At 37.2% G+C, this 288358-nt stretch overlaps 14 protein-coding genes and 1 non-coding gene across 24 annotated transcripts in view; 6 read left to right on the top strand and 9 right to left on the bottom strand.

Moving 5' to 3' along the window:
* LOC139977412 (uncharacterized) overlaps positions 1 to 5345 on the top strand; it is a 15783-nt gene extending 10438 nt beyond the window's left edge. For both annotated transcript variants that reach the window (XM_071986763.1, XM_071986835.1), the window contains exons 6-8: positions 654 to 860; positions 1256 to 1454; positions 2258 to 5345. In XM_071986763.1, the coding sequence (XP_071842864.1) occupies positions 654 to 860; positions 1256 to 1454; positions 2258 to 2417 (566 nt within the window). In that variant the 3' untranslated portion in view covers positions 2418 to 5345. The remainder of the gene's footprint in view (positions 1 to 653; positions 861 to 1255; positions 1455 to 2257) is intronic.
* A 3114-nt stretch (positions 5346 to 8459) lies between these two features.
* On the top strand, positions 8460 to 48890 carry LOC139976956 (carnitine O-palmitoyltransferase 1, liver isoform-like). 2 transcript variants are annotated; one of them, XM_071985912.1, is made up of 19 exons: positions 8460 to 8615; positions 11996 to 12203; positions 14751 to 14890; positions 26306 to 26474; positions 27816 to 27917; positions 28641 to 28856; positions 29163 to 29359; positions 30032 to 30142; positions 30564 to 30644; positions 31564 to 31687; positions 34819 to 34887; positions 38059 to 38189; positions 39139 to 39286; positions 40158 to 40322; positions 41063 to 41197; positions 41695 to 41847; positions 42491 to 42604; positions 43290 to 43382; positions 44593 to 48890. In XM_071985912.1, exons 2-19 carry the CDS (start codon positions 12060 to 12062, stop codon positions 44656 to 44658), a joined length of 2358 nt encoding a protein of 785 aa, XP_071842013.1. In that variant the 5' UTR covers positions 8460 to 8615; positions 11996 to 12059; the 3' UTR covers positions 44659 to 48890. The 2 variants fall into 2 exon arrangements, with proteins under 2 accessions (XP_071842013.1, XP_071842084.1); XM_071985983.1 differs by lacking the exon at positions 34819 to 34887.
* A 500-nt stretch (positions 48891 to 49390) lies between these two features.
* Positions 49391 to 61055, bottom strand: LOC139977166 (bcl-2 homologous antagonist/killer-like). Its single transcript, XM_071986420.1, has 5 exons — positions 60821 to 61055; positions 59278 to 59609; positions 58253 to 58396; positions 54502 to 54679; positions 49391 to 53374 (listed from the first exon to the last, which is right to left on the bottom strand). The coding sequence occupies exons 2-5, from the start codon at positions 59475 to 59477 to the stop codon at positions 53267 to 53269; spliced, it is 630 nt and encodes a 209-aa protein (XP_071842521.1). The 5' UTR covers positions 59478 to 59609; positions 60821 to 61055; the 3' UTR covers positions 49391 to 53266.
* A 1240-nt stretch (positions 61056 to 62295) lies between these two features.
* On the bottom strand, positions 62296 to 75396 carry LOC139977061 (splicing factor YJU2-like). Of its 3 annotated transcripts, none has more exons than XM_071986277.1 (8): positions 75178 to 75396; positions 74261 to 74300; positions 74013 to 74113; positions 67649 to 67793; positions 67020 to 67151; positions 65177 to 65358; positions 64936 to 65038; positions 62296 to 63616 (listed from the first exon to the last, which is right to left on the bottom strand). In XM_071986277.1, exons 2-8 carry the CDS (start codon positions 74282 to 74284, stop codon positions 63101 to 63103), a joined length of 1203 nt encoding a protein of 400 aa, XP_071842378.1. In that variant the 5' UTR covers positions 74285 to 74300; positions 75178 to 75396; the 3' UTR covers positions 62296 to 63100. The 3 variants fall into 3 exon arrangements, with proteins under 3 accessions (XP_071842378.1, XP_071842208.1, XP_071842294.1); XM_071986107.1 differs by having other exon boundaries at positions 64915 to 65038; positions 75178 to 75394; XM_071986193.1 differs by lacking the exon at positions 75178 to 75396 and adding an exon at positions 74810 to 74926 and having other exon boundaries at positions 64915 to 65038.
* Positions 75397 to 75897: 501 nt separating this feature from the next.
* LOC139976752 (kinetochore protein spc24-like) lies at positions 75898 to 80746 on the bottom strand. Of its 3 annotated transcripts, none has more exons than XM_071985595.1 (6): positions 80608 to 80746; positions 79441 to 79667; positions 78562 to 78703; positions 77707 to 77811; positions 77372 to 77448; positions 75898 to 76731 (listed from the first exon to the last, which is right to left on the bottom strand). In XM_071985595.1, the coding sequence occupies exons 2-6, from the start codon at positions 79628 to 79630 to the stop codon at positions 76616 to 76618; spliced, it is 630 nt and encodes a 209-aa protein (XP_071841696.1). In that variant the 5' UTR covers positions 79631 to 79667; positions 80608 to 80746; the 3' UTR covers positions 75898 to 76615. The 3 variants fall into 3 exon arrangements, with proteins under 3 accessions (XP_071841696.1, XP_071841617.1, XP_071841777.1); XM_071985516.1 differs by having other exon boundaries at positions 80591 to 80742; XM_071985676.1 differs by lacking the exon at positions 80608 to 80746 and adding an exon at positions 80222 to 80394.
* A 221-nt stretch (positions 80747 to 80967) lies between these two features.
* LOC139976888 (small nuclear ribonucleoprotein E-like) lies at positions 80968 to 84058 on the top strand. Its single transcript, XM_071985798.1, has 5 exons — positions 80968 to 81138; positions 81489 to 81515; positions 81975 to 82037; positions 82335 to 82413; positions 82808 to 84058. The coding sequence occupies exons 1-5, from the start codon at positions 81091 to 81093 to the stop codon at positions 82864 to 82866; spliced, it is 276 nt and encodes a 91-aa protein (XP_071841899.1). The 5' UTR covers positions 80968 to 81090; the 3' UTR covers positions 82867 to 84058.
* Positions 84059 to 87325: 3267 nt separating this feature from the next.
* On the bottom strand, positions 87326 to 108266 carry LOC139976468 (src substrate cortactin-like). Of its 4 annotated transcripts, none has more exons than XM_071985365.1 (13): positions 107982 to 108266; positions 106284 to 106398; positions 104688 to 104761; positions 104250 to 104379; positions 102721 to 103275; positions 102240 to 102294; positions 100572 to 100697; positions 99595 to 99656; positions 97827 to 97913; positions 91895 to 92180; positions 90210 to 90296; positions 89351 to 89406; positions 87326 to 88521 (listed from the first exon to the last, which is right to left on the bottom strand). In XM_071985365.1, exons 2-13 carry the CDS (start codon positions 106359 to 106361, stop codon positions 88441 to 88443), a joined length of 1677 nt encoding a protein of 558 aa, XP_071841466.1. In that variant the 5' UTR covers positions 106362 to 106398; positions 107982 to 108266; the 3' UTR covers positions 87326 to 88440. The 4 variants fall into 4 exon arrangements, with proteins under 4 accessions (XP_071841466.1, XP_071841459.1, XP_071841369.1 ...); XM_071985358.1 differs by having other exon boundaries at positions 91838 to 92180; positions 106284 to 106374; positions 107982 to 108261; XM_071985268.1 differs by having other exon boundaries at positions 91838 to 92180; positions 107982 to 108258.
* A 1416-nt stretch (positions 108267 to 109682) lies between these two features.
* On the top strand, positions 109683 to 115172 carry LOC139976414 (toll-interacting protein-like). Its single transcript, XM_071985158.1, has 6 exons — positions 109683 to 109840; positions 110949 to 111128; positions 111440 to 111622; positions 112368 to 112520; positions 113553 to 113661; positions 114244 to 115172. The coding sequence occupies exons 1-6, from the start codon at positions 109805 to 109807 to the stop codon at positions 114489 to 114491; spliced, it is 909 nt and encodes a 302-aa protein (XP_071841259.1). The 5' UTR covers positions 109683 to 109804; the 3' UTR covers positions 114492 to 115172.
* A 3790-nt stretch (positions 115173 to 118962) lies between these two features.
* On the bottom strand, positions 118963 to 129500 carry LOC139976339 (hsp90 co-chaperone Cdc37-like). The gene is made up of 10 exons (XM_071985061.1): positions 129343 to 129500; positions 128344 to 128477; positions 126073 to 126139; positions 125400 to 125495; positions 125076 to 125192; positions 123896 to 124054; positions 122883 to 122998; positions 122205 to 122337; positions 121622 to 121696; positions 118963 to 120495 (listed from the first exon to the last, which is right to left on the bottom strand). The coding sequence occupies exons 1-10, from the start codon at positions 129379 to 129381 to the stop codon at positions 120271 to 120273; spliced, it is 1161 nt and encodes a 386-aa protein (XP_071841162.1). The 5' UTR covers positions 129382 to 129500; the 3' UTR covers positions 118963 to 120270.
* A 4993-nt stretch (positions 129501 to 134493) lies between these two features.
* On the bottom strand, positions 134494 to 214683 carry LOC139976270 (DENN domain-containing protein 5B-like). The gene is made up of 20 exons (XM_071984949.1): positions 214384 to 214683; positions 181239 to 181351; positions 175161 to 175947; positions 172591 to 172775; positions 155690 to 156334; positions 153699 to 153915; positions 152731 to 152881; positions 150681 to 150774; positions 149137 to 149250; positions 144216 to 144368; positions 143288 to 143387; positions 142301 to 142397; positions 140833 to 140961; positions 140106 to 140227; positions 139683 to 139825; positions 138994 to 139112; positions 138385 to 138646; positions 137900 to 138026; positions 137488 to 137662; positions 134494 to 136541 (listed from the first exon to the last, which is right to left on the bottom strand). The coding sequence occupies exons 1-20, from the start codon at positions 214481 to 214483 to the stop codon at positions 136349 to 136351; spliced, it is 4026 nt and encodes a 1341-aa protein (XP_071841050.1). The 5' UTR covers positions 214484 to 214683; the 3' UTR covers positions 134494 to 136348.
* A 5055-nt stretch (positions 214684 to 219738) lies between these two features.
* On the top strand, positions 219739 to 225471 carry LOC139976237 (uncharacterized). Its single transcript, XM_071984822.1, has 4 exons — positions 219739 to 219900; positions 222407 to 222490; positions 222950 to 223675; positions 224644 to 225471. The coding sequence occupies exons 2-4, from the start codon at positions 222415 to 222417 to the stop codon at positions 224790 to 224792; spliced, it is 951 nt and encodes a 316-aa protein (XP_071840923.1). The 5' UTR covers positions 219739 to 219900; positions 222407 to 222414; the 3' UTR covers positions 224793 to 225471.
* A 908-nt stretch (positions 225472 to 226379) lies between these two features.
* On the bottom strand, positions 226380 to 248242 carry LOC139976181 (L-lactate dehydrogenase B chain-like). Its single transcript, XM_071984727.1, has 9 exons — positions 248024 to 248242; positions 240239 to 240370; positions 236460 to 236577; positions 234887 to 234997; positions 234047 to 234283; positions 232872 to 232989; positions 230560 to 230646; positions 229204 to 229327; positions 226380 to 228064 (listed from the first exon to the last, which is right to left on the bottom strand). The coding sequence occupies exons 2-9, from the start codon at positions 240353 to 240355 to the stop codon at positions 227900 to 227902; spliced, it is 1077 nt and encodes a 358-aa protein (XP_071840828.1). The 5' UTR covers positions 240356 to 240370; positions 248024 to 248242; the 3' UTR covers positions 226380 to 227899.
* Positions 248243 to 248665: 423 nt separating this feature from the next.
* Trnav-aac (transfer RNA valine (anticodon AAC)) lies at positions 248666 to 248738 on the bottom strand. Its single transcript has one exon. It is a non-coding gene; the product is annotated as a tRNA-Val (tRNA).
* Positions 248739 to 251923: 3185 nt separating this feature from the next.
* LOC139976125 (sulfotransferase 1C2-like) lies at positions 251924 to 265643 on the top strand. The gene is made up of 7 exons (XM_071984602.1): positions 251924 to 252017; positions 254831 to 254992; positions 257306 to 257427; positions 259067 to 259307; positions 259660 to 259760; positions 260783 to 260969; positions 262570 to 265643. The coding sequence occupies exons 1-7, from the start codon at positions 252002 to 252004 to the stop codon at positions 262683 to 262685; spliced, it is 945 nt and encodes a 314-aa protein (XP_071840703.1). The 5' UTR covers positions 251924 to 252001; the 3' UTR covers positions 262686 to 265643.
* LOC139976056 (aldo-keto reductase 1B-like) lies at positions 263847 to 284307 on the bottom strand. Its single transcript, XM_071984503.1, has 10 exons — positions 284166 to 284307; positions 283040 to 283135; positions 282251 to 282418; positions 270868 to 270984; positions 270545 to 270625; positions 267581 to 267697; positions 267175 to 267284; positions 266296 to 266461; positions 266079 to 266161; positions 263847 to 265541 (listed from the first exon to the last, which is right to left on the bottom strand). Exons 2-10 carry the CDS (start codon positions 283112 to 283114, stop codon positions 265511 to 265513), a joined length of 948 nt encoding a protein of 315 aa, XP_071840604.1. The 5' UTR covers positions 283115 to 283135; positions 284166 to 284307; the 3' UTR covers positions 263847 to 265510.
* Positions 284308 to 288358: the final 4051 nt, after the last annotated feature.

Genomic DNA, 288358 nt, shown 5'->3' with positions numbered 1-288358 from the left:
GTTGGCCATTTATGGCACCTTCAAGTTTCCGTACGATGACCCTCTGTGTAGACGTTTTGCTATATATGGGAGCCCAAAGTTTCTGTGACTTTTAATAGCCTCATCAATGACAATTTTCGTTTGCCGATCTTGGAGGACCTACAGTGGTCTAAACTTGCCTCATTTGTTACACTTTTCGCAAAACATGTGTTCGATGTGTGTAACGCTGACATCGCAGCCACACACAAAAAAAACCTTTTTCGATGAAAATATCGATACAAGATGTTCCCCGTATGCTTTTCGACACTTCCCCGGATGCTGTTCGACACTTTTTCCTGGAGGAGGGCTAGCGCGGTTATATATAGACTCGATGTGAATATGCTACCGCAAGGGAGGAAGACAATGCGAACACACGTGGAAATAGAGTGGGCAATCTATATATACAGAGGATGATATTTGTACAAGATATATTCCGCCATCATCACTTTATGTGTTTTTTTTTCGGTGGAGTGCATCCTACAATTCACATGCAGCGTCCCGTATACAATTGTGTAGTGTTGTTACATAATTCCGAACCAGATATACCAAGATTAAAGTACTCAAATTAATTTATACTTTTCATTTTTTTTTATTATTTTTTTTTTATTATTTTTTTATTATTATTAATATTTCAGGAATAGTTTGCATGTATTTACCGGTATCTACGGCTGGTTATTTCGTCTATGGAGACAAAAACGAAGACAACATTTTAGGTGTACTGTCGGCGTCTTGGTTGACCACCACAGCTACGTGTCTGATTACCGTGCATCTTATCATGGGCTTTATAATAGTTATTAACCCCCTCAGCCAAGAAGTCGAAGATTTCTTAGGAATTGATAAAGGTAATCGAATTTTTCCAAATTTTCTTATTCGATTTCTGGGTAACTGTTCTCTTCTTATACAGTATGTTCATCAGTTCATACATGGGACCGATCCATTATTCCTAAAGGGAGAGTGCTTGATTATCAATGGGAAGTGAAAGAGATGCAGATAGAGAAAGGGGGGAGGGGCAGGCGCTGGGGTAGATAAAATTATTCCTTCCGTGTTCTCTCCTTTCCCCACATATATACATGTAAGCAAGCCCATTACCCTTCGCCTTCCCCCTCCCCTTACTCTTCGCCTTCCCTTACCCCCTTCCCTTTCCCTCCCCTCCCCATTCCCTCCCCTCCCCATTGCCTCCCCTTCCCTCCCCCTTCCCGGTAATTACTTCAGTGGTTTCTTGTTCTTTCACCTGCAGCGTTTAATTGGAAGCGAGTCATAAATCGGACGGTTATAATGGGACTTATCCTATTTGTGGCGGAGACGATACCACAGTTCGGCGCCATTTTGTCTCTTGTTGGTGGATCAACAGTGACTCTCCTTACATTTGTATTTCCATCTCTGTTTTATTTGAAACTTTGTTCCACCAGCTGTCCGAATCAAACTTATTCCAGAATGTAAGTTCAGTGGTTTTCTTTTGCGACCGTACCTTTTTTTTTGTCTTAAAAGAAAATCGAACCCAATCACCATCTTTAGTTTAATTTAGAGAGATTTTGTGATGAATAACTCGCCCAGAACTCTAGAAAAAAAGGCTCTCTCATCGTTTGGAAGATATTCTAGTTTAAAAGTCAATGTCTGGGGCTGCCATCAAATGTGTGATTTCATATAGTTAAATCAAGTAAGTAAAACCCTTTAGTTTTCCTTGGGTTTTCTTTTCATATTTCAAAAGAAAATATAACGAGCAGCATTTCACTGAGATTACACCCATTTTGATACTTTCTTTAGTTTTTTTCTTAATCAGTTTCTATGGGTCTGTTAGTTTAAAATGACACGTTATTTATAGTCATTTTTTTAAAGCTTGAATAGGACATTCTCAACTAAATAGATTTATAAACATATTTGAACCCAAATATTGGCAATTGACAGAAAACGTAGCAATCTTTTACTGACAAGGCATTTGAAATGGGTGTAGAGTGGGTGGAAGGGTGTAAACTAGGCGAGGACGTCGTGGTCGAGGTAGTAGCTATTTAATTTATTTTCTTTCTTTGCTATTTACCAAGTCTGCTAGTCTCAATACCAACAGTCTGTGTTTTGTAAAAGGCGGGGAGAGAAGATATCAAATTCATTTTATTGCAGGATGAGCATAAATGAGAAGATAAATGGGGTGGGGTGAACGAGGGGGGGGGGTAGGCGGGCGTCAGTTTGATAATTTAACCATTCATCTCTATTCCTTTTTGCTAATTTTATCTTTTTTTTACAGACCCTTGCCTCTCTACCAGTGGATTATACATTATGAGATCATATTTGTGGGTATCGTTGGTGGGATATCATCATCTTACTCCGCTATCAATGCAATAGCTACAGGAGACGCACAGTTTACTGTACCGTGTTATGTGAATGCAACTGCTGCCCACGGGTGAACGACGAAACCAGAGAAAAGAGACTCAGTCGCTAAAGAACTGCAGTTGACAGTCCAGAAAAGCCCTCTTACAGACGTCAATTATTTTCTTTATACCGTTAGATCAAAGTTTTATGTTAAATACCAATCAAATTATTCTTCATACATTCCTTTTGTTTAGTTTTATACTTAATGCTGCGGTTAGCGATTATGCTGCCAAGTTGCTGTTCGTATCATAAGTCTCATAATGTATAAAGCTATTGAATTTGTTCCCTATGGCGCCCCATACTTCTTCCACTACAGGTGGCATACGATAATAACAGTATACGTCCGCTCGAAGGAATAACCATTGTCGGGTAAAATGCCAAAGAAAACCAAATGCAGTTATTTTTTACTCATATTTTTAGAAATCTTAAATGCCTTTTTTTCCCTGATTGCTTAGGAGCATAAACCAAAGTACAGATTGTATGAAATTAACGAGGATTGATATTGAAATTAATCATTTTAGAAATTCTTTGATGTGATGTGGATATTACTCCTAGGCGAGAAATTCAATATTCTAAACTTGCCTCTCGTCTGTTTAGCACCAACTCTAAGAGGTAACCAGCTATCCTGTGTTTGGTAGAATATACCACTCGAAAAGTTGGAAAAGAGATTTATGCATGGGGGAAGAAAATTATCTTGTATTATAAACATGTCTTTACTTACATTTTATTAAAGATGTTTTATTTGTAAATAGAAACGAAATTATGCATATATGGTCTATTATATATTCAGTTGTTTTTATTAACTTGATATGTTAATCAATTGCAAGTGTAGAAGTCTTTCATTGACCGCACAATATGCATATTATTGGAAGTACTTGCTCAAAGTCTTGATATTTTACCAATGTATTTCGTAACAGATAATATTGGTAGTATGTATGTTTATATTATATATAGAGAGATACCTGTATTATTATAGCGCTAAACACTACACAACTGTCATTACGTGGGAAATCATGGATAGTCGGGTGGTGTGAGTGCATGGGTTTAAAACCATGATTTGGTATTGCCAGTTTAAAGTTTCGTAAAAAGGCTTCAGTCGCGAAAACTGAAGATGTATCGTTTATATCGAGTGGCGATCTGTGTGCTGTGGTTCACAGCTAAACTGTACAGCTTGAACAAAGCTTGAAATTACTAGCGATATCATAACACATACAAACAAATTATGCTCAAGGGGGGGGGGGGGGCGGTCGTTATAGTCGTTGTGTGCACTGATCAGTAGGTCAGTCGTACGTAGCACTAACAGTCTTAACGACGTAGTATTTCCACTTAACGACGGTCTGAATTGAGACTGGTCGGGATGAGTCGTACAGTGTTCGCCGGGCTTTAAAAGAATATAGAGCAGGTCCAAATTTCGTTTTCATATGTTAAAGAGGAACAAAATCTAAGCATTCTGGTGAAGTTTTCATGCAATTCCTATTAACAGTTTTTTGAGATATTGACAGTTGAAGTTGTCGCCTTTAGTACCAAAAGTGAATTTGGAGCACACAGGTGTGAAGTCATTGTTGCACACTGATAAATAATGTTTTGTTTTCCTTTAAAATGTACCTCTAATTTTATACTCCACAATTGGATGCATCCATAATGTGAATGTACCATAGGTATTGGTATTTTATAAACTTCACATTTCCTTTAGACAAAGTAGTAATCCAATCCAAGGTCAATTCAATAGACTGAAAAATAAAGAAAAAAAAACATTATTTGTCAGTGTGTAACTATGACGTCACACCTGTTTGCTCCAAGTTCACTCATGGTACGGAAGGTGCATAGGCGTACGGGACCATTTCAGTTTGGGGGGGGGGGCAGAAAGTTTTGTGCCCGAAAGTTCCCGTGACACTATCTAAACGGAGCGCCACCATCGGTTGGCGCGTAGCGTACAAGAATTTTTGTTGGCAAAAACTGCCTCTCAGATTGCCGGAAATGGCACTTCTGAGGCCTTACAAGTTGCATCTAAACATTCTTTATTTTATAATCTCACGTTTTAGAAATGGACACTTCCCCAAAAATTTGGTAAATTAGAAGAAGAAAAAATGGTAACATCACTTTGAAGGGGAAAAATAGGACAGTATATTTTTTAAGCTCCTATTTAGTTACCATATTTATTATTTTAACACAGTACTCAGCTACCTCCAGAAAAACATACATTGTTCAACGACACGTAGGCGGGATAATGTCGCTGTGTCGGGTGAGACTGCAATTTGTCTCACAAAAAAGTATGAAAAATAACAAAGAATATGATAAACCTGTAAACCCACCATCCATGAACAAGATAACGTTTCTTATATACACTCATGTCGGGGATGTCCAGGTATACAGTTGACCGTACTAGTTAGAAATTTTTTGATAGTGCAAAAAGCGTGGTAGCCCAGATGAGCTGCGCTTACGGTGGTGTTACACGGAAATATTCGGGCAACATGATGCTAAATAAAGAAAATCATTAGGCCTATATGAATATTAATGTCGCAAAACAAATAACATAAAACGCTCTCCACAGAATTGTCGGGCAAAAATTTGAAAAAGATTCGGGCAAGCTACGGCATATATATATATATATATATATATATATTTTTCTTCTCCTCTTCTCGACTTTTGCCCGAATTTATTGTCCTCTAGAAATTTGGTCCCCCCCCCCCCCCGCCTCGTACGCCTATGGGAAGGTGTTAACTTCAATTGTCAGTATCTCAAAAAGGGTACATAGGAATTAAATGCAAATTTCACTAAAATGCTTAGATTATGTTCCTATTTAACATATCAAAACGAAATTTTGACCTGGACTATTCTATATAGCTTACTGTTCATTGTATACTCTCTTGTTGAAAGTCTTACAGTGTAGAGCTGAATTCGTAATACGTTTTACTATAACATTTCGTACGGTCATGTACTGATGCAATAAATATACACATGGACATTGTAGTTACATTTTATTTGCTGCTGGATGTCTTATATCAGGAGAAGACCTTTCAACGGTTCCCCATCCCATGGTTACGGATAACTTTTTTAAATTAGTATTGTCAAAATCATTGTAATATACTTTACAGTCCATTCACTTTAAGCGCAGCTGTTTACATGGTTATTTCTAGAACTATACCACACTATATATATAAAGAATATTCCTTGATTCAAGGTTAATTTCTGCGCATATGGTATGGTTTCGGATGAGCGCCATCTATTTTATGCGTACTCCTCATAGGGTACCACAGCCATATTATTGCTCCATTGACTAACACATGAAATCGTCAAAGTAACGTTGGTATGTAAGTCCTTGTAGAAGTTCTCAATAGCTGGATAGCTAACACGTTGGTCACTCATGGCACTTTCAAATTTCAGTATTGTGACTAGGAAGATTGTTTGTATGTGGGAGCCTGAAGGTCTCGTCACTTGTAAACAAACCTCTTTATTCAGTAGTAAACATGTTTCGTATGCTGCCTAATTAATTACCTCAATTGACCTACCAAGTTTTGCATCACATTTACCTCCATTTGTGCACTCTGACATCCAAGCCCCAAGAAGAAGTTCATAACGTATCAAACCAGATGTTCTCCTGATGTTTTTCTGCACTTTTCCTGAACACTCGGGCGGACTGACTATATAGACTCCATATGGCGTATGCCACCATAGATTAATTAAAGACGTTAAACCTGTAGTACTACTGCCCGGCTACGGCCGTATGCCTGACAGAACAGACGTATGGGCCTACTACTCGTTTACTGATGTTCAGCTTAAAGGAAGCTAGAACAATAACCGCTAATTAATTCATAATGTGGTGGCAATCAACAAAAGTAGACATTTAAGAGGGCTATACATTCATTGTATCGGAACGATGAATGGCGGATGTAATTACAAGGATAGCATCACATAGATCCAACACATTTTTGTGGCTAGCATGCCCTGATGATTCCAAATGTGTACGGGCATCTAATTGGTGATTGAAACACAACAATGGATATATACAAAAGTTTAAAGGACGATAACGTGGAATTTTTTTTTCGTTTTTTGCTTTATATAGCAGTATCGAATTAATAACCGCCTGATTATTATTATTATTGTTGTTGTTATTTTTATTAATCAAGATTTCCTTAATTAGTAACATTTTTAATTAGTAGTATATATATATATTTGCTTTCACCACGGATGCCAGATACGGTCACCGTACGTAGTACTCAGACATGCATGTTATCAATATTCTATCTTAAATTCAAGAAAGAGAAACAGTTAACAAATTGCTCATCTACTGCAAAGGGCCTGTTTTAGGTAACATATACTTTTGAGGGCCTGACGAATCGTCTTCAAAAGCAAACAGTTTTCGTTATTTGCCGGAAGAAGCCGTCCTGCTATAAGACCAAAACGCCGAGCCCTCTAAATATTTCATCTTTAGTAAACGAAAATTGTATCATAATGTTTCTAACATCACTTATATAGTGGAAGCCCATTGTGTTCGGAGGGCACCGGCCCCATCGGAGACCTGGAGGAAAGTCCCGGAAGCTATATGTTTTAATCCACTTTAATCTGACAAAACCAGTCCGGATAAACTGTGTGGTACTTCCCATGATAAAAAACTCTGCGTAAACGCTAATACAGTGGCGTAGCCAGGGTGTGGGCTAGGACCCAAATACCTGTCAGCTTCCCCACCCCCCTTCCCAAGAAAAATAATTGTCAGAATTGTTTTTTTTTACAGAAATAGGTCATGCATGCCTAACCCCTGTTATAATTATAGAGCATCGAGGCCCTAAATACAGAAGTCTATCTACGCTCTGGGTATTGAGAAAGCATACACCCGTCACTGTATACATATCTGACTCTATACTAAATAGGTATATTAGCTGACTTCAATACTATACAGAGCAGCACGTAAACCCAACCATTCATACTACTACTAACATAGTAAAACAACAAAGTTAGCTCAAGCATTGGTTTTGCTCACCACTTGAACAAGTTTTAATTGTGACATCATAAAGAGCCATTAACAGTTTACTAATCCTGGTAGTTAACCCCAGTCATACTCGTAGCCAGGAAGTTTGAAATGATGGTGCAATATTCGTGTCCTGTAAGGTGTGAAATTGATTGTGAAACAGAAATGAGGGGGGGGGGGACACAGCAGTCTGCAGCACGGGAAGAGGGATAGTGGCACGGCCTGGCTACCGATCGCCTATAGCTGTCACCTGCCCCAGCGTTCAACCTCTTTGATCATTTTCTATACTACCTTTGTATTTGTTTATACCCCCGTATTAATTTACTACCCGTTAATTAACACTACGTAGTCAATTTTCCTTCTCGGTGGCTTCAAAAGTAAGTTCCCCTCCACTCACCACCGCACCACTCTGTCGGGTCCCGGAGGCTGATTTAAAACTTGGTTTCTTCACAATAGTCCTCACCCTCCCCTCAATCGTACCGAGAATGTTTGGTACCGTCATTAGCATATGTGAAAAGATCGAGGTCGCATTGATATTTTACTCTATGAAGAAAATCACTGAATGTTGTTTCACTAAAAATTCTGCGGAAGCTGACTATAGGTACGTTTAGTAACTGACTATTCATTAAGGTCATAGGAAGAGAATTTATTCTTGATATGAACAGTTTCCGGCTGAGTATTACTCGGACTTGTAAACGTAACACATAACCCGAGTGCCAAGGTGACTTTCAAGTTGAAAATCCGTAGAGTAGTTTTGTTGCATTATAGTTATACAGTGAAGAGAATGTGAAAGTCATCTGTAGGTCACTTATAGTAAACAAACCATGCAGCTCGCGCTAGATACGCCCATTATCGTCCTCGACCAAGCCTCCAAAACGGGAAGTGAAAATATAGGTAATAGTTTGATAATATATATTTATATTATTCATAAAACTTAACAATTAGTAATTTAGAAAATTTAAAATATTATTAAAGTTCTTAACAATGAAAATTCAAGTATCAAAATTACTGATATAAAGAAGCAATAGGACAAAATAATTGTAATACTATATTTTTCCCCTCTCAAAATACAATAATGGAATGGCTCAATAGTGACGTAGTTATTCGAGGAACTAACAAATACATAACGCCGGGAACTTACACATACAACAAGAAAACCATGTGTATGTAAGTTGACTGCAAATTTAACATTAAAAAACATTGTATCGCATATAGGAAACAAACGCACTTTCATCTGGAACTGATTGGTATATTACGAAGACAATCGGTAAGTAAGGGTGGCGATAAAATGTTTGTCTTCGGGGAAGTAATTTTGTATCAATGAAAAGGCGTTAGCCAGTATAATCCTCGTTGTAATTCACAAACTAGGTTAAGTTAACTTAGGCCTGTATTGAGTTTGGCCTATGGCCAAGGCTAGCCACTATTTTCTATATTTTCTATGTATGACGAAGGCCTAAAATCACCCAATATATATGTGTAATCTGTTGTGATAGGTCATTCTAATTAATACATGTGATTGCAAGCTGATTACACATTGACCGAAATAAGTTAAGAACTGCAAACACACCTTTGTCAAAACTGGAGAATTACCAAGTCACGAAGAGGACATTTTTTGTCAGATTCTATTGGAAACATCGTTTACTGATCATGAATGATATTTTACCTTTGTGTTTCTTGACACACAACCCTACAAACCATTGCACTGTCACTCTACAGTGTCTGTAGATCAAACCAAATTTCATCACTGTGAACCCACCATCAAAGCCTGGCAACCCATTTTGGGAAGCAACCTCATAGTTAGAGATCGTGGCATGAACACAGTAATTTGTCTCACCACATTCCACACACTGAATATCTATGTATGTATCTAATATGCTGTATTGTGCTTGAATTATGTAACAGTACCTTCTGTAGTATACTGTAATGCAGCAGTCTGCTAATTCTTAGACCCACAACCCAGGATCGTTCACGAGTACTGAGTCATGATCGATCACCGTTCCCCCCCCACCCCCTAAGGAAAACGATCCTCTGAATGCATGAACATTAGCTATGGACTATGAAACTGAATATTTATGTTTATAAATAACTTAAGAGATCTCTGTTGACAGACTGAATGCTGTAGATAAATTTTTTTGATGTCTGGAAATATCCTGTCCCACTGTATTTCTTCCGTGGCTCACTTACCCTTAGTTTGGGGACCAACACTGAAATGTCTCTCATCACTTTTGTTGATCTTCAAGGTTCAGCATGTTAAATGGGTCATATTAACCCACAATGTTAATTATGAATCTAAGAGACTGACTTCGGTCAGCTTGCGGCTTTGATAAGCCAATGATGGCTTCTTCGCAAGTTCCTGCTTGCAGGAGGATCTAAATTACATACATACGTACATTGAAAGCCACCTGGAGTTACCCATTCATGTAGACTAAGCAGGAAGTTTTGTTCAGTCAATGGAAGGGTCTTCTGGTTGTAACAGGAAATAGTTGCACAAATACCAAAATAGATGTATGGCACAGGTCTGCTGTTTCATGTATACACAGTAAACCCATATCACAGTCAGGAAGACGCAATTTTACCAAGCAATACAAGTTTGCTGTAACTTCCTTGTTGTGTTCTAAAACTGGATAGAATTTTTGGAAATTTATATTCAAAACCACTGTGAGGCATATCTTTTGTAGTAATGTCAGATGTATATCAAGTTCCAGTTGTGATAAATAAACTGAAAAACAAAACAAAGACGGCCTTTCTGTGTTGGCCATGTATGTGATGTCACTGGTTACTGTGCAAGGCACTTCTATCGAAATAAACTAAATTATGAATAATTTCAGTGTTCAATGTCTCTGCAACTGGAACAAATTTGGCCCAATAAGTACCCCCCCCCCCCCTTTTTATCTGCACTGCACAATCACAGATATTTGCCTTTTTGCTGTTAAACTTGCCATATAACATTACTGTATCTCCTTTATTCAGTGCCATGGATTTCATTGAGGCTTGAACAAAATGATTTTCCAGCTCAGTTTCATGTATGTTATTATAATGCGTGGTCATACATATTATGCAAAAGATTGACAGTACCATTTGAAAATTGAATCCCAATCCCCATGGTACCTCTCTTCACCCCCCCCCCCCCTCCGCCCCCACTCTCTTGCCCCCAATAGTCAATATGAAGTGATCTCTCTGAAGATGAATGGAAATATCTAGGTATAAAAACATAGTTTTAAACATCTGGTCTGCACGGGGCAGTTTAATCGGCAATGTGTACACAATTGCAACTTGAGCAGACGGCAAAGAGACCGGACGGCAACAGAAGAGAGAGAAAATGCTGGTAGGTTCGGGAAGAGCTCATGTGACTTGTGACTCAATTGTTTGTTTGGTGGTGTGCTATACCTGGAATTAACCAAATGCATTTAAAGATAACATATTTACTCACTCAGAGGCCGTGTCAGTTACATGTTCATTGTTCATAGTGCTCTTGAGAAATTTCAATGAAATTAATTACTTTCTTACCCTTGAAAATAAACTAACAAATTGTATGCATACATGTGCAGGTTACAGGATTCATACATACATGTGCAGGTTACAGGGTTCATAGCAAGTAGTGAAGTTAAGACCATTGAACGTTGGTCCATGGGACCAGTTTCCTAATAGACCTATGTCTGATATGCTGTACCTTTTGTGTAATCTACAGCATCCGTTGCAGGGAATAATTAGTGCTTGAGTTTTGTATAGTTCAGTTTTCAAACCTCTGAATGTTCCCAGGTTACAAAATACTCTGTTTCTTGTGTACAATAAAATTGGTATAGATCTTGCCCATTATGCATAGCATACCGGACAAATTATGCCCTGCGCCTTTGATATTAAAGCTGTGACTCTTTGCATCCATATAAACAAAGCTGAACTATCATGCTGTAGAAGTCGTAGCTGTAGCCACATGTATATATAGTCCGTTGTTTACTTGCCAGCAGACAGCAGACAGACAGACAGACATGTCCACATAACATGATAACAGCAAGCCAAAAATAATCACAAATGTGATACAGTCACTGTGATTCATATCAAAATACTTAGTGAACTTTGGACCAAAGCCCAGTTCTTTATCTATTCTTGTTGATTGTCTGAAATTTGTTGTATGTTTTTGCACAATTCATGAAACACAGCCAGAGCATGTCTTGCTGTATATAGGTCATAAAGCTGTGCACAACACTCCATTTAATACAAAATATAAGTACATACTGTTTGTACGCAATGCATTATAAGTGTGTACATTAGAACAGCAAGTCACTGGATGAAAACATGATACATGTGACAAGACCAGGAAAATAGGGATTCGTAAGTGACATTAGTATCACAGGTGCAATGTTTTCTTTGTTTTTTCCCCTTTAAATTGTCTGCTGTTCACTTGTTCAGTATATATTTAAGTAACTTTTGCACTCTGTAGTTGACTGTATGCAGTGATAAGCCATGCCCATAAACACATTAAAATCCACACAAACTACACAGACATCGCCATAGACAGTTTGATATGACTGTACATTATAAGCTTCGTCTTCTTTGTTTAATGGTCTATTGTTACTCTAAGTATATAAATAACTCCGTAAATTTAATGTTTTTCATTTCATCATTTGTAACCTTTGCCACCCCACACAGTCGATCGATCGGTAGGAGGGCCTTAAATATAGCAAGTGCCATAGCTGACGGAAGCCGGTAGAGAATGGCGGAGGCCCACCAGGCGGTGGCCCTAAAGTTCACCATCACCCATGAGGGTAAGATTGATCTCGATGTCAATCATGAAATGCTCAAGGAAATCTACCAGACAGGAAGGCGAACCTGGATCAAGAAGCTGAAAAGATTGCAGGTGAATCATTATTTTGACTGTACAGTATTTTAAACATTTTTGTTGTATGTAGTAGTTACCACACCTCAGTTTGGACTGTACATAACTCATTGTGCTCAACATTGGTTCAGTAGGTATCTGCATGGGCTCACTTGGTAATAGACAAGGATTGTGGAGCCCCAGGGGATGGGGTGGGGGTGGGTAGTATCATTTTATAATCTAGCATTTTGAGGTAAATTGGTGGTTGTCCCCTCAAAGCAAAGTCACATGTCTGTTTAAAGTTTGTTCACACTACCTCTTCCCCCCTCCACCCCTCTCCCTCCCAACCCCAGAATGAATCCTCTGGTGCTACCTCTAGAACTTAGTAAAAATGAAAGAGGTGGGGGAAGGGGTGGGGGGAGGGAGGTGAAGTGCTGAAGAAAGGGAGTGCAAGTCCATGTATGGTTCAATTAAAATATACCAGGATCCTGTACTGGCTATATATAAAACGAGTAGAACAGTTTCATCGTCATGAAATTCTTGTGTTTATTTCATATTTTCAATCACAGTGTGTTATGGATGAATAATTTCTAGCATGACACTGGATATGTATATATTATGAACCTAAAAGTTCTACTTTATGGTGTTGTCACTGTTGTGACCTCTCTGTGCTCAAGTGTGAATGAACGATGCTTGAGATATTGTGAGGCTTTGTGGGAATTTTGTGGTATTGTCTAGACTATAAATAAATTAGATCTAAATGAAAGATTGTGTGAATAACAAATTTTGTATGGATTTAAGACAAAAAAGTGGGGATGTAAATCCCCCCTCCATATCCCCCTTTAAATACTTTACACCTGTTCACAGGGATACTGAAGAAGCAGTGCAGCGTGTTAATTGAAAAAAAAAAGTGTGCTTTGTTATTTGCGATTATTAGAACACCAAGTTTGAATGGTTGAATTTGATTCAGATCCAGATTATACCTAGGATGTAGTTTACAAAAGTTCAGAATAAAGTAGGTTGAGTCAATAACAGTTTGAAAGTTTGTTTTAGAGTGATGAAAGGGGAACATTTTCTAACCATTCCTGGTATTAACAACTTGTGAATTTGAATCGTACAGAATGTTATTTCATATTAAGTCACCCCCCCCACTATCCTTTTGTTTGGTAACAAGTGATTTATTTGGTTTCAACACAGGAATGGAAACCACAGCAAACGGGTAATAGGTTTCCTAAAGTCTCAGTCAACAGTATCACAGTTTACAATGTTTATGCAACAGCTCCCATTCTGAATTGTAAAAGGATATGTGTAGAGTAGAAATCAGTGAATAATTTATCCTGAATTCAGGGGCAGCCCCAAGATTTTATAAAACCGACTCTTTGTGTATTGGATTTTGGAATCATCCTCCCCAAGAGACAAAGAAAAATTAATTAAGCACTGTTAATGTTTGATGTCAAGTCACATTTATGTGGAGTAGAAAATGTTGGGGGGGGGGGTGGGGGGATGGAGTAGGGAGAAGGGAGAAGAATATTGCCCTCTGTAGTCAGTACACACACACTCACAATATAATCAACAACGACAAGCAATAAACTTTGTTATGTATTTTGCAAAATCCCTGATATGACACATGATTAATTGATGTTGTTAATAGATCAAGTCTCAAGTAGGTTTCTTTTATCCCATAAATCTAATCAATTTCAACATTTTTATGTTGTTTTTATATCTGTTAGACTGTATAGTATCCGTTTTGGCATCAGTCCAAAGATCTCCAAGCCATGTGACTATATACTGTACTGTAGTAGTGTCTAGTAGTGTAGACTGTATCAGTAACACTTTACTTTTTGTTTGTTTTCTTGTTATGCAAATCTCGGATAAAGTCCAGTAGGTTATGATAGATCTGAATGGCGGGGTGTACAAAGGTCAGAAACACTGCAAATGATTGCATAACTAGTGAGGAATCTATTTTAAGTAGTGAGTCACAATGTAGTAATCCCTTGATATAATCTTTCCTGTAAATAGACCTCGTGCCAATGTAAATTTTGTCTGACTTTGAAAGGTAAACAGTGCATGTCCTTCTCAAAGGCTTGGGTTCACCAACCTTTATAAATACAGTAGCAAAAAAACATTACGGAAAGAGATATGTGGAGGAAAATATCAGAGGAACGACCATTGCTTATGGAAGTAATGGAAATGTTAGTCTCCTCCACACAATTTGTATTTTAGTCCAATTTTCTGCAAATTTACTTCACTCCTCCCTGTCCCCCCACAACATTTACACTCTTGTTCTATTGTAAGTTCTACAGTAAGTTTTGGAATATTTATTTACTTAGTTTACAGCCAACTCTGAAGCTTCTAGTAATTATTGTTTCCACTTTTTACTGTTGTTTTATTAATATTTTAGTCCAGTATTCTGCAAATTTACTTCCCTCCTCCCTTACCTGTATCCCCACAACCTTAGCAGTCAATTGGTCTACCATAAATTCTACAGTAAGTTTGAATATATTTATATACTTAGTGTACAGCCATCTCTGAAACTGCTAGTAATTATTGTTTCCACTTTTCACCGTTGTTTTATTTATTTTTATTCAGAATCGTATGCATCGGAATACGTACCCAGTGAGTCCGGCTACGTGGTTAGCGGTTCTAACCGCTGTGCTTGCATGTGTTTATGCCCAGATGGATCCTTCGATGGGGCTCATAGAAATAATCAGATCCAACCTGTTACCTTCGTGAGTATTCCTCCAGGAGGATCCATAAATTAAAGAGGCAGGGCCATCCTTCCGTTCGTCTGACTGTCTGAACTAATACATGCAGGCATGAGCTTTTTCCGCGAATTCGCGGAATATTTTCTACCTCCGAGATTTACACCTCTCAATTCAATGAATTTCTAACAACAGCGTTGTATCAATTGATCCGTCGTTCGCATGTTTTTCATTACCTATGGATATCCAAACTCCAAGGGACAAAAACTATATCCTAACACACTGTAGTATATATGCAAACTGGAGCCCATACCGCTATTTTTGCAAAGTTCTGCAATTTTTTTTTTACCCCAGGCTCATCCCTGTACATGTAATGTAACATCAGACTGATTGTTTAAGTAAGGGAAGGATCCAGTATGAGTTTATCTTTATCACAAAAAAAATATTTGCATCTAATTTTGCATAGAAAGATTGACAAACACAACATAACTACAAAACTTTGAAAATGGTACAGTACAGCACTTACAGGGTAAGTTACTTGGAAAACAAAAATGACTGTAGACCTGATTTTTCTGTGATGATATTTTGCCTAATTTGAAAGTTCTGGCAAAATATGCTGTTAATGGTCACTGCATGGGAAAAGTATTTCATTGAAACTAGTGTTGCGCCGATAATCGTTTTCAATATCGGTATCGGCCGATATTTGCAATATCGGCAGCATATCGGTATCGGTAAAATTTTGCCTAATTGCCGATAACAGCAAGCCGATATTGAACTTTTTTTTCACAGCAGAGCTACTTATTTATACTTGCAATGATTTGTTAATCTGCCCAAGACGATCCATTTCTTTAGCGTCAGTTAAACTCTTATTCATTTTCGATTAATATCCATGGAAACCTGACCCTCCGTAACCTCTAAAACACGTCTACGGCGCGCGAATATAACCAATGACCTTCGTGAACCTTGGCCTACACATAGCATTAGTGCAGCATGTATACACTGTACTGTACTAACCATTCATTTTCTCCAAGGCCTCCGTGAAAACCTTGAACATGATGCATAACTGCACTTTTAATTTTCCGCGAACACACTGCCGATTTCCCGCCGGTGTTCGCCCAGCGAACACGCCGAGCACGCGAGCATAAAAGGCGTAGTGTCCAGGGGCCCGCCTTAGGGCCTTGGTGGGGTCATGGGGTAGAACCCCTTGTGGGGATCCTGGGGGATAAAGCCCCGAAAAATTGGCTTTTTTTTGCGTGTCTGGCGATAAAAAAAAAATCGCAGTTGAGTATGCAAAATAATTTTCTTATTTAAATTGTCACGAAACAGACGAAAATTTTAAAATGACAAGTTAGAGTAGCTATATTATGTTATAAAATGAAAAGAGATTTAATCTGTCTTTCAATCTTTAAAAAGTGCAACTTACAAAACTTCCGATATTATGAAACAAACAACGTTCAGCAAAGCCCTGTCTCTAGACTGCCTAACAATGAATAGCGTGCACAATGCGTACATTTTTACAACTGCGGTGTTTAACCCTATACCCAACTACCGCCGTACATGTGCTGCGAATTTTCCCAGGTACCTTCCCAAACACACTGTAAGCTCATCCCCTGTGTAACACCTGTTTGTTAACATTTTTTGGCAAGTTGCCAGGGAACTTTTCAGTTACGTGAGATCCGTAACCGCCGAGGTGGTTAGGCTATTTGCTATACAATTAACTATGGTAGGATATTATTTTTTCCGTATTTTTGGAAATTCTAGAAAATACTTTCTTTTTTCCCCCGCTTAAAAACAGATGTGGTCTTACGGTATATTCATAAATGGATGCACTAGAGCCTTGTTTACATGACATTAGTTGCATTTAGTACGATATGCCAGTTTTGCGTGAATTTTTCGAAAGTGTTTTGTTCGATCTTTCGTAATATTTGAAAGGTGTACCACCTTACTTTCCGTACACAATTGGTCATTTCTCTACTGATTTTCAGTTTTTTTCTTCTCTATACGGTCAAGTGAATAAGTTGTACATTGAGTATAAACTCAATAAATTATCATTTTTACATTGTGATCGACAGTTCGTAACCTAATTAAGATGCAATTTTGCAAGCATACGTTAACACTATAGCTACTTGTAAGTCTTTACGATGTTAAGGCTCACATTTACTGCGTCCATTTTATTATCGCGTGCAGCGCTGCAGTGAAAAAGATTCTGGCTGGATTTCAATTATAATTCTCTTTTTCAAAATCAGGAAAAAAGTCATTCTTTTCAACTTAGGACAAAAGGAACACAAAACACCATATTTTGTTGTTTACTTGAAGATTTATTTGTGAATGTATGCATGACTAAAAGTACGATTTTGCCTTTATTTTGTCTGTTAAAAAATATCGGTATCGGTATCGGTATCGGACCGATATTGGGATGATAATATCGGATATCGGCCAAAACCGATATTGGTAATATCGGCGCAACACTAATTGAAACCCTAGCTACACAGTAGGAAGTACGTTCATAACGTTGTGGCTCTTTTTGGCAACTTTGATCGAAATGTCACCATTTAGACCAATTTACATTTTAAGTAACCTCTTAAAAGTTTAATAGTGTTTGTCCCGACAGTTAAATATACAGTATATATCCTACAGGACTCAAAGTCAAGGTGAAAATTAAATGGTATACTGGCCATATCGTACAGTAGGATGGACTCAAACAAGGACTTTGGTACAGTACAGATATTTACTGTAAGTCCTTGGGTAACATTCTGCTGTACCAATTGTAATTATTTTTGTACGTCTGTCTGTCTGTCTGTATGTTTGTGTCTGTGTATGTGTGCAGGGAATAACTTATTCATTATCACATTGCAAAGTAATTGAAAGTATTATAGATGCGAAATGGTCAAATAACTGCACTGTACAGTACCATACTAAAAAGTGCAAAGATTCATGAAGTACAGTTAGTCTTATCTACAATCTTGAAAATTCAAGACTTGGAACAAAATTTCTACAAAATTTGGAACATATTACATTTCTCACTGCTGTGTGTATGTTGGAAAGGGGTGGGTTGGGTGAGGGGGGGGGGGTTGGGGGAGAGAAGTTAGTATGGTAAACTTGAAAGTGAAAAAGGAACTACAACTGTTTTGATTACTGCCCAATTGGCCTCCCACAGCCACTCCTAATCGGTTGGATCATACATTAGATATGTATGGCATGTGACTATTTAGGAGATGGAATATTCCATATGTATATACATAAGAAATAACCCAGTACATCTACTAAGGTTTGTCTTTATTACCTGTTTATTGTGTATTTAGTGGTAATTCAAGGACTAAAGTACACAGCCCAGATGGTGTAAAGCAGGTTTCATCTTGAGAAGGTCACTTTGTATAAAATACGGTATATACAGAACAAAGCTAACCCTCATCCTCAGTGACGGGAAATTATTTATTATTGTGCAAATATATTTATAGGGGTCTGTTTGATGTTGGAGGTTACACAGCTTGTAGTTAATCACCAACTGCTCATTTATTGACCTGTTAAAAATTACCTACAGTAAATCTGCAATATACTGTATCTCGTACAGCAATGTAAGGCTTTTACTTGGAAAGGCTAGCTCTTTTATCGTGTTAAATATTCATGGGCATAGGAGCCCAATTTGACGTTGAGTGGGAGGCGGGGGGGTGAAGGGGGACTAACGATTTGCCTGAAAAGTGTAACCAATATAGAAGGGCATACTGGTGAGATCCCCCTCACCTTTGAGCATTTTTTACCAAATTAAAGGTACTCAATTGCATAATGGTGATACCATTGGAAGTAAATTTAGATCCAAGATATTTTCACTTTCTATGTTAGCCTACCATAAAAACATAAAAACAGTCTTTCGTCTATCTCCAGTAGTGAGAACTCTTTTTAATAATTGGTTACCATTTCTCAGTATTTTCCCAGCTAACTCCTGTATCCATAAATCTGTAAATGTACAGTAATTATATTGAGAAACCCATATACAACTCTACGATCAATATTAAAGCAAACAACTGTGAAAACTAATCTGTAATATCTCTGATTCTACCAGCAGTTTTTCTCCTTGGATGGAGCTAAAAACAGGTCAAGGAAAGTGAGGGTTAACATTGCCTTACAGTAGCCATTTACCCCAGAGTTTCGTTCTAAACTGTTGTACAGTATAAATGGGTCATACTAGTGGTGTTCCATTGTCCCTCTCGTCAGCAAGGTGTAAAGTTAATTTACAACCCTTCGAGTCTTTCAAACTACAGTTAATTAAACAATATTCTTTATTTCTGATTTTAGGTCAGTATGACTGTAAAAAGAATTAAATCTATTTTATATTTACGTAATAGTCACTGCTACATATATTTGACTGTTTTGCAATATTTAATGTGCATCTTGGGCATTGTACCGATCATAGGTGAACAAACTGTAGTCAGAGGATGCCATGAGGCATGACGTTAATGTTGGTATGCTCTGGACCGTTGGAAAACATTGTTTGTCAGTCACGGTCGTATTTCCGTAGATCCCTTTTAGTTTTTGAGAAATGCTCCTTTGAACATCTGAGGCTTATCATTTATTAAATTGATAGGTGACCTAGTCTAACACAACGCAAAATGTCAATAGCAACACGTTTATTACTTTTATGGCCATCTATAAAATGCATTTAAAATTTGTAAACTTGGGCAAAGGGTGTTGCAAGTCATCCAAGAGTACACTGTTGTTCTTACGTCTTAAATGACGATTTTGATTGACTTACCCCACAGAACAAATTTGTAAAGCAATTGCTAAAAAAATTTAGGTCTGCACTGAGGAGCCAGTGTCTTCATCAATTGAGCCTTAAAGGAGCATACCAGACATTTTTAATTTGAAAGCTGAATATCTTGAAAAACTGCATTAGCTATAGAAACGGTATTAGCATTCAAGTTTGTTCTTTTCCTCGTACTATATAATCATTTCAAGGCTAAAACTTGGCCTGAAGTCATCTTTTCCACCAGGAAAGAGCTTAATTCTGGTTAACCAGATAAAAAATCTCACCCCATTGAAGATTACAAGAAAGGCAGAGAGAGGTGCGGCCAAGTTAACTACTAAATTAAGGATGGGTTTGCTAGAAATGTTGACGGTTTTTGGTGTTTGGAGGGCGGGGGGGGGGGGTCAAGGGGATAACAGATCTCAAAGTCTTGTCGGTTGTCCCTTTAAGAGCAAACTGAAGGTCTCTTTCTACAGTACGTTGTGACACCACAAGTGCGATGAATTCATCCATTTGGTGTGTCTGTACAGTAGATATTGCTTTGTTGTAATAAGATATTTTATCACTTTTCTTGGATCAAAGCCCATCTGTACATGTATGTCTACTTCTACTGTACATATGTTAATTTGACATGTATACATACATAGAAGCTGGGCTAAATGCTTTTTATTTATCTATCTTTCTTAAATTATTTTGCCTGTCACTTTATATTGCTTTATGTGTACAGTACTTGCTATGTTCTTATTGCTGGTAGTGGTTGCAGAACATGAACTGGCATTAACGAATACATTTTATAACATACAGTCGCAGCGTACCATGCAATGTTTCATATCAATAAATGTACAAATAGACCTGTAGTACTATAACTACAGTGTGCAGGCATTAACAAACACTGTCATTTGAAAAGGCTTAGTAACTGCCAGAACGTTCTGTTTCATGGTAGTAAGGATTTTAAATTTAGTTTACTGTACATACCGTAACCGAGTTGTACTGTACTAAGGTGTCAACAACACATGCAAGTACAACTAGCAGTAGACTTCCCCTGGTTATGAGTACACATATTAGTACTTACTCTCATTGTAGTACTGAGTATCTAGATACTACTGTAACATTCCAAAATGCTACCAGTGTGAGTACAAGTCCATTTAAATGTGAGTTTAATACACAAGTACTTTTACAAGTTTGGACTTGCTACAAGTCTGCTGAATAGAGTCAGTCAAAAGTCTGACATGATATAGTAGCGATAGCTGTGTGTTCTGCCTTAGACTTGCCATTTATTTGCATCGTCCATTCGTCCAGCTGGATGGAACAATTTCCTCCTTCCACACGTTGTCACGCCAGTTGATATACAGTACATATAGATACACTTAATGTAATCACTGACCAGTTTGACCTGAGACTTTTACCAAGCAGATCATAATTAACTGAAGACTGGTTCACTTATCAGCGTGCCAGTCTCGCTAACTACGCTTACTACATACTGTATATCTATGGTGAATGTCACACACAGAGAATAATTAAGTTTCTCAATCTTTGTGTAGCAGCTATTGAAGGCTATGAACTTTTGTCTCAGGACTATAAAATACTATATGATTCCTGTACATGCACAAAAACTGCTATTAACTACATCTTGGCACTTGTTCATATAGAAACTTGCACATTTTGCATGACATTTTGATACAGTATGTAAATACTTATAAATATGTCCCTGACACAATACTGCCTGTTATGCCTACTTTCAACCGCACTGTATCATGTTAAGGTATCTAGACCTTTGTGACTTCAGAACTTTGTATAAGGAAATCTGCTGTTGTAGAAAACTGGGTAATTGTTTAAAAACACATTGTTGTAAATTACTATGAACATCTAAATAGGTTAACCAAACAGGAAAGTACTCGTTTCCATGGTAATAATTGGAACAAGTACAGTAGCATGTTTTCCTACAGGTCAGAACATCATCTTCTTTTTTACTTTAAAAAAAGAAAGAAAAAAGAATGGGACGGTAGAGTTTGGGGGACAAATTGATGGCAGCCCTAGCTTTAGAAACTTCAAGTACATACTGTTGTTGAGCGTTATGGTTGCTAGGGAGTCACTCAATGAGTACAGATGTAAAGAAAGAAAGCAATAAGTTGTTTGCAAATAAAGTAATCTGCATTTATAGATTTGCTTTAGAATGTAAACAAACAGTGTGACTTGTTTTTTTCAAAAGATAAGTGTTGAGTGTTTCAAAGTGACCTCATATAATATTACAGCATAACCTGACTGTTAAGTTACTGTGAAGGTGAGATCTCCATCCTCTAGCACTGAAAAATTCTTTCAAATGACCTTATTTTATATTAAAGATGAACGATAGTGATTTTTCACCATCGAAGAAAAAATACGATTCTATTCAAGAGTATTGTAGTTGGTTTCCATTTTACACATGTGAAAATTCAAGTCAATCCGATGTTGGGAAAGGCTTAAAAAAAATTCCTAAACTCGTTGATTTTTAAACAAAAATTGGGCTTTTCGCGAAAAGCGATATGATGATCACGTGATCTACAGTGACATGTGACGTCATTATGATGATAACAACGTGAGCTCGGCGTAGTGTACTTCAGCAGTGTGCACTTAGTGTGTAAGTTTAGTTGCAACCTACTCTATATTAGACTCGACAAACAACGTAAACCACTAGCAAAATCCAAGAAATTGCGTTGTAAGGGGATGCAACAGAATGAATGTGGACTCTACAATAAGTTTTCTCAATTTTCCAAGCGGAAAAAGTAGTGAGAGATATCGGAAACTCTGGATACGATTTGTGAGGAGAACCAGGAAAGACTTCATCGCACCAGGAGTTTCTCATGGCAAGAATGTGAAAGTTTGTTCTGCCCACTTCACAGAAGATGCTTCTCGGGCCCAATTGAAATTTGCGTGTGGCAAGGTCACTAAAGTAATAAAAGTTTGAAAGATTGATGCTTTTATGCCGCATTATTTATATATATCCCGATAAATGCAACAGTAAGTGTTAGAACTGGAAGACATGTCAGACGTGAACAACCTAATGACTACGGTATGTGAGGAGAGAATCAACGTGCAAATTTCAATTGGGGCATGGACGTCGCTTAGGCAGAGTTTTTTTGGGGCAGAGATGTGTTCATACCCTCCAAACCACTTTAAATGTAATACGAATAGGAAATGTGTGTATGCTCGAGCGAAACAAAACATCGTGTAAGTATTACTTACGGTAGAGCACACTGTCACTTATGTTTGCACAGTGTGAAAGTACCGTTTGCGGACCTACGTGAAGTTGGGCTAGAATACGATTCCTCCTGAAGCCCAAACCACGAGGCATGCATGTGAATAAACGCAATAGGCATTGCATGTAGTGAGAAAATTGTTCGAGCTAGACTAACAACTCGATTGAGTTCAAATGCAGTTGTATTTCAAGCTCAATGAAACCTTTCTGTTGGATTTCATGACGCACGGAACAAGGAACGTTTATGTTTTACAGTAGGCCTAGTGCATACAAGCGAATCTACTTTGTTTAGAACTTTGGATTTTCTTTCGGATGTTATACTAATCTACGTTTGAGACTATCATCACTATTGTTATTGTGCCAGTTTGACTGGTAAGAGAGCACATTCATACATCACTCTGTATAAAACCCGCCAAAAACGTGATCTTGAGATTTACGTTACTTTGGGTCAGCTTGCGAGTTACCTCTTCAGATATTGGGAAATCGTTGCGAAATCGCCGCAAATTTCGTAAAAAAAACCTTCTAAACACGTGGTGAAGAAATCAAGAAACACTATGATATTCATTATCTATTTATGTCTTGAACATTACGCCGGAAAATAACAGTTATGCTGACACGAAATGCACGCACAGCTCCGTACTGAACAGTTCACAACAGAAAAAGATCATCACAGTGACGTCATTCACTGACCTGAGGGCTGTTCAAGGTCGTTGCAGTGTTTGCAAATTCCCAAATTACGGAGGCGAAAAAACGATGTTTTAATACCCTTTTTTATAACTTTCTGGTGTGCTATTTGGAAAATTAAAAAAATATGTTGCTTGGTAACTTACAAACTACATTATATATGAAAATGAGAGATTTTTTTTCTGTCACTATCGTTCTTCTTTAATTTTGCATTGTGATTATATTTTAAAAAAATGTAAAAATATATACAGTATTGTATATTCACAACTGCACAATTGCTTTTCTTGTGTATTAGTTGAATACACAGAGAATGTCATAACAATTTAACCATATAGCAATACATGCTGTATTTACATTTTTTTTTTTAAACTTTGTCCTTCTTATTACAAAATCCAACTTTGACAAAGTGATCTTCAGAAATGGTATTGCACCACCGAATTTGTTTTTGTCCTTATGAAGGTGATATTCATTGGTAAGCTCAAAAATTCCACAAGATATTCTTTGGCAATGATGACGTATCTTTCAAAATATAACCTATTGGAAGAAATATAAGCCTCACTGCTCAAATTGAATGCCAAGGATTTGTGTTGATCAATACAGGTTTCAACCAGCACTGTTGACAGAAAGCCCAAGAATTTGTATAGAATTTGTGCAGAATTTGTTGGCATATATATACTAGCAACCAATGTGGCAATCAATTAACTGTAACTCTTGCATGCTGTAAATTATGCATGACAAATGTTGCCATAATATTCTGAATATTATTATATACTGTACTTTTTTAACAAGAGGCATCCAAGAGAGAGTCTGGGCATGAAACCCATTGAGTCTCTAATTGTGTGATAATGATGCTGTTACACATGGTGTGATGATGATGCTGTTACATGGTGTGATGATGATGGTATTACATGGTGCGATGATGATGATGTTACACATGGTGTGATGATGATGGTGTTACATGGTGTAATGATGATGGTGTTGCATGGTGCGATGATGATGGTGTTACACATGGTGTGAAGATGATGGTGTTGCACATGGTGTGATGATGATGGTGTTACATGGTGTGATGATGGTGTTACATGGTGTGATGATGATGGTGTTACATGGTGTGATGATGATGGTGTTGCATGGTGCGATGATGATGGTGTTACATGGTGTGATGATGATGGTGTTACATGGTGTGATGATGGTGTTACATGGTGTGATGATGGTGTTACACATGGTGTGATGATGATGACCAGTTACATGGTGGGATGATGATGGTGTACATGGTGTGATGATGATGGTGTTACACATGGTGTGATGGTGATGGTGTTACACTTGGTGTGATGATGATGGTGTTACACTTGGTGTGATGATGATGGTGTTACATGATGTGATGATGATGGTGTTGCATGGTGCGATGATAATGGTGTTACATGATGTGATGATGGTGTTACATGGTGTGATGATGGTGTTGCACATGGTGTGATGATGATGGTGTTACATGGTGTGATGATGGTGTTACATGGTGTGATGATGATGGTGTTACATGGTGTGATGATGATGGTGTTGCATGGTGCGATGATAATGGTGTTACATGGTGTGATGATGATGGTGTTACATGGTGTGATGATGGTGTTACATGGTGTGATGATGGTGTTACACATGGTGTGATGATGATGACCAGTTACATGGTGGGATGATGATGGTGTACATGGTGTGATGATGATGGTGTTACACATGGTGTGATGGTGATGGTGTTACACTTGGTGTGATGATGATGGTGTTGTACTGTATGGTGTGATGATGATGGTGTACATGGTGTGATGATGGTGTTACACTTGGTGTGATGATGATGGTGTTACATGATGTGATGATGATGGTGTTGCATGGTGCGATGATAATGGTGTTACATGATGTGATGATGGTGTTACATGGTGTGATGATGGTGTTACATGATGTGATGATGGTGTTACACATGGTGTGATGATGATGACCAGTTACATGGTGGGATGATGATGGTGTACATGGTGTGATGATGATGGTGTTACACATGGTGTGATGATGATGGTGTACATGGTGGGATGATGATGGTGTTACATGGTGTGATGAGGATGGTGTTACATGGAGTGAGGTATCACATTTTAGTCCCTTAGAAATGGAATAGACCTGTATGCCATTGTACATTTAATAATGTTGAAAGTACGTGAGTGGTCCCCCCTGTACATACTGTGTTTCCGAAATGAACAGATAAACTCTAAATAGGTTCCTCCATTCTTGTACCAAAAGAAACTGCTATTTTCTCTTTGAATTTTTGTAGCAACCTGGCCATTTTTCATAGTATGTTGCTATAGCTACACCTATGTACAGTAGTGTAGTGTAACAACATATTGTAGAGTAGGTCTTTTAATTACACTTGGCTGTAAAAATTGAATAAATTAACACAGTTTAAAAAAAATGTCTCGGCTCTGCGTATGCAGCTCGATGCGAAAGAAATTTCAAGAAGTTTTATCCCTCCTGCCTCCAAGAATATGATCTCAATGACACAGTTACAGTAGTTCCATAACTAAGGAAATAGTTTCAATGGTCAGGTATCTGTAGGAAATGATTCTTTGGAAAACTTTGGAAAACTCACAAATTCTAATTTTGTAAAAATCTTATAGGCCAATTTAGTTTTCATCAAATTTGGGAACACAAAATACTTAAATACAGTATGACCTTTAAGAGAGACGTGAAGTTACATTAAGCTGTCGTCAATCAGCTCTTTCTCTGAATTTTTGTTGTGCTCTTTCTCCCTCAGGTCGTTTAATAAACTTACCGGCACCTTCATCTCTAGTTTTCTATTTGCCTCGTTTCTCTGGTTGGGAATCATCATCTTCTTGAGGTACTCCTTGAAGGCTCTCCTATACTACAAAGGTTACATGTATGAACCAAGAGGGAGAACATCCTGGAGCACTACAATATGGATGGTATGAATTGACTTTGCTTCTTCACATTACCTGTCTCTGCACAACCATTCCAGCTCTGCCATGCCTTACAGTGAATTGGAAACATTTTTAGCATTGCACGCCCTTAACGACCTGTTACCATTGGTGCCTAGAAGTGCCTAGTCCCCCCTTTTCCATCTTTTGGAATCTACTTGCCTGGTTGCATTATGGGTGATACGATTCCAAGTTTACTGTCGTAGGAAGGAGCCAAATTTTTTTTTTTTTTTTTTTTTTAAGATGTTGATAGATTTGGCTTAAGGAGGACATAAAATGCTTCAGGACAGATTACTTGTTGGTAAAATTTCCATTAAACAACTTTTTGTGTTTGTTTCCCAAATTTATCAATGGTACCAAAGTTTGTTCAACAAAGGAATAGGCCAAACAGTTCAAATTAAGACAGCTTGCTAGTGTTTTTTTTCTTCTTCAGTCAAACATTTACAAGCTGTTATTATGTTCAACTTAATTTTCAACATTATCTTCACATTTTAATACTCAAACTTAACTAGTTAAAGGCAACTTGTCAAAAAGAAAAGCTGCAGCAGCTGCAAGCTCCTCAGCTAGGCTGAATCAATACAAAATGATAGGGATTATCTCCTAACACCAGCAGTGTCTATTGTGTGAAACTGCACAGCACATAATATTATGTACTAGGTCAGCCTGGCTGCAGGAAGCTGCATCCCCCTCAGCATCCTATTTTTGACAAGGTACCTAAGCTAACATACTGCTTCCGTATGGGTTACAGCATCACTTACCAAAGTGACCCCTAAAAGGAATGCTTAGTTCTCAACATATGTATACTCTTTAATTTACATTGCTCCTCGCTTACCTGTCTCCTCACAAACTAAGCACCTCGTTCTACCGTGCCTATTAAGTCCTGGTAAAATAGTAACACTGTGCGCCCTCTATGACCGGACCCCCCCCCCCGGTCTCTGCCCTTCCTTCTCATTCTACCAATAAAAGTGTCATTACACAGATTTCTTGTGGAAAAATTTCCCTTGGATTTCGTCTTGGTTTTTTTTGCGATCGTTGGAAGTTTTCTTTCCTTGGATTCTTAGGAGTATTACAGTAGCAGTCTTTTCCAGCCCGATAAGTATCCTTTTTGTTGAAAGGGAGGGTTTTGGGGACTGTTTTTCCTAGTGCGTTTCCGCCCTTAGGTTTTATTTGCGGGGATAGCAGTTCCGCGAACTGCCTACGTTTTCCCGCCATTTTCCTTCCCCAGCCTACAGGCGTGTCGTTGTATTTTCATGTTAATAGTGTTCATGTATTTTCATGTATTTTCATGTATTTCATCTTTATAACATTCTGTCCTCAAAACTATTTCAGGCTGTAATGAAGACTTTCTGTGCCAAGAAACCAGGCTTATACAGCTACCAAGGATCTTTACCTAATATGCCCGTACCAGCACTGAAAGATACCACAGCAAGGGTAAGATCTTGACCTTTGACCCGAGTACTGCAATATGTTTTACAAAACCAGTAGGTACTTTTTAAGCATACAATTTGTAGTATGTGTAAGTCTGGACAAAGTTAAACTAAAAAATCTTTTAGACTTTCACCAGAATACTACTAATTTTGAAGTTTCATTTAAATCGTCAAAAGAGAGAGATGGCTGAAATTTTTTTAGACTGCAGTATCTACAAGAAATTGACTGAGTACAAAAGCATGAATGAGTACAACAGCATGAGTACGAGTACAACAGAATGAGATGAGTAAAACAACATGAGTATTGAGTACAATAGCATGAATACAACAGCCTGAGTATGAGTACAACAGCATGAGTACGAGTACAACAGCACGTGTATGAGTACAACAGCATTAGTACAATGACAACGCAGGAGTTAGAGTACAACAGCATGAGTACGAGTACAACAGCATGAGTTCAAGTACAACAGCATGATTTCAAGTACAACAGCAGGAGTACGAGGACAACAGCATGAGAACGAGTTCAACAACATAGTTATGAGTGCAACAGCATGAATACGAGTGCAACAGCATGATTACGAGTTCAACAGCATGAGTATGAGTACAACAGCATGAGAACGAATAACAACATAATCTTGCATCAGCATCTATTTACAAAATGAAATAATTTTGTTTGTTTATCTTTTGTAAAACTTCTTTCTTTGTCGTCCTTTTCTTTGGTGTGCAGTATTTAAAGTCAGTGAGAGGCCTCCTGGAGGACGATGAGTATGACCGTATTTCAAAACTTGCCAAAGAATTTGAAGACACCGTAGGACCAAGATTTCAAAGATACCTTTACCTCAAATGGCTCTGGTCGACAAACTACGTCAGCGATTGGTGGGAGGAGTATGTGTACCTCAGAGGGCGCTCTCCAATCATGGTCAACAGTAACTACTACGGAATGGTATGTTCCTTACAGACCCCACTCATTTCGTGAAGGACTATTTTGTATGAAACTGGTAGAGAGAGGAAGGTCAGGGGTCATTTAAAAATGGAAACAGGGTTAGCCTTAAACTTCAAAGCTGCATTTTTTCATTGAATTTACTTATTTTCAATGGTACTGTTCCTGATCAGAAAGCGTTGGTATCCTACCTGTGAACATAAATCTGTTACTTTACACCATCAACTTATCACTAAAAATGATATAAATTAGGCATGGGCTTTTCAATAAATCTTGTTTCATCACTTTTCTCTCTGCTTTCTACGTCAGGATACAATCACTTGCCAACTATCATATATTCAAGCAGCCCGGGCTGCTAACTGCGTTGTAGCATTACTTCAGTTCCGTAAGCTTCTGGACAGGGAGGATGTTAAACCCATTATGGGAGCTGGTACTGTACCTCTATGCTCCTGGCAGTATGAGAGGGTCTTTAACACTACCAGATTACCCGGCATTGAGACAGATAGGTAAGGATCCCACCTGAGACATCGTAAAGCATTGTCTGTTAGGGCTGCAGCATTCTGCAGCCAGGATGCAAAACTAAGACAATCTTTGTGCTCTGCATTTCACACAATAGAACTCGTCAGGTCTGCAGAGATAGTAACTATTGTTTGATATTAATTCATTCTAGCCCGAGCGTGTGTTCTTAAACCTACTGCAGCTTTCCTCTTTGATGCGTTTTCTTGGACTTTTCCGCTAATTTGCACCTCTGAGACATTGAACAGGACTTCTAAGTCAGAAAAATAACTTGCAATGACTCGACTCTAACTCGGGAAAATGATTGGACTCTAAGTCAGGAAAAAAACTAGCAATGACTCTAACTCAGGAAAATGACTGGACTCTAACTCAGGAAAATAACTGGCAATGACACAACTCTAACTCGGGAAAATAACTCGCCATCACTCAACATTAAAAATGAACTGACTTCTTACAAAACTGTTATCAAGACTTGCTGTTATCGATTGATGCATTTTCCCGGCCACTCTTTATGCCTTTTGTTTGTGATGAGTCGTTATTCCTTATGTAAGTGTTGGTTTTGTTGATTTTTTGACAGAAAGAAGTGTTTCATTTTCATTGTTATGCATTTTGCCTTGATTGCCTGTCGCAATGTAATGTTTCACATCTTTTTCGTTTTGAAGAAATGTCCACTTGAACGACAGTCGTCATATAGCCGTTCTAAACCGAGGTCGCTTTTACAAGGTACCCCTCCAGCTAAACGGATCCACCTTGGAGCCCTGTGATCTAGAAAAGTGAGTAGCTTCTGTGTCACATTTCATCTTGAAGTTGCTTCTAATGTCTGTGTTCTGTCAATAAGATGGATTTCATATTAATGTGATGACACCTCTGTGTGTTTACGGTGGTTCCATTTTTGCAACAAATTTTATGTGCACAAACAGCAATGTAAATAATAATACTATAATAATAACATTAATGTATTATCAGGCGTGGGACTCTGTTGGGTAGTCTTGACAACATCGTCATAGCGATTATTTCCCTATACATTTTTTGATTTGATCAAACTTGTTGTTAAACTGAACAAAAAAGTCTATCTTTTGAACTATATGCAAATAACTACCAAATGTGACTTATTTAGGTAATATTCGTCTTTTGATACATATTTTCAAAGTTGTCGGAGCAATCCATATTATTCTTTCTTTCTTTAATCTTCAGGATTTTTACAAGCATTCTTGAAGACACTTATGAACCCACAGAGGCTGAGCTCCATTTGCCTGCTCTGACTGCAGGAGAGAGGTAGGTCTGGTTTACTCACTCAAAACAAAAGAGAAATTCAGAAATAGCTTCAAGTGATGTGTAGAATATATGCCAATGACATTATATGTAAAATTTGGTTGCTTTACAGTTCAGCATTTCATAGCATGTTCTTATCTAGGCCTAGCCAAATGTTCATACATTTGCATTTGAAATGTAACACTTATTATTCGATCGTCGGGTGATTAGGTAAATCGTCAGCTTATTATAGAGAATGCCACGTTTACAACACAAGTGAGAATGGTGTCCATTGGTATTAACAACGGTTTATTGAAGAAAGGCACCACCATCCTGTCATTCATTTGAATCAGCTGAAGGAAACTCATGGTTTACTTCACTTACAGATAAAAGTAATAAAATAAACGTCTGTGTCTATCACTCCTGAATTGTGAATTATCATTGATATGAATAAAGTCTTTGATGGCACATCTCATAACTACTGCTAGGTTTGAACGTTATTTGTTATGTCTGAAGGAAAACGCATTTTTAGGAACGAGAGAGTGTATCCTTTTACGAATATATCCATCACAAACAACAACCTTTACTAAGTGTATGATTATACATGAATATTCATCGACATGAATATTCATTGACATGTAAATTCATCTACATGAATATTCATTTACAATGTAAAGCTTAATAAGTTTTGCTATCAAATTCACCTAAGTCTGTTACCATGACATGAGCATTGATCTTCCTGGAACAATTTGATTAAAGCTTCAAAAATGTTTCGTTTTGTTGTTGTCCCCTTTGTTTTTTGGTGTCCTGCATGGCTGGCTTGCTAGATCTAGGTAAAAAGAAAAGGAAGGACGAGGTTCTACGGAACCTGTGACTAAGAATCCTAAAAAAAAGTGACCCTGATATCTGAAGAAAAGTGCATTTGTTGTGAATTCCTTTACAGGACACCTTGGGCATCTGCTCGTAAGAGGTTCTTCTCAAGCGGTTGTAATAAGACCTCTCTGGATGTCATAGAGGGCGCTGCATTCGTTCTCGTTCTTGACACGGAGGAGTATGATTACAACGAGGTAAGATGTTGTTTGCTAATTATGTATATCTAAACATCATTGCAGAATAATTGATCCAAAGACGAATTGCGTATTAGTTATCAAAACGGCTCAAATTCATTCCAAAAATTTGTAGTTTTAGATAAAAAAGGAAAGCATCAAAATGTACTTCTTTGAGATATAAAGTAGAATTTTGTATCATTTACATTTTTTATCATTGCGGACGTGAAAACATTACATAAAATTTCACAAAATATTTTCTGCTCATTACCCTGACCAATATTGCCATCAAAAAATGCTATTGATTTATTTTGCAAATTTTATGTTCGTATTTTGGCTTTGAACTGTTAACTTTTTGATAGTCATTCATAGTCAAAGGAAGAAAAACATTTTCACAAACAGAGTAGTAAGTATTTGTTGTGTGACCTAGTCTTTTTCATTTTGTCGATGGTCGTTATTTGCAACATACAGTCATTGTTTAAGCCTTCCCTTTACAGTCGATCTGTAGAAGATTGTCTTCAGTTGTGTTTTTATTTGTGGTTGAATGTTAAGGATGTTGCTGCATTCCGCTGGTCTCAGGTATTACTAACTCCCTCCATTCATCTGTACCGAAGAATGAATTTGAAAAGTTATAACTCATGATCTCATGCAAGACTACCCATTATTTCATGAGCTCTTTGCTGTTGATCAAGGTCCCCCTCCCCCCCCCCCCCCTTAAGATAAGTTTATCAAGTCTCGGGAGAAAAATTGAAATTGTTTTAAATAATAGACCCAGGTTAATTCACCGTCCTCTCACACCTCATCAAAGGAACGTCAATTAGGAAATGCTCATCATTTCCTATCAATTTTAAAAGCTCTAATTGGTCTATACACATTATTGGAATTAGTAGTATTCACATGCAAACAAAAATAACAATAGCAGCAGGAGTCAGAAATTTGCCAAATTTTTCACCTAGTTTTTGGCATATGACTGAAAATAAAACTTGGTTATCAACTTAATGAGCTGCATTTCTTACAGGATTTTAAGGTTTCCAACCTCGAAGCAAAATAAGCTGTTTGCAAGAGTTTAAGAGGCTGTTCCAAAACCCAGACAAATCTTGATCTGTTCAGCAGTGTCTTGCATGGACACTTTTATTTCTAATTTTAAGAAATGAGAATCCCCCCCCCCCCTCTTTCAAGAGTGTGAAAACAACTCTTTTCTCCAACACATCTCCATCTCATAGTTAATTGTACAGGGTGCAGACACCTCCCTTTCAAGAGTGTGAAACACCTCTTTTCTCCAACACACCTCCATCTCATAGTTAATTGTACAGGGTGAAGACACCTCCCGTAGCATTTTGAAATGTAATCCGAGACCAGTGTAATGTAGTTTGACATATAAAATGCTCTTCATTCATATTTGTAAGAATCATTCTTCCTCGTAGATCCTTAAGAAATGGTTGCCTGTGCATCAGTCTAAATAACCTCTTCCCTGTGTGTGTTTGCAGTGCATGTTGCCATAGAAACCATTATTAATTTCAACCAATTAGGTTATGGTATTAGAGACATATGTAGTCACACCATATACTTCTTTACACCTTACCATTAAAAAATAGGGACTCAAAAAAATTGTACCAAATATCATTTCCCGGTTCAAAATAGTTGGTGTGTGTTTTGGTCTTCTTTTTTGGTCGTTCTAGCACCTTTTATTTATTATGTTATTCCATTCCAGAATTAATAACGAATCACTCTAAATGACTACCTGTAGTAATAGATGTATGTTTCGTGTTTATCATAGGCATTCATGTGAGAACCTGTATATATATGTATATAGCACAACCTTTAATAGGTGGTAAAAAGGGTAAAGGGGATTCCATCTTTTAATGACTTTAATCACCCACACTGTATATAAATATATATATATACGTACACATAACATTCCAATCCTAATACTGCACCATAATTACTCCCAATATATATCTTATTAATAACAACCCAATCAAAGATAAATTGCATGACTGCAGAACATTTTGTGGTTCCATCTTCTCTGGGGGAAAAGAGTCTCTCCAAATTCAGCTGGTTGAATTAACGATGCAAAGCTTTCTGCCATGCAGACATTGTCAACAAATGGTGGTTGGCCCATTCATATTAGAGTTTTTTTGTCACTTTTTTTGTATGTCTGTAAAATTAAGTTTCTTTGAATTAGACCAAACCTTTAATATTGGAAAAAGAGAAGTCAACCAAAGCAAAAAAAAAACCAGCTTGGGTGCTAAGGGCTGCTATGTTGTGAAAGCTGTATGCTATATGGTTCAGGCACAATTGTATTGTGGTGAAAATATGTACTTGCACGACGGAAAACCTCTCCATCTTCATCGTGGCAGTGATTTCTCAATCCTTGGATAGTGGACACTTTACTATACAGCACCATATCAACTAGAAACATCAACCTTTCTCATTTATCAGACGCAGTTGAAAACCGGAAAGTCAGTTTCTTTGGAGAAACCACACAATTAGAGCAAAGTCAACATCTAACAGTACGGGGTGTTAGGTTACATAAATAACATGTGTAAATTAGTTAAATAGAAAGTCACTGTTTTTATGAAAGAATTTAGATTGAAATCCTTTGTTGTTCCTGCTAGCAGTAAACATTCATTATTCATTTGGCAAAGTTGCCTTGCAGTTTCTTGTCAGCGACGGTAAAACTTTTCCCGTTTAAGACAACTCAGAGGAACCATTGCTGTAACAGAGAAAGCGTTGTACTGGGTTAGTCGTGTGTCAGTTTAGGATCAGTGTCAAAGTGACGGTGTTATATTACATTTACTTAAAAAGTGTAAAGGGACAAATGACTGAAGGAATCACCCTGTCGCTGTACATGCTGATAATTTGATTTAGATTGGTTTGGTACCCCCCCCTCCCCCCCGTCTGTTCTAAGGCAAAGAACACGTGCCTAGGTTCATGCATCTCATAATGTACAGTGAGAGGTATGTGTGTGTGTGTCATGAGTCTAGCACCTTAGTCTAGCACAATGAGTCTAGCACCTGTTGTACATGTCACTGGTATATTCTGATGTTAACATTTCCACTTTTTCTCTCGCCCTCTCTCTCTCTCTCTCTCATCTTATATTTTTACTCATCATCTGATATCCCTATCATCACATCGTGATGCTCTTCTAGGATACCATTTGTGAGATGGTGAAGGACCAGCCGCTTCCTAAATGGTTTGACAGCATTAAATTGCGCAAGGTAGAGTACCTTATGATGCTTTGGAGTCCCCTCCCTCCCTGCCTCCCCCCCACTCTTTCACCCCAATTTTTTTTTAAAAATGCCACTTTTTACACTACAAGAAGCTCTTTTTTCTTCACATGATGTGGATAGGTTATCTTCACATTGAAGCCTAATCTATTTATAAACATCTCTGTTCACATCAAAATAATGCTTGATAGCTTAGTAAGTGATTACAGGTAAATTACCTTAGCAACCCTTACAATGTGACCAGGATGGGTATGAATCTTTCTGCTAAAAGGCAGGATTTACTTTAAGTCATCGTGACTTAAAAAAAAAACTGCAGTGAGCATTTTAGTAAGAAGTCATAAGAAATCAGGTTTTTGCTTTTCACTTTTAATCAAACTTACTGCTCAGTCATTTCCATGAAGCTTGCTATGTTCCTGCTGATTACTACTTTAAGCAATAATTCTTTTCTTAAATTGCTTCAGGAAGTTGTTAAAATAACAGTGTGATGTGTGTTTGTGTGATAATTCAATTTAGCACACAGTGCACAGCACCATCACCACTTCTATGTCCTTGATGGGGACTTGAGTGTCCCTCCCTCCTGTTCCTTTTTTTCTACTAAACTAAGCTAATATATGACATCATGTGCAACTGGTAATTATTTGATTTATTATTTGTAAACCTGCCCTCTGTAACCCATCCGAGCTTTCCCAAACATGCTCTCCTGTCACCCAAACAAAGTCATTGAGTTTTCAAAATTTTACAATTTCAGTCCTGATAATACATACAGGATTGAAAAGAATGTTTGAAATGGTCGATGCAAAAACTTCCATCAATTTAAGACAGTAATGTCACTTCTATATTTTGAGTCTGTGGGGCAGCTTCTCGGCCTCCTCTGAGTAGATCTCTACGAGGCCTGACGGCAAACTTAAGGGAAGTAGTAAGATTTCACTGTCGGTGCACTTTATTGTTCAAGCCTAGTGCTGGGTAGCTCTGACCAAGCATACAAGTGTTGCCAAGGCAGGGCTACTTGTCAAGGCAGGGCTGGAGCTCAGCAGAAAGGCAGTCGTATTCCTGCATATCTTAGGAAGAGCATCGATCATTATTTCACACAAAAAATTAAACAGGACAGCTAGACTTATGTTCGGAGTCAGTGATGGTTACTTTGTCTGGAGTGCAATGTAAATTATTTTGAGTAATCCTTTAGTTCTGCTAGACACCGACGAGAGAAAAGCAAGCAGGCGGGAAGAGAGGAGGGATTAGGGTAGGTGGTATCAGGGAAGGCATGAGGAGGGGAGAAAAATTGGCAATCTTTGAGAATTATACTCTTTTTGGACTGAAATTAATTCTACTCTGATATGAAACACACAAAAATTGCCTTTATGCACAAATTTAATAGGCCAAAAATATAAATAATAAAGAAATAAAACAGTAAACAAAGAACATAAAAAGACAAGCAAAACAAAAACATATTTTGAGATTAAAAACTGAAAAAAAAAATATTATTAAGAATGCCGAAGAGATACATGTATTTCTTTCTGTAAAGTCAGAAAATGGAGATGGAGAAAATTGAAAAATTATCATTTATTTATGTAATTCATAACAAATCAGCTGACCTTTTTTTGCATCTGGCAAATGTCTGCTTCTTTGTTTTTGTTGTCAAGCATCTACTTACATCATATATATCAGCACTAGCACTATTCATTATCAAACATATTGCTTGCTGCCAACTTTTCTATTCAATATTCTTTCCTGACTCATCTTGATTTTAACATACTCTCTTGCAAAGCCTTTGGTTCTCATTTGTTTTGTTTTTTGTTGAAGATTTTACATTTTTGTTTTATTCTCATTTTGTAATTTTTTTTCAAATGGACTTTTCATGAAAATTCTTATTGCTGTATGACACAAAAGGCAGTCAAGAGTCAAGATCAATGTTTTCTTGACTCCTAATGTGAGGAAGATTATTTTATCAAAGGGAGGTAAGTTTGAAAACCAGAAGAGAAACAGGACGTGCTCTGGAAGAATTTGGAATCGGAAGGAATTTTGTTGCAGTTTTAATTTCAAAATAATTTGGGTTTTTTTTTTGTGTGTGTGCTCCATTTACCTTACACAATTGATTTGATTCTTCTACACCTCTTCCTGCCAGCCCCCTCCTGTAACCCCTCATCCTACCAGCCCCCCCCTGTAACCCCTCATCTTGCCCTCAACCTTTCTAGTAGCCCCTCTGCATGTCATTATTTCCAAGAAAACAATACTTCAGTACCCACTGATGTAGAATAAATGAGAGGAATTGTGTCAAATAAATAGATGCGGCCTTTAGTTCATTTGCTATGGAGGGAGGCTCAATGTTTTCCACATTCCTTCCAATTTTTGTTTTGTCGTCTCCCTTCCCATAATGCCTTGAGATGATACTCACCTTGGGTTCGAGAAATAAAGACACTATTCCCTATGTGGGGTGTGAGGGGGTGGGGTGGTGAGGGGAAACAATGACAGATTCTTGAGAAATATTCATACATTTTCTCCAACATTTTTCAAATTTGAGAACAAACTCACTTCAATCAGAGGGAGGGGTTGGGGAAAGGTAGTGGTCAAAATCCTAATACATTTCATGAAGATACATTTTGTGAACCTATTTGCTTTGTTTAGGATGACAAAAGCTTTAGATAACTTACATGGTTCTTTACTCCAATTTGGCAGTTTTGCCCTATAGTATTCTGGCTTCACCATATTAATTGTTTAAATCGTTTTCTTCTGCTGTAAATTTCTCTATCATCCGGTGCAAAATTTTATCTATCGACATTACATTTCCTGAAATATTATTATTTTTGATTTTTTAAGTCTTAAACATGATATCTGGATATTAGTTGACATTTTGAGGAGTTAAGGAAATGTTTTTGTAGAGTAGTAGAGTCCTTTTCAACTTGTTAAATTCTCTATAATGAACCAATAAAATAAAACTTTTGTTTAGGATTACACGACAACACAAGCAAGTCATTTTGGAACTTTTGGAACCCCACACTCTCTTCCCTACCCTGCCCCTTCCCCCCACCCATGTCCTAACGCCTACATATTGTTGCAGATCCCTGTAGTGATAAATCATGGTAACATCCTCCAGGCAATGCAGTTATCTGTGAATCTTTACAGTATAATATTTTGACCTTTCCATCTTTTTTTCTTATTTTACAGAAAAATTTCAATCTCGACGACTACGGAAAAGCTTTGCTTCACGGCAAATGTTACGACCGCTGGTTTGACAAGTCTTTCAATCTTGTAGTGTTCACAAACGGACGTATTGGATGTAATGCAGAACACAGCTAGTGAGTTGTTAACTTTTTAGAGAAAGGTCACCAAAGATAGAGCCTGGACACGACAAAAGATAAGATAAGATTCACTTTAATAAACCCATTTCGGGTAATTAAATGCTTGTTGTACAGAATAAGATGGATATAACATTAAAATACAGCACATGGAAATTGACTCACATAAAACAATAAGACAATAAAATTACAAAGTCCAACAATGGCAAGACTAAGTATGACAAAAACAGTGAAGGTGTTACCAACCTGTCAGGTTAAAAACCTGACAGGTTGATCCCACTCTAGACCCCAAAACATTGAAACTGCATTGATGTGATTGTGACAGTGTTAGGTCAAGTGAAGTATCACAAGTTCCTTTACGAGGGCAAAGATACTTTATACAAGTTATTAACTTGTTTACCAATAAAGTAAACTCACTTTCCTGAACTCTTGGCAAGCTGATAATGATGTCAGATAAATAAACAGGATTGAGGAAATAATATTTGTATTTTGTTACTCAGAGGATCTGAACATGAATACAAGCAGACCTATAGAGTACAATAATGCTGGTCACATGACAAGCCTGATTGTATTTAACCTTCCTCACTGCGAGCAGTTAGGTTGTAGTACATGCAAAAGGGTGTGAATTTCATTTGGTTGTAGTAACACAAGGTTAAATTCAAGTTGAAGCTAGCTGTCTTCTTCATTACAATATAGAAAATTGTGTGTCAGTCAGTAATAATGTAATGTTTTTTGGTCTTTCTGTTTGCAAAGAAGTGAAGGTTTTTGCTTATTTCATTGTTTCTGGTATATTTTGGTGGACACAATTGTTTTCAAATAAAATAACCTTTCTCTTGAATGGTCAAGTATGTGAAATTGGGAATCAAATAATAAACCAAAGACATAATAAATTGATTCAGACCCTGAAGTTGCCATGGTAACCATGCCTATGGTTTTTGTTTATCTTCAGTGCTGATGCACCAATTGTAGCGCACCTGTATGAAGAAGCCATGTCCAACGACAAGAGCATGGGCTACAATGACGATGGCCACTGTAAGGGCGTTTCCACCAAGAACTTACCACAGCTAAACAGGCTAAAGTGGGACATACCCGAAGAGGTAAGGCTGAGCAATTTTTAGGACACCACTATTTTTAGGACCCCACCTTAAAGGGTTGCATCATCATCATCATCATCCACCCCCCATCCAACCCCCACCCCCCAAATAAAATAAATGATTCACTATGCCACACCTTTCTCTGGATCCTCAAATGTGTTTCATGTTATGTTCTGTATGATATCTCAGAAGTGATTCTTATCCCAAACACAGTTCTAATAGTACAGTAGCTCTACCATGCGTGTCTTCTATCAACTAACCGAGATAGCAAGTTACTTTATTGTCCGTTATGGCAAGGGACTAGTGCGTCTTCCACAACCTATCATCACATCAAACAGCTGGGCACATGACTTTAGACTCAATTTCACAAAATCTTTTACTTTTCTTTAATTCATGAAACCGGGACTGACAGATGTTAAGTGATGGAGCCTTCCATTTCTGAAAGGAAATTTAAAAATAAAATTTAAAAATGTAAATTTGAGAGGTAATATGGGAAAAGGGAGAATACCTTCATTGAATGACAATAAATAATTATCAGTAATGGAAATATGTTCCTCTGAAATAGGGGCCGGAGAGAGGTTGGGGGGGCAGGGTGTGGGGGAGGGGGGAATTTTTTGATGCCTGCATTATCAGGAATGGAGTTAACAGTATGTTATTGTTGAGTAGTATGGAATGTAGGACTGTTTTACTGTTTGCTTACAATTGTGCCAGTTTGGGATTCTTGTATCTCAAACTTGTTTACAGTTTGGAACAATTTCAGTAACACAGAGGAGTTTTGTTACCCCTCCCCCCTTTTAACCCCCCTCTCCCCCATCCCCCCTCCATGTCAGTTACAGTTTCTTACGATGTTGACTGAATTACCTTAATTTGGCAGCTTCATGGCATCATTGAAGAGAGTTATTCCGTTGCTAAGAAGATCGCCGACGACCTTGATCTCCATATTCTGATTCACAACAACTTTGGCAAGGGTGCCATGAAGAAGTGTAAAGTTAGCCCCGACGCTTTCATCCAGAATTCAATGCAATTAGCTTTCAGGAGGGTAAGCTGCATTTTTATTAAACATCAAATGAATCTTTTCTTAACAGTTCTCTTATAAGTATTGTCCAAAAAAAAAAAATGACTTTAGAAGATGGATACAAGTGAAGGAGAATTTAGCATCGTTTTTAATTTTTCAACACATTTTAAAATTAAAATTGAACAAATAGAAAATGAAGGAAAAGAACTTTTGAAAATTTGTATAATTGTCTCATTTCCTTCTCATTTATTTCCTTTCGGAGTTTTGTAAATCTTCAAGCTTTATTGCATGTATCCCTCCTCCCCTCCCCTCCCCTCCCTTCTGCTCTGTTGTCCACCCCCATCCCTTTTCTCCCAACCTAGCCCCAATTGTAATGTCCCTATCTCACCTACTTTTTTCTTCCATAAGAGATTTTTGTAAAGCTTAAATCTTTTTTCCTTCTTTCATCCATGTTCCGTTTGCTCCGCCCTCCTCTCCCCTCCCTTTCAATTCCCATGTCCCCCTCTCCCTTCCCTTCCCTCCCTTCCCCATCCTCTTCTCTCTTGCCCTCCCTCCCTCTTTCTCCCTTTTCTCTCACTCCCTTTCCCTCTTTCCCTCCCCTCCCTCTTTGCTCTTTCCCTACCTCCCTCCCTTTACTCTCACCCCTTCCCCTCCCTCCTTCCTCCATTCCTCCTTCCACTTCCTCCATTCCCCTCTCCAGACCAAGTCCCAGTTCATGCCAGTCATAAGTAATGTCACTCTATCACTTTGCCCCCCCCTGTTAGGAAGCTGGCAAGAACTGCCTTACCTATGAATCTTGTATGACACGTCTGTTCAGAGAAGGTCGCACAGAGACCGTCCGTCCATGCACTGTCGAGTCAGTCAACTTTTGCAAAGCAATGGATGACCCTAACGTTTCGGTGAGTGACCCCAAGTTACCCTTTGATGCACCATTCTAACAACCCTCTGTCTTTCCAATGTCCTTCATATGTAACACATAATTTGTTGTCTTATCTATGGGGACATTGACATTATCCAGTTACAAATTTGTAACTTTTGTATTAAATTTTTGTGTACTTTAACAAATAAAAAATATTTCCAATTTGAAAACTAAATTTTTCCATATCAGGCAGGTATGTCAAGGAAGCAGGGGTGGATTCAGGAGTTTTAAAAGGAGGAGTGGCTGTGGACTTGTCAAAACCAACTCCCCTGTAGGGGGTTTGTCCCCCGCCCCCCCTCCCAAAAAAATTGTTTACATGAAATGGTGCATTTTAAGGCATATTTAGGTTTAAGAGTTAGTCTATATGCAAGGTTGTGCTGACAACTACCTTCCATTTTGTTCTCTGGGGTTCTCTGACTTTCCATGCAAAGTTGAAGTCTACTCTATATTGCTACGTTCTGTTTTCTGTTCCTTTAGGTGGAGGAAAAGATTGCACTATTCAAAGCCGCTACAGATGTTCATGTCAAGAGCTACTGCGATGCTATGTGTGGTAAGGGTGTCGACAGGCATCTGTTCACCCTCTACGTTGTATCAAGATACCTGGAGGTTGATTCCCCGTTCCTCAAGGAGGTAAACCTAAATAATATTGCTAAAGTGGTTGGCTGCATGCTAATACCGTTGCATCTGATGTCACTGTTTTATTATTTTCAAATGAATATTTTATAAGTTTGGAAATAAATATGATCATGATGTGAGCAGTGGTGAAACCAGCAGGCACGACCGGAAGAATCGCCCCTTTCCCTCTTTGCCCCTTCCCTTCCCCTCCCCTAACTTCTTCCTCTCATCCCTTGCCCTCTCCTCACTTCTCCCGTTACCTCTCCCGTCCCATGGGAGAACACACTTGAGAAAGTAATGTGGATGCTCAACAATAGTGAGTGAGAAGTGTAAACCTTACTAAAGAAACCTATCACCATAGAAACAGTTACTATCACTGTAAAATTAAACAATGGGAGGGTAGCAACAGGGGTAGGATGGGGGGGGGGAGTGTCAGGGGTGATGCATCATGACATTGGTAATGAAGGAGCTTCAAGTGGAACACTTGAAAACTGTATATGAAGCATATTTGATAGACAATGAAGACAAACATATTTACGCACTTCAAATAGGACGTGTATTCATAAGTTATCTCTCTGGCAGTTAAATTCATCGAATGGATAAAAAAAAAAGAGAGAGGAAAGAATTAAAGTCATTGAGTTGGTGCTTTATCTTGCAGGTTTTAAGTCAGCCATGGCAATTATCAACCAGTCAGACACCAGCCACACAAACAAACAGAGTTGACCTCAAGAAATACCCTTACTATAGTTCAGCTGGAGGTGGCTTTGGACCTGTAAGTTTTGGTCTTTCATATATTTTCATTACGATCGATACGTTATGGATGTCAATCATCAATCAATCTTTTTCGATTATCATGTCTGTCGTCTGGCCCGGACAGGGTACGGTGGGGGCATACATTGGTACTGGTTCTGCCATCCAATTGGCGATGCCGGGATTTTGAAACAAGCGAAGGATTTGCCACCTTGGACGAAACAAGCCAATTATGGCTCTGCGATAGTTTAAAGTCTGTAGACTGTTAGGCCAATCTGTTGCCGAGCCTGGGGTTCTGTCTTATTTTTAGGCCTGGATATTTGCTTTTCTTAATAGGACAACACGAACGGAGTATCTTGAAATTGTTCATTTATGTAGCGTTATGGTGGGACCCTGTACTGTTAATCTTCTTGGGGCTATCAATTTAAGTTTTCACCAATAATTTCTCTGAAATGAAATGGAAGTGAAGTACACAGATGTTGTTTGTTTTAGGAGAACTTGCCAAGATTGCAGTAAAAATACTGATGCCTGCTAGAAAAGCAAACCTCTAAAGCTAGCTTTGATCAGAAGGAAAGCTGAGCAAGGCTGAATCAACAATTTTCAAGCAATAGAGGGCAGCAGTGCCTGTTGTGTGAAATCAAACCCAGGTTCCTGTTATAAATAAACAATTTGTGGTTTTCATGTATCTTACTTCCTGTCTCCTCCAGGTGGCTGATAACGGTTACGGAGTATCTTACATCATTACCGGAGAAGATAATATATTTTTCCACGTTTCCTGCAAGAAATCCTGTCCAACGACGGTAAGTCATTTATTTCCCGCTGAAGTATTGCGTAATCCAGTATACTGTTTGGTGTTATTTGTTTGTGAGATAGGATACAAAATCCGATACATGTTATTTATAAGAATGACAGTAGATAAAAAGTTAAGGCATTATGTCTACAGTAGGATGTTGTGTGGGGGGGTGTGAGGTGGGGGTGGGGGGCCTGCTTCATCCTGCAGCCAGGCTGTGCAGGATTAAATCTGTTGTGCCGTACAGGTTCGCACAAAAGGCACAACATTTTCACATTGTAGGCACTGCTGGCGTACTGAGGTTATCTCCATTCTTTGATGTTGGTTCAGCTTTGCTGCAGGGATCTTGCAGCTGCTGCAGCTTTTTCCTTTTCGATGTGCTCCCCGAGAGGGTTGTGACTTATTTAAAAGATCAAGCTTAGAAAAACAATGTGTCTGACTGTGCTGTGCTGTTGTGTTGTTAGTTTGATGTCTAGGCAACATATTGATTTTTTTTACAATATGAGAATCAAAAATAATAGCTTTTATTAGTGTTGACAATAATAGTTTTATCATTGTTGACAATATGAGAATCAAAAACAATAGTTTTTGTCCCTTCTGTTACTGTTACTTGTCATTTAGTCTTTGAAGAAGATCCTGCTAGGATCGAAACGTCAGGCCAGCTTACTTTTACACACAATATGAGAATGATAGTTTCATTACTGGCACTTAAAGAGGACTGTTAGTAATCAAAGAAGTCAACCCCAGTTGTCTCTCATAAAGGCATTGTTCATAGTGTACAATGTTCATTGAAGCGGTGGTGTTCATTATAAACACCTGTTGTATTTCATCTTTAAATAATAATAATTTCATCTTTAAATGTATTTCATCTTTAAATAAATCATCCAGTAGAACATATAGAAAATGTTATATTAAAGAAATAATTGCATCATATTAATTGAAATATCATATAATTGATTTATTGTCGAAACGTTTAATTTGGTACATATTTTTTCTTCTCTTTTCTTTCTTCAGGGAGTCTTCTACATTGTTAAGCTATTGTAGGCTTTATAGAAGACTTCCTTTCACTTTGTATTTGCACGTGAAAAAAAAAAAAATTCAAGTCAATTCAAATGAATACATATTTACTAATAAGATCTCTTTTTCCTGATGTTCATATTGTGTTCTTTGTAAGTTGCTTCATTTTTTTTTTTTGGGGGTTCTCTCTTTGCTTTCTACAGGATGCAGCCCGGTTTGCAGACAATATTAAGAAAGCACTCGCAGATGTTTTGGCTTTATTTAATTGAGAGACAATTCTGGTAGTTTAAATCCCTCACTGGGCAAAAAAGGAAGAAGAAGAAGAAATATCTTGTTTGACTAAAATAACAAATGGCTGTAATATCGAAATAAAATATATGTCTGTGGTCTCGGCAATTACTGTACAATACGTTGTGAACAGAGGACTCGCTCTTGTGAAAGGCTGAATGTGTTGCATTGACATACTTTGATACATCACTGTTACCATGGCGATCATGGCTGAGTGGTTTTTGTAATTTTGCTGTCATAGTTTGATATGTCAGTTAGTCATTGTACTTTTTTAGTCTTTGTATTTTATGGTTTTTAAATACAAAGCAAAACATTATTGAGTACAAAGGTAAAGGTACAATACATAAGTCATGTGTACTCACTGTGGAGTACAATGTTCTGCTATTATGACATACCCATCAAGGACTCTAGAAGAATTCTGATTCCAGCATACTTGAGAAGACAGCATCTTATGGTCTTGTTTTATTTTGGCCAGCAACCAGCAGCAATTTGGATTCAAAGGGCAACACTCCCTTCCATAGTTTTGCCATTACATGGAAAGTTGTTCTGAAGTTAAGGTTATGTTTAACACACCAGTGACTGTGAATTTATCATTTAGCAAGGATTTTATCATTTAGCAAGAGCTGTGTTGGTGTTTCCCTTTTACTTTCTCTTTTTGTGCATTAAAAGGTATTAAATTATTGCACACACTCGTGTGGTGTGGATGTCTCTCTGAACAAGAGAGATGTTTTCTATTGTTATGAATATTCATAAATACCTATTGCAATATTGCAAACACTGGACTGTGATATGAATAGCTTCTATAGAGGTCTGTAGTTTTATCTTGCTATGAATATTCATAATTAGCTATTAAATTATTTTGCACACTCTTGTGATATGAATATATCTGAGCAAGAGATCTGCACATTTCTCTGATATGAATATTTATTAATAGCTATCAAATCATTGTGCACAATCTAGTGATATGAATATATCTGAGCAAGAGATCTGCACATTTCTCTTGATATGAATATTCATTAAGTAGCTATTAACTTGTGCAGACTCCTGTGATATGACAGCCGATTACGCAGAGATTACCTCAACTACTGTAAATCTTAAAACTTTGTACCACAGTAAAAACTGGATCCTGCTAATAAATATGATAAATCGTTAGCATGTGCTGTTAAGATTACAGTAAGATTTGAGGATATGTGTAATCCCAACAATTTGGATTTGCTGGGATTACATGTATCCTCAGTTCTTACTGTAATCCCAGTAGCACATGCTACCAATTAATAGCACGATCCAATTTTACTTTGGTACAAAACTTTATCAGGTGTATCAGGTGGATATGAATATCTCTGAGCAAGAGCGCTGCACATTTCTCTTGATATAAGTATTCACAAATAGTTATTAAATTATTGTGGTCCAACTATGTACAAACCCAGTTTTTTTTTGTATAAAGTACATGCATCAATTATTCTGGTAGTATGATTATAATGTTGCCATTAAATGAATCTTTACATGTACAGTTTGATATCTTTAATGTGCGACATGAAAATAGAGTTTAGAGTGATGCTAGCATTTAGAAGATTATCTCAACTGGTTGGTATATACACTTCTTCTATGATATGAATATCTCTTTGAGCAAGAGGTCTGCAGTTTTCTCTTCATATGAATATTCAAAGAATCCATTGATGAATCAATTTGCTGTTTATTGTGGTAACAATGGTGTTTTTCTTTTACTTTCTTTTTGCTTCTACTTTCAATTTTTTTTCTTTTAACTTTCCTCACAGGATGATAATGTCAATGTGTTTTAAGGAGCAGAAATAAACTATTAAATGAAATCAGGTATAAACTAAACATGAAAGTCAATTAGTGTGTCTTTTAGTGAAGGGTACCATCTTCTTCGAAGGGACAAAAGTGTCCACACAAATGACACAGTCAAAGACCCAGATGAAAAGATTTTCAACCAGGAGAGTGACTTGTCGAGGCCATTTTGACAAAGATTTAAATAGAGTTCTCCAACAAAAGGACAAGTAAGAATTCAGAGTCAAAGAGAATTCTCCAGAAATGTTTATTTTGGGAATAATGTGCTACAGAGTTTAGACATATTGTAAGAGGATGTGTTAATGTCATCCATTATCTCGTTATGTTTTATCTATGGTATGATGTCAAGTTTTGTCAATGAATGAACGAGGGCATTGGGACTTGTATAGTCAAGCTTTCCTCGTTTATCTGTACAAAACATTCATTTCCTCAGGGATATGTAAAAATATTCTCCCTATATTAGACCATCAACTTACGATTAGTACTGTATGCTTCTGTTTAATTCATAATAGCTCACAAATTTATAGTTAAAACTGTGGACGGAAGGTTTCTTGTTTCTGCACGCAGAGCTATGTTATTCAAACAAATAACATTTTGTGTCCTGCAAAATATTTCCTAAATGAAAGTGACAAATTTGTTGCCCGTGCTGAATTATAGCCAACGTGACATGGTTGTCATTGAAAATATCTTCTGTTTCTGTAACTTGGACACTCCAAAAGAGAAAGGAACTTATGTTTACTATTGGGAATGTGTTTCATTTAAAATCCTGTAACAGTGGATTTTTCTTTGGAATACCTTAGACATGATTAATCATGAAAAGTAATAAATCTCAAATAAAAAAAGTTACAATTGTGAAGTTAACAACTCATTGAGATATGGAGAGAAATTGCAAAGTTCTGTGATAAATCGCAAACTTCTGCGGTAAATTCTGACTGCTCGAGGTAAGCCAGCCAGGAGATTGCAAGGGATGTTGCATCAGGGAGTTCCGTAACAACTCCCTGATTGCACCATCTCGTTTGACAACAATTCAAAATAAGCACAAAAATAATTGGAAAGCAATATTCAAACTTTGAAGTTTTAGTTGGCTGGTCCAACACTTTTGAGCTCTATTTGATAATTCTTGCATTATATTGAGATACTATGAAGTGCAAGTTCAGTATTCCATGAACCTTCAGTCCAAAACTACTTTGAGAAACTTGGGAGTCTCACTTTCAGTGTAACAACTGTATTAACTTAATGGCTAAGTTACTCAAAGTGATTATGAATTATGTAAGTCAATCAAACAACAGGGTGTAACATATTATTTCTAGATTACTGTTAACTTAATTATTCTTTTATCATTCTTTCTGCTTTATTTAAATTTTGGTGAAGACTGGGGAGTTTCAATATTCTCCTGTCATTTATTTATCTTGTTTTCAAATCTTTTTATCAACTCCCCCCCTCCTCTCTTTAGAATTTTTTTTTCTCCAATCCATGGGTAGTTGCTGTGATGTTTGCAGGTTGCTGCTGTTGTACTTTTCGACCAAAGCACTAAAATGTTTTGATTTGTTTGTGGTTGTATATAGGGTAATGTTGTGGACTCTTTAGAAATAATATAAATCTGTTCTGGTAGAGAATAGGAAATAGGAGTTTGAGGGAATAGGAGTTTGAGGGTAGGGAAGGAAAATGGGAGGTGGTGATGTCTTGAGAAGTCTTGTGTCAGCCTGTGCGATTCCTTGTCCCAGCAAAATACGTTTATAACATTGTGTTATTTTGATGCCAGCTACCTCAGTTCCACCTAGCTAATTGTTACCGCTCAAATTATATTAAAATTGTAAAAATGGTGATGAAAAACTTTCATTTTGGGTGGCTATGGTCTGCCTTTATGAACTTTGTTTCCTTGAAGAAAAAAAAAAATGCAAAGTGAAAATGCACTCTGGTTAGTGGACCAAATGGTTACTTGGAATGCGTATTTGCAATAGAGAAGGCTTGGAGTGGGGTTTGTGGAAGCAGAATGTGGGGGGAGGGGAGGGGAGGAGGAGCTTACCATATCATGGTAAAGTTAGACAGCCACTCTGCTTGAAATCATTTAGTGGCCAGGGATCAAAACTGATTTTAAGATTAATAACAGAGTGGTTTATACAAATTTAAAAGTGAAAAGAAAAATGGATTTATGCTAGATCTGGCTGATTTATTTGACTTTAAAAGTGGTCACATAGCATAAGGATTCCCTAATAAGTTAATATGCTTATGCACACAACCTTATGCACAATGGATTGCAGAAAAATTGGGAAGGTTGTCAAGAAAACATTTTTCTTCTTTTTCAGTGAGAAGTGTTTATTGCCTGCTTATCATATTTCCTTTCATGTTTTTCTGTTGGTATGTCTTTGAGGAGAGGTTTGAATAAAACGCAATGAATACCAAACTTCTCTTGTGTTACGTTTTTGTTCCGGTGTAAAGAAGGTAAATTATCTTTGCAAGTGCACAAAGTGTTAGAAATGGTCTTTTCAAGCAGCCTATAGCATTTGGCCCACAAAAGATGGTGACTGATTAAACAAAGACACTCCTAGATTTGTTCGTAACATGAATGTAAATTATGGATTTCGAACTTATGCAATATTGCAATGTAAACATGTGGTTGTGGTATTGGTCAACAGAAGCATCTACCAAACAGAGGCTGGAATTGTTTAAAGGTTTTTTAAGTACCCCCTCCCCCACATTAAAAACGGACATAAAAAATGTGAAGATGTTGGTCAACAACAAATGACAGATTAAACCTGATCCAAACGCAAAGCATTGTCTCAAGTTTTTCAAATCGAGGTTAATTATATTTGAGGAATATTAGGTAGGTCATTACCATAAATGATACATTCATATACAGATGAGACATTCATTTAAACATTTTTTATTTCTCATTCTTTACTCACTTACACTTTACTTCTGACTCTCTGAAATTCATAATAACAGACACAAATATTCATAATTTAAGATATATAAATATTCATAAGGCAAACATTACCATCCCTAATTATGTCACAGTTGATAGCACTCCCATGTACAATGTACTCGGGCATAATATGCCAGCCAGTGTTGCAACAAGTCACTTGACTAGCAAGTTCTAATTAACACACTGTGGCAGTGGTCTCCCATTTTAACCACAAGATCAGAAATCTTGTGAGAATCTTGAACTTGTGCATTTTACAGCCAAGCCTCAGATGTCTTGAACTAAATGAGGGAGAGGTGTGAGGATCTTTCAACACTACTACTACCCTAGCATGGATGAAGCCACAGTATAGTCAATCTAAACTCAGGGAATGGTGCAGTGACATCCATACATATATATGTCTTCTGCATGAACCAACAAGACGAACTTCAGAATTTCAAATATCAGTCCTAAACAGTGCTGTAAATACAGCTTTGAGTCCTAATATATAAATAATATCTATACTGTTTACAGATGTCCAAGATTTTGTCTAGCACTGATAACATATCACAACATATCTAGGTGCTAGTTGTGAAAATATATCTTCTTCAATAATTAAGAGAAGAATCCCAAAAGTCCAGCATATTCCAATTCAGAGACTTGGATACAATATTATAGATGCTCAAAGCTTGAACTCAGTTCAGGGGACGTCACTGATAATACCTCAATGAAGTTTTCTGATAGGATGAATAGTGGGCAACATTTCATTGCTAAAATGTGCTAGTTTTATAAGTGGTAAGAAATCTTCAGGCTATGTGTATATGGAATGTGCGGGTAGTTTGTCCAGAGGGTTCAGTCAGAGATTACTCGACAGGAATTCTCAGTGAATTTCAGAGATTGTAGTTTGTCCCTCTATTGATTTAGGGCATGGCTGGAGATCCCCCATTGTAGTATAGAGCAATAGATACATCTTTATGTGTAGCTAATATAGATTATAATATACGCAGTTTGGAGATCAAAATTCAATGTTTTACTTAAGACATCCCAGTGTGGAATAGAAGGCCCCTCACCCCTACGCTCCATTCCCACCCCCTCTCTCATTCCACCCTTTCCTCCTAGCATCTTGTTTACTACGATGACTTCCTTAAATAAAATCACTGTTCAGTTGGCTACCTCACAATGCCTAGCAGATCACCTTCAAATGCTGTATGTTTTTACACAATTAACAGAAATAACACTTTCTCTCTCTATTTCTTACTGTTGCTTATCACAGCTTGGCAGTGCAGAAGAGTTAAACTTATCTGAGAACATGTACAACCTTATTAACTACTCAATGTAAAACAGTCTCATAACAAGAGACAGCAACATCGTATTTACACCATTCATAGTCAAATTAACTGCACTTCTCGTCTATGCCTTATAATGACCTTTCACACCATCAGTACACCAATGGCATTAATTTCAACCATTTTCAGAATCCTTAACATCACAAATATTGATTTTTGATATCAGTAGTTAATAAATTACTAAAAACCAAATCTATGTTGGTCAAACACATAAAATTATTTAATACTGAGAGAGCAATGGCAGCTTAATTACAACAGCTTAATTACTTAATTACAAATGCCCAATTAATTATTCGCCATACAGCACGGTCAGCTGCATATCTCAGACAGCTGGATTTACTGTCAGTCACAATATTTAATCTTAAGCTGAACAGTATTAAAATGACTGTTCACAAGAGCAGATCAATGATCACTACTGTACATTGTTATAATAGAAACTGAAAGTCTGAAACATTAGCTGAATTCGAAACAGTAAGCCTAAACAAATTGAAACGCTAGCTGAGTTCCAAACAGTCAGTTTGCACAAATTTGAAACATTGACTGACTGAATTCCAAACAGTGAGTCTGCAGAAACTGAAACACTAGCTGAATTCGAAACAGTCAGTCTGTAGAAACTGAAACACTGACTGAATTCCAAACAGTGTCTGCAGAAACTGAAACACTGACTGAATTCCAAACAGTCAGTCTGCAGAAAATACAACTGTAGCAAGGCCATTAATATACCAATGCCATCACTATGTTAAGAGCTTTGATATGTTAGATTCAGCACTAGCAGAACCCACCTTCATGAGAGAAAATAAACATCATAAATAAATAAAGAAAATATCAAAGAGTGTGTGGTTCATGATGCCATCTTTAGACTTACTAAAGTCTTAGCGAAATGACAAGAGACTTAGTTTGGGCGAGGAAGTTGTGAACCGCAGTGATCTTTTTTACATAGACCAACTATGATAGTCGACTTTGTGTCTCTTTAAAATATATAGTCCTACCTTTTTTATGTTGTGAAATGCAATATTATTTAAGGTGTCGGATATGCCGGCCACCCACTGCTCGAATAAACGGTAGATATTGAAAATTTTGATTTAGGCAAAGAAACACCGACCCTACTGTCACTTTTCAATGTCATATTAGTGCTATTTTTGTGCAAGGAACTTTTTCTATGTATTTGTGCAACCAGTTGCATTCTACTATGTCTGTGAATAAAGAATAAAATTCACTTTCAAACAATGTTTTCCTCAATTTTTCAATGTTTTCCACTCTAGTCCCATGCTCCACAAGATTCACTTAGGTTAAACAATTAATGGAAATTAGCATATCCTGTTGCACAGTTCCAAAATTTCCTTTAAATCAATTACACCAATATTATTAATCTTGCCATTAACTGCTGCAACCAGGCAGAAAATAGCATAATTCACTTGATTTATAAAAAAAAAAAAAAAACACCTTAACTTTTATTTGCACATGGAATGTGCTATAAACAACTATATTTAATATGGTAACACACTTTGCCACTAAATTTGACATCGACATCTTTTTCTTCAAAATTTGTTTATAAATTTCGAGTTAGTTTCCTGTCCTTGATTTAGTCATGTATGAACATCATAATTTAAACTCTTCCATCTAGGTTAATTAAAAAGCTTGATCAACAACAATGAGATGTAAATCTTTACCTCACTTTGATAACTCTGATAAAGAAAATCCCACAAAGGTGTCTTTATAAACAAGTGAGAGTTGTCCAACAATTACTTAGCACTAATTTGTCATGATATACTTCTACATCCGCTGAGAATTTTGACCTGATTATGTAAAGCAATAACAAACCTGTATATGTTACATTACCGTAAAGAGATATATATCAAGTCAGAAATACTTGTTTCACAACAGACTTTAAAATTATGAGAACTGGCATGTTTTCCACAAGTTTTTAGAGTTTCATCTCTGGTGTATCAGGCAACAACATCCTTTTTTATCAAGAACACCGCTAACAGAACACAAAAAATTTGCAACTCCCCACTAATATTTCTGATCATGATAGTTTATCTGGGTATATATATATGCATATATATATATATACATATATATATATATACACAGTATAGTTCAAGAATGGAATACACTACATACGTTTGATAAAACAAAAATGACTTACTTTCCCTTAAAATGATCAAGACAGAATTGCTCTTTATGATGGGGTACAGAAATAATACATTGATAATAACATAACGATTAAGTAGTTTCAAGTACCGGGCGCTTGACAACTTCACAGCTTGGATGCCAGCTAGAGTAAAGACGAGGCATTTACCCAGCGAGCCTGTTCCTCCTACCCCCGGTCCTCCCCTCCTCCAAGGTATCTGAGAAAGCAGAGACCCGGGGAACATCCTTCTGGCGTCCCTCCTTTATAGCGCGTCGTTCTCCTCCTCCTCCTCCTAAATCGCAAGTCGAGGTTTTGACTCCTGTGGCCCTCGGACTTCAACAAAAACCATGAGTACACTTGCACAGTCAGAAGCCCCAGCCTTACGGTAGTATTTGATCTCATCTATGAGTCATCCAGACTGCGAACACTGTGAATGCAGCCAGGGCCGTGATGGCTACGATGGCCTTGACATTGTTGTTGTCAAATCTGAACGTTAACGCTGAATACTGAAAAGAAGAAGAAGATAAAGATATATATATATATACAGGGAGCATGATATTGAGTTGTGATAATAATTATGTTTGCTACACTGATATTCCATGAAATCACTGTTTCATAGTTGAAAAGAGGGGAAAGGAGAACAGAGATTATATATATTCAGGAATCATGATATTGAGTTGTGATTCTGATTATGTAACTTGCTAACTGCTATTCTATGAAATCACTGTTTCATAGTTGAAAAGAGAGAGGCACACAGGACAGAGACTATATATACAGGGAGCATGACATTGATTTGTGATTCGGATTATTACATTTTAGCTAGCTGCTATTCCATAAAATTGCTGTTCCATGTTTGAAAAGAGAGGAATGGAGAACAGAGATTATATATCGACAGGAAGCATGATATTGAGTTGTGATTCTGATTATTATATTTTAGCTAGCTGCTATTCCATAAAATCGCTGTTCCATAGTCAAATTTACTTTCCGTGATCAGCCATTGATAAAAATTGATTTACATCGACAGCACTGCCAGCCAACCAATTTTCAATATCTTTACCACGACCAATCCCGCCATATGCCCTGCAAAGGATATTTATTTGTGTAACAAATTCGTTTAGAAGTTGCATCAGTTACAAGATACAAAGGAAGGTGCAAATTTGTAGTGCATACTGGGTAACCGAAATGCCTGTTCATCATTATTATGAAGAATATTTGAAAGAGTTCTGAATAGATTCCTTGACTTGCAGATTTCATGGGCATCCGCTTACATTCTATTCCCTTCAATCCTCCCCCACGGCCCACCCCCTCATCACTACTACTCCCCTTCCCCACCCGATGCCCACAAAATACTGTATCATTATATCAACTTATAATTACACTGTAAAACTTTCATACATTTCTGCTAAATCTGTTGGAGTGGGAAGTCTGGAATATTGCTGTAGAAATGCTGCATAGAATAACAAGGTCAGTACCAAGACAGCTCTATGTATTAATGGCTGTCATATATATCTACAATTCAACATTCAAGTAACAATTTTTTTTTTAAATTGTATGAATTTCAGATAAAAACATATTAAATAATGTATTGGTGTGATCTCCTTTCGGAGCAGGATCATAATATTGAGCATCTTACCCATCCACCTTGAGAAGCAATCCATGATGATATTTTCTCAGTAATAATGAATTTCACAAGGTTTTGAATGATCCTGTTTATGAACTGTCCGAAGCTTCTTTGGACTTCCATGCCGATGCGATAACCAAACATCAGCAGAGCTGCAATCCTCCCCCAGTTGATCCCTTGAGTGAATAACCTGTAATTAATTAAATCAAATCAAAAAGTTACACGTCGAATAAAAAAATACCAACTGACACTTCAAACGTTGTGTAACATCTGTAACGAACATTGAAAATACAAAACAATATGCTTAGTAATGATAACAGTACTTGATACTACTGGACCTAAAACATAATGGATTCCAATTGAATTTGAAATCAGAAACAGGATACCTTTCATACAATTTCTTTGAAATGTGACATGGTACAACACCATTCATAAACTCTTGTAACCAACTGTGCGAGACTACATGGACGCAAAAGCCATTTACTGTACGAAACCTTTTATCCAAATTCTGCCATATACATAAATAAACATAATTATAATAAAGGGTCATAAAGAATAACATAAAAAAGATAATTTTTTGCAGATGTCAAGAAAGCTTCAATGTGTCACTGCAGAGATGGTAATTTTACTAACTTGCAAGGCAAAGATATCTTAGCAGAACTTTATAAAAAGGATACCACAGTTCTGACTGTAAGACTAAAAACAATAGTTTACCCCAGATCTGCTCAGTATATTTTTGGGAAAAAGTCTTGTTTTGTACTAAATTGTTTGGAAGAAAGTTGTTACATCTTTGCTACAAATTCAATTCCCTATAAATTTTGCTCACATTCATAATGAGATACAGGGCATATCCATTCTTTGACAAAAAATCATATCAAAGTTTTGAATTCATTTTAACCACACAAACCTAGAACTGAAATATTTTTTTTTTCTAAAACTGAAACACTAGAAAAGTTTGTCAAGAAACATGCTAGTTTGTAAGTCCTTGATATTATGAAATGTCTTCAAAGATGTAGTTTACATTGGGGTTTCCTATAGTTTCCATTGGTTTTCCTTTTCACAGCCTTAGACTATTACATAATTATATTCATATATTATTGTAATATATTATTATAATTATATTCAAACATAAATTGGACAGCTATCAGAAATAACTTAAAGATCTAAGTGGTGATTTTAATCAATGGAATTTCGCTACTTAGCAAATTAGTAACCTCACAAGCTTAATAAATCCCAGGGCAACTTTTTTAACAGTCCGAGACAACCAAATTTTGATTATGCTTGCTAAATCTTCTCTTTACAACCTTCACAACGTTACCTCCACTGTGCAGCAAATCAAAAGCAAATATTATAGAGTTTAACTTTCACGCTTGATTGCACACGTGTATCACCAAAATTGATATTTTGGACCCACTTTTGGTATTTTTCACACTCAGTTGCTCACTAATATTGACAAAATGGCTCCTTTTGAAATATTTCTTTTATGCCTTTTGGCCTTACCTCTTGACTTATCATATACTTGCATACAAGTACCACCCACATACAGTACTGTGTATACTGTAATACCAGGGACTAATTTAGTGCTCAAATTTTGTGAACGTCCAGTACAGACTTTACAGTTTTGATGATTCTGAAAGTTGTCTCCTATAAAATACTATATAGTTCCCCTAACGCTGTAAACAAAAACTGCTAGAAATACATCTTTGCACTTGAATTAGCAACTTGCCCATTTTGAAATAGCATTTTGCGATGCATTCATAACGGTAACATTATTCCGGGCTACAATAATCTGTGTAAGTAAATGCCAATGATACTTTGGAATCTAAATCACATGCAGTACTTCCTGAATATATATGTACACTGGTCTTCTCTTCCTTATATAAGTCACACAATATTTGACACAGTTCCAGTATATAGTATATACATCTCCAGATAGAAAACTAACAAATATTTTTTGAATTTTTTTACTATCACCCACTTGAAAATTCAAAGCAGCTTATTGAGTTGACTTTGATAAACTGTGCAAGCTGCGATATTGTTTAGGTATCAACTTTGCAAATTCTAAAGTGTTTGTTTAGTTCTTCCCAGAAGGTCATGTGAAGAACTTCTGGGAAAAACAATTTAATAAGTATGCAACAAAGGTACAATAAGTACCTAGATAACAGTAGATATGTTATATTGCGCAAAACGTATTTGTACTATATACACACAGTACTTTGTGTAAAATAATTCCGTGAAATTTTGTAATTTGCTGGGAATGTAACACTGGAAATGAGTGAATGAACACAACAACATTTCCGGCCATTACATTGGAGAATTAAGTTGTCAGTCACAAAGTTAAACAGTCACATATATTGTCAGATTTGCCACTTTGTGTCTCAATTTGAGTTTAATTTAATGTATATACTTAAACCTCAAACAGTGTCTGGGCGATGAAATGTTGGAAGATCAACTAACACTCATCATACATAAGCATACATTGTTATCACATGGTGGTTTATATCTCATCTCCCTACAATGTAATATATCTAGGGAGATAAGATATTGTGCGTGGGTGTGTGTGAGCAAATCGGTGTGTCATAAACTCCTCCTAGACCATAACTCTGATGAACTTCAAACTTGGTGGGTAGGTGCCTGACCATGAAAACATATGCCTGCTTGATTGATGATATCATAGGTCAAAGGTCAAGAAACTTTAAAAAGTACAATTTTAGCCATTTTCTGTTTGTCAACATGTAGGAAAATGGTATTAAATCACAATATGTAGAGAATGAGACAAATTTGAAAAAGATCAGTTGAGGTCAAATTGGCCTACATTGTGCGAAACAGCGTGTTGCGAACTACCCCTACAATGTAAGTTCGATCACGTTCAAAGTTGGTGGGTAGGTGTCTGACTATGAAAACTGCTTGTGTGATTGATGTAATAGGTCAAAGGTAATTATACCTCAACATATGTAGAGAATAATGGGACAAATTTTAAAATAGTACCTATTGTGGTTGTTAAAGATGGAGGTCAAAGATCAATCTAGGTCAGAGGTCAAATAAGCCTAAATATTGAATATGAGATGAGGGCTGCAACTGCATGGATTGCCCTCTTGTTTACTTTGGTGTTAATGATAATAGATGGAAACTGTTCTTATAGCATCAAGCTGCTTGTAATGCATACAGTCTACCATACGTGTGCCAACTACCTTTAATGGGATATTCTGATAGCTCAGTAGTCTGTTTACACTGAAGGATTTATCAACTTATCCAATTGTTTCAAAAATTAAACTCATTGCCCAAAAAGAGGGCTGCTATAAAGATTAAATTATGTTGTAAGCCAAACATTGTGCAAATTCCATTTGACAGACTGTAATTCCATTGGAAAGCACTTGATTAATTTTCCATCTCATTCAAGTCTGAAAAGTAGGACATTTTGACATACTTGCCTCCAAATCTATCATCCAATTGATGTTTTTTTTACATATTGTTCACAATTAAAAATTAACTTAATGATGCTGGTAAATGAGTTGCTAGGAACTGCAAGTAATAAATAACAAAATATATAACAAAATATAAAAAAAAACACCTGCATATTATTACCTGGAATTGATACCATCATCTGCTTGAACCAATAATGAAAATATCACAGCTGGGAATCACAGGCACATGTTTACCAATGCTTCACCCAAAATTCTTGACATCATAAACTAATATTTAGTCATATCATTGCAATGCTACTCCAGGAATAAAAAAAAAACACAAATAGTAGAGCTCTCACCTCCTGGCAACACCAGCGAACGCACTGTAAGCTGTGGATGGAGTGATGTGTAAAGATGTTATCATGGAACGGAATTCTCCTTCGTACTGGTCGTTGATTTGGTCACCGATCTCTGCCAATCTCCTGCCTATCTGTGTCGAAGGACTGTAAACAAGATAAACCATAAAAATATATATCACAAGTTCAGGGGGCCTATTACATATTGTTTACGTTCTGCAAAAGGACTTTGTTGATTATTATTGCTTCTGTACACGACCAAAAATATTTTATGAGCATACAAAAAATTCTTTTCAACTGTGTAGCAATTGAACAAGTTTACATGGCAAATTGCTGCTTATATTCATTTTGCATACACTGTACACTGTTTGCTGCAGGTTAAATGGTTACCTGTGTAAACCTTTGTAAACATGTGTAAACATACATACATGTGTAAAGGTGAAAACACAGAACTTAAGAAAATTATCTTCAGTTTTAAAGTCAGAACGTACAGATTATTCCCAGCTATATACAGGAGTGTGAAACTAAACAACATGTCTCACAGTCTTGCAGGCAAGAATTCTTTGGAGTGTGGCAGAAATTTCTTAAATGTAGATTTGAGTGACTTTGATTCCCTAGCATATTTTAGGGCAATAATGAGGAATGAGACAGTAGTGTAGTACATACCCACAAGGTTGACAATATACTTTCAAAGTAAACACTATAGATCTATGTCGATAATATTCTCTAAATTTGGATGATAATTAAGGTCACTGGTCTTACTGACCAGTGATTAATTTCTGAATACCGTTCAAATGACTTCGTTTATAACTGCTGTTGTTGCTGCATCGGTAACTGTTCTTATATATCTCTAACTTTGTGTATACAATAATTAGTTCACTGTATGGTAAATGCCATTTGAAATTCCAGCTCGGTAATAATTAATTTTGCTCAGATTTCAAACTTAATTCGCCATTTTTTTTCGAGCCAGCTATTCCATTCTTATAAATTTGCTTCAGTACAAGTACGTATAGAACTTTAAAACTCACCTCAAAGGATTCATTTGATACTGGGAAAACTCTGGAACACTTGGAGTTGACACACATAATTCACTCTCTGAACTTTGCATGTCCATTTGAAATCGCTGGTAAAAGAAACTTTGGACTATCCCTTCCGTTTGCTCGTTAACATTCTCCTCTAAGTCAGGAGAGACTGTTGTTGTTGTTTGCACCGTGCTCTGTTTAGCCATTTTGTCAAATGTTAGTTGTTGTGTTTTCCCCGTAAAAAATTAATAAAAACCATCAACAGCTTTTTAATAACAGGATACTGGTCTTGTGAGACTCTTCAAGTTGTACTTCCTTGGCTGTTATCATTTATAAACCTGCATGAGAAGTAAAAAATAAAAAAAGATGAAGAAATATATTGACTAGTAAGATTTTATTAAGGATCTTTGTTAAATAAAGATCTACTTGAAATATGTAGTAAAAATATGATACGGGATATAACTTCCCAATTGATTTGTCTTGTACATTTATTAAAGATCAAAGCAATTGCTTAGGCAAAATTCTAACACAGCAATAGGTCATAAGCCATTGTAGCCTAATGATCTACTGCTTTCAAAACGTTTTGTTGTAACCTGTCTCAGGACAAATGGTTAAAATGTTTTCACTAGAAGAAAGCCAGCCAGTTACGAACACATGGAAATCCTGTTTCACCTACAGATATTAATAGGGTGAAAGGACAGTGAATAATGCAGAGCTACGTATCTGCAACAGTGGTTTGGCCTCATGAATTTTATTTGGAGATACACTAACATAACAAGGTACAGTAGGACAGTCATTAACATGGAAAGTTTATGATATTTTTTGTCATGTCAGATCAACAATATAGCAAAAGGCGGCCAAAATTTGCATGATCGATTGGGGAGTTGGAGAGAAGGGAAAGGCTTTCAACATATCATTGGCTGAACTTTGCACAGTGTGCCAATTCTGAGGACATTTGAAATAGCCTAACTTTTGGCATATGTTTGCTCTATTTGGTTTGATATGTGATTCTTACAAAGAATTTTGATATTCTTAATTGAAGGTCAGCTAGGTCTACCTTTCAGTAACAGTTGCTTTAACATGCTGTTTTTGAATTCCAAAAAGATAAGCTTGATCTAAGAACATTCCATGTGGATTGTTTTTACTTACAAAGTTACATTGCACAGATGGCAAAGTGAGCCAAATTTTGAAATAAAAAGTCAGGACAACAAAGTGACCAACTTAGGCCGTAGTACTTGTCTTATCCAGCGAAGGCTTTGGATAAATAAGTTCTGCTTTTCATCACTCGCAACAACTGAAATCATGCATATTTTCGCTAGCCACAGCGTTAGGCCTAACATTCGTATTCACGCTGTGTATTAACTACAATGACGGCCTTCCATTAAGTTACGTAGGCTGGGCCCTAACTTAGGACTAGGCTGGTAACTTTGGTATCCCACTATCTGTTAGGCTAAGTTAAGTAAATGTACTTTTACTTTTTAGGCCTACTTTGAAATTCGACTTAACACGGTGTTTTAAACAAAAAAGATAAACAACTGAAGAATACTACCTTCTTGATATATTCAAAGCAGTGAATTTTATTGACTATCAGCGTAGTCCAAAGCAGACTTTCTTTACTTGGCTGTGGTAAAGCAGTTTTGTATTAGTATTAGTATCCAGTGCGTAACGAAGACGCGACGACAGTTGGATTTTTTTCTAACGATTAATGACTAAGCATGTAGCGTAAGTTTGACTCGCCTATACATTACATTGGTACGTGCGTGTATGTTGTAATTATATGCGGCACAAGTTCTAAAAGTGTAATCATTACCTCAAACAAAGTGACTAACACTAGGGAAGACCATAAGGAAATCACCAACAACTCTATCCAGGAGGATGAGTCAGACTTAAGATGATAAACCGCCCCACCCAATGTCTTCTTGTTTACTATATCAATTTATTGTATGCAAAGTGGGATAAAGATGGCGGTAAATTTCCCCTCACCAATGAATTTATTAATAAATTAATGTTTCAACAAACAAACATGTCCCAACATGCCTTACGCATCGAATGTAGTTTTTTTCTCACACCATTTGTAATGAAAATGTCTTGAATGGAAACAAAATTAGAAATGGCATATCAGCAGAAGCAAACATATCGTTAAAAAGGGTGTGAAGACTCGCGCACAAAGAAATGCCGGTGATCTGACCTAGTTTCGAATGAGGTGTAACAGAAGTGTTAGACACCACCATCGATCCCAGAAAATACACAAACAGCTTGCTACCGTCGGTAATTAGATACTAGTGTAACAGTCAATACCCACAACACAGTGTACATAGCAGCGTGGACATCTCAGGTCTAGATAAAAGACAACAAGGTATCACGTTTCATTACTGTCTGCATTTTGTAGCAACAAGAAGAAAACTTCATTTGCAACAACAGAAAGTTTACTTTTTCAGAGCGCGGCACGCGGTTTGGGACAAGTCTTCTATGCCTTTTATGGGGTAGGGGAGTGGGAAGTGGGAATAAAGGGGACAGGGGAAACGAAGGAGATTGAAGGAAAGTATAGGGGGAAGCATAGTGACAAGAAGGAGAAGGGAAGGGGACAGAGAAAGGAATGAGAGAGGCAGAGGGGAAGAATAGGGGGAGGGAAATGAGGTGGAGGGGATGAGAGGGGAATTGAGAGGGAGACGGGGAATGTGAAGGAGGCAGAGGCCTGGAGATGTGATGGAAGGAAAAAGAGAAGGAAATGAGGGTCAAGGGGTAGTGACGGGAGAGAAGGGAATGAGAAGGAGAAGGGGAAGTTCAGGGAGGCAGATGGAGATGAGAAGGGGATGGGAGGAGAGGGAGATGTGAGGGGAAAGGAGAGGAGTATAGAAAGATGAGGGAGGGGAGGAGAAAGAGAGGAAATTAATGGTTGAGGATGTTATAAATGTGCAGTTTTAATTCCATAAATTTAATCACTGAAACAACACCACAAACCCAGCCTTTATGGAATACTTTTAGAGTGGTGAGAGTTGAAAGGAGAGACACAAACAATAAATCTACAAAAGAAAACAATTTACTTTGACTATTAAAAAACTTTGAATATATTAAATTGAAACATATTTGGAGAACTAGACATCAAATCCACTATACTTATATACTATAAATTTTCCACAACACGCGAGGAAGAATTATATCATATATTACTGTCGCATTCAATTCAGCAGCCATTTACTTTTAGATGAAAGGAAGGCAACAAATATGACATATTTTAATGAAGATATGACTTTCTACCCCAACTTAGGCTTGAAAGAAGCACTGATAAACTGTTGTCTTGCTTCACTTATTTTATTGCTCCATTAATTTGTACAAATTAAAAAAAAAAAAAAAAATCAGGATTTGATTTAGTTCAGGGGATTTAATTTGGAAGAGATGTCTGGGGAAGTGTGTACCAGGAACTGAACTTCTTCCATAATTTGCCCAATCTTTTACGTTCATAATACAGACTTTCCATATTTACAGCTTTTAACAGTGTTGACGGTAAACATTGTATTACTTTCTGTTCATGAAAGTCTTTAGCAGACACTGAACGTCTTTCTCGAGTATCTCTATTACAAACAGAATATCTACAGTTATAAATATCTCTCTCTCCTTCAGTTTGAATTGTGTTCCACAGCACACCTTCATTGTGATCAGTTTCCATGGCAACGCCGAAAATCTCCAAAATGCTGTTGGGATCATCACAGGGTGATACCTTTATATGAACTCCAGAATGGGTGTATGAGACATTCATGTTGTCATTTCAATTATCATGAATTCCCCGAGAAGGTTCACCTTACACACCCCACTTATGCAAATCATGAAATCATTCTCCGTCACTGCTGGAAGAGCCACTTCCGTCATAATCGACTAACAAACCGAAACCGAAAGAACTCCCTTTAATTTCTTCTTCTTTCTTATTTAATTTAGCTCTGCTCTTTGTCAATCCTTCTTTGATACTGTCAAATATCTTTGCAGATTCATTTTCAGTTCCATCCTCATCATCATCATCTTCGTCGCCATCTCCTTTTTCCACCTCTCCATTGGCATTGCTGTCCACCAATTTACCCTGTGGTGTGGCAGATGCAGGCGGTGTGGCAGACGCAGACGGTGTGTCCATGTCTCCAGGAGGCACCTGCCTCCTGCCACTGTCTTTTGTAGTATGAACAGGTACTGCATTCGATGTGGTTGGAATTTGCTCTGTCCAGCTGGTCGATGCACTGTTTGAGTCTCCTTCCAGACTAGATGAATCTGAATCAACTGGCTGTTTTCTTTTGATTAAGCTTAAAATCTTTTGCCTGTTGGTTGCTGGGCTCTTACCTTTGCTCTGTGCGGTGTCCCCCTGATAAAAGAAAAGCAAACAAAATCAGACTGGGGAAATGTAGAATACTATTAATTTCATTTTCCACTTTAAATACTGCTGACATGTTTACCAAATAACACCTATACAAGAAGATAAAGATTAAGGGGGAAAATACAAAAATGTTGCCTACCTACTTCTTAGCCAATGTTTTTTAAAATCTAATTACCTGTTTTGTCATGAATTTTCACTAAAAATTTATATGATGTGTCAGCTTAAGTCTTCTCTATCAGTACAGATTAGGACTATATAATGATTAAAACCTGTTTTACTTTATTTTGGATCTTTCACAAAGATTGAGCAAATTATAAAAAAATTCCAAAAGTGATTAACTCACAGGATGTAGTCCTACAATTATATTTGTCTATAGGATCAATCCCGGTCTTCTCCTCATTCATATAAAATTTAAAAGATGAAGGGAACCATGGCAACGGTTCCAATAAGAATGAGAGCATAGTACTAAATTCTATCTTTTCTTATTATTATTATTAATTTTATTATTATTTGCCAAATTTATATAGCGCTCTTTTCATGCTTAAGCACGTTCAAGAGCGCTTTACAATGACAACAAAATGACAAGACCCTTAAAATATGAATATGAAGAATAAAATTGACACAGCTTAAATATTAATATAAAATATATATATATATATATAAATATATATATATATATATATATATATATATATATATATACGAAGGAATAATTTAAAAAATAATATAGATTTAGAGAGAAATTCCTAAAAAGAAAAAAGTAAATTTTAAGTAGAAAATTTCAGTAGTGTAGTGTTTTAAGTAGAAAATACTTATATATTACATAACTATGCTATTATGTAACTTGTACTTATTAAAGAGAAAAAGATGCTATCATTTTTGTTCAAACACAAAAGATTATTCATGTCTTTTACCAATTTCATAAAAACTGTTATCTGCGACAGAAACCATGGCAACTGCTTTATTAAGAAAAGAGAGGATAATCTGCACCGATTTGATTTCTGCTCTAGAAATATGGAAATAGCATAACTATACTCATAGGTACTGTTAATAAAAAGGAAGAAAAATTTTACTGTTTAATATTTTGCACCACTGCAATGAAATAAATAAAAATATGTAGTAAGGAGGTGAAACCATCTGTTCTGTTGACTCTCCCTTTGCTATATATCGGTTTGGACTTTGAGGCATCAATTCTTTTGTGAAATGTTTTTTCCAAAGTATGTCCATATTTAGTGTTCTTGTCATCGGTTTTTCTTCGTTTCTCATTATTTTGTGCGGATACTTACCGATATCAAGTAGTCACTTGCTTTTGATTGTTTCTTGAGAGGCGGTGAACTCTCCTCTTCATCTGACTCCAGGTCATCTTGGATTCTCTTTAAGCTTCCTTCGCTAGTTCTTCCAAATATACGTCTGCAAATGAAACAACATTAAGACTTTAAAAAAAAAATTTTCCATGAAAACTTTTCAGTCTCAGTGCTAACTAACTAAATATGAAACAACCACATCTAACAGTTATTTTGTGTATCAACACAGCTCAGAAATTCTCACTTGATCTCATCTTCATCTTCTTGTTCTTGTCTCACTAGCCTCTCCTGTTCCTCCTCAGCCTTTTTCTTCAATATCACTGTGTAATCTACTTCTTCCTTACGAGTATTGATCTCTCTTAGATCCTCGAGGTTCTCCATAATGTCCATCTCCAGCTTGGAGTCTTTTGTCCTTGTCTCCAACATCTGGAATTTTGAAATTCAAACAGAAACTTTTAGCACCATATTGTTTTGACAATTTTTGACCCTCAACTTGAGAGAATAATAATGTTGCTTGGAGTAAAGGGCCACACAGAATCAAAATCCAACTAGCCTATACCTGGACTGAGTAATAAGCATGGCAGACAGGGAGGGTGTTCAAGCCTAATGCCTTAAGAGGTTGTGCATACTGGATTAGTACATAAGTACTGGATTAGTACTGGATTAGGATTAGTTCTGGATTAATACATTAAAAGGGTGTGCATACTGGATCAGTGCAAGATTATCGGCTGATACTTTTTGTGGGATAGTGATTCATTTTCACAGGACAGATTGGGTAAATTTATGAGACAGATTTGGTCAGTTTATGAGATACTGCAGTAGAGCTTACAAGGATGTGATCCACAGGAATTATATCTATTAGAGTCAATTTCTTCAAAGTTTTTGCAATTATCAAAATGTAACTAATGATCAGTCAGATGATAGCATCCTCTAAATAGTTACTCACTTTCATAGGATTAGTAGCATCCTCTAAATAGTTACTCACTTTCATAGGATTAGTAGCATCCTTTAAATAGTTACTCACTTTCATAGGATTAGTAGCATCCTTTAAATAGTTACTCACTTTCATAGGATTAGTAGCATCCTTTAAATAGTTACTCACTTTCATAGGATTAGTAGCATCCTTTAAATAGTTACTCACTTTCATAGGATTAGTAGCATCCTCTAAATAGTTACTCACTTTCATAGGATTAGTAGCATCCTCTAAATAGTTACTCACCTTCATAGGATTGGTAGCATCCTTTAAATAATTACTCACTTTCATAGGATTAGTAGCATCCTTTAAATAGTTACTCACTTTCATAGGATTAGTAGCATCCTCTAAATAGTTACTCACTTTCATAGGATCAGTAGCATCCTCTAAATAGTTACTCACCTTCATAGGATTGGTAGCATCCTTTAAATAATTACTCACTTTCATAGGATTAGTAGCATCCTTTAAATAGTTACTCACTTTCATAGGATTAGTAGCTCATCCTTTAAATAGTTACTCACCTTCATAGGATTAATAGCATCCCCTAAATAGTTACTCACTTTCATAGGATTAGTAGCTCATCCTTTAAATAGTTACTCACCTTCATAGGATTGGTAGCATCCTTTAAATAGTTACTCACCTTCATAGGATTGGTAGCATCCTTTAAATAGTTACTCACTTTCATAGGATTAGTAGCATCCTCTAAATAGTTACTCACTTTTATAGGATTAGTAGCATCCTCTAAATAGTTACTCACCTTCATAGGATTGGTAGCATCCTTTAAATAGTTACTCACTTTCATAGGATTAGTAGCATCCTTTAAATAATTACTCACTTTCATAGGATTAGTAGCTCATCCTTTAAATAGTTACTCACCTTCATAGGATTAGTAGCATCCTCTAAATAGTTACTCACTTTCATAGGATTAGTAGCTCATCCTTTAAATAGTTACTCACCTTCATAGGATTGGTAGCATCCTTTAAATAGTTACTCACCTTCATAGGATTGGTAGCATCCTTTAAATAGTTACTCACCTTCATAGGATTGGTAGCATCCTTTAAATAGTTACTCACCTTCATAGGATTAGTAGCTCATCCTTTAAATAGTTACTCACCTTCATAGGATTAGTAGCATCCTCATCACGTTGCAGCTGATCTCGTTTCTCTGCTTCCTCGATCAGTTTTGCTGCTTCAAAGAGTCGAGTGGCACCAACTTCTAGAGTGTAGTCGGTGTTTTCAGGATCGGTCTGAACACAAAACAGATGACAAAGAGATATTATTTCTTGTCACATAGCAGCAATACCTCTTGCATATCTAGGATAAAAATTTGCCATTTTATCCTCTAGGTTTGGCAACTGGACCATTTCTTTACTTCCTGGTGAATTATGTTCCATTTGTGAATGAAGATACCACTCATTGCAAAAATTAAAATATTAAAACCAGACAAAAAGTGTGCTAGTAACAAACGGCACCCAATAGGGATGTTATGACATCACACATTTTTGGGATAATGATACTTTAGACTAGTGACATGAATTTTATCCTCCTTTACATTATCCCTCCATAGCTTGTTTGAAGACTGGTTTAAGCTATCCACATCAAACAAAGTTAGGAAGAATCTTGGACTTTGCTGCTTATAGTAATATCATAACACGTCTCTTTTGAAACGGGCAGTTTGGAAACAGGGACCGATAGTAGAGTAGATATTTTATGCCTTAAGTCACAAACCTCAATGTCACATTACCTTGAACATAATTTCTGTGATGCATTTTGGACATCGAATATAAAATCTGTAAATCCTCAGTCCCAAGAAATTTTCACCCTCTGCGACTTCACATTTGGCATTGAACTTCCGACCTTTGTAGATATAGTCTGCACATGTGTTGCATCTGAAACGGATAAAGATAGGCTCTTCATATCATTCACACTTTCTTAACATAGACTTATTATTTTGCAACTTGACATCACCCGTAACAGAAATATATTAGCCTTGCCCAAAATATGACTTGTTACATTTATTGTCTGAAGATATTGTTATGAAATAGTGATACCATCTCTTTGATGTTACCGAAACACTCCATCGAGACACCTTACAGGCCTCTTATGTATTTATCTAGGTCATGGATTCAGTTTTCCCACGAGAAGTTTTTAACTATCTTATTGAATCTTGGTACAGGGCCTTTTCCCAAAATAGATTCCATTATGTCTGTGGAACATTCGAGAAGGTTCTCTCACGTGGTATGGAAGTTTCCATAGAAAGGGGATGGACTTCCAAACTCCCAACCAATCAGGGCAGATCAGTGCCAGCGCACTTATTTCTATATCGTTAAGTAAATACAGGATGGTCAGGTTATTGGCTGCCTACTGATTATGCGCAGTGGGATTTTATAGAAATAGGGTATAAAAGTAAAAGGGGGCCGAAAGTTTACGCACTCTGTCAGCAAATTTATGACTTGGTCAGCAAATTTATCACTCCGCCGAAAGTTCATCACTCCTAATTGTTTAATTGACGGAGTCAAGTCAAGTCAAATCATTGTAATTTAGTTTTATTTGTTAAGAGAATCGACAGAGAAGAAATTATACCGAATCATTAAATCAAATCCTATCTCGTCAACTTGTTTTTTGTGTGAACTCATTGTTTTCTTCCGTTCGAGACATCTCCTGAAGAAGCATAAAAACGGCATCAAGATATCCCAGTACCTTTCTATCGCGAGTCCCGATATAGTTTTACTATCGGAGGAGCGGGCTCGTCACAATATTACATGGTGGAGGAGCGGGGCAAATTCAACAACAAACTTGTCCTTACTACAAACCAATTTATGATTTTCTTGCACATGACATTATTCCAAGTAATGTTAAGCATGCTAGAACTGTTCGTTCTCAAGCAGAGGATTATTTGTTATGTAATAGTTTGTTATTCAGGATATTTTTGCATGAGACTAATGATGCTAAGATGACTCTTCAGTTAGTCGTACCTGAGACTATGGTAGAACAGATAATATCTCGATATCATGATGACTTGTTAAGTAATCATCAGGGTGTAATGCGTACATATTTGACCATTAGACAGCATTTCTATCTGCGCAATATGTTTCAACGCATCAGTAATTATATTCAGGCATGTCTCCGTTGTCAAGAATTCCGTAAGAAACCGGACAAATTGAGACAATATCATGCTCGCATTCCTGATTCTTATCGTCCTTTTGACAGACTTAGTCTGGATTTCAAGACTATGCCCACAACGGCTACAGGATTTAAACATTTGATGGTTGTTTGTGATGAGATCACTAGATTTGTTGTATGTGTTTCTCTTAAGACTCTTGATGCTGAAACAATATGTGAAGCATTATTGCAGAGGGTAGTCACAACCTTTGGTCCACCGTCTTGTATCATAAGTGATGCGGCAGCTTCTCTTACAGGAAAATTAGTGGAGCTCTTAAGTAAAGCTTTAGGCATTGAACAAAAGTTCATCAGTGTAAGCAATCATGGAAGCTTACAGGTTGAAAGACACATTCAGACTCTTTCAAATTTCCTCAAAGTGAACTTAAATCAGTTTGGTACGGATTGGGTACGATTTGTCCCAACATCAGCCTATGCATATAACACATTTTCCTCTCCTCAGTTAGGTAGCTATAGCCCATTTGAACTTGCATTTGGACGTAAGCCACCAAATCTTACAAATTTATCATTCAATCCAATGGCAGGATTATCACAATCTCATGGAGAATATGCTGCATTGTTAAAGAAACGATTTGATCATTTGTCAAGGGTAATGTTAGTCTTACAAAAGAAGCAACAAGATGCTCAAAATGTTAAGATAAGTGCAAAACTAGACAAAGGTGCAATTTATTCAACGGGTCAATTAGTGTATCTATATAAGCCAACGTCTTCCTCCTTGACTGCGAACTCTCGCAAAATTGCTGCAGAATGGTGTGGACCACTAGTAATCCATCAAGTTTTGGATAGGACTCATTATTTGTTGGCCACTCTCAAAGGAGAAATTCTTAGTGATGTATTCAATTATAACAGGCTTAAACCATGTTTTGTAAGAGCATCTTCTGAAACTAAGAATATCACCAACATTCAGAAATTGCGGAATGTCTTGAAAACAAAGGGTTCATCAAGTGAAAAGGTTGCACGAATGCGAAATGTTTTGAGTAGTAACACTTCTAATGCAGAAAATGTTAATGTCATGCAAGATGCACATATTGAGTTTCATGATGAGTTTGGTAACATTTTGCCAGGGGTAACTTCAGATCACATCATGTGTCTTGTGACCACTAAGCCAATGAATGTTGCATCCTTTTTAGAGAATAGAGCACATAATGAAGGATTAGCAATTCCATATCCTTCCATCAGAGATAGCATATTAAGGCAAAAGAAAGTTTTTGCAAATGCTCCACAAGGAGACATGAAAGTCCAACGTGCTCGATACAAATTGGGTGAATTACAGGTTCTGGTCACCTATCAGACACCATGTTTTCCAACAGGCTTTAAGAGTCATGATTTTTGGTGGAATGTAGGAAAATATTCCAACACAGAGGAAATAATGAATTTTCTCCATGAAAAGGGATTGAACATTACAGGCAATCCAGGCAGGATGTTGCAAACATTATATGGTTAGAATGTATAACTGCATATTGCTTTAAGTTCAGATGAACAGGTGTTTTACCCACAATTGTATGAATGGAATGTGTCATTGCAATTACCTGCATACCTATTAAGTGGAAGTCATTGTACTATATGGTGTAACAATATAAGCTTTATTGTTAAAACACCACTAAGTGACCTAGTTTCATCTTTTATAACAAATGTGTAATGAGTATACCTTTTTCTCCTTATGAATTCGTTCAAACGTTTACCCGGCAATTAGAACATATCCGGAATATTAGCAACATGGGTTTTCATATATTTGAGAAATATTTTAAGGATATTTACATTGCATCATTGATGGTTATATATTGAAGGCTATTTAGAGACAGCATTGGTGATGTGCAACTTTTGCTTACGGCAACGGTTATCGAAGCAAGTGAAAGTATAGATCTTTCGAGGAATTTATGTATATATTTTCTTTTCCTCAATTATTCATGCAAATGTTAATTTCTTGATGAAGCAAGAAGTTGAAAAGACAAGATGTTAAGTATTATTTAATTTGAAGAAAGATTTATTGATGTCATAGTCTATGGGGTCTCTTTTATGGTATTGAATATCTAGTACTTTGGTACTTTACTAGATCATTTCGGAGTGCATACCTAGGGTCACCATGCTATCGAGTCACATTTTGTTGATTTTCTTGAAGTGGATGTATATGATTCACAGGGTTTCAAAGCAGTTTTGAAACTATGCCTTCATTAAAGAGGAGTTTTGTAAATGAGTTTGTAATATTTTAAGGTTCCTTTTTTTAGTGTACGAAAATTTATGGAATGCTACAGTAAGGTGTTCTGTTCAGTTAAAAGGTAACTAAGTCTAGTATTCTCTGATCTCTCCCCAATTCACGGCATGATTTCACTTTTGATATAAATGTATTATTGATGTATGAAATGCATAAATGTATTTTGTAAGAGATACTGCATATTTTGCTGTGTCATGTAACTTTAAGATAACTTAATGATTTTTTTTTTTAGATTACATCATATGATGTCATCAATATTGAAGAGGTACACTTCAATTTCATGGAGATAGTGTCAATGTATATACCATATGATCATTTTAATAATTCGTAACCAAGATGTTAACCTTTGAGATATATGAAGACCATTTATTGAAGTCAATGAATATTAGTGAATGTGCTTACAGTACTCTACCTTCTTGAGATTATGATAAGTTAAAGCAGTATGATGTTAAAATTTTGGAGTATCCAAAAATTTTAAAAGATTGAGGGGGATGTTATGAAATAGTGATACCATCTCTTTGATGTTACCGAAACACTCCATCGAGACACCTTACAGGCCTCTTATGTATTTATCTAGGTCATGGATTCAGTTTTCCCACGAGAAGTTTTTAACTATCTTATTGAATCTTGGTACAGGGCCTTTTCCCAAAATAGATTCCATTATGTCTGTGGAACATTCGAGAAGGTTCTCTCACGTGGTATGGAAGTTTCCATAGAAAGGGGATGGACTTCCAAACTCCCAACCAATCAGGGCAGATCAGTGCCAGCGCACTTATTTCTATATCGTTAAGTAAATACAGGATGGTCAGGTTATTGGCTGCCTACTGATTATGCGCAGTGGGATTTTATAGAAATAGGGTATAAAAGTAAAAGGGGGCCGAAAGTTTACGCACTCTGTCAGCAAATTTATGACTTGGTCAGCAAATTTATCACTCCGCCGAAAGTTCATCACTCCTAATTGTTTAATTGACGGAGTCAAGTCAAGTCAAATCATTGTAATTTAGTTTTATTTGTTAAGAGAATCGACAGAGAAGAAATTATACCGAATCATTAAATCAAATCCTATCTCGTCAACTTGTTTTTTGTGTGAACTCATTGTTTTCTTCCGTTCGAGACATCTCCTGAAGAAGCATAAAAACGGCATCAAGATATCCCAGTACCTTTCTATCGCGAGTCCCGATATAGTTTTACTATCGGAGGAGCGGGCTCGTCACAATATTACAATATATTTCATGTCTAGGCTGAGAAATGGTGTCATGTTTTCACAACAGAATTTCATAAATTGCAAGTGCTTAGAATCTACTGGCTATAGTCAAGTTCTAACTGGCATTTTCCTGAATCACAACACACATCATTTACTCTACTCCCTCTTTAGAGCACCACAATAATTTGCTGATAATAAGCAGTGACACACAAACAGTATGCGTAGGAGCCCAATTTGATTTGGAAGGGCTGTAACGACTTGTCCCAAAATATAACCGAAATGCGCGGAGTTCAACATCTTAATGTGCATATCATATAGGCAGGCATTGGCTATTACATCGCATGCCAATAACATACAATCTTTTGCCGTGTTATTTATTACCCTTCCATATTGGTTATAATTAATTGGGTAAGCTGTTACAATAATAATAAGTTTTAACATTGAAAAAAAACATTGCAAATGATTTTTCTTTCAGTAGCTGCCCGAAACATTCTTAGCATATTGCCGGAATTTTCAAAAGCCAGATTTGCATATTGGGTATATCAATAATTATACACTGACACATGACACCCCCCCCCCCCCCCCGTGTCATTCAACAATATGCAATGGCATATGCCGATGTAATTTCTTTACTGCTCGAAATCACCCCTCCTCGACTTCAGTGGCGACGGAACCGGTGGACTTGAGGGGCTTATCCCCCATGAAAAAAAGTGGGGGGGGAGGTAAAGGTATGTTCAGCCCCAATATTTGCCAAGTGCTCCAAGACGTGGGGACCGCGGGGAGAATTTCGAAGTGGGTGCTGAACATATTCTTGATCGGTCCAGATGTACAATATACTAATAATTTTAGGGGGAAAGAACTGTCTAGATGCAGTTTATTGTTACCAGAGGTGTCATTTTTGCTGATCTAGGATTTCCTTTTTGCTTAAATTTTGACGCGCCGCGCCAACTGATGGTGGTGCACCGCCTAAATAGTGACGTATAAGCTTCAGTTGTACATCACCATATAAGTTCTTCTATCCGCCATCCCTAAATTTACACACGTTCATTAATTGTTTAGATGCAATTTAAAGCCTATATGGGTGTTAATTTTACCGATCTAAGGGTACCTTTCATCGAAAATTTCGACGCTCCTTGCCAACCGATGATGGCGCTCCGCTTAGATAGTGACGTATAACAAAAGTTGTACATCACCATTTGACCATAATTCTACTATCAATCCTCTTCAAAGTTTTAAACAATAATTAACTATCTAGATACAAATTGCAGACATGAGATCCATATTTCAAGGAGGGGTACATGCAGCTTAGAGCACTCGGGAAGTGCCATTTCCGGCCATTTGGAGGGTTTGTAAAGCCAAAAAATTTCTTGTACGCTCCGCGCCAACCGATGGTGGCGCTCCGCTTAGATAGTCTTGCTGGCAGGTTTGCCCCCCCACTTTCACAACTCAAATCCGGCCCCTGCTTGAGGTTGTGACCCTCCAAGTGTTTCATCAAGACAACACTTTCATTACCTCATATTAAATGGTGCCATGGTTCTGATAGTATACTGCTTGTTCCTTTGCTGCTTCAACTTTGGTATTTTGGAAGGATCAAAATCTGGTGGATAGTATTTCTGGAGAAAAAAAGAGATTTTGAATGGCAATCAAATGCAATGCAAACATTACCTCAGAAATATTCAAATGGCCAAAAAATGTTGCAAAAGACCAGCTTTCTGCTTTTAAGTGTAAAATGCAAATGATGATAATAAAAAATTACTCACATTTAAAACCTTTCTCTCAGACATGGTGCTTCAAAAGTTTCTGTGTATGGCAAACAAAAAGAATATTTGATCAAATTCTTACTTGTTGTAACAGTTGTTGTACCTGTTGAATGTCATCATTAAATACTTCAATCTGGTATACTATCTGATATTTCATAGAAGTATTTCAAAGTTTATTTTATCAAGTTCATTCCATTTGGATAAAAATGAAACTCATAATATTTCTTTAATCCAGGATTCACTTCAAGGCAAATTTACCATCACATGTGTCAATTCTGCACTTGATCACTTATGCTCATAATTCGTTACATAATTTATAGTACAATATCTAAAAGTGATCATCAACATGACCTGAATAATGGACAAAAAATGAGAGAATTCATGTTTTGTACTAGCTAATATGAGGAATCTTTGAAAAGTAACTTTCTTTGATAATGGCAACAATAAACGCCTGTGATTAACATGTAACATAAAGAGTACACAGCCTAATGCTAATTCTAACAGCCCTTGATTTGTGTGACTGTTGTGAGCCTAAGTTGTAGTACTCACAAACTCTGGTATGACTCTGAGCATCATCAACTAGATGCAGGTTATTCACACAAGTAGGCTGCTAAGTTTCAAAAAATTGCCACAAGTTTTAGAAATGCCAGACATAGGCCCCTAGGCCTACTTGTCTTGAGTCCAGCAATAGGTCAAGGTCATGTTGATGGAGGCCAGTGAACTGAATTGCCTAGAAGAGTAAAGTGACATACGTCTGGCCATCCTAGCCTATGCATGTCTTGAGTCAAGGGGAGAAGTTAGTTAACGAAGTGCTTCTGTTCTACAATGGGTGCTATCCGCAATATCAGATTTTCTAGGCCTAGTTCATGTTCATTTGCCGACTAGTCTTTAATACTATATTCTTGCCATGTACTTACTGTTTGTACTAGTTTCACGAAATTTTAGTATGGGCAAATTCCCAGCTTACGGAATTCCGTCTTAATACTCGTCAGGGAACTTAGGCTATTCACGTCTCCCTTTATTTCGAGTAGAGCTATTTCTGATACGATAATGGTTGCTTCTTATTATAAATAAACAGGAAAACTCCGCCCCGACTTATGAAGTTCGCACTGCACAGAATCGACTCCAGTATACAATTAAAAGTACTAAGCTAACATGGAACGCCGTCATATTATTAGTCGCTATATTAGTCAGTTTTCACTACGGGGGCTGTTGCATAAAATTACATGCTGGTCTCGAATTTAGTCTGGGAGAAATGCTTAGTTCCATAAGTATTTTCTTACAAGTGCCGACTCACCAAATCATTCCAGACACTAAGTTTGGTTTCTTCAAGATTTTTAAAGTGGGGAGGGGAAGTGTTTGGCCCTGGGGATATGAAACTGACTCCCATCTATGGGGAATGGTGTTCCCCAGAAAACACCCTGGAGAAAATGCTGCATTGCAAAGCATTTAGGCTATAATTAGTTGTACATGCAATGTTATCCATAATCCTAATAACTACTTTTTAAGTGGGATTGAATAGGGTTGGCATACACCACCTGGATCTGTGCCTGGTCTAAATTCAGGCATGCCAAGATTAAGTTGTTAGTGAGTCACATGAGTACAAAAGATTGGAAAACTGCAAAATATTCACCTTTAACTTTATTATTTGAAATGAAAGGTTGACAACTCATGCTTAAGGACTACATTGTTATGGGATTTCAATATGAAAAACAGAAGCAATTTATCTTTGTCAAGCCAAATAGCCACTCCTAAGTGATATTTAGATTGATGTGATACTTTTGTTTCGTGCTAATGGGTATTGTTGAAAAATCTTTTGTTGCAAATAATACAAAACGTCCCAAAGAACACTGCTTTAAAATGAGAGCAACTGCAGTAAAACGACATTAATGAACAAACATTTTTTGTTTACTTTACAAATGTACAAAACTTTACAACACATAACAACTTATTTTAACACATGACATATTCAGTTCATATTCATTATCAAGTTAAACAAAACATTCATTAATTCATAGCAATAAGTGTTTCAGTAGTGGTAAATAATTAAGGTTACAAAGTTATGTCAGTGGGTAATATTTTACAATATTTACATCCAAGGTAAACAAACAGTACAAGAAACTCTCAAAAGTGATTATGACATTTGAAAATCCCAAATCGGCAGAAGATACTGCTCACTGCCACAGCACAGATAGTATCGCAATGCCTTCCTGGTATGCTGATGCCCCGAAACCACCTATCATTTATGCCATACTCATGACAGATTTGGGGTACTGATCCTGGTTATCTAATGTAAACAGGTTGAAGAAATCTACCAGTTGTACAACCTGTCCCTTAAGGGTGAGAGTTTCCTTTTCACTTGGTTTGATAAGCAGAACCTACAAGATCCCACAGATAATTGGTGATGAAATATTTAGAATTCTGCTGGCTATTGAGAGAGAATGGCCTGACATCTGTGGTAGTGCTGATGTCTAAAAAACAAAGAGAAATGTGTCAAGGAAAGATATTAGAAATTTATTTAAAAAATAGTCTTTTCAATAATTTCAAAAACCACAAAGAATGTAATATTCCTGCAAAATGTGTCTTGATGTTTATCATGATAGTCATAATAATTATATCTCTGCATTTTAACATGAGGAAAACTTACTATAGAAGTAATGAATAGGCCTGATGAGAGAGGGGGAGGGGGGGGGGGCTGAAGAGGAAGTACTGATATCAAGGGAGCCCAGAAAAAAATACTTTTATTATTTTCATTAAGAAAGAGTGAAGAGTACAGAATGGCAATAGTCCCCAAGGCCTGTTCTGGCTCTTCATGCTTCTAGTAAATGATCGTTACAATAAAATATTTTGTTTTGCCTGAACTTTATTCCACTACTTATAAATATTAACCTAGTTCCCTTCCCAATGGCTCAAATGATCTTTCTCACAAGAACATGTTAAATGTGTACTCATTTTCTAAACCAATGAGCAAATTTTTGTAAAGTTTTCAGTATTAACTACAGTGATATATGTGAATAAGATAACTTAGGTCAATTAATTACAACTTTTGCAAAGATGTGATGAACTCAATCAGGCAATTTAAAAGAGGTTCTGTAAATTTGGTAAGGATACATCCTTTGATCTGTTCCGGTGGACACTCGTAGTCCCATTTGATACCAGTGATACAGGTGTAGAGACTGATGTTGTACCTAAAACACAAAAGGGGAAAATAGCAATAGCGTCATTATTGTTATTTTGATTTTCTCCTTAACATGAAAGACACCTTTTGATATTTTGTATTGTAATTAATTTCTCTACAGAAAGATATTCCTTGCCATATCGCAGACTCCATCCCTTCAGACTGGACTTAGAATCCAGTCACATTGAAGCACTAACAGAGAACAGGATAAAAGTTTTTGCATTACTTTGAGAAAGTTTCCGAGGTGAAACATTTCCAACTCACTTACCTTGTCTTCGGGAGGATCTGAGTGGTTTCCTCTTTCACAATTTCTCTCTGTTCTACAAGTCGAGATTCTTTCTCTTCCAGTTCGTACAGCTGTCTTTGAGAATCTGTGATTTCTTTGTAAAGGACTCTAAAAAAGACTAAAATATAACCCAACTAGATGTACTTGCCTGTTTGCATTGTCAGATGCTAGTAAAATATGTAATTAAATTGCAAAACACTTTAAATTAAATTGAAGCATCAAAGAGGATGGTGCCTACTGCCTTGTGGTGGAATGCGCATGCTCTGTCTGTTAAACGTAGCTGCCTAGAAGGAAACACACAGCTTAACATAAATCGGGAACTGATGTTGCACATCTGCTTGCTGTTTACTAGTTTCAAATAGAAATGACAATCCTATGGCAATGATTATTGCAACAGTTCTGACTACAAACATGATAAAGTTCCATCCAAACTGAAATTTGGAATGTTACATATTATTATAAACTACTTCCATTTATCCAGTTTATTCAATACAAAATCTGTCGCAATTTTCTGTTTTTTTTCTCCATTTCATTTTAATATTAGTTTGTTTTGTTTTGTTGTTTTGTTTTGGCAATAGTTTTAGACCTGGGTCATACAAATGTGTAAGCAGTGAGCACTAATTTATTAGGGTGACAGATTATTGCTTTTTAAAGGAAGTCTGATTTGCAAAACGAAATATCAAACATTACGCCATGGCATACAATACCTTAATGGTTGAGGTACGGAGTTCTAGCTCAATGTTTGATTATGAGAAAATCTGCACTAATGTAGTTACCAAGATATTACACAGAACACAACAACACAAATCTCCTTTTATCTTGGGTTCTAAAGGATATTGTACTCCATTCTGGACTTTTTCAACTTCTTGACAGGCATCAGACAACAACCTCTCTGCTTCCTTGTTCTGTTCTTCGTGCGTCGTTGACGACTTCAGTGCCTCTGCAGCGGCACCTTCTTCGTCTTTCAGTGTGAGGAGGCCTTTTGAAGAACCACAGAGGATGAATATTACATGTAATAAATGTATTAACATATTGCATATACAGAATGCAATATTCATGAAATAATTATTATGAAGTATTATGAAAGTGCTGTATGTAAGTAATGTTTATCCAAATACATGAAACTCTCTCAATCTCTGAGAATGCACATGTTTAATTCACCACATTCTAAGAAAGACAGAATTTCTTAAAGATAATTTTGGATTGTCATGATCATCATCAACATGTCTCAATTAATTTGGGCTTAATGAACCCTTCTTAGTTCTCACCTTATCTTTTACTCTTATTTGTTTACCCCCCCCCCCCTTATAGAGCTGATATTGTAAATATTTCATGACAAATTTCACTTTAATAACTTTGTGGTTATGTCTTCAAAGCAGGTTTTGTTTCCTTGATCAATTTGGTGAAGTTGTTGATTCTTTTATTGATACATAGCAATGCAGTTGATTAGCTTGCCAATAAAATGTTACTTCATATCGTGTTACTATAAAGTCCAAAATTTGACTTAAATTCCTATACAAAAGAGTTGGGTGATGAAAATATTCAGCATGCAAAATGGTATCATCACTTTTTAATTAATATTCATATTGCAATGGGCTATGCAACAAGAAGGATGTCTTCGTTTATGTCGAAGTATTTTCAAAAATACTGCAAAAGAGATTTGGTAAAACTGTCATAAGTTGGCCACCAATTATAAGAATCACCCTCAAGACAAACCTTTTATTATGTCTTGAACTTGGCTCTGTTGCTTCTGCTGCTCAGCTTGAACTGATCTCATGGTATCGCCGAATTCACGAATCTTTTCAACTTCCTCAGGATTAGTCAACATGTTAATGATGTTGGTCACTGCATCTTCAGCATTCCCCTGCTCAATATTATCCAAGACAGTTCCAATACTAGACGACATCTCTTGATTTTTATATATCTGGGAGTAAAGATGGTATCTGCAAAGTGCAAGGGTAAACAAAAAGGGTAAACAAAAAAAAGTTCGGATTCACTCTTAATTTCAAATGCAGTATTTCTTTTGTTCACTCAGTATTTCTTAGTTCTTCTTTTATTAAATTCAACAAAATATGAACTTGCAGCTTGCATCACTTCACTCTACCTAGGCCCACAAAATCGGTAATTTAAATCCACAATCAGAATCAAACTTTTCTAATAAAAAACAATGAGCCTAATGTAATTTGATTTATTCAACCAACTATTATATATTTGAAGACAGTGTATCGAATTTTACGAACTTACAATTAAAACTATTAAATCAATCTGTACATTAAAGACTGTGTATCAATTCCCTTATCTTGTCTTAACTACAATTCAAACTATCCATTTGATCATATTTGAAGATGGTGAACCTATCCTTCACTGATACATTCCTGTACACCATGGTTAAATCCAATCCTTAAATGTACCTTTCGGCCAAAGGTTTCGAGCCTTTCCGCCATGGCGGAAAGGATCCAAACCTATGGCGGAAAGGTATGGTGATATGTATACATACCTAAGCTATACTAGCAGAATGGCATTAGGCTAGGCTAGATCCATAGTTTTACAAAAGTCTATGCACATTTCAGTGATGGCATGCAATCTGTGTATATGAAGCCTAGAGCTACTGTCTGTCTATGCTGCTGAAATACTGTCAACTTTGGTTATCATTCCTTTTTCAGTGTACGCTTGCACTACAGGCCTAGGCTATATAGGGTTGTGTAAAGATGAGACTTAACTTTAGCCTAGGCCTAGCATAGGCCTGTTACAGTGTTACTTAGACCTAACCTTCCTAATGCTATGAAAGGTATGATTGACTGCGACTGATTTACGACGGTAGCAAGCACCAGTTAGGACTTTATATTAAGCTAAGAAATAATCAAACCTAAAATTATTGGAAACCTTGTGTAATGTTTAGTAGTCGATGTCAGTTGTAACTTGTAAACTTCCAGTTTTCGAAAATACCGCTGTATATTTTCCCACTTTTAATATATACGACGCCCTCATGTTATAATTGTACGGTAACTTTGAATGGATTTTTTATTTAATTTTATTCACGTTAAATAGATACTATCTATAAAAATTAAATGAAAAAATGCTAATTCACAACTACTATCGAAAAAGGAATTGAACATTGGGAATGAATAAAATAGATGAACGAACTAATAAAGTATTATTCCAAATGTGATATACGTTTGGGTAGCAACTATAAAGCTTCTGTACGAAGCGGATTCTCAGTGGTAAAATGTTATATGGAATCGGAAAACGGCTGATTAACAAAGCCTGAAGAACGCCGCTCACAACGATTCACGTGCGATTTCCGTGGAAACTTTTGTCCATTTCCTGGTTAATTTGATAGTTAGCTGTTCCGAATTAAAGATAGTCATGGCTTACAAAGGGCAAAAAGTCCAGAAAGTGATGGTCCAGCCTATTGTATCCTTTAAAAAACAGGACTTGGAATATTGAATGTTCGAATTGGTAGAGCTAGCCTAATGGTAACATTAACACGTAGCCTAGCCTTAAGTTAGTGCTACTGCGTGTAGGTCTAGCATCAGCAGGAAGGATGCCTTAAAATGACTAAAAGTAACTTGAGTTTTGCCATATTTCGATCTGGTTTTGGTTAACTTCAACATCCTTCGTTGCCGTGGTTTTTAAGAATTGTGATCACACAGCATAGAATTATTACTATCGTTATAAAATGGTTTTGAGTGTATTTTCGTTTTGTAACAGATATACTGTTTTCTGTGGTTTTAAAGAATTTGCTCCTTGACATACATCATCAGAACTTGATTTTCAGGTACCTTCAAACGGTGAGATCAGCTTGCTTTTCTATCTTAATATTTCATATTTTTTAAGGTGCTATTTGATCTCTTGTTGAATCTGCATTCCTTTCACATCTCTTTCAATCAAGGGATAAAAGAATTAAACAATTTATTGCATATTTTTCACAAGTTCGAAGACATTTTTAAAATCATGTTAAGTGTTTCCATTAAGAAGACAGATCTGTGATTGAATGCCCATCTTGAACATTCACATAAGCCTTGACTGTCAGTATTGATAGGAAACAAGTAAGTTTTCAATGATACTGTTGAACAACTGAATCATATAAAGTAAAACTTCCATAATAATTTAAACTAAAGTTCTATTATTAAATTATTAGCCTGGAAGAATTCTTTTAGTTTATACCATTGAGTTGAGTAATGGATGCATAAGTGTTTAGATGACAAGCATTACTATTATTATTACTATTATTAATTTTTTTTTTGCAGAGATCCAGAATTCAAGTATGGTTATATGATCAGATAAACATTAGAATAGAAGGTCACATTATTGTAAGTATCCATCCTTTTAAATTCAATTCAAATCATTTATTCAGCCAATGTGTAAAAATATTACACATTGAAAATCAGAACGTTCCTCCTGCTCCGTAAGAAATATGAGTAAGAAATTTATAAAAATATGTGAAGATATACATGTAAAAAAATATGTAAGAAGATAAAAATGTAAGAAGTATGTAAAAGCTAATTTATTAACACCAGTAGTACAAGCATGCCATTACAGTTGTTCATGGTTGTTGTCATTAAATAATTAAGCGGTAATATAATATCACTTTTTGGTTTCTTTTCCAGGGTTTTGACGAATACATGAATCTTGTATTAGATGATGCTGAGGAATACCACATGAAACTTCAGACAAGAAAACCACTAGGTAGGATATCAATTAAGGAAATATCAACTTTTGCTATCAACTCAGATGTGCTAGATGTTTGAAAGTCCTTTTCAATTCACAAAATTCACAATAACATAAATTCTCATCATATAAAGTGACTGAACTACCTAGTCTAGCACGGAAGCCATCAGACCCCACACAAAGTGGAGAAGAAAGACATGGATCATGATTCGTTCTCAAATAATATATTTGTAATGCATAAGAGGATTGTCAGAGTCAGACGGTGTGAAATTTCATCCTTTCATTCTGCTGTTAACATGAAACCAAACATTAGTACTCTGTGTAAGTTCAAAAATACTTTCTGGTATTCTCTGCTTTTATTTCATTTATTTATTTATTTAATTCATTTATTTATTTATGTTCTTGTCTACAGGTAGAATATTACTGAAAGGAGATAACATAACGCTGATACAGAACGTACAACAGGAATGACACCGGCAGAAACCCTCCGTGACTTCCTTTGTAAATGTTTGTTATACATAAAACTGTACAGTTTGCCTTGTTTTTTGTAAGTCATGTACAGCCAAAAGACAGACAAGGATTCAGCTGAGAAGATCGACTTCATGCCTCCCAACTGATTTCATTGACACTTTGAATCCTTCCTTGCAATTTCTTCAGCTCAGGTCATGATATGGAGGAAAAGATGTACAAAGTTGTAAACAGAATCATAGCTGGGTAGTTGGCAGATGGAACAGTAGCAGATATGACCGTTGATTTCCATGTAGTTCAAATCATTATATAGACATTGGATAGTCTGTATAAAGGTCACACATGAAAGCAGGCCTTGAAAATGAACCTGCTTACAACAACAAAAAAGAATCAGGAAAGCAATTTTATTTGGGAGGGGGGGGATGAGTGGTCATTGCAAGATGGCACAGGACTTCATTGGAAAGACATTCAACTATATTGCATTACTTGCATTATCAAGTAGAGTTTTGGTAGGGGTAGGGGTATGCCCGATTGCATGTTGTGATTACAGCAATATAGCATCCGTCTGTTCGGTTAATCAAGCTCACAATGCTCTAATGGAGCAAGGCTGATAGAGGCATGCACTTCCCATTGCAGACAAGACATGATGCTCTGTACTTCACAATGTGATACATGTTAAAAAAGACTGCCCAGGTTTGTGGAAGATTCATTTCGTAGTATTTTGTTTGATAGCATTCTGTTGATTGTTGAATTGCAGATAAGACAGAGTAGTTAACTTCAGTCTTCTTGTGGGTGTGGAAAGGTAGGGGGGTGGGGTCAGTAGGGGGGTATGAGTGTAATGTATGTAGGATTTGATGATCATGAAAAGTCCTCTGAACATTTTTTTTTTTTTTACTCTGTTGCTGTAACCAAGGATCATATCAGCAATGAAGGCAGTTAATTAGATATGAACATTATTAACGTCACAAAATATTCTTATGGTTTGTCATTTAATCTTTAAGATGGTAGCTGTTAAGAAACTTTCTAATGTAGAGTTGCCCTTTTGTTTTCTTTTTTAATTGAATTTCAGTAGTGTTTCTATTGTCTTGCTGTTGTAGCATGAACAGATACCAAAATTCTGAAGAGATGGGGTATGGGGTATGGTTTGGGCAAGTGGCTTGTCACATTAAAATAAAGTTTGGTTTTTTAATACAAATTGAGTTGAGTTCTCTGTGTTTCTTTTGACAAATTTTCAGCAGTTATGGTTTCACATGAAATAAAAGAATAAGTAAGTATAAGTAAGTATAAGTACTAGGAATCATGGGAAACAAATTACTGAAACAGTATTACTACAAATTTTTACAAGTTAGCAAAAACTGGGATTCACCAAGGAAATTGCTAACATAAATATCACACTCCACTTGGAAAATATGAGTAAGATTTGTCAAAATAAGGAAATATCATGATGTCCCAGGTCATCAGTTCTGACCTCGAGTATAGCCTCACCAGGTGCAGATCTAGGGCTTGGGTTGGGGAGGGTTATGTATCCCCAACATTTCACTTTTTGTTTAAAGGTTGTGAAGACTTGTGCAAGAAGAAATGTCTAATGCTGGTAATTTGACCTAGTTTCGAATGAGGTGTAACAGAAGTGTTAAACACCATCGATCCCAGAAAATACACACACAGCTTGCTACCGTAGGTAATTAGACACTAGTGTACAGTCAGTACATACAGCTGCGGTCAATACCCACAGCACAGTATACAAACGATACAGCGATGGACATCTCAGGTCCAGCTAAAGATAACAATTAAGCAAGGTATCACATTTCATTACTGTCTGCATATTGTAGCGACACAAACAAAACGTAACTTGCAAGCACGCGGTTTGGGGCGAGTCTTCAATGCCTTTAATAGCTGGGGGTTTCAATGACCCCAAGTCGACACTGCCTCTTTAAACTCCTGGATCTGCTACTGCTCTTAACTGAAGGGTATCTGGGGAATTTAAGATTTTCAAAGCTATTTACTGACCTTGATATATCACTGGTGTTGAACAATGACGGTTGATCTTCATTTCAGTGACATGTGTCCACTTTTTCAGGGAAGGAAATTGCTGTGCCTTAAATGGTGTATCCGTGGAGGAGGTGGGTGGGGAAAGAGAAATGCCGCTCACTGATGATCCCCCTCTACACCCCTAATAAACATGTTTAGCACACTAAATAAATTACAAAGATGACTATTAATATTTTCTTTTCTATTACAAAATTCCAACTATTGTAATCAACGACTGGAAACTACATGATTTAAATCATGAAATGTACGTTTACTATATAATTACTTAAGTCTAGAACATTGCCTTATTCTGAGAAGAGTAAATACCCCCGTTCATAGCGGTTAGCTTAACTATTTTTAAAAGATTTTAAAAAGAATTTATAAAGTGCAACAGTTAAATGAAAAAGGCACTGCACTTCCAAGTCACACTATCATCGATGTGCTGTGTTTACCGATTCGTTAACCATCAGAGGAATTAATGTTTAAATTGTTATCTATCCTCTATTGATATAAAGTTTCTTAATCTCTGGTGACCTACTTCTTACAAGCAGAATACAGCTCTCCAATGTCTCTTTTTGTTGTTGTATTTTAACCTCTTTTGATACTGTCCAAATTCAAAGAGATTTTCACAGACAATGGTTCTGTCTTCCTTACAAATTTACCTGGATAAAAGTTCATGCTAAGTAACAAGTTGATGTTTTCAAACATCTGAGTAAAATTATCATACGAAGGATCACACGCAAGTTCAAAGATTGCAGTTTATAATAGGTGATCCTGGTGGGCATTACATTTCATGATAATTGATAAACAATACCATTTGAGAACCCAGTACTAACTTCTAACTAAATTAATCTGTGTCCAGGTGTACTCTATATGAAAATGGTGACCATTAATGCCCCTAAATATGAAAATGATACAATGGTCACTCATCAATCAAACTTGAACAAAAAATTTGTTATTCAGATGTACACTAAATTTTATCACTTTGGGCCACATTCGAGATATTAAATTCTCTGATATTTATTTCAATTGGCTTCATATTGATGAAAAATTAGAAATTGATTTTAATGTTTTTCCATTCAGCTTGACAGATATCAACATGAGTATACAATGAATAATTTCAAAATTCTAGGGAAACAAAAGGATTAAGTAACAAAATTTTAAATTTGTATTGGAAAAAAGACCCATTAGTTGTCCTATACTATCGTCCATAGTTTCTTATGATCTTTAAAAATTTAATAGTAAATTCTAATGAATTTAATTTGACCATTCCGTCTCATCTTCAAACCCTGTTCCTTTGTCATAGTTCTGTCATTTTCTTACAACCTCTGTACCATAATATTTTCATTTTTTAACACTTCTCTACTATGAAGAAAAAGAAGACTACTGTAAGAAGAAACAAATTCCCCCCAAAAAATAAACGTAAAATTGTTGGCACTAATTATACAAAAGGGTTTGATTTAATATAAAATATCTACAAGCCTTGCTTGTGTATTTAAATTGATTTTTGCAGCAAAAATCAAAACATGAAGACAGAAAAATTTAACCAATAAGAAAAAATAAAAAAAGTTGTACTTGTCAGTTATGATTAGAACAGCACCCCTGCCCCCTCCCCTCCCCTTTCGACAAACAAAACTGTAAAAAAGAAAAAACTACATATGTAATGACAAGTCAATTCCTTGCAAACATTTGGGATGGCTGTTATCCTTTCTGCAATTTTTTCTTCCACATTTTCTCTGAAAATATTTTGCAATCACAGAAAAGATAACCACTTAACATATTTAATATAATGCGTGAAACTAACAAAAAAGATGAAAATAAGACTACATGATAGAATTGTGCAGGCAAGTTATAAATAAATGAGAAGAAAATCATCCAGAGACTTGTGTCAAATGATAATTTTTCAAACAAATTTCTGGAACTTAAAGATACAGGAAGCACAGATATATAAATGGATTTAATTATTTCTTGTGTTTTTCCTTTTACAATGCTAGCCTATTTTCAATGTATGAAAGAAATTTGTCATTTGAGACAGAAAGATTGGCCTTTTCGAAAAATGAAAGACCAAGGATACAACAAATTTTCACATCAATTTTTGAAGAATTTATCAATATACACCTGCTGAAATTTTGTTGTAGTTTCTAAGTAAAATCAAATAATAATTGTGATCCATATTCCACCAGCTTGAATAATTACAGGATGACTTCAAGAGTTGAATGGCAACATTACCTAAATAGCATCCATCAAATCAACTCTGTTTATTTTAACAGAATGTGTAAAAGGTAACAGGGCATGACATTTCGATCCTAGCAGGATCTTTTTCTTGTACAGTTACAGTAACAAGTTACAGTTACAGTAGTTACTGTAGTTACTGCGTTACTGTAGTTACTACAGTAGTTACTGCGACAAGTTACAGTAACAGTTTGCTAACAGTTTTGTTTTATTTTGACTTTAACAAAACAGATGACTATTACGCTGAACCTGTGGAAGGTGAAGTTCTGTAAGGGATGGATGGGTGGGGAGTAATGAGGCACACATTCTACCCATGTTAAGAGAATGTCATTTTGATTTGGTGCACAAGTTTATTTGAGTTCGTCTAAATTTCTTTGGACATATCCTCTATTTTCTATCATAAGTCAGAGTCTGTGTTTAATATTGCAAAATTATAAAAATGGGAGTGAAACCCCTGAACTTAGATCTCTCCCCCAGACCACAACAACTTGTCTTCCTTTTTCAGATTAATTAATTAATTAAGATTAATTATGGTAAAACCCTATTTGAGTGTGATGTAATCTAATTACTTAATGCAAGATGCTGTGTGTACATTCCTTTCAAGTCACACAGTTAATTGTGGAAGCTGGAACATCAAAATATTCTCTTAATGATATGCTGTATTGGCCCCAAATATGCTAAATATTCAAATTTGGTCACCTTTGGTCTAAATTCTTATAACTGTTTTTATTACAACCTTCAAGGAAACTTTCCTTCCTGGGACATTCAGTCATCTTGTGTGTTCCTTAAAAATGTCTGAGAACAATTTGGAGAGTAAAGACCTCCAGGAAAGTACTTTTTCTAACAATTATAGCATGCTATAATTTGGGCCTATACTGACTACCTTTAACACCTTGCACCTAACACCCAGCGTTAACCCACAGGGAGTCACGGATGTATATATTTGGCTCTGTATAATATTAACAAGAACCAACTTCAATAAAAAAAAATGTTAGCAACATTTTGAACTGCTTGACACTCCACACTACAGTATTACAATTAGTATCAATATACAAAAAGTTCTTGCAAATGATTACCAATCTTTCCTACAACCTTTCAAGTTACTATTTTAAATGATTCCAAAACTTATCCTGATGTTGTCATAAAAATTGATGTTTCTTACATCCTGCTCGGATGTACAGTAAAGACAATACTCTGCCAGATAAGATGTACATTGCTTTGTCAGGAGTTAGTCCCACAGTGCACACAGTTATGAGAACATCATTCCATTAGGTATGAGTTTCTTATCTGGTATGAACTTCCTTTTCTGGTCCCCATCTATTGTCTGAGTTCCACATAATTAGCTGGAAACAGACCAGACTTCCCTCTGCATGTGCCTCTCCACCAGCCTTCGTCGACCTAAGTATTCGGTAGAGGGAAAGTGGAAATATAATGAACAGCACCCTACAGTCTGCAGTAATATATTGATACCACCTCAACGAGCATACGAGTACCTAGACACAGGAACATCCATACAAGCAGCAGTCCAGACAAAAGGGTGGGTCAGGTGGGGGCTTCAGCCTCGAGGCCCAGGGTCAGGAGGGGGCCTGGGTTCAGTGTAACAATGATTCATGCTTCTTTCCACCAGAAATAACAATGTGCCAAATTTGGTGGAAGCATAAATTTTATCACCCAAGAGAACACCATCAATATATTCTGATACAGTAGCTTGACCAGTCACAAAACTTGCAGACTACATTTAAATGAATATTCAGTGAATACTCATTCATATACATAACTTGCTCACCCTTCCTCCAAGTACTATACTTGACACGTAAACACATAAAACAAAACAAGCTTTTTGCTAGAATAGTTGATGTTAACTGCTTCTCATTTTAATATCGAATCACTCAATTTCAATTACATTTCATTTGTTCTCACAAATTTCCCTCCAATATTGAAAACTGAGGAAATGCTGCATGAACGAATTGCCTATCATCTCCAAGGACTACTGTATATACAAATGTGCTTATACCTTTAAAAGATAACCCGAAATTAAGATCCTAACAGGTTGAGCCTTTTGATCAGTTTGGATAGAATTAATACAACAGGCCTAACCATCTTACATTTAGGCATATATAAACCAATATAGTTGGACCAGTCAGTGGTGTTGACATTGCCACCTGTTGTGGCAAACTGTCCTAGTGAAAAAATGAAGCTGTTTATTTTTAGCTTCTTTATTTCTTACCTGCTCAATATTTGTGATAATTTCTTCAGGGTCAAAGGTCAGCTCATCTTCATCATCTAAAATTAAAACAGACAGAAAAATATTCTAAGATAATGCTATATCAGACTTTTGTTTCGTTTTTTTACTATTAACAATAGTTATTCTACTATAATCTATAGTTATTTCAATAAAAATAAAATCAAGATTTTCTTGTAAATCAAAAGAATCCTTCCTATTTTTTCTTTCATCAACTGAATTAAGAGATAAAATTCACTTAAAAGATCTTGAGGGCGGTCTTTACCGCCCTTAAACATGATCAAAAGACCAAAACGATTGTCAGAACAACTAATTTCCCTCTAGGCTTATCGACTTCTTCAGTGCATCTTGTCTCACAGAGTCACTTTACCGTCGAAATCAAATTAGTCTCGGAAAAAAGTTTGGGGGGTTTAACTGAAAGGAAAATTTTGAAAGGGGAGGCTGGGTGTTTTTTTTTTGTCGGGGGGGTGGGGGGTTGTTATTGTTTTGTTATGGTCTTATTGTCCTATTTTATGAAATTGTGTATTTTGCTTTGTTGTACTTTGATTGCTCTCTTTCTCTGTATTTTAAGGGAGCGAAGCATCCCGTCAAGCCCGCAAGGGTTTTTTGTTCCGCCTCTTCACTTCATGTATTATTCACTACTACTTCATGTTATTTGTTATTTGTAAACGTTTAAATGCATGTTGTGAAAAACAAATGAATGAAATAAAAAATTATCATAAAAACATTAAAAATCTTTGTCATAACCATAAATATGTCAGAGTTGCTCTTGCTGCACTTATAAAGGTGACAACAACAAGCAAAAGTCGTGAAAACAGGGTTCTGTTTTTCTTTCCCTTCTTACCTGCTTGATAGTCATAAAGTGCTATGGCTGTAGGACCCTCATCGGTTCGTTCTGGTAAATCTTCGTACGTGCTCGGCTCTTCGGGAGCTGTGAAATGCAGACAAAAACACAAAAAGTAATCATCTTTTATCCGTATTGTTACTTCTTTTACCACTAAGTTTAATGGCAGAACTAAATTACTTACCACAAAGTGGTTGAAACTTTTCTGCATTGAAACAGAACACAGGTAATCCAGCTCAACTCGTTTATTTCCACTAAACTTCCAATTCGAACCTTAAATTTAATTTCTGCATGATCTTGGTTCAACTTTAAATTTCTTGATAAATAAGACTCTATATGGAGATGTCTATTGCATCCTAGCATATATTATTTGATAAGCTTTATTAATAACAACAACAAAAACCTTCACCAGTGAGTAGGGCTATGGAAGCATTAATTTATTTTTCATATTTTCGATTCTTTTTGGAGTTTCCATGGCAACCAACATATCGCTCCCAAAGCAAAACTATTACAATAAAAGCAATTTTAGCAAGCAGCAATATTATAGAGAGCAACACCACCATTAAGGTTATAAAGTCTTTCCCAATTAACAGTCAATGAAAAGCAGATAAAAAGAGTCATATCTTCACTATTTGTTTTGGTTTGCACTGCCCATTAGGATTTGATAGAAGGAATAGAAGGTTGTAACAAAAACAGTTTATGAATTGTACCAAAGGTGACCATATTTGAATATTTAGCATATTTTGGGCCAATACAGCATACCTTTAAGAGAATATTTTGATGCTCTAGCTTCCACAATCCGAGGTATTTGAGGGGAATAAGTGCAAAATAATTTTGGACACAGGATGTTCTGTGTGTTTTGTGTTAAATATTTGTGCTTGGACTATTGTAGCTCACACTATAGGTCCAGTGGAGGGCAAGAGCTGGTTTATTCAGGGAACTACAGACCCATGATCCCCTCTATATTTATAGCAAAGCAATCATTTAGAAAGAAAAGCAGATAGCTATACCACAGGCTGTGAGTTGTACTAGATCAATCACTGGAATTAACAGAACTTCCAACATTTTGAATAATGTTTGTAACTTAGGCCCCAATTTCCAATACAGTTAATGTGCTAGGCTTCCAAAGTTGCCTATATCAAATGTTGGAACATGAAGCCATCTGTTGAGTGATTTCTTATGTATTTCTGTCTAAACTTTCCATACAAACGACAGATCTCAAATTGTGAAATTTGTTGATTTTAACAGATCAGTGACCTTTGACCTCTATCAAAAAATGACAATATCTTTTCACTAAACAACGTGGACCTAACCATATAGAAAGAAGTTCCTAAATGTATTGTGATTTTATATAACCTTCAAATATTTGACCACTGACTTTCACCTACACCAAAATGAGGGATTACCTATAACCACTTATGGGAACCTTGAACAACAACAGACAAATTCATCACCTTTCATGACCTAAATAGAATTCAAACAGGGAAGACCAAGTTACTGTTACAGAGAAACAATTGGTATCTCTTTGCCATGTTTGCCTTATAATCTAGCAACTCATGAATATTCAACACATATCCTGCACTGATTGATAGAGTACAACCATCACCAAGCCCAGTTAGCCCATGTACCTCCACCAGCTGCCTCCTCAAAGTAATCTCCACCTCCAGCCTCTTCATAAATATCACCTGCCGCTTCCTCTACTACCGTACCACCTCCAGCCTCCTGGTACTCGCTCTCCTCCTCCGTGGGCCGGTAACCACCACCGGCTTCCTGGTACGCCTCTTCACCATCATCTCCGCCTCCTGCGTCGTGGTACAGACTTTCATCTTCTTGGGGCTGTTCAAATTCTCCTTTGGGTACAGCGGGTAACACCCTCCTAGCCTGGGGTGGGGCCCTCTCTTCCTCCTCTGGCTCTGGTTCTTCCTCTTCCTCATCGTCTGGTTGTTGTCTCGCAAGTTCTTCTTGTCTTTCCTGTTTGATGAAGGACCACATAGACACAAACATTACAATTTCTGTACATGGAGGCCTACGCTTGCTCACTAACCTGTCACTTAGTTAAGCTACGTTAGGTACGTCGACCCACCTATCAACTCTTAAGTAATGCTCAAACCAACAGTTCAACCCTCCTCTCAATGAATCAGTACGGCAGCTTGGCTAAAGCAAGCTTGCATAAATCAAACATTTCAAGAAGCGTATGGAAGAATGTATACCCAATTGTACAGAGTAGCTATGAATTATGAATTATAAGCCAAATCCCTGCTCCCAAAAGCTTGTTTTTCTGCATCCTCCTTTGCCCTCCCCTCTCTGCCCCCCCCCCTTCCTCTCCCATCATAAATCATTAATATTTCTGGTACAGACAAAACACTATTGGAACCTTACCAACTTGTATCTCATTCCATCTAGCTTAACATAAATTGCAAACTTTTTTTTTATTCGCCAAAGTCTCCTCCCCCTCCCCCCCCCCCTACCACCCTCATTTCCCCCTTTAATTCACCCATTTTACTGGGCCATTTAAATAATCTTAGTATATATGAGAAGTAGTAGTATTTTGGCTGCTGACCAAAACAAAGAAAGAAAAGGAAGATTGCAAGACAGGAAGCACAACACATAATTAAACTCTCTTCACCAGAAATACTGCAAAAGCTTAAAGAATATGGAGAGGTCATATTAGCGTGCAGAAGAGCATCAACACTTCCACAAGAAAACCATTGTTACATTGCAGATAGAAGAATAAACATGAAAAAATCATGAAAAATGCTGACAGAGGAAATGGAGGATATAAGTCAAGCAGGGTTAAGAAAAATGTGATAAATATCGTTGAGACAGAAAGGCACAGGTGATGACCCTATGATGACCTTTGTCCTGGTGATGACCTTTATAGAAAACATCAAATGTTTGAATATTTAGTCTCTTTACAGATAAAAGATGGAGCTCTTTATAGGCACAATTTTTTGAAGTTGTAAGCATTATTATGTGACAGTTTGTGAATTGCAATTTAAATATACCGTAAAACACTGACTGAAAGATCTGGATTATCCATTTGGTAGATTGATAAAAATGGACAATGAGAGCAAAGAATTATTGTTTAGAACTTTACGTGAGCTTTTAATACCAAGCGGACTTTACCTATGGTAACAGGTATAAAACAAGTCTAGAAGTCAAAATGGCTCTAGTCTCGCTAGTTCTAGGCCTAGACAAGCTTGTTGCATACAATTGTAAGGATGACAAAAGGATGTCAAAAAGTCATTGATAGGAGAACTTATCACCTGACCAACCCCCTCTATCCCACCACACCCTCAACACCACACCTGAACCCCCTCTCCCACACCCTTCCCCTAAATTACATATGCAAATGCACATAACTAAAATCAAGAAAGCCATCTCTAATCTATAGATCAAAGAACACCCGGAAAGGGAAGGCTACACTGCCATTAATAATTTTCAATACTGTCTAACAGTTCAGGATTTGCATAATTGCTTCCTTAATTCTTTTTTTTTAATCACTTCCTTAATTAGTTACTAAAGAGGATTTGTTGATGTCCTTAAAGCAGCTTATCAAGCCTTTGATAGTTTTAACAAATATGCACAAACACACACAGCAATGACTTTTTGAAACAACTAAATATTCTAAGCTTTCCGTTACAGCAGCGTTCAGCTTACCATCACCATTTTGATAAATAATTTAACATTCAATTTCAAATCTGTATGGTATATAGTTCCTTGTGTGTAAGCTATATATGCCTACGTACAATGTGATACCTGCTAGCTAGTGTAGAGACTAATAGCAAGGCGGTAATATTGAAGTACTAACATCCTGGAATGGACTTCTCTAACAGTGGTAGTAGTATGAAATATCTGGCAATGTGCCGGGGTATCGACTCAATCGTAGAAACAAACAGGTACCTGCATCACACTTTTCAATATCCGTAACATGATAGTCTCCCAAACATTTATGGTGTTTTCGGTAACATCAGAAAGCTGTAACTTAGGTTACAGCTCCCTGGTATTATTATTTTATTATTTAATCTAAATATGACAGAGACCATCAGATCAGCTCCTCAAAGGAGAAATGTGGAGTAATTCTACCAGACCTTGCCAGCAACACCTTACATCACATCACCAAGGTGACAGATTTTCCAAAATGGAATAATCACTTCAAAATTTAAAAGGAAAAAAAAAAAAGTTTTTGGTGCAGTCCAGGTAACATCTCAGATTATGGCATAAGATACATATTTTAATATATATATAAATATTTTAATCATATCATACCAATAGTAAAACAATAAGATATGAAACTGGAAGTCCTCTATATCTCAGCCTTCGTATAGATACTCTTTTTCAGGAATCAATTTTTTTTATGAAGTAGAGTTTTTTTGTCTAATCTCTCACACAGCCACTGTGACAATTCAACAAATGCAAATATTTTATATATTGTTAGGAAAATATTATAAATTACTATTCATTTTATTGGAAAACGATAACTCAACAATTGGATGCTGCTTTAAGCAGTCATATTCACTATTGTGTCCACCCAATACTTAATTACAATATCAATAACAATCAAATGGTTTGTTTTCTTTGAAAGGAACAATAAACAGTGCAGTTAGCATTAACATAATGAGATGAATATGATATGAATAAACATTGATTCCCTATCTTCAAGGCATTTTAATTTGTGTCTATGCTTGCGTCATCTTCTGGTCATTTTTTGTTTTTTAATTGAAAAATGCAATAAAAAGTGATAAAGGCTGGATAATTGAACAGAAGCACATCAGACCACAATAGCTGGTGTTATTAGCAACAATTTGAAGGTTATGAGTAGTACGAAGAATCAAGGCAAGAACCAAAGACAAAAAATCACATTAGTTATGAAAATTTCTTGCAGCATCCCAGTCTCCATAAACACATGTATATTATACACCAAACACCAACTATGATACTTAAGTGGTGCAATATTCATCAAGAACATTGATTGCATTTATACACTCCTGGATCAAGTTTAGAGTGGAGAAGCAGCCATTTCTACAAGTATCTGTCCGTTATTATTTTTGTTTTCTTTTTACCAGTGTTAGCATCATGAGAAGGCATCGTAGCTGTGGTAGGTCTGAGCAGTTTAATAGCAGTGATATGCAATGATGGAGTAGGAGGGGGTGGGGAGCAGATGGCAAAGGGGAGGGGGAGAGCTGAGTGACTAGTGATGGCTGCAAGGAGGATACTAAGGATGTGGTGACGAGGATGATTTCTGCCTTATTTAGAGGTTCATTAGAATTCAAGTTTGAAAAGTTGATAGAACCTACTGTCCCAGACATCACATGAAGAACTTCACTTTGTGCCCTATCCTAAGAAAAACTAAGCAAACCAGGCATCAAATTTTGTTTCCACTTTTCAGATCATGAAGTATGAATTATAACATGTGTGTCTGTTGTGTGATGTGTATTGCCCCCAAAAATACAAAATTAAAATTATATTAATTCCTGGTTCTGTGGTTCATACTCTTGATCAACCCACATTAGGTGTGGATGAGGCATCAGAAAAATCAGAAAAAAAACCTCACACTTTTATCACATACCTGCATAGTTGGAAATCATCAAAATAGCTTCATCTTTCTCTTAAACAACAAGTTTCTTTAACCTTACTTTCAACTTTGAAAGACAAAGCGTAGCTACTTTGTAAAATACCCCTAAAAAAATTACCTGTTTTGGTACAAACTTGCCGTAGCAAATTTCAATTTGTTACATCAAAATAGAGTCATAACAGTAAAGCAACCCCCCCCCCTCCCCCATCGATAAACTTTTGTACTTGAACAAAGCATGCGATTAACACCATGCACATATCATTACCAGTACACATTGTAAGACAGTATTATAAATTTGACAAAATGGTACAGATGCATTTGTAGAGATTTGAAAAAGCAGTATCAAGGATCATGAAATGAAGAACCATTAACAAGATCCCTTAAATTCCCCTAAAGAAGAAAATTATGATTTGCTAAAGAGCAAAATGATGCAAAATTCTTTGGTCCGTCGTTGGTATTTGGAGAAGTGAGCATCAGCATCTTGTTTCTTCTTCCCATTTTTTTTCTTAATGTTTTTCTGATATCATCATATTTTTCCATCATTACAACTTTATAAACTGTTGTTGTTCAAGTTATGTTTAATTTCTATTGTTTTCCCTAAATATTGCAGGTTTAATTTTTTTCTTAATTTTTTCTGATATCATCATATTTTTCCTTCCGTTACAACTTTGTTGACTCTAGTTTAGTTTTATATTTCATTTTCTTTTCTATCGGTTTTCCCTAAATAACTGCAATTTTTGACACTTGACCAGATCATGGAAGCTTAAAGCATTATCGTGACATCACTTATCCACATTTAACAAAATGACAGCTTTCTGATTCCACATTTAGAGCATCGAGGTCTCTTAAATGGAGCAAACTGTTTTTTTTTTGGGGGGGGGGGTGTGGAGCTGTATTTCACAACATCTTTTCTATGGATCACTCTAATTAGATGAAGATGATAGTAAGGGCCTATGCCTCCTGCCAAAACTTTTACTCTTAGAAATAGCATATTGGTAGCAAAAAGGCATCCGTGGCCCTGCCTTTTTTCTTTTTTGCTTTAAGCAGCTGATTGTCATTTACTTTAACAGTGTTCCACTTGACATGTAAAGTTAGTGCAAACGCTCCCTTTGATTGCTACCAAAGTACAAAGTATTTTCTTGATGTCTTCTTGGCATGAAAGGTGCTTGTTTCCTGGTAACCAGTGTAACCAATTAACGGCTTAGCAATGTATGCCCCAATTTTAATATGCAAGGAAGTGTAGGCAAGGAATACATATTATATGAAATTGCTATTGACCAAGCCTAGCAGTGGTATTTGTTTTAAGAAAGAACAGACTGCTTGGATAGTTGTTAATGACTCTCGTGGCACTATGGTAATACACTGCTTAGAGGCTTTTTCACTTTATAAATTCCTACTATTATTATTATTTATTATGTAGGATGGTTGTAACTGTCTGATGCTATGTGCACAAAGTGTTCTTTTATAGGATAACGATTCGGTCTCTCTGATTATGCTTAAAGGTTTAGTTTCATCCTTCAACTACGTGAAAACATTGACACTAGATCAGATTTTACCATGATGAGATTTATACTTGAGAAGGTCTCTGGTAAAAACTCGAAAAAGCAAGGGAAACATATCCCTGTTAAAATTTACATTATAAATTCAATAAATGGGTGGAGTCAGAATAATTCATGAAAGTGTATCAATTTTCGGGATTTTCTATCTAGGCTCTTTTGATAAAAGTGATTTCTGAAATGTCATTACAATTTGACATACTTTCAAACAAGGCAACTACAGCGTGTCTATCAGTCTTGAGCGAACGTTACCATTTACCAATGCGACTAATTGGCTAAGGCAGATGTCACATCAGGAAAGTCACCTGTTGCTTTTAATTGACAGAAATTGAAACATTTAGAAGGAAAGATTGTAGGCAGAGAGATTGAAGGTGAAAAAAGCTGGAAAAAGAGAGAGCATATTTTGTCACTGTGCAACATGAAGTAGAGAAGCGAAGGGATTATGAGATACTGATGGAGGAGGCTATGAATATTCATCAGGTTTACCCTTTCCACCCTTTCGGCCTCTTCCCTCTCTGCTCGCTCTCTCTCCTGACGTTTTCGCCTCGCTTCTTCAGCTCGTTTTTTATTCTCCTACAAAGATTCATCAAAGTAGGCACATTGTGGTGAAATCGTAGCCACCTTCTCCCTCGTTGTTATTATTCCTGTATACACTTTTAACCGTACTTACCCGATCGACGTCATCACACATAACTTTGAATTTGAATATAAGACTATCATATAGTCTGACATATTCAGCTCTTTCATGTCAACCTATGATGTCTTTTAACAATATTGTTTACAAAAATTATCGGCACCAAATGTTTTCAGGCTGAATTATGTTATTAATTACTCCATAATTAAAATTAGGTCGGAGACAAAACATTTCACGGTTAAATTCAAAATAATTTTAAAAAAATATAAAAGATGGAAAAAAAAACAGTTTGTAAAAGTAATCAGTATTGTTAAAATATTCTCAAATTCCAAACAATGTGGGACAAAAAAATATCACAAAACTAAATGGATGTTATAACTGATTGAATGAAAGATTAAAAGTAAACTTTTATTTTGTAAAATATGTCAAAAGCTATTAATATCTTAGGGCAACAAGATATTGTAGACATGAACTGATATTGTAAGTTCCTCAAAAAATACATATGTTTTTGCTCTCTCTCATTTCCTACCTCAGGTTTGGTATCCAACATACCACCCCCACCCCCTCCCCCCACACACACATATATGACTTTGATAGATGTTTAAGCCTTTTTGCTAAACTGTTGTTATGCTATCTGGTGATTTGATATTTGTATTCAGTATTAAAGAGGAAATTGTTTGGGATATAAATAGTCTTAAGGAAGGCAACTTAGCCTGTAAAGTACTTCCTTTGAAACTGCAACTTGAGGAAAAGAAATTAAAAGACTAAACTAATCATACAATATAATGTGACACTCTTCAAAACTATTGTTAAATTATGTAACAGATTATGAAGTGTTTGTAATTATGTAAACTTATTCTACATCTATCCATCAGTAAGAACTCCTTCAAAGAGACCCAGCTTTAGAATAATCCTTTTCAAAAACTCATAAGAAAACAGAGTTGCTCTCTCTCTTTTTTTGGTCCAATTTGGAGTATTAGTGCATTTTTCTACTCTTTTAACCTTTTTTTTTGTTGTTTTCTTTTATAAAACAAATTTGTAATTTATTTTAGTATGACACATACTTCAGGTTTTATGATTTTCATATCCTTTCTTAGATTTTTACTCGGACTATGATTCCTACTATTTTCAAAGTTTTACTGATATAAACTGAAAATGAAACTATAATGTAGGACAAATCGTTCAAACTTTTCCAAAAACATTATGTTATGTAAGATACCATAATTTATATATATATATGTAACACACAGCAAACTAGTTCGAATCTTTAGTCGTGTAACACATCTTGAGACATGATTTCAAGCGACTCTCAGGTAAACTTGACTTCATTTTACATCTGCAAAATGTGCTTTTAGGCAACACTCATAACTCTTTCTATAAATCTCATCATGTGTTTGAGTGTAGGTATCCACTGCTACGACTTCCGACACATAACCATTTTTGCATTTTATTTACAATTCTTTCTGATTTAAAATGCATAAAATTTCAGGTAGCACTTATGTTACTAACTTACCGTTTCAAATTAACACTAAAATAAATGACTGAAGAAGAGGAATGAATCTGGTCAATTGTATGCACACTGGTAAATTTAATAATTAAAAAAACATTTTTTATACTTACATCTTCTCCACCTTTGGCCATACTTTCAAATCTAGCCTTTAAGTTGCCAGTACCACCAGAACCTGATAAATGAACAGAAAATATTCATTAATATTCAACACATCCCTCAAGCCTTTCAACATGCATGATGATTATATATCTAATGAACCTAACAGTATCTGTACCAATTTCTTCTTGTTTCAAAAGTATCAAAAATTCACAAAGGACAACAGTTTTTCATAAACCAGACCCAACAGTACCATGGCAACAGTGTTATGACTATGAACAATGGCAGACATGTCCGTAACACTTTGGATTGCTCAGACAAGCGTACAAGAGCAGACTCACAAATGGGGCCAATGAGTCTATCCCTCCCACCTCACTCATTTGTGAAAGTTTCTTGGCACTCAAGAGTAACAAACATAACTTGATGAAATGTGGAAAAATTATAGCACATTGGTTGCGCAGATATTCCTTACTGTTTACCAGTGTTTTCTTATGTGCGAGTATCAATATTTCCGATTTCAAGGAGCAATGTTTTACTTACTTATTTACTTTCTACAATTCCAGCAGAAAGATGTCACAAATGTACTTATTTTCAACAAATTTAGCCACTAAAAACCATTCACAATATGTACAAAATATTTTATTAATATCAACTGTGACAGTTAACAAATCCACGATTGTTAGTCATTCAGCATGTCTTACAATTTAGACATTACAAAATGGCTTAGCCTGGAAGAGTAATAGTTTCCATGGCAACAACACCAAAACTTATAAATTTACAACATATCTCACCATCAGTAATGTACACCTGATTGCAACATCATCCCCTCTCCCTCCGATGAACAGAACTTACCAACATCAGTTGCTTCAGGATTACCATGGCACCAACAGATTCACTACTTACTAGGTGATCCCCTCCCCCTCCCATGAATAGAACTTACCAACATCAGTTGCTTCAGAATTACTATGGCAACAACACATTCAATACTTACTAGGTGCAACTTGTGTTCTCTGGTATGATGAAGATACCTTCTCGTCCATATCGTCATAGTTACCAGCAGAACTGTCCATACGGTCTTTCTGGACACCATATTTCCCACCAAAACCTTTGGAGTGGTCTATGTGATTACGAGGGGGATATATGAGTTCATGCGGTTAGATCATTGAATTTTCACAAATATACAAACTGTACACAAATCAATGACATATAGACAGAAAAGCATCAACACTTCCAACACAACTTCCAAAACACTGCAAACAGAAGTTATTCAATAAACAATATTGAGTTTTAAGAAGATCTGCGACCTGCTGTCTCAGAACAACCTGAACTTTCTTTGAGATTTTTCTAGATTTATGGAACACATGAAAACATTACGGAATATGATGTTTCTGACAATGATAGGTCCATATTCTAAAAGAAATGTCCATGTTGTCCATGTTGTTATCATGTCCATGCTGTTATTATGTCCATGTTGTTATCATGTCCATGTTGTTATCATGTCCATGTTGTTATAATGTTGTCCATGTTGTTATCATGTCCATGTTGTTATCATTGCATGGCAAACACATGCTACTCATTTAGAGCATCTGCTTACAAAACAGTTCAATCTACAAAATATTTTGCCCAGCAGGGTTTTATAACAATTTCAAAGCATGATCACATTTGGTGAGTTTTTCGGTGTTCTTTGTTCAAGGAAAGATTGAACGTTACCAAACCAACAAAGATGTTGAGAGATTAGAAACCCAAAGGGTAGTTTTGGCTGTGACAGACAAATTTATACATTACAAATATTGGACAAGACTTCAAAAAGCAACCCCGTCCTGTTGATTGTTAGATCAACAGATGGTTCATAACATGATGGGAGACTGAACAATTACTACAGTTCTAAAACTGAGTGATAATAACCATGCACTGTGTTCCATCTGGTAAACTACAATGGTTTAATCAAGACACGAAGAACAACAATACAATGACCATACATCAGGGAATAACTTATCTGGCATCACATTGCAAAATGTTACGCAACATCGGCAAATTTCTATACAAAGTGCAAAGATGCATTGGTAGCAGTTTTACACAGTAATCATAGTGTTTTAATAAGAGACAAATGGTCAGCACTTTTAAAACTGCTACGTTAAGTAGGAACACTAAATTATTTCCTGCACATGATGTGAAACACATCAAGGGGGGGGGGGGGGCGGGGGTTAGTCTACAAGGAGAAGATAACATTGTGACATAATATTTTAGATGAGTGTGGAGGGATGAACAAGCAAATTATTCCAAATAGGAAAATAATGGACATAGATATCTGGCCCATTTTGATCTAACCAGCAACTTCAGAAGAATACTTTGATCTAACCAGCATATTCAGAACAAGGACATATCTTTCGGACTGATTTAGAAGTTTACATTGACGCAGTTTTTCTTCAATTTTTGTTTTGCCTTTTTTTCTTTCACGATAGGATCTGCAAGAGTGCAAGACCTCACCTGACCTTTGACATGTCCATTAAACATTATCACACCAGTCATGTTAAAATGTGAATGCTATAAATAGGGAACAGATTCTGTTAGTAAGTTAAGAGCACAACGGCAGGCAGGGCTTCTGATAAAGTGTGCAGGTTATCTTTCACAAAGAATGAATAATAATCTAGTTCTTTACCTGTTTGTGAATCATGTTGAGCCAGCTTAGCTTGATACTCGTATCCCAAAGCAGACTATAAGAAAAAAGTCATATAAAAAGTAAATCATGAAAGGAATGACAAAAGTGAAACAATGCTCGCTTAATAAATAATGAAATTTATCTTTCACTTTCATATCTAATGCATAGAGAACACAGACTATTACATTGATGTCATACAACACTAGGAAATGAAATATTTTACCAAGTCTCCTGTTTTTAAATTTGTTTTCCTTCACATATTTTAAAGGTAAAATATTAGCAGGGTTGATAAAGAAACCAACATCATGGTTAGGTCATGTTTAAAGCTTCTATATTTTACATTCAGCGTGTGAAAAACCCATCTCCATTACAGAAAATAAAAATTGTAATAAATAAGGAGGGAGTAAAATGTCAACAAAATACAAAATGCATGGTTGCACAAATAAGTCAGAGTCCTGTACAAATTTAACCAAGAACTCACGTCGTCTTGTCTGTCTGTCTGAACTCCGTATTTCCCTCCAAAACCTTTGGAATGATCTTTCTGTGAGTCGTGTTGGCTCAGTTTTTCCTGGTGATCGTATCCCAAAGCTGATTTGTCAACTCTGTCTGTCTGTACTCCGTATTTCCCTCCAAAACCTTTGGAATGATCTTTCTGAGAGTCGTGTTGGCTCAGTTTTTCCTGGTGATCGTATCCCAAAGCTGATTTGTCAACTCTGTCTGTCTGAACTCCGTATTTCCCTCCAAAACCTTTGGAATAATCTTTCTGGGAGTCGTGTTGGCTGAGTTTTTCCTGGTGATCGTATCCCAAAGCTGATTTGTCAACTCTGTCTTTCTGGACTCCGTATTTCCCTCCAAAACCTTTGGAATAATCTTTCTGAGAGTCGTGTTGGCTCAGTTTTTCCTGGTGATCGTAACCCAAAGCTGATTTGTCAACTCTGTCCTTCTGGACGCCATACTTTCCCCCGAATCCAGTAGAGTAATCTTTCTGCGAGGCATGTTTGTTAAGTTGCTCAACATGTTCATGGCTCAAGGCATTCTACATAACGCAGGAATAAAAACAAAACAGAACAAGTCTCTTCCTGTTACTCCTACAGAAACATCGTCACAAAATATTTTCATGATTTTATTCATTACACAACACTAAGAAGCTGTTGAAGTATTTCTGATCTTCCAGAAACTAGTCTGCAGTTTCATGTTTCTCTGATTGGGACCATCTTGTGTTGCATTCAAAGGATAACATTAACTATACACACACACACACGCACACACACAGGTGTGTTTTACATTCAGACCGAGGACCCCATTGTTTTTTCCATTGTTCAAATCCACGTACCCTAACCTTAACAATACCCCATACAATAGAATTCATCCGAGGACGTGGTGATTCTTTAGAAATCACAACCGAGGACCTGAAATTCTTTTGTTCAAGTCCTCGGTCAGAATTCAAAACAAATGCACACACGCACATATACACTAAATACTATCCGTATGTTGCAGATTGCTTCAAACCAGTGTTGTCAATTCACATTGAACCTTCACACATGACCCTCTGGCTGAGTGGCTTATCAATGTGGTTGGACTATTAAGTCATTAAGCAAACAGCAACTTAGGTCAATTAATCAGAAGCAACACAAAACCTCAATCCCAAAAAACATATCACTTTTATAATCTAATTTAACAGTATCATTCATCACATGGTGTGGCATGCCATCTACGGGAGCTCTGTTGTGACTTGTGAGTATAAAATTAAAACAAATTAAACAATTTCTGCATTAGCTCATACTGCTCTTTAAGATGAGACTGTCACGAATCATGGGCTTTGTTGCAAGATGGAACATATACGAAAATTAAGCAGGAGTGCCAACAAAGAAGAAACACAAAGAACGAGCTATTTATTATAGGACTTTTCAAAACTTGCAACTATCAGTTTTGTTTTGTCAATTTCACATAATTAATCAATGTTTCACGTCCTAATTAAGCTGTAGACAAAAAAAAGTTGTGGTACTGTACCTTGTCCATTCGATCCTTTTCAACTCCAAACTTTCCGCCATAACCGTACGAAGACTGTGGCCCTTTATCAAATTCGTCTTTCTTTAGCTTTGAATGATCACTTGTCACATTCTGTCTGAGTTCATTGATACTTTGAATGAAAAAAAAAAAAAGAATTGAAGAGGAAATCACATGAGAGTAGAAAGAAAATATACAAATGGACTTACTTGTACATGTATACATAGACAGACACATATACATACACAGGTCAAAGGATAATGTTTCCTGTTGTATCGATGAGAGAAATACACATGTTACAATTCCATCCTGTTAATGGATAAACAATGCAAACCTTCTGTTTACTTTTTCTATAAAAAGAAAAGGCCATGAAAAGGGTCCTTTGGAAAAAATAGCAATATAGAAATATTAACAAAAACTAAATAAAAAAAGAGGTCATACTTGATGGAGCCTTGACGACCAGATCCCTCGACTGTTTTTGATCCCCAACGCTGTTCTTTCTCAGAAATGTCATTCTGTGAAACAGAAATGAAGACAAATTAAGAATTGTTAAAGTCAATATCTTCTGAAATAAAGTTAGCTGAGACTAAATAATTTGAAGGTAGTCTCCAACTTACGTTTCCGATTCTAATTTCCTTCCAAGTTCTTTTCAGTCAGACAACCATCAGTCAATATTACTATATTTAAAAACCATCAGTAACTGGAACAAAGTACGTTATGCAAATGACAGTACTTTGTGTAAGGTCCTGACTGTTCAGCTTTTTGTATCAACTTAGCCTGTAAGGAAGACCGAAACCTCAAGCTTGCTAACTGTTATGTATTCACCTACACAGGATATTTGCAGTATATAAGCTGAGCAGTTTGTTAACAGTTTTTTGTTTCTCTGCTTGATAAAAATTCAACATCTTCTCAGATATTGCGAAATGTTAAAACTTATCAATAGTGGCCCAAAAGATACCCATCCACAGTAGGTCAGCTACAAGTAACATGAGACACTGAATACCAGCATGTTGATAAAGCTGAATTATATAATACGTTGTTTTTATTATTCAGTTGTTGCTCACTCTGATGTTGTCGCATGAAATTATTTGTTGTTGAAAGTTTAGTATTGGCTCCAAATTTTTAGCCTGCCGAAAGTAAAAATATGCTGGAAATATTTTTTGGGTCAGTTCTGATCTTTCAAAGTATCCATAGACATTGAGGAGTGCTAAAGGATGGCTCTAGGCCAAAGTTTAGTCTTGATATGGTTATAATGCAAAGGAATAGGAAACATTTGTACGGGTGTTACTTAAACGAATGACAATTGCGTTACACATAACGAATGACAATATGTTGTACACACTAAAAAATTGCGTTGACTAAAATGAATGACAGTAATGACAGCACAGACATTTGCTTCAACCGGATATCACAGTTCAGACTTCGTGGGTATCTAGATCTAGTTAAGTACGGACAAGATAAAAACGCACCTTATATAGTAAGCGAAATTGTAAGTCTGATTTAAAAAAAGTAATTTAACGTCATTTTTCCGATATTAATTGTTAGAAACTAACAATACTATAATCTTGAAACGGCTTCAGTTGTCTTTCTATATAAATCTACAGAGGTAAAAAGCACAGCACTCAAGCGCATTCTCACACAAAAACTTTCCCTGTGTTTTCTATCCGTAAATTACACCAAAACCCTGCAACCACGTCCGTAACATGCGATTTTCCTCAAATCATTTTTGCGCAGAAAACCAATAACCGCATTTACTCCACTCCGTGAATCATTCTATCTCCACTCAACACTGTCCTTCGTTGTCATTCGCTGTCATTCGCAAATGATAATTAACCCTGTACAAAGTCAATTGTCATTCGGTCATTCGCTGTCATTCGTTTTAGTTTGTCCCCATTTGTACTAGTAAATGTTTCTACAAGATACTGAGGTTCTCAAGATATTAAAGAGGTGGCATATTTTAGGATTATACAGATGGCTTTTATTAAACGCCACTTCCTTACATCATGTGATGAAAAGGAGTAAATTATTGAAACTCACTACAAAATCTGGATCAGTATCCCAGTCATCGTCTTCTGCTTCTACCTCCAACTTTGTTCCAAGCTGTGATTTCCACATCTCTTAAAGATTTCTGTATGGGGAGGTGATGACAATTCTAGCAAAGATATACAGTAGACAATTACTACACATTCGTTAGTTCACTGACGAAGCAATTTTTGGGAATTAGCCTCGCATCAATGCATCACACTCATTGCCGTGCGATCGTTGCTATCGTTTGTAATGAGTGCAGCAACAGCTCTACAATGATTCACACTTGAGCACCAACACTGCCGAGTATCCCCAGAGTCTTAACACAGATATAGTCACTACTTGAACCACCCAGCACCGATCCGATTATACCACAACAGAGAGCTTGCACGGTGCCATTGTCCGTCGAGCTATTGTGGAACAATACAGTGTTGAGAGCTACATAAACTTCAGAATAACTTCTGAATACAAATTCCTTTACTCACAATACTGGTTATATCTTAAAAATGGAAGGACATATCAACTGTTTTTGGCGGCAGAGGGAATCACAAATTGTATTTGGAATGTGAACTTTCAATCTGTGATATTTCCGAGTTTATTCGACATAAGTTGACCACAATCGGATCCAAATACCGGTTAGCGAAATCATTATCTGCATATTAAATCTAACTATTTCACCTTTTCAACTAGCTTCCATGTCTTTTCCTGATCCAAGCCATCAATACCATGCAGTCATAACAGCACGCTTGAAAGGATCCCAACCATTTGTTCTTGTTTCTTTATTTGGGTAACTCTATGTCTTTTGTTACTTGGACCAGATGTATGTGTCCTCCTTTTTTCATTTGTTGAATTTTTTATCTAAATGTGTTCGACATGTTTCCCTTTAAACGGCAGATTAGAAATCATTTTCTCGTTTCTATGGGCAATCAAACAAGCTTCACACTTTCCTTTGTCACCGCAAATGCAATCCTTCTGTCGGTCACTACTTGGAGCAATTGTTTGCAAACACAAGATTTCAACAAATCAATTCAGCTTCAGACTTGGCTATTTAACTTTCCAACATTTCTGGAGCGTTTGCATTCAAGTGTGAAGTATGTATGCCTGATGCATACTGGCCACTCATGCTAATCCAACCGCATGGCAATGAGTGAGATGAGCTGATGTGAGGCTTCCCTAATACCAATGAAGGGGGAAGGTGTGGGCATAGGGTGGGGTAGGCAGTGGAGAGTGACCCCCTCTGGCAACCTTACTGCTGTTGTAAACTTCTTACTAGTTCTGTACTTCTCGAAAGAACATGAACGTCAATGATATGTATAGGGACTAGCTTAGCAACTTAGTTAAATAAAATGACCTACAGTACAGGCTACAGTGCTAACTTTACTTAGTGTGATATAATCATCCTCTTCCCAACTGGCTCCCTTCCCAGTCCCACATCCCTTCCAAACTGACATTATCCTACTTTGGTGAAGTAGCATGTATTATTGCAGTATGCTTTCGAAGGGTCATACAACACTAACCAGACTTAGCCTACCCGAAACCTAGGCTAGTATCGAGGTTTAATTGGGTAGGCCTAGGCTAGGCGTATCGTTATCTTTGAACTTTTGAATGCTATGCAGTATGCTCAAGTGAAACACCACACCAAACAATGGCAAATCACAAACGAAATGTCAATTCAACGAGTACTTTTGGAAAAAGAACTTGAATTATTACCAGTGGTCTTTCTGCTGCGGAATTTCACTCTTGACTCCAGGTAAAGAAACTCTAGGAGGGTCGACTTACTTCCTTGAATTAAAGTTGCACTGTAACACTATCAGTTCGTGATTCACTGGATTGGCTAGGCTACTAGTACTTGACTTACAATTGTTAGGAGGCGTTACGCACATCTCCGGATCCAAACATGACTAACACACTTTGCAGTATATGCCTACAGATTATACAATGTCAACAGTTGGTTGAGGATTTCCATCGACTTCCGGGTTCCGCTTCAGGGGTCGCTCGCGCAAAACAAAAAGAGTCGCTCAGCGACTAGTTACTGATCAGAAATCACTGTATTTGTGTTGTAACCAGAAAACTGTTGTCTGGTAACTTAGAGCTATTCTGATCGAGTAGTTGTTCAACTGGGTCTACTCTGTCTTGGGAACTAGAATTATAGTGTCTTCCATCTCTGCTCTAACCGAGCAGTAAGCATTGACATGTAGACGAGCAGCCCTCATCATATCTGCCCCTAATCCAACACCATTTTTTTTTTGATCGAACAAATTTAGTTTAATCATGTGTTTTGTTTCAATGATGATTAGATGAATTATACATAAACTCTAAGATTTAAATCTTGGAGTTTATGTGTAATTCATCTATCCATATGCCTGGTGCGATTTTTTTCAGTTACATTGTAGCTAGGTCGTGTTGTATGTCGTCAAAGCATATTCTAGCAAATGCAATTTGGCTCGGATCAAGAAATAAAAAAAAAATGTGTGAAAGTCATTCCAGACGTTTAGCTTACCATACTTAAAATACAAATGAATATCTCAAAACAATAAAAACTGGCGGGGTGAAATATGTTATTATTCACACGTGCTGGGGGCCATGTTAAAACGAATTGGTTCATGTTATTTCTATTTTTGCTTATGTCACTTATATATGGGGCCAACATAATTATAGGCGAATGATGGGTCCAATTAACTTCCAACAAAACAAAATGATCGACGAAGGTCCATGCATGTGGGGGGACAAAAGCAGTGGCGTAGGAAGGTACTTAGTTTGAGTGGGGGGGCTGAAGACTGATGGCCGGCCTGGAATTTTTTGCATTTCCAGGTAGCCTCAGATGCAATTTGGTGCAATATAGCACACTTCAACACCCACTCCATTTTGTAAACTTAATTTTGTATTTTCACCAGGCCTTAGATGCAATTTGGTGCTCCAAATGAGATTTTTTTTCTCATTTGGAAATGAAAAAGGGGTTTTCTGACTTGCGAAGCGGGGGGGGGGGGCGGAATGATACTTCCGCCCCTCCACATTTTTCACTGGGGGGGCTGGCGCCCCCCAGCCCCCCCCCCCCCCGGTTCCTACTCCCTTGGACAAAAGTTGAAATTGACTAGCGTTGCAATTAGCGTTAGCACTGGGCCAAACCTGATCACTATTCCTCACGTAACCACTTTGACACCACTTTGATCCTTACGCGGATCATTGCATGTTGGCCTGTCTAGGCTGTCTAATAAAAGTCTTAGCCAAGTCGTTTTATATATCTTTTCCTCTCGTGCAAAGAATACATGCCTTAGAGTCCGTAGCACGAAAATGTAAAAAAAAATGTCTCGGACCAATTAATTACGCATATTCCAGTTTTTTTTTTGTGACACCCCGCTTGGAATAACTTATTCAGGATTCTCAGTTGTGGTTACTCCGTAAAATAGGCTAGATTGTTACTTACGTACTTACGTCGTCTACGTCTGTAATAGCTACTCAAAAGTTACATGCACGATAACGGAAGTTAAGGTTTGGGGTATATAAATAATAAAGGAAAACTTTCCATTAGCATAATGGCAGCTACCACTCCATCTTCCAGAAGGGACCAGGTAGAGTGAATTATTAAGATTTGTGAAACAAATAAGTAATCATTTTGCATCAACTACTTATTGTCACAATGACGTAGGCTCTGCTGACATGTATTGTTATTCAGTACAAAATGTCTTCTTCCTTGTACTTCGTATGATACCTTTATAATTGGTAGTGGTTTCACGACTAGCCTATCACATGAGTAATGAAATGAATCATGGAATGAGTGCAATTATAGGTGTAATACATATCTAATATGAAGCAGACTTGACTGAACATCAGAGTACTCTTAGTATTTAATTAAATCCAATAATTTAAATTGTTGTCATTAGTGATGTAAATGTGTAAATGGTTCATTATGCATTCAACCTAAAAGCCAAATTGGCCTATAGGCTAGTCCTAGTAAGTACTAAGTAGTATACTTGTAAGAAGTAGCTGGCCTCCGGGCATACATAGCTGAAGCCTAATTTTCTATGTACACAGGCCTTTAGTCACATATATGGTAAGACTGTGAACAATTGTTCGTTTAACCTGTGCCCTGAATTATACAGCAAGGCTGCAGATTTATCTTTACTACTTAAATACAAAATTACCTTTTAAAATCAGATAAATTACAATGTAGGCTAGGCCTAGCTTAACACTTGAGCCTATACCTAGGCCTTCTTCTAAAGGTCTCGAGTCAAAATGCATGGAAGCAAGGAGAGATTTTAGAGAGGATAGAGAAAATAAGAAATTACTGTTCACCACCATATAGCTCAGAAGAGACTGTGGAATATATATCCAGTACATCTATTTAAACTTTGATGGTGCAGACCATCAGTCAGTTTACAAATAACAGTTAACAGACAGTTTTGTATGCTTCCTCCCTTAACCTAGTGTTAACCTAAGTGCTGGGCAGATAACACTTGTGGCATGTATTCCTTATTTGCCCGGCAGCTTGGTAATTAGTGAAAGTGTGATGCCTTATTCCCCTTGACTAGCTCTTTTTGCCCCATTTGTTTTGAGTTTGATAGCTTCGGTCTATAGCACCTAAATATTTCCACCAGTAGGCCTATCAATACTAGATTTCCAAACTGCTCTGAGTACGAAATGTAGTACAAAGTAGTTTATACGTTTTCTACTTGGCAGGTGATGATCGGATCGCTCCCAGAAGATTTCCTTCGAGTAGATCCATCCGTACCTACAAACCAACAAACACCACAGCAGCAACAGATAAACCACGATGAGCAAACAGCTAGGGCCATACAGTATGGTGGTACTGGTACTGGAGCTAACACCATGGGTCGGCTTAGTATCACATGTATGCAGGTAAACATTACATTTCATTTTAAAAATTGGATAAAACTTTCTCCACAAACAATTGAGGTGTTTGAGAATGTGTTTTATATATGGCAGTTTTTGCAGTTTTATGACAGGTTAAAATATGGCTGGAGGGAATCATTTCTTTTATTACAGTTTGTATCGCCCAATTAATAACTACTCTCGTTTTCAAAATTTCATAATAACTTTAATACATAACTGGATTCGTGTTTGATATTCTGTTTGATAATTAAATCCTTAACAAGTATTTCGACTAAAATTTCAGTCTTTGTATATTGTATTTTCTATTGTGTTTCCAGGCAAAGCTTGCTAAGAACTATGGTGTGACCAGAATGGATCCATACTGCCGAATCAGAATAGGCCATGCAGTGTTTGAAACACCGACAGATATGAATGGAGCCAAGAACCCAAGGTGGAACAAGACCATACAGTGCAACTTGCCTCCTGGTGTCGATGCCATACACTTAGAAATATTCGATGAGGTCAGTGATGAATATCCTATTACTAGGATTCTGACTCACTCTCAGCACTCTGGATAAATATATATTTCAGAATCTAGTTGAGCCGAGTGAATTGTATGCTAAGCCTAATAGCAGGGTAGGCCGCAGAATACTCAGGGTGGAAATACAACTAGAGCTATAAACAGATACTGTGGGAGGTGATGAAAATAAACACTGTGTCAAATGTTAAACTTGACCAACTTGGAAATGTAGCTGATTGAACTTTATATTCACTCTGTCAGGCATATAAACAACTTTGACATCAATAGACTTGTTGCTGTAAATGTTATCATCTGGTGTTGCCCCAATCAGACCAGTTTTACATTGTGATAGCTTGCTAGGTCATTCTAACCGAGTCATGTCATTCTGTCTCAAATAATTGGATTCTCTTCAATCCAACTCAGAGATATAACTTTGTTAAAATACTTGGCTACTCTTAATCAATGAGTTATCAACCTCAACACAGAAAAACGATTTGTCCCACAAATTTTAATGAATTGGTTTGCTCTGTTTGCAAGTTACACAATTTTATTGCCCTGTGATGTGGTTCTGTTTTGACAGATTATATTTTCAGATATGAGGTCACTTCATAAACGGTTACTGAATCGTACCAAATGGTTTCTATCGAATTCAGTGGAAACTGCAACCATTAAAACTTTTCTCAAGTTTCACTCGATGAGGAGGATGTATTGTAATTCTTAATGTTTCTTTATTTTCCATCTCACAGAAAGCATTCACAACAGATAACAGAATCGCTTGGACGTTGGTTCAGCTGCCACAAATGATCTTCAACGGAGAAAGCAAAGAAGACTGGTATCCACTCTCTGGGAAGCAAGGAGAGGACAAAGAAGGAATGATAAATCTAGTCTTAGCTTACCAGGTATAACCTTTGACATCAAACATACATAATTCAACATTTACAATCATTTTTTCCATCCTCTTTGTGTATCTCCCGGCTTTTAATATACAATGTTTTTCATCCAACTTGGAAGTTTCGTAACATTTCGATATTAGACTTCTGCTCCGCCTTATTTGCAGGCCTCCAGATCAATTTATTTATTGGCTGAGCAATTGGAACTATGCCATTTGTTGGTTGGAAGGAAACAGGCACTTGCAGGTATTTGCCAGAAGACATTAAGAACATAATCACATGATATTAAAGGTGGAGAGCAAATTGTCAGTAAAAGAAAGATTGGCATGATTTTTGTACCTAACATAAGCCTCCTATTATAGCTTAAATTATCAACAAATATTATTGGTTTACCTTCATAGTCTTGTCCTGTAATTCAGGAAAATGCCAGTGAGAAGTTAATTTTAGCCAAGTAGATGTTTTATTCCCTTGCATTGGTTTGCAGGTGGGTAACATTGTGAAATATTAGGTCTGTTCTTTCAACTTAATCCAGCCATTTTCATCCCATGGGTCTCTGCGTTCATCTACAATAAACCTCTTATGAAATCAAATCGACCCTTGCAGCTCCTCGATTTTTGGAATAAACTGACATGAAACAGCCCCCGATGTCATCACTTTTGAAAGGGCTGAACTTGACCTTGGTGACCTAGTTTTCAATGGTTGCAAACTGTCCTAAATCATGGGCAAAATTTTCCCACTTGATTGGTTACATTTGTTACAAATGGGCAATTTTAGTAGCGAATCACAGCAAGCTGCGGATTGCCGGTCCAGCTGAAATGTCATGTTGAGTTTCCCCAGTTTAACACTGGGAATATCTTGATCCATCATAACCAATCATAACCTTCAGCGTACCGTAAGGCCATCCAGGATTTCTTTATATTTAAGACTGTAGAGTCTGGTTGGGTCACATTCAGTTGAGCAGTGTGCAGACGGCTTAACAGAACTATTCAAATATAGTCATAAATATGATTGTTGTTTCGTTGTTTGTTTTCTCTTACATAGCAAGTGCCAGTGATGCCTATGATGTATGCCCCTCAACCACAGATGGTTTACACCCAGCAAATACCGATGGTGATGCCTGGCTACGGCTATATGGCTGCTCCCGTTGCAAGTATGTAACTTACCCTTATTGATACTTAACAACAATATTCCTAAACCCCTTAATCTGTCTGTCTTAACGCATTGCCCCATTCAGTCTGCCTCTTCAGAGGTTCCTGCCAGGATTAATCAGTGTAAAAGTAAGTTGGCCTAACGTTTCGATCCTAGCAGGATCTTCTTCTCAAGTAAATCCTGCTAGGATCGAAACATCAGTCCAACATACTTTTACTTACACATTCTCTTACACAGGCTCTTTAGTGGATAAGCAGTTTGCTAACAGTTTCATTTTATTAGGATTAATAAGTTGTAGCTGACTTTCATAAGCTATATTCTACCTGCATAAGTAATAGATATGCTGTTTGTAACTTTGTAAACACCTTCTCTTGACAAGCAACTTGTGTTTTCTGCCTCCTCTTAGCAAAATTTATTGAAGTTACAAATGAAACCCTCTACCAATTAAATCCCAAATGTTAATTTTAGCTATAAAATAAGTTTTTTTTCTGTTTCTAATATATAACATTGACTCGTTGATTTAAATACTTGTATTTCTTGTTCTCTTATCATTTTCTTTCTTTGTTTTGTACTTTTTTGTTAGCTTATCCTCCAGCAGGTTACCCTCCACCTATGGCATATCCACAAGTACCCCAGCAACCCCAAATGGTACCACAGCAACCTCCACAGGTCCAGCAACAAGCACCCCAAGGTGCCCCTATCACACAGGCTGACCTCCAGAGCATCCAGGAGATGTTCCCTAACATGGATTCCGAGGTTATACGGTCGGTATTAGAAGCCAACCGAGGCGACAAGGGTGCAACAGTCAACTCCCTACTGTCCATGACTTAAAGCACGACTTCTGTTTACTTTTTAAAACAATGCCTATAAATACTCCATTGAACAATCATTTTTATTCCCCACTATCAACATGTCTTTCTACCTCTTACACACATAACCAAGAAACAAATATATTTCCAATTAAGTGTGGTGAGTGTATTAAAGCAAACAATTCATTTTGGCGTCTGAGAAACTCATTTTGACAGAACCTCTATCAATTCAACAAATAGTATTTGAAAAATAAAATGTCAAAAGTTAGGGCAGTATTCCTTTAAGCACAAAATGCTTTCAGCACTCAGTGGTTATCTCGCATGTTGTAATATCAATGCCTCGGAAAGCGTCACAAATATAAATATCTAAGACATTCGTGAACATGACCTTCGTGGATTCAAAGAAGCATGTTGACAATGCGTTGTGGGTTACAAATGTAAATTTGGCAGGGGGATTGAGCTTGTCAACAATCAATTTGGTATTTCTTTCACTTTTGCCCCGTTGTCATTTTGTCTTCTGTGTACCAATAATTCATTCATGTTAGTCCATGGCATATCACCACTTTTCTTCGTTTTATTCATTTAATTTGCAATTTATCTAGTAACTTTGTTACTCTAAATTTTCGTTTTGTAATCTATATTTGATTTCACTGATGAGTGGTAAATGGCAGCAATTTAATGAAATGTCCACAGAATAAGCCAATGCCTATAAACAAAAAGATGGATAAATAACGAGACCCCTAAATTGCTTTTCAGTTTTACTTAATACTTTCATCAGTTTATATTTAGAATGTGGTGCTTGTTTTATAATTTTGGTCTGTGGTATCCATGACAACTCACCAACAATAAGTCTGCCTCCTTTTCTGCTTGAATAATTATGGTTGGAAGGCTTTTTGAGAAAATGAATCAAATTAGACAGTTTTGTACTTTTTGGTAGGTGGTGGTTGGTGAGAGCACCAAACTCATTTAGATACAAAAATTGAGATTAGGAAAAATGTGTTAAACCTTTCATAAATTGTTAATTTTTAAAAACCAATATTAAGAAGGGCAAAGCTCATCAGAAATGGTCATAAACAACAAAGCATAGGCAGGGCTTAAGAATTGCATGAACTTGTCAAGTAAAACAATTTTGGTATATTTCTTTTTTTTAGATGAAAACATGGAATCGATAAAAGCTTGTCATAGTACTGTCAGTTACTTGGAATGAATGTGTCAGTGTTTTGTAGCAGACCTTTAGCAGATTATAAAGTAGGAATCTGGTCTGGCAAAATGGTTTTCACTGAGAGCTCTGAGGTGTATGGGAGGTGATGTAAATTAACGTTAATGCAACTAGTTCAGGTTAGGAGACCGATCGCAACAAAGGTATTAACTGATCAGACACCCTGTAATATGTCGATCAGGAATGAACATCCATCTATTGATCTCTTTTGTCAATGTGTCATAGAAATTTTAAAATGTCACTTTCCATAATCCATTCATGCTTTTAAATCATTTCCACTCGATTGACAACGTTTTTATGGATGCCTCGATTAAACTTATGCATGGCCTGTTTTGACATGACGTTGTACATTCCTTAGTTGTGGTTTAGAGTTAACAGTGGTCTGCATTTTTATTTCACGACCAATAGCCACTGTTTTGATGCTTTGAAATTGCGAATCAATCCATCAATCAATCAATACATATCTATATTTCTGCTATGGCAAAATCATTTCACAGAGTGTAACAAATCAATGCTGATGAGAGTAAAGGCCTAGTCATAGCCATAATGGGGTCATAAGGGGTCCTATGTAAAAAGTGGTGGCATCAGTGCCTCATTCAAAATTTAAAGTCTACTGAGTGATATTTTAGTTTAAACAACAAACAAATGATAAATGGCATCATTGATTCGGTCCATGACAGTTCTAACTTGATAAATATTGATAAATATTCCACTTGTGTATGGGGTAAAACAAGTTAGTTGCCGTAGTACATTGCAGCAAAAATGTGATCAAAATGTCACATGACTCACTAGAGCAATTTGACTTTTGAATCTTGGTAGAGTTTCTGTCAGACAGTGGACTGGTCTCTCATTAGCGATTCCAGTCCTTTGAAGCAAGGATTTATACACCTTAAGTTTTTGTGTTATCGATAATTGCATGCCTTATAAATACTCATTGTAATTTGTCAATGTCCATTTTATATATATATATATAACTGTGTATGCATGCAGAATAGTTTTTTGCAATATGGTGTGGTCCATTTTAGTAAGAAGGAAGCAGGAACTTGCGAAGAAGCCTCATTGGCTTATCAAAGCCGCAAGCTGACCAAAGTCAGTCTCTTAGATTCATATTTAACGTCCATGATTATAAATTGTCGACAACTCTGTAACTGGATGACATACATAAATCTTGGAGTGACTCGAACTGGGGACCTTTTGATTGGATGGCACCGGCGTTAACCACTGAGCTAACACTCCAAATTGCATAATCCAGTAAATGTATGCAGAACATCCATTTGAAATATGTAAAGGGACAGAACTTTACAGCAGATACCATGTATTCATGTTGTGATTTTAGTTCAGTGCACCCACAATTTTTGTTTTCTTGTAGAACATCTGAGTAACACTAAATCTAACATAATTATTAGCTTAGGAAGAGTAAGTAAGGATGAATTTTAAATCTTTTGAGAACTATGATAGAAATGATTTCTTTGTTTTTGTTTAAATCTTAATTAGCTGTATACTTTAATGCTCATTACTGAACTCTTTGGGGGGGGGGGGGTGCTCTTCGTTGCTCTGTAACCAAACTAGGACCAAGTTCAAGTTTTATTTTTGATGAATTTGAATCCTTTACAATATACTATAAGTGGCATGCATACCAAAAAAATTAAGAAGTTCTTGGCAGATATTAGAAAATTGAAATTTTAAAATATTTTTTGGATAAAAATAACTGTCATTCTTTTTATTTTAATTGTCATTTTTACACCAATTCCAAAGTTTTAGATTGCTGGATCATAATTTAAGAGTAAATTTTTGAGAATGTGTGGTGGGCGTTGGTTTAATGTGATCATTTAGTATGCAACTATATCAGATGAATTAATTGAGCTCATGTTCAGGTCTGATGATTTTTATAATCCATGTACATACATAGCACAGTCACTGCAGGTTAAACTATTCAACCTACTTTCTGGAGAAGACCAAAAAACTGTCCATACTTTTAGATCACCGAGTCTTCTACAAACTTGTTGGTAATTCAAGTCAAGCCACCGCACCCAGTTGGGACAATGCCACACTAAGTCCCACCCACTTGGGGGGGGGGGGGGGTGGGGTTTTATGAAACAGTGAATTTTGAGGGAGTATGGTAGCATGACATAGAATGATCTGTAAACAGTAACAACCCTGATAGGTTTATAATTAAAAACATGTCAATTTTGATGACAGAAAAAAAAGGAGTTACATTTCCACAATGGCAAGGTATGAGACAGCTAGAACACACTTGTTTCTTTATTCTACCTGACCATCCATACTGCAGACTCTTACTTCTGGTTGGTGGTGCAGTGCTTCTTTGAGATGTTAGGTCCAACTAGTCTTGCCCTGTCCCAATTTTGTGTTGGTTGTAGTGCACTTAACAAGGGTAGTTTGTGTCATAAAAACATATTCATTAATAAAAACAATAAATTAACTAGATTGTGCGGGTGGGAAATGATTTGTATAAGCCCTGTTTAAACTGCTATCAAAATTCTGCTTTGTAAGATATATGGGAGGTCAAGCTCATAGTGGTTTCAAAGGAACTAAAACAAACTAATTCAACCAGATGGAAGTCTATTATAAAAGGTAATGTGGTTTGTGATTTGAAATGGAAATATTGTACACATTAAAAATTGTGGAACTTTATAGGGATATGGTGAATAACATTCAGGTACTACTGTACTTGTAATGTTGCGATTTATTGTAAATGTGTTAAGTATAAAATTATGGGGATTAAGGCTAAATTTACGATGAATAAAAATAAATGATACTTTTCAATATGTACTTACAGATCTGGAATATGATATTTTAGAATGGTGACATGAATATATATGAAACCCAAAGAAATAAATGTACTGAATCATGTCTGGTTTTATCTGCTTTGAGTTAACATTAAGTTGATTTCCTTTTAGTGTGTAAAATATAGCTCATTTGAAGTCCTTGGTACACATGGCCCCCATACAGATACAGAAAATAGTTCAGTCTGAAAGTGGGAGGGGTGGGGGGAGGTTCTTCAGTTGGACATGTGACTATGCTTGAGGGGAGGGGAGAAGGATGGACAAATCATTAAAGTTATTTCCAGCACTTGAGCTGGTGCAAATATAATATGACACTATCCAATGTTTTGAAATAATTATTTCAGACATGAAAGTTTTATCTCTCTTTCATGATGTAAGTGGGTAATTGTATTATGTCTCACATTCAAGAAGATGATGGCTTTACTTTCATGCAGTCAATAGTAAACCCCAAAATATTAAGAGCAAACAACTTCAAACTTTAGCTCTCTCTATTTTCAATAAACAATAGGAATAAAGTGAGTTGAAATTAGAGCAATCTTTTGGGCAAGACAAAAGTTCTGACAACTCTTTCTAGAAATGATCACACAAAAAACCAGAAATGATATAGTAAAGGTTGATTAACGTAGCAACATACCAGCATAGCAACATACCAGCATAGTAACATACCAGCATAGCAACATACCAGCATAGCAACATACCAGCATAGCAACTCTGCCAAATTTTGTTACATGTTGTTAAAGTGAAAGCTATAACATATAGATGAGAATTACTAGCACTATGGTAATTCATATTGTGGTATCTACCTTACTATACAACATAATCACATATTACCCACATATCATTAAAGGTTCACTTGCAATACAATTTATAAATGAAGTAACCTGCAGTATATTTCATCATTGTGAGGTAACCTACACACTAGGGTACCTACCTTCATACTATACAACATAATGACATGTTACCTTCATATATATCATTATGTAACTTGCACTGTTACATATCATAAGGTAATATTATTGCCTTATTATTGATAATGAAGTAACCTACAAAACTTTTTATCTTAGTGAGGTGGCCTACCTTACTAAAAAACTCATAGTCACATCTTACCTTCATAACTATTATAAGGTAACATGAATTATAATATCACACTAAGGTAACCTGCATTACTTCTATTAATGAAAAAAAGTACTTCTGTATGATCTTTATCATTGCGAGGTGACCTAGGTAACAATATGACAATACTGTCACAGACCTTACTAGATTAAGGTAACGTGAGGTCTCATACACATTGTTTGATGTGGTCATGTGATGAGGTCACATGACACATTGTATGATGTGGTCATGTGATGAGGTCACATGACACATTGTATGATGTGGTCAAGTGATGAGGTCACATGACACATTGTATGATGTGGTCATGCGATGAAGTCACATGACACATTGTTTGATGTGGTCATGTGATGAGGTCATATGACACATTGTATGATCTCTGAAATTTCACTACACACTGCTGATTTTCAAATGCAAGATTCTTCGTGACAAACAGAAGTTATTTGCTCACATTCTCTTAAAAAAGTTACGGAAATGTGCATGTCGTTGCAAAAACTGGTTGGATAAGACACAGAAACAGTATCTTTTGTGTTAATCCTTAGACTTAGCTATCCTCATATAGTAAATCCTTATAGTTAAAGGTGTACACTGTAAGTTGGTGCAATGCAACTAGTGGGCGCTGTTTAACAGAAGGTGGTGGCACGATTATGTTATTAGTGACCGTGCTGTCAGTGGTCTTTAGCATCCTCATATATTTCATCTTCGTCTTCATCATCCTCCTCCTCATCCTCTTCATCATCCTGTTCGAGGATGGGCTTGGCATCTGGAGAGGGCACCCACAGTCCTGACTTGGCGCACCTGTCCATGTGGTACTTGGCGTCCTTCAGGGTCATCTTCTTCAGTGTCTCTTGCAAGAGAGGGACATCCTGTGTCTCAAAACATTTCTGAAGCTCCTGTGGTATAAACAAAAGAAATATGTCATTTACAAAATTTTAATATATATGATATATATAATATCCACTGATTTTTGTTTCCTTCTGGGGGTGGGGACTGGGAGGGGGGATGGGGATGTCAAAAGGAATCTAAGCAATAGTGTTGGCATGTGTATGTACTGTACTGCATATCTCATAAAAAACATGCCAAGGATTCACTACCTCTGTACCTCGGTACCCAAACACAATTTCACAATCAAAAATGGTTTCATCACAATTTGGGAAAAAAGCTAGTTTTGGGACGATTGGCATTTTTAGAGATGCAATATTGTGTGCCTCGACGTGAAACCAGGAGTAAGAATAAGAATGAGAGTTGCATATATCCTCACATTAATCGTCACAATGATTGACCAAATCTTGTGCAAATTATGAAATATTGGGGGAAACAATTTGAAATTCAACGAATATCCTTGAAGATAAAATTCCCTCAGTATTTGTAATGTTTGACATTGTCATGGTGGGGGCAGGGGCAGGATTGAAAATTAAGGAAAGGCTTTGAAATATTTAATTTCCAAAAAATATTTTGATTATTGAACTGTTTATTCAAATTTCAATTTTTTGTTTAACTTTTATTTATTTACAACTGGTTTGGCTTGGATACTATATCATAAAATGAACTAAATTTAGCCAATATCATTGTAATCACATCCTGTTCAGATCCTAAAACCATAATGTAGTAGTCACTATAATGACGTCTGCTCCAATCTTAACGAGGCACCCTGAGGTACCACCAAAAGGTCTGGATGGGTCTTTCTACAAACTAAGCTCTTTTTAACAATTTGGATGTTCTTATGAAATAGAGGATATTAAACTGGATAACAGCTGTACCAAAGGAGGGTACTGGTAAGAAAAACAATTACCAGAGGCTTTAGACATGGTAGGGAGAGTGCAATTGTTGTGAGGAAGCAGGTAAGTGAGTAGCAAATTTACATCACATATTACAACCCTTCTACTAGTGCAAATGGATTACCTGATGTTTTCTGATCATGTCCTATAATATTAATGTATTATTTAATTAAAACATTTATAGGCCTGCCAAAATATAAAGCGAGAAAACTGTTTTCATTTCAAATCACAGGAAACTCACAATGGGCAAGGATTCCATAACTTCTATTGGATCCAGACCTCCTGGTCCCAATCGAGCTTTCCTCTCCTCCTCTTCCTATTTTGTTTTTGATAAATCAAAGATGAAAAAAGTTAAAAATTTCTGACTTAGAAGCAGATTGAGCTGATCATGAATATGTTGACAAGTCGGGAGTGGGGGAGAGAGGTGTGGTGGGGGCTGGTGGGGGGGGGAGAGATGGGGAGGCCAAAATACTTAAAACAAGAACTTTATCACATGATTAAAACATGAATTTTATCTGAATGTCTTTTAACAAGTGAGAGTAGATGAAGATTACTAAAACTTGAGCCGTCTTCACTTAAAGCAAGTTGAACCGAAACGGTATATTCACTAGACCAAATGTGCACTGATTAAATCATCTGGTATCGCAGTATCAAAATGCTATGCAAAATAGGCAATTAATTATTCATAGCATTCTTGTACACTAACTCATACCGTTTTTTTTCTGGTACAGTTCTAACATTCCGTGAATTGTATAAAACAACCGGACCAATGTTACGGGTCCGTTCAGTCGGCTCCAGTATAAGTTTACAAGATATTATTTTACCTGCTTGGCTTGTTCCTCGGCCAGTTGTCTTGCCCTCTCTTTACGAGCTACCGCCCTCTCTCGGACTCGGCCTTTGAAGGCCTCCAATTCGTCGGTAAATGCCGTCTGGTACTGTTCCTCTGCCTTTTTCATTCTTGACAAGAACAAATTCAACATGAAGTGGTTTTAATGTTCTGTCTGGGGTTCATTCTTGGGGGGGGGGAGGAGGAGGTGGGAGGAGAGGGAAGGAAGGGGGAAGGAGAGGGGATAGCGAGAAGGAGTGGAGGGGATATTTATTCCGGAAATGAAACAAAACATTCTTGTTGAAGCAAACATATTTGCAAATTTTAGTCAAACTAAGACACCTGGCCTCCTCTTTTTTCTCATCACTGATGGCATATGACTAGCAAATAATGAAATTATGTAACTTCACATTTTTTCATTTGAGTATTAAATGATTCCATAAACATGATTTGGAACACTATACCAACTTTGATCACATTCTTTTATCATCTGAAAGTTTGCATAACTAGTCAAGTTATTTAATGAACTTCATTGATATTTAAACTTCACTATTTTTAATACTTCAGTAAAATGTACCAAAATCAATGCAAAAACCATCCTTTTAACAATTTCTGTCTTCAAGGTTGATTATTCATAATTTTGACGTCATGATGACTATTCGCAGTGGGTGCTTACTTGGTGAAGAATGGTCGAATGCAAGCCCTCGGATCTTCCTTCAAATTCTTAGCTAATTCTAGCAGAAACTGCATTGTGATCGTCTGATGGGCTACCTGGTGCATCAGGTCTGATTTCTATGAAAACAAAAATCAAAAAAATTATGTAATTAAGAAGAAAAATTCTTAATGGAAATTGAACAACATATGCAGATTATACCAGTTTTTCCTTCTGTTTGTTGTCATTTGATTCATGTTCACTGTTCACATAACAAACACAGAAAAGTACATTTTGCTAAAAGATAAGTTACTAAACCATTAATTCGTAAGAATTAAAGATGATATCAGGGAAATAACTTATCCGGTCTCGTATCACAAAAATGCTTTACAAAATGGTCGAGTTGCTACACAGTGTGAACATGTATAGCAGTTTTCCACACAGAACCGACGTACGTGATAGAGAGACAAGACTCCCAGTCTTCAAAACTGCTAGACAAAATTAGAACACTACATTACACCCTGGAGATGAATGGTTCACAAATACATATAAACATAAATGATCATTTCAATATTATAATCTTCAAGCCACATGGGCTTCGATTCCTTCTCTTTTATTCATTTATTGATTGATTGATTGATATATTGATTGATTCATTCATTCATTCATTTCTGTAATGGAGATTGGTTTTGCAAATGTTGAGTCTACACTATGGAACCTCTATAAGAGTGACATTGGTTATCAGTGTCAAACCCTGATAACGATCTATCTCGAAAGAAATGGAAAAAAGGACAAAGAAAAGGCACAAGGCTTCAGATTCCTAGTTTCACTATGACATCATAGATTTACAACATGACGGCTGCCAGATACCACTTCTAAACATCTCCCGAACGGTGCACGATCTTTCTTAACTCCTTGTGGAAGTTCTTCTCCACAACAATCTCTGTTATAAAAGTTAACCATCATAATTGGCGGAATGTGTCCCCCCCCCCCCCCATGCCTCCCTTTAAGATCTTGATGTTTCTTTCGTGACTTACCCCTTCTTCTTCCAGGTCGATACACCAGATGACCAAGTAGTTTGCTGTGAATTCGCAGGCCAGGTGAGTGTGATCTATCATAAACTGTAGACTGTCGTCTAGTCTCTTGTACATGCCAAACTTTTTGATCTCATCCTCGTGTTTCTCAACAAATTTTTTCTGCAATGAAGAGAAGATTGATAGGTGAGATAATGTTTTCAACAAATTTAATTAATTATGTAGGCTTACAGAGATTCTTAGCTTAATATCATGTCAGGTCTGATTATTAAAAGCATCTTAAAAGAGGGATTTGGTTTTGGGGGTTAAAACGGATAATCATTCCCGTAAGAGGAAGTACGTAACTACTGATTCAGGTACAAGAGGGCACTGGTGTGAAATTTCGGTTAAATGTTGTTGTACCTACTCTGAAAAAAAAAAATTGCCACAAATTTTCTTAATACTTTTATATCACGCCAAACACAATCTTTAGCAAAGCAGGTCCTTTACATACTTGATAAAGAATGGAATGTTCTGAAAGTTGGAGTTGAGAACATTTCACAGAAATTATAAATGTACAAAATAAGAACATAACAAAGACAAAGAACTGCTGTCCAAAATTATAAAGCCAAAGAAAATTAAAATGGCATGCTAACGAAGCAAGAAACTTCCACAAGCAACGTCCTACTCTATAATTGCAATTAAAAACAAGAGAGAAATCAAAGCAAAACAAAGAAATAATCAAGAATCTCTACTTGGTAGGTAAATAACTCAGTCAGGAGGCATATTATCCTTTGTTTTGTTTTTTATAGGTTTTGGTCTGTTTAAGTCTTCTCGTGTTTTTACATTTTTGTGTTCGCATTTTACATAATGTTTATTTTTCGTTTGTGTTTTCTAGACTTTTCATTTCTTTGATTTTTCTGTCTTTTCATTTTTGTATTTGTTTTAGGTTTTGTAAAGCGTCTAGAGGCCTTTTGGTACTTGGCGCTATATTAAGAAGTTATTTATATTATATTATATTACGTTCTGTGTTTGACAGATAAAAAAGGAGGGGTGAAGTGTTGGAGCAGAGGTGCCCATTTGCTATGTTTTTTTTTTATTGTTCTAGCATATTTGAAGAGGTGCCCATTTTGTTATATTTCTAGCATATTTTGAAGTCACAACTGATTAATAACTTCTTAGTCTCAAATAGTGCCTTTAGTACCTGTCTCTCCATGCTTTCTTCATCGTTGCTTGGTTCGCTCTCGGGCTCGGGGTACTTGTTGATCAACGTCTTCTGGAAACCTTCCTTGCTGAGAGTGTCCACATTCCAAGGAGTTAACTATGAAGGAACATAAAAATATTCTTCATTACCATTATGATGATATCCATTATCATTATAGAGGGTGCCATTCGTATTAGTTCCCAGTTTTTATATTGACACATTTTGCTATGTCCTACACAAGTTGTGACAGTAACTTGGTGAGAAATTCTTTGAACTTGTTTTAGGAGTTTATCAAGTTTGTTTACAAATTTCAGATTTGTTTACCCTTTCTTTCCTAGCGAGCTCTTCTTCCTTCTCCTTCCATCTCTCCTGGTCATCTTCGAGTTTCTTCAATTCTGCACTCGCTGCAGCAATCTCTGCCTGAGAAGTGTAATGAAGCACAAGAATGGTGGGAAAAGTGATTATGAGCTTTGATGACTTTACAAATAAATCCATCTTTTTGTGCATAGTAAAGCAAACTAATGTAATAATTACTTCTTATAAAGACTTCTTCTGTTATCTTTACTCATACTTCAAGGGTTCACTTGTACCCATTTTCTATTTCTATTCTTAAACATGATGGCCTTTGAACATGAGGGCCTTGGGGTAGATATGCTCTATTGTTACCAAGTTTCCCTCACTTACAATCAGATACACTTACAATAGATGAAGCTCATCCACTATTACATTATGAAAATTTTCTAATATTTCTGGATTATACGACATCTTTTGTTAGAGGGACGATATCTGTTTCTGTAGCATTAATCTGTCGTTCTTTTGTAAAATATCTGTTTTGAGACTGATGCCAACAACACACACAGTTACCTCCAAAGAAAGGGGGGAAAAAATACTTTCATGCTCAAGGCTTTTTGCTCGAGCTTAAAGGGATTTACCATGAAGACAACTTTTCTGTCACTTTGCAAAACTTTATTTGAAAGATGGTAAAATTTTGTAGTACCTCACTAGCATTCTCTTGCTTCAACTTTTCCAAATGGTTTTTAGCCTCCTGTAGTTTATCTAAAGTCCTGAAAGAAGGTTAAACGTAAAGAAAAACATTATTAATTGAGACTATGCATGGTTCATAACTTTATAAATTCAATAAAAGAACATCCTTCAAACTATGAAATAATAATTACTCTTTCCAAGACGTTAGTTTGCTGAAGCAACTTTTGGCCTCGATATTGGGAAATTTCTTGTACGATTTGTTACTCATAAACCATGATAAGGCAGTTGCTTAGCCAGGCCATCAAGAAAATGAAGGCAAAGATGAAGGGGGGGGGGGGGGGGGTTAGTGACTGGGTCAGTTCCTCATATGCAACACCATCTCAATGGGAACACAGGAGACTTTTATGACCAGAAATGATACGTTTCCAATGTGTTAAAAATTTGTCCATGGCGAATGGTGTTGAATTTCACCAAAATATAAATTTTAAAAGGAACTTGTTTTGGTTGAGGTATTAGAATAATTTATAAAACAATTACTGAAATATTAACATAATTTAGGCACCCTGCACTGAGGAGATGATGATGTCATCAATTTGGGGAGAATTAAAAGGAGAATTCTATGGATTTAGTAATGTACTTTATATGTAAAATATCATGAAGACAGGAATTTCTATTTAGGCTATTAAGCCATACTAACACTGGTTCTTTTCTTTAAACTTGCGACTACTTAAATTCTATGTTAAGTCATCCTTCAAAGGTAACTGTGTATCACAGTGTGATATCTCTAATCCTATCACAGTGTAATATCTCTAATCCTATCACAGTGTGATATCTCTACATGATCTATCACTGTCTCAATCTAACTTAGCGATGATCTACAAGGTCAGAACTAATTCCATGCTCCTTACTATTGAGCTATTAAAAATCAAAACTACAGTATGAAATGTGCCCCGAAAAGAGATGAGGGCTGTATTGAAGAAGTTAGCATGCAGTGACCTAGTTAATTCATCTTTGGCTTTGGCTTTGAGTACAAAGTTTCTGTATGCTGCTGTATTGAACAAATCTAACGGTAATGGTAATTACCGACTTTGTGATCGGCGTTATAGTCATCGCCGACTTTGCAATCCATGGTCCCAGACAAAATTTTGCAAGGTCAGTAAGAGTGAATCCATTGTTTCCCTTTTTTGGGAATTCAAAAATTCATCAGGATGAAATTAAGAATATATATTATTTCCTTCAACTCTAGCCCCTTTAAAGCGTTCCTGGAATGATTTTGGTGGAATAACAGATTAGGCAGGGTTAGAAAACCTTGGGATTCCCATGGACATGCTAGCCACTACTGCCAAATTACCACTACGGTTTATAGCAAAGCGGACAACCGAACATGTCTGATACTGTACGTATAATATATATTTCTGTTTATTCTCAAAAGGCCTAAACTCTCTTCCCTGCTGTTAATTCTTCTGGGGGGGGGGGGGGGTTACAGATTTTAGTTTATGGGTACTTTTTTTACTTTCTTTTCTGCGCAGTGATTGTTTGTGAAGGACCTGGAGCCTTCTGCAAGATTTTGCTACACTGAGGTTATGTGCTACCAGATACATTATTGTATCACAGTATTGTATCACAAGACTCTTCAACTCACAATACTGCTTTAGGTACCACTACAATTAGAATAGTGCACATCCCTCTGGAAGGTTAAGCGTCGGAAAATACCCTTAAAGTGACCTACTGGGATTGACAATTTATCGGCATTTTCTGAGTCATCATCATCATTCTTTTTTGATGCTTTGTGGTTGAAGCGGACAAATAAATTACTCATGGTCAAAAAATCTGGAGGATTGAAGGTGAATTAGGGCATCTTAAAAAGAGAGCTAGCAGATGGGTTTGGGAGCACTAGATGCTTAACTTTGAGCTCTTCTACAGTAGCTCAAAATCTAAACAGTCATGGTGGCAAAAATTGAATGTAGTGTGATAGTCCAAGACATCAGCTATCACATGGTGGGTAGAACATGGCAGTTGAAAACTTCTATCTATGGTCTAGCAACCTTGGAGATCGACCAATTTAATGTGTAAGTCTTTACAGCAATTAATTGTCGTGATACACCTTTAAGAGGAATTAAAACTTTATGTTATGTTTTACTTTATTATTATATCGTTATGCAAGTTGAAGATTTTGACTAATTTAGCCAAAATATTCCTGGCATTAACTGGTACCTCATTTTCCCACTTTATAAAGTTTAGCATCAAATGCAACATTAAGATTGAGGGTTTTACAGTAACCTACTGATTTTTTCCAGTCTCAAATTCTTCCTTTTCCTGCTGAGACTTCTCCATTTTGTCAACTCTGGCTTGATGTCGCCACCGAAATAGACTTGGAGTATCCACATTGGGATGGGTTTCGTCCTCATCATCTGAAACCTAAACATAAAAGTAAGCAAAATAAACTTATGTTGAATATTTTGACTTCATGTTAGAAAGAGAGTTTTCCACAATTGCAGTAGTAAAGTCTTTAGTCAAAGGACAAATGTTGTTACTGTAAAATATCCCTAATAAATAAATGGAACAATCTAACCGAAGAAATGCGATACTTGATCCCCAGTTCCTAATCTTCAAACAGCATGAGGGTATGATTACTATATTAATGTATTTAACAGATAGCCTAGAACCCACAGTAGTTACCAAACTGCATCTGCTGAGTAAATTTATGATCTGTCAGAACTTCACAGCTTTTAAGTTTTACATTAGCATGATTTGAAGTATAGTCAGTATTGCGTAGTGTGGAACATTGCGAAAAACTAAGAAAAACACGATTTCACCATGACAACCTACAGCAAGAGCCAATTTCACACAAAAAAACTACGAAGCTACAGTTATTTTCTCTCCAAAATGACCCGTGTGCAAGCAAGTACTTACATATTTGTCAATAAAAGGAAGTTATAGTTTTGGGGTGTTTTAAGGCTTAGGTGTCCGAACTTCGCAATGTCCATGCTACATATGCTAGGCCTATGCCTAGACAGCACAATGGCATCCTGGAAGAAGCCCACTAACTTTAGATGTGAAATATTGGATAATGAAAAAAGACCCTCTCGTCATTTGAAAATTGTTTGGACTCAAATTTAAACCTTTCATTCCTATGTCCATATATCTAGGTTACAAAGGGTTTATTTCGTGGATTTGGTACTCATGCAAATGACAAAAATGCTTCAAGATAGTAGCCTAACGAATATGAAGAGAAAGAAACTGCAAAAGTTACATTTTGGAGCCAAAAAGTTAACATAAATACCTCTATGTGGTCCCACTTGCTGTAGTCGATACGACTCATTGTTTTTCAATCGTTAACCTGAATAAAACTTCTTAATGTCGAGCAAGAATATTCCTTCCGCTTCGTGGTATAGCGCCCGTCGTTATTTTGCGATCAGCGATCTCGTTCCATATGAAGTTTCCAGAAACTGTACAAGTAGACTCGAGGTACCAGTCGCTTTCATCATGTCAGTTTTGCTTTCACGCGGGTGTTGTTGACAAACGCAGGTATCATAATCAGAGCGACTGACGATGAGGCACTTGTCTCAGGACAATGTGTTATGTAAAATAATAATTTCTAAGTGGGGATCCCCAACCAAAAAAAATTAAAATAGTTGTTTGTACAAACTTGTTTTATAGCTGACATATGCTTCAGGTCTGGGGAGGCCCCAACATCTCTTGATTGGCAGTTGACTTCAATGCCCCAACTTGGGTGGGAGTGGGGGTTGGAGAGGGAAGCCAGGTACTCTGTGTAGGTTTAAAATTCATTTCCCCAACTACAGTTCTATTTACATATATGTTTTCGGAGGTGAAGGGGGTGGGGTGGGTGTGGGGAGGGTGTAGAGACTACCTCGCGTCTCTTTTGTTGTCTTTCTGAGGTGGTTTGACATTTCGATTGACTCATCATCTGTCAATCTCTGCCACTGTTTGAAAGATTCAAAGAAGCTATCCCATCCATCATCTTTAATATGAAAGGAATCTTTGTGATGAACAATTTTCTCAAAATATAAAATATAAATAAATCTTTGCTCCAGGTGTTTCAATAGCCATGCCAGGACTGCCTTTTGGTACATCTGTGATGTTATGGTGTGTATATTTATAAAAGAGGTGAACTATTCTTCTTTCCCACTGAGCCTAAACGAATTGAACAATTAAGAATTCAAGCATATGTGGATCAATAATGCGATGAAAGTGTTGTCTTTCTAAAGACATGAGATGCCAAACAGTACAGTTTTTCAAAATTTACAGGATTGAGGTTTTTTTCTCTTTTTGTCAAACGACAGCGGTTCCTATGGTTCCCTCTAGCAAATTAAAACAAAAGATTTAAAACAATAGATATTACATCTTCAAATTGTTTATTTGGCACAATATGTGCTGATGATCGATATTTCAAAATTCAAACTAAGAGAAAAAAGGAAACAAAATCTTTCACTAACAAAAGAGTTTCTGAGAATATGAGATGAAATAACGCAATACATGATTTCCTGACCGAAACTTCATACCAGTAATATGCTGAGTCTGGCATAGACTCAGTATACATACCATCATTTCTAACATGGGTTCATCTATCAGAAACATGTTCTAAAAAATACTGAGAATTTTGTCGAAAAACAGCTTAACATGTCAATCGTCCAAAAGTAGACCATTCCATTGTTTAAGATAGGGTCACTTTTGTTGTGCAATTCAATTCTAAGTGCCTACAACTACTTAATGGAAAATTGTCCAGGGCAATTCAAAGCCATTATTATAGCTTCTGGGTACAATTTTTCATAGTATGAACAAAAGAAGGGGTGGATGGGATGGGGCTGGGGGGGGGTGGCTACTCAACAAATCATCAATCGTGGCTTTTGTACAGAGCATACCTTTGTCAAGATATCAAATGTAAGAAAAACAACAAGCACAGATACATTTTTCCTGATAGGAAGTGGGATCTTAACAAATTACTGACAACTGTTTCAAAATGGACATAAACATGCAACAGTAGGCGATATCATTTTGTTATGTAGATTTTCACTTGGAAGGAATTGGGAAGGATGGAGGAGGGAGGGGAGAAGGGAGGGCAGGGATGGGGTCAACTACACCCAATTATGGTGCCTAAAGTACACTATATAATTTGTGAGGTTTCTTCTTACTTCAAACATTTAGGAAACGTGAAGGTATATGGTTACAAAATCCTTCATCGATCAAAAGACTCTTAGGACTGTGCAATATCCAATGTCCTTTCTTGAAAACATTTGAAGATGAGAGAGAATGGTCTTTATAAATGATTTTGAAAATGTGAAGAAAGGAAGTCTCCAGTTTGAGGACTTTTCCGAAGAAAGTAAGATCTCTATACTTTGTCGTTAGTTCTTACTGCATTGAAGTTAATTGCTTATATTATTCAAAATATTCCAAAATGTGTTACAAATAGTTGCATTTGTTAAGTCTAAGTGTAATTTACACATGTACCATATGCTTATTTATAACAAAGACATAATTAAAACGACAAATCCCCTCTTAATCTTTAACCAGGAAGGCTTGTACAAACATTCGGGATTACAAAGAGTTTTGTACATAACTCTTGTTTCTTTCACTTTAATCACTTCATATCTTTTACTAAACCACATTCTTTCCATTAATTTTGCCTCTTAGTAATTGAAGCCGCCACTCTGTTCTGTTTTTATAAAAATTCTTGAGTAAATGTTTTGTAATACTTGTTTCAATTACTGTCGATTACCGTATTTCTTTGAGCCAAATCTTCCGAAAAATTTGCGGGAATTAAAAAATAGAGCACTGGGAAGACACAAAGTATATGGAGATCATTGATTGGTGAAGCAAGAATCTTAATTTGAGATGTAGGGTTAATAGTTCGCATTAAAATTATATAACAGTTAGCCATCATATAATATCTGACCCTAACTCAACAATACAATGAAGTCAGCAGAAGATATGTGAAATTTCCAGAGCCTTTTAAGAACCTACAATACACTTAAAAGTTATCAGCATTACCCAACAATATGCTAGAATTTCACTCATTTCAAAAATTTCAACAGCCATATTTTCCAACGCATTTAAACTGCATGCAGGCATTTAATTTTCTGATTTAACACTCCTGAAGGTCTGTGAATGACTCTGCGATCAGCATCTTGAGGAAAGATTTTTGTGTCCTTTAAATTTACAACGGCAAAAAAAGCATAGGCTTGTTCTTCATACTGTCAAGAAAATGATATGCGAGCTCTTCGGCATTGCAGCAAAGAGGATGATTTTTGGAAACAGACATGGAAAAATATCAAATACAAGTTGGTTCACAATTCACAGATTGGATTTAGAGAGGGAGGAAGAGCAAGGGGTGGGGGGAGGGGGAGGGAGGGGGAGGAGAGGAGAGGCAGGAAGGTAGTGTCTATCAGAGACTGCACTGTCACTGGTAGAGGTAAAAAGGGTAACACAAAAATCAGAATTTCTTAAAAAATATCATAACATATTATTGTGTTAGAACTTACAAATAACAACTTGCTTAATTTGGATCAAAAACTGACAACATAGTCAAGGAGAAAAATCAGTAAAAATCAGTAACTGGCGAATGAGAAAATAATAACATGCGACAATGATTTTTAACTGCTTAATGAAAGAAAATACAAAGCAATACTGAACATGGTTTAATTTTTGTCTTTTTTTTTGTACCCTTGGTTAATAGTGTAATAACCACTACCCCTACTACAACGGTTTCAAACGTTTATTTTCTCGAGTTCTTATAATGGATTTACACCAACTCACCATTCATGCCTTTAGCATTTTTTTTTTTTTTTTTTAGCATTTTATTATATATTTGTTTATGTTTGCAAGCACAATGACAAGAAAGGGTTTAAAAGTTGAGTTTTGGTAATATTTTTAGGATATATAATCAAAGTAGACAACATTTTGGGGTTTTTTTTTACAACGTTTTTTTTTAATCATCTCAGTTAATATATATCAGTCTATCCTACCACAACATAACAGAAGGCACTGCTTAGTGTTTCCCTGAATAAAAACAACAGCAACAACAGAATGTCGTATCATCGTTCAATATGAACGGGCAAGGATACTGGAATTTTACTTTCATTATTTTACTCATGGTTAGTACTCAGAACCTTGTAGATATACACACAACCAATTGTAGTTTTAACAGTGGATTGCTGGTGAAATCAAGTTTGAACTGAAGATTTGCTGAAAAAAAAATCAAATTAGAGAACAAAACCTTTGTATCATCTGTACTAACACAAAAATTGATTTTTCTGGAATTATGGCCCCTACATGCTCCCCCTCTTCCTTTTTCCAAATCTGATGAATATTCATGAAATTTCTTCAGAGCTCATTCTGTACATTTTGCGTACTAAATATGTATCTCCAATACCATGCAAACTTTCAACCAATCAGGTCAAGCTTGTACCCACTGAAGTCTCACGGCGAGTCTACTCGATCAGTTTACGTACGACGCTATATACATGCTATTATTTATGTGAAATTTACATCATGATGAGCAGAACCTACATCCTTTGGCTATTTAAGTGATATTGCTTGCAATAATACTACATGATAAAGTATATCTTGAAAGAAACATGATGATGAAATTAGATCAATGTATAACATATCCATGCAATATATGCTGTCACACATTTAACTTTCTTTACACCAACAGAAGACAGTAACATTCTCACAAACAAATGTGCATTTTGATGAAAACTTTGAAACGCTCATACTGTATCACATGTCTTGGAGCAATTGGCAAGATTGTAAGAAGAAACAAAAGAAGAATATAAACGTGCTTTGTCGATTTTAAACAAAAACCAACCCCTATGTTGTGTTGCCTGTAGTAATGAAGTGATTGTTCTTGTAAAAGTTAGCTTTAATAAAAACAATGGAATCTAGACTAAAGAACATGATATTAACAGTGCAGAAATTTTTACTCATTTTGTACTCAATTTGTATACTCATGTACTCAATTTTGTACTCAATTTTGTACACTAATTTTGTATACTCAACTTATATACTCAATTTGTATACTCATTTTGCACTCATTTTGTATACTCATTTTGCACTCAATTTGTACACTCATTTTGTATTCAATGTGTATGCTCATTTTGTACTCATTCTACTCATTGTACTCATTCTACATTTTGTACAATTTGTATACTCATTTTTGGACTCAATTTGTATACTCATTTGTATTTAATTTGTATACTCATTTTGTATTCAATTTGTATACTCAATTTGTATAATCATTTGGTATTGAATTTGTATACTCAATTTGTATTCAATTTGAATACTCAATTTGTATTCAATTGTGTATACTCATTTTGTACTCATTTTTGTACTCATTTTTTTTAAACTCAATTTTGTACTCAATATTTGTTCACTCATTTTTGTACACATGTATGTGTCTTATCACTGAATATCCTTTGACACAGCACCTAAGGTGTCACAGTTTACGATGAAGGTACCACAACCATCCATTAAAGTAACTGCAACTAAAATTGCACAAAAGTTCATTTATTATGACGCTAAGGCCTTTATTACCTATCCCTGATTATAAACGGCAAATGTGGGCTTGAAATAAAACAAAGCAAAAAGAAAAAAAAAAACAATGCAATTAAAGGCAAAGTAACGAGAAGCTGATTGGCATACACAAATAATTTTTGTTCATCAATAACTGGCAAGGACAAAGGCTACTCAAGTTAATAAACAAAAATCAATCCTGCTTCCCCACCCTCCCTCACTCCCCCACATCCCCCCCCCCCGCCCTCCCCAGTTTATATAAGGATTGAGAATTGAAATGGTATTGGGCATATTGAATTATGTAGCATGTAACAAATACATTTTCATGAATGCTGGTTGTATAAAAAACAAATTAAAAAGAGAATAGATGATTAATTTGAGCAAACTTTACAAACACTCTATAAAAATAATACCCAATTTTGGCAAAGATTAAAAATCAACCTCTTTCCTTTACAAACTATAATACCTTATGTTCTTTTGACATTGCTTACTCTATAAATAATCTTAACAGCTTCCAATCCTTTCAACAGCTCCATTCTGCCCCTTTTCATACACAATTCATTATCCTATTCCCCCCAATCTCCAGTTTCCTTAGACCCCCCCCCCCACCCTGTCATGTCCACTAAAGCCCTGATGGTGCCCAATGTCTTCAACAGCTCCTGAATATTATCCCTGCCCCCCCCCCCACCCACTCAAGCCTCTCCTGTTCTCCTACATTTGAATTCAATTTATTTACAATTCTGTTAAGTGTGTCAGTCCATTCACAAGGATCATTATCCTTCAGTTTCTTTAAAGGAGGGTGCAGTTACTACTTTGCTTTTCCTGAGAAAGTGGGCTCCAAAAATTCCTTTCCTGAGAATCATCTTGACCTAGTCTTTGATACTGCTTAGGTCAAAGGTCATAAACTAATTACTACGAAAATAAACATCTCCACAATACGCCTACTTGAGATTTTCTCTGATGTAAAGTGTTCCTGTTTACAGATTTGCTTCTACAGTAATTTCTGTCTCAACTAAATCCAGAACCGGTTCAATTTTCTCGCTCGGTCGATGCATTAGACATCAACGTCATTACTTGGTGGTCATAACTTGACATCACCAGACAAAGAAGAAGAAGAAGAGGAAGGAGGAGAAGAAAAAGAAAAGATCTGCAATATCTGCAGAGTTGCTTAATACTAATGTTCAAACACTCACAAAAATGGGTTGCTTCATGATTATTCAGTTATTGAATGATTATTCATGAGTATTCATGAATATCCATATATCATGTGCAACAGCCAACTTGCTGTTCTTTACCACACAGGTGAAAGTGTCAGGTCATGCCTTAAGTGACTAAATAGGCAGGCATGCATGATCCAAACACAATGTTCCTTCAAGATATTCTTTGCAATGAATATTCATACTTAATGCTTTCCCTCCCCTCAGGAACAGAACAATGATGCTGTTCTATTGGCTATCATTCCTGCACACACATGCCTGATCTAACACTGTGAATATTCATGATAATGATGCTCATAAATATTCATATTTTATCTCTTCAAGTTAGGAGCAGGGCGACTAAAAACTCCTCTAGGCTAGAATGACTATATTCTCATATACATGCAGGACTCAACACACAGCCGTTTTGGAAATATTCACTATTATAAATATTCATGCTCCACCCCTTTCATAATGGATCACTCCAACAGAACAGGTTAAAAATGACTACATTCACATACATGCATGACTCAACACGCGTCCATTTTTAAATATTCATTGTCATGAATATTCATATTCCACCCCTTTTGTAATGGATGATTCCAGCACAATGTTGAAGCCTTCCAGTTGCATTAATAGATTAACGATGGAGTCCAAAGCCACAGGGTTGTTAAAGAAGGAGAAGTCCTCGTACATATTCTTTGCCACTGAAGTTTCGGCTAAGATCGGCAACCACTGGTAGAGAAGGTGATTCCTACCATGAGAAAAAGAAAGAACTTATAAATTGTACAGCCAAGACTTAACATAATGTTAATGAAATTTCAAAGGGGAAACAAAAATATGAAGTACCAAAAGTTAAATGATTATCATCTTTCAAGCTGTCTGTGGCATACCTTAAGGAGTTGCTAAAGCAATAAATTGCAAGAATTTGCTGCAAGTACAATAATCTCTTATGTAACTTAGGATGCTACATCAACAATTGCTTTAGTTTTCTTTTAACTTGAAGTGATCTCAGAAACTTACACAACTGTCAGAAATCATACTGAGAGTCACCACCTCATACATAATGTAAGACCTAATCTGGTCTTACATTTCATCTCATCTCAGTACCTCACACTAATGCAGACCAGCATATGACATCTTGTCTTAACCTTTCACCTCATCTCTTACCTAACACCCTAAACAGACCAGAATCTGACATCTGGTCTGACATTACATCCCCTCTCTTCCGATGCAGACCAGCATCTGACATCTGGTCTTACATTACATCTCATCTCTTTCCTAACACCCGATGCAGACCAGAATCTGACATCTGGTCTGACATTACATCCCCTCTCTTAACCTAACATCGATGCAGACCAGCATCTGACATCTGGTCTTACATTTCATCTGGTTTCTTTACCTAACACCGATGCAGACCAGCATCTGACATCTGGTCTGACATTTCATCACATCTCTTACCTAACACCGATGCAGACCAGCATCTGACATCTGGTCTTACATTACATCTCATCTCTTTCCTAACACCCGATGCAGACCAGAATCTGACATCTGGTCTGACATTACATCCCCTCTCTTTACCTAACACCGATGCAGACCAGCATCTGACATCTGGTCTTACATAACATCTGGTCTCTTTACCTAACACCGATGCAGACCAGCATCTGACATCTGGTCTTACATTTCATCACATCTCTTACCTAACACCGATGCAGACCAGCATCTGAAATTTTCCATCCTTGCCCATAGTCCTGCCATGTTGTGTGATCTGCTCAAGAGTGAAGCAAAATGTCTTTCTTGCTTTCTTCTCCTGCTGTGAGCTGAGATGACCCTCCTCCGACTCATCTAGCATATCCAGACAACGTTTCACTTTTTCTGGTAGAAAAAAGAAAAACGAAAAAAAACTAAAACAATAAAACTCCTGTACATTATAATGTTAACTTACAGTAGTTCATACTCCCACAATTTTGGTCCTGTGGACATAATTTTAGCAACTGTTACACAAACATGTGCTGTGAAGTGACGACTGAAAATTCAAGCGACTTAAGCAGTACAAGCTCTACAAACAAAAATTAAATTTCACAAATCAAGGAATTTTATTCAAAGACTCACCCAGAAAATCCCAGATGTAGAAATTCTTCTGAAAAAGCCGAGATGATTTGAAACCATATTGGAGTACCATCTCCATACAATGGACCAAACCATCTTCACCGCAGAGAAGGGGTGTGAACGATCCTCTCTGAGGAGTTGAAGGAAAGATGAATATGCATAAACTCATATCATTGTTAATCTTATAACACTCATCCCAACATTATGAATATGCATGCCTCCACCACCACCATCACACGAATAGTTTGATTTGATTGATTTTTTGCTTTTAACATGATAGGAACGATTTAACTAGATATGAAATGAATATGCATGAGCCCCTAACTAGATATGACGTGAATATGCATGAGCCCCTAACTATATATGACATGATAATGCATGAGCCCCTAACTAGATATGAAATGAATATGCATGAGCCCCTAACTAGATATGACATGAATATGCATGAGCCCCTAACTAGATATGACATGAATATGCATGAGCCCCACCTCTTTGTCCGACTTGTAGAAGTGCTTGACGATGTTGTTGACAACATCTGTGAGTTTTTCCTGAATTGCACTCTGGTCTAGTTTAATACTGGTATGACTGGGGCGGGGCAGGGTGGATGACTTCTTGCGGTTTGGGAGTGTCTGGGAGCCCCTGCCAAAGTCATGCTCCAGATCCTGACACAGCGGGAGGAGCTCACCGACCAGTAGTCGCTCCAGACTGCCGTCATCAACACCCTTACCTATCCACTTCCCACATGGAAACCTAAACATAGAAAGAAGATTAAACCGTAAAATCATCATCATCATCAGCTTGCTTATAGCTTGAACAACTCAGGTCACAGACTCAAATCCTGTTGAGATTCAAACTTTTCTGTCCCCCTTCTTTCTTATTAAATTTTTAAAGCATGAGATACGATTCGATGGATATACTACATCTATGCAACTACTTTCATCAAGAAAAGAATGGAAAATTTAACAACATCATTGCAGATTTAGCAAGAAATTGGTAACCCACTGCAATGCTACTTTTAGTAAAGTACAATATTATAATATTTGTAATATTATAATTTTTACAACAACTATGGATAAGCAGTTCACAATTAAACTTACTTGTAAGTGTGTCCGGTGATCTCATTTCTGATGACTACGTTGTCCACTAACCACCTGGGAAGGAAGCCAGCGTTGTCGTGACCAATCCTAACCGTGGTCAACATGCCAAGATTTTGATGCTGTCAAAATTAACAGGATTTCGAAAGGTTTATTTCTCATTAGTCTTTAACATTTGTAATGTAATCTACTTAACAATAGTTTCTAGGATTTAAATCACTATTCTGAAATATATTAATATATAATATATATAATATTCTGCTTTGGGGGGGTAGTAAGGCCTTATCAAACACATTGATAATCTCCACCTGTAACTATGACACACTGAAACCCTCTAGTCCCATTAGACCATAAAATACTACAACGTTGACTCTCTAGCTACCAAAATGTTAAAAACTCTAGCCTGTATCTATGAAACAATTACTAATAAACTAATTTCTGATTTACTAATTAAATAGTTAAAACTCTAGCCTGTATCTATGAAACAATCACTAATTTAACTTATTACTGATTTACTAATTAAAATGTTAAACCCTCTTGCCTGTACCTATGAAACAATTACTAATACACTAATTTCTGATTTACTAATTAAAATTTTTAAACTCTAGTCTGTATCTATGAAACAATTACTAATAAACAGGATACAATCGTTTTTGTCTCAGTTTCTTAGATAAATATATTTCATATCTTACCGAAAAGATGAAACCTTGATTGTTCTTGGGGATAGGGATGAGCTTGGTGGTGTTAATCTCCCCTGAGACGCAGATCCAGGGATTAGCCGTGAGTGGAGCCTGAAATTTACGGCTCTGGATTATCAAAACCCTGTATGACATGGCTGGAGGGAAAGATAAAATGACAATAAAAGTAAATAAATTGGGTAACAAATGTAGATGTGAGATGAGCAGTTTTAGCAAAAAAAGCCTTCGGCAGTTCACCCCTCGCCCACCTCTCATTCGTAGTACATGTGGTTCTCAGTGCACACCACTACCCCACCCACCACCCGACCCACCACCACCCGACCCACCACTTCCCGACCCACCACCACCACTCCACCCACCACTTCCCCACCCACCACTTCCCCACCCACCACTTCCCATCTACTTGTGCAAACTTACTTGTACTGATGAAAGAATTGGTGAAGCATGTGTGGTCGACAGCATTCAAAGATAATAAGTAATATAGAAACTGTTCTTTCTCTTCCTCTGCTCGTAGAAAGGCATAGCGCTTGTATCTTCGTCTGGACGAGGCAAAAATAGAAGGAAAACAAACAAAATATGAAATAAATTATAGAGGTAATGACAGGGCAAGGAAACACAATACAGAAGATACAATGGGTCAAGGTCTCTCTTTTGTCAAGCACTTGGCTCTGAAAACGCTAACTCAAGAGGAAACAGACAATTGGCCAAAGCACTGTGTCAGTCTGCGATGCTGAGGGAGCTGCAGCCTCCTGCAGCCAGGCTACATAAGACAAACTTTTCTGCTCTGCAGTTTTACGAAATACAGCCTCGCTGCAGCTGGAATGGCTTTACTTTTTTTCAAACAGTGTCCAAGATGTCCATCGTCGTAAACAAAAAGAATTTTTATTATAATTTTTTTAACATTAAAAGCCAAATTTAGTATGTTTAAGAAAGAATTCTGCAAGGTTCTCTAGATGATAGCAATATGTCATGTTAGCTGTAGACATTGTAAGGCTAGCCATTATTCCAAACACTTAACTGGCCGTAGTGTTTTTTTTTTTCACGTGTCGTTTGTGCATATTAAATGGATTTTTGGCCACTGGCGAACAATGCAGCACTTTGATATATTGGAAATATCCTTTAAGAGACTGAAGTATTTACTCACTTGCATAGTTCCTGTGTTGATACTAGTTCCCTGAGATGATTATGGAGAAGTTTACGCTCCAGCGAGAGGCGGACAAAGGCACGAGCTCGGCCAACATCAGTCTTTATGTCTGACATTCTTTCCACATTTCTTTTAAGGGAGAGAAAGAAAGAAAATATAAACAAATCAAATTCTAGACATTTCTGGGGATCAAAATATTATATATTATATCAAAGCAGCTTAATATTTTGGTTGGCATAAGGCTTGGCAGAAGGAATTAATTTATCCAAAAATGATGATGATGATGAGAAGATGAATGGCAGTTCATCTGGATGAGATATTTCATGAAGTTATATTCATGTCCGATATTGGGAAGGTAGCATGAAAATTCTTTGCGTGTTAGAAATAGTGAAACACAGATCAAACTAAAATAAAGTCAAGTAAACAAACACTTAAATTGTCCCAAAAACTATAACAGAAAACCCTAATATCCAAGAGTCACTTTTTCCTTAAATTTGGGTCCCACAATCCATGGTCTGAACAAAGATTTGACATTTTTTTTGGGGGGCTTGATTTTAACATTTTAAAGTGACTGCATCATTGTTTGCAGTGTGTTTTACTTGTTGTCCATATAACAGGATCAGGGAATTGGTGTAGTTTTATATTATAGCACTGAGTCAATAGTAGGATGCTGAGTGGGCTGCAGCATCTTGCAGCAAGGCTGCATCTCAAGCTGCACCTGTTTCACAGGCACTACTGATCTGCCAAGATATTGTTTAATATTGATTCAGTCTTGCTGCATGGGGATTTTCAGCCGACTGTAACTTTCCTGGTACATACTGTGGCTATATTTTCTAAGATAAAAGGCATTAGTGGTTATTTTTTTTGGTTTAATCTTTTATTTATTTATTAATGTTTATACATACATCAAGAAAGTAATGTTCACACATCATATTTATAGCTCCTGAAATCCAATTCTAAATTGATTCAGCCAGAATATTTTGGGACCCGATCAGCCGACATGTCTATGCTAAATAAATATATTTATATTGATAGATTGGGAGGCACGAAGCCGGAAAATCTAGAGCAGAGGAAACCTTCCAGCCTCCGCTGGGATTCAAACCAAGGCTTCAACGCTACGGATGTTTAATAATCTGTCCGGTTTTTAAAACTATTTCGTGTGAGATGGAAATTGATTGCCATCTCACACGAAAACAGATGAAAACTCATACACCATTTGGAAGGTGGAAGGTGTTAGGTTTTATCGAAAATGATTACGTAGGTTTAAGGAATATCGGAAATGATTTTATCAGAGATTAACATTTAAATATACCGGTGAAATCCGATGCTGTTTACGGAATCAAATTTTACATACATTTAACACGTACGAATGAATTTGAAATTAAAAATTGCAGGGAGCTGGTCTACTTAATAAATCTAGACGATAATTCAATCTGTTTTAGACTGATGAATATTCATGAATCCTTACCTCATATCATACATAATATCAGACGGGAGGGGTTGGAGAAGCTGGTCAGAGACCACAGAGCTACGCCGCTGGGCGGTGTGGACGGGCCGGTCAAGACCTGTCAAAGAAAAGGAGAGAGGGTAGAATGAGAAAGTCGTAATAAGTTTGGAAACTGATGAAATACTTTTAATATATCAGTTTTTTTTGTCAAAGAATGATATTTTCTATAGGTTTAAACATATACTTGTATAAGTATTCCCATAACTTTCTTATCTTTCATATTATATTTAGGTATTATATGTAAGTAATATTACTTCCAATCTAAGAAAAATTCACAGAATCTAACAATACATGAATTCTTTAACAAGTTTATATTTCTCTTGGAAATAAAAATAAATTAAAAAAATTGACTGGGGAAACACATATCAGAAGAAAGATACACATTCAGTAACAAATTAATTGGTTCTTTTTGTAGTTTGCAGGAAAGTTATCTGTTTTTTTTGGAATATAATTTTGACTGTACATAACTTGCAATTTAAAAATAATTCTCTTATTATATTTGCTATAAGTCTGGCATACTTTATTTTTGGATTCAATGTCCATCCTTTTAAACATGGGGTCCACAAACCATTAGGAAATGTTTTGAGGGGTCCATGGAGAAACTGGGGTTCGTAATAAAGGTGTTCCTTGACATGTTACTTTTAATATTTTGCTCTTAGGACAGTGAGAATAGGTCTGACAAAGCAATCACTGGAATATAAAACCCCAAAGTTTCCCCCAACTTGATGATACTCCCCAACGACTACAGATCCCAGAACAAATTTGTCATCATCCCTAGGGATCCGTGGGTGGACAAGTTCGAAAACCTTGGAGTTAGAATGCATGAATATTCAATAGGCGGAATACATCCATTAACCAATCACAACTTAGCAAAGGCACTCACAAGACTTTTATGGTATACTGCCATAATCTCATAATCGGCTAAGATTATACAAACTCAAAACTCACTGTACAAATTCTGTTCTGATGACGATTGCTTCTTGGTCCTGAATCTACGATACGCGATGAGAAAAGACCAAAGAGCAGACTTCCCCTGGAAATTTGCAGACTGAGGAAGCAAAGGAGAGAAATATTATAAGGCCATTGAAAAAAGAAAATGATTCCGGAGGTACAAATAATGGCGGTTTATGACTAGAACAACCGACCGTGCTGATGCCTGAAGGGTGAACATCGATATTATATATCCCAATCATAATCTACGGAAACCACTTCATGGAAATGTAGAGTCATTTCATAAAACACTGAGAGACTCCCTAAGGACTGAAATGTTTCGATATGTCTGTAAATTCATTAACTTTAGAGTAATTCCTTTCAACAAAAAGGATACTTATCGGGCTGGAAAGGACTGCTAATACTCCTAAGAATCCAAAGAAAGAAACTTCCAACGATCGCTAAAGAAAACCAAGATGAAATCCAAGGGAAATTTTTCCACAAGAAGTTCGCGTGAAGACACTTTTAATGGTAGAATGAGGAGGGCAGTGACCGGGGGGTCCGGTCATAGAGGGCGCACAGTGTTATTATTTTACCAGGACTTTATAGGCACGGTAGAACGAGGTGCTAAGGTTGTGAGGAGACAGGTAAGCGAGGAGCGAAGTAAATACTGGAAAACCCAATCTTCTCTGCACTGTTTTAATTTAGGAATAAAAACCTTGCAATAAATAACATTCCATTGGGTGATAAAACACAAAGTTGCTTCATTGCTACTCATTGCATAAAAATGTACTATACTGACACAGAAAAAATGCCTACCTGATTCACAGTGCAACTGAAACACAAAACATGGTTAAAAACTTTGGAAAGACTCTCATATCAGCTTTAAGTAAAACCTATTACATTTTTATTAAACATTTGTTAAATATGAATGGTTTTTAATCACCTGCTTCCGGTGTATTCTGTGGCTAAAGATTCTCTCCAGAAAGTCACAGAGACTGGCGATCAGGGTGTTTTCTTCAACTCCGGATCGATTGACGTCACCATGTCCTAATTCCACAGCTTCCTGTCCCATCTTAAACACCAACATCTTCTTTGTCTACACATTTAAAAGATTGTTAAGAATGAAATTAAAGTATTAGTTAAGTAAACTTTTAATTAAAATTTAAAATGAATTTGGATATGTTGTGGACTTTTAGAAACCACTGCTATCAGTCCTGGTTGTAGTTCTACACAACCTTTCATTTTTGAGGAATGACCCTTTAATCATCTGACATTCATCAATGAAAGCGGCTGAAGTACTTAGTCTAACACACAGATCATTACGTAAGTTAGCATTAAGATGCAACAACAAACCTCAATAGGGAAACATAACACTGTTATGCACCCAGGAGGTGAGATCATTCATCAATTTAGCCTTAAAGTAGCATTCCTGGACGTTGAACATAATAAACAGCTGAATATTTTAAAATCCAGAATAGCTTCAAGTATCAGTACTTGGACTATGAAATAAACAAGACAAGACAAGTACACAGTGCATTGTTGTGGCTTGTTCAACAGTATGTATCACCTTCTCTCATCTTAATTGGTTCATTTAGCTGATTAGTGGTTTAATTTGGAAATGGCACTAGCAACTTCTGTCAGACAATTTTTGGATGCAAATCTAGCCTTAATAAATATGGCAAGAAATTTGGTTATTGAAATTTTACTTTGACAAAAAAACAACAGAGTTTAAGATTTTCTGCAGCATGTTAAATATCTGTTGTGAAACTACCATAAGCACTAGGGTCCTTGATTAGGTCACACCAGGGTCCTTGATAGGGTCCCCCTAGGGTCTTTAACGGGATGACACTAGGGTCCTTGATGGGGACTTGGTTGTTCTTCTTAATCTCCTTCTTTTGCTAAACTGAACTACTAAACTAACAACATTTGTGAACATTTATTCTAGCCGAAGGTGTCTCCTACACTGCAGACACCACAAGCTATATTTAGGTGGTACGTCATCATGGAAGACTCCCCTTTAAGACAAAATCACAGGGTTGGTTCAACATCAGAAAAACATTAACACAGTTCTTGTTTTCCAAAAAAATCAAGTTTTGTTTTTTTTTCTCATAATTAGGGGCTCAGTGATTAACTTTCAATAGGTTCTTCACTTTCCTTTGGAAAAATTGTCAAAAAAACTTTTCCTGAAAACTTTCAAAAGTCATACTTTACTTTCTGATTTGAACACAGAAAACTGAAGAATAATGAAGGACAACTTATCAAATTTGCCAGGAAATGGGCTTAAGTTAGATGGGTGATGTGAAAAGTAGGACATTCCCAAAAGCTTGAAATTATATATCTCCAGGGTGGATATTTCTCCTTAAGTTGTTTTTTTTTTTTTTAATATAGCCTTCATCTATATTTGGCTGATTTTGTTTCCCATATCCTTCCTACCTTGATGACATTTCTTACAGAAGAAGGAAAAATAAAAAGATTCCCTCCTGGATTGGTTCAGAACTCTAATCAAGAGGGATAATTTGATGCGGCTTTACCTCTTTAGCTACGAAGAAAATTACTGATCTCGCATTGGAATGTCGCTGAGGATATATCAAAGTTTTTATTGGCTCGGATCAGGGATAAAACACTTTCGACTTATTCCCCCGAGGTAATTTTAATATTAGCAGTCATGCAATACAGTTCCCACTCTAATTAATGTTGCTTTTGAATGTATTTGTGTGTTTGCTTCGCCCCGAGCATTTCAAAGAAACTTTGCAAAACGCTGACAGCGAAGTCTTAAACTTTTCCGATACCTTCAAAATGAAATCCTTTTTTTTAATAAGCAAAATATTCTACCATGTTTTTTCAAGCACATTCTCCTATTTTTTCTTCTTCGTCTTCTTTTTCTTTCATGTGTCACCCTTTTGTGACTGGGAGGTATGTCTTAAAATATGAATAAGCCCAAACCTTCAAGAGCAGTATACTTTACATTATTATCTCACAGCGATTCATATTAAATGTCAGACAATTTGTAGAAATACTTCCTTCCTATCTTTTAATATTCACTACACTTGGAAAAGCATAATTTGGATTTAGCTGGAATACCATGAAGAGTTAGGGAGTAAACGATTAGTTCCCATTAAGAAACAGGCTAACAATCTATCATAAACACAGACACACAAAATCACATGAACGTACAATTACTACATGACAGCAACTTGTTGCATTCGTGGTGTAACATCACACGCTATCAGAATATGTCGAGGAACAGGATCTATATTTTGTCTTTTTAAATTCGCAGATGTTTGAGACCTATAGACATTGAAATGGTCACGATGACATGAACAGTTGCTTTCTTTTAAAAGGGTAAAAATAAAAGGGTAAAAAAAGAAGGGTTGGTTTAACATTTGAAAATTTCAACATGTACTGTAGCAATGCATGTAGTGTTGTGGCAGGTAGGGATTGATCAAAACACTTCATCGCCATTAATAAACACTGTGATTAATATAGTAGTGCACAGCCCTAGTTATATGGCAGTTAATTATCATAAAAAATATTTTAAAAAACTGCTTGAAGTATTATCCTATGCACACAATATACTTGACATCAGAAAAATTATTCAGAGAGATGTAGTCGCATTAATTTCATCCGAGTCCATTTGAAAGAGGTTTTGTTAAACTAATTAAATGAAACCGCCTCTTAATTGGCATCTAAAGCCCTGCAAATGTTGTTTCTTCACTTCTGCCTAATATATAATTCTACACACTAAGACTACACATAAGACATAAGTCATAAGACTACACACTTGAGTTGAAACTTTCAAAATTGTTACTATTGAATAAAAGAGATTGTCTCTTGTTGCCTGTTTTCAACGTAAACACATTTGGAGTTGCCTGATAGATACACCTGCAATGTAAGTACTAGGTATAGTGAATTAACATTGTTGGAAGTTACATCACAGGAAAATAATTTTTCAACTAAACTTTAAAAAAAAGATGCGAGTGTTCATGTTTTACGAGAACTCAAAATACGAAATGTAAGCAGCAAATGACAGCAAAGTAGCTAAAAAATATGTGTAGATAAGATTTACAAGCATATGAGTGAAAAGACCAATTTATCAGTCAAATATTTCAGGCATTCCTTACATAACCATAGCAGAATGTGTGAAACTATTATAACACTAGGCTGACATTGTGATATATTACAATGATAGGCTGCCTCTTTTATCTTCTTTAGCTTTAGCAATCTCAAATATACAAAATATATCATTCCAACAGATTAGTCTTGCTTGCTCATCATTCATCGACATATTTAATAAAGAACGGATTTATTTTCTTTATGAAGTAATAATCCGTCTTCACATCTCCACAAAAAAAAAAAAATTAGTCAAAATGATGGATAGGTTCAATTATCAATGAAAGATCTTTCATGAAGGGAAATACAGCGGATTCTTGATGGAAAATCAAACTTTTCTCTCGTTTTCTCATTTTCTTTTTTAATTCCTTCTTTTCATTAACTTCAATAAGGGAGAGTCCTTTGGGAAATTAATAAAGAGAAGGAAAACTAAAGTCAAATAGAATGCAGATTCAACATTGTCGATTTCAAACATGACAAAAATGAGCACTTGTCATGTAATATGAGATACATTACATTTGTTAGGCTAGAAACATCACCGAGTAGAGAAAACAGGTTCAGTGGCCTCAAGAATAAATTTATTCCTTCCTTTTTTTTTTTGCTGTTGTGCAGTTTTGTAAAGAAATGTACACAAAAGTCTGGTTTTTACTGCAGGGAATGTGATTTACAACTTGTCATTTCCTGTTCAGAAATGAGCTGACGACTGGCATATAACAGTAAAAAATATTAACGTGTAAGTGACTGCTTTTAATTAGTCAAATCAAGAAAAATACATCACCCTGTGGAAAAATGTTGATAGCAATAGGTAATTCCCAGCATAATCAAAACACTTAGAAATATATGTATGTCACAGCATGGCAGTGCTTTCAAAAGTTAACACGCCACTAAAACATTCAATGAGGGGATATTTCGTAAGGTAATTTTCTGAAATGCAGACTCTAAAACGTGACTCAACGATCCGGTGCAATATGGCACGTGATATTTTGATATTTTTGATTATTTTTGATATTACGGTGATATTTTGATCTGATACAGGTTTTGAACGCCTGAATGGATAAGAAATGGATGATTAATCCGTGATGATCAACAAACACAAGTCCATATTAAACATGACACTCGGCTTTATTGAGCTAGAATGACGAGACTGACCAGGACTGGGGAAAAAAAGACAGAATATGCTGAAATATTACTGATGAGAGATTTCTGAATAGGTTTGAATAGAAAGTTTCAAATGGTTATAAATATCTTGGACCGTGTAAAGAATCAATCAATTCCCACTTCTTCCTCCACCCCTCCCACCACCCCCTCCCTCCCCCCATGATGATCTGGATCTGTACTCACAAGGCATAACTTTGGACATAACTTGGACATAACTTTGGAAATGGGCAGGACATATGCATCATGGGGAGGGAGGGGGAACTGGTGTCACACGGCAGTAAAAAAACTTAAGGGCACTATAGCACAATTTTAAATTTCATAAGAGCACCAATGATGCAACTCAATGTCTTGCAATTGTGTTCAAAAGAACCGTGTCAAAAATAACAACTTTCAGGCTCCTTTCTGATATTTGATAGGCTCCTACAGAGTACAAACTAAGAAAACTTTAATTAAATTAATCTGATTTTAATATCATCATTAAGAGACTAGGGAGGGCATGGACACCAATAGGCAAAACCAGGCATTGTGGCATTTTGTCGTTAAAAAGCTAACAGAAATGTTAGTGCCCTATAAAGGAAAAAAAAAGGTTTGGTTACCTTGACTTTGCATTCCTTCAAAAGTTCCTCGACAAAGCTGAGATTTGCTTGGTTCATGTCATAATTGGATAGTAATGAACTCTTGACGCTGTTGCGGGCTTGCTTTATGTAGAGCTGTGGGATCAGAAAATAACGTACGTATAACGACAATGATAAATAATAAACGAAAAATACACATAAGTATATCTACAGTCAAGAAAGTGCATGGTGGGAGAGTGAGGGGGGGGTGAGATCGGAAACAACCAAGAGGTTTTACAAACAAACATCGTCTGAATCTCATGCAGGGAAGGCTAGACCTTGGTACAAAAGCTTTCAAAATTATGAAATGCCTAGGGAATAAAAGTATTGGCATTTTGACATTTACTCTGAAAACAGTGAACACTTTTTTCCTGCTTTTTGAAACGTTTAAACATCATGTTTTGTATAAATCATAAATGTTTATCTTGAACATTTGTATCATCCATCATAAATCATGAATGTTTAAACTTGAAAGTTATTGCTTAGGTTATTAAAGGGCAAAGAATATCGTTGGGTAGACTTGGCTAAAAAAAAACAGTGACCTGAAGATTTTCTGATGACCTCTACCAACTATGCTATCCATCCCTATAAGTGGTGGCATTTTCCTCGTGAAGGAGGTGGCAATCATAAGAATCAGTAACTAACATAGGGTGGAGTTATCAAATGATTTTCAAAAGTACAGGAGTTTTACAAATGGAAAAATCTCAAAACAAATATGTTTGTAGACACTTTGGGTGGTAGAATGAAAAGGAGTTCAGTTGACAGGAATGGTCCAATCACCAGTGTCAGTGCTAAAAAGGGTTACTAAGTGCTCTATAAACCGCAGAGCTAATGTGCAGTTGTTTTGAGGGGACAGGTAAGTGAGGAGTGAAATAGAACTATCAATCACACCTTAGTGTCTTATTTCATTGTTCCATATCAAAGAAGACACAGAACCAACTATCATATGTGACTTGTATAATAGAGGCCTTTCTGATGACCAACACCCCCGAAACAGCTAAAACAAACCTTGCTCCATTTGGGAGATATCCTACTTACTTTAATACTTTTGTCTGGTGGCTGCCATTTTGTCAAACTTTTTACATTCTCTTTATTTTGCATTTCATATTTTTAAGGTTTAACGTTACCAGCGTTGACACTAAAATCGATGCCATCATGAGGTCATGTTAGGAACTTCCATTTTTTTAGATTCAGCATTTTGCCAACCCCAATCTCCCATACAGAAAACAGAGACATTATAGCAAAAATAACAGCAAAACCATTTTAAAAATTTAAGCACGTGTGGCTTGATGATGTCATATTTAGACTTGATCAAGTCTTCAGCCTTGTGCATGAATGAACATTAAATCTTTCATATCCCACAAGTGGCATAAGACTTTCTCTTTGAGAAAGATGGTCATTGCAAACTTAAACTCTTATCAGATAGTAGGACGACACTTCAGGTTTATGTCGCCTTGAAACTGCAAAGATCCAATTATAACAAAAAAAGATAACAATTTGACAAGGTAATGGCTTAATTTTTATACCATTTTTTCTTCCCTGATGTTTCTGAAACTCTCTTCTTGCTTTTGATATCTCTTGTTCTTCTCTGAATGGTTGACTTCACACTGCCTTGTCCTCCTGACGAAAAAAATAATAATAAAAAATTTATGAAAACAAATTTTTTATCTGTCACAATTCTTGACGAAGCTTCCTCTGATAGATAAATAAAAATGAAACATTATTATTAATTTCGCTACAAGGTTCACTTGTCAATTTATTATTTTTTTTTAGCCAAAAAAACGAAACATTTAACCAAGGAATAGACCACAATGAAGAACATTTGCATGTTAAAATTATTCATGATTCTTCTTCCAAGGTTTAACATTTCTAACAAATCTATGGCTTTCTTGTGGTTCTACAAATTCCATTCATTCATCACTTTCTTGTCACTCCAAAGTCGTTTCTGTGATATCACTTATGATTATATCATGGTCCACATGACAAATTGTCCTGTCAAATTGTCCTGACAAATTGTCCAAAAACAGTTGAATTTATCATTGTTGTAATTTTCCATAATAAAGACTTTTCGAAAATTTTCCAATCAACGACCTCGGTAATTGACTTTTAGAGAAGCAAAAAAAATTCTATTACCATCAACAAACACTTGCTTGACAAATTCTTTGCCAAAAAAATGATTGACATTACTGGAGGCAACATCTGAGCTCACTCCATCTAACGCTTCCTGTAATTAACAATAACTGGCAAACCTTAGGACGCCAGGGAGATCAGAAACACTACAGCTACATCTTCTAAACAAGATTTCAACCTGTCTGGCATTCACAGCCATTGGAGAAAAAATGCCTTCACTCAGAAAGATGTCAAAAGTTTTTGCATTTGTCGGCCATTTTGAAGCAAATATCTTTAAGTCAGCTAGGTAAAAGTATCAGTTCCTGACAGTAAATAAAATTATTTAATACTTCAAATCTGGTTAAAACAAATTTAGCGGGATATTTTATCTGATCAAAGAATGAATTTGATGAATGGATGTCTGTAATAGTTTGGTGAAAATGGCTGGAATTTATCAACCAATCAGAAACAGTCACTGTGAAAATCATTTGCAATCAGCAAGTCATGGAAAAGGTGTAACTATGACTGGACTGATGTTTGGGAGCTGCTGTCCATTGGTCTCTGACTATTTCATGTTTTTGACCACTTCATTTTTGCTTCTTTAAACGTTAAATCTTTTTCTTGGATAATCTACTTGGCCACAAAAGAAAGCCCATTTCGTCCCAAACTATCGACCCGTTCACCAACATCAAAATGATGACTTAGGGCCTTACATCAGGATAGTTTAGTAAGTTAATGCATTGCTGCAGGTTTCCTTCGCAGAGTTGAATAACGTACAGAGGTTTCGAAAGTACTCAAGGCAAAGCTTCCCCTCTCAAATCGATAACAAGAAAAACCACAAAAAGCATAAACGGAATATAAAACTGGAACACTCATGGTCATCTGTGGTTCTTATATATTGATGCAGGTTCTTTTTTTTTGTATCAGTCGAAGGTCTCCGTAATAAAGACCATTTCCCAAAAAAGAAAACTCCTCCTCTCTTAATCGGATTGAGAAGGGTATTGACTTATCAGAACTCCCAAATTAAATAATATCAAGGACAAATTTGCTCCAAATTTATGTTTGGCCGTGGTAGGAATTAGTCGAACGGTCTTATAGTGGCTTTCGAGTCTCGTGCATGCGTGCAGTGTCGCGGCGATGAAGTATCAAGGTGAACAGAAATATATATATATATAAATAAATATCTAAATAAATAAAAAACTCTGCAAAGGTCAGGATGGAAATACAAATGGCTGACGACAAACCGTCTGTGGAAGATTCAATGTAAGAAATGGCTAGATGGGAAATTAATCAAACAAGACTCGAGTCAAAGTGGGAGAGTAGATTTTGCGCTCTGTCAAAAATTTGACCGAAACATCCCGGTATTACTCGGAAAAAAAAATGATGGAATTTATCAAATTAAAGACACCTTCCCTGTGTCTTTATCTTTAATTTAACTTTTGAATTCCAAACACCAATAGTACTCACCAATCAGTGAATGGTTGCTTCTCCAGGAGGGTAGCATCCAGTTTGGGGAAAAATCCTGGGATGTGGCAAGTGGATGGGGTAAGCAAGGGTAGCTTATGGGGCTCAGGGGGTGCATAGTTGATATTTCTTGCTCTACTGTAGATCATATCCTCTGTAGGAGTAAAAGGAAAACAAGTTATGGGTGCAGCATGTTTAACATTAGTATATACCTTTAACATTCAAACTTCCCCCTCATCCCCCCCCCCCTCTCCCAACCTGTCCCACCTATCCATTCATCATAAAAAAAATTATATAAACAATTAAAAAATTTAGTTGACAGTCTTCAAAACGAAAATGTTAAAGAGAAATTGATCTAGATGACATTATGTCCATTTTGTTTGACAATAATTATCACTACAAACATTTCTGGTTGTCGCCAAAACGAGGAATTATTTAAAACGTTTTAATACACATTTTAATACACTCGGTTTGTGATATGTAAGAAATATGATAAAATCAAGATGTCTGGCCATTAAGAAGTAGAATATTTGCCAAACAGTGCACCCAACAAATTACAGTATCATAAAGTCACAAATTTTGAGGACAATCTGCACTGTCATAGTTTATTTGGTTTTCCTTCAAAGCTTTTAAAACCCTTTCATACAAATGCAACCCATCTACCCCTACAAACATCTGACCCATTTCACAGGCTGCATATTTTAGTGCAAACATAGGTGAAATGACAACCAGGGTTTCCAGAGAATTAATTTTTAGTCAAGAAAGACAGAAAGACCTTTATTTCAATCACATTCATTCAAAGTCAAAATCGGCCAAACAACAACAACCAGAAAATGTAGGTGATAAATTAAGAATATAAAGCATATTACTTGAATCAGACTTGAAAGAAAACTCAATGAAGGCTCATTAGAGTGACTTTGACTATCATAGATATAGTTTCATAGTATGCTTAAGGTTTTCATAGTAATTACCTGCTTCATTTATGTACATGCACCCACCATCCGTGGGTGTCTGGGGGGCGCTGGATGGGCATTCCCTGATCCGTCCATCAAATATCTCTAAGGCTTGGTCCTTCTCTTCGAAACCACTGATGATTTTGTTGTCGATGAAGGTCGCGAACATTTGCGACTCCAAGAAGGAGGACAGGAATGGAAGGTAGGCTTCTGGTTGGTCCGAGAGAAATGACGCCTTTTGAAAAGTAAGGAGAAAATACCTTGAGTAGGTGTTGTTGTGCGTCAAAGGAACATGTAAGATTAAATAAAATTAGTATTTGTTTCACACTAGTAATATGTTCCTTGGCCTTTGTTACCAGGACATTCTAGGCACGGTAGAGCGTGGTGCTAAGGTTGTGAGGGAGACAGGTAAGCGAGGAGCGAAGTAAATTAAGTTCCTTGGCCTTTGCATGGTTCAGCAGTCTCTGTAGCCCTGATTCTCATTAATGCTCGCAGGTGCACCTCTGGGACCAATCATTGCAGATATATATACTTTAGTTTGAAGACACTCTTTTAGCGCCTGTCCATTTCTTTTGGTTACTCTGTTGCAAATGTCAAAACAAACACACCCAACAAAACAGCATAACATGTCAGAAAAAACTCTGAATAGAGATGGATCAAAATAGACCGTTCTAAAACACTTTTTGATTCGACGATGATTTCTTTCAGTTGATTTGGCTTAATTTAAAAATTAAATGGCCGTACACGGCTGATCGAGTTGCGGCTGGCGTGGGTGGACGGTTAAATGACTTGTGAAACGTCGCCTAATTGGAGGCTATTACCTTTAATAATCAATGCGGGGTTGAGTTACCCATTGTGAATGCTATGTAGAAATATGACAGCACAGGCAGAAATAATGGCAGCGGTTACAAACAGGACAATCGGCAAACGCCGCGAAAACACGCACCGGTCTAAGGGTAAGAAACGTCCAATGCAAAGGACACTATGGGTACTGAAATTAGGTGAAATACCACAAATAGTTTCCACCGAATCGGTGCAAATTGTGAACTAATTTTACCAGCGTCCTCTGTCTGTTTTGCATATCAGTCCGACTCTAAAGCATATCCTGTTAGGATCAAAATGTCAGTTTCTCTCAATTTGGTATTATTTACTATCATCATGCAGGCATTTTGCTGTACATGAGCTGTTTTTTGGGGGGATGGGATATTTTATCTTTTCAAATTGTTTTCTTTTAGTTTCTTGAACTAGTAAAGATTTTGCCATTGATTGCAACAATACTAAGATCTGGGAACGAACGAAAGTATATTTCTCCGGACTGCGAGTTTTCAATGCTTACACCGACTGTTGGCAAATATTATAGTTAAAATGTCTGGGTACGCTCCACTATGGACTACTCATGACACTGCAGTGACTCTTAACTTGCAACTTTGTGTATACGGTAGTTCTATGGCTGGGTAAACGGAAAAAGGGGGGGCCTGGGAATGTAAGGCTTGGGAACATATTAACATTCTCAGTCAGTAAATAGAAAATAATCTCAGAACATTGTCTGTGTCACTTCAGAAATGTCACAAGAGTTTTGGAAAGACTGTAAATGATGACTGCATTACAATCTACGATGTGAAGTCATAATGCGACCTACTTTACCTTCGCTCTAAACAAATGAAATAGGACGAAAAGGTTTAAGTTACAAACACATCCTTAAAGAATGAGAAAAACAACATATGAAAGTCCATACGCAATAACCTGGAGGCAAGAAAAGAACTGTCTCCATCATTGAGAACCGATGAAGACCCAGTCTGGCCCCAACCATGATGAAGAAATCGCATTGGATTCTAGCCGTAGGCGGTTTTCTATTTCCAATCTTTCGCACCTGTTCAGCACAGAATTAGACGGAAATGCTGACCTAATCCAAATCTTGTTATAATCTACCACGAGCTGGCTTAATACTTCATGAAGACCCAGATGATAAGAGTTATAGAGCTCAATATAAATTTGCTTTTTTGTCTCACCTTGTCATAGTTATGCATATGCTCCCTGTTGGTGAACCAAGCTTCCAGGTTTCTCTCCTTCGGATGTATCACGAATCTCTCGTAATGCCTCAGCAGCGAGACCAAGTGACTCAGCAACGTCTCGCGTATTGCACAGTTGAATACGATGTCGTCCACGTATTCCTTGTTCGACTTATTCTCGGGCGATGTTGTCTCGTTCTCTCTCGGTCCGACGTTGATGTCGCTTATGGACTGGATGACCCCGGTCCGTTTCGCGATTGCCGCCACTTTGGACACGACTTCGTTGTTCGTCAGGAAGTCCAGCTTGCTGGGTATCATGGGGATGGGACTCTCACCCCCACTGGGGGAACTCGAGTATGAGCTATCCTGGTCCCCCTCTAAGCTACTCTCCAAGCTGTAACCCCTCCCAGGGGATCCAACCAGTGTCTGCTCATGCCTCCCCCCTTTACCCCAGTCAAAGATATTACCCGTCCGTGGGGGATTGGGTAGGGTGTTGGAGTTGGTGTCCATATCAGTGATCTGGACACCAAACAGGTGCATAAGTTCCACGAGTTCGTGAAGTAGGTACTCTCGCTGCGGAAACAGAGGTAGGTCTTCTGGGAATTCTGCCGTTTGCGTGTCGATATCAATGTAACACATTGACGCCTGAGTTAAAAGAGACAAATAAGAGAGATTAACAGGGTTAAAAATATTATCAGAAATACCATATCACACTAGACATGAATGTTCCTCGTTTGGTTCAATTAAGGATTCAAACTGATATAATGTTGCTGTCAGCCTAACTCATGTGAACTACCCAAGTCATAATAAGATTTTAACTTCCCTACCAAAAACTTCTTGGGGGCACATTTCTGTTTGAAACAGGACAAACAAAACGTGAAAAAAACGTTTATTTGTTAGGCTAGCATGCAGTCCCGAATTGTCAGAGTTTTACAAACAACACATTTCTGTCATATTTAGAATCATCTTTGTAAAATATTCTCAGTAATACTGTATATGGTAAGTATGCTGCTATACCATGTTGCTATAAGGGAGCTTTAATCTCTCACCCTCCCCTCTCCCATCCTCCCCATTTCCTTGCTTTGATGGAATGGAATTGCGCACTGGTTTTTAGTGATAGCAACGCACCACGTGACATCTGCTTCAAATTTTATCGTACAACCTGGGTTGCATCTATAGGCAGTACCATGGCACATTTATTGGAAATAGGAAACTGGGATCTAAGTTATTTAGGAAGCAGGTGTGTTGTTTTAAATTGCAGTAATTATCGTTAATAAATCATTGCCGATGACTAGGTATGTATGATTACAAGCAGGTGCATTAACTGATAGCAATGTAAAAATATAGAGGGAGATGAGGTGATGGAGATGAGGAGAGGGGGACAAGGAGAGGGAGACAGGGAGAGGAGACAAGGAGGGGAGACAGGGAGAGGAAGATGAGGAGAGGGGAATGAGAAGAGGAGACGAGGAGAAGGGGACGAGGAGAGGGGGACAAGGAGGAGTGAGATGAGGAGAGTGAGATGAGATGGAAATGAGGAGAGGGGGAAAGGGAGAGGGGGATGAGGAGAGGGGGATGAGGAGAGGGGGATGAAGAGAGGAGGATGAGGAGAGGAGACGAGGAGAGGGAGACATGGATGTAAAGGAAAGAGCATGGCTCGATGCAGAGGGGGTAAGGACTGAAAGGATGGGGCATGGGGGGGGAGTAAAAAGGGATGGAATGAAGGAGAGGTGGTTATCTGGTGGAATGGAAGTTGTAGGAGAGGGAGGAGAAGGACGAGAAAGGAGGGCTGAATAGAGATTGGGGTTGGATGGCACAGAGGGAGGATGGCAAGGAATACTTCCAGTCTTTTCTACCAGTAAATGTCCAAAAAGCAAGAAAGTAAAATGGTTCTAATGGGAGAGGAAGTCTGCACTTTATTGTGAACTACAATGTGGTGAGGAAGGGGACTTGGTAGTGGTGAGTGGGCAATGTATGGCAGACAATTGTCTTTAGTGGTATTAAGGTTGGAATATTTCATGTTAAAACGGATTCGTAAAGGCTGAATATGCACTATTCTTCAGACATAACCCTAACAAGAGGATCTTGAGTAAACTTAGGACGTGACAAAAAGGTTAGAAATGGCCCAAGGCACTGCTGAGTGAGAGCGCAGCGTTTGTTTGAAGACATGTAGAGATGAAGGAAGACATCCCTCATAGAAAACAAAAACTTTTAAATATTCTCATCTGTTTCCTCTGCCCTTTAAGCCCTGCCTCTTCTCTTCTTTGCAAAGGCTACCGTACTCTTGCTCTACTACCAAGTCTCCTTCCGAAGGGGTGAAAAACCTCCGTCTTCCTGATAATTTTGTAAACTTGCCGTTGAAGGCCGCCGTGGGGCTTATACATCTACTGTTGATTATTTGATCTTATAGTCCCAAAAATATCATCTCCTAGAAATTCAGCCGGGTGTTTAACTGGCCGTCATCATTTACTCCGTTACCCCAGAGAGCAGTGGTTTCAATATAACACCCAGCTCATTCATGCGAAAAATGGCTCAAAGTGTTGGAGGGGGTTTGGAAAATTACAAAATTGAGTCAGCCCTCAAGTGAAAGAAGGGAGGCTGGTGTCTGCCCATACACGGATGGCTGGCACCAAGTGACCACAAGATTAAACCCAGTGTGGTGCGATTTATATTATATTTAATACTTATTTTCAACATCACGTTAGTTTCCAAAGTGAAAGACGAAAAAAAAATGTGAAAAGGAATGAAAACCTAGTGTAGGAAGATTTTATGTTTTCGTCTGTCCTCATAACCGAACCTAACGGGGGATTTCTCGTAAGTAAATTCTGTTCTGTATTTCTGGAATGTTAACTTTCCTGGTGTTGGGGGGTGTCTATTCTAAAAGCGCTCCTGCAATATAATATCTATGGAAGGAATTAGTTTGAACTCATATTATGGATATCTCTCCATATAAGTACAAATATTTTATAGATGTGCCAAGCAGCATCAGATATTATTTAGAATTCTTTCTTAAAAGCAGAGTGCAGAGTTAGGTGTTTAGATTGTTTTTTTTCAAATAGTTACACTAACCAGAGAGATTTCTTATTCAGCTGTTTTTAAGGTACTCAGTCATAAATCCATTGTTATTTATTATTAAGTTTTAATGGCATTTTTATTATGAATTAATACTTGATTTTGTCAGTAAACCTCTGAAGAATGCTGTTTGCAAATTCGGTCATTTAGTGGACTATTGTGGAAAATGGTTTAATCTAGGCCGTTTTTTTTTTTTTTGGTAATATCAATTCAGTATTGCGCCATCACACTTTGAGAAAGTCAGAAAGTCACTTCAAATTGAACTCAAGTTTAAACTCCTTGTTATAACGATGTCAAGACATGATGCAAGATAGTTGCCAAATCAATAGAAGAAGTGTTCACTAAAGCTGTAATATGAGAACAAACAGATATATCTTACTGTAAGTCCATTGATTGATACATATGAGAATTTTTGGACGTAAGAAAATGATCATCAATTCCACAAATTAAACTTCAAATTATAAAAGAGAATCTTGATTCACTTTTTTGGGATCAACAGTCTCCTGCACAGGTTGGCAGATTGTACATAAAACCCCAGGAAACTATCCATGCACAAAACCATAAACACTCAGCTTACATCACCAAAATCGACATAAACATTAGACTCTGGCAATCTAGAATGACGCATATATACGTAATAACATTTTGAAAAAAGCAGCTGTTTATGTTATTTTCTGGGTAAAATCTTGATGATATTTTAAACAAAGCAAATGGCAGATGTTTTTGTGAATTCCTTGTTTTACATATAAATTTTCATCAGTTTCAGAGGCAACTCAGATTGTCACGGAACACTAATAACAACACAGGTAACTTATAAGCACCAGCTGGAAGATGGAACCACAAGTGTTTAACAATAATATTACAACCTTTTTCATTTTTTATCTTGACTAGATTGCTTGGTCACCTATATTTCTCAGAATGATGTGTCAAACATGTTCTAACTTGGTAGATTTATATATTTGGTTTCCCAAAATACCGCAAATAGGACCACAGTTTTGCCTTGAAACGAAAATAACAATGTCAGTCATTCAGGAAAAAGTATAAAGGTCGCCCAAGCAAAATCATTACAATATAAAAGTTGGAAGGCCTGACATTATTCCAAGCAGCACCTAGAGAACTTCTTCAAGAGACGAACTGTTCACATTTGAAGAAGCTGTTGCTATTGCTACAACTGCTAGGCCCTCTAACATTTATCTATTTCCTTACTGTACAAAAGCTTTAGGCAATATAAAGCAGTTTGTTACTACCACTTTGTTTTTCTCAATAAAATACAAAAACTTTTTAACTTATAGTTGTTGTGATATATCCTATGTTGAGGCTTTCCTTCGTATTCAAAAAAAACGTTACGACTTCGACAAATCCTTCAGTTGACTTTATTACTCAGAGTTACCACTCATGATACGCTTGGAGTAAACAGTTCTGTTCAAATAACATAAAAATTGATGATAAATGACGGAGTATTGCTCGATCCAGAATGGTCGGTGGAACAATAATCGCACATTTTTAGTAGAGAATATTACCTTTTTGTTGTATATCAACATACTGTGTATTTCAGCTGCTGCATCATGAATCGATTCAAATGAGTACAAAGCTGTCGTAAAATTTAGAAAATAGTGAGGTAGCACGTAATTCTTTCCAGCTCCCTCTAAGTAAACTCATAAAATTACTCAAAGGTAAAATCTTATCAAGAAAATACTCGTTAAAATTTATGGGCCGTTGACAAGCATTTCATTTCGAGAAGCTGTTACGGTGCACATAAATTTCCTTCTCGAGTCAAACAATGGAGTCGAGAACCAACTTTCCCATATACTTTTCATATCTTTATATATATATATATATATATATATATTTTTTGTTTTTTGGCTTGAGAAAAAAAAAAAAAAATTGGATGGTAAAAAATTGTTGAAGGAGAACTGTAGCTGTTTTAATTACAACACCTGACAAAAGCTGCAAGCTAAACAGCAAGCGAGCTGCCGCCCGTGAGTTTTGGATGATTCATACGTTGTAAATTATGTAGAAGTCTCAAGACATGATTCAGATAGATGACATTGAAAGTGCAATAACTGTAATGGAAGATTTTAGGTTATACTGTATGAGGAAAAACCTTAATCTTCTAGAGACTACGGCAAATTGATTCTTTCTTTCATTCACGTGTAGAGGGGTGGGTGATGATCATATGCCATAGTGGGATGCTACTGGTTTTGTCCTCTTAAGAGATATACATACTAGATGCATCATTAAGATAGCAATGCATGCAATCAAAATTGAATCTTTTGTTCTCTTGATTTACGAAAATCAGCGAAATATTGGAGTGTATTTCGGCGGATGCCTCTGGTGTTGGCCTTGGAGCTGTGGTGATACACATGATTTTGGGGTGCTGTACGGGCATTTGATTCAGTTTCTTGTTTGAGATATAAAACAATTTAAGACTAAATTGATTTCTTCAGCTGTAGAGGGTGATACCACTGTTGCGGACACACCAGGTCTCGCCCTCGTAGCGGTACTGGAGCACAGTTGGGCTGCCATGCATGCAATAACTCAAATTTCAGTTTCTTATACTGTAACCTCTCCACGACCATGACTCCATGACTCTCCACTTCCATCATCAGTAGGGGGAACCCGTCGATTGAGAGATGTTGTTTTTGCTATTCCAGGGGGTGTGGGGATGTAGACTGTGACCCCCCCTTTTTCAACTCAGACAAAAATTCAAAAGTATTTATGACTCTATTTGTACATTGATTTTAGACCTAATTATAGACTCAGAATATACCATTTGAGGTCTATACCTTCACGTTATCTGGGAAGAGGGGGGGGGGGCCCTAGATCCCCTGTATGTGAATAAGTCTTAACAGCCCCAGTGCCACACCCCACAGCTTCATGATTGGTAAAAACAAATCACTTACCACCAGACTTCAAAATGTTCAATGCACGTTCAACGTACAAAATTTAATGTCATGTGTCTCAAAGCGCCTTTGAACAACTTTTGTTGATATTGCATGCGGTGTATAAATGTGTTTTGATCGATTTGATTTGATTGATTGATTGATGTACAACTCCTGTATCCACCTCTGGCACTTCCATAGAGGTTCATGACCCGACCTAAATCAGACTGGAAGAATTAAGGTTCCCCCCTCCCCCCCCCACCTCATATCCTATGCACATTAATACAGCTATCCTTTAATTTAAACACTGTCCTAACAGAATATAAATTTAGATTATTAACTTCAATAGAGATAAAGTAGATTTTAGGTTTAGACTTTCTTTTCATCAATTAAGGTTACTCCCAATATTTTTCATTAACTGTAATAAACTTTCAATCTATCAACTTGCCACGACATTTGCTCTTCAAATCTCAACTCCTACTGTGACCTTAAACAACATATAAGTGTATATATATAAATATATATTCACTATCTATGCACTCCATCAATTATGGAAATTATAATTTTTCTATTTTCGGGAGTATCTGTCAGCCCAATCTTGATTTAACATGAAAATGATTACACCAGAAAAATCTGCACATATCACAGAACACACGTTGTTCACAGATATCAAAATCCTAAAAATGTTCACACATTATACAGAGGAAATTTCAAAATTCCATTAGTTATGTAAATGTTCACCCTTCCATTTTTAAAGACTGCAAAGTATTCATGCTTATGCTTATTATCAATGTCTTTTTTAGTCTCCTTTTCTGTTGAGGAGTGTATGCATATGCTAACATTACATACTTTCTTTTACGTTGATGTGACGAACGGGATGGCGACACAAATACATGTTATTTCCCGGCCTCATAAACATTTTATAGAAGAAGGGTTTTTATAGTTTTTTGTTTCTTGTTTTTCTTTGAAAGAAATTACTTCCTTTATCTATCTATTTATCTTAATTTGCAATTTGCCAAATTTCTACAAAACATGATACAACCTTAGTATTATATATAACTAGATCAAACCTCCAGCAGTGTTTTCTAGAAGACTGCCAAACATCACTTTTTACTCCCTGTTTGTGCCATCAACTGGATTTATTTTTGACAGGTTTTTCTTGTTTCAAATATTTTATTGGGAGGCACAAATCTGTGAAATCTGTCAGATTTGAAAAAAAAAATGGAAAAACATTTGAAAAATAATCTTATTATAAGAAATCATTGATTTGTTTATTTTTTAATTCTTCTTTCCTTTCCTTCTGTTCTGTTTTGCTTTTGTATTAATTATTATATATGATAGTTTTTTGCTAAAAAATTGCTCCATTGAGCTTCCTGTTGTCAATTCCCAATCTCTATTTTATCGTACACAACAAATACACTGAAAATTAATTTCAAAATTAATTAAGAGATTGAAATAAAGTTTGATGAATTTTGAAGTTTTAAAATTTCTGTTTAAGATTGAAAAAAAAAAACTGTTGGGACTTCAAGGAAGTTAATTGATGTGTAAAACCATCATTGTTGCCGTACAGTACTTCTACCATTTTCATGTTCCCAAACCTAACATTGGACAATGTTTCACAATCTTTACCAAACTTCATTTTATGTGGAATGTTATGTTGACATTGATGCCATTGCCATATATGGTCAATCTTGGTTAGTTTCAGAATGGTCAAAACACATCTCAATAACAGAAATTAAACCTTGGAATAAATAAAGAAATAAAAACATCAATTTGTGGCGCCTGCAGTATGTCATATTTAGACTTGCCCAAGTCTTCAACATTGTTATCTCATATCCAGAAACATTAAAACCTGTGATACCTCCCAAATGGACTACGAATTTTCTTTATTGTTTGGGGAATGTTGTTCATAACAGAATTACCTCTATCACATCCACATGGCTTAAAATTGGTTTTTGTGTCTCCTTTTACAAGATTCTTTAAATTCAGATCAGTAGTAACATACTGTACGTTAAATCATGACCTCTTGATTCCTTAAATGAAAGGCCACATGTGATATTATTCATATATGCTGGTACAGTTTTTCTCTATACGCACCAATTAACAATGCAGGGTTTTCTTGTTTTTTAATATCTTCTTCTTACGTGCCCGATACCTCGACTGCTTCAATGTTTCCAGCATCCGTCAAGGTGATCTTGACAAAAGTACTGAACCACTTTCTTGACTTGAGTCAAAGTGGCATGTCAATGAATGACAGATGGATTACTTCACTACCGGTGTATCGTAACCGAGCCAGTGGTCCGGCCAGCCAAACTCCTCTATCCTTATCACTGTAATCACAAGAAAAGAAAATAAACAAACCTCCCCCCATTCCCCCCTCCCCCACCCTGCTGTCGTCCAATGTAAATAAACCGAACATGGGGCTTTAATTAAAATTTGCGATGCTCTCGATGTAAGCAAACCCTAATCTTAGCGAATCAGTGAGGAGAGACACGTCGTCAGGCGACGAAAGTGGAGGATTGTCTGTTATCCGTCTCCTAGTGACCGCTGGACAGTCACGGCGCTGTCATCAATGAAATATATAAAACATAATCCCAGAAGATTAATTAACGCGCTCTGATATTCTCTTCGGCTTAATCGTATGATCACGCAGTAAAGAGTTTAAGACGTCCACAGAGATGAATCAAGACCTGTCGTGGACCTGGGTAATTAGATTAATTTAATTTAGATACCATGTCAAAGGTCATAATTGCAAGATACAAAATAACAAGACAATTAGCCATGATGCTCTTTAATTTGAAAAATCTGTTATTCAATGTTATGGAATGTCTTTTAATGTTGATGTTAGCAATGGAATATTATTGTAATGGATTATCAAAAAGACTAAAAAAGAATGGAAAAAACTCCCAGAACATCTCTCTAATCCCATTCCTTATCACCCAACGACCACTGTGTAAAAGTTCAGATGCACCGAAAACCTTGATGGATTGTATGAAAAAGCTCATTTCTGAACTTGTGAGAGATCAAATAATAGATCACATGTTACATCTAGACTCATGAAGCTTTTAGGATATGAGCCCTAAAATTTGTAAAGATGGCAGGTCAAACTTGTACTTTAATATATATCATGGGTTGTTGGTAGAAATGGTTGCCCTCTCTCTCATCTATTGGGTAGAGGTCGTCTTTTTCTTCTTTTTGGTTTCCCGAAAAAACTTTTTTTTTAATTTGTTTTAGGTTTTGTAAAGCGCCTAGAAGCCTTTTGGTATTTGGCGCTATATTAAGAACTTATTTATTATTATTAAAACTACGGAGTCACTCTTACTGAATATGGAGTCATCCTTATCGTCCTTGCAAAACTGTGAGGGGGACCACGGATTGCAAAGTCTGCAATGAATATAACACAGATTGCAAAATTGGCTGTGACTATATAAACATGGCTCGCAAAGTCGCTAATTACTATTACGGTTCGATTCATCCAACACGGCAGCATTGTACTCAAAGCAAATTAATCAGCAGTTCAAAGTTCTTCGATACGGAAAGCATTTCACACTGAAGTTTGCATTTTTCTTTCCTACTGTACTTCATCATTGGCATTTGCAGGGCCAGTACACCAGCTTACCTACCGACTACCAACAAGTTCTCCATCTCACCGCCTCTGGTCATCTTTAGCTTTCTCCTGGCACCTCCTCTTTGCACCCCTAAAATAAATTACTTCTCGCTTCATTCTATCCAGGAATGCCAGTGAGGCAGCAATGTTTTGTAACGATCCTTAGGTCATAGAGTCTTCGTTACTTCATGAATTAATTAAAGTTACAAGCACAAAGTAGCTTCTCTGTGTCATCACACAGTCAAACCTGAGACTCTACTACTGTCATCAAAAATATATATTTGCTATTTTTCCTCTTCAAGATATGTTGGTCTCAGAGAGATTTGTGAACTCAACCTCATTTTTACTTTTGAGAGAGGTACACGGCGTTATGCCCGAGAGTAAAAAAAAAAAAAACAAGCTGAATATCAGACAAGATATTATGCAAATGTAATCCATTATTAAAAACTCATCAATACTTTCTTATCAATGTTTTAATCCTATACACTGAGGGAACTGTCCTCATTTTGGGCAAGCCTAAAACAAACGCTCTCGACATTTTCTAGATCAAATTCAGCTTAACATTGGGACAGAGATTATGCAGTGAAACTTTCACAAACTGACGAGAGATACTCCACGAAGGTACGAAGATAAAATACTACTACAGTCTGACAAATCAGAGATGCTGAAGGTAATGAGATAAAAGTAATTGATGTTAACTTCGATGTTTGCCCGGGAGCTAGAGCTCTCACCGACTAAAAATTGGATAATGATATCAACACACACATGACACGCAGAACAAAATTGCAACAACCTAAATTTATGTGTAAACAGACTGCGAAAATTTTTTTCACATTGTACTGTTTTGCTTTTTGGGAAATCACCTCGCAACCTGAGGTAACACAGTAGTACTGTTGATCTCATATTGACTGTGAAATTATGTCACAGGTATCGCATCATAATCATCACAAAAGAAGGCGGGTGACCTTGTTTCTTCTGTTTCTTTTCTTCTCTGCCATTTTGTTTCATAACGCATATATACCGTACACACTTTGTAGACATTTTCTTTTCTGTAATATATGTTTCTAAATGCTTCTTTGATATGCAAACGTCATATTTTTGTCAGGAAACAAAGAGAAATTTGATTTTTTTTTTTTTTTACCGTAAAATAAAGGTATCAATGTATACATTTATATTACATTTTCTGTAATATATGTTTCTAAATGCTTCTTTGATATGCAAACGTCATATTTTTGTCAGGAAACAAAGAGAATTTTTTTTTTTTACCGTAAAATAAAGGTTTCTTTAAGCCATCACCATCGACAGCATTGTACTCTGCTCTGTGGTTGACACGAAACAAAATCACAAAATTGTAAACTATATAACAGATCAGCAAACTTGTGTGTAATTTTACCCCATGATGGAAGCCAAAAACACACTACTTTGACCACTAACCATTAAAAATCACTTTATAAAAAAAACCTGAATTCAAAACTTTTCAAAAGCAAGACCTTTGGAAGAATCTATAATATATCCTACTTTCCATGAGATGTGGCATGTCTGTCGAATCCAATTTCCAAGATAAGTCGCATCGTGGAATTTTGGTCACAGAAGAGAGCTTTATCTATCACGGTAAAATAAACCCAGAAGCAAGGTACGGGTGGGCGGGCGGGCGTGTTTTTTAAGTTCAAATCTATGAGCGAGCTAATGCTTATGTTCTCCATTTATACACATTATTTGTACTTTGCTTTGTCATTCGCTATCTGGGGGAGATTAAACATCTCACTGAGAGGGGCCTGTGAGGTTGATTTCTACAGAACAATAAAGAACAAGTCTGTATCGAGTCACACCAGCAAAAATATGACAAAATTGGTCCACTTTTGGAACTCCAAACTTAAACTATGCTTCTTTCAAAAATATCTCTATCGTTTCAAAAACTGATGAACGAACCTTCAAAGTGGGCTGATTGAATTTGCAGCTTAAAACAACATTTTAGGTTCGGTCACCAATTTCACTTGAGTATTACTCGTGACTGGATCATACCAAGCTGATGAAAACTATCATTTTGCACCAAGTTAAGGTTACAGAGCAAGCACATATTACAGGATTTTACTTTTTTTTAAACTTTCTTTTCCTACTGCAGGAGACACAGCTATTTGTGTACATGTATTTCATATGTTAATGAAATTGAAATATGAAATTTTCAAAACAAAATTTTACTCTATTTTTAACTTTTCTTTTTCTACTGGGGAGGCCACACTCTTCTGTGTCCACATGTATCATATGATAATGAAATGCAAATATGCAAATCTTCAAAACAAACTCCCAACTTTTTAATTGAATTTTTGATAGCCGATTCAAGGACAAATAAACTGCGATTTGATGAAGATTTAGTGCTGCATAATTGATCCAAATCAACTCAAAATTAATACTCATTAAAGGTATCATCACTTTTGGTCCCAAAAATTTCTATAAAGTAAAATAACGGTCACTAACGATTCAACATTTTACTGCGCCAGTCACGGCATTTCTCGATGCTTGTCGGTTTCTTAAATTGCCATCCAGTGATTAGTTCACTTTCCAGCTACCTGTACCCATGTCAAAAGTAGGATGCTAAGGAGGCTGCAGCCTACTGCAGCCATGCTGTGTGTAGGACACTCTGTTATGCGCCACAGATTGACACAATAGGCACAAGCTGTAGGTCTGCAGAGATGATCTCTATTCTTTGATATTGATTCAGCCTAGCTGAGCAGAAACTTGCAGCTGCTGCAGCTATTCTCTTTGACACAGTGCCTAAATACTGCATCTATTTGTGCAAGCTGGCCAGCACTTCACTTGTTTAGCTAGAATTTGAACAATGCACAAGATGACTTGATTGAACACTATAAACAGAAGTTCGGATCCAGGTACCTTTTGCCCCGTCAGTCTACCCAAAATGATCATATATTAATAGACTATAAAATAAGAACATTAAACATTTAGACATCTTACAAATAATTGAGCTCATAGTAACATGAATCACGTCATGAATCAACGATTTCGCCAAGAAACAAAATGGAAAAAAAAATAATCATTTTTGTGACGACCTCTGCAGAGTTGGAAATGGGCTTAGCTATTCCATTTGTGGGAGAGAAAAAAAGGTAAATGATATATCGATATGGAAAAGGAACTCATATCGCAAGAAACCCATTGTATGACTATTTTGGGAAGACATGCGTTGTAACTTTAGTAATTATCAAACCCACCCAGCTGCTTCAAGATGCGAGTTGATCGCATGTTTAATTAAGAAAGCCAACATATTACCGCAGGTTTTATTTTTTCAAAGCTTTCGTTTTGGGTAACAAGTATGAGCTCTCATAAATTATACCGTTTTTTATATATAGTTCTAGGCAATGCTGAATCCTTTACGGTATTACCTGGGAGTTCAGTGCACGCGCTATGTATCCCCATGACAGTCACCGCATGTTACCACTCCGTGCATGAGTTACGGCATAACCTTACAAAATTGCGACGATTTCCCCGAGCGCGCTTTTCTTTTCCATCTTGTCTCTCTTGCTCTCTCTCTTTTTTCCTTCTTCTTTATTTCTCCTTTTTGTAATCTGGCTCAATTTTCTTGAGATAAATTTTTCACTTCCACCAGCTTCATTTCTAAAACACCTTTGTCAACATTTGCTCTGTCATCGAGTATATCAGTTCAAAAGCAAATACAGCTGAGTCACAGGAAACCGTGATAATAATAATAACCGAGTGAGAAATCTCCCGCTCTCGAGATAATTGTCCTTCAACGATCATTCACCTACATCCTCGTTTTGACAAAACATTTCTGAACTCAATAACCCTCTCGTTAACACTAAAAGCAACCAGCACCCACCCCCCCTCCTTCCCCCACCGAAAAAATCCTTAAGAATCTTTTAAAGATAAGAAAAAAAGAGACCTGAGATAAAAAATATTATAGCTTTGCTTTTATATTCTTATATATAGCTTCAGAAGACCAGCTCTCTTCTAATTTATTTAATCCTTTTTTTCCCTTTTTTTCTCTTTATTTTGGTAATCTTTTCATTTATTTATCTTCTTTAATACTTTTCCTTGAACTTTTGTCAGCTTGAGCAGTGTTAGTTTTGCGATAGATGGAGAAGCAGAAGATAAAACTAACGTAGTGATAAAGTTACAATTCACTCGCCGCCATCCTTCATCTCACCAGTCGAGCAATCACTTTTGTTCTCAGTCTTTGTACTGACGGTTTAATCCCCCCACCCCCCTCCCCGCCATGCTTGTTTACTTTTACTCGAGTCAACAATGACCTTGTTTGTTTCTACATCTTGAATAAATAGATAGAACTGCTCGTCTTCTTCCATTGCCACAAATTGTCAAACAATCTGAAGAAACAATTTATTTGCTTGTCTGCTCAAATTTCTACATCCAAGTACTTTAATTAGATTGAATTTGTTTTGCTCTCCTTAATTTCAAAGCCTTAGAGAATTTATTTTCTTTCTTTTTCAGTTTTGTTTTAATTTTTATTCTATAAGGAGCTAAATCACCACCTGATCACGTTTATATACACATTTACACCTATAAGCATACATAAATTAATCTTGTTTGCTGCAATTTTGCCAGGAAGGAGATTTTCTTCAATATGCACTGTACCAACAACACCGACGGCCAAAAAAAAAAAAAAAAAATCACATTACAAGTCTTTTAATATTTCATTGAAGAACGTCTCCTGATGTGATTTTTCTGCAGAGTAAAAAAAAATTTCCTTTCATGAAATTTTAATTACCTACAGGGTTGTTGTTATCACAGCAAAGCATTGTGGGTAACAAGAACTCTGAGGAAGTTAATTACCGTATATTAAAAGAGCTGTAATACCAAATACAGATTAATGACTTTCCTCGAATATAAAACAAATTATTCGGCACGGAAGGTTACTTTCATTCACGAAATGGGAAATGGGATACCATCACCACTGGAACAATTCAGATAGATGAGTTAAAAATTTATTTGGTAGTCCAGTGATACAGGTAAACAAATCAAGATATTAATTTGATAAGCGTTTAGCTTTTGTGCATGTACTCTGCATGTTGTGTCTTACAAAATGCTATACGGTCCCAGTGTTTCCAAATGAAAAAGCTAGACTTTCTGAGAATCTTTATTTGGGAGTCAAGTGATATATGTATGAAATATGATATATATGTGTACAAAGTTTTTTTTTGTTCCCTTTCTTTTATTGTCCGAAATTAGCATATCATTGCAGTTCCTTATACGTTGTCTTGAGAATGACCTTTTAGCATTAATAACACACTGCAATATGCTTTCTTCCACCCCTGCCTCCCAGCCTCCTGCCCCCCCCCCCCCCCATGTTAAATCTCCCAGTACAGTGTTTCTTCAACAGAATTGTTAAATATTTGCTTGTTCAAATCTTGCTTGGGAAAATGCCTGTAACGAATGTCTGTACATGATCCAAAATTTTATGGCCATATGGCAGCTCATGACAATCGAACAAAAATTATGAAACAAGACAGAACAAAATATTTTATATCCCATCTAAACTTTAACCAAAAACAAAAACAAATGATTGCTGCTTTAAGTTAACCAAGCAAATCGAAGTGGAACAAACATCTGTGCTCCATGATTCACGAAAGCTCTCCTCCGTCGAAAGTACTCTTTACCCATTTTCGGTGGCGACACAAATGGAAGGCCCTGGACAAATCTCCATAACAACAAGAAAACATTTGCCGAGCTTATCAATAACATATTCACTTCTACAAGAAAAATTTTCACAGATGTTCAAATGTCAGTTGCAAACTTGGGAATAAAGTTGAAGATAAGGTTTTCTTGTGATTGTTTTTGTGTGTGTGTTTTTTCTCTTCTTTTTTCTGCAGCATGATTTTAGATACTAACAGATAAGACACAGGGGTAACTAGGTTTGAGATGATGATGGGAACTTTGAAACCCATACTCCATCTGTCACCCGAACCTTGGCAAGTGGATTTAACCCTCAGAAATTACTGGTCGCTGTGATTTGAAGTCGAAAGTCAAGTTTTATGGTATGCAAGCTCCCCCCCCCTCCAATAAAAAATTAGCAAAATTTCTGTTTTTATGTCCCTTTTCTTTTAAAATTATATCCGTCCTATCCTATAATGCACTCTGTAAGCATAGAAGAATAGTGAAAAGATCCATGTGCATGCTAGATATGTAAGTTTCAAGGTTAGGTAAGTTATAGGGAGGATGGGCCCCCCCCCCCCAAAATCCCAGAATTAAAGCACAAGCCCTTTAAGTCTGTTGCAAGTTATTTACACTAAGCAGATAATTTGCATCTGGTCAATACCAGCAAGTATCCAAATGTCCTAAATAAGATTTTGAATCTCTTTTTAAAAGAAATTAAAATTAGCTAATTTGTTGTTTGTATGTTCCAGAAACTGTTAATTTGGGATCTATTACACTATACAGAAAATTTGACTTGAATGTCGATTATTTTATTGAAGACAAAGATCCACCTGTAAGCAGGAAGCCCAGCATATTCAGAATAAATCTACCATTGTTGGAGTTCTGTCCCCCAATTTTTATTTGCAATTCACAGAAAAGGACTATGTCAGAGAGTCACAACTGCTGCATGAATATTACATTATTTATTCAAATAACTTGAAGAGCAGAAGACAGAAATCTGTGCGGACTCACGAGACGCTAACTAAATGGAAATGTTTGCAATCCCACTGGAATTATCGCCTAAGGGATGGAACAACTTTTTATTTTATTTATTTTTTTGCCTTCTTTGCTTTCACTTGTTTATATTATTTTTTTCAAGTATTTTTTTCATAGATAATATTCATGAAGGGCTTTTCAAGAACTCTGACTAAAGTAATTCTTTATAGAAAAATAAACGTCTTGCAAAACAAATCAGTGAACGTTTCATAAGCTGCTGACAAAATACTGTTTTTTAAATCCCATTAATTTCTGCACCACAAACAAGGACTCATATAAACTATAAATATTGTGAGTCTGAAGTTGTCATTTCTAAGAACCTATTTTTACATTTGAGATAATTTTATTCCCTAATTTTTTTATTTTATATTTTATTGTTATTTAACAAAGAACAGTCTCTCCCTAAGCAAAAGGTCCTGTACTCTTATGTTTCTGTTCTTATTTAGTCCCAAATCCCTTCATAATCATGTTTTTGCTGGTAGGGAGATGGAGGGGCGTAGAGAGGGGTAAAGACAAACCAAAAATTAGTAACTTTTATACAAAGGTACTAATGCAAATCTGACAGAGCTTGTGGTTGTAAAAGAAAATTTCAATCCATTTGCAAGTCACTTGGAATCAATTCCTACTTGTTTTTGGGGGGGGGGAGGGGGGATCAAAATACTAACCTGGTTGGGCACTTCAAATTCTTCTTCAAAAAGTTCGTCGAGATGGAGGCCCATGATGAAAGAGAACGGAGCATCTAGAAAATGGAGCATGGATGCAGGCACAATAGGGACATAGACATGTTGCCACAGGAAAGGGAAGAGTAACGCCGTCAGGCATTCTGCGACTAACATCAAACGGTTGTAGTCTACGAGAGCAGGGAGAGGAAAAAAACAAAATTCATAAATATCTGAAAAGTTATGTCAAGTGATCATTTGTCTTCTATCACCAGCCAAAGACATTTTGAACTTTGCAGACAATAATCAGACTGGATGCCAATCTTGTTTTCATGATTCTTCGTTTTTTAATGTTGATTTGAGAATTGTGTGGCACGAAATTTGATCTGAGGGGGGAGGGGAAGAAGATGGGGGGCGTCGTCAAGTGACTGTCATGATGTTTCTTTTACATTGTCAATAAGTAAAACACTTTCTGTGTCCATGGAATAAGCTTTTACTTTTTTTTAGTGATTGATTTTCTGTAACAAGTTAAAGCAAGGTAACAGTGTGTTGATTGAGAAAACCAGATCCTACTTAACTGAGAACGTTACTTGAATAGCTTTGTAAAAGTGTTTTTCAAACAACCATAATACCTCAGATTTGGATGGATATTTGAAACCTGTTCCTGGAATGATCCCAATTAAATTATTTCTATAACTTCATTATTCTTTGCACAACATTGTATGCATTAGTATGTATATAAATTCTCTCATTAGATATAATAATAATCATCAGGTTATTTTTACGACGCTTAAGCGACCAAAAATGTGGGAGAAACCCACAAGGGCTTATGGATTACAACTTACATGTCGGGTGGCTTCCAATTCAACATTTAACTCAAATTTTGGCATCTTTTCAATTTAGACAGTCATTTCAGATGGGTAAACCATGGACTGCTCTTGAATGAAAAAACCCACCTTACTATGACCCGGCCAGGAATCGAACCCCGAATCTCCCGATTGCTAAGCCTCATTGCTTCAATATGCCACCGCCTTTATCCACTCACCCACAGCACCAGTACGAAGATAACACAGTGGAAATGATCTGTTATCATTTTTTTCAAAATAACTCGAATATAATATTCTTTCGTAGATTATGCACTGCTTCCGATGTATTGACAGACAGCAATTTTTCACTGTGTTATCTTCCCTTCGTAGTGTCCAGTGTAGTTGACAAATATAAATCTCAAATCATTCGAGAAAAAACCTGAGATATTGACCTACGGAAAAAGTTCACATGAACCTTACTTGACCGGAAGATTCAAAAATCAATCTGTTTTTCTTCGACTTAAAATACCCTCCGTTCTCTAGAGGTACGGAGGAAACGAATCCTGGATGCCCAACAAACTATCAGATTGCTTAAATATTAGGGACTTCCAGTCCCAATTGGGGGGCCATCTCCGGGTACTGCGTTATTTTTATCGTTTCTCAGAAGGGCTCATTTGAGCACCTTCAGGTGTTTGGGCTAGAGCTAATCAAGTTTGGGTCAATCTCTCTTAATCCAAGCTTCTAGTGACCTGCACAGCTTGCCCTGGGTATGGGTAAATCCCTTATCTCCGATACCTAACACCGAGAAGACTTTGATGACCGCCGTGCAGGAAATTTTCATTTGACGGAGAAGAGAGAGTGAATGAGGCGGCTAATTGAAATTCTACCAATCCTGCCATAAGCGCGAGGAAGGATGGTTGAACGTGCTGTGTTTAGAAGTTGAAATCTTCGACACAAACAGATGGCTCGTAAGGGATCAGGTCACTACTGCTTAGAGCATCGGTTTATCTTTTCGTTGTATCGTCGACTTTGCAACTTTCTATTAATAAGCCGTGTTACACTGCACATAACTCGATCGATCAGGTAAACCTATCTGCTCACTACCCAGGGAATAATTTATCCAGCATCACAAAAACAATAAATGCTAAGTCAAATGGACAAATTGCTGAACACAGACTATAAAGATGAAAACAGTATAGATCTAGACGTTTGTGTACACTAACCAAACCAAATGTAATTTTTTGAATGAATAAAAAATTCAGGCCTGCCAAAGCATCTCAAAAGAATACTGACACTAAATTATACCGACTTGCTATCATTCGTAATGTTCATTAGAAAGACATCGACTATTGAACTAAATCAAGTAAAGTTTGTGTCCCACAAAATGGATGAGACATATTGTTCTTGTTTCATTTTCAAATCCTTTCAAGTTTCTATCTTATTTCATCATTGCTGGTTACAATTCTGATATTGGTCTAAAGATGTGGTATTCAAACTTTTCTCTGCTCGGTTACCACAATCTTCTGCACCTTTATGTTCTTGGCAACGCTCCAGGGCTGGAGGTTGTAGCCTGAGAGAGGGGTTCACAAAAAGGAGACTGTTTCCAATTGTGGTTTTACAGGGATTTTAATGGCAGAGTGCAAATGTCTAAATGTCGCTCGACTGATTGAGGTAGGGGGATGAGCGTTTGATCATTTGGCTTCAGCTGGCTGTGGAAATTTATGCAAACAATTTACATACAATTGATGAATATTCATTAACAAATCTCACCCTTTGAAAGTAATAGAATTTGTTTCTCCAGAAAAGCACAAGTCAGGAGTTCAAGAACGTTCTCTGGTCCTAGCAGTTCAAACATCTCTCGCATAGAGTATTCGCACAGGGGGAGCTCCCAAAGCGATGGACGTTGACAGGCTATCCTGCCGACGGGGCCGAAAAACTCCATACTCTTGCCGGGCTGAGGAAGGCTCACTTCGTATAGTATGTTATAGATGTAACTCTCGATTGGAAGCGTCTCGGGATTCCGAGTGCGGATTATTTCAAACAGCTGTTCTAGAAATTGTTGGCAAGATCTGACGAGTGGAATCTTCAAGATTAAACAGATGCACTTGGAGACAAAGAGGGCGTCCTTCATGATATCGTAGTGCCTGACGGCGCTTTTAGTTCTCGGCAACGTGTTCGCCTTTTGCATATTCCAACCCTGGTGGGCAGGACTACCCCTCCGTCGGAAACGGGGAGAATTAAGCCCCTGGATGGATGGGCTCGACGATCGTCTGTGTCTCGGCGAGAAACGCCGCCCCATTCTTGGAGACACGCTCTCCAGGACCACCCCTTGTGGGATGTCACCCGTACTGACTTTTCGCAGTGTGTTCTCTTCCGAGAACTTCCCCTGCAACATATTGAACTGAGTGCATAGTTTCTCGTCGGTGACCAGCTCAAAGAAAGTTAAGGCAGCCCCGTAGACCTGGGTCCTGTCCTCACGAGTGATAACAAAGGAATGAAATTTGGGTTTCCGATCTTGGTGCTGGGTGCTAAATGTGAGACCTTTCGGCATGCAGAGCTGGAAGAGAGAAGAAAAATAAAAAGTTAACATCCTTACTAACCCAGAGATATGACTAATGCACCACGATCTTGCACAACAGGTATGCAAATATATATGCAAACTGTACACGATCACGAAAGTGAAAAAATCCATGTTTTCAAAAACATGAATAATTTAAGGAAACTTTAAAAGCAGTGACTACTTAGGAAAAACTGAAATGAAGTAAGCTTCTTACTGACTTCAAAAGAGTCCACAAAGAATGCAAAACCAGCCGTAAGACAAAGGTAAAATATCCTGTATAGACTTCTGAATGGTAGATTTGAAAAGGGGAGGATAGTGACCATAGGGGGTGCAGGAGGGGGGGTGGCAGTGACCATTGGGGAGCACAGTGCAAGAACTTTACCAGTTCTTAGGCTAGTGTAGATCAGAGTGTGTATGTATGGGAGACAGGTAGGTGAGGTGTGATGTAAATATCCTAAAATATCTGACAGATTTGGCAGCCACAGTTACTAAAGTTATATGGGCTTTATAAATTTAACCCCATGTGAATAAATTAGGTAAGAGCTTGAACTTCTTGTCCATTGGAGCATGGGCCTTACAAAGAAAACAAACAGAGAACAAGTGTAAAGGCTTAGTGATTCCTTGCTAAATTTTTCTGTTGACCTCAAATGATCTTTGACCTCCACAAAAAAAAAAGGGTTCTTGTAATAATCACCAAGTTGTAACCTACATACCAAGCATGAAGTTCAACCAATTCATGCTACTGTTGGAGTTAAATTCTGTTTACAAAGTTTCAGACTTTTGACCTCCATGTTTTAAACAAAAATAACCTTTGAACTCCACCAATTTCAATAGGGTTTCGGAACAGCACCAAATTGGATCTCCATATTAAACATTAAGTTCAACCATTCTGCACTTCTTAGATATCATGTTTACAGGGGTGTCATACACATACACACACAGACATAAGAGACATTATGGCAGTGAATTTATACTATCTTTGCCAAGGAATGGAAAGAGTCAAGCAGACCCCATTTTAGCAAGTGTGAATACCAACCATAGCAGTCAAAAACTTTCAAAACTGCTACACAAACATGTTAACACTAAATTATTCCTGGACATTGTATGCATACCCTTGACCCACAGTATTAATTAGGTATATGTTTTTGGCGTCAAATCATAATTTTATGGACCTCAATTTCATGGAGCATCCAATTCTATAAATTCAGCTTGCAGACTTAGGATGATACCTTGAAAATCAACCAGTTTGAAAACAGACAGTGTTATTTCACTTTTATAGAAAAGATTAAAAAAAATCTATCTATTTTTGCAAATATATCAATTTGTGCCAGGTGTCAATTTATAATATTGACTTGAAGACTTATTTAAGAGACTCATTTCACAAGAAAATGTATTTTTTAAACAAGTTTTTAACCAACAGCTTCCATAATTGTGAGATCTTAACTCTCTCTCAATTTCCTGATATGAACATAAACAGGGAAGCCACATTTCCTGATCACAACAATTCTTTCCCTTAGATCTGCATGACTTATTGTTATTCATCAACAGCTAAAAGCAAGTCCAAATAATCCTTCCAAGAAAGTTAACATTCCTACATCCTGTTTTTTGATGAAAACTTTCCTTTTAGAGCCAAGAGATATCCCATATCACCTTGAGTTATTTTTCTCCTAACTGATCTGTCCTGTATATTGATCTGGCTATTGTCGTGTTATACGGTAAACAGTCCTTTGTGACTTTTGAAAGCTTTTGTCTCGATTCTGAATCATTTCAGCGCTAACAACAACACTAAAGGCTTTTCAACACAATCTACTTGAATGCAGGCTATCTGGGAAAGAGTTTAAATCACATGTTTGTGTGAAAATAAGGGGGAAAAGAGCCTTGAATACGGAATAAAAATGCACACAAAAAACATAGAAAACAGGATTTGTAAAGCTTTTGGCAGTTTTGTACAACTGCTTACAGCAACAAAATATGTGTTGCTCTCTGTATATTCAAGTACAGACAAATTGCTGACATGCTTGCCAATACAATTGCACAATAGAACTGGAGTTTGTGAGAATTCTACATTGTAAGAGAATTTTAGACACGCTGGAAGCAAAACAGAAAACAATGATATAAATATGAATATTAAACTTGTTTAATGTGCCTTATCTTGTCCAGAACCTTCCAACACATGCAAAACACAGGTAAACAATAAGAACAACACAAGTACCCAATGTAATGAACAGATAAACAACCTCAAAGTCTAAAAACCAACAAACTTTCACCAGACAAAGACACGCTACTATGGTGACCGTGTCAAAGGTCACCATAGGGGTGAACACTAAAAAAGTGGTAACCTATACAGCTTGACAACTTCTACAGATCTACAGATAATATCACAGGCAGAGATGACTATTGGGGGGAGGGGAAGGGGCTATCTAATGATCTATGAAACTAATTTCTTCTTGTTAGACCACCAAAAATGGTAGATTCAGAAGTGCGTTCAAGTGGATGAACCATCGTGAAGTACAGGTCGATGGAGGCATAGTGCTAAACTGTTACCAGCTTTTGCAGGCTAGGTAAATTTGAGTGCAGATGTAGCATGGAGACAGGTGAAGGAGAGTGATGTAAATCTACTCCTTCCTCTACGTTACGATACTAAGGTCCCTCAGTCTTTTGTATTTTATTAACAATAACGAGTCACATAAGTTTAAGTTAAATCGGTAAGTACAGTACAGTATCAAAATTTGTCACATACACCTATTCTATTATTTCAGTCAAGCTAATAAACAACAATGTACTGGGATTTTAGTATCAACATTTTTTTTATCAAAATGAACTCTTAAGATGAAGGAACGGTTCCGATCGAATTAAGTCGAAAAAATAATCCACACAAAAGACGAACGATGTAGGCACTTTGGGTGGTAGAATGAAAAGGGCGGGCATTGACCGGAAGGGCTGGTCTTAGAGCTGTACAGGCACACAGTGTTAAATGGTGACCAGTTCATGGTAGGCACAGTAGAATGAGAGTGCTTCAGGTTGTGGGGAGACAGGTAAGCATGGAAGAAGTAAATAATAGAATCGCTGTTCTTGTAACCCTCAAATGAACCTCCCCATCTCAGACATGATTGTACCTACAACAAAACCACACCAACCACTGACAGCTGTCCTTCATGTAAACTGCGGCTTGTAACAGAGTTTGGTTTCTAAAAACCAATTAGCGCACCACTGAAAAACAAAACAAACGGTACAATTCACCTACAGGCAGATATGTACACACACCTTCTCATTTCTAACCAAAAAATAACACCTTGCTGTTAAAATGTAATTTTCTGCCACAATGGAACACTGAGGGTCTTTTTCTTTTCATGAGTTGACTAGCAGCAGAGTTTGCAATTTACTGATTTAATTTAGAAAAACAAAAGGGGGAAAAAAAAGGACGAGAAAACAAGTTGTTGTACCGAATTTTAAAAACCAGTAAGCATCGTGACTCTTCGTACCTCGATTCGTGCCTCTTCTTCTGTCCCAATGTATTTCTAAACTTTTCCGTCATCTTGAAACCAAATCGATGGGGGGGAAAAAAAACAAGAGCTTCAAAGCTACCCCCCCTGGCTTTCCCTCTATCTATGACCACTTAACCACCATCTTCAATAACTTCGAGTACTAATCGATCTTGCCGAAGACAGAAAGTGCCGGAGGACGAACCAAATGAACAAGCACAGAGTATGTTCCCTTAACAACCACCAATCGGCTTGTCGGCAATAGATTTTGACAAGTATGTCTGCCAAGGTTGTTCTCTCCTCAAAAAATTATGGCCAAGACAACAGGGGGGCTGGGGGGGAAAGGAAGGAAGGAAGAATGGAGGCTGACGTGCAACAGGTTTCGGGGGCATGGATCCTTTTGTAATTTACATTCAACAGGCCTGTAGGGTTACATCATTTCCGAGTAAAAGTACTACAACTAGGGTCAACGACCGATTGACTTGGTATTCTGAAAGAGTCGTTCAGATTTTTGGCTAGACAGAGAGGCTAGGTTTTTACGCCACCATTCAGCGCCCAAAAAATTAGAAATTACACCAATACAAAGATTTCACTAGAAAAGGAAAAATTAGTAAAAAAAAATACAAGTTAACTAGAAAGAAAAGGTCCAATATTATATGACTATAGATACTTTAAAAAAAAACTTAATACTTATAACATGAGATTAACAAGAAACTATTAAAAACTATTAAAAACTGATAAAAGGATTTTGCAACTACTTGCTATTCATCCCAAAGGCTCTTTCTCAAAATTTCTCTTTCCATATTTCTTTCTCTTTTAGGCAAAAATGCAGTTCGAAACGATGTCAAGTATTGACGAGGGTGTACAGTGCTAAAACTTGTTGCCAATTCACTCTAGGCACTCTAAAGCAAGATTGCTGAGGTTGTGAGGAGATAGGTAAGCAAGAACACAAAACAAATCAATGAAAAACATGGGATACCCCAGCTACCGTTAGAACGAAATCCAAATGGAAGAAAATCCACTCGAAAAATATGTGTTGGACACTTTGAATGGTAGAATGAGAAGGAAGGGCGATGACCGGAGGGGCCGGTCTTAGAGGGCGCACAGTGTTAAAAGATAACCAGGACATTCTAGGCACGGTAGAATAATAGTGCTAAGGTTGTGGGGAGACAGGTAAGGGAGGAGCAAAGTGAATAAGTAACACTCAACAGAGAAAATAAAACATTTCAGAGAATACCTGTGAATAGATGTTTGGCCCCCCCCCCCCCCAATAAAAAATAACTACTCTTTTGGGTATTAATTTAAATAAAACTTTTCATTTTCAACATGTAAAGTGTAAAAGTAACGTATGAGGCTCATGTTTATTGGAGAGAGATGTTAATGCGGGAGATTTAGTCATATAACACCAATAGAGTACCAGTGTAAACAATGCTGCTAAAAATGAGTTCATTAGAAGTGTAAATTGCATACAGAGAAATGACAGACATTCTTTGCATACCGAACTTAACACTCTACCAGAGAAACTACTGTACTACAAAAACACCAAAATTCAGAATTAATGTGTATAGAAATATTTTTATTTATCATGCTGCTATTTATTTACAAAAGGGTAATCTGGATAATTTATTGTAGGTAGACAGCTGCACTTATATATTTTGTTTTTATTTTTTTGTTTTTGTACACTAACATTTTAAAATAATATTTTCTTATTATGTAATCACTTTTGATGTCCTGTTTATAAATATTGATATTTATACTGGAAATAAATAAATGAAAAATAACATAAAATATAACATTTATTCTTACCATGTTGACTCCGACGCTGTCGAATGGATTCCATTCTACTGTTTCTGGGTAGTGAGCCAGTACCTTTGACTTGTAACCTCTGTGAAGTGGATGAAGGTTCTCTGTGCTATCCACTGAAAGAAAACGAGAATAAAGTTTATGTTGAATTTTGCATAAAATTTACTCAAATTTTACAAATTAATATTAACTTGATAGACTCCTTTCATACATAATGAATTATATATGAAATATGTTGAAATTATGCAAACACAGTGCCTACAGTATTTATCTTAAATCATCATAAATGACATTTAAGTATCTTGCTACATAAATGAGGTAAATTACATTGTGTAAGGGGATGTAATGTGTAAGGGGAAAACCCCTGTGGACTTTTTATTGTACAGTACATCAGCATCATATATATACCTGACATTAAAGTTAAGTAGATAACCCTGATAATCAAAATAAAATAAAACTGTTAGCAAACTGCTTATACACTAAAGAGCCTGTGTAATAGAATGTGTAAAAGTAAGTTGGCCTGACGTTTCAATCCTAGCAGGATCTTCTTCAGAGGCTAAATGACAAGTAACAGTAACAGAAGGGGCAAAAACACACACAGAATACAGACAGGTTAATGAGTATGGTGAACACAATGAGATAGATGTACTATAGATAACTCTGGTCAGAATAGAAGATTTTCAGTCAGCGAATCCCCAAAACGTTAAGGCAAATTTTGCCCACGAAAATGTTTAGCATTCTTCCTGAAAGGGTAGACCTGGAAGGAGGTGTAAATGGGGGGTGCCCAGGGAGCGAGGGCGCAGTGCTAAAACATTGTGTGGTTTAGGTAGATGGGAAAGTGCAGATGTGGCGTGGGAGACAGGTAAGAGAGAAGCGAAGTAATTCTAACTGGTTTTGGAGATTTAAGAGCGATTTGTTATACTTTACCTGTTAAAATGTTCCAATCGTGTGTAGTTTTAGGTAGATCTTTAGGAAGGTGCATATAGACTTGGAGACAGATACGGTGTTTAGAGAGGGCAATGTAAATCCCTCCAAATACCCCTCACTCCCCCCCCCCCCCCCCTCCATCGGACAATTGGCCAAGAACAAAAGAATAAGTTGCGAAATTAAATTCTAAAAGACTAGCTTATACTAATACAAGTACTCATACCACAGGCCATTCTATTTGTACTCGAATACTAGCATTGTTACTCGTTCAACAGGTCTGTGATCTAGTTGATACAGAACTAAGGCACATTACTTTACAAGATAAACTAGCCCTACGGAAGGGAGAAGAAAAAAACAATTTAACGACCACTAAGACAACATGGTTCCATACAGTGTGGTCATATTTAATAATCAGCAATTTTCACCATACTGTATATTCAAAAATTCTTCCCTCCTTCCCCCCCCCCCCACCACTCCACCAAAAAGAGAAGGAATTGTCTAACTTGAAAGTTTCATCTGGGTTTGTGTTTGAGTGTTTAAGCATATATTTATACTAACAGCATCAGTCATTTTTGTTACCATGGATACAAACCTATTTCACTTGGTATCAAGTTCACACTGAGAAATTTCAAAAATGTGTCAAGTTGTTCTTAATTGGACTATTTCTTTCTTAACAAGCCTCTTCTTGAAAACTATACTTGTCAATATTTCTCAGAGAAACTTTAAATTTGAAATGGAGTGGGAGAGACAGTCCCTTCCACTTGTCAGAATAGCTTCAGGTTTAGTCAGTGTTACGATTTTTAAAAGAAAACATACTGCAGTATCATGTATATACAGTAGGGTAAGACCTATCAATTTTTCCAACACACTGAAGCAATGATAATCTCTTGTGATAGAATACTGTTCACCTATCAAGCAGTCTTGTAAGGGAAACAGGTTTAATGAGCACTTCTACTGAATGATGGCAATAATAATGCATTGCACCCACTGAGATACAGACAACAACTATTTACTGAAACGTTTGCCTTTTAGATGCCAACTTCAGGCAATTTAAAAGAACCTGTAGCCCGAAGATCCATCAAAATGAAGAATGTGATACATCAAAGTATGAGAGCCACCTAGATTTCATCACTAATTGAACATAAATTGAGAAATTATTAATGAATCCAATTCCATGTCTCCAAACTCTATTTGTTGCATTGAGAAGGATATTACAGCTGAAGTGAAGTAAAATCTGAAAACAAAAAATTCCTCTTGCATCCAGACATGGTTTGATAATAATCAAGTGGCAATTAAAATGCAAGTCCCATAATTTTGCCGAAAAAATTACAACTTTTTCCCAATTTCATGAAATATATACAACATTACTATAGTCGAGCTATTGAACTGTTGTGGGACTTCAGTATTTGACAATGTATACACAAAAACAGTACTTTAAACACAGTTGTTTAAGTTATTGACAATCCTAGCTTCAAAATCTTGGGATTTGTTTTCCCTCTTTCTTTCGTGATAGCATACAATTTTATATTCTACATAGTACTAGCATCATCTAGGAAGATAACACACTGCATATTGCCTTTCCACTAATATAATGAATATTCATGAACCATCTATACACAGAAAGTGAAACACACTACACAATTTTATAGTACTCAACAAGCCTAATGTATTAAAGGGTAAGCTGTCCATGGTTGTCACAGCTGAGATATGGCTGGATCTTTTTTCTTTTTTATTCAAGGTATAGTACTGTACTTTCCTGGTGGTACTGACCATGTCAAATGTATTCTCAGACATTGTGTTCCAGAATGTAGAAGACAAATCAAATTTGTCTCGGTGAATAACATGATTTGATGGTACTGTACTGTAGCAGTAAATGTTTAATCAAGTTGGAATATGTGACCATTATTTGACTTTCTAGCATATTTTGAGGCAATGCTGATAACCTTTAAAGAACCGCAGAGAAAGTTAATATGGTAAAGGATTAATGGCAGCAGGCAGTTTTTATTGTAGTATGTAAAATCGTCCAGGAATACTGCACACTGAGTAAGCGTCCCTTTCAATTCCTGTAGGTTTCATTGGTGATATTTTCAAGAACTTGGCAAAGCAGTATTATTTGGGAAGTAGTGTAGCTAAACTGATACATGTACAACACGGATAGTGAAGTTAACTGTATCTATGGTACAGTTTAACACGCATTGTTTAACTGGGTTAGGCAAAACTTATGCCAGAGCAATTAATGTGTACACAAACAAATATAGTTTAATAGAGTACAGTGGTACATGAACATATACCGGTACAGTATATGATGTACAATTCTTAGCACAGTATGCAAAATATCACACTTAACAGCACTTTCTGAGTAAAGTTTGATTAAATTTCTGATGTCGTTTTTATACTTAAAATCTCATATCAACATACAGTAGCTCATTTTAGCTTGACTTGCCAAATTTCATTTGAAACCAGAATGAAAACATTTCATGGTTCCTTGCTGCTGTTCATTAGTTCCATTCATAGGGAAATTTCTAACAAAGCCCTAATACAACAACAGTAATTTATGCTCACAAACTTTTGTTGCCAAAGTAATGCTAAGCCCTGATATCAATTGCAACACACATCAGTGTGTGAAGACTATCTACCATTATCATCATACCAAGTTTGACGAAATTCCGACTAGTAATAGTAGCCAAGTAATTGCAATTTGGAGTATTTCACGTTTGACCCCATGATCTCATTAATATTCATGAAATGAGCACCAACATCAACAGGGATAATCTACTTACTATGGGCCACCCACTCACCAAGTATGGTAATGATTGGTCATTCCCTCGTTGAGTTATTGTGCATACAAACTTTTCATAACGAAATAATGCTAGCCCCCCCCCCCCCCTTAAAAACATGCATGATATCAATTGCAACACACATCAGTATGTGGAGACTATCTACCAATATCATCATACCAAGTTTGACGAAATTCCAATAAATAGTAGCTAAGTTATTGCAACTTGGGAGTTTTTCACGTTTGACCTGTGACCTCATTAATATTATTTAACTTTGAACTCGTATAACTTCGCACACGAAGGTCACATTGGGGTCAACCTATTGACATTTATGATCAGAAGGCACCTTTGACATCTGAAAATAGCATCGAAACTGTAAAAATCCCCAAAACACGAAACGGTCACCAGAGGTCAAATTGAGGTCAAGGGTCACCCAGATGCGGGTTGACAAATGGATTACATTGAAGCAACTCCCAACCTTAACGGACAGTTCGTTCTCAAGTTATCACAAAAATACTAGTTTTTTATCATTAATTGACCTTTGGTGACCTCGGATCACATGACCGTTAAGTTTGAAAATATTCCCCTATACCATTTGCAACTTGTCCCAAAATATCAACCATGTCACACCTTGGAACTGAGAGTTATTGCATTCAATGTCTGAAAATTAACTTTGACCTCGTATAACTCCGCACACAAAGGTCACACGGGGGTCAACCCATTGACATTTATGATCAGAAGGTACCTTTGACATCTGAAAATAGCATCGAAACTGTAAAAATCCCCAAAACATGAAAAGGTCACCAGAGGTCAAATTGAGGTCAAGGGTCACCCAGATGTGGGTCGACAATTGGATTAACTTGAAGCAACTCCCAACCCTAACGGACAATTCGTTCTCAAGTTATCGCAAAAATACTAGTTTTTTATCATTAATTGACCTTTGGTGACCTCGGATCACATGACCGTTAAGTTTGAAAATATTCCCCTATACCATTTGCAACTTGTCCCAAAATATCAACCATGTCACACCTTGGAACTGAGAGTTATTGCATTCAATGTCTGAATATTAACTTTGACCTCGTATAACTCCGCACACGAAGGTCACACGGGGGTCAACCCATTGACATTTATGATCAGAAGGTACCTTTGACATCTGAAAATAGCATAGAAACTGTAAAAATCCCCAAAACATGAAAAGGTCACCAGAGGTCAAATTGAGGTCAAGGGTCACCCAGATGTGGGTCGACAATTGGATTAAATTGAAGCAACTCCCAACCCTAACGGACAATTCGTTCTCAAGTTATCGCAAAAATACTAGTTTTTTATCATTAATTGACCTTTGGTGACCTCGGATCACATGACCGTTAAGTTTGAAAATATTCCCCTATACCATTTGCAACTTGTCCCAAAATATCAACCGTGTCACACCTTGGAACTGGGAATTATTGCACTAAATGTCTGAAATTTTACTTTGACCTCATAAAACTTCACACACAAAGGTCACCTGGGGTAAACCTATTGACATTTTTGATTGGTGAGACGTGAATATAGCATCAAAACTGTAAGAATTCAAACATTTTTTTCTTTGCCCATTTTCTCACCGAAAATACTAGTTTTTTAACATTAATTGACCTTTGATGACCTCGGATCACATGACCGTTAAGTTTGAAAATATTCCTCTATACCATTTGCAACTTGTCCCAAAATATCAACCTTGTTACACCTTGGCCCTGGGAGTTATTGCATTAAATGTCTGAAAATTAACTTTGACCTTGTATAACTTTACACACAAAGGTCACCCGGGTGTCAACCCATTGACATTTTTGATCGGGAGGTACCTTTGATATCCAAATCTAGCATCAAAACCAAACATTTTCTTTTTCGCCCATTTTCTCCCAAACTAAGCACATTTTTTCTAATGTGACCTTTGACCTTTTGACCTTGGTTTCAAATGTAGTTTGATCTGCTGATTCCAAAAATCAACACGATAAGTCTGTACAGCCATCCTAACTCTGACCGAAAACTTTGACCCCATATAAGTTCGCACACAAAGGTCACACGGGGGTCAACCCATCCATATTTATGATCGGAAGGTACCTTTGACATCTGAAAATAGCATCGAAACTGTAAAAATCCCCAAAACATGAAAAGGTCACCAAAGGTCAAATTGAGGTCAAGGGTCACCCAGATGTGGGTCGACAATTGGATTACACTGAAGCAACTCCCAACCCTAACAGACAATTCGTTCTCAAGTTATCGCAAAAATACTAGTTTTTTAACATTAACTGACCTTTGGTGACCTCAGATCACATGACCGTTAAGTTTCAAAATATTGCCCTAACCAGTTCACAACTTGTCCCAAAATATCAACCAAATATCATATCGCACATTGGCACTGGGAGTTATTGCAGTTTTAGTATTTTGGGTTTTTGGACCATAACTGACCTTTGGTGACCTTTGTGGGCACCAAAAACAATAGGGTTCATCTACTCACTATGGGCCACCCACCCACCAAGTTTGATCATGATCAGTCAATCCCTTGTTGAGTTATCGTGCATACAAGCTTAAGCGTCACACACACACACACACACACACACACACACACGCCAACCTGAATACATAGGTTCCTTTGCTTTCAGCAAGGAACCAAAAAGTGAGTAAAGGTCCAAAAATTCCTGTGGAGTTTTTACGAGCGAGGTAAACACCATACTTCTGTGGATAGTTCTTTTACTGTATATTAAAATTACTTCAAAAATTGTTAACCTTTCTCTTCGAATGGTTGAATGTACTCAAGGCAAAACTTATGTTTTAAAGTGAGCTCTTGTGAGCTCGTACTGTAATCTTATTTTCAGTAGTTAATGGTAGGTTGGAAAGCAAAAATAGACGAACAAAGTCAGAAATGCTCAGCTTTTTAAGGGTGTCGGTATAAAGTCTGTAATAATGTGCTGACTTCAACTGAACATTAACATGGCAGAGTGCTTAGTAATAAACTGTTAAGTATTTCAAATGCATACTATTGATAGCAATTGAGACATACAGTATTCAAAAGAATAAGCAGACACTGCACATTTGCAATGCTTGGGGGTACACTTTCAACTGTGTACATTGAGGATGTTAAAGTGGGCAAGCTGGAGGGGAGACTGGGACTTAGGAACTAAAAAAATATCTGCCTAGTCATTTTCTGTGTATTATATAATTGCCAATGGACATATATCACATTGAATGGCATAAAAAACACAAAATGAGTCATTTCTCAGGCCGTATAAAGTCACTAAAAACAAAAACAAAAACTGAAGTGATTTTTCAGAAATTACATGCATTTTGCATGGGACGAATTCATTTCATATAGCACTTTATGTCTGTAAAAGACATTTCCTGCATAATTTGGACTTGTATAATTACCTCTTCAGTGATGATAATAATGAAGAGAATTTCTTTAAAACAACCAATAAATGCCCTGGTACTCTAGGTGGTACGGGAAGCTGCAGCCCCCTCAGCTTCTTACTTTTGACTTTATGTCTGTAAAAGACATTTTCAGCCCCCTCAGCTTCCTATACTTTTGACATGGTACCTAACAGTACAGTACAGCCCCCTCGACAACAAAATCATATCTTCAATATTTTGCTATTCCTCATTGACAATGTTCCTTGCAAATTCAAATGATTAAACCACTCAGCATTCATATGATTTGTAAGTATGTTAGTACATACTGTACCTTAGTATTGATATGCAGATCTCTTGGCTGTGAGTAATATTTGAGTAATATTACCAGAGATCTGCTTTCCACCCCTTCGGGCGGCGCATACTCCATGTACCGTAGTGTTATCACACTGTTTAACACCTTGTGTCAGGCAAGACATACGAGTGTAAAATCATTATCAATTAACATTACCAATCGATACAACTTCTCGTTTCCAATGACCCATCATCTCAAGATTTCCTTCTGGCAATCTTCATCATCAACAAATCATCGCAAAGGTCAAAGCCCTCTTTGCTCCTTGGTAAAATCTCTTTTTCAATCATATACCGCTAATGCCACGGTGTAGATCTAAGTGTACTGTACTGTAGGTATTCATTTTAGAAACTTTACTATACTGAACTGTGCTACGTTGCCAGAGAAAAAAAATAGAAAATGCACCGTACATCTATCTCTTCTCACGATGAAAGTGGAATGGCTTAATTGCTTTTCCATTTTCAATGGTGGAAAATTTACTTCAAATTTGGTTATCTGTTAAAGCTGCATTTGGTATGAAACTTGGCACAATTTTTATGGGTGGCATAAGGAACCGCTATTACAGGAAAGATAACGTGGCCTGGAATTTCTGGAAATTTAAGTGGAAATTATAATCTGAAATTAGTTCTCTAAAATCCCAATCAACGACGAGAAAGTTAGGAATTAAAACTTCCCAATGGAAAATTATACATTGCATTAAAATTTGTGGAGCACAAGATGTTTAATCTGCATTTGATTAAATGGAAAAACTAGCAAATTTTGGAACAGCCAAAGTGGTATAACCATACAAGTCTTATGAGTCTGGAGGGGTTCCTTATTCTGTATGCATCTATGACAACAGACATGGTCAGAAAAGCAGAATCCATAGTCACTGCACAACCACATTTTGTTTTGTTGATTGTTTTGTTTCTTGAGGGGGGAGGGGAAGTTAATATTTTATACCTATTATGTCACTTAGACACCACGTCTGAGGGAAACGCTACAAAAGCCTACTAAAGCAAGGTTACTTTGATCAATATTGAACAGTGGTAAATAATCTATGCAGACCAGCTGTGCCTATTATGCTGAACTACAAGATCATGTCCTATGCAGCCTGGCTGCAGCCCCCTCAGAATCCTATTTGTTGACACAGATATAGCCCTGTGACATCATCATCAATAGGTCTCCGCTACAATGAGCGTCAAGAGAAGGAAGCAAAAGTTGTATTTATAAATCGTTTAGTATTTCATGTAGTACATGCAATTGCACACAGCTATGCATGTTGTACCACTACAGTACATCCTGTTATTGTACACATATATGTATGTATGTATATAGTGTTGTCTAGTACAACCAAGTAGAGTAATATTGTAGGAGGCGATCATTTCTCTATCTGCCTTCCTGTGGACAGAAAAGAACTTCCTATGTTATTACTCGTTACCATTGTTTAGTGTGTTTCCAGATATACTCAATACCAGGAAACACTAATAGGTGTTGTGGCATTGGTCTTTTAGCTGGAAGCCCTCCAACTGAACTGAACTGATCAGTTTTGCAGATGCACAAATTACAGGTCATGGTTGCATAGTTTTACATGCTAGAAGGAATGGAAAAGACCCTCACCTAGGGCAATGGCCAACATATCTTTTAGGGTTTCCCCTGGGATTTCTCCTGTGAGACAGGGGGTGACTGGTTTGTGAGACTGGAGGGCGTGAGCATATCTGTGGGGGGGGGGTCTGGGGGCATGGCAGCCCGGAAAATGTTGTTAAACATCCTCACGTCATATCATTCTTCCTAACATTAAATGCTGTATGAAAAGGGAGGAGGATATTTATTTGTTGCTATAATTTAGCGTTCACAGTCAATCTTCCAATGTCAGATGACGACATGGATTGAAAAGTTGGATCGCGATCATTGAATTTTTTATTCCTTCTTTGAAACAGTGCAGTGGAGATGTTGGTTTACATATTTTTGCGAAGCGGTCGCACAAAACCATGAGGTGGCAACTCACAAAATGAAATACCTGGGGAAACCTGTGCCTTGTATATGCCTATAGATTGTCATTGACATCACCAGAAAATTTAACTGTTCTACTGAAACCTTTTTATTCTTAATATAATTTACCCCTAAGTTCAATCTAAAGAATAATCCGTCCGAGGGGTATTAAGGAAGTCTCAGACCAGGTACTTCTGATACAGAGAAGGGTTTTTTCATGCAAAATGACAATTTGCACTGACTATTGCAACAATATTAAGTTTCCAAATCATGCTAAAACACTGGTTATAAATTTACATGTATGTGACCTTCTGCCATATATCCATGTTTTAATTTAACACTTGGATACAGTTAAAGACAAAAGACATCGCTTCAAACTTAAAAATATCTTTTTTCAGTTATTTTGTATGATAACTGTCTAACTTATATCAACAAGGTAACATTTGCATGCATTCTTAGTAGTTACCTCCCACTGTGTACATATTGTACATGTAGTCTGCTAAAGATCATTCCATACAGTATGTATATAGTACTCTAAATCTATCCCCACCCCATCATTACCTATTGAAATGAAACTTGGATGGAGAAGGAACCAACCTATTTGTCTGGATCGGCTAACATCCACTGGGAATTGATCACAACAGGGTAGATGCAAGTGGGACTTTCTTTGAGACTTGTCCCATTAGCAAAAAAAACAAAATAAGAAAGAAAGGAAGAAATGTCTAGAATAACAAATTGATTGGTCCATGATGACAGAAGCTTTGGGACACAAATTGCTGAATCCACGATTTGCCCGAAGATGACGATGTTAATACGGTGGTATTAAACTGTGTTATTAAATTAATAAGAAAAACAAATCTCCAACAGTTATATTCAGCCAGTTCAAATCTGTCACACTTTCAACAAAAGAATAATTTAAAAACTTATAAAAACAAAACAAGAACCTTGGGGGGGGGGGTGTGGGACATTAAGAGCTAAAGATAACAACATTTTAAAACATTTATGCAAAATTTGAAAGCATATAAACAAGAACTGGTAAAAAGGATGGTGGAAATTTCCAATACATCATAAAAATGGGTGGGTCCCGAGGGGTGACAGGGGTGACGGGAGGGGGGGAGGTGCACAGGTTACCAATATGGGAGGCTCAGGCAGACTGGAATGCATTTGATATGGAGACAGGAAAACAAGTAGAGTGAAATGAAAATGTGGCTGTTCAGTACCTTTTGTTTAACTTTATTTTGGCTTTTCTGTCTTGTTTTGAAGGTAGATTGCGAAAGTGCAGATGTAGAGTGGAGATAGGTAAAAGAGGAGTGCTCAAAGCAAATTATACAATCCAGCAAACTCTTTGAAAGAACAACCACATTGTTTTACCTTCAGGCTAGAAATGATAATTAGCCAATAAGTTTATGATTACAAACCAACTTCAAATTTGTCAACAGGATCCATATGCAAACACCAAATGCAAAGGAGCAAACCGAAACTAGCTCAAAATAGACGGATATTATGGAGAAAGAAAAACATAATTTTTTCATGTTTACTTCCTTGACTTATACAGTACTTGAAAACTGAAGTGGAAATTTTAGTCAAAGAGATGGTTTAGTGGTGGAATGTCACATAACATGGAATAACAGCATAGCAATATAATGCCTTGATATTTTTGTATATAAAAGTCTGTACATATACAAACCAGTATGTAAGTACTGTATATGGATGTTGTATTAATTAGGTACTTTAATTATTTTTAATTCTTGGAATTCTTTCATTCTTGGTACATATTTAACAAATTAACATGATCAAGGGCATAAAATAACATCCCAAAAGTTTAATATGTGAAGAGCATTCAATACATATCGACTACAGTATAGCAAGAATGGACTATATACTGTACTAACCTTAAGAAACTTTCTATGCATGAAAAATCATGAATATAGTCAAAATGTGATAAATCCAAATTCAAATTAACTTCATACCTAACCAGTCCTAACAGTACTGTCCTATGATCTAAAGTGTACACACTGTATATATACTGTGTAAGAACAACTGAGTTGACAGGTTTCATAAGACAGAGAGAGAGTGATAATTTGATCTTCCTGTTTCCTTTAAGTAGAACATATTTTCCCTTTAGATATGCAGCCTACACATGCATGTAAGTCTGGTTCACATAGATGTGTGTATGTACATTGAAGGCTCAGTGTACCATACACAAGTACTGTACACTAGTTAGCTAATACCACCACAAGTCTACTACAAATTTGAATTAGCCAGGGGAAAAATTTCATTACATACAAATTATCAGCAAAAAACTGAAGGTAACTAGTTAAAGCATCACACAGATTTTACTGGATTCAAACCAAAACTGGTACAACTGAGTGGATAGTGAATTATCAGATGTGAAAACAATAATTTCATAAAATATCAGTATAATTTGAGATAAGAAAGACCACATAACTACAACACTGTTGTTCAATATAGCCGTCGAGTTGCATTCCAAAGTTTTTGGAGAAAAATGAAGAGAATAAAATCGCAACCTTTTGTTTTTGTAATCTTTTCATCTCTGCTTGAGATTCATACTACTGTATTACTAACTTGTGAAAATGTTGATCTGGGAGACAAGTTTTTTAATCATCTGTTTATATCCATGAATGACAACCAAACAGATTGGTTAATAGTGAAGTATGGAAAGACCTCTTGGTTTAATTAAGTACAATCTCTTAATTGAAATACAGTATTACTCAGAAGTGTTGGTACATCTGCTGGAATTTGACAACCAAAACTCAGAAAGCTCTGTCAATAATATTCAGCCAGTTTAGAAAACAAATATTATATATGTATACAGTACGTGTATAGGTTTGGAATCAAGGGTGCATAGATGTACACAAATAACAGCAGTTCTTTAATTTCAACCTCCCTATACAACTTTAACCATAGCAGATAATATGGTAATGTACAAGGGTCAGCAAACGGTCAGAAACACGCAGCACGGCCACAGAAGTGAATCATCCACTGGTGAAGTGTCAATCAAGAAAGACGAAACTTGGAAATTTACGATAGCCGAACGCGACAAAAACTTGGGAAATTTAGGGTAGCTGAGCGAAGTTTGATGGGTGATAAAAGTCCTTAACTGTTGCATAGTGACGGCACAAGTGACAAACCGAAGGTAGAGACTTGACAACATTGTAACATTGTAGTTGTCCTACAGAATATGGATATAAATTACAGAAAGTACATTGTAAATGGATACTTTAACGTACATGTTTATGATATGTCACGAAACAGAATAATCTACGTTTGACAGAATGAGGAGTTATTTTACCTCTGTTAGGACACCATATAGACATAGTAGAAGCAAATCTATGTACTTTTTCACTTTTTTTTCACTCTTTATTTTCTTTCCTTTTCTATTCCCCCCCCCCCCCCCTTGTTGTGTTACTGTAAGGTGTGAGTGAAATTTAAATTTACAATTGGATACTTCTGTATACATGTACGTTATGTACATTACATTATATAGCACAAAACAATATATCCTACAGTTGTGTATCACAGTATACATAGTATCAGGATTTATCTATATAGTAGATATTTACGTATAGTAGATATTTACGTTTGATAGTATAGTAGATATTTACGTTTGATAGTATAGTGGATATGTTTCTTAGTATAGTAGATATTTACGTTTGTTAGAAAATCATACAGAGCAGATCTGTATGGTTGATGATGTGTTATTATTGTGGGTCTTTTAGTTTTTTTACTGTAGTTGTTCTACTGTAAGGTATGAGTGCAATTAAATATTTGATATATATTATAATATATTTACAATTTAGATCTGCTCTATGGCATTCAGCAATTACTGTACTTCATGAAACAAGAATCCATTAATTAAAATTATTTTAAAATACACAAGAGAATTAGAAACCGTCTATAAATTTTTAAGGTTGTTTACTAAAGTTACTTAAGTATAATCATACTAATTAGGGTTTGAGCAAAATGTCAATCGACAGCAGCAACCTTAAAAGAGCCCTTCATGGTTTCATTCATTCATTTATGTTTATTCAATGCTCAGAAAGTCAGAAACCTTCACAATTGTACATTTGCAAGAGACCAGAACAGATATACCTTGGTATTAGCATTCAAGGTTTGTACAGCTATGTATATGCACTGTATCTCTAGTACTACAAACTAGCACAACAATAACTGTACAAAATGTATACATGTACAGAAACTAGTATTTCAAAATAAGTCACTGACTACCCCCAAATGAGCAAATTCCGCATGACAACAGTTACTGTGTTTTACCATTTATTCATGTACAGTAGGGCTGTACCTGAGAAAATGCTGATCAACTTATAAATGACCTCAATTTTTCAGAAGAAATTCCAAAACTTCTGATTTGGATGTATTTGTAAATGAGCTCTTTCAAAAATCACACAACTTAAGGCAACCTGGAAATTCTGGATGATTAGCTGCACAAGGAGGTATGTTGGCAGTAGGCGGGCTGGTCATTGTTGGAGGTCATTGTCAAAAGGTCACCAGGTCAAAGGTCATTCTAGGCATGGTAGAGTGAGAGTGCAGCAGTTGTAAGGAGACAGGTAAGCCAGGATGAAAATTATTTTAGAGAAACTTGGAAAACCAATGTCTGACGTACACCATAGATATTTGAGAGTTTGCTTGAATGTCAAAGAGAAAAGCTGCAGCAGCTGCAAGATCCCCTGCAGCAAGGCTGCACCAATTTCAAAGAATGGAGATTATCTCAGTAGGCCAGCAGTGCCTATCATGTGAAACTGTAGTAGGCTATTATATAAAACTACACATCTAAAAGATTTCACCCTACTGTATGCAACAGCCTGGTTGCAGGATGCAGCCTTCTAAACAGCCTACCTATGACGCAACGCCTTACTTGCATCTAATATACAATGAGAGAATTGATCAAGTCTTTGGAAATCTGTGTTCTAACAGTACATCAAAGGGCACCATAGTTTCAACATGCATTAGGGAGACAAGTTAAAAGTTGCAGTGAGGCATTAAAATGTTTTTTGAGCATGAGTGACCGATATTGACAACACTCTATCTAGCATTTATTTGGCATATAACACTTAAAACACTTTGAAAATTGATCTTACTTCGTAAGTCAAATCTAGTGAAAGTGGATTAAGTTATAGATTTAATGGCTTGCAATATCCTGGTACGCTCCAGAACCAAATGAAAATACTGAAAATTGACCAATATCAGCTCAAAAAGATGTAATATTAACTCTAGAAGCTGAAGAGTCAATTTCTGGTATAAAGAAAAGACAGCAAACGCTTCGGATGAAGTTTCGTTCCAAAAAGCTTTGATCGAGATTTGTTTTTACCTGTCCGGATAAAATGCCGTAAGACTTTTCATTTGCGACTGAAACGCAAGGTGACCGTAAACCAGTTTTCGTCTGATCATATTTATTTGCAAATCGATTTATCCTAACCGATTTATCTTCCTGGATCTTTTTCCACAGATTTGCAACCTCAATTTCGGAAGAAATGCAAATTTTCCGGTCATACACCTGTCATATAATTTAATCCTAGCATAAAGGTAAGCCCCGTTATGTCCCCCAGGTATTTCTTTCGGTGAACAATTATTCCATTTTACAGGTTACAAAATCATCATGTAGGCTAATTCTAGATCTCATTACAGTAAATTCTGTCAACAGAACTGCGGTAGATGACTACAATTTGGGGTTTCCAGGGCAACCCAGGAAAGATTTCAGTCATGTTCAAAAAGCTCACCAAATCTTTTTTCCTGGGAATGAATTTTGTAAGAGTGTGCAAGGCGGAAAACTGTACACAAGTACGATCACTAAACATTTAATAATGTTGAAATCAGAGAATTGACTCACTTCTTAAGACTCAACGAGTAAATAAAATATTTTGCATTACCTGTGTGCCCCTCTATAAAGAAGTATAGCCCATAGGCATACATGTGGATATCTTCTGTAGTGCCACATAGAATAGGCCTACTGAGATTCAAGGAACTTAGCAACTCAATGCAAGCAGTTTATTTAAGATAATGTATCTTGAGTTCGTCAATGTAGTTTAAAATTTTGTATATTGTGTGGATATATATTGTGGTACAGTCTTGCTCCTTTTCTTCAATTTTTCCTTTCATGGAAATGTTCTACTCTTTTAAGCCCCAGGACTTCCTATAGAACACTTCCTTTCAGAACTACAGTATAAGGTATAAGGTGTATATACTATATATGTGCTTAATATATCTACATATGTGTATTTTGAGTACGGATATTAACAATGAAACAAAGTGTGATTTTATCTTACAGTACTATAGGGGGAAGCCTAACACATAAACTTGAGTAGTTGGTGTAGGCTAGGCTTTAAGTAGCTATAGTAGGTACTGAAAATATATGTGTTGAAATTTCTTGAATCTTGTGAGTTTATTCTTTTCTTTTAGTACTGTACATTATGTCTTCATAACGTCGTTTATTTTCACATTTTGAGACTGCCACTTTTTCCATTGCATGTTTTATCAGTGCTATAAAACTGCATTATTGTGATGAACATTCAATCAATACTGTATATAACATCCTATGAAATGAACAAAATGGTGATGATATATATTTTATACAATTAATTTATGAAAGTTGCATTATGCTCAGGCAATAGCCATTCACTATAGTAAGTTGCACTGTATACTACTGTACGTACTATCGGTCAGCACTATTCACGGCTGACTGTACGTTTCAGTAGTAGCACAACTATACTAAAGCCGTCTTAGTCACCCCACCTAAAACTCACTGCATTGCACATCTCAGAGATACGGCAATGGTTGAGTTTTCTAAAAAAAGGCGTTTCGGTCATCCTGGGAGAAAACTGTTGACAACTCTGTGTCTGACATGATACAATTAGTCAATAGCTCCAGCTATCCCCGTGCAAATCATTCTTCTTACTCGTCCTTTATTTTACTCTTTGATAATTTTGTTAATTCCATTTGGGATAAGTGAGTCATTGGAAGATTGTGATTGATGTTGGTAAAATTGTCATAGGAGCAGCAGCCATAGCAGTGGCAGTAGTAGTAGAAGTAGTTACTAGGTAGTATACTACCTTTAGGTTTTAGAGGCGGAATCACTCGCATTGTGATGCGTTAAATGCAGACTTGACACAACGGCCTGGTTGTTCACATTATACTTCACATGTGAGCTATTCTGTTGTTGTTGTTATAAATTCTTGAGTCATGCTATATTTTGCTCTCCTTTGACCTGGTGAATTTCATCTGATTTCAAAAGGCGTCCACTAGACATAGCTCTGTTCTCAAAAAAATTAATTTATATATGGAAGGCTAAGCATAAATGAGCAATCCACAAGTAGATGACCAAATTCAAGGCCTTATGACATGATCTACAGACAAGAACCAACAGTTTTGTGCAGATTTTGGGATGGAGAGGAAGTGGACATTGACCCTTAAGTTAAGGTCAATGAGAGGGGGTGGGGGGGGGGGGGGCTGACAGTGCTAAACCATTACCAACTTTAGTAAGCTAGGTATATATGATTGCATATGTAGAATTGAGATCTGTGAGAGAGGAGTGTAAGTACAGTCAATCTGACAGTCTTGTGAGCCGTCTAAAAAATATGACAATGTTTAGAATCATTCTATGGTAGGTAGTGTTAAGTACAGTAGTGTACTCAGGCGCGTAGCCAAGGGGGGGGGCGAAGGGGCGACCGCCCCCCCTTGAGCAAATTTTTTTTGTATGTTTTTATGATATCGCTAGTAATTTCAAGCTTAGATGCAACTTACAAGGCCTGGGAAGTGCCATTTCCAGCGATTTGGGAGGCATTTTCAGCAAAAATATTTTGTACGCGTAGCGCCAACTCATGGTGGCGCTACACTTTGATAGTTTTCAATGCAGAATCTACGGCTCTGATAGTTTGCCTACAGGTTTGCCCCTCCTTTGGCAAATTCCTGGCTACGCGCCTGTAAGTATACAGTCAAATAGGGCATTGCCCAAGACCAATCGATACTACTAGGTACTGTATTGTAAACTACACATCGATGTACCACCACTCCAAGAACTAGCTCTGCTGATGTTCTTTGCTTGACATTTACCAAACTACTATTTGAAGACGTAATTAAATCATCCAGACAATTTCACTCAATAACTCAAGAATAGCATCGTTTTGCCCAAAAGCCCTAACAACCAAATAACAATGAAGTACATAGTGTGGCATGCATTGTAATGTACTGTGTAGCTTCGACCTACAAACACACTTGGCACTGATGACCCAATTTCATCAATTAAAGGCCACAACTTGGCACATGATCACACATGAATAGTCGTTGTCCACGAATGTTTTTACTCTGCCCCAAAAGAGCTGGATTAATTTCACAATTAAATGGCACCAACCCAGTTTTGAAAAAAAAGCAAGCTAGTCCTTTGTACTCCCACGGAGCAGAATCTCTCTGCGACAGAAAGCAGAACCGAGAATGAGAACAAAAACAGTCCCGATAGAAATTATAATTGCTGGAAGCAAGACCAAGGATGCACCATCGTTCTTTTTTCTGCTTCTCAAACGTCTAGATCTGCGTCTCTGCTGACAGCCGAAAAGATGAGAGGAGAACCAAAAAGTATTTGCCTTTGAAGCCTCGGGAGAAACAGAGCCTGAAGTAAAATGGGAGCCATGATTACATACAGCCTGAGGTAATCTGTACTTTAAGAGAGTCATGTTCTCAACCCTCCCCTCGTCAGATGAAGCCAACTGATCATGCAAATGTATGCTACGGAGTCGAGTGGTTGGATTTGAGTAAGAGCAAGGTTTGCAAGAGGAGAAGATGGAGGAGGGGAAGCGGATACTTGTATTGCATACCGGTGCTTGTCACACTGTACGTTATGCATACACTTGAAGTTAATACTTACTCTCAATGTAAGATGTAACACCGTTTCACCCACCACTCTGTGGGGTTTGTATTTGAGAACCGTGGTACTTACCTGTCTTGAATCTACAACTGCACTCTCTTATCTACCTAACCTGTCAACTGGACAACCTTTTAACACTGCACGTCTACTGACCCTCTTCTGGGTCTGCAATGCCCACCATCACTTCCCCTTCCTACCTCACACCACCCCAACCCCCTCCCAATCCTCATATACTTGCCTTATTACCATACATCCTCTTAATTCAATCAAACATTCATACAGAGAAACTGAACCAGCTGAAAGTCATACCTTGGAAACAAGTAAATTACAGAGTGAAAATATTCTCAAATCTCATTGGCACTTTAATACTACAAGAAGTTGTTTTATTAATAACTTAATATCAAGCTGTCAGTTTTATTCTCATTGAAAACATCCTCAGTGTTTACAGTGTGTTGCAATAACGAATACAAACTCTACGAAATAAATTACATTTTATTTTTAAGAATCATTGCTATGATTTGAATAAATATTACTTTACCTTCTACCAATCCATCCTCAGGTGATATTTATTTTTTTATTGCATAAATTATTGTTGCTCGCAAAATACAATTCTATAAACTTGTCCGTAACATTTTAAGATACTGTAGCTAATTAAAATTTGACCACATACTATCATTCTTTTCATTTTAACATTGAGGCCATCATAACTGACAAACATGACATATTTTGGGATGCTGTTTCAACGTCTAAATCATGTTCTTTATCTTTACTTTATTTAATTCAATATTTTTATGTGTGTGTTTTGTTTTAGTCATAATTGCTTGCCTCGACTCCACATTCAACTTGTTCCAGACTTCCAACATTGTAAGAATCAAATACCACAATACTTTACATACAGTATATATACTGTATCTACACTGTACTTTAGTACAAAGCCATTTAATAACATCTACAGTACAGTTCAAATATGTTCCAACTAAAAATACCAAAAGTCAGTTACCTCCTCCCAATTCTGCTGGATAAATTTGTCTTCAAAATTGCTGTATGTATGCAGTTATGTATGGTATGCCTAGACTTAATGAGTGCTGAATGAGTCACCAACATTATTCAAGATAAAAAAGAAATAAAAAAAAAATAGTCAGAGCCTTTAAGAGCGTTGCCTCTAATTTTCATTTCCCTTATAAAAACCGGGGTGTACTTCTGTAGAGCAATTCTGTTTTAGCAGTCAAAGTGTTTTGTTGATGCTGACAATGTAATAAAAGCAGAGCAATGGATAAAATATGAAGCAAAAGAGAAGGGGAAAAAAAGCTTTGACTTGAGTCATAATTTCACCGATTAATAAGTAACCTATATAGATAAGGAGAATATGAAAAGGGAAATATCACCATGGTTACGAAGGTACTAAACAAATTTAGGCCACTGGGTGCTACTACAGTAATTTATTTTATTTTTTTATTTCTGGTAATTTATTTTTCTTCTGTTTTTTGCAGTATTTGTTTGTTTTTGTGTTTTTTTGGAGGGCGGGGGGATCTTTTAGTGTATGTGTTTCTCTTTTTAATGATGGGTAGAATTATTTATCCAAACTTTTTTATACATGGGAGAATTATTAATTTGATGCAATGTTCCAAAGAGAGTGAAACTAGACTGACACATGGCATTGACCGGAGGAGCCAGTCATAGAGGGCATACAGTGATAAAAGTTTACCAGGACATTCTAGGCACGGTAGAACAAGGGTGCTAAGGTTGTGAGGAGACAGGTAAGCGAGGAGCCAAGTCAATTAAAAAAATTGCAAGTTTACATATGTAGCTGTTCAGTATAATGATTTTGGGGTTTTTTCATTGTTTTTGCTGTCACACTTTGGTAGACTACAGTACTTAACACATTATTTATTCAGGTTCATATTATTTCCATTTAAGATGAAGAGTATGATACATAACCAGCTTGAAGGCAATTTAACACAAAATGCAGGGTCTTTAAAGGATAATTTTAGCCAGAATTTTGAGTCGATATTTTATACTTATATATACTTATTTATATATATATTTTTATACTTTTATAGTCCAAAAAAAACAATGGAAACTAAACACATTTGTTTTCCTATTGAGTTTTGCGTTGCATCTCAGGAACTGAACTAATGATCTGTGTGTTAAACTAAGTAGTCCTGCCACTTTAAGTAATGAGCCTTAGATGTTTCTAGGATATTTCTCCAAAATTAAAGTGATAGAAATTTAACAGACATAAGGGCTGATAGCAATGTTGTTTAAAAGTTAATGGTCTTCAAAGTATCACAAACTGATTTTGTGGTTTTAAAGACATCCTTAAGAATATGCATTCATTCAGTAATTGTACAAACACAACCAGTCTATAAACTATAATATAAAACTGAGCACATCTTTGAACGACTGGCTGGTTGATACATCCAGGGACTTGGTATTCACACATACTGTATGTATATACAGAAGACAATGTAAATAATCACATTCCAGTTAAATGCACACTCAGTTTTATCACTGCTCGCCATACAGCCATACCTAGTTCACTGCACAGTGTATTTACACATGACTTGAGTAATTTAGATACAGTAGCGAGACTACCAACAATGGAAACTGCTGATGGCACGCACCTCTGGGCTGTTCTGACACTATCACTGTATCAACCGCTTTGTTTCGTTCACAATATAAACCCCGCCATTTTAGCGATACACGCACCCGAAGTTACCTGGAACGGGTGAAACTAGCTAATCTACTGTCTGTCAGCATTAACAGTACTCTTCTATATTATAATAATAATAATAATAATAATTAATGAGACTTATATAGCGCCAAATCAGGAGACAAAAGTCACTGCTCAAGGCGCTTTACAAAGAAAACAAAATAATTATCAAAAGAAACAAGTGAAAAAATGGGTCTTAAGTAGACTTTTGAAAGTAGAAAGTTTATAGCATGTTCGATTGTGATCTGGTAACTTGTTCCAGAGATAAGAGCCAGAGTATTCAAAGCTTCTGTAAATTCCAAAACTTAAACTGGTTTGGATATTTACGAGTGACGAGCTTACCTGTCTCCTCACAACCTTAGCACCTCATTCTACCGTGCCTATAAAGTCCTGGTAAAATAATAACACTGTGCGCCCTCTATGACCGAACCCCCCCCTCGGTCACTCCTCACTACTCATGAGACCACTCCTTAAAAGTGGCCTCACGGTCACCGAAATAGGGGTGGCCAGAATCCTCTGGCCACCCCCAAGGACTCCTGTCGACTAAACTTCTCAAAGGTGAGCCCTTAACAAAAGGCACTGATGCCTTCCTAGCAGGGAGAGTGTAATCCTCCCCGCCGCAGCGGGTAAGGGGGGGGGAACACTCTCCTGAGCCCTGCAGGCGAAACTACCCCTTTTTCCTAACAAGGAGCCTCATCCTGTAAAGGCCCAACACTTGCTAACCCTAAGACAACTTAGGTGAGTACGCCTATGAAAAACACAGGGTGCAAAGTTACCCTCACCGATAGACCTGGCCGGTGACTCTTAGTAGTTGTTGGCTCTGTCTATCTGGTGTTGTGCTTGGAGTCGTGAGCCTAGTCGAACGACTGCTCCCCCGTCCGGCTGTGTCCCACCCCCTCGGGGGAGGGAGGCGGGAATGGAGACAGGTAAGCTCGTCACTCGTAAATATCCAAACCAGTTTAAGTTTTGGAATATTTACTTCGCTCCTCGCTTACCTGTCTCCTCACAACCTTAGCACCGAGTGGCACTGCCCGATGGTGGGAGGCCCGAGGGGTGGGACCAAGTACCAACCGGACCTCGCATCACCGCGCTGCCAAAAGCTGCCTCGGCGTGTAGAGTGTCAGGTAAGTAACAGGCGGCGAACGTAGTTGGTGTTTTCCACGCTGCCACCTTGAGGATGTCCTGTATCGGGATACCGGCAGAGAGAGCTGTGGAAGCCGAGGCCCCACTGATGTTGCGATCTCTTGGCCGGGTATCCCCCCATCGTGAACGGGCGGATCATCTCTACTAGCCATCGGGATAGGGTATCCTTGGCGGCTGCTGTTTAAGGTGGTCGTGGCAGGATGAAAAGGGAGGTTGTTTGTCTCAACTTCTCTGTCCTGTTTAAGTACCACTTCAGTGCCCTGACTGGGCACCAACGCTTGTCCTCAGCCACTGATGAAAGGGTTTTGATTTCCTGAGAGAAAATGTCCCCGGGCAAGAAAGTCAAGGCCCGGTTCTTGGCAAAAAGGGACGGGTCTGGAACCGTCCTCGCCCCATGGCCCTCGAATCTGATGTGGTTCTGTTTGGTTGTTAGGGCTTGGAGGTAACTCCTTCACGCTGACGCTACCGCAATGACGAAGAGTGGTTTCTTTGTAAGAGCAGCCAGGGAAGCGTTCCCCGTTGATTCGTACAGCGGCCCTGCCAGGGCATGCAGCACTGCCGAGAGCCCCGCAGAGGGGGCTAACTGTCTGACTCGTGGACGGCGATTAGCCATGCCTTTGGTGAGCTGGTCAATGTCTGGGCTAATGCCCAGCGTGGAGCCGTCTGGAAAACCAGGCGTCCCCGTCTGGGGCCTGCGTGTGGGACCTGCGGCCTGGGACCCGGGGTCCGGAGGGAGCCACTAGGATGCGTTTACCCTTGGAGCTGCGAATCTTCCTCAGTATCTGGCTGATCATGCCAAAGGGGGGGGAAGAATTTAAACCTCTGGTCCGTCTCAAGGCAGGGACCTGGCGCTATGTGGGAGGCTGCAGGTGGGACCGCCTGTTACAAAAGATGGGCAGCCCATTGTTGTCCTTTGTCTTAAGCAGGTCTATCAGAGGTATGCCGAACATGTGGAAAAACCTACCGCATGTTCCTTGCGAAGGGTTTACTCGTCGGGGTCGAGTTGTCCCCTGGGCAGAGCATCGGTCCTCACACTCTCCTTTCTGGCTTTCAGCTGTGGTGAGGTCTCCCATGCCAGACGGCACAATCTCTCTGCCCTGGAGTCCTGAGAGCGAGGCGGAAGTACATGAAACCTGGTTATCTTTGCAAATAGAGTGTTGGGGCCGATCCTTTGCCCTGCTGACGCCACTGTGGTGCAGGAAAGTGGTTTCTCTGTATATGCTGCTAAAGAAGTCAAGGACAGTGGCCTGTATGATGACCTTGTTAGCGCCTGCAGTACAGCAGCACTCGCAGCACTGCTTGCAGTACCACAGTACCGCTGATGACCCCTTTAGTTATCAGCCAGTTGCAATCAGAAAACCTCTGAAGAAAAGTAATGCCTTGATGATGTAGACCTAAGCTGTACCCTGTATGGAGGTTTAATGGAGGTTCTTTCCATGAAAAATAATATTAATAATAATATTGAGGGTTGAACTGCGCCGGCCTATCTATCGATAACGAAGCCAGAGGCGCTAGCAATATTACCCTGGTCAACAATAACCTGTTAAACAGAGAGAAATCCCTCCTGGATGGAAAGACGCAATGGAGATAAAGTGCCTTGCCCAAGGAAACAACAGAATGATCTGGCCAGGACTAAAACCTGCAAGCCTTAGATCACCAGTACACTGCCTACACCGCTTGACCACAGTGCTCTCCAAAAATTGAGTACTGAATGGATAGTTTGCTTCATCAGAGTCTTAATCAATGCTACAGCTGCTACGTGGCTTTTACAACTACAGTATATGTATGTATTTGTGTATGTAATTTAGATCATCCTGCAAGTAGGAACTTGTGAAGAAGCCTCATTGGCTTATCAAAGCCGCAAGCTGACCAAAGTCAGTCTCGTACATTCATATTTTAATGTCCATGACTATGAATTGTCAACAGCTCTGTAACTGGACAACATACATTAATCTTGGGGTGACTTGAACCGGGGACCTTTTGATTGGAAGGCACCGGGTTTAACCACTGAGCTAACTAAGCTACAGCCCTACTCACCAGGAACAAACTCCCAACAGGGGCTGTGTAGGGTGGGTTTGTAGAAATTCCACCTCATAAATCCTGGCTGTTTAACGGAGTCCAGGGAGTTACTCAGCAAACACAAAGGTTACTAATTGTTAAGTCTTTTGCTATGATAGCGTTATTAGAGGTGTAAGAAATATGTTACCGAAACCCTTTAGGGGCTATTATTTCAAAACCATTTCCGTTAAGACATTAATATAACATTAGTATAACGTAATATCTCATCGACATCTTATGTCAACGTTTTATCAACACCACATTTAACGTAATAAACACGTATTGAATGTTATGATAACGTACCCGTTACTTCTCAAATCTCTTCCTGTCGAGATGTGTCCATTTCGTAGTGCAGTAAAGGTTTCCAGCTTCCTATTGAAACCACCTAGCGCCTAGGCTAGTCAAGACTAGGCCATCAGGTGCTACGAAATGCAACTCTGCTTAAGATGTCGGAACATCGAACATTGTTCATGCAGCGCATGCTGTATGTTCGGAGCGTGTTAGCGCTTGTAACTTGCTGGGGTTGTATCCTACCCCTTTTTCAACTTACTAACGCGTTTGTCTTGGTAATTCACCAAAGAAATAGGAAGAAAGGCTTATTCCATAGGATCGCTCACGTAGTCGATAGCTCGTTGCAGTTAAAGTTGAGCTTACACGTGTCAAGCCAGGTGGCTGCTTGGCCCCCCTCCTCTCTTAACCAATGTGCCACGTTGTACCTTCTTTTTTTTCTTTTTTTCTTTTTTTTTTTTCTGGCAGTTTGCCAAGGATCTGTGAGCGTTATGTTTCCTGGCACTTTGCCAAGTCTCGAGAAAGTTCTCTTCCTAGCAGTTTGCCAAGGTTTTAAGGTAAACGGAATACTGTACGTCATGAGAACCGATTTGAAACCCCTCAGTCTTACGCATTTTAACATGTTCTGGAAGTGGGTTCACCAGTGTTTTAAACGACCGTGTTTTTAAACACAAGTAAGATTTTAACCTAGGCAAATGGCGATGAATTATGATTAGAGAGGAGTATAATTAGCGAGGAGAATATGACCCATGAGTGTCTGCAGGTACTCGATAAATAAACACACATTTGGGATGTGTAGTGGTAGCGGTGTTTTTCCGCAAATAATTCGAACCTGTCGTCGCCGCTCAAGCTGCTAGTTCCGGGGGGGGGGGGGACACTCCCCCTAATCTGGGAAGCGGGAGTAACCGTCCTCTGTAACCCCGAAATCTAGGGGTCGACCTCGTCGTCTAGGCCGGACAGGTTGCCCGACGCTCTGCAAACCAGGTCGTCCTTGCCGGGGAACAAATCAGGTTCCATTCTTTGGCCTGGGATTGATCGTGGTGTCGCGGCCGGGCTGGCCATGGGTTGCGATCGCTCCTCGGCACCGATGTCTGTGTTCGGTGTCTGGGGATAAGTATTTCTCCCTTTGCCGTGGGAACCTGGCTCGGGGCTGGTTCTCTTTTCGGATTGGGCGCTTGCCCCTGCTACCCCGTTCTGGGGGCCCGGCATTGGTAATCTCGTCGGTTCCCGGCCTCAGGACCGGCCGCGGCTCCGGTTAGGGGGTCTGCGGGCCGGGCTTCTGCACCTGCTACCCCGTTCTGGGGGCCTAGCAGTTGTTAATCTCGTTGTAAATGTTGTTGTAGTTGTAAATGTTATTGTAAATGTCGCAGTTGTAAATGTTGTTACTCTCGTAGGCTCCCGACTTCGGGACCAGTTTTGGATCCCGTTTGGAGATCTGCGGACCAGGCTTCTGCCCCTGCGCCCCCGTTCTCGTCGGGCCCGGGCCCTCCGGAGCCAATCTCTGAGGACCCAGCAGTCGATTGTATAGCTCTGGTTCCCGGCTCCGGGGGCGGTCTCGGATCTGGAGTGAAACCTCGGTTCTGCCTTCCCTTCGAGTCTCGCCGGACCCGGGGTCTCGCCGGGCCCGGGGCCTCGCCGGACCCAGGCTCCCGGAGCCCGTCTCTGTGTGCGTACCACGCCGGGTACCACCGCGCCGGTACTCCTCGACCCGGACATTCTGTCCTTTCCGGTGGGATTTTTTTTTTTTTTTTTTTTTTTTTTCTCGCCGGACCCGGGCTCCCCGGAGCCTGCTATGGGACCGGCTCCGTTTCAGCAACCCCTCGGTCGTACTCTCTCTCTCGGACCCGAGCTCTCCGTGGCCTGTAGCCCGCGCTCCATGGGTCTCTCTTGCTGCGACCCGGACTGAGACGTTGCCTCTAGCCCGGCCGAGCAGTGCCTCTTCTCAAGAGGTCTTTTCTTGGCGGGAGCCTTGCTCCTGCCCTTCCCTCTGGCCGTAATCAACCGGACGTCGCCGGGACCGTTAGGGCTACTCTTTGCTGCGACCCGGACTGAGACGTTGCCTCTAGCCCGGCCGAGCCGTGCCTCTTCTCAAGAGGTCTTTTCTTGGCGGGAGCCTTGCTCCTGCCCTTCCCTCTGGCCGTAATCAACCGGACGTCGCCGGGACCGTTAGGGGTACTCTTTCTCTCTCTCTCCACCTCTCCTTCGGCCCTCTCCTGGCCACTTTCCTCCACCTCTCTCACCACTTCTCCCTCCTCCTCTCTCTCTCTCTCTTGTCTCTCCTATATCTTTTTCTGGGGCACCGATGGCCTAAGGAATCAAGTCCAGCCTGCCCTAAAGCTTGCTTCTTAGACTCGTAAGCCACTGGTCTATCTAGTGCCACTGGGCTGGCGAAAATTTTTTGCAGACCAGGCATGGGTCCCGTCTGGTGTAGGTTCTACACTTAGGACACAAATCGTGTTCGACCCAGGTTCTGCCTGGCCGAAACAACGAAAAGTTAAAAAAAAAACTTCAGCTGGTTACGAGACAAACTAAAACGCTCGAATTAAGGAAAGACTTAACTCTTAAGCTTACGGAAAAAAAGCAAACTAACAAGAGAACGGGAGAGAACGGGAGGTACATAACGGTGAGTAGAGGTACGTAGCGTAACCTAGCAACGGCAAATACGAAAAACGCTACGAAGTGGCCTAACAAAATCAACACAAGCTGAAAAAGAACATGAGAGAGCGAAATATAGAAGAAGAAATCGTGAATAGAAATACAATGTAGACATGCTATGAACATGAAAATACAACGACACGCCTATAGCGTGGGGAAGGGAAATTGGCGGGAAACCTAGGCAGTTCGCGGAACTGCTACCCCCGCAAAAAACCTAAGGGCGGAAACGCACTAGGAATAAAAACAGTCCCCAAAACCCTCCCTTTCAACAAAAAAGGATACTTATCGGGCTGGAAAGGACTGCAATACTCCTAAGAATCCGAGGAAAGAAACTTCCAAAGATCGCTAAAGAAAACCAAGACGAAATCCAAGGGAAATATATCCACAAGAAATTCACGTGAAGACACTTTTAATGGTAGAATGAGTAGTGAGGAGTGACCGAGGGGGGGGTTCGGTCATAGAGGGCGCACAGTGTTATTATTTTACCAGGACTTTATAGGCACGGTAGAATGAGGTGCTAAGGTTGTGAGGAGACAGGTAAGCGAGGAGCGAAGTAAATCCATAGTTCTACCAGCGTGGTTTAGGAACAGTTAAATACAGTTTGTTGGAAGAACGAAGTGTGCGAGTTGGAATATACGGCAAGAGAAATTGCGACCAGTTTTGATACCTCAATTATATAAGAGTGATCAACATCTTAGTGTCAACACTCTGGGGATCATGTGACCAGAGATCTCTTACAACATGTGACCAGAGATTACTTAATACAACAGCCACTTCTAGTCCTCTTCTTGATGTACTATAATAAATCCTTGAAGTTTGTATTTAACTGACTTAAATATCCATTTGTGCACAACTGCACTCCAGAACGACAGTAATTTTGTGCTTGGGTTAAACCCCTTATCACACAACAGTAGATTATTAGATTAACTGACGTTTTTAAGCTTGGACAAGCTGATAACTTAAACTAACAAAATCAAAATACCTATCATCAGTAACAATTGTGCAGGCAATTGACTGAATATAATAACAGTCCTTGCTCTGCAGTTTGCTTTGAACCTGCACAATCCTGAAGCATTAAAACAGTGAAGTTGTTAGAATCCACTTGATAGGATAATTTGTTCAATCTGCAAATTCACCCAAAATATGAGAAATTTTAAATAAAGTTCAGAGGGTTGCAAAAAGAAAGCAAACGACATATAACATGAAATTGGGGGAACAAAAGTTTTCTATATATTGGATTAAATAAAGAGATTTGTTACTCCCTAGTTACCAGCAGCCAAATCACTATGACAACTACTGTATATACTGCATCAAATAACTGTATAAAGGTATGTGAAAATTTACACATTTTGGTCAGATTCAAAATATGCCGATGGAAAATAAACTTATTAATAAACTATTTTGCTCATTCCAGCATATAATACTTGCTCACATTGCTACGTTTGTTCTCGTTCTCCCTTTTTTATTGGAAAGGTACTTATTTATTTTCTTGAGTTTTTTTTTGTATTTAATTAATAATTCCAGCATACAATACTAGCTCACATTCTGATCATTGGATAACTCTTAGTTTGTTCTCATTCTCCCTTCTTTTTTTTTTTAAAGCTACGATTAATTTTTTTTTTTTCTGGAAAGCTACTGATTAATTTTTTTTTTTTGGCATTTAAATGGGTGACCTAAAATATTTAGGTCTACAGCTTACTGTACATGTACAACCTTGATCATCCTGACCCAATTATTTTCAGACTCGCGCAATTTCTTAAATTAGTCATAAAGATATTTCTATCAATTGGTGACTCAAGTAACGAATGTCGAAAAAAGGCTGAAGTATCTTTAACGAGGAAGAGACAAGGATGGATGGATAATAGATTTGTAGTAGATTGTATAACACACACATAACATATCCAACAGTCACCCCTACAGTAAATTACTGATACACAGAATCTCTGCATTTAAGTTCAGACGAGACAACATTTTGCTCACCATCATTTGTATTGGTGTACAGTTGGTTCACAAAGTAAGCAGTATTTTTTAAGAATCGTATGATTTCGGCAGTTTGGATGGTAGAATGAGAAGGGAGGGCATTGACCGGAGGAGCCGGTCATAGAGTGCGCGCAGTGTTTAAAGGTTACCAGTTCATTCTAGGCACGGTAGAACGAGAGTGCTAAGGTTTTGGGGAGACAGTTAAGTGAGGAACGAAGTAAAAAAATTTAAGAATCAAAAGTATATTCTAAAACAAATGAGGTAATTTTCAAGCTGCGATACTTTAACCTGTCTCCCATCAAAACGTGCCATATTCCAGATCAACCTACAGAAAGTACAAGATTGGTACCTTTCGAATCGCTCTCCTCATTTGATACCCTAGATTCGTTCACGTGATGACGATGGATGAATGCATAATTGTCAGCTAAAGTTCAAATCATTCTCTTTTCAATGAGTTTTTCAGAGAATTACCAGAAAGTGTGAAATCATCACGCTCATTTTGCTCCCAGGATCATGATCGCAACGTAACGACCTTCATCTGAAGGACGAGAGTGTGTTCCTCACCATCTGACCACTTTGTTAAATACCCAGGGAGGCAAGGGCACCTTTATTTGTCATCATCACAAGGGGCAGTCAAGTCATGGTGAATGAAGTCAGTTTCGAAAATGAGTGGAAAAAGCGATAACAAAACTCCATTATCCAATTCTGCAAACTAAACATATCAAGTTACAGAACCCTAAATACATAGACTGTACCCTGTAATGTTATGATTGTTATCAATGGCAGATCAAATATCAAAGTTGTCACAAATTATTCATCTTCAAGTGTTAAGACTGGTACCCATGACCAGTATGGAACATACTGGTATATATTAATCAGCATAGTACTGTACTGTCTCTATGTACAGTACTACTACACTGACTCGCTTTATAACAGTCAATGGTATATATTGTACACTAATATTATAGAGATTTGTTTCTTCACGATATATTTGCCACAGTGGTGTGTGATCAAAAAAAGACACAACAGAGAGAGAGAGAGGGGTGGCGAGAGAAAAGTCACTTTTTATACTTTTTTTAAGTTGGCGACTTCATGATTTATTGAAAGGTTTGCTACATTTACTACTACATTTTGGTATAAACTACTTCTCAAGTCTGCCTAGTGGGCAATACTTAAAAATACTATAGAATTGTCTCATGTTCCAGAATAGCTTTAATGATCAGCTCCAACAAGGAACACAGGATTCAGGGTTGTGATCACATACATGGTCGTCGTGGCGATGTTTTGTTTCTGTAATCTGTTTCATGATCTACGATCAAGTTAAGGACAGGTTAAGTTGTTGCAGCAAAGAACAGATAGACATACAGTATATGACCTATCATGATTATCTTTGCCAGCAGTATTAACAATTTATCTTTGAAACCAATAAATCAAGGTTGTACTTTAGTCTTGCCATATGTACTCTGTAAACAAAAGTTCACAATGGGGATAACAGTAGATTTAAGAACAATGGAACTCTCTGAATGATCTATAGACTCATGATCAAGCACACAGTCTTGGCAGCATTGTCATTGACAACAGAATATCTCCACACAATGCATCGTAAATCATCCAAAGACGTCACAGGTTCCATGTCACTTGAACCCCGGCTTACATCACAAGTTTATATATAGCGCCTGGATCATACAGTTATTTACAGAGAGCCTCTAAATTGCACACAGGTTGTAGGGGAAGTAATGAGTGTAGTGAAATGTGAAATTACAATATCGGGGAATATACTTATACTGTAATTTATGAAGCAACAGAAGGCACAAGGTTTGCAATAATAACAACAGTTTGCATGTCAAGTAAAGTTCTGTTCTTCAAGCATGCCTGTAAATGGTGAAAAGAATCTTAAAGTCTTAAAAAAAAAAAGTCAAATTTGGTCACTGATGTTTAAAATTTCAATGCAAACTTTACTTCCCATCATCAGTCAAAGTAAATTCTCATTTCATGAGACACCTAGGTAAATTGTCTAAATTTGTACATTCCTGACAAGGAGAGTAATTTAGAGGTGCAGAACTTCCAACAACAAAAATACTTGAGTATCACATGGAGCTTGACAACAGACACTGTTTGAATCAGATCTTTTTTTAATATCATGTCAATAGAATATTAAACTAGATGTAATCTGGGCATCGATTATGAAGTGTGGCCCGAGTCTTGTGGGTCGTGGCACAGTCCTCATTAATGACCCAGGGTTGTGGGCCTTTAAGATCATAAATACACTATGGGTGTGTTTGGAAAAAAGGATACACAAAGATTTTACAAGATTATGGCCTAGGTCATATATCAAATCAATATTTAAGGGCTGGTTAATTCTTTACAATTTCAAACATTTGATTGACAGCTCACAGGGCTTGCAGTTCAGTTATTAATGTTGTTGCTTTCCTTCTCTGTCATGAGTGCTTCCGTTTAAGATACAAACAAAAACCAGCCAAACACTGATGCTTTGATCTCAAGGTTGTCACAGTCACGGTTGTCATAGATTTATATCTTACAAGAAAGTGAAATTGACTGCACACATGATATCTAGATAAATTTAGCAGAGCTCTGCAATCATATTGTATAAAGCTTTTCTGTAATTATAAAGTAACCTAGAACCAAACAGGACTATGTGGGGATGTTTCTTGAAGGTTTGAAGTCAGTTCGGACTGAAGAATGGTGTGAGGGTCTTCTACTAAAAGTTTGTCCTACAAACCAACAGTAGCAGAACACTAGTACATTTTAATTCTGATCCCTGTTTGGGCTTAAAAAAAATACAAACAAAGCTGATGTTTCCTTGTTTCTCTGTGGCAATTTTGACCGTTTCCATTACGGTTCTGCAGACTAAAGTTGCGATTGAAACAGTGGTTACAATTTGACTACTGTATAACGAACACGACAAAAACATCTATCAGTATTTAACTGAATACTGTATATAACATAGTAAGTGAAACTAAGGGGACAGAAATGACCGCACACCACCATACTACAAATTCAATATGAGATCATTATTTCCCTTGTTTAAAGATGTTGCATGCATATTCGGTTGGTAACTGAGTGCTTACATCAGTGACCTAACAGAACGGTCCTAAGTTCTAAATGCACAAAAGGATATGAAATGAGGAGTGTTAGCTCAGTGGTTAACGCCGGTGCCTTCCAATCATAAGGTGCCCGGTTCAAGTCACTCCAAGATTAATGTACGTCGTCCAGTTACAGAGTTGTTGACAATTGACAATTCATAATCATAGACGTTAAATATGAATGTAAGAGACTGACTTCGGTCAGCTTGCGCCTTGCGGCTTTGATAAGCCAATAAGGCTTCTTCGAGAGTTCCTGCTTGCAGGAGGATCTAAAATACATACATACATACATACATACATACATACATACATACAAATACAAATGCACCATCATGGTTATTTTAACAATTGCAATAGGATTTGAGGTTTCTTAATGTGTTTAAAGTTTCTTCATTGCGTCCTTGATTGGGACCTTATATTATAATGTCCCTCCTGATATTTTGTTGCCACTAAACTAAACTAGGTCTATAATTAATATATCTGGGTCTTTGTTAGCAATTTAAAGTAAATGCAATGCCTGTTTCTACTTGGAAGTTGGATTAGGCCTAGGCAGCTGAAAGTGACATTACCTGACGAACCAGTCTCAAGTTTTTCTCAAATAGCCTAATGCCCCCTTACATTGTTCATAGCAATTACAATTACCACATAAGCCTATGTCATGTATGACACTTATTAACAGTCACCAATATTAGTTGTCTACGCTACTTGACACAAGCGTCATTTAAAAGATCATTAAAAGTTGATACACGTACTGACTGTGCCAAGAAACAGTTTGCATCCAGGCTTTCTGCCTTTCGTACTGATACTTTGAGTAATTATAGTTCATGCTATGAAAATGGTCTAGCTTGTTGGAATATTGCGTATATCGATGTGTTAACACTAGGCTGCTGTATAACGTTAACCTACCCGTTAATTCATTAGGTTCAACTCCGTCCAAAGGATCTAAACCGCATACAGCAAAATAGTCTACGAATCGACCTTCCTCCTCACTCTCTGGTGAATCCATTGCGACTGTTCACTAATAATCGTATCCACAAAAATTGTCAAGTTTCATGATCTCCCTAAAGCAAAATAGCGACTTTTTACCCGTTATTGTTCCTTTTAACGTCGTAACTCTCATATGTGTATACTGTACGCTCTTCATGTATCTTATGAGCAAATAACGTAAATGCCTTGTGATGAGCGAGCTGTTAAATCACTACATATAATGCTGCGTACATAGTGCGCGTCACTGACTATCTCAGGTATTTCGTTATATCGTAGTACAATGGTGCACACAAAACAATGACCAGCTGCAAAGGGATATGAATATTCATTTATTAATCTACACAATTCATTGTTGTTTATCCGGGATACTGTAATAAGTTTGTAAATTTAGTACTTTTTCTTGTTCGATTTCCGCATGCAATAGTTTTGTTAATAGTTCCGGCAGGCGAGCTTTGTTCAGCAAAGAGAAAATTAACAGGATGCTTATGAATTAATTGTCATTTTCATTACATATATTTCTATTTTAAGGAACGAAGGAATCAACTGAGCCGACTAATCTGTTACATGATTGAATTGACGGAAATTTGCGACAAAGATAGAAATACAATTGGTATATTGTACCTGGAATTAAAAGATATATACATATATAAAATATATATATTCCTACATAATTGATGTTGCAACAGGTTACCTATCTTTTAGAATTAATTATGAACGAAATGTCTATCTGAAACCGAAATCTGCGTGGTAGAACGTAGAAGATAAATAAAAAATACACGGATAATATAGTGATGAAATAGCTGTTACAGTGGTTACTTTAATTTTAACACGTTCATATTATTTCATTCATCAATAAATGGCGACCAACATTATGCATGGTTCCAACGCAAAACGTGAATAATGCATTTCGTAATGTGAGATTAACAAGAAACTCAGACGAGTTTGACTAAGTCTTTCTATATGGTTCAGGCTAAATAAATAATCAGTTTAATTATCTCATTTTTCTCACAATAAGTGAAATCACAACCACCGAAAATTAGAAATTTATGAGGCCAAAAAACTTTCTTTGTTTGTATCACTCAACTAATTACGACACGGGAAGTGTAAAATGCACTTTTTGTTTCTTTTTTAAAAAAAATGGGAATTAAAAGGGATATTCCGCCGGTTCAAGTTGATTGCCAGATTTGGTGATATTATTTTGTGAAGGCATCTGGCAATAGTAGAGTTATGGGATCTCATTATGTCAAATGCTCTGACGATGTTTTTGCCGTTATCTTCAAAATCATCATAATATTTTTTTCTACAACGGAAAGTTATTATACATTATATTAACATATATATTTCGAGAAAAAAAAATCATGAATTTCTCAACTGACATAGAACATAATGGACAGCTAAGCAAATATTTAAAAGTATATCACAGTTTGAAGTATAAATCTGCAGAAATCGTATTATTTATAGGAGAGTATGCGTAAAGCTTTTGAGGAACACATACCGTGTTGACATCACATACTACCTACTGAGTTCCACTTCCTGGGCTAAGGTGAGGATACTGAGTCGGTCAACATATGTCATATTCAATAACCATGTCTCTAATAAGGGACGAGATATTGTCATGGGTTTGTAACTAACAGTGTGGAATATTGTTCTCTTTAACTTGTTATGTCACCCCCCCCCCCCTCCTTCTTAAATTACAGCTAGAAACGCCTTATTCGGAATCCCGGTAGTACTTCTGTGCTGTTGTTTTTTGTATTGTTTTTGTTTCCTTCTAATGCATGTGGTGCATTTGGAATGCTTAATGCCTATAAAGGTCAGCTGTATTGGCTCCAAACTTTAGCCACTCTAAGACGGCTAGAAGCTTTCAAAACTGGTAGGCTACATTTTGGGAGGGTCACTAGTCACCCTTTATAGTGCAGTCCCCTTCATTCAAAAGTGTTAAGATCAAGAAATAAATATCTCGGTACATCAGTGGAGAAGAATGCTTTGAATGTCACGGGTAGTAATATTTCTTACGTAATGTGAAGTTTTGAGCACTGTGACCATTGTTTGACTGTCTTTTGAATCTACGTCATAGTTGTTTTTCTTGGGGGGGGGGGTGTTGTACGTGCGTTGCTTTTTGTTTTCTTGCTTTTTGGGGGGGGGGGGAGATGGCCGCCACAAGCGCTGGTTTTACTTGATCGATGAAGGTAAATCTGCCAAAAATATAACTTATGGATAGCTAATCCTAGCATAAGTTCGAATGTTTGCATAAGACAGTTAAAAAATGCCAACATGAACAATTCATTATTTTTAAGATGTTTAAAGTTTACGCCTGTACTAACTTAGGTATGACGAAGTGGCTGTTATCAAGGTTAAGTTATGCCGATTCCTTTGGTAACCACACAGACAGTGACGTTCGCCATGGCCCCATCTCCCATCGTCAGTCGGGGCAAGTAGGTCAGTCAGTTTGAACCGCGTTATAGAGTTCATATGGACAACAGCGTTTTAGTACTTTGGCTAGGTAGATGACGACAAGAAAATTAATTGACAACATTAAATAACCCTAAAATGTAATCTTGCTATGTCAAAATCTTATATTTATAGTTCTCTGTTAAAATGAGGGAAGGCTCCTTTAATCGTGTTCCTGTATCGTCGATTTTCTAATTTCCTTTTAAATTATTCAATATGACAAAGTTACGCTAGTAAAAAAATCGTAACTTTCTAGATAATTTCCTGAAAATGATTGTTTCTCGGTAACGGCACGTAATTAACATATGCCTCCCTATCCCTTCTGCGCCCCCTCTATTCTCCAACAAGATGAAATTCAATGCATAACTCAATCGAAAAGAGGAAGCAGTTGTTTTTTTCTTTTGAGAGGGTCGTTTAGAATAGATACTCAGTCTACGGTATGTCGTGTTAGTCTTTACTCCGCATAGGTATCGCAAACAATTCTTTCGGTCAAGGTGTGGGAGGGGAGAAGGGTTTGGGGGGAGGGGGTACGGGGATAGGTGGAACCTGTATGACAAGAGGATCCAAGCGGCCTGTGACTATACAGGTTAAATCGCGGATACCTTGTGACCAATGTATGATTAAAATCTCAACTATTTTGACGAACCGTCTGTATTTTTTTATTTTGTAGGGCCCCCTCCCCCACCCCTTCCCCACTTTTATAATCGGGTGCACGATATTGGGAGTTATGAATAGTGCCCGTTCTGCGATGTAACAAACCACCTTACTAAGCAAGACGCTAAAACGCAGGAATTGGTGGCGCACAACTGATTTATAGAATTATTAAGTGTCTCCGTTTAGATCGATTGGCTTGAGTGAAAAATGTTTGTTGCAGCTGGGAGTTGTTATGGAACAACTCCCTGGTTGCAGTTGGCACATGGGTGACCATTATTCGATTTTAACTTTAACATTTTTGGAAGTTATACTGAATATAACGAAATTTTCAGGTAGAAATATTTGCCAGAATAAAAAAAAAATTAAAATTATCGATATTGGAATGGATTGGTAATGTTTGGAAAGCGTCTTGGCTTGATGGCAAGTTTAGCCCAACTTAATGGACGACGTTATATATAAGCAGGAAGTTTCGTCTTGACATGTTTTAGCCGCCCCCCCCCCCCCGCCCGCCCCAAGAATTGATTAGTGTTAGTTACGTTTCTCTATCTATTGGTTTCTAAGATATACGCTTTAAAATATGCTAAATTTCCGGAATGCATCTTTGAGGCCAAATTAATCATGACTTCGGCTCCTCAGTACAGGACTTTATGTATAATGTTAAACCATTGTTGTTACAAATTCTAAAACTCGACCAAAACATGTTTTTTTTTTTGTACCTTCACATGAGCAACATATCACCGTTTGAGTAACATTCTACAGTGAATTGACAGTGTTATTTTTAAAGCATGTAATATATGTGACTATATATATATTTGAGGAACTGCCATCTATAATGGTCTGTGTTACATTTGTAGTACGACCACCTAAATTGATAAGCCACAGATTAATAACGGGTCAAATTAGTTGGAAAGTTTGATGCGATCTGAGCTGAGCTGATAGCGGTGGTTTTTAATGATCTGCAATGTATATATTATCAAATATGTGCCTAAAGTCACTGTTAACTGGATCAATAGTCGATAACTTTGATACAATTGACCTAGTCCCCCTCTCCCTGTACGAAAGAAATAAGAGGCATAATGCTTTAAAGTTCAAGTCTGAAATGGAATTCAGTGTGACCTAATAACCTACGTGGCACACATTATAAAGGTAAATCTACCGGTTTTTACAAGGAGGGAAAACTGTTTTTTTAAATTTATCTATCAACTCTTAAATGACTTCCGTTTCCTTCGTTTACATCTACGAAGTCTTAGCTATTACAGTGATTCTAACCTAATGACCCAGTGATGGTCAAGCAGATAATGTTCACTGAAGGGATGACGTAGTCGCACGATGTTGGTGGTTGGCGAGTCAGTAAGAGATTCGCTTTAGAATTATTTTGTGTCCACGGACTTTTCTGGTTCGGAATGAAATGTAACGGGGCTGTTTGCGACGAGGGGGCGGGGGGGGGGGGAGGGCGGGATGGGGTTGTGGGTGATGGAAATGGAAAGTTGAACAAATGATGTTTTTTTCATTAAAATAATTTCATTCCAATAATTTGAAACTATTTAGAAGTTTAAAAAAAATCAACAGACAAAAAGGGTCAGCAAATGTCGGTGACTCGGGACAGTGCAAAATGTAACTACATGTAATTGTTGTGAAATTGTGAACAAGTTACATTGCTGAAGATTTCTCTGTGGTTGTTGTATGTTTTTCTTTCTTCTAAGTCTGTTCTAGTTAAGTGTTTCTCTGTGGTTTATTTTTTATCTACTTGCTGATGAAGATGGAAGTTATAAGCAAGTGCTTTTCAACATTTGCATATCAATGGTACTTTAAGTTATGATGAGGTCGTGACAGGGAGAGTCCATTTTCAGAGGTATTTCGGAGCAGCTCTCAATTAAATTCTGCAAATTTCTGGGAATATGCTGTTTTCATTTTTCCTGATTCAATGTGCATTACCAAAAAATTACAAACCTCAAATTTAGCCGCAATCGCTACCTCCTTCTGACCCCGCCTCCAACCTCCCGGTTTATCAGGAACCACTTCCGGTTGCACATTCTATCGTCTATAGTCATTGTTATTGCACCTGGATGGATGATAAATGCCGAATCAGGAAACAAAGAGGATTTAAATACTTCCAGGGGCTTATGCGTCATCACGTGTCTACAAGCTCAATTCCTGGGACGCCAACAGCAGCAGTAGCAGCCAGGAACTGAACTTTCGATATATATTATTCTATCACTTGTGCCAGAGACTCAGAGAACAGAGAAACCGGGGCGACCAGAGAAGTTCAGAAGACAGCCATAGATATATCCAATATAGTTTGTCATCTGTAGCTCATCCGATTGAAGACAACTGGTAAGATTATTACATTTGAATATTTTGATTATTAACTTATAACTTGAATATTAATCACAAGATTTTAAGACTCAGTTCTCATTTTACGTTTCGTACTCAAATCTTTCTCCTTACAAAGTATAGATATGTTGTGGTGTAGATTGTTCTATAAACTATTTGTTATACAAATACAGAGTGAGACCGATAATTCGAAGTAAGACTAAATTGCACCATTTCAAAACTTGAAAGTTAAAATCTCAATATTTCCTTTTTCATGAAGATCCATCTAAAGTGCAATGTTTACAGTCACAGTGTGAGTCCATTGCTATATATTTTTGTTTTAGTTAGCATACAATAGCATACAGGGCGTAGGAACAGGGGTGGGGCAGAGGGTCAGCTCAGGCATCCATCCTACTTGTCAAGACAAGTCTGAGACGAACTAATCCAAATTTGAGATGTAAAAAGTCGAGATTTCGGTAAAATGTAGTGGAATTTCTTCTTGAGACTGGATTCAAAACCCTCACCTGTTTTCTGCCCCGACAGCACGTGTCATGATTTAGAATTGGCGTTCCTTGGTTTTGGATTTTCACCTCGACCTATGATCGCTGAGCACGTCTTCATAGGTCATCAGTAATGACCATAAAAAGATTAGCTTATTATAAACTCATTAAAAGTTTCCAAAATTACATTCTTAGAGTTTGTGTCCCTCTAAAATACACCCTGGTTTATTGAGGATCCTTCACATGAGACTATCAGTGAGGAGAAAATGTCCTAAATTTGTCAGTGACATATTATACGTGTGGCCGTGATTTCATTGTGTAGCATATTATTTTGGGTGTGATTACTGGTGACAATACATTCTAATGTAATCCGCTACCCACAATGCTAATAACTATAGCTGGTGAGCTTCCTGTCTAGATACATAGAATTCCTACAACTGGATGAGACAGTAGACCAACAGAGATAGGAAAAGAACTTGTGAAATTTGTCGGTTGTGGTATAATTCATGTCGGGGCGTGTCACACAATCTCGAATGATTATTTTTGTCATGAATATTTATGTGAGCCTCAAGAAGGACATCTTATCATAACATACTTAGGCTCAATTGTAAGGATATTTCCTATAGAAAGTTTATTTCCATGCATAAAAGAACACACTTCCTACGCACGTACGATTCGCGGAATTCTCAGCGAGGCTGTGGATAGTAATACCGCTCTATATACTTTCATATCATGCTTCAAAGCACTCGTACTGACAGTATGAACAGTCCTAACCTTTATCTGATAGAAACAGGCTATTGAATATACTGTCAGTACAAGTGCCAGGTGGCTTCGAAGCATGACATGGATGTACAGTTATACAAACAAACAAAAAACAGGTGCTCATATAATTACTTGTATGAATATTCATGTTTCAGGGTGGTGTATGGAGATTTAAAAAAAGTAAGAACAGGGAAGTTATAAAACCCTATGTCGTCATCACTGCTTGTGATTGCTAGACATGGTTGTAGTGGCTCCCCGTACACCTACTGGTATTTCTAACAGAACATATTTGCTTGATTCGTACCCACCCGCATTGGATTTGTGGACCTATACTCGTATCCGGGGAATTCTCGAAAATCCAGTACAGACACAGAGCGAGATTAGGTATTTCAACTCAAATCACACACATACTAAAGGAATTTATTCTGGTACACATGCTGTTGCATATTCATACTTCAAGTCGCTCCTAGATATAGGTAGTTATCTCTTTCAACAAAATCGCTGTTTTAAGGAACATGACAATAAACCTATAGAGTTCGACAAAATATACACACAAGAGGAGGGAAAAAAAGTGGGATGGGAAAAAGGGGGGGGGGGGGCGTTTCTACAAGTGCTACAATTACACTTTCTCTTGTGTTTTGAAGATGGTGGTAAGGAAGCATAACATTGCAATACTTCCATTGTGTTAGGTTGGTTGTGTCTTTCTATATTATTGTTGCGTTATCCGAAAGGAAGTGGAAGGCTTATGTTTACCGTTTCTAATCTAAATCAGGAAGGGAATGGGGTATATAAAAAGAAGAGATAGCGTCCTGATTGAGTCGAGATTAGAGTGTTCATATCGTAGTGATTGACGTAAAGGGTCAAATGTCAGACAACCACGCGCCATGGTCATGTCTCTGGTAGGCGTCCAGTTATAACTATGACGCAATGACAGAAGAAAAGATGTGGTTTATGTGTGCAAATTGATAAGGCGATTTACCGGTACTTTGTTACAACCGTCGTATGTTAAAGGATATGAGCATTAATGTATATATATATATGTATATATATTTATATAATATATATATTATATATTACATATAATATATATATTTTATATATATATATATTATATATATTTATTATATATATTTATTATATATATTTATTATATATATAAATTATATATATAAATCATATATATAAATATTACTTATTTATTTATTTATCTAGTGAATGTAAAAAAATGGTTTAATCCATTCGTCTCCTATTTTTTCCTTCCTTAGCTGACGTCATGAGGTGGTACATAGCTGTTTCTCTGTTAGTCCTTCTGACTGTACTTGCAGTACATGCCGAGAGAGGAGGACGCAGTAAGTACTTATCGTTTATTAATGTATAGCCATCGAGGTTCCGTAATGTTGGCATCCAGTGGGTGACGGGGTCGCAGAGGGGTGTTTGTCAAAGATTGTAGAGAGCCAGAAAACCAACTCAGCTGAAAATATCTACGCAATCCCTCCAAATTTACAGAAAAGTACGCGAACGCCTTGAATATTAATTGCAAAATACCTTGTTGTCCTGAAGAATTTTTCTTATGCGTCTAGTTTGATCTTTGAACAAACGAAATTAGAATACTATAGAATAAACACTATACGCTCTGTAGCAAATTCGGAGATGCGTCGGACGGCGGGGGGGGGGGGGGGGGATTGTGTGTGTGTGTAGTAGGGGGAGGGAGACACGATCCTAATGTGAATACAACATATATAAGATTTGTTGTTCATTGTACTTTCATTACAATATTTCACCTTTCAGTTTAAATGCTTAAATTTAAGGACCACAGACAGAGGTCACACATGACAGTCCAGATGAACAACCTTTGAGGCGTCCCAAAGGACAGAGGAAAGGGGGAAGAAAGGAACGCCCTGAAAGACCAAGCGCGGGAAATGGTGGCGACGTACGTCCAGACAGCCAAGAAGGAGGTGATAGTGAATCCACTGAAGTTGCTGACTGTAACACGACCTGTCCTGACCTTGGAAAACAAGAGGAGACGTCAGACCCACGTCAACAGGTAGACCACATGGATGGGGAGCCCACTATGGATGGAGAGCCCACTGTCGACACAGAGACCAATAAGGATGCAGAGACCAGTATGGAGGGAGAAAACATGGATGGTGAGCGCCGCAGGGGTTTTCATGGCAACCGTACCCGTGGTGAGCACAGAGGGCGCAAGGAGAAGCCAGGTCGAAATGAACGTAACAGGACAAAGGAGGGTAGACGGGAAAGACCCCAACGACCGGAGAGACCCGACCGCTCACAACGTAACATGACTGATGATGAAGAACAGCGGGAGAGACCAGGTCGACCAAATGGGAGACCAGGACGAAAGCAGAAACCAGGACGACCAGAGAGACCACACCGCCCACATCGTAACATGACTAATGGAGAACACAGTGAGAGACCAGAGAGACCCGACCGCCCACAACGTAACAGAACCAAAGAGGAACGACGGGACAGACCAGGACGCCCTCACATGGGCAAGAAAGAAGGTAAAATGCAGGGTAAGTATCGGAGTTATCATGAAAGACAAACTATAACAAACGTCGAATAGTGAATTGAATGAAAGAACATGAATTAAAAGGGGTGTTGGTATCGGGTGTGGAGGTGACCCTCACGTGTTGGGGTGGACACGGGGGGGGGGGGTGTTGGATAACATTTATCCTGCAAAGAGACGCGATAGTAATTAATGTTCAATAAGTATATCCAACGAATTAAGTTTGAGAGTCTTAACTTACACAGTGAACGTAAACAATAAAAAAAAACTCTTGGATCAGTGATGTTGATTTGCGAACGGCTCCCACTGGCTACAGGGCTGTTACCATTACTCTTTCCCTTACATGCCTGTATATTTGTCTACACCACCACGGTATTAATCGACCCTGTTAAGGTAAACCAGAACCTCTTCCCAACGTCTATGGGGCCCTCGGTCCATCCGGTACCATACCACACAGCGACAATATCTTGGATGACATATGAAAAATTAATAACGTATAATTATATATTGAATTGTGATTGTCTTTTGTTTCGTCGCTATATACATAATGATTATGTACAACGATTGATGATATACTAGGCTATTAAGTATATTGTAGTAAGTTCGTTATGGTAAGTTTATTATCTTAGATTATAAGCCTATATGAAGTATATTATAATCAGTTTTAAGTATATCTCAAAAGTATGATTGGCATGGATCCAAAGCAAAATCGCCCTTGGATGTATTTCCCTAAATGAACATTAAATACGGATTTCATTTCATATAAAACATTCCGTATAGTCCAGATACCGGTTTTCTTGAACACTATTATTGAATGTAAAACTCAAAGAAGTCGAAAATAATGATTCAACTTGACTTTCTCTTGAAATGATACTTTACAAGTGAAGTTATTGATTTTCATTTCTCATGTGAATTTTAAATGCGTTGTCCTTTGACATCTTCTTCCTTGTTATCTGTGGTATTCCATCTTTTCAGATCTCTTTGCCCTTTGTGAGTGGAGTGATTGGTCGGACTGGAGTGATTGTGAGGACGGATTGCGTTACCGGATTCGAGAAGTAATCAGTGGCAAACCAAGGTGCGCAAAGAAAAATAAAGAATTGGAAAACTGTGAAGTGACTAAGTAAAATAATGAAATGGCGCTATATACAAAATACTTGAACCATTTTGTATAAACTTCTTTTGATTTTTTAACTACAATTTTAGCTATTGTTTGTTTTTAGCACTTGGTAAGAATTAGCTACATTCACGGGCAGTTGGATCAAGTCGATGTATTTCCCTGCACTTGACACCATTGGTAGATGTAGGGTGTGTAGGGGGGGGGGGGGAGGGGGAGGGAGGTCGGTGAGAGACATAGGAAAGTTCACTTATTTTTTCCCGAAGGCTTTCAAGTTATTTAAATAAGAAATGAGACAATCAATTTATACAGAATATTGGTATAGGACTTTTGCTTTTAAATCTGTAAAGGTTTTTTTTTCAAGTTTTTCGTCCACATAGGTTCAAGATGTCAGATAATAACTTTCAGAATACTTCAGGGTGGTCTTTTACCAGAGGATGGGTAGGGAGGGTTGGGCCATGCCGATAATTTGTTTCATTTCTATCGTACAAAAGCTTATGAATATGCAGTAGAAGAGCCAAAGATAATGAGCTTTATTTGTTACGTAATAGGTCTATACCTTACTCAAGAAAATGTAAAAATGTCATCAATGTACGTTTGTCAGTTTATGGTAAGCATTTTCTTGTTGGACCAGTGGTTTTAATTGATTTTAATAAAAATGAGCCATCCAAATCAGGGAGGGAGATAAATGTTGTTGTTGTGTACAAATTCTGAAGAAGTAGCTTAGGAATATCCACGGATTTCGAGAACGAATCATGTACGTACAGTGGCGGCGATACGGGGGGGGGGGAGATGAATGGCCTCACCCCGGATTTCCCCTCCCCTCCCCCAGTTTCCACCAACCAGATCTGGTGCTTATCCAAACTATATAGAGCAAGGCTAATTATTTTGTATTAGAAACGGCTTCCAATGCAATGAATTAATGTGAAAAATTGTCAATAAATATCACCACTTGTGTCAAAGTCATTTTCCTTGTAAAAAAAATGCCATATCACTTATTTTTTGGCCCCCCAAAAGTATTCTTTGCCCTCTGATTTGCCCCCCCCCCTCCCCCCACGTTGCCTAGGCTGGTGCCCGCAATGTGTTTGTCCAGCAAAACCGAACAGCTTAACCGAAGAAAATGGAAGCACAGATTTTTACGTGACCCTCGCAGCGGAACCAAACCGTCAACGTCATAAATGAAACACTACTCAGAAACAGATCCCCACAACAAGAAACATCTCTACACCCCACCCCACTGTCAACTGATCTTAAAAACCACATACGGCCGGGTGATCACCCGCCCGCAGAGGCTTTGCAGTATTAAGGAACTTGTTAACAACTATTTAGTATTTGACAATTCTCAATGGAATAATGGGATGGAAAGAATCTCGAAGAACATGAAAGTTTTTTAAAGCTTCAATTTGTTTCTGAAGCTTTCCGAAAAATTTGTAAACAAGATTGACATCAAAGAAACAATGGGAAACGCAGGGGTGGGCTAAATTATTCACAAAACATCACCTTCAGACTTAAGTTTGGAATTGGCAGTAGAGAATGACTGGTAGGGTGAACTTGGGGAGGGGAGGAGAGGAGTGAAGTGCAGAACAAAACATAATGCTTTTTGTTTTATGAAGCAACTTTGTTTATCATTTCAGGCTCGAAAATGACAATATTACATTGATTAATAAATGGAAGCGCAGTTACCACTACAACGCCTAGATACAAAACATCTAACATTCAACACAAAAACCTTTGGAAAATGAAAGAATAACGGCAGCCTAAATTTACTGGTTGAAATACTTCAGCTCGCTACATACATGAAAACAGAAACAAAAATATTCTTTCTATTTGGGTTGGAGTAAAAAGTACTGCCTAGAATTGTAATCCTTGAGTCAGGCCTAATGTTTAATTAATAATTTGTAATTAGAGTAATATGGACACATTAAGAGACACATAAGGACACATTAAGACACAAAGAAGGACAGACAGTTACTATGGACAAATGAACTATGAATAGAGCAATTTATGTCAGATTAATAGTTTTGAGACTACAAATAAACACAAAAGTTCAAAATTAAACTACATTACTCTTTCACCAAAATAGATCCTAATATATTACAGTATTGCTATATGATGTTTATTTTATAGATTTGTTTGTAATTGACTGGGATAATCCATTGGTAAAAAAAAATGAAAATTAGTTTTGTGATGCCAGAAACCGAATGCTTAATTTTGCAAAATGCTGTTATTTTATGCTATATTTTGAGTTGGGAATATAATGTTAATACTGATATTAACCTTGGCCATGTGGTAAGTAATGACATAAGCCATGACTAGCGATATACTCTGCAAGGTAAATGTTCCAAAACTTTTGAAATAACCATGGCAACGAGACTGGTCACTTAGTAACCTGCCTTCATTAGATACTGCTGTCTCAGACATAGGTCAGTCTGAACAAGAGGAATGCGTAAAATTATCCAGATTTACTCGACAAACTCATAATGGGCGATAACATCACTTGATATAATCTTCAGAGGGGGACTGTGTATCTGAAAAGTTATTATGTACAGAAAGATCAAGGTTTCTGAGAAGTTGTAAAAGGTTCACACTGCTAAATATTTCTTCTTTTTTCCCAGCATTTCTTTGGCACATTACAAGCGCATATGAAGCTTGTTTACTCAACGCTTCAATCTAGCACTTAAATACAAGAAAAATTAACAAACAAGCCTCGCTTCTATGTGAAATGTCTTTATTACTAAAATGGGCAGAGAATTTTAAGCCAAATGATTTGGACAGTTTGAATGGAGATCTCCTGATGCTAGTTTTTATCAAACCACTCAAGATCAATTTGACCTTCTTGAAAAGACCAATGAGGACAGAGCACTGCAATTTATTCCTCAAGACATCACAAATGAAACATTTTTAAATGAGTTGAAAACATTAAGTATAACTGCACAGAAGATATGTTGAACTACGTAGCAAGACTGAATTTTTTAAGTTTATACTGTAGGCATGATAATTATGAAAAATATTAACTTCACAAGCAAAAAGCTTTTGTTGCACGTCAATAGTGATACTTTGTTCTATGTTTAATTATGCCACAAACAATCTGGTGATTTATGCAGACTGTACAGCAGGTCAAAGGTCAAGGTCTTTCTGGATCTCCCACAGAGTGGTGGCGCTCTTCTGTAACTGTGCCTTCTCATCTTCGCTGAGTATCTGCTTGATCACAGACCCGACACCGTGCTGCATCAACACACACGGCAAGCTGAGAAAGACTTCTTGTTCGATACCGTGGTAGTTCTGAGTGTTGGAAACAGATAAAATATCATTCAAATGATAATCCTAAAAACTCATATGGCCATGATTTTTCAAGAAATTCTCAAACACATCAACAACTTCTCAACAACATCAACAAATTCTCAACCCCATCAACAAATGGCACGGCAAAAAGTACTATACAAGATGAGTGTGCGGTCATTCCCACGACCGCGGCATTCAAATTTCTCGTGCCGAACGTCGGCCCTTCCTCTGGAGGGTGACAGTTGGGGCGTTACCTCCCCCCCCCCCTTCCCACCCATTCCTTTTCACATCTTGCAAGAACCGAAAAGAGGACGATAATACAAATTGCATTTGACCCGAGACTATGCTAGAAAATTTAGATAATTGATCACTCATGCTCAACTTTAACAAGCATTTTACTATTCTCCTCAAGACACTCCCCTTATCTGTGACGACTGATTTATTCAGCTGCATACTCCAAATTGTCTGAAAACAAGTTTGACAATCATAAAAAAACAAGAGAAGTACTTTGGATTACATTGAGAAACAATCTTGGCAGGCTGAACAGTTTGAGAGCAACACTGATGACCTGTAAGGAATAAATACATAGCTTGGCTTCCAGATGATATAAACTCATCTTGTGTGTTTAAGGTTAATTGCCATTCCATCATTGAGACAGGTAAAACATGAACTGACTATTCTAAGACTTAAGAATTAAAATTTTGACTATGTTTTAATCTTTTGTGTATTCTTTGTTTAAAACTATTTTACTATTTATGTATTTCTGAATTTGTTTTGGACTATATGCATTTAGGGCTTTAATTATAATCGTTTAGTACTGGTGTTTCATATATTGTTTCTTTAGGCTTTTACATTTTTGTGCCTTATTGGCTCTATATATTTAATATTTAGGTTTTTGTTACTATTTGTTTTTAGGTTTTACATTTGTAAAGCGCTTTAAGCAGCTTTGTTGAAAATGCGCTATATAAATATTACTTATTATAATTATTATTTGTAGACCAGTTTTATGACCGGTTGTGACATCAATAGTCTGAGGGGAGAGATCTTTAATAATGTTCTTTTATTCTGTGAAGTTTGAGTATGTTGATTGCAAAAGAGAATAAAAATATCTGCACTCAAGGAAAAAGTCTTTCACAAACCTTGGCTAAAGTTGAAACGGCAAACACTGCATTCTGGTTACGGAGAACAGTTGTAGTTAAAGCACTGACGCTAAGACCAATGGCCCAGGAGGTGTAGCCTTTTAACTTGATGATGTTATATGCACTATCATTGACAGATAAGAGAATAAATCAATCAATAAAACTATTCATCGATCAATCAAACAATCAATAACCTAAGACCAATGGCCCAGGAGGTGTAGCCCTTTAACTTGATGATGTTATATGCACTATCATTGACAGATAAGAGAATAAATCAATCAATAAAACTATTGAATGATCAATCAAACAATCAATGACCTAAGACCAATGGCCCAGGAGGTGTAGCCCTTTAACTTGATGATGTTATATGCACTATCATTGACAGATAAGAGAATAAATCAATCAATAAAACTATTGAATGATCAATCAAACAGTCAATAACCTAAGTTCAATGGCCCAGGAGGTGTAGCCTTTTAACTTGATGATGTTATATGCACTATCATTGACAGATAAGAGAATAAATCAATCAATAAAACTATTCATCGATCAATCAAACAGTCAATCAATGACCTAATATCAATGACCCAGGAGAACTACCCAATTGATCAATCAATCAATCAAAGACCAAAGACAGTAAGATCAATGGCCAAGAATGTGCACAATCGTTGATAGACTACACAAACATGAACTTTATATCACTTTTTATGTTGCTATATTCAAATCTACTTTGTACAAAATTAATAAATAATAAAATAATGATAAGAAAATCAGATATAAAATATCTTTCCAAAGTCAAGAGTGGGAAGTCTGATAACTGCAGTTATGAAAGGTAAACTAGAAGCGTTGCCATGGTAATATTAAGTACTTTTGCAGCATGCAGTTAAGTTACTTTTTTTTAAATAAGCAACTACTCTTTTTAATTAAAAATGATTATATTCTATCCTCATATTTACTGTACTTACCTAATATCAAATTAATTATTGTCTTGTTACAAACTTGTCAATTAAACTTTGAGTTCATGATTGACAACGATGATCGAATATGACGATAACAAATCATGACCCATGTTCAAATTTGGAAACGAAATTGTTCATAGTTACCAGGTACGAATGTTTTTCATTTGACGCTAACAATCTGATTGTCCAGACATTTTTAACATTAATGCTTTGACGATGATGGGACCTTGTGTGGTGTTTGGAATTACTATGAAAGAACACTATTACATCATTTGTCACGGTATAGGATCAAAACCACCAAAATCAACGCAACGCTGCTTGCCGAAGACAGCTCAGACTGGTTATCAGAAACAAATAACCAACAAAGACCACTGAGACAAAGTCTTGAAATTTCACTGACCTATTTACTACTTCCTTATGGATGTCCTTCCAGGGATTCCTGACGGGGCTCCCCCCTCCTCCTTCAGATTTGGTTTCTGTGGTTACTCTGGGAAGAGACGTGGATGTTGAAAATGTAAATACATTTATATATATATATATTTATATATAGAAACAGTGCACAGTAAATTTCCACAATTCTTCTCTTTTCATTTTGAGGTCAAGGAATCCTTTCACTGTATACCCTAGGCAATGTAGAGCAGATCATTCCAATACTGTCATAGAATGAAAAACCATCTTTTTGCGCTTACCCATAAATAATGAGACTTCCCATGTTTTTGTTTTGTTTTGGCATTAGACATTTATCTTGTACACTATTCTTATCTCTGGATGAGGTATACTAAACTCAGGAATTTCACCAGTCTCCTTGAAACATAGAACCAAGAATATTAGGAGCAGCCCACAAAAACTCCACCACTGACATCAAAACATACAGCCTGCAGGTAACTATTGAACTCCTTGATGCCAACATGATGGTTTATGAACATCTATATCATATCCCTGGAATTAACTGGCCAAAAATCATCATTATCATCTTATAAGGAAACCTCAGACAAAGCCCAAAGCTACACAAATTAGAGGAACATTAAACATTCTGCAAGGTCATCATCATTAACTTTGATGTGCAATTTTTTCAAAATAAGCTAAGGTCAAAGGTTAATTTAACACAAGAACAAAGACAGGCAAAGCAATCACAGTGACCTTTAATAGATAGGCATCCTCTTCACTTCAAACTTTAAGCGTATTAACTAACTTGCAAAAAAACAAATTGTGTTATAGTTTGTCAGTAAACCTCCCACCGCTGATAAGATAAGGAAGTTAATTGCTTTCTCTTCAAACTTAGTTTTATCTTGATAAAAATTACACAAAAAGAGGAGACTGCGATTTTCCATAGCTTTTCCAAGTACCCCTCCCCCTCCCCTCCTCTTCCCCTTTCTGATTGGAAACATTCACTGAGCAGAGATAAACAACTGGAGAGTTTTTATGAAAGTTTTTGCTGATTAATATCAGCCCACCTCATCCTCACCATATCACAACAACCTTGGACAGGAATTAATGCAACAAAACTAGTAATATTGTTAGAGCTTCTTCTGTTGGTGAAAGCCTATTTGATGGTTAAAGAAAGTTGCCAACGTTGCTGAAAACACTCGCAACCCGCAGGTTTTAAATATTTAATAAAGAGGTATTAGTCAGGAGTGCCGCTGTGAAGAACATAAATAAAAACCACTTGTATGTGTAGTCATGCTTTACGAACAAACAAACAACCACGAAACAAAAAACAAAAGAAACACAGAACAAAAAAACAGAAGACATAAACAAGAAAGCAGGGCAACGTCAAGGTGTTGAATATTTCAAGGCAATAATGGAAGCGGTCTACCAAACTGAAAACATAAAAGGTGCGAGAATTTTGATTAAAAGTTTACAACTCACTGATCCGTTTTGCTGTAATGGACCAATCAAAAGGACAAAAAGACAATATAAGGGTTGATAATGCCACACAAAAATGCATGCAATAAATAATAATATTCATAATAATAATAATAGGAATTTATTAAGCGCAAGATGCAAAAAAGACTCTAAAGGGACTGTTTGTTCTTTTTTTAAATAAAACCAAACTTTGACACTAACTGCCACATTAATGATTGGTCTTAGTACATCTTTTGAGTGACGACAATATGGAGAATGATCATGATATGTGAGACATGATTGGTGGAAGTTATGAAATAAGTTATGTTTCTTAAATCAGTTGTTGTTTGGGATGGAATTATATAATTTTAGTTAATTTTGACACAGATATTCTGCAAAGCCATATTGGTCATGGGTGCAACAAAAGTTTTTTTTATTAATTTTGGCACAGTTTTTCGCAGCGCCAAATTTTGCCACAAGGGCAAAAGTGTTGTAATCTTACTCAGGCCTAACTAGATTGATTACAATGTTGTTGTGCCCAAAGATTCAATACTAGTATATGGTTTTCAATTTTTTTTTTTTAATATAATTAACCAAAATTTATAAGGAGTTTTGAGTGTTGAAAAAAGGTTCTCAGGGGCTGACTTTATATTTAACTTTATCGTTATGAGGATGGATAGGCCTGAAAGTTTGGCCACGACCAGCTCCAAGATATAAACTAAAAGTGGTTCCAAATATGTTGACAGATGACAATTGTGTACAGTCCCAAGGATTCCTTACAATTATCACCACTAAATATAGATTCTTGATATTTACTGCCCCCACAAATATAGATACAAAAGCAAAACTATCGTTGGTCATACTCACACATCGACTAGATCTGTCTGAACTTGTTGCCAGTCTACTTTGTCGGATTTTTTACCCAGGTCAGGTTGAAGAGCACTCAAGCTCACACCAGCTACCGATGTTGATGACCAAAGTGGTACTAGAAGAAGAAATAATCCAGTCACTGTTGCCGGTACTTTACGACAATGCGGTTAAATATCCGTGGCCAGGTGGCGTTATGCCTAAAAACCAACTTGGGCTCGTAGATGTTGGAATGGCAGAAGTAAAATTGAGCAGCCAAGGCTAGGACAAGTTAAAACCTGAAAGGTCTGCTGAAACTCTACAAGTTCATACTCAGGGTATTCAATGATACACAATACTATACAATACCACAATAATACATATAATGCAATAATACACAATAATACACAAATAAATCTTCAAGTTCATACTCAGGACATTCAATAATATACTATAATACCCAAAACCACAATAAAACCGAATGCAATAATACACAAATAAATCTTCTAGTTCATACTCAGAGCATTCAATAATACACAATACTTAACAATACCACAATAATACACAAATAAATCTTTCTGGTTCATACTCAGAGCATTCAATCATACACAAAGAGGGTTCTACTCTCTTTAGACAACCTAACTAGCTTATCAGAAGAGAGAGATTAACTTACATATTCTGTATAATTATAACCTAAGCTACTCCTCCACAACAACGGCAATTAGTTTTACAAATCGTTTGTTTTAATATACCAGTAATCAGCCTAGACTGCTGTTACTCTAAGACCACAAGTGGTCACATGAATATACAGCCCAGCAGATAATACCTATTAATACACACTTCAATTAATATGACATTCCCAATAAATAGTAGCACATTTTAAATGTTTTAAACTGGGAGATTTAAGATCATTGCAGATCATTGCAAATTACACTTGATTGAATATCTACCCTTCACTTAATCGACTGGGATTTGCGACCATAACTTCTAAACACAATGGAATGGTTTGAAGGAGGGAAGGAAAAAAAACAAAAACAATTCAGTCTTCCCCTTACGGCTGAAATATTCCAAGCAAAGAAAGAAGAAAAATACCGAAGAGGTTGTAACTGGATCTAAGAAAGCAGATAATAAAATTGTTTCAGAGTTAATTAATTTATCAGACGATGTGCTATGACTCACAGACGGTTTATACTCACCGCTGGAATCGCCATGTTCCCCTATGATGTAACCATGGACGCTAGATGGCGCTATATTTAGTTTCTCTCCGATGAGGAATCGAAATCGAGCCGTGTCCAAGTTTGTTCCACTTCCGATGACCCGATGGCGAGGCAAGCCGCTTAGCTTCCAAGTGACGTAAGTGAGAATGTCCACTGGGTTAGACACGACCATCAAGATGGTGTCGGGTGAATACTTCACCAATTCAGGTACGATACCTGGCATTGATATGAAAAGCAACAAAACAGAGTATTCAGACACGAAGAAAAACCTTTGTGCTTCGTTGCTCAATATTTCGCTCAATTTTCTGTTTGTCATGGTCATTTTAGGTGGCACTTTCTGATCGAAGGAATATGGAAAATACTCAAAGTTCATGCTAGTTATGGTCTAGTAAGAGTGTTACTGTTCTGAGGAGACAGGTGAGCTTATTACTTGTAACTATACAGAATGAATGAGGTCAAAGTTTGGAACTGATATGGAAAACTGACTTTTGGCAATGTATGTTAAATATGCTACTTTAACATGAAAATGAGGAGTGGGGAGGAGTGGGAGAGTAGTGGGTAGGAGAGTAGTGGGGAGGAGAGGGGTGGGGGAGGGGAGGAGTGGGGGAGGAGAGGAGTGGGGAGGAGAGGAGTGGGGGAGGAGAGGAGTGGGGAGGGAGAGGAGGGGGAGGAGTGGGAGAGGAGTGGTGGAGGGAGGGGAGAGGAGGGGAAGAGGAGGGGGGAGGGAGGGAAGGAGGTAGGAGAGGAAAGGAGAGAAAAATACAAATAAATCAAATATGAAAACAGGAAGACAGGAAGTGTGAGCAAAGTATAACTCACTTTTAAAGATAGCAACGTTCCTTTTCACAAGGTTTAGACGTGATTCGCCATCTTTTTGACGAGCTCCGGCAGTAATGATACAGACCTTTGACCCGGCCGTAACCTTGTAATCTGCAAAAATAAAAAGATGACTCATCATCAAAGCAAACAAAGGAAAAGAGGTCTACTCTGTATCAAATTAAGATGTGAGTTCCGTTAACTGTTTATAGTTTAGGTAGAGTTACGAGTTTGGTGGAAGTTATGTTAAGAGTACTACATAACTTTATACAGCTTAATACAGACACCTAGCCAATTTCTGTCATATTCAGTACATTTGTTGTGTGTAATATTCTCATTCAAAATCTGTTGAATTTTTTTTTCAAAAAGCTCTTTCGTTTCCAAGCTATAGGCTACACATTTGTTAAATTCAATCTGGGGAAACTTATTAGATATGTGCAAACTATGAGGTGTTGCACTCATCAAACTTTCTTATTTTAGACCTTATTAAGATAACCCCTAATTACAAGCCCTCATATATGACGATCCTACTTTCAACGATGGCAATAATTTTTTTTTTTTAAATCGCCTTTGGCCATAAACCTGTGTTCAGTGTCTTCGAAACAAAGGTTGTAAAAACAAAGGAATAACATAACAGAAAATTAGGCAGTCACTCTCTTTGCATCATCAAAGTGCATAATTAGCTAATGTTTATTCATAAGTAAAACAAGAAAATACTGGTAAAATGGTCCATCTGTGATGGATTGTGATGGGAGATATAGCTATCTTCATGATTTCTAATGACTATTAGAGTGATTTGGGCCTTGGTCCTGTTGCGCATGGATTATGCCAATTCGTTATTATATGGTGCTAAGGAAAGTGATCTTAGGTGATTTCAGCGCCTTCAAAATAAAGCTGCACGTTTGGTGTTTTCTTGCGGACGTGATCGGTGCTCTTCCCAGCTTCTGTGTACTCTACACTGGCTGCCGGTTAAGGACAGGATTAGGTTCAAAATCCTTTTGTATGTTTTTAAATCTCTCCATGGTGAGGCTCCCAGCTATCTGATTGAGTTTCATTCTTTGTATAATGCTCCTAGAGCTAAGTAATGTTGATGGTTTGAGACGTAGACCCCGCTCCTCATCTGATACCACCAGACTCATGATTCCACGCTCAAAGCGTATTAACTGGTGATAAATCTTTTCAATGTTATTGGTCCCCGTCTCTGGAACCAGCTGCCTGTGGGTATTCGTGTGGCGGTTTCCGTCTCGGTCTTCAAAGGTCTCATGAAAACATATTTACTGCGCAGTAATGTTTGTATTTTTTGCTTAAGTGTTTAGGATTGGTGTTTGTTTTTATTCTGTAGTTTATTTTTGTTTCTGTAAAGTGCTGTGATCTTTTGTAGAGCACTCTATCAAATACATAGTAATAATAATAAGTAAAAATAATAATAATGATAATAATAATAATCATAATTATAATGACAATGTGGTTCCTAGGTGACTGCAGACCTTTAAAGTATTTAAAGGTACAAGTTAATTATTCAGTCCAGTAGAATTGAGGCGGAGTTTGGTTGATTTGATTCCATCACAGTACTTACCTTTGTCTCCTCTTATTGTGACACCTTTAACAAAGGCCAGTCCGTGCTGTAGGTCCATTACTTCTCCTTTAAGTTTATCTTCCATGACATCTACAAGAGCAACTTCACTTGCGACATGCTGTCGGAATGGAAGAGCGGGGAAGAAAGTTAGATTTATATTCAGGGATATAGGCTTGTAACATATGGGTGCAGAAAAGTATTTATCCGATAAAGCATCGGGGAATGCTATGTACAATGATTGATTTATATTCAGAGATATAGGCTTGTAACATATATGGGTACAGAGATGTATTTATCCGGTAACGCATCACAAATGCTATGTAGAATGGTTAAACTGCTTTACAAGTTGAACAGTGTATAGCAGGTTTTTTCTCCCAGGAACCATTGTAATCTATGAACAACAAAGTCAGAAGCCCTCTTAACTGCTTCATAAAGTTTGAACATTTAAATCATTCCCTGGTGTAAAAGCTATGCAAAACTGCAGTGTCCAGAGTTTTAAGCAGTGGCATGGTCACAATATTAGCAATTCAAGGATACTTTGAAAGTAGTGATTCGTAGTAAGTGAAACGATATGAAGTAAACTTCATACTGATGTCACAAGATTCCACCGAGAATTAAAAAGACGAGGCGGGAAACGAAGGTCGAAAATCCTGTTAGAAACATGCAGCCGTTTGTAAGATCTGATTGGTTGATTCAGAAGGAGAACGATAGTGATCTTAGAGAGGGTCATTGAGGGCGCAACGCAAGAACTTTAGCAGTTGATAGCCGCAGATATGCATGTCTAGTCATACTTCCAAAATCTAATGGTACCTTAAGGCCCGGTCACACTACAGCGATATTTTATCGGAATACGGTCCGATTTTTCCGATTGTAGGCCGAAGAGTGAGGTTTGTGGTAGTGAATGTAATGAATGAAGTGGAATATTCGAATACCTACTCCAAATCTGAGGGGTTCTGGAACGGACTACATTCTGAAGTGACGTCACATCGAAAAACGATAGAAATCGGAAGAGTAATCGGATAGCTATCCGATAAAAGGAAACGGAGTCAATGTGAAAAGTTAGGAGAGGGCTATTCCACATCGGAATGGCTCAACAGATAGCAAATCAGGTCCTTTATCACTGTGGCTAGAAGACCCGAACGAAAAACTGGCTGTTTCGATTCCTCCGGGAAAATCGGGTAGTATTCCGATAAAAAATCGGTATAGTGTGACCGGGCCTTTAGTGTGCATCAGGCAAACAATCCTGTATTTTTGTCATGCTGATTGTTTACACTCTAAATTTTAATTTGCTCATTCTTTAAAGAAAGGGCTAAAATTTATACAAATCAGTCCCTCATCTTTAATAAAGTAACTTTCAAGCACGGAATGAGGTGAGTCTGGGTCGTCAAAATTGGTATTTGTTTTTTGAGCGTGTGTTTACAACAGAATTTAAACAACGAACTAGAATCACCTTTGAAATTTTCCCCAGAAATCATATGCATCACTTTAGTACTTCATTATAGTCGAATTAAATGAAGTCCAAATCATTATTCAAAGAGTTACTAAATTGATTTACAAATTGAGCATGCAAGATTTGAACACCTATAGAACAACCCTTGCAATTTCTCAGACAAGACAACAACAAAACTGTAACCATTTCACTTTAATGGATACTGCATCTAGGCCAGGTGAAATTCCAGGAATTCCATGGCAATTGTAAAGAAATTTAATATTTCCTGAAAAACAATACTGTCAGGCTCAAATTTGCTTACAACTGAGTAAACAACTTTTGAACAAAGTTAATATGTGACTCTACGTTACATAAGGTAAAATAGAACAAGAAGAAGAAAAATCATATTCTTTTTGACCCAAAGCGTCATGGCCATGTAATAGCAATTATGCAATTGAAGGAACAATCATCTATATTGCAAAAGGTGAATTGAGCAGAAAGTTTACTAGCAATTTCTTATGTATGTAAAACAGTCTGCTTCTGAAAAATTCCTATGTATGTGAGTAAAGTCTATAGGGTAAAATATGACAGATTTTCTAACTTTTTATATTCTGTGGGATAGAAAATACATACATTATAGAGACAGAAATTGTAAATTAAATATTAACTCTGTATGTAAAGTTAAGATATTTGATATTTCGATCTTAGCGGGATCTTCTTCGGAGGCTTACTGAAGAAGATCCTGCTGGGATGGAAACTTCAGGCTTTCTAACTTTAACATATTTACCTACACAGGCTTTTTGCAGTGTTGTTTAGAGGGGACAGGTAAGTGAGGAGTGAATCTCACTTATTGGGGGTGGGTAGGGGAGGAGGGTTGGTCAGTATTATGCCTACAAAGTAAATCATTTCAAACTAAAAACATCCTAAATGGAGGACTATGATTTTGATACCCTTGCATCCTACTTCTCTGCTTTACCCTCTCCCTTATCCCCCCCACCTATCCCCCTCACTCTATCCTCCTTTATCCCTCTATCCATCCCCATTCACAACACTCTTTCCACTTTCTTGACAGGGAGCCATGCTGAATTGCAGTGTCTATGCACAAACAATTGAACCTGTAAAACATTTTCAAACAAAAGTATCTTGTTCTCCGCCTTGCAAAACTTGCGAACATTGGACGTGTGCAGACTATACAAATTTATGTTTACTGAATGAATTAAAAGTAGTAGGATCTAATGTACTTCAAGGCAAACTTTAACTGTACAGGATTTTTGCAGTATTATCATTAAACAAAGCAGTTTGTTAACAGTTTTTTCTTTTTTCTTCAACTTTTTATCTCACTTTGAATGATAAAATCTGACAAGATCAACAAAAACTCTTAGTTATTCCAAGATTGTTTTTATTCCTGTAGTAGATTCTACTTTATCAAACTTTCTATTAAAGCAAAAAGGGGGAAAAAAGAGAAGAAAACTTATTAATTACATCATAATTAAATTAGCATAAAATCATCATGATAACGTTATTTAAAGAGTTATTCAATATTAGGTAATTATTTCTGATAAATCAAGCCTTCATTTTGCAGCGATTAGTTTTGCTGATTGTTTTTATGTTTGCCTGTCAGCTTCCAATATGGCAAGTCATTTTTAATCTTTATTTCAAAATTAATAATATGTAATAATCATAATAATAATAATAAGAATAAGAATATAATTATATAATAATATGCTACACACTGCCATTGACACAGTTTTCAGCCACAGGTTTGCAAACTTTTTCAGTTTTAATGGCACCTGCAAAACCTTGTGGCAAAGAAAAAAATGAACATATATACTTAAGAGGAAAAAGTCAATTAAACCTATCATCTTAAGTATTTTAGTGCACTGCCAGAATTAGAAACATTTAACATAAAATATAGTTTTAAGCTCTTTGGTTATAATTAAGCCCCCCCCCCAAAAAAAATTCACTCAATATTTTCTATAACTCTTCCCCGGTCTGGCTTTTGCTTTTAATATGTTATTTAATGGTTTTCCTAATCCCATGGCAAACTGCTTGGATATCATGGTACACTTTGGGCTGGATTAAAAGTTTCTTCAGTGGGAGCTTAGTTCACAGCAGCACACACATCAACCATACAGTTTGTTTGTCTGTCCGTCTTGCTACGTCCAGTCAACACAGACAACCATATTAGCTGTAGAGAATCAAGCCTGGCATGCTGCAATTGTCTATCTGAAGAAGATATGATGACAAGTGCCTGTAGCCTGGCAAAGGGGAATAAGTTGGGGGTGAGGGGGGGGGTGGGTGGGGAGGAATGCTGATAACAGAGAAAGGGAATACTTTGAGACATCTATACCTGCGTGATGAGACTGAAAGCACATGCCATTCCTACTTGACCGACACCGACGACCGTCACTTTGGAGTGAGAGACACTCGCACCCTCAGCGATGTTGTCCATTAACTTTCCCTCCATGGTTGTATAAGAGTTCTGCGGAATAAAACAGGAAACTTTAAAAACTTTCAATCGTGTTTATAATTTCATCTCAACGACAGATGATACATGCACAGTAACACCGAAAAAATTACAAATGAAAATGGTCGTATCCTTGAAATGTGTTATTTGAAGTCTAAACGATTTTTTAAAGTTTTTGAGATTTGTGTTGCATTCTGAAGCTATCAACCATGAACAGGCCTTATGTCATAGAGGGCGCTGTCATATCGGTCCAAACAGAGACACATCTCTGTATAAACAGCTCTGATTCCTAATGCGTAGGATTAAAAGTTAACATACCTCAACCTAGTACGTGCTTGTTGTGAATCTATCTCTGTTCTATCTATCTATTTTGGTTGTTGTTGTTGTTGAACGAAATCTGATGCCACAAGTAATCAAATCAACTAGGAAAATTGCAGGTAGAAGTCCTATATATTCCATTTCAGTGTTTAATGATGCTTGAAGCTAAACCCAGTTTAGTGGACGAGATCCAAAATATGTCAAAGAAGCTGGCTGACTGGTTGATGACCAGATACACGTGTGTCAAATAGCCAAACTAAAAGTTGCCAACATTTCATTTGCTTACAGGCATTGAAGACTTGCCCCAAACCATGTGCGGCCATCTGAAAAAGTTAACTTTCCGTTGCTTGCAAGTGACGTTTTGTTCGTGTCGCTACAAAATGCAGACAGTAATGAAACGTGATACCTTGTTATCTTTAGCTGGACCTGAGATGTCCATTTGCTGGATCGTTTGTACACTGTGCTGTGGGTATTGACCGCAGCTGTATGTACTGATTGTACACTAGTGTCTAATTACCGACGGTAACAAGCTGTGTGTGTATTTTCTGGGATCGATGGTGGTGTCTAACACTTCTGTTACACCTTGTTCGAAACTAGGTCAGATTACCGGCACTAGACGTTTCTTTTTGCGCTAATCTTCACAACCTTTAAATGTGCTAGCTATGAGTGCTAACATCCATGATAGCTTGTACTTTTATATATATATGTAATACACTACATGTGATGGTATGACAGGTAGTTTGCCCAAAAGATTTTGTCAGAGATTTCTCAAAGGAATTCTCAGTGATTCCAGGGACTTGAGCTTGTCAAATTTTATGGAACTAGAAAGGACCGATAAGGACGGCTCCCTCTCTCTGTTGGTTTAGGGTCTAAGTTTCCCTAACTTTATCACCCCACGAACCCCCTGTGGATGTCAGATTTGTCCACGAACTCCCCAACTTTTTGAGACACGATCTGAGTCATTATTATTATACTATAATACACATAACAGTGCTTCGTAATAGATCAAGTTCATATTGTAATATTGTACTGTCATGCGTACACCAACTTCACCGAAGTCATGCGGCCTGTGTCTGTTTCATAATTCAGTTATTTATCACATGCATGGTATGGTACTACTATGGCAACATATGCGTATGGAATGCGAAAAGAGTTAGTTGATAGACGTACAACTTTTGTATATTACTAAATTATATGATATATCAGATTTTAGTTCAACAAAATGTACTCTAGTTTTGACTTTTAGAAAGGTCTCACAAACCCCTGGGGTGGATTCAAGCACCCCCTGAGGGTTCATGTACCCCAGTTAGGGAACCCCTGGTTTAGGCGATGGCTGAAGATCACCCATTGGTCGGTTTCAGGTGTTTAAATAGGTCATATCTCAAGAAATATTAAAAGGGGCACAGCTTTTTCACTGACTATTCAGTGTGTTATGAAGCAGTATAAAAAATATACACATCAAACTTAAAATTGTACTCGAAATGTTATCTAAAGTGCTCAGCTTTGTTTTGAGTTTGGTCAGAAACTTTCTTAAAATATGATTGCAATAACCAACCTTAGAAAATGTTGCAAGTGGACGTACAGTAATTGAGTGCATAATGAATTAATTTGATTCAATTCTCAACAGTCTGTGGGAAGGGCACTTTTCATACAGTAGTCATCTGAAATACATACATACATACATGTACAAGAACACTTTTCAAAAATGTATTAGTTTTTACTCTCTCAGTTTAATATTGTATTTTTTTCTTTTACTGCTTCTGGGAGTGATCTACTTTTGAAGCACACAAGGATATTTTTCGTTAATTTCCTTCTAACTTTCATAATTCTTCTATTTTTTAATACTATACTGTGTTTATTTATGTATTCTGTGAAAAAACAAAAACTATTCAACTGAACTGAAAAAGGCTACTTTAAACATGCCCATGTGCTGTGCACATCAACATGATCATCAAATCAGACAATAGTCTCGAATGACGATAGTCTCGAATGACATCTGGTTGGCATGGAGACATCGGTTCAGGTGAGTCGCGATTGGATAATAAGCAGACCGAAGAGGCAAACCGATGGTCTCGAATGACATCTGGTTGGCATGGAGACATCGGTTCAAGTGAGTTGCGATTGGATAAGAAACAGTACAGGAGAGGCAAATCTGTACACTCTCACTGTATCTCATAGGACAGAGATACTTGTGACCATAAACTACTGTAAGTCTACTGTAGCTTATACAGTTTGGTCACAAAAACATATCTTATTTTGTAAATTAATACAGTCTTGTATGTGATGTCATTGTGCCTATAGGACATCCGGAATCTCCTCTTCTGTTCTTCATGGTTTTCGAAGATGAAAATAAACTTAATAAATCTTGTTTACTGACAGCCTAAAGGTATTAATATTGCCTCCAATTATACTAGCAAGTCTATTAATGGTCACTTTAATATGCTGAAACTGTACAAAGCATTTTCCTTTCATCCAGTAATTTTTATTCCCCCCTTCACTGAGAAATTTAATTGTCTAATATAGCACTCCTCAATGTCTACACTGTGTATACATAATTAATGTGAATTGTGAACCTCCAGAAGTACTTTCGAAAACCTTTAGCGCCACTGTAAGTCGTGTTAAAAACTTCATTATAATTCCTCCCTCCCTCCCTCACCCCCCCCAGAAAAAAAAAAAAAATTGAAAATACCTTGATTAAAGAAAACCCAAGACATCATGTTCATGAATAATTGAAAATATTAACTACTCAACTTGAAGCCGTAGTGGTTTCATGAGGTTATTCTTTCGGACTTGCTTAAGTCTTCACTCTAATATATATGCTAAAGCAACCTTCAAACATGATTTATTTCAAAGCGAGTTAGAATTGAAATGACTGTCTTCTTTGGGGGGGGGGCATGGGGAGTAATTGATCACGTAGTGAACTGTAACACAGACAGATTTAACACTGACAGTTTAGCTGGATTCACCATCAACCATCTGTTTAGTAAAACAGGTCACACATTGTAACATATGGTTGCAAATCTATTGCACACATGAGTGCTATTATCAGTTAAGATAGTAGTTATGATTTCAATTGCTAATTAAAGAATGAATTTAGACAAAATTTAATTATTTTGGTACGGTGTAAACCGATACAAACCACTTCTTTCCATCTAGGTTGTATACCATCTGTAACATTTTAAAAACCTTTGAGATATGACCATCTAAACAGCTGAGGGTCATCAAGTAAAGTGACTGGACTAAGTATGTTATAGTCTAATACTTCCTTTTTAGTCTAGACTTAACTGGGAAGCCACAACATTCACTATTTCTTTCTATCATTCATACTGGTGTATCGTGTATACATGTATACATTTCATGCCAGACCCCTTTATGTTATAGACTTCTGAAAATCTGCTGTGAATTGTCCAGACTCCAGAGGCCCTCTAATTTGTCATTTGGTGAGTTGCAGTTTAATAACTAAGTATAATTATTATCTCCCTCTCCACCCCCTCCCCCCATAATACCTACTACCCATTTCACCAAAAACTTGAGACAGCATGAACCTGTTGAACCTGTTGAGCAACAGACACTTTAAGTGACACTTATATAATCTTAAAGGATGCAACCAGCAAATATAAATATTAATCATTAATGTAGTGTAGTTTCATGATTAATCACACATCTAACTAATTGTGTAAACATTAATGCTACCAATACACAACATGGAAAATGATTGAAAATAATATTTGATATAGCTTGCATACTAAAAGAAGTACACTTATGAAATAGAGTTTGGACTCATGAGCATACAGTAGTTTGAACTCAGTCATTAAAAATTGACCTTCATCGAATCTACAAATGTGTGACTAATTTTTACCTGGTACGATTCTGCATATTTTCAAAATGTCTTTCATAGATCAAAAGACAGAATAGTTTACAATTACAATCAGCTCTGGTTAGCTTGATGGTTGATTCTATATTGGTTTTCAATATTTAACTGCTCTTAACTATAAATTTACTATCAATGAATGCATTCACTGACACAAATATTCAGCCTAGCCTAGACTCTCCACCCGTACCTGTAAATAATACTAAATGTTATACTATACCACAGTATTGCTGGCCAAGCCTGCCTTCCTTATCAGCCAGTTATTACCTTAATAAATCTGAGCAACAAACATTGGATAAATATACCATAGTTTAAGATTAAGGTTATCCCTCGTATCAATCTGCTTAAAGGTCTGGATACTGTGGAAACTGGAATGGTGGCTATTTCCAATAAGCTAGTAATGTCACTTTACACGTGTAAAACTGTGATATGTAATATTGTATGTATATTAGATCCTCCTGCAAGCAGGAACTCGCAAAGAAGCCTCATTGGCTTATCAAAGCCGCAAGCTGACCGAAGTCAGTCTCTTACATTCATATTTAACGTCCATGATTATGAATTGTTGATTGTCAACAACTGTGTAACTGGATGACATACATTAATCTGGGAGTGATATCTATTACTATATTAGACCTAAGTGCGGCTTTTGATACGATGGATCATTGCATACACTTGACACGTTTCAAACATTTGTGCGGGTTTTCTAATACAGCCTTAGGTTTACTAAAATCTTATCTTGTTGATAGGCACTTAATAGGATGGTCTGGTAGCCCTAAGAATTTAGCTTAAAGAAACGATAAATAATTTTCCAAACATGTTGTCAAAGTATGATAACGCTAATGTTGCATTTGACAGAGAAACAATTTTTGAGTCGTTAAGGATGGACATTTCAAATATGATTTGAACAGTACAGAACGTGACGTCATCTTCGCAAATGCAGATTGCGACATAACCCACGGTCCGTACAGTACCTACAATAATCACAACAAGAACCGTGTGTTTGTATACAGATTAATTTCTTCCTTAATTTTCGGTGAAACTTTTTAGAAATTAGATATGTTTTTAAAAACTCCTTAAGACGCCATATGTGAGTAGATAGGTGGTTTCGTGGTCTTTGTGTAACACAAGATAAGTTTGAACAGCAGACTCTTCGTTGTTTTCATTGCGATGTTCGGCTCCAACGCGAAGTCGCATGTAGGCAGGCTACTCGAACGTTTACAATCGGACAGTTCTGCGAAGCCCAAGATTCTCGGTACTACATTCTGCCATGACATCGATTCCGCCAAGTTTCATCTTTCGGTGTTCCGAATACTTTTCAGGTTTCCTTTACTGTAAAGTTGATGCGTGAATTTTATTTCAGCGATTTCCAAGAACAGTTATGAACTGTGGTTTGAGTGTGAGAGTGTACTATGTGCAACGCTATGTACGTATACCAACTGGGCACGGTATAGTGGTTTGAGTGTGAGAGTGTATTATCTGCAACACTATGAACGTATACCAACTGAGTGCATGGTATAGTAGGCTGTATACGTTCGCGATTTGTACAAATATATAATAGGCAATCACCTGCATGTGTGTGTACACACGAGAGTGTATTTGCTGTGAAAATAGGAGTGCTAACTTCAAGTCGCTCGTTTTGCCTATTTGTCTGCACTACGTCAATCACCAAATTGACGCGTTCGAACAAACGGTGCTTTTGGTGAGAAACTGGTGAATTTGAAAAGCAAATTTCTACAAGAAGAAAACGTCGAATAGGGACAATTTTCACATGGTTAGAAAAAGGAAAATAATAACTACAAGGACAATGTATCAACATCTTCCACCAGACAATTCTTTTACGAGTTCAAATTCAATCCCATCAATCTGCTGATCATCTACTTAGTTTTGGTGTGTCTCAGGGAAGTGTCTTCCAAGGCCCATTACTATTCACTCTGTATACTAAGCCACTGAGTGATAGTTTACTAAATCAAATCTTTCTTTCCATATGTATGCAGATGATATGCAAATTTGGACTGAGGCTAATTAGATGACCCAACTGACATCCAAATTAAGATGGATTAATTCAAGACACATTTATTGGAATTCAGAATTGGATGGTACTATATAAACTCAAACTTACTCAAACTTAATGCTGATAAAACTGAAGTCTTGTTGTTAGTATCAAAATCACGACAAAAACAGGTGCCCGTCATAAAATAAAACCTTTGCAGGACGATTGTTAATCCATGCACTCATTCATGAAATTTGGGCAACACCCTTCATACAAATTTAACCCAGGTTACATAACATATCTCAAATATTGTTCAATGATGTTGTGTATCAGAAATAAGATCTATTTACTGTCTTGTGAACTAAGTGAACGCTTAATTCATGCTTTTGTGACAGCTTGTCTTGACTTCTGTAACGTCATTTTAATTGGTCTTTCAAAAACCTATACAATTCGTCTGCAAAAACTTCAAAACTGGGCTGCTAAACTGCTGTTTGAGCAATCAAAATGAGCCCACATTACCCCCTTTCTAAGACCGTTGCACTGGTTACCAATTGAAGCAAGAATACATTTCAAAATTATTACTTTAAGTACATGGCTGCATCTATGGTTTCTCACCAAAACATCTCTGTTAAATTATATCCATTAAGCAATTCAAACGCCATACCCTTCAATCTAATTTTGTTACTTAACTTGTTCCTCAAACTGTTGGTCTTACTTATAGTAAGCGTGCTCTTTGTATCTCTGGTCCAAAGTCATGGAATTCCCTTTCCTATTATCTAACCATACATGCATACCCGATAAATCACTGTTCATGGCTAAGCTGAATACGTACCTCTTCACAAGGTATTTTTGCTGATTTGTGTTTGGTTTTGTTGTTATCTCTACGGCGCTTTTGACAACTTTTTCTTATAATTGGCGCCTTATAAGTGTTTGGTATTATTGTTGAACACCATTTTCACAGCATTTGTTCATAACATTTCTTTTTTGAATCTCTCATTGCCTAACAGTGCACTGTTGGACTGTAATACTCTGAATGTGACAATTTTTAGGAAAGGTATATATTTGCTGACATTCCAGTGTTTGCATTAGCCTAACATATAGCTGCTAAGTTCTAAGTTAACTATGAGCAACTTGCCTTTTCTTTTATAGCCTGGGCCTGAAAAAAATAAAATTCTGTGCATCATATGTTGGGAGCACCTGTGGGCATACACAGTATTTAGTGCAGGTAGCTAGGGCTAATTAAGTAAGTACTACACTGCCCAGTTAGTACACATGGCACTTGCATTATATACATTACTGCTTCCAGATATGGTGACAATTTGGTCAGTGTCCTACATATTTAAGATATCGGCGATCGGTGCCAAAATTTGCTGCCCAGTACCAATACTAGGTACACTACCCGTTCGATAAGTTACGCCTAGGCCTATGACAATCTATGCTAAACTATTACTGTTATTTGTTAGGCCTATGGGCCTAAGTTGTTCTGTACCTGAATTAGTCAAGTCAACGACACTTCCGTCCAAGGCAGCTCTTCCGCCGAATATCCTGTTAATAAATCTGAGCGCAGTTGCCTTATGCCACAGTACTAAATTAAATTGGTATTATTAGACCTATACTGTTTACACAGTGACTTGGTTACCCTCCCATCAATGTTGCTTTGTGTTCGCTGAATCCAGGACAGGGAAATACCCTGGACAGACATGAAAAATGTCACGTCCACCAAAAACTGGAATTGACCACTAAAAGGGAAAGTGAAATGCTAGATATAGCAAATACGGAAGAATGCTAAACAACAGTAAAGATAAGGGCATGGGAAGTAGTATGGGGTGGGGGGGGGGGGTAGATAAGAGGGTTGTGGGTGTGAGTGATGAAAAAGGAGGAAGCCAGGACCGCAGGGCGTAGGGTTAGAAGAATAAAAATATCTTCTGGCTATATAATGTCACTCCTTCCCAAGTAAGGAGGACTGGACAGTCTACGAAATTAGAAAAACGTTTTTCCGAAATCTTAACTATTTTGAAAACTTAATCTTGGCCAGCGATTTAACAACGCTAGAAATCAAATTGAGTACGTTGTTCTAGAATGAAGATATTCATCAGATTACACATGTAGTAACAAAAGAGTGCCATATGGATGATTCCGCCCGGGATCGAACCGGGGACCGTCTGCGTGTTAGGCAGACGTGATAACCGCTACACCACGGAATCTTGGCTGGGTTCTTGTAAAATCTTACAATATATCAATTGCAGCGGAAGGAGCTACGGCGCTATGTAAGAATTGTTTCATTTAAGCAAATGGAACTGAATATAATACCATAAATCAGACTTATATTGATTCCTTGTTGCTCTTAACTGTATATATGAGTATTGTATTACTGTTTCCTTTTCACAGTTCTGTTTAATCCCTTTTTTGTGTCCTTTATATGTGTTTTCTTTTCTCTATATAAAATTTAATTTTCTCGTTTTACTCTGTAAGGGACCAGACTCGAAAGGTTATCTTACTTCTGGTCCCACTGCCTCATCGCTATAACAACGTATTAACAAATGTACATCATTGTGATTTAATGGCAGAAATAAACGAAACATTTAATGTGAAATTTCTCATCTTACTAAAGTGGCTCCACAACCAAGTGTGAAGTACATCAACGATCACCTTTGGAACCGTATTATGATTATACAAGGGTTTCACACTTTGACCACTGTTGACCTCAAGTGAACTTTGAACTCCAAAGAAAACAATAGGATCCTTGTATTCAGTAAAATGAATCGACAAACCAGTAAATATGAATCCCATCCCAATCTTCACTGTTTGAGTTATTTTTGATACAGGGTTTTCAGAATATCACCTCTGTTGACCTCAAATATATGCCCTCGACAAAAAAAATTACATGATTCTTCTACTATGTAAGGTGCATCAACATATCATATTTGAAGTTCGCCCACAATACAGTGTTTAAGTTAGTCTAACGTGTTTACAACGTTTCATACTTTGACATCCGTTGACCTCAAATGACCTCTGACCTCCACAGAAAACAAAAGGGTTCGTGAACTCAATATGTATGTATGTATGTATTTTTAGATCCTCCTGCAAGCAGGAACTCGCGAAGAAGCCTCATTGGCTTATCAAAGCCGCAAGCTGACCGAAGTCAGTCTCTTAGATTCATATTTAACGTCCATGATTATGAATTATTAATTGTCAACAACTCTGTAACTGGACGACATACATTAATCTGGCTGTGACTCGAACCGGGGACCTTATGATTGAAAGGCACCGGCGACAACCACTGAGCTAACACTCCTGATGGATCACTATGATGGATCTATATGTAACAAGTTTGACTTGTATACATGTTTGCTGCAGCAAGTGTGATTCTTGAAAGGTGAGGGGAGTAACTGCTTGAAAACAGCCGAGACAACAACAACAAAAAACACAAAAGTGACGGTATACATCTAGCGCTTTGAGGCAGTTGCCCATATGGCTGTAAATAATACACATGCCGAAAACATTACCCAATTTGCATCTCTGTTCATGGAAACCGTTATAAATTTCGAATTAATCGACATAATATGAAGTCTTGAGACTGAGAGCATTTGGTGGGGGGGGGGGGGGGGGTTCAAGTGGACGCAGAATGCAGATAATGCAAGGGTCCAGGATCCAGAAGTTGGACCTTGCCCTAAATTTGTGAAAGGCATTGTCTTGCTTTTTAAGAATGGGAATTAGATTGTTACATTTTTTTATTAATGAAAAAGGTTCCGTTTAACCATAATTTATGAAAGTGACCTTTTGATGAGAAAATTAGCAAAATGTAATTAAAATTTGTTGTTGTGTTGAAAATCAAACGGTCAGATATTATAATTGGTTGTACGGAATATATAGAGGATCCGTTAAAAAAAAAAAAAAAATTTTTTTTTGGGGGGGGGGGTTCTTGTTTACTCCTCAAATTAAGTGTCCCACAGTCTATCGAAGGTTTTCGCCCAACCCATCACCAGACTGAACGCTTTTAAGCAGCCTCTGAGGACCGCAGAAAGGGATTTGTATACTGTAATGCCAAATGTGTTGTCACGTTTGAAGTCGAGGAGACTTTTTCTTTCCTTCTCTTTGTTTTGCTAAACAGTTTTCTTTCAAACCGTCTCCTCTAACATTTTTTTCATAGTCTGTTTATTACGCCATTAAAATGAAAACACGTGGTATACAAGTTATTGTTGAGGGTACCATTATGATATGTTACTTCCCGTCACACCTACATACAAACCATACAAGCGTATAGGAAAATTAAAAGTAAAAACTTACTTAAAATTCGACTCTTCATTGCTCTATGTATACCACAATGCAAGATAAAATGTATTTAAAGCAACAACAATGATAAAAGTGTTGATTCTCACATAAGTTAGAAATCAAATTAATGGTCATACACGTTTGAATGAGTCAACACCTTTTTGGTTTCCAGAAAGGGAAAACTATGGAGTCACTCTTACCGACCTTGCATAATTGTGAGGGGACCACGGATTGCAAAGTCGGCAATGACTGCAACGCGCATCGCAAAGTCGGTGATAACTATACTATTGGATTCGTCCAATATGGCAGCATCCTAAATCGTTGTACTCAAAGCCCAAGCCAAAGTGAATTAATCAGGTCGTACATCCGGCGTCATATGCATGCTAACATTTTGCACTACTGCACTCATTACCTCTTGGGAAACATTTCAAACTGTACTTTTGACACCCTTCTTACATTCAAACTGAAGCCATTTTATTGTCCATATGGACACTATAGTATACACTTCTTGGGAAACTTCGAGGACCTACAAAAAAGTAGTATACCTTTGAATAATTTCAGCAATTTATTAGTGAGCGAAAAATTGGTTCATCTTCTTTGTATGTATGTGGGGGGGGGGGGCAAATATTTGGGAACCAAGGCTCTCTGCCCTACCCTTGGGCTACGCCACTGCTTCAGACAATTAGATTAGTCTCAGTGATTCTCGTTCCTGTTTATATGATAACTTATAAATAAATATAGCGCCCAGAAAAGGTTAAAATATAGTGTACTTTTTTGCTGATAATTTTAAAGTATTAATCGTCTCAGTATGCAGAAATATTTAATAGGAATTGATATACATTATGAAAATGATATTACAATTAAAAGTTCATTTTCATTTTTTTTTTCTATATTTGGTTTTGTACTTTTTATTACCGTATAAAGTACCACATGGCAAGATGCGTGTAAATTAAATTGTTACTAGAATTCCCTGGTATTTGCATACAATTGCAGTCACTAAACTTAATATTATTATCAATATTCTTGTCTTATTGGGAATATTGCCGGTAGTTCATATGTTGTTTTACATAACCTACCATATGGTGACCATTAAAAGTTTTTTTTTTGTATTATTCACTTTAAGACATAAAAAAAGATAAGCACATACGATAACATTTAGAATTTTCCATCGGAGAGACCAACGACAGCTGCGAAAATGGAAGTAAATTCAGGTAAATTATCATATTTTGTAAAGTTGAAACAAAGTTGAATAGTTTTCTTCTGTTTATGGAAGTAAATTCAGGTAAATTATCATATTTTGTAAAGTTGAAACAATGTTGAATACTTTTCTTCCGTTTATGGAAGTAAATTCAGGTAAATTATCATATTTTGTAAAGTTGAAACAAAGTTGAATACTTTTCTTCCGTTTATGGAAGTAAATTCAGGTAAATTATCATATTTTGTAAAGTTGAAACAATGTTGAATACTTTTCTTCCGTTTATGGAAGTAAATTCAGGTAAATTATCATATTTTGTAAAGTTGAAACAATGTTGACTTATTTTCTACTGTTTATGATGTATAGCATATAAATGTAATAACAATATATGTAAAATATAAAAATACATTTTTATATATATATATATATAGATAGATAGTTTAGTAGAAAAAAAAAGGATCAGGAGGGACACTCAAGTCCCCATCAAAGACCCTATAGGAGAGGGAAAAAAACTGAAGACTCACACACTCAGACCTGATTACAATACTTAAAGTGCTTGTCCAAAGCATTCTTAAACCCATTGACACTACTTGCAAGTACAACTTTCTCAGGCAAACCGACGCGTTCCACTCATTGACAACCCTATAAGAAAAAAGTTATGCCGAATATGTGGATACTCTCATATCGCCACACTATAGGACTAACGCAGTTCGTTGGTCATTATGTGGATACTCTCATATCGCCACATAAGGACTATAACGCAGTTCGTTGGTCCTTATATGGATATACTCATATCGCCACATAAGGACTATAACGCGGTTCATTGGTCTTTATGTGGGTACTCGAATCGTCACATAAAGACTAACGAACTATTTAGTCCTTATGTGGATACTCGAATCGCCACATAAGGACTAACGATCTGTGTTAGTCCTTATGTGGCGACATGCGAGATCCCCACCATATGGACTTATGAATATTGTCGGTATTGGCGGTCATTATGTTGCAGTGATAGGATCGCATGATAAGTAGAATGTTCTTGGTCATTATGTGGAGATGCTATTGGTGCCACATAAGGACTTAAATTGTTCTTGGTCATTATGTGGCGATAACTTTGTATTCACATAATGACTTAGGTTTACTTAATTTTGTAATGCATATTTGTCGGTATTGGCGTTCCATACAAGTATTCTTTTTAAGCACAGTGATATTCATTGTGCTGCTCGTGTCGTTAACTCTGAACTATATTCTGTACAGTGTATCTAACTGGTTTAAAGCAAATAAGTTGTCTTTAAATGTAAGCAAATCAAATTTTATTATATTTATATATCGTCCTGTTCAGCGAGAGGTTGATACAGTTAACGTATACTTATTGATAATGGTGATATTACTCTTGTTGAAAAAGTTAAATTTTTAGTTATTCATCTTGACTCAAATCTCACATGGAAGTATCATATTAACAGTCTATCAGTTCTAATATATCTGAAAGATTATTGGAATACTTCATAAAATTCGCTATTTGTGTACCATCGCATACACTTAAAACACTGTAGGATTCCTACATTAATTCAGCTGTCTTACTGCAACATAATTTGGGGAAACCCCCTATCCATCTAACATTAATCGCCTGTGTACTCTCCAGAAGAAAGCTATTAGACTGATGACAAATTCTAGTTATCTTGCCCAGAGTAAACCATATTTTCTAACTTAAAGTTTTCTAACTTTGTAAAGGGAGACTGCTTGTAAAAGCTATGCTTCTTCAGTCCTCCTCCACCTCCATCATTGTATCTATATATTATGTGGAAATAAATCAAACTCAACTCAAACATATATATATATATATATATATATATATATATATATATATATATATATATATATATATATATATATATATAAATATATATATATATATATATATATATATATATATATATATATATATATATATATATATATATATATATATATATATATATGAAAACGTAATGAGAAGGAAAATCCAGAACAGTGAAAAAACTTTCAGCCTCCACCGGGATTCGAACCCGGGCCTCCCGCTTTGTACGCGGACACCCTAACCAACTAGGCTATGGACGCTGATTGTATATTGTATGTCCAGAGGTTCGAAACCGGTAAGGAAGGTCGTAATTTTACTGTAGGCGTTTGACACCTGTATCGAACAATACTAGTTCTGTTTTTGGTGACATATTTTGCCTTACTCTAGAGATCAAAATGATGCTAACCAACTCGAAAATCATTTGTGATTCCTAAAGCCGGATCTCGAAAGAGATACTTTGAACAGACTTTATGTTAATGAATGGAGGTAAACGACAAAGGCAAATGAATATTGGCAAATGAATATAAATTCATTTGCCTTTGTCGTTTACCTCCATTCATTAATATATATATATATATATATATATATATATATATATATATATATATATAGAAAGATAGATGTTAGACATATATATATATCTATATATATGTTTCATATATGTTATACATCTATATATATATATATATGTTTATATAAATATATATACACATATCTATATATATATGTTTTATATATGTTATATATAATATAATTGTATATATACTGCACAGTAGGATATTTTTTTTATATTCTGTCTGCTATGGTGGGGGGGGGGGGGGAGGGGGTAGTATGTGCAACGAACAAACAATATTCTTAATGTTCAAGGGAGTCTGTGGCGAGTGAATAGCACAAGACGTTTCTGTAACGAAGAACATTGGCAACATTGCAGCTCGCCAATGTTGCGTAATTTACAAAGATAAAATTGTGTTATATTCCTTCTTCTTTGCTATCAGGTTCAAAACTTATCTCCAAGTCGCATGTCCATAAACCGCAACTGGCCCTAGACGAGAAGAGGGGCATGATACCAACTATATTGGCCGATTCGTATTTGAAAGATATTTCAAACTTCAAAGTTCGGAATGATGACATTTTCGTGGTCTCATATCCCAAATCTGGTAAATTGATGCATTTCCATTCTACGAATGCTCCGTGCTGTCAAAATTTCTCTTGTTATTTTGTTGGTTTGTTAACCCCGAAAATATTGTTGGTTTGATAAGGTATAGTTTATCTATAAGAAAGATAGAATTTGAAAGGCATAGGAGAAAAGAGAGATAGAATTACACAAAGGTGAGAACTTTGATCTTGACAGATAAAATGCAAATAAATATAAATAGATATTGATAAGATGATCAGATAGATAATTGATTGAGGAGATTATTAAGAAAGGTTAAGAAGAAAACTTGTGGAATGGAAAGTCCCGGAGAGAGCAAGGAATACCTACGCAATAATGATGCAAAGAGAACTGACAAAAAATATATATTATGAAGGCAAAAACATAATAATAATAAAATAAAAATATAAAAAAAGACCCCGAATCACCCCACCCCCCACCCAGCCCAACTTATCGTTAACTCACAACACTACCAACCGCGCATAAATGAACTATGGTGTTGATTGAAATAAACTCCATGTACTGCCTTCATTCCCCACTTTCGTCCTATTTTTAATTGTTCCCGATCAGGGATGAAAGTAGATGATTGGTACAAAACTTCGTGTTATTTTACCCTCACCTAGTAGTAGTAGTAGTAGTAAGTTGAGTCTCGTCTATCCGACATGCTCAGTGATTAACCTCCGCCACGTATCACGATCTTGTGCAAGGCTTATTGCTTCCTCGAAATTGTTAATGTTATCGTCCTTAAATTGCGACTTTATTTTTCCAAGCAAGGTTGTCACAGGCCTTCCTACTGGTTTAGCAGTATGTCTCAGTGCTTCTCTTAAAGCAACCTTTGCTGGAGCGCAGGCGCGGCGGAACGTAAAAATTATTGGGGGGGGGGGGGGGGCTAATGTGTGGAGACTATCTAAGCGGAGCGCCACCATCGGTTGGCGCGGAGCGTACAAGAAAATTTTGGGTTTTTTCAAAACCCCAGATGGCCGGAAACGGCACTTCCCGAGTGTATGCTGCGAATACCTAGCCCTTAAATATGGGTCTCAAGCCTGCAATTTCTCAGATTGCACGTAAAAGTCTGTAAAAACATTGTAATTTGTATATTCGATGGTGTTTTAAGAGAGTACCTATTACTCGTAGTGTACTCGCAAAGACGTTTTTGAGTGTAGTAAGGGCAGTGGCGGAGCTAGGGGTATTGGTCAGGGGGGGGGGGCAAGAATGGTCTGTAGGGGCGCTTTCGGCACTATCTAAGCGGAGCACCACCACAGGTTGGCGCGGAGCGTACAGAAAATTTCTGAGTAAAGATACTCCCTAGACTGCAGGAAATGACCCTTTCCGGGCCTTGCTAATTTGCAGATAAACGGAGAATAAATAGGTGTCGTTGCCATTTTGTCGGAAAATTACACCAACAGAATATGACAAATGTCAATAGGTATATGAGAGCGCAATAAAATAGTCAATAATCGCGAATAAGTAAAAAGTAGTGAAAAGCTGAAAAGGGCGCCAGCAGTCCATTTGAGTCCGTCAGGGGGGGGGGGCATCTGCCCCCTGACTGTATATATGAACGCTCCGCCACTAAGTAAGGGGATGTTGGAGAACTGGCTCAAATAAGGCAAGTCATTGGCCTAAGACGAAGTTGTGTTACGCTTACCGGTACTCACACTCACTGCTTCCACTTTTCACGGGGCGTGAAGACGCGGTTGGGGTGACAATGTGGTCTATAGCCAGGGGACGGGCCGAGGGTCCCCTAGCAATTACTAAAATTATTACACCTATATAGTATACGTGTGCATCGGACAGATCGACAAGTATGCATTGAAAAATGGGCAGATGCACGTTTCGGAGCCTTGGTAAATATTGGGGAGGCTTATCATGCATTTGCCCCCTCAACTTTTTCATTGGGGGGCTGAGCCCCCCCAAGTACCCCCGGTTCCGCCGCCACTGCTGGAGCGTCCGTCCTCCTGGAGTCTTGCTACATGACCGAAAAATCTCAATCTTCTATGTGCGACTATGGATGACCAAGGTGTTTGGTTGGTTCATTGTAGAGCTCATCGTTTGATAACCAATTGTTATTGGTCCATCTAATGTTGAAAATATTACGAAGTAGTCTCCTTTGAAAAGTGTCAAATTTGCGATCAAGATCCTGCGTTGTGCCCCACAGTTCGCAATTTTATAAAAAAAAAAAAACTCTTTAATATAGCCTCGAAAATCCTAAGCTTAATGTTTCGGCTTATGTTCACCTGATCCAATATAAACTGACAGTGCATGGTATAATTATATTATTGTCAACCTGTTTGTTTATTGTGTGGCTTCCTCTGCAAAGGTACGAATTGGATTCTTTACACATTGCACCTTCTGAATCAACTGCAAAAGAATGAGAAAGTCATCCAACAAATGTCACCGGTTCCTTATATGGAATTCCCAGAAGGATATGACGTTGCCAAGGTAACGTATTATGACGTACTGTACCATGTACTACAATTTTACCACTATGCATCGTGTATATTGACTGTAATCACAATATTTATGCATAGTAATTACACAACATCATATATGACGTTGTCAGGGTAACGTATAATGACGCTAGTACTACCATGGACGTACTACAATTTTACCACCATGCATGCATCGTGTTTATTGGCTGTAATCACAATATTTATGCAAAGCAATACACAACATCGTATATGACGTTGCCAGGGTAACGTATAATGACGCTAGTACTACCATGGACGTACTACAATTTTACCACCGTGCTTCGTGTTTATTGGCTGTAATCACAATATTTATGCAAAGCAATACACAACATCATATATGACGTTGTCAGGGTAACGTATAATGACGCTAGTACTACCATGGACGTACTACAATTTTACCACCATGCATGCATCGTGTTTATTGGCTGAAATCACAATACTTATGCATAGTAATTACACAACATAATATATGACGTTGTCAGGGTAACGTATAATGACGCTAGTACTACCATGGACGTACTACAATTGTACCACCATGCATGCATCGTGTTTATTGGCTGTGATCACAATATTTATGCAAAGCAATACACAACATCATCACCATCCATCAGCATCATCGCCATCACTATGTTATAGCCTTCATTAACATTGACATCGTTATCATTATCAACATTATGTGGTAATAATTGTGGTTGTAAAAGGAACTGGATGTTAAATTCAAAACATTCGTCATCGTCATCGTAACCGTCATCGTCAGCATCGCCAATATCTTCGTCATCGTTAGTATCGCCATCATCGGCAATGTCTTCGTCATCTTCATCGTCAGCATCACCACTCTTCGCCATTAACATCTTCATCGTTATTATATGGTAATAATCGTATTTGTAATGTGACTCGATGTAAAATGAAGCTCGTCACCGTCATCATATCGTAATCGCCATCGTCACCGTAATCGTCTAATCTTCGTTATTGTCATTAAAATTGACATCGTCATCATCATATATGGGAACAATTGTTACTGTTTGAGTAATTGGATTTAAAATTTAACTCCTCACTATCATCATCATCGTCGTGTTCGTTGTCATCGTCATCGTCACCATCCTCAACATCATCATCATCGTCATCGTCGTCGTCGTCGTCGTCGTCGTCATCATCATCATCATCACCACCACCACCACCACCATCATCATCATCATCATCATCATCACCACCACCACCACCACCACCACCACCACCACCACCACCATCATCATCATCATCATCATCATCATCATCACCACCACCACCACCACCACCACCACCACCACCACCACCATCATCATCATCATCATCATCATCATCATCATCATCATCACCACCACCACCACCACCACCATCATCATCATCATCATCATCATCATCATCATCACCACCACCACCACCACCACCACCACCACCACCACCACCATCATCATCATCATCATCATCATCATCATCATCATCATCATCATCATCATCATCATCATCATCATCATCATCATCATCATCATCATCATCATCATCACATAGAATTAAAATAGTAATTGAGAAATAAATTAGATGTAAACTTAAATTGTTTTAATTTGTTCAAGGCCGCAAGTACACCAGGACAGTATGTAAGGGCTAATGACATGCCCTCGCCCCGTGTCTTGATGTCGCACCTTCAACTGGAATTGTTACCGCGCGAACTTCGTGCAAGGAAAGGAAAGCTGATCTACATAGCGAGAAACCCGAAAGATGTCGCTGTCTCCTTTTACCATTTTGCCTCGTTGACAACTAATCTTCCAGGCTACAGTTGGCCTGAATACTTCACCAAATACTGCCAAGGGAAAAGTAAGTAACCTTTCCTCGTTCGATGTTAACAAAGGCTCCCAGCCGGGGCGGATCGACCTACCGGCCGCACCCCCCCCCCTCTGACTACTTAACCGGAACTAATCTTGGGATTATCCACAAACTTATATTTTCAGTTGCAAGTTAAAAATGCTACATTAAAAGCTAATACAACATAACACAATGCAACGCCCACCGATCCAATGTATAAGCAACTGCCTTTTAATCGTCTTTAATGGGAATGGGAGGGTGTTGGCCGACGCCAGGAAGAGGGGGGGGGGGGTGGGGGGAGTGCGAGTCAAAATAGTACTTGCTAGGAAATAATTCATGTTATGTTCTTTTATACAATTAATAGCTCATCGTGGCTTATGGTTTGACCATGTCCTCGCATTCTGGGAATTTGCTCAGGGTAACGAGGACACTGTTCTCTTCTTAAAATATGAAGATATGATTTTGGTAAGTACAAAGACATTTTTGTTTTATAGATTAACTAGACACTGTTAGCTGCGACAAATTTTGTTGAAGCTAATTTTTTTTTTTTTGAATTCTAAATTCAATTGCTAAATACATGCAACTGGATCATGCTACTGCAGGTTTTTAAAACTGTAGTGAAGTTACAACTGTCGATAATGAGAAGCTATCCAAATAGGGTGGCCACTGACGAAGAAATGTATAGACACATCGACCACTCGTATATAGGGATGAACATGGTGACATACTCTTATTAGAGTCTATAACAGTCCGCCCAAAAGTTCTCCTTCAGGAAAAGTGCCAAAATGCAGTTGGAGATCATCGATTTTGATATGTTATTATCAGGATCTGGTTTTTGTGACTTGCATTTTTAAGAGCATAAATGGAAGTACATGTGGTGCAAAATATTAGCTCAATTGAGGCAATTTTAGACCCCTTTAGGCCTCACAGGGACAGCGTTCGAAAAATGTTTACTACTGAGTGAAGAGGTTTGTTTACAATTGACGAAAAACTTCAGGCTCTGATAGCAAACATTATACATAGTCATAATACGTAAAATTGATGGTGCCATGAATGGCCAACTTGTCAGCTATCCAGTGATGGGTATAGCGTTTAGCTTGTGAGAACTTCTATCTAGACTTAGAGACCAGATTACTTTTGTGATTCAGTGTGTAAGTCTATGGGGATTTTAATGATGGTATGCTACCTCATGAGACGACACATATATGGTCGATGTCATCGTGCTTGTTGAAAACAGGTTATTCATGATGTTACCATAGTTTACCAATGGTAAATTTAACTTCAATCTAACGTGATTGAAAAGTTACCTTTATCAGGTCGATTTAGGAAAGCTAAGAAATCATTAAATTTACTTCAATTTTGTCATATTTTTTAGCACGAGTCATATGAAATTATGAAGTTGATGAAACTGATATACGGCTACTGCTATTACTTTAAAGACAATGAACAAAATCATAAAATACTTTTTTTTTCTTGATTATTTTAAGAACCCTACCAGTACAGTGACAATCATTGCAGAATTTCTTGGATATTCGCTCACCGAAGACAATATTGCTTTTGTTGTTAATCAAACCTCGTTTGAAAATATGAAAACGGCATGCGTGCCTTTGAATGCTGGACCTACCAAGACGAAAAATAATAATAATAAGAATAAGCCATCATTCATGAGAAAAGGTGAGTTTCTTTACCCGAGTCTCTTAACATGGATATGTTAGTTAACATGAAAAACTAAAAAGCGTTTTTTTTCTTCTATTAAAAGTGAAATTACTTCAGATATTGTTGGCTCAATGATATATACCGTGATATATTGGAAAATATGTTTGACCTTGACCCCCCCCCCCCAACCCCGCCAAAACAAAAATTGGTAGTTTATAAAGCGGCAAATTCATTTAACCAGGTGCAGATCCAGGGGGTGTTGTTGCCCAACCCCCGCCCCCCCCCCCCATTTTCCTTAACTTCCCAAAAAGCCAAACCTAGTTATTAATACACAATCTTGCCTGCAGATCTAATAATAGGCCAAATTGATAGTGCTATTATGCCCAGCATGCACTATTGACGTCTAAACGTTAATGGGTTTCCTTCTGGGGCGGGGGAACAATTCAAAGAACTCAGGGCCACAACCCCTCCTTTAATGTCCGTGGGTGTTCAGCATAGCACGTGACGCAGTCAAGAAAAGTTTGTTTGCTAAGAAGTATTTTGCAATGACAATTATGATGTAATTATAAATCTCTGTGGGAATTTGAACCTTTATGCTAAACCACACCCACCTAACACTCACCCGCTTTGGATACAGCATATTATTACATCATTGTTACCTGGTTAACAAAATATCTTTGCTGTTCTCAAATTGATTATGAACTCCCAGTCATTTTCTCTTGTTTCTTTATCTATTTAAAGCATTTCTGCTTGGTGTGATTCAGTCATATCATAACTATATATCTGTTTAGGTATCACACCACAATTAACTGCTCCCATTGACTTGACGAAGTGGAAACAATTAATACTAGTAGACATACTATTTAACTTTACTCTCATATGGTAGTACAAAATGTATGTCATAATGCAAAGCAATGGGATGTTCTCACCCTACAAAAGTAGCCTAAGCTTCCAGAACGCAGAAAAGACTCGGAAAAATCCCATCCAAGCTGGACACGTAAACCAAACAACTTGTGGTCCACCAGACTAGTAAAAAAAATCGATGCTTGTTCTAAATGTTTCGCACCACAATTAATTACTCCCATTGACTTACACACTAAACTCGTCACTTTCCAAGGTCGCTAGAGCATAGATAGAAGTTTTCAACTGACATGTCCTACCCACCATATATATAGCTGATGGCTTGAGCTATCATAATACATTCAACTTTTGCCACCATAACCGTTTAGATTTTGAGCTCAAAGTTTATCATAGTGTTCCCAACCCATCTGCCAGCTGTCGCTGCAGAAATCGTCTTGCTTCACCAAAGATTTTCTTCAACATTCAAGCATCAAAAAGAATGGTGATGACTCAAAAAATGCCAATAAAAATCAATACAGTTGGTGACTTTAGCCGGGCTATTTTCCGACAACGATTGACCTCTCAGGGCGGACGTGAACTACTCTAACTGTGGTGTGATACCTATAATGTTATCCTATGCAAGCCATTGGCAAAACTCTCGAAGTGGACAGAGTGTTCAATTATACTAGATTAATGAACTTAGCACACCAACGATAGAGATAACTGAACTCATACTTGAAACTTTTGCTCATGTTTTGGCTTTGTTTTCAATGTACAGGAAAGATAGGTGATTGGAGAAATAAATTTACAGTCGCTCAAAACGAATTCTTTGATGCCATTTACGAAGGGAAGATGAAGAATACTGGATTACACTTTGACTTCGGCGACCAGTAGATGTTTCAATAGCTATAAACCTAGAAACCAGCTAGAAACCACACCAATAACCAAGGACTGTCATTTTGTATATATAGTTAGCTTTGTTATAAACTCGACTCTAGAGTCTTAAATAGAAAGATAAACTCTATCGTTGGAAATCTCCTTCCAATGAATTCCCAAAATAAATAATATATTAATAAATTAAAAGAAGGGAGAAAAGGAAAAATCACGTGATTTGTTCAAATGCAAAAACAAACCAACTAGTTTATGGAAGAATATATTGTTCATTACATTTCGGAAATGCTAATTAAATAGTTTTCAATTCGCAGAATTTAATATAATTGTTGTACAAATCGCATGATTTTTCCTTTGCTTCCTTCTTTTAATATAACGTTATGAATCATTACATTTTATATATATATATATTTCTGGTGTGCTATTCTTTATTTATTTACAATATATATATATATATATATCTATATATAACAGTTGAAATCTTATTTAGACAGTTACATTGTGCAGTTACTAGTTGTGGCATACTGCCACCTTCTACACCCTCCACAATAATATGTTTACTTTATGTGAACTTACTAGATCATTATTAATACTTATTTTATGGATTGGCAACAGAAAATGCATGCAAATAACTTACGTACTCAGGTAGACAATACATGGAAAGTTAGCGTCATTGTAAGTTTCCATCAAATATAAGTCTTGTTTCAATCACCTTCTTTCACCATTCTGCAGTACAATTCAATTTGTTAGTGTAAAAATCAATTACTGTAATTTCTTTGATACTTAAAGGTATGCTGTATTAAGCCCCAAATATGCTAGATATTTCAGATATGGTCAAAATTCTTAAACTGTTTGTAATGACAACCTTCGAGGAAATTTTCCTAACTGGGAGGTTCAGTCATTGTGTGTTCCTTAACAATGTCTGAGAACAATTTGGAGAGTAAAGTCGTCCAGGAAAGTACCGTTTGAAAACTTCTAGCTATTATAGCTATAATTGGGGGCCTATACTGACTACCTTTAACTTAAGCTTAGATACAGTATATGTTACATAATTAAATTAATAGTAACTTTCTAAGTACCAGGTAAGGGATTAGTCTGTAGATCTTCTGGTAGCGACTTGCGAAGACGTGAGATCCTTGCGAGACGAGTTTGGATAAATGTTTCTTCTGTTCAAACCGATGCTGGTGAACCACATTGATCAGCGTGTTCAACTATAGTCGTTGAATATATGAATAGGCGTAGTAGTGTCTACTTACAGTAACAGTGGACAGCGGTAGAAATGATGCTTAGTGTTGTGTGGCCGGCTAGCTCAGTCAGGAATTCACGTTGGGTAAATGGTCATAAGGCTATAGAATAACAGAACATAGTCAAACAATGTTCCCTCGGCAGCTCAGATCAGAGAGAGAGACATTCCCGTAAAATAAGAAGAAGACAATACTTTTCTTGATTCCTCTGATGATTCTTTATTTGATTCATATATTTGATATATATGTACTACGTCATCAAGGAAGGGTGTGATTGGTCAGCAGGTAAACTAATGAATAATCAACATGTGCATGCAAGGTGATGACTTCACTGCTAAACCTAACCAATGGGAGCTATTATCTTTAATTACGTGGGCTGCTAAACACGTGCCAAGATACAAGTGTCTTAAGATAGTAATAGTACTTCACGCGTCATTGTAAACTTGACCTATTTTGACATAAATGTAGGCTTGTAACAGACAGCTAAAACAATATAATACATTAGAAATTGGCGTCAGAAAACACTCGTCCTTCTGGAGAGCTGAGAAGTAAACAAGTAGTTAAAAGAAGCCGTATGTTTGTATGTATTTTAGATCCTCCTGCAAGCAGGAACTCGCGAAGAAGCCATCATTGGCTTATCAAAGCCGCAAGCTGACCGAAGTCAGTCTCTTAGATTCATATTTTAACGTCGACGCGCAATCCGAGGGACCTGGAGGTTAAAGGAGCAGGCTAGACGTACTATTACATGACATTTGGATGAACAACTACAATGTTAGCTAGTCCTTTATAGTATAATATTATGATAACGGAGCTAACAGGCTACCTATACAGAGCTTCTGAGCACAGGAAAAGCAAGGAGACAGTCTTCTGGTGGTGATGGTAATCTCTCTCGCTTACGTGAAGATTTTCTTGAAGCATTGTTACCAGTTCACCTTTGTTCTGGATGTTTCTGTCATACTTTCGTTGAAGGATTTATAAAAATTAGAAACACACGTTATGGATATTTCTTGCATATTCGCGGAAGTTATTCACTATTTTACTGTAGTAATAGTTGTAGAAACTTCGGGCTCATGACAAAATAATACACAACATTTTACTATATCATGACACTTATCACCATAAAATAAAATCCTATCACAGAGTTTGAATTTTATTCCCAAGTATTTCCCGCGGTATAGGGTTATGACTGTTTGTGGAAGGGTCAGAGGCGTATGGATTTTATCAAACCCAATGCTTCCCATACCCTTGTGCACGCCACTGTCCTGGCGACTTCAACTGCAGCGTTTACAGATATTTCTTGTTCTCTTGAAACAATTAGTAAAAAACATCACAAGTCCGAGAGGAATTCAATTCAATTATATTATTAGGCTTAAATAATCCTAATCTGAGAAATGTAGACCTAACAGAGAATGGGAGAGAAAGATATTATTCTATTGTTTCTTCAATTTTGCTGTATTACTCTTACGTTCATGGTTGTAAGACCACACTGAGTTGGTGTCTCAACTTTCATATGACAATGTGAAGATGTGGGACAAAGTTCGCAAGATTCTAGAGGGCTTTTTTGCACCAGTCCAAAGTTCCAGCTCAAAACGGATAATGTTCATGAGATTCGAAACTGAAAAAAAAGAAGTAGAAGAAAAGGGAGTAGCTGGAATTCTGGATCGATTGTCTTCCAGCTATGGTCATATATTCAATAAAGGGAAATCATATCATTTTATCTTCTTTCTGTTTTGTTTCTTTAACGAGGCAAGCATGGTTGGTGTTCACGTGAGTGCATCATAAACCTGTACAGATTTAGTTCATTTGATATTTATTTGCATAAAATGACAATTCTTTTGAACTCCTCCAAAATGTAAACTTGCGAAACGTTGCATTTTTAATAAATTTATGAAAGCATAAATGTTGGATAATCAAAAAGCTATAGCGTAGTTCTCTGTTCATTTTGTCAGAGGCCGCCAAAGAGGATACAATGTAACGAGAGAGAGAGAGGGTGGGGGGGGGGAGCAACAATATATAGGTCATATCCATAATTTATGAAATGGAGCACTATTAATATTTTACATAACGGGAGGGGTGGCACGTGATGCACCCCGTGCTGCCCCCCCCCCCAGGTATGTGCCCTTCATTTTCCTTAAGTGATAAATTTACTTACTAAGACCATGGACATGCTCTGTATGCGCGTGCAAGACCGTCTAACGCTTTCAAATTCTCATCAGAAATCTGAATTTGATCGACCTTGAAAGAAAGAAATAGATAAGGACACATGTTGTAGGCCCAAAATATGTTATGTTACCTCTATGTAATTATACCGGGAACATTTCACATATTTATGTATTTTCTTAAGTGACAGTCTGTTAAAAAAATCTAACCTTTAAGTTTTCTTGAATTCGTGACGGCGTCACACTCTTTGGAATGCAAATGATTCCTTGGGAAAGGTTGTATGCAATGAGCAGTTGTGCTGGAGTACACCCATAGGAGCTCGCCATCTCCTTCACGAGAGGGTCCTCACGAAGAATTGGATCCTTGTTAGACGCCCTGTAGGGTGTGGGGAAGAAAAACATTGTAAGTCATCAATCGTAGCATAACGGGGTAGGAACGGAGGGCAGAGGGAGGGAGCCCGGGGTCAGTTAGTGTAACGCCTGGTGTGGCCTGTTCTTGTCAAGGCTACACCACATGTCCAAAACCGACTGCTCTGTATGCCCCGGTGAATTCTATTTCAGGCCAAATTCTGTCCTTTGATTGGTTGAAGTTAGAGATGTCGAGTGCCAAGTTGGGCAAATTATGTCACATGACCCCTTCCTCTTTATTTTCCGCTCAAAGATGAAAATGAATAAAAGATTCTTAATCATATATTTCCTTGTGCCCTTTAATTGACCCGGCGCCCGGGCCGTACCCACCGGCCCGCCCTCGCCATCCGACGCCCCCATCGTCTTGTCAGGTTTGGCTAAACTAACCGAGTAATGGTACACTACTAATTGATTTGAAACTTCTTTGTTTTAGGTCCCAAAAAATTGGAAAGATTAAAGATATTATAGGCAAGAAAGATTTGAGCCAAGGAACCTCAGAAAATTCTGTGCTTGTTCAAAGGTTATCTGGAAATTTTGTTTATATCTATCTTAATACTTTGTATATATATATATATATATATATATATATATATATATATATATATATATATATATATATATATATATATATATATATTATAGTTTGTTTATAGCTTATTTGTTTGGTGCTGTTTTTTTTACCATGGCCGTTCGGAAGAGGAACCAAGGGGGCTGAATGCTGTAACAGCAACATTTCTGCTCTTGCAAAAATCAAGAAGCGATCGCTGATCCAGATATGGATGACTTTCAACCTACAATAAAATACAAAACAAGTAATAAATAACGGTCTTATATGAAAATATTATTAAGAACATTCGTTTTGGAATAACAAATAACACAAACAACCAAAGGTGGCGTGATTTCATAAATGTTTCTATGTTGCTTTAGCTTTGATTTGTTTGTTTAGTTATGAAATAGTTGACCACAAAGATCTTTATCGAAGACAAACTCCGTGTTAGAACAAACTTGAATGTTGAGACGAGGAAATCATCTTTTTATGGGGGGGGGGGGGTTGGGGGTTGGGGGTGGGTTGGCTTGTATGATTTACCTGGTTCATGACGCATGGTACGGTAGTTTTGTCTAAAATCTTCTCTAGCTGAGATGTGTTGAAGTTAGATACCCCGATGGATTTGGCTAATCCATTATTCACCAAGGATTCCATAGCCTGAATAAAAGAGAGCATGGAATGGTTACTAAATTACATCACACAAAGCCATGACATGTACGTTGTCAGCTTAAATTCGAAGAGATCAAAGGAATGGAGTACGATCGGTGTTTACAATGTAGGCATTTACTGTAGCTTCTGAATGGCACCGATAGCAAAGTCATGCATAGTCTTGGTCAATTTGTAATGTTCATTTCTCTTGCGTATTTTTTATCTCTCACGAAGCTTCCACGATACAGGTTACATGTTTGCAATATCGGGGCGCTCTTCCGCTACATTGTAGCAGCCTATTTCCATATACAGCTATAGTATCTATGCATTGTATGCTGTATCTATACGGCATGCCATACGTTTCAAAAATGTCCAAAACAATATAAGCATGTCCAAAATAATATAAGCATGTCCAAATTTATATAAACGTGTCGAAACTAATATGAGTATGTCCAAAAATGATAAGAGCATGTCCAAAATAATATGAGAGTGTCGAAAGACTATATGAGCATGTCCAACATATTAAAAGAATGTCGAAAAATAATACAAGAGGGACAAATGTAACTGCCTAATTCAATTTTGTATTGAACATTTTGGCGTTTTAAGTTACGCCATATGTTGCAAAATATCCAAAAAAATATAAGCATGTCCAAACTTATATGAGCATGTCCAAATTTATATAGACATGTCCAAACTAATATGAGCATGTCCAAAATAATACGCGCATGTCCAAACACATATAAGTATGTCAAAATATAATATGAGCACGCCCAAAATTATATGAGAGTGTCGAATAATAATATAAAAGTCTCGAGTGTAACTGCTAACTTCAACTTTGTTATGAACATTTTGGCGTTTGAAGTCACGCCAAATGTTTCAAATATCGAACTTTTATATTGGTATGTCGAAAAAAATTAGCTTAAATACCTTCTTTGGAGGTAATTTGTATCAACTGACACAATGCTTATCATTATGACAATATATTATTGAAACATTTTTCTGTTTTTGTGACGCAAATAATTCAAAATATGTAAAAACAAGACCATCACCTAACATTTTTCCTTTTTACATCCCTACGTAATGTGAGTGGTTTCGCCCTGTCTAGAGGTGCTGAGATTATTCATATATTGTTACGAAGGCAAAGAAGTTCACGTGCGAAAGTACGTACAACATGCACAAGCGCTAACAACGTACAGTAGTTATCACACATGCGTACGTTGGCAGTGAAAATGAACTACTATACTGTGTTACTTTTTTAACGGAAAATTGTGACACTTAATTACGGTTACCAGGCGAAGTCGGACACTAGCCCAGAATTAAAAAAAATAAGCCTAGGTTAGGGGTATTCAACGTTTAATCTTCACTCTCACCTTTTAACTAAATTTCAAGATGGAAACGTGGGAAGAACTCGCCAACTACATATTATTGATTAAACCGCGTGGAATGTTGGACACAGTGGTTCTTCGTATTAAACTCACTGATAGTTACAGCACCTTGGGGCCAGGTTGATCACTCGCGCTACGAAACAACTCAACTAATATTTCCTCGAAAATAAAATCGTTCTTGATCGAAATATCATTAAAATATTAACACACACACTAATACGGTAATGGATGAACTGTATATCGTCTTAAGTTACGCTGGATATGGTGTTTTTGTTTTCAGCATACCAAAATAAAAAGTTTGATATTTGGAACATATGGCGTAAAATTAAAACGCCTGACTGTTCATTACAAAGTTGAATCGAGCAGTTACGCTCGAGACTTTTGTATTATTTTTCGACACTTTTTTATATTTTGGACATGCTCATATAGTCTTTCGACACTCTTATATTATTTTGGACATGCTCTCATTATTTTTGGACATACTCATATTGGTTTCGACATGTTTATATAAATTTGGACATGCTTATATTTTTTTGGATATTTTGCAACAGATGGCGCGAATTCAGATGCCAAAATGTTCACTAAAAAGTTGAAGTTAGCAGTTACATTCGACATGTTCATATAATTTTTCGACACTCTCATATTATTTTGGGCATGATCATATTATTTTTGGACATACTTATATTAGTTTCGATATGTTTATATATATTTGGACATGCTTATATTTTTTTGGACATGCTTATATTTTTTTGGACATGCTTATATTTTTTTGGACATGCTTATAATTTTTTGGACATGCTTATATAGTTTTGGACATTTTTGATACATTTGGCATTCCGTATATCTACACAGCTCTGAGTTTATGTATGTTACGAGAGCGCTTTTCCACTGAGTGAAACTTGCCCGATGATCTATCCGTATTGAAAAGACAACGATGAGAATTGATGGCGCACTATAAGCATACACCACAGAGCTAACATATAGTTGGTTTCGGTCGGCATATGCTGAAGCAGTTGCTTATAGTATACTATTACAGCATACTAGGATCTTAACAAGACTGAGATATGCATGGCTATATACGGGTATCACCCACCAACCAAAGGCAGAATAGCTCAGTTGATAGAGCGGAGTTCTTGTAACCCTCAGGACACTGCATCGATCCCTGTTCAAGCAACAACAACAACAGCAAAATTCACTTCATTGTCAATTTCGCATGCACCGTTTTCCCATTTCTTGATGCGTTCCGAAAGGGTAAGGTTTCTTTATAGTTTGAAAATCTCACTGATTCGCAATATTTATGTACAATTATATATTTTAACGTTGACTTTTGTGTGCACAAGTACTGGTGTTTCAATCCATTCGCTGCGATTTGACCTAAGGTCACGGAAAACCCCCGGATGTTCAACAGACAGACTACTCAAGAATAGAATGGTACTGTCGTTCTTTAAATGATGAATATTCATAAACCTACCTTCCATGTATCCATATAGGGTGTATTATCAAGAAGCGCTTTGCCGTCCTTAATCGGATAAACTGTGGCATCATCGATATACTGAAAATAAAGAAAGCCTGCCCTCAATAATGTTATCGGGTATGCTTCAATTATTAGAATTGTCTGAAATAAAATTCTCAAATCATTTCGTTTTTTTTTTTCATTTTCCAGATAAAAAGCGTTCTGTTCCCGCCCTTTCCCTTAATAATAAATTGGTTGCGATGATGTGTAGGAACAATTGATACATTATTATTTACAATGCTATTTTTCCTTCAATGCACCTCGTTACCATCGATACTCACCTGCAAAGCCATGGGTGAGTGCATCAGGTAGAGATCCACGTAGTCCAACTGAAGTGCCTTGAGACTCAGACGGAGGGCGTGCTCTACATTCTCAGGACGATGGAAAGTTCCCCATAACTTTAAAATAACGATCAACATAATATATTAGGAAGCCGAATCTTGTAATTGTATTGAGATGGCGAATTAAAAGACGTTGACGTCAAGAGAAATGGGAGAAAATGTTATCCATCTGATTTCATTTCGTGATTTTCATAATTTGTCTTAAGTGTTTTGCTCTGTCTTTGTTGTTGCTGATGTTTATTTTTGGTGGTGGTGGTCATAGGCGTACGGGACCATTTCAGTTTGGGGGGGCAGAACTTTTTGTGCCCGAAAGTTCCCGTGACACTATCTAAGCGGAGCGCCACCATCGGTTGGCGCGTAGCGTACAAGAAAATTTTTGGCACACAATGCCTCTCAGATTGCCGGAAACGGCACTTCTGAGGCCTTGCAAGTTGCATCTAAACATTCTTTATTTTTATAATCTCACGTTTTAGAAATTTACACTTCCCCAAAAATTTGGTAAATTAGAAGAAGAAAAAATGGTAACATCACTTTGAAGGGGAAAAATTGGACAGTATATTTTTAAAGCTCCTATTTAGTTACCTTATTTATTACTTTAACACAGTACTCAGCTACCTCCAGAAAAACATACATTGTTCAACGACACATAGGCGGGATAATGTCGCTGTGTCGGATGAGACTGCAATTTGTCTCACAAAAAAGTATAAAATATAACAAAGAATATGATAAACCTGTACTTCTAGGCTTGTAGGCACTACCCCCCCCCCCCACCATCCATGAAAAAGAAAATGTTTCTTATATACTCATGTTGGGGATGTCCAGGTCAAGGGTGGTGGAAGCACTTTTAATCTGGAGGAGGGGGCACCGACATCAAAAGGCACTTTGCAGAATATGGATTGGACTGATGCAGCCTTATATTTAGTACCCTTTATAACTCTTATTGTATCATCTTATTTGTGTATACACATCACTCCATTAACGCCCCCCCCTAAAGGAAAATATACATACTAGCACTGCGATATCCAATGCGCAAATTGGGAAACAAGGAACAAGTTTTCTTTTGAGACAAAATGAGGTGAAATCATGTTAGTTGCTAATGCAGGAATCTTCCGAATTAGAGGTTTTTTTCTTGTTAATATCCTAACAAATTTTTTCCATTCGAAATAGCTTTGAGTTTGACCCACAGAAATACATTAAAAGTCACGGGCTTAGCCAGGATTTGCAAAGTTGTCTGCACGACTATCTGAGCGGAGCGCCACCATCGGTTGGCGCGGAGCGTACTAGAAAATTTTTGGTTTTACAAACCCCTCAGATGGCCGGAAACGGCTGTCACATTAGAATAGTATAATTTAGTTAATTTGTATTTGTATGACAGAAGAAGTCAATCTGTCAGCTGTTTATTTTAGAAAGTTTTTTTTTAGTAACTTTGACTTTAGTCAATGCTGGTTGTTGTTGATGTTGGAAAGTAGTATCCAAGGATGTAGGACAATTTACATAAACCCTAATCCCTCTATTCACTACAAAAATACAAGGTAGCATAATTGAGTATATAATACAAAGGTACAGGGTAGCATAGCATAGCTAGTGCACACAAAAGAAACCTACCAGGGCAGGACATAGTCAAGATGACAATGTATTGTATTGCCAAGTTATGCAAATTGATACACTATTAATTATGTGTGACATCACATACAGCCAGTGAAGTGAGTGTTGGATAAGATTTTTATTCACTCTCCAAAATACCATCATCGGATTGAGTCCTGCTATATCTCTTAGCTGAAAAAGACGGAGCTACAATATTGTGATTTTCATATCATGGGGCACAGGATCCTATATATAGGATACCTGTATTGAAGCCTGGGCTGGCATACTTTAATTAATATCTGGCATTTAACTGTGAAAGCTTGAAACACAATTTTTCCCTGGAGATTCCAGTATCACACAATATTTAGTGTTCTGGATAGGGCAGCTTGTCGGCAGAGTTGGGATGGAAGTACATCACCTGACCGGATAAAGTAAAGCTGTATTGCAGAGCTCGTCTGACAGTTTAAGAACTGGAACCATTGTAAGTAGAAACTTGTTATATTAATCTGTTCTGTATATGTAATATTTGGGATGCAACCACTTTAAAGTTTGTATACTTTTGGAGGTGCACAAAAGTCAGTTTAATTTTGTGTAGTAATTTTTCATTATGTTGGATAGTAAAAGTCACGCCTTAATTGACTTTCCTTAAGAAAGTGGATGTTTGCTATGATTGTAATAGTGATGGTAACTTTTATAGCATTACAAATTAATTCAAGTGATTTTGGCAGAGAGGGGTTATATGTTTAGTGGAGTGAACATGAGGTTAGTGTGCATAAAGGAGAGTTATGATGTGCTCACCATAGCTTTGGAGTAGGAATGTATATATGTTTGAGTTTAACCAATTTTTTGTTTGTATGTGGAACAAACTAAACTTTGTTCAAGATTCATATATGGCTTATTGTTACAAATTTTGTATTATAAATTTATGCAACATATTTAGTATATTGTATTTGGACAAAGTATTATCAGAGAATCTGATTGTGTATTTTGTTCCGATACAGTGCCACTTTCCTCTCACATTGGGTCGAAGACCGGAAGCTTTTGAGGATAGTTTTATCACCGACTATAACACCTACCACAACCTGATATCAGCAACCACGTGTCAACAAGTATTGTCAACACCTTTAGGCAATATTCGTCATAGTGACAACTCAGAACTCATTTTTTTTTTAAGATAAATGTTAAATCAGAATTTCATGATGTAAAGGGGGGAAAGCTCTTCAGACTAGAAGAGGTAATCTCATTCTTCTATAGAGAAAAGAATATCCAATTAATATATATTAAGACTAAATTTATACGTGCCAGTTTGCTCTCTCGCAATTGAAAAAGATCCAGGGGTATCAAAACTTTGGAAAGTCTTAACCTTTTCAGTAGTTAAGCTAAATCTAGTATATGTTATCCTCTGGTAAAGATTGCGCCAAAGCAATCTGTTATCTCTAAGTATTCAGGAGGCCTACGTGTTCCTAAGCAGTATTACAGAACGCTGTAACCTTTATTTTGCATGTTCCTTTTTTTTATTATTTTAAGGAGAAAGTTCCTCCTCAATAAATACCTATTCACTTAAGAGGTTGAATTTATAAAACTTGTTCTGCATCATTAGTTGGTTGGAGTATTTCTTTTTTACATTGCATTTTGATTTTGGATAGCCGCTAGGCGAATGTGTCGCATTGCCACTTGCATTCTTTTTGTGGGTGACAATTAAATGGGGGCCTGTCCGGGAATTCTATCCAAGATTTAAGCATAAGCATTTTCTTAGACAGAAGTGAAAAATACATAACTGGTTGGTGTCATAAAATTCAACCTGTGAATTATATGTATATTAATTGTTTGTATTTACTTGTATTCGCAGACGAATTCCGCAAGAGCAGCTCTTATTTGGTCGGTCTACCTGTGTACTTCCATTCTAGCGTCTTACTGGCGGTCCCGACAAGAACTGAAGCAACATCTAACGTAATGTTGGTTGGCAAGTAGTTAATTGGGTTTTGTATTTTACATGTTTTATGCCAGACGTGAAATCCACTTACACAATTAGTGTATCATTGTTGTTTAATCGTACAACTGTGTTACCTATGATATGAAATTACATTGTTGTCGGATGTAACTATAAATTGCGCGCACTCTAAACTAAACTGCAGGCATCAGTAATTGGTTTCAATACATTGTCATTGTTATACATTAGTCATGACTAGTCAACTAGAGTTAGAAAAACTTGTGTCAATCGGAGAAAAGTTAGGTCTCAAAGGTGTAGAACTAAAACAATTCTTAGATGATGAAAGGGACAAGCTTAAGCAAGAACGAGATGAAGAAAGAGATCGAAGAGCTAAGCAAAGGGCGATTGATGCACACGAACAAGAAGAAGATAGGCAGAGACAAGAAAAGATAGAAAGAGAAAAGGCAAAGCAGTTAGAAATACAACTCAAGATAGAAGAAGCAAAGCAAGCCCAAGCTGCGGCACAAGCACAGATAGGCAATGGAGGTTATCATGGTAATGGTAGTGCAGCAAGAAGTAGACCACCTAAACTGCCACCATTCAACCAAGAGAAAGACGACATTGATGCATATATCAATAGATTTGAACGTTATGCCACATTGCAAGGTTGGGATAGGGATACTGTATGGGCCACAAGTCTTTCAGCACTTATTCAAGGTTGTGGATTGTTTGAATATTCATCACTTTCACTTGAGGATTCCAAAGATTACGACAAGGTAAAGCAAGCCTTATTACGTGCACACCACCTTACAGCCGATGGTTTTAGGAAGAAATTTCGTGATATTAGACCTGCACATGAAGATACAGGAACCAAGTATGTCACAAAATTAAAGAATTATCTCCATAGATGGATGGAATTAGAGGAAGTAACTACTTATGAACAACTCCAAGACATAATATTGAGAGAGCAGTTCTTGAACTCATGTAGCAAAGATTTGGAAACATTTCTGAAAGAAAGAAAGCCGAAGAACATCACAACAATGGGTGAATTTACCGATCAATATGTAGAAGCACATGGAGGTTGGTATCCTGGTCACTCCAAGAATAGTAGAAGTACTCAAAACAGTAATTCCACGAGGAACCAGAATCGTAACAACGGAAGATTCCACAATCACAATCAGAAGTTCCAGCAACAAAATCAGAAAGGGAAAACGTATTCTGGGCAGAGAAGTGAACCCAGGAAATGCTATATTTGTGATAAACCAGGCCACTTTGCAAGAGACTGTAGGACAAAGCGAATGCAAACCATGGCTCTTATGACAGATGTATTTAGTGACATGATGGAGAAACGCGCCTCAACTTTGACCGAACAGAACCTTCCAGACAAAAAGGAAACTGGCGGTGCATGTACAGACATTGGGGCATTCATGATGGTAAAGCCAGATCCTCATCTATTCCAAGCAAGTAAGAAGGGATTCTTCACATTAGATTGTGGTCACAAGTTAACTGTATTGACTCAAGTTACAGCCGCATGTAAAGATCAGAATTTATCGTCGATGCCTGTTCAAATGGGTAAGATAGGGAATCAAAGTGTTAAAGTATTACGGGACAGTGGATGCAGTGGTGTAGTTGTAAGATCTCAGTACGTCAAGCCCAGCCAAATGACAGGTGACGTTAAAACTTGCATCCTGATTGACGGTACGGTACGACAATATCCCGTTGCCAACATACTCGTGGATACTCCATACTTCTCAGGTTCAGTTTCGGCCTTGTGTATGAATGATCCAGTCTATGATTTAATTCTAGGGAATGCCCCAGGTGTACGAGAACCTACCAATCCAGACCCGAATTGGGAAGAGTCACAGACACAGGATCAACCAGTACAACCACCACCAAATGTAACCAAGCCTATGGCAATAAGGAATGATGATGACCCAAATACAGTTGCCGCAGCACAGACAAGGAGTCAGAGCAAAGCAAAAGAGAAGCCCTTTAAAAAGTTAAAGGTATCGTCCCCGATTGGTGAAGAGGTTACTGCAGACATGCTACGTGAAAAGCAACAACAGGACCCCACCTTGGAAAAAATCAGACAGTTAGCCGAAACAGGAGATGATAAAGTGAGTAAAAATGGGAGTACATATTTATATGTGAAGTCCAGTGGCATTCTCTACAGAGAATTTAGTTCTCCTCGAGTGGAATTTGGAAACAGATTTAGGCAGGTAGTAGTTCCAGTTGACTACAGAGATCATGTATTAAAGGTAGCACACGAATCGATTCTAGGGGGTCATCAAGGATCCAAAAAGACGCGTGATAAAGTAATGAGTGACTTTACATGGCCTGGAATGCAAGCAGACGTTACCAGGTATTGTCAGTCGTGTGATGTATGCCAAAGAACCCTCCCTAAAGGTCGTGTTACTAAAGTACCATTAGGAAGTATGCCGCTGATTGAAGTACCATTTCAAAGGGTAGCAGTAGACTTAGTAGGACCGATCAAGCCAGCCACAGAGCGTGGACATCGATACATATTGGTTTTAGTTGACTACGCAACTAGATACCCAGAAGCAGTACCAATGAAAACCATTGAAGCTGAGTCAGTAGCTGAGGAACTCCTTGGAATTTATTCAAGATTAGGCTTCCCAAAAGAAGTATTAACTGACCAAGGATCTCAGTTTGTCTCTGGCGTCATGAAAGAAGTTAGCCGATTATTGTCAATTCGCCGATTAACCACGACTCCGTACCATGCCATGTGCAATGGGTTGGTAGAGAAATTTAATGGCACATTGAAAGCAATGTTAAAGAAGATGTGCGATGAAAGGCCTAAAGATTGGGACAGATATATAGATCCCCTACTGTTTGCGTACAGGGAAACGCCACAGGAAAGCACAGGCTTCTCGCCATTTGAACTGCTATATGGGCGGACCGTGCGTGGTCCTATGCGGATTCTTAAGGAATTATGGACCGGCGAATCAGAAGTAAGTGAGACGAAGACTGTGTACCAGTACGTGTTGGACTTACAGGAACGTTTGGAGCAAACATGTCAACTAGCACGTGAGGAGCTCAAGAAGTCTAGACAAAGGTACAAAACGTACTACAACAAGAAAGCAAGAGTAAGAAACATGAAAGTAGGAGAAGAAGTCCTCCTCCTTCTCCCCACTGATAAGAACAAGCTACTTATGCAGTGGAAGGGACCATTTCCAATAGTGGAGAAAGTTGGTACAATGAACTACAAAATAGACTTTGGCCATAGGGTCAAAACATTTCACGCCAACCTGCTAAAGAAATATAACAGACGTGAAGTGGCAGCTACTATGTTCGAGATGCCAATACAAAGTATGTATGAAGTTGTCTGCACATCGGTTCTAGAAGATGAACCACAAGAGGAATCTGGTATATCTGAACTCAAATCATTTTTCACAGATGATCTTATACATCTTCCACCTATGTTTCAGAAGGAGCGAAGTACTGATGTGAATATCAGCGGACAATTAGGAAAAACAAAAAGTCAACAGGTACAACAAATATTGACAGAGTTTGAAGACAGTTTGACTGACCTACCGGGGAAGACAAAGCTCGGTGAACATGTCATCAAAGTCAGCGATACAACACCTATAAGGAGTAAACCTTATCCAATACCACATGCTCTTCGAGATGATATCCGCAAGGAGATCCAAAGTATGCTGAGGATGGGCGTAATATCGCACAGCAAAAGTCCATACGCTTGTCCGTTGGTAGCATTAAAGAAGCCGGATGGATCTTTGAGGGCCTGTTGCGACACACGCAAAATTAACATGATCACGGAGTTTGATGCTGAGCCTGTTCCAGACCAGGAAGAGATTTTTGCAAAGTTATCCAAGGATTGCTACTTCAGTAAAATCGATCTGAGCAAAGGTTACTGGCAAATCCCAATGGCAAAAGAGTCGAAGCCATTAACAGCATTTGTGACTCATGATGGGTTATACGAGTTCAATATGATGCCATTTGGTCTTGTGAATTCTGGTGCTACATTCAACAGAGTGATGAGGAAGCTTCTTAAAGGAATTGAGAATGTCCATAGTTATGTAGATGATATCCTGATACACACTCAGACATGGGAGGAACATCTCCAGAGAGTAAAAGAAGTCTTCACAAGAATCAAGAAAGCCAACTTGACGGCTAGACCTACAAAATGTTTCATTGGGTACAATGAGGTGGAATTTTTAGGACATATTATAGGAGAAGGTAGAGTAAAGCCCAAACCTGACAAAATTAAAGCCATTCAGCAAGCAGAGAGACCAACTACAAAGACTCAAGTGAGATCATTCTTAGGGTTGGTAGGTTACTACAGGAAGTTTGTACCAAACTTCGCAGCCGTGGCAGTACCACTGACTAACTGTACGAAGAAAGGGGAACCAAACGTGATTAGATGGGGCGAGAGCCAGGAACAGGCGTTCCAAACACTGAAGAGTAAGCTTGCAAGCTCACCGATACTTCAGCTCCCCGACCTCCACAGGGAATTCACACTTCGGACAGACGCTTCGGATACAGGAGTTGGTGCGATCCTTCTTCAGGAGTTTGCAGGTGAAAAATTTCCAGTAGCCTATGCTAGCAAAAAGCTGAACAAGAGTCAAATGAGATACTCAGTGATGGAGAGAGAATGCTTGGCCGTAGTCTGGGCTGTACTCAAGTTTGAGCCATATCTCTATGGCAAGGAATTTGTAATAGAGACAGACCATCAACCATTGACATGCATTCGGAAGTCGAAAGTGGCAAATGGAAGGATAATGAGGTGGGCACTGGCATTACAGCCATATCGTTACCGCATCCAAGTGATAAAGGGAGCCGATAATGTAGGGGCTGACTACTTGAGTAGAAGTACAGAAATAATGCAAGCCAATTTCTTATCCTTCATCAGCAAAGAGCTGTAAGAAATTCATTTCCAATAGTGTATGGAAATGTGTGATTTCAGGAAGCTTAGGGAGAAGCAGAGGAAATTGAAGGAGATTTCAGTGCAGGATAGGCTGAAACAAATATCCTAATGTGAGATGTGTATAAATGTGTTAGACACATTTTATTAAAGGAGGGAGTTAATTGTCACATTAGAATAGTATAATTTAGTTAATTTGTATTTGTATGACAGAAGAAGTCAATCTGTCAGCTGTTTATTTTAGAAAGTTTTTTTTTAGTAACTTTGACTTTAGTCAATGCTGGTTGTTGTTGATGTTGGAAAGTAGTATCCAAGGATGTAGGACAATTTACATAAACCCTAATCCCTCTATTCACTACAAAAATACAAGGTAGCATAATTGAGTATATAATACAAAGGTACAGGGTAGCATAGCATAGCTAGTGCACACAAAAGAAACCTACCAGGGCAGGACATAGTCAAGATGACAATGTATTGTATTGCCAAGTTATGCAAATTGATACACTATTAATTATGTGTGACATCACATACAGCCAGTGAAGTGAGTGTTGGATAAGATTTTTATTCACTCTCCAAAATACCATCATCGGATTGAGTCCTGCTATATCTCTTAGCTGAAAAAGACGGAGCTACAATATTGTGATTTTCATATCATGGGGCACAGGATCCTATATATAGGATACCTGTATTGAAGCCTGGGCTGGCATACTTTAATTAATATCTGGCATTTAACTGTGAAAGCTTGAAACACAATTTTTCCCTGGAGATTCCAGTATCACACAATATTTAGTGTTCTGGATAGGGCAGCTTGTCGGCAGAGTTGGGATGGAAGTACATCACCTGACCGGATAAAGTAAAGCTGTATTGCAGAGCTCGTCTGACAGTTTAAGAACTGGAACCATTGTAAGTAGAAACTTGTTATATTAATCTGTTCTGTATATGTAATATTTGGGATGCAACCACTTTAAAGTTTGTATACTTTTGGAGGTGCACAAAAGTCAGTTTAATTTTGTGTAGTAATTTTTCATTATGTTGGATAGTAAAAGTCACGCCTTAATTGACTTTCCTTAAGAAAGTGGATGTTTGCTATGATTGTAATAGTGATGGTAACTTTTATAGCATTACAAATTAATTCAAGTGATTTTGGCAGAGAGGGGTTATATGTTTAGTGGAGTGAACATGAGGTTAGTGTGCATAAAGGAGAGTTATGATGTGCTCACCATAGCTTTGGAGTAGGAATGTATATATGTTTGAGTTTAACCAATTTTTTGTTTGTATGTGGAACAAACTAAACTTTGTTCAAGATTCATATATGGCTTATTGTTACAAATTTTGTATTATAAATTTATGCAACATATTTAGTATATTGTATTTGGACAAAGTATTATCAGAGAATCTGATTGTGTATTTTGTTCCGATACAGTGCCACTTTCCTCTCACATTGGGTCGAAGACCGGAAGCTTTTGAGGATAGTTTTATCACCGACTATAACACCTACCACAACCTGATATCAGCAACCACGTGTCAACAAGTATTGTCAACACCTTTAGGCAATATTCGTCATAGTGACAACTCAGAACTCATTTTTTTTTTAAGATAAATGTTAAATCAGAATTTCATGATGTAAAGGGGGGAAAGCTCTTCAGACTAGAAGAGGTAATCTCATTCTTCTATAGAGAAAAGAATATCCAATTAATATATATTAAGACTAAATTTATACGTGCCAGTTTGCTCTCTCGCAATTGAAAAAGATCCAGGGGTATCAAAACTTTGGAAAGTCTTAACCTTTTCAGTAGTTAAGCTAAATCTAGTATATGTTATCCTCTGGTAAAGATTGCGCCAAAGCAATCTGTTATCTCTAAGTATTCAGGAGGCCTACGTGTTCCTAAGCAGTATTACAGAACGCTGTAACCTTTATTTTGCATGTTCCTTTTTTTTATTATTTTAAGGAGAAAGTTCCTCCTCAATAAATACCTATTCACTTAAGAGGTTGAATTTATAAAACTTGTTCTGCATCATTAGTTGGTTGGAGTATTTCTTTTTTACATTGCATTTTGATTTTGGATAGCCGCTAGGCGAATGTGTCGCATTGCCACTTGCATTCTTTTTGTGGGTGACAACGGCCCTTCCCGAGTGTTCATTCTGGTTCCCTGGCCTCTTGCTAACTTGAGGCACCTCAATTTTTATGTAGAAAAAAGGCACATTTTTAACCTGAGGAAAAGTGGGGGGCACGTGCCCCCTGTACCCCCGCCCCCCGGTTCCGCCGACCTTGGTCCAGGTATACAATTGATTAGTTAAAAAAAAAATTGATTGTGCAAAAAGCGTGGTAGCCCAGATGAACTGCGCTTACGGTGGTGTTACACGGAAATATTCGGGCATCATGATGCTAAATAAAGAAAATCATGGAATTGTCGGGCAAAAATTTGAAAAGATTCGGGCAAGCTACTGCATATATTTCCAGAGCACAAGAAATTCGGGCAAAAGTCCTGAAAAATTCGGGCAGCCTAAAAAAAAATTATATATATATATATATATATATATATATTTTTTTTCTCCTCTTAGGCTGCCCGAATTTTTCAGGACTTTTGCCCGAATTTCTTGTCCTCTGGAAATTTGGGGGGGCAGTCTGCCCCCCTGCCCCCCCCCCCCCCCGCCTCGTACGCCTATGGTGGTGGTTTTCATCTTGAATAGTTCTTACCGTTATAAAGAAATAATTGGATTAATCCAATAACTAATATGATTATCACTTCTTTGTAGGAATCCCATGACTCTCTAGCCTCCCCTTCCCCTCCCTCCTTCCCAAACGTTTCGGAGAGTGGATGGGTAGGATAGTTGGAATCAGGTGTAGGTTCTTTGCGGTTGACGCAACTCTCCCAGCGTCATCTAAAGTAACCAAGTACTCATACCTTTGTGGTAATGAAAATATCTTTCCGTTCAATAATTCCTTCATCCATTTTTTCTTTAAGGGCATCACCAATTTCCTTTTCATTTCTATAAACGTATGCTCCATCTATGTGACGGTACCCAGCGTCTATAGCCGATTTGACTGCTTGTTTCACGTCACCAGGTTTTGACTTTAAAAAAAGAAAAAGAAGACTATATATATATATATATATATATATATATATATATATATATCGAATCCCGGTGGAGGCTGGAAGTTTTTTCACTGTTCTGGATTTTCCAACACATTACGTTTTCAATTATATATTCATTTGCCTTTGTCGTTTACCTCCATTTCATAAACAAACGTCTGTTCAAAGTATCTATTTCGAGATCCGGCTTTAGGAATCACAAATGACTTCGAGTTGGTTAGAATCATGTTTCATCTCTAGAGTAAAGCGAATATGTCATAAAAACAGAACTAGTATTGTTCGATACAGGTGACAAACGCCTACAGTGAAATTACGACCTTCCTTACCGGTTTCGAACCTGTGGACATACAATCAGCGTCCATAGCCTAGTGGTTAGGGTTCGAATCCCGGTGGAGGCTGGAAGTTTTTTCACTGTTTTCAATTATATATATATATATATATATATATATATATATATATATATATATATATATATATATATATATATATATACAAAACCAACGCAGAAGTTGGAAAATATAAGATATGCCACATCAGTATAACATACGGGAAAGGAATAACGCCGGTACCATACCACAATTACACACTTCTAATACATACCAACCATGTACCCAGACCAATTCTAGGAATCTTGCTGCCATCCGCCAATATCACGTGGGACAATGTTGACGTCATAACGAATGTTGATAGTTACCTCTGTAAATGGAAAGAAACAAACTACATCGTCATATAACCAGCAAATCTGAAGTACACGAGCCTTACGGTTTAAGTATGATTCTTTTCGAAACACCATATTGAAACTTAAACTTCATGGGCCTTTCACACAGAATGAAAGTAAATAACATCCACTGTGTGAAATTTACTGTTAGATATATACCCACTGCAATACTTACAGTTTGTCTTTATAACTAATATATGTGAAAATATACCAAGATTGATTTTCGCATAAACTTAGTCAGGTTTGACTTTGTGGACACGTGACCATTGTCGTTTTCCAGGCGCTGATAACTTGCAGAGTCTGATGTTTTTCGTTAGTTGACTTTTGAACGTTTGACGTCCAACGCACTTCCTCTCATGCCAAGAAACATCTCACCATTTTTATGGTTAGAAGTTACTTCCGTGCTCACTCACACAAGTAAATACACACAAACGGACACATTACATATTTTTCCTATATCACCAAGATGGACCTCCAAGTACCAATACAGTTTTCACAACCTTTCCCTCGCCTTTCGATTGGCTGGGCCGGTCCCTTCCTACCACCATTGTGTTCTTCTTTTTACTGTTGCAAATATTATTAATATCCTACTCTGACTCAAGTTATTGACGACAGCAGCAAACTTTGTGTTAACTGTATAGGCGGCAAGGCGTCACGTTGGATTGATTCATTTCAAATGGCACGGCCCGAGGTTACAGTGTCTCAATTGACGCTGCAAACCCTGGGAACGATCACGAATACTTTGTTCCCCCTTCAACCCTTCCCTTCCCCGATCCACCCCCCCACCCCCATCAACAGACAGAATATTACCCAAAAAATATGCCAGTGTACACGTAAGGTTCAACCTGAACAAATTCTTCAACATCGGGTTGAGGGATGATGTAAATGTATTTGGCTTCAAGGAGGAAGATAAAATTAGGCTTTTCAAACACTTTACGGTTCTTCTGGCCGCAGGAAACCTAAAGAATTATACAATTCAGAGTAATGTTACCTTAAATGCTGTCTTACCTTTCAATGACTTATGTACAGGAAGGTAACGAAAGCCCCCCTCAGATATATCCTTTGGGACGAAGACACGTTCAACCTTGTTATATAGATACTCTGTTGTAGAGCCTTGTGTCTACCAATGCCGTAGCTCTTACACCAAGTGTACAGTGCACATACACTGTGGTAAATAGGCTTGACGGTTTTATCACCAGGATTAATTAACTAGATAATGTAACTAAGACTACTACCACTAAATCCACCCTCAATGTTTACCGTTGTGTTTACAGTCGCAAAGATTTAGCTAACAAGATGGACCAAGACGATGACATGAAAAGTGTGCGCAGCTACGATTTCGATTCTCGCAACAAACAGGCAATCTGTTTTATCTCAGAAGTTATAACAGCTTTGCGTCAAATACCGTGCGCGCAAAAAAGGAGCAATTCTTAATCTTTGCAAATTTGCCAGATGTTATCATTAAATCTTGTTGCATAACATTGGCGTGAGCAAATGAGGGGGAGGTGAGGAGGGGGAAGGGAACAGGCATGGTCCCCCACCTCCGGTCGTCTGATGTGGAATATTGCTCAGTCGGGGATTGTTTGCATTCAGCTGAGCAAGAAATGGACAATCACTGTACTACCACACGTTTTTCAACCTCACAAAGTATTTAGTGTCACAAAGCTTCCATTAAATGCTGCATATATTAACCTAATTTACTCTTAATATGCATCAGAATGCACCATTTGGCTTCTAAAGTTTTATTTTTCTCTTCTGCAAGAGACCCTCTACATAGAAGTTAGCTTCAATCACCCCAAGGCATCCTCTGCAAACCCCCCCCCCCCCCATCTCAACCTCTTTATAATATCCTTCATTTGCATTTGGCCCACCCATAAAACTTCATCCCACTGCCTGAGTCAGTTTGGGGGAAATTTTGAATCTGGCCACCCCCCCTCCTCCCATTCACATATATAATAAATTCTGCGCACACCCACTGTTGTAGAAGTTGAAGGCACAGTAAGATGTCGGAGGAGACAGCTTCCTGTCGGTCGGGAAAAAGTGCTAGTTTCATTCGCGGTGGGCACCAAAATTGATTTGGCAGGCCGCAGGAAGGGGAGGTTCCTACTCCTGTGACAAAATGCCGAGAGACACATGGCAGTAAAAATGGTCATGGCAGTAAACAAATGAGCAAAACTACGAAAAATAAATGCTACACTTTGTTCATGACTTATATTAAATTACTTGAAAATTCCCATCACAAGTAAGGACTTATTCCAAATACTTAAAGGGTGTGAAGACTCGCGCAAAAAGAAACGTCTCATGCCTGTAATCTGACCTAGTTTCGAATGAGGTGTAACAGAAGTGTTAGACACCACCATCGATCCCAGAAAATACACACACAGCTTGCTTCCGTCGGTATTTAGACATTAGTGTACAGTCAGTACATACAGCTGCGGTCAATACCCACAGCACAGTGTATAAACGTTACAGCGATGGACATCTCAGGTCCAGCTAAAGATAACAAGGTATCACGTTTCATTACTGTCTGCATTTTGTAGCCACACGAACAAAACGTCACTTGCAAGCAACAGAAAGTTAACAGATGGCCGCACGCGGTTTGGGGCGAGTCTTCAATGCCTTTAAGTCACGCATACTTCATGTCATCCCATGCTACAGGCAAAGGATCTGTGGGCCCGCAGAAATAAAGCGTTTTGAAAGTTTTCTTGTGGGCTGCAGAAATGGTTTCTCAGGGTGTTCCATGCGCCACAATGGCCGCACCTGGTCACCTGCAGTTTAGCCTATTTGAGACCCCATCATAGGCATCTTTTTAGTTTCTACAAGCCAACAGTAGTTGTCTGCCTCATCGACTAAAATGCTACCATTCCACATATTTTGATACAAAACTTTTAATAGTAAAAAAGAAACCACCACAAAGGATTGAATATAGATAAAACGCTGTTCAACAGCTCCATTTTATTTGTTTCAAGTACAAAATGGCATTATCATTCAGATGTTTCATTTTTCTGCAGAAGAAAGTATTTTATACAAAGTTGATCAATAAATTACAAGAGATAATAAATTAAAAAAACAAAAACAAAATGATCCTATTTACATAATCGATACGACATACTGTAATACTCTTTTATAGACCCACCTGGGGTATTGGTTACGTTATATCATCGTAAAGATATAATTAAATTCATCGTTTAATGCAGCATATGTAATATAATGTGAAAAGAAATTCATATTTATGTTGTCAATAGATGTTGCATATACCAAAGTCCAACTACAAGTCTGTTTTTGTTTAACTTTCATTTTTTGTAAGACTTGTTTGTTTGTAACATTTCTTGTAAACCTTTACTTTTGAACAGTCTCAGTGAAATATTCATTTCTCTGATGTGTAAAACATGATTCTTAAGCCTGCTACACATGACAGCTCGAATATATTAATTACTATATTAATTTTTCTTAATAAAGTATATAATAGATGGGATAACTTCTATTTTAAGCAATATTCCTCCAAAATAACCAGTTGTGTAGCCGTGAGGGTGGGTAATGGCTAGATTCAGTAATACTTGCCTGCCACCCCCCCCCTCTCCCCAAATTGTCGGCAAAATGTATATATTTTGTAGTTAGAGATTAGTTTCTGCCTGCCCCCTAGAAAAGCTTTGGGCCCTTCTGAAAAAGAGAAGTCTAGCTAAGCCCTAGAATATTATCCTGGTTTTAACTAAAATATTCTTAGTTAAGAGTTTGCAATTCTGGGGAAAAAACCAACATGGTATGACTTTGTTGTATCGCCTACAACACCAGGTAGGAAGTAGGATGGATAAATTTAGATGACTTGTTATAGACACCTTCCATACTAAAATAATGAAGATCAATACAACTTACACAAAAAATTTGATTAACCTTAACCTTTTCTGAGAATCACTGCCCAACTTTTAAACCACATTCCAATATTTTACCATTTTTAAAATGACAGGATTGTTTGATTTTTACTTGTAGATATTTCAAAGGAGATATATATCTTTTCTTTTTAAATATATACTATCACATAAAACAGTGAATTTTTCAAGGTGAATGTGACAAGAGTTTTATTAAAGTCAAGGGCGTAGGAACCGGGGGGGGCTGGGGGTGCCAGCCCCCAGTGCAAAAATATGGGGGGGGGCGGAAGTATCATTCCGCCCCCCCCCCCCACTTTGCAAGTCAGAAAACCCCTTTTTCATTTCCAAATGAGAAAAAAACTCATTTGGAGCACAAAATTGCATCTAAGGCCAGGTGAAAATGCAAAATTATTTACAAAATGGAGTGGGTAGTTGAAGTGTGCTATATTGCACCAAATTGCATCTGAGGCCACCTGGAAATGACCCCTCCCCCAGGCCGGCCATCAGTCTTCAGCCCCCCCACTCAAAAGTACCTTCCTACGCCACTGATTAAAGTATTAACAAAGAGAGCAAAGCACATTATGTAAGTCATAGATTCAAGAAAGTAGTGTGGAGCAGTATCACACATTTCTTAAGGGCTGCAGAGGGGGAAGGGGATGGGGGAAGGGGATTGGGATGGGGAGAGTTGCATTCTGAGAGGAGTGACGAGTCCAAAGTTTCTTTGAAAAAAATAAAAACACCTTGTATACTTTTCTTTAATGTAAACTTGTTGAGGATGGAGGGGGGTGGTAAGTTGTTCATGACAGTTATGTCTATCACAGATATCATTGATGACAGTTGGGTTTGTGTCTCCTGGCTGTGAAGGGTGGGGTGAGGGGGGTGGGGTAAGTTTTTCTATAGATGGACAATGATCATGGTTGTGTTTGTCATCTCCTTTCAACGTTAACTCAACATTAATGTGTCCATCCAATGTTAACCATTTTGTGTCTCAATGCTTTATCACCATGATATTAACCAATAGCCAAAATCAAGTTGGAAATTATCAAAATTTCTGAATTTTACTCCATCATTTGAAACACAGCTTGAGAAGACAGTCGATGCCAAACAGAATGAAACATTTAAATTAAAAAATTAACTGAAAAAGTTGTCATAGTGACCAAAGAATACATTCTCTTCGGCTCATAACACAAACCTTTTTTTTACCATATATTAAAAGGAAATCATAGTGTGGGAATATAGGTAGGTGGTGAGCTACTTGCAATAAGAAACAATAAAACAGCAATTCAGCTTAACACTGCTACTTAAACTGATATTAGCTCAGTGGTTCACGCCAGT

Source organism: Apostichopus japonicus, chromosome 1, assembly GCF_037975245.1.
Source record: "Apostichopus japonicus isolate 1M-3 chromosome 1, ASM3797524v1, whole genome shotgun sequence".
In the NCBI taxonomy this organism is placed as follows: domain Eukaryota; kingdom Metazoa; phylum Echinodermata; class Holothuroidea; order Aspidochirotida; family Stichopodidae; genus Apostichopus; species Apostichopus japonicus.
This window is presented reverse-complemented; position numbering and strand designations above follow the sequence as displayed.

Excerpts from the sequence above, each read along its gene's own strand:
- LOC139976339 (XM_071985061.1), bottom strand. The coding sequence starts at position 129,381 with ATGAGTCGTATCGACTACAGCAAGTGGGACCACATAGAG. Across the intron at positions 122,999-123,895 it reads TCGACCTGGAAGAAGAAGGG|AAATCAGACCTGATGCACCA; the intron begins GTAAGTCACGAA and ends TTGTTTTCATAG. Across the intron at positions 122,338-122,882 it reads ATTCGACCATTCTTCACCAA|AATGAAAAAGGCAGAGGAAC; the intron begins GTAAGCACCCAC and ends GTTCTTGTCAAG.
- LOC139976414 (XM_071985158.1), top strand. The coding sequence starts at position 109,805 with ATGGCAGCTACCACTCCATCTTCCAGAAGGGACCAG. Across the intron at positions 111,129-111,439 it reads TTAGTATCACATGTATGCAG|GCAAAGCTTGCTAAGAACTA; the intron begins GTAAACATTACA and ends TTGTGTTTCCAG. Across the intron at positions 112,521-113,552 it reads ATCTAGTCTTAGCTTACCAG|CAAGTGCCAGTGATGCCTAT; the intron begins GTATAACCTTTG and ends TCTCTTACATAG.
- LOC139976752 (XM_071985595.1), bottom strand. The coding sequence starts at position 79,630 with ATGTCGTCTAGTATTGGAACTGTCTTGGATAATATTGAGCAGGGGAAT. Across the intron at positions 77,812-78,561 it reads AAAGTCCAGAATGGAGTACA|AGATTCTCAAAGACAGCTGT; the intron begins ATATCCTTTAGA and ends CAAAGAAATCAC. Across the intron at positions 76,732-77,371 it reads ACCGGAACAGATCAAAGGAT|ACATCAGCACTACCACAGAT; the intron begins GTATCCTTACCA and ends TTTGTTTTTTAG.
- LOC139976056 (XM_071984503.1), bottom strand. The coding sequence starts at position 283,114 with ATGACGTCAACATTGTCCCACGTGATATTGGCGGATGGCAGCAAGATT. Across the intron at positions 282,419-283,039 it reads TTGGTCTGGGTACATGGTTG|TCAAAACCTGGTGACGTGAA; the intron begins GTATGTATTAGA and ends CTTTTTTTAAAG. Across the intron at positions 270,626-270,867 it reads ACTCACCCATGGCTTTGCAG|TATATCGATGATGCCACAGT; the intron begins GTGAGTATCGAT and ends CTTTATTTTCAG.
- LOC139976181 (XM_071984727.1), bottom strand. The coding sequence starts at position 240,355 with ATGGAGGGAAAGTTAATGGACAACATCGCTGAGGGTGCGAGTGTCTCT. Across the intron at positions 234,998-236,459 it reads CACAATAAGAGGAGACAAAG|ATTACAAGGTTACGGCCGGG; the intron begins GTAAGTACTGTG and ends TTATTTTTGCAG. Across the intron at positions 234,284-234,886 it reads GAACGTTGCTATCTTTAAAA|GTATCGTACCTGAATTGGTG; the intron begins GTGAGTTATACT and ends TATCAATGCCAG.
- LOC139976468 (XM_071985358.1), bottom strand. The coding sequence starts at position 106,361 with ATGTGGAAATCACAGCTTGGAACAAAGTTGGAGGTAGAAGCAGAAGAC. Across the intron at positions 103,276-104,249 it reads AAAAGGATCGAATGGACAAG|AATGCCTTGAGCCATGAACA; the intron begins GTACAGTACCAC and ends TGCGTTATGTAG. Across the intron at positions 90,297-91,837 it reads TGAGGAGGCAGCTGGTGGAG|CTCCCGAAGAGCCGAGCACG; the intron begins GTACATGGGCTA and ends TGCATTTCACAG.
- LOC139977061 (XM_071986107.1), bottom strand. The coding sequence starts at position 74,284 with ATGTCTGAGAGAAAGGTTTTAAAT. Across the intron at positions 67,794-74,012 it reads ATGGCACCATTTAATATGAG|ATGCAACACATGTGCAGACT; the intron begins GTAATGAAAGTG and ends TATCCGTTTCAG. Across the intron at positions 63,617-64,914 it reads CAAGTGACTACTTGATATCG|GGGGACACCGCACAGAGCAA; the intron begins GTAAGTATCCGC and ends TTCTTTTATCAG.
- LOC139976956 (XM_071985912.1), top strand. The coding sequence starts at position 12,060 with ATGGCGGAGGCCCACCAGGCGGTGGCCCTAAAGTTCACCATCACCCAT. Across the intron at positions 12,204-14,750 it reads AGAAGCTGAAAAGATTGCAG|AATCGTATGCATCGGAATAC; the intron begins GTGAATCATTAT and ends ATTTTTATTCAG. Across the intron at positions 43,383-44,592 it reads AGAAATCCTGTCCAACGACG|GATGCAGCCCGGTTTGCAGA; the intron begins GTAAGTCATTTA and ends TGCTTTCTACAG.
- LOC139976125 (XM_071984602.1), top strand. Across the intron at positions 257,428-259,066 it reads AAGGATATGACGTTGCCAAG|GCCGCAAGTACACCAGGACA; the intron begins GTAACGTATTAT and ends AATTTGTTCAAG. Across the intron at positions 259,761-260,782 it reads AATATGAAGATATGATTTTG|AACCCTACCAGTACAGTGAC; the intron begins GTAAGTACAAAG and ends GATTATTTTAAG.
- LOC139976237 (XM_071984822.1), top strand. The coding sequence starts at position 222,415 with ATGAGGTGGTACATAGCTGTTTCTCTGTTAGTCCTTCTGACTGTACTT. Across the intron at positions 222,491-222,949 it reads TGCCGAGAGAGGAGGACGCA|GACCACAGACAGAGGTCACA; the intron begins GTAAGTACTTAT and ends CTTAAATTTAAG. Across the intron at positions 223,676-224,643 it reads GAAAGAAGGTAAAATGCAGG|ATCTCTTTGCCCTTTGTGAG; the intron begins GTAAGTATCGGA and ends CCATCTTTTCAG.
- LOC139976270 (XM_071984949.1), bottom strand. The coding sequence starts at position 214,483 with ATGGATTCACCAGAGAGTGAGGAGGAAGGTCGATTCGTAGACTATTTT. Across the intron at positions 139,113-139,682 it reads ATCAAGGTTTCATCTTTTCG|CATCAAAATCTTGGCATGTT; the intron begins GTAAGATATGAA and ends TAATTTTGACAG. Across the intron at positions 137,663-137,899 it reads CTACATCTGGGATTTTCTGG|AAAAAGTGAAACGTTGTCTG; the intron begins GTGAGTCTTTGA and ends TTTTTCTACCAG.
- LOC139976888 (XM_071985798.1), top strand. The coding sequence starts at position 81,091 with ATGGCTTACAAAGGGCAAAAAGTCCAGAAAGTGATGGTCCAGCCTATT. Across the intron at positions 81,139-81,488 it reads AAGTGATGGTCCAGCCTATT|AACTTGATTTTCAGGTACCT; the intron begins GTATCCTTTAAA and ends ATACATCATCAG. Across the intron at positions 82,414-82,807 it reads TCAGACAAGAAAACCACTAG|GTAGAATATTACTGAAAGGA; the intron begins GTAGGATATCAA and ends TCTTGTCTACAG.
- LOC139977166 (XM_071986420.1), bottom strand. The coding sequence starts at position 59,477 with ATGGCTAAACAGAGCACGGTGCAAACAACAACAACAGTCTCTCCTGAC. Across the intron at positions 58,397-59,277 it reads TATCAAATGAATCCTTTGAG|TCCTTCGACACAGATAGGCA; the intron begins GTGAGTTTTAAA and ends TCTTGTTTACAG. Across the intron at positions 53,375-54,501 it reads TTGCTTCTCAAGGTGGATGG|TATTCAGCGTTAACGTTCAG; the intron begins GTAAGATGCTCA and ends TCTTCTTTTCAG.